We start from the raw sequence: 217,746 nt of genomic DNA on the forward strand, positions 1-217,746 counted from the left end.
GTCAGGAAGATTCCCTGGAGGAGGGCATAGCAACCCACTCCAGTGTTCTTGCCTGGAAAATCCCATGGACAGAGGAGCTTGGCGGGCTACAGTTCACAGTGTCTCAAAGAGTCAGACACAACTGAAGCAACTTAGTATACACACACCATATAAATGAATTAGAGGGGGGAAGGCATAAGATCATTTCCATGGATGCAACAAAAGGAGAGACTTGATAAAATTCAATATCCATTGATGATTTTTAAATAATAATAATAAGGGATGCTTTAAAATAGGAATAGAAGAAATCTTCCTTATTCAGATAAAAGGTATTGGGGGGAAGAAGGCAAATAATTAACTGAGTGAATCAGTTAAATCTTTCCTCTGGAGGTTGCAAAGACAAAGACATTTCCAATCATAGCCTTTGCTTAACTTTGTTGGGTATGCTGGAGGCCCTAGATTGTGCAATAAAGGAAGAAAGGAAATACAAGATATAGCAATTGAAAAAAGAAGGGAAAACATGTCATTTTCAGATTACACAATAATGGAAAAAATCCAAAAGAATCTATTCATACATTATTAGGGCAGTAGGAGATCTTAGCAAAGTTCCTAGGATACAAAGTCCATACAGAAAAATCAATAGCATTTTCATACTCCCCCAAAAATTAGAAAATGAAATTTGAAAAGTGATACTACAGACAACAGCATTAATAATATTGAGTACCTAGAAACAAATTGTTTTTAAAAGGCATAAGAGACTTCTATCAGATCAGATCAGTCGCTCCGTCATGTCCGACTCTTTGCGACCCCATGAATCGCAGCATGCCAGGCCTCCCTGTCCATCACCAACTCCCGGAGTTCACCCAGACTCACGTCCATCAAGTCAGTGATGCCATCCAGCCATCTCATCCTCTGGTGTCCCCTTCTCCTCCTGCCCCCAATCCCTCCCAGCATCAGAGTCTTTTCCAATGAGTCAACTCTTCGCATGCGGTGGCCAAAGTACTGGAGTTTCAGCTTTAGCATCATTCCTTCCAAAGAAATCCCAGGACTGATCTCCTTCAGAATGGACTGGTTGGATCTCCTTGCAGTCCAAGGGACTCTCAAGGGTCTTCAACACCACAGTTCAAAAGCATCAATTCTTTGGCGCTCAGCCTTCTTCACAGTCCAACTCTCACATCCATACATGACCACAGGAAAAACAGACTTCTATAGGCAAAATGATAAAATAATATTGAGATACATTGAAGAAAGTCTGATTAAATGAGGAGTTATACCATATTCATTAACCAAAACTTTCAATGGAATTTGGGCAGTTTCTTTTGTGTTGTTTTATTTTTAGAACTTGACAAGCTAATTTTAAAACATATATGATGAAGCAAAGGGCCAAAAATCCCTAAGACATTCTTAAATAAGAAAAATGACCAAGGATTTATTTCAACAGATATCAAGATATCAAAGCTATGATAATTAAAACTGTGGAATTGATACAGTCATAGACAAAGAAACCAATAGATAAGAAAAGGATATCCTAAAAAAAAATAGCACCCACATATATGTGGAACTTGATTGGACAGAAATGGCAATACAGGGCATGGAAAAAGGACTGTATTTTTTAATAATGATGCTGAGACACTTAACTATATATGGGGGAAAAAATGAAATTGAAAAATACTGACTTCATTGGTTAACAGGAAAATGCAGTTTAAAAATCACAAGGAGATACTACTCCATACTCATCAGGATGGCTGAAATGCAAACATCCGAAGTACCAAGTGCTGGAGGGGAGTGAAGTAACAGATGTTTTCCTACACTGTTTGTGGGAGCATGAATTGGTTCAATTACCTTGGAAAACAGGTTGGAATGATCCATTAAAGGCAAACAAATGCACACCCTATGACCCAAACATTCAATTCCACTCCAGGAATGTGTCCATATTCTTAAGCATCCAGCAACAGTAGAAGAGATGGGGTTTTTTGCAAGTGTGATGTATTTTTACAATGGAAAGTTGTCATTGTTCAGTCACTCAGTTGTGTCCGAGTCACTCAGTTGTGTCCGACTCTTTGCAACCCCATGGACTGCAGCATGCCATCCTTCACTATCTCCCTATATAGCAATGAGAATGAACAAGCATTAGCTATCTACCACACAAGCGGGTGTTCAAAATAGTCAAGAAGCCAGACAACAAAAATACATGCTGTAAAATTACATTTTAAAGTTGAAACTAGGCAAAACCCAAAATGTATTGTTTAGAAAGTTTACAAAGGTTGTAAAATTATAAGGAAAAGCAAGGGTGGAATAAAAGAAGTATGATGGAGAAAGAGCCTCTGGGGACTCTGGGGACTGTCAATATTCTGTTGGTGCCATTCAGCAGGACTTTCTGGGATGACAGAAATTCTCTACATCTGAGCTGGCCAATACCATAGCCTTTAGTCATGTGTTGCTATCCAGCACTTGAAATGTGGCTAGTGTAACCGAAGAGCTGAATTTTAATTTTATTTCATTTTAGAATCTAAAACTATTTCATTTAAAATTTAAATAGCTACTTGGGGGAGAATGGGTACATGTATATGTATGGCTGAAACTACCACAACATTGTTAAAATTGGCTTTGTGTGTATGTTTGTGTGTGTTAGTTGCTCAGTCATGTCTGGCTCTGCAACCCCATGGACTGTAGCCCACCAGGCTCCTCTGTACATGGGATTCTCCAGGCAAGAATACTGGAGTGGGTTGCTATTTCCTTCTACAGTTGAAGTGGATAGCCATTCCCTTCTCCAAGGGATCTTTCCTACCCAGGGATTAAACCCAGGTCTTCTGCATTCCAGGCAGATTCTTTACCATCTGAGTCAACAGGGAAGCCCTGATTGGCTATACCCCAATACAAAATAAAAAGTTTAAAAATGGCAAGCCCCTAAAAATAAAATAAACTTTAAATAGTTACAAGCTGTCAGTAGTCACTGTATTGGATCAAGTTTTCGTTGGAAAACAGAGGGTTTACTCAAAACAGCATAATTTGAAGAGGGCTCATTTAAAAGACGATAATTACAAAGGGGCAGGTATAAGGAAGCACAGGAGATGCTTTCGCAACTGGAGTTAGTGGCAGCTACGCTGTTAGCACCCTGGGCTGAAGGGACAGAAAATTAAGTAGAGTCTACCAATTTAAAAGGAGTGGAAAGACACAGCCAGCCTGAGATGATCTCCTATTAAGAGCCAAAGGAATAGAGGCCCAACTCCCAGTGTCTCTCCAAAAGGTTTCCTGCCGTGGCTTCCCCTCGGGCAGACCCAAGAGACAGCCAAGAAGGCCAAATTGCTCACTGGTAACACAGGTCAGCCTCCAGGCAAACAGCAGATAGAAAGTGGATCTGTGGGGATAAACAGAAGATCTCCACCAGGTGGCTCTTTTAAAAAAACAAACAAACAAACAAACAACTTTTTATTTTATACTGGAGTATAGCTGATTAACAATGTTGTGATAGTTTCAGGTGGACAGAAAAGGGACTCACCATCCATATACATCATCCATTCTCCCCCAAACTCCCCTCCCATCCAAGCTGCCAGATACCACTGAGCAGAGTTCTATGTGCTATACAATAGGTCTTGTAGGTTGGTTGGTTATCCATTTTAAATATAGCAGTGAGCACCTATCCAATCCCAAACTATCTCGTCCTCCCATCCTTCCCCCTCAGCAACCATAAGTTCATTCTCTAAGTCTGTTCAGCACCTCAATCTTGACCTGTTTGCTTCATTATTATTTATTACACTGTACCTTTATTTTATTTATTTATTTAGGCTACGCTTGTGGGATCTTTGCTCCTCGACCAGAGGTTGAACCCAGCCCTCGGCAGTGAAAGTTCAGAGTTCTAACCACTGAATTGACAGGGAATTTCCTGTATTTTTATATGCTATATTTTTTTTTCTGGTATGGGACTACAGTTTACCAAAAAAATAAAAAGAGGAAGAGAAGGAGGTGGGGAGGGGAAGAAATGAGGAAAGATAAAAGAAAGATGAGTAAGAAAGAAAAGAACCAGGCCTGACCAGCTAGCACCTGTTATGCACTGGATTTAACTAAACTGAAAAATAGTAATCAAATATCTGAGTAAATTCACTTTATCAAATATTTTTATCAAATCAGTAAAACAGCAGAATTTTTAAAGCTGTGTATAGTATTTCTGAACCCATGATGAGCTTCAATCTTTAAACATTAATATCTTTCTGTTTAAAGTAACCGCAAATTAAATAGACATGTAACATGCCCAGAAATGTTGTGGACAAACCCCACAACTGTGTGGAATTTTTATTTTGTTTGTCTTCCTACAATAGTGGGACTGCTCTTCAAGGTTCTGGGTAAAACTAGAGCTGTGAAATGGAACTGCGGTTTGTTTTTAAAGATGTGTGGATCAGTTAGGAATGCTTTGGCTGACAGAGAAAGACAACTGGTTAACTGTGGTTTAACACATAGAGATTGTGTTTCACACATTTAGACAAAAGTCTGGACTTGAGCAGCTGCTGGTGACGGTTCAATGACTCAGTCATTTCTGGACTGGCATCTTCTGACCTTTTCCTTCCCATCACAAATGAGAAAAAAAAGCTCCAGGTATCAAGTTGAAGGTACTTGTTGAGGGGTGAGAGGAGGCTTTGGAGCACACAAACATTAACCTTTTGCTTTTATCATAAATGCAAAATCTGGGACTTCCCTGGTGGCCCAGTGGTTAAGAATCTGCCTTGCAATGCAGGGGACGTGGGTTCAATCCCTAGCTGGACAACCAAAGATCTCACAAGACCCAATAAAGATCTGCACTCAAAGAGAACTTGAAAGAAAGAAAAGAAAAATCTTTCCAAACCCCCAACAGACTACCACCTACAACTTACTGGCTAGCACTGTGCTGCCTGGCCACCCCTGGATGGAAAGAGGTTGGGAACAGGAGTTTTTCGCTTTTGCAAACTTTATAGGGAAGCTGACGGGGATGAGGGAACCGGAAACAGCTGTTAGCTCAGCCTGCTGAACTCTTAACGCCTGAATTATGTCTCCTGCAATGTCCAAAATACCTACCATGAAAATGAGAAGTGTTTGGTTGCAGGAATAATTTCTAGAAGGCCTGTGTATGTACATGTTGCCTGGAAGGGTGACATATCATCAACACATTATGTCCCTTATCCTATTAGCAATAATTTGTTTCTGAAGATTTGCTAGGAGTTGCTGAGTATGCCACCAAGTGCTAAAAGACTAGGGAAAGTAGGCTTTATCATAGGAGAAATCTATCAGGAAAACTCTCGACACTGAGAGTGAATCTTTTGTATCAATAAACAGGAGTAGGCACTACACCTAACCAGTGTGGCAAATACGGCAAGAGGCAGTGAGAGAGAAAGTTTACCCATTGTTCCTTGCCTAGAGTCATTCTCAAAGTCAATTCCTAAAAGCAAGGCAGATCCTCTCCAGTATGTGCTCCTTCCAAGCTGCCAAGAATCAATGAGACATGAAAAACAGACATCATTAAGGTATGTCAGAAGAGAGACAGACACAGACCGAGATGTGTTCCCTGGTGGTAGGGTGTTCATTAGGAGGACAGACTCCAGAGTTAGGCTCGCAGGGACCAGATCCTAGCTCTAGTAGCTCTGTGACTTAATCATAGGGTGTTCAGGAGGATTAAACAGGTAATACATGTAACTTTCTTGAAATCATGCATTGTGTATAGTAAGTGCTATATAAGAGCTGGCTTCAAAAAATAAAAATAAACCCTTTCTCCTTTGATCTTATTTGTATGATGCTTTAATATATGTATATTTTTTTCTAAAGTCTTTTCTTTTTTTCTTATAAGAGCAACAGAAGTTTACTCCAAAAAACTTAGAAAAGAGAAAAAAAAAAGAGAAAATTTTGAGTCAGTAATCTCCCTCCTTCAGAGAAAACCATTACCAATTATATTTGATCCACTTGTATATTTTCACTTATAAAAATTAGGTCTGCTTTGCATACTGCCTTGTAATATGACTTATTTTTAAAATGTAATAACATATTAGAAACATTTTTCCATACCTAGAAATACATTTGTACAGCATCTAGTATCTTTTTAGTTGTCACGAGTTATTCTTAACAGAATGTTAATGGGTGTTCCATGATTATCCTTACCAGTTCTCTGCTACTGGGCATTGATACAGTTTGCTTTGTTGATTTTCCCTGTTATAGATGACACTCTGTTGAACATCCTTACAGCTACTTTTTTTGTGCATATCCACGATAATTTCTGTAGGATAAATCCTCAGAAGTGAAATAGCCAGGTTAAAAGTTGTGCTTATTTGTAAGGCTTTTGATGGGTATGCTTTGGTTATCTCCAGAAAAAAATGCATCCAAGTATATTTTCATTTCCTTACCCTTTGGGGGAGGTGTCAGTGCATAGTGAAGCATGCGGGATCTTACTTCCCTAACCAGGGATGGAACCTGCACGCCCTGCAGAGGAAGCTCCGAGGCTTAACCACTAGACCACCAGGGAAGTCCCTCCTCTCCTTACCCTTGAAAGCACTGAGTATTATTATTGTTTGGTTTGCCATTTTCCAGGAATACTTTCTAAGATCCCCAAACCTGATATTCTTTGATGTAGTACCCACAACACATATGTGTGATTTCTATGAATTGTTTACCTTTAGCCCATGGCCCCTGACCCTTTCTGTTCACTTTGCCTTGAGGACTTCTGTGGTGGGCTAGATTTTTGCCTTGGTGATATTTACAGTTCTTTATGTCAAGCTCTGATTTGTTTGTTTGGGAATAGAGCTCCCACATATTTTTGATCATCATCTAAGTGTGAGAACCACTGCTTTTTTCAATGTTTTAATATAAATAAATACATTGACTACATTCCTAGGTTAAAGCAAGACAGATGGTGTGATCATCAACACTGTGTCTTGGAACTAAAACTGAAATCTTTCAACACTCTTCAGTGTGCTGTTTACTCAATTATTCAACATTTACTCATCACATAATAGACTCCTGACCTATGTGCTAGGCATACAGTGATAAATAATAATAATCCCAGCTCTCGAGAAGCTTGGGCTGAAGCAGAGGCAGATAGGCAAACAGACAATGGGATGTGAAATATGCTGTTGAAACATATTCATTACATCTCAGCAGGGCACAAATTGCCATGGGGAAAACTGAACATTCTATAACTTTTGGTTCATCTATTTACTTCCATAATACTTCCTAGAGTTTTGCCTTGCACTTTTTTAAAAAACATCTTTTGGCCACACTACAAGCATGTGGGATCTTAATAATAGCGCCCCATCCAGGGATCAAGTCTGTGCCTCTTGCACTGGCAGCTTGGAGTCTTAACTCCTGGACTGCCAGGGAAGTTCAGGCCCTGTACCTTCATTTTATGGCTAGATGGCATCACTGACTCAATGGACGTGAGCCTCAGTGAACTCCAGGAGTTGGTGATGGACAGGGAGGCCTGGCGTGCTGCGATTCATGGGGTCGAAAGAGTCGGACACGACTGAGCGACTGATCTGATCTGATCTGATTGCTTTCATTGTAACAAAGTAATACATACTGATTTTGGAAGGATCAAATAATATAGACAAGGCCCTAACCCAAAAAGATACTTTGAAACTGTAATTTCATCTACCTTTTTTTTTTTTTTTTTGCCACAAAGCTTGTGGAATCTTAGTTCCCTGACCAGGGTTAGAACCTAGGCCCTGGCAGTGAAAGCCCCAAGTCCTAACCACTGGGCTGCCAGGGAATTCCCAAACTTCAGTGTTCTAGGTTGCTTTCTGTTCTTTTTAAACAAAAGTAGGATCAAAACATTATAGTCTACCTTTTTCATTGAATGTATGGTAAACATATTTCAAGATAAAAGATATATTTCTACAGCACTATTTTAAATGGCTCCATATTCTGCTATATGGATAGTCTATTATTTTAGCAATCTGCTTCTGTTAGACATTTATAGTGTTTCTATCTTTTCACAATCACAACACACCTCATCCGTAAGATGGTTGGAGGGCATCACCAGCTCGATGGACATGAGTTTGAGTAAGCTCCAGGAGTTGGTGCTGGACAGGGAAGCCTGGTGTGCTGCAGTCCATGGGGTTGCAAAGAGTTAGACACGACTGAGTGACTGAACTGACTGAACAATACTATGATGAATTTTTTTGTTGCTAAGTATCTGTGCTCACTCCTATTTCCTCAGCACAAACTTAAGAAGTCAAGTCACGTAATATTTGAAATGCTTCACCTGTAGTCACATTTAGAGACAAACGGCCACATTAGATATCTCCCAGCTCAGTTGCTTTTTGCCCTCTTGGATTTTAGTCCTAGCTGCTGTAAATTAAACACGATCAAAGAGGCATGTACCATGGGTCAAAGTTCAGTGGCACTTACTGCTGCAGCAGGCTGGAGGGCATCATGTCGCTACAAAACATAGGAAGATGATTAGTTCTGAATGTAATGTTTTCCTGAAGCCTGATTGGCAAGTTGCCTAGGATAACTTGAAGGCTACCGCCCCATTTGTTTGGGTTTCTTTTTTCCCAAGATATCTTTTTTCTGATGTTAGTGTTTGTATCTCAAACTACCTAAGTGCACCCTAGGCAAGATTCTGCCTGGGCTACATTTAACTGTGGCTTGCCAAAACCATGGGTATATTTCCTGCTGTAAACTTGTACACAATCTTGGTCCACTCCAAGCTGACTGTCAACATGTTAACTTTGCTCAAATAAAGAGCAGCTTGCTCTCTGGGGCATCATCTTTTTACTAAAAGAAAATGAGAAGCAGAATAATGAGGTGGGAGATTCCTTCATTGAGAAGCATTGAGCCAGGAACTCTGTAGTGGGCACTATGTGGGCATGAGGGTGAAGTGAAGTGAAGGGAAGTGAGAGTAGCTCAGTCACGTCCAACTCTTTGTGACCCCATGGACTATACAGTCCACAGAATTCTCCAGGCCACAGTTCTGGAGAGGGTAGCCGTTCCCTTCTCCAGGGGATCTTCCCAACCCAGGAACTGAACCCAGGTCTCCCACATTGCAGGAAGATTCTTTACCAATTGAGCCCCCAGGGCATGAGGGTAGGATGATTCCAACACAGCTTATCTGGCTCTTCTAGTTTCCAGGGTATCTGAGGTATTACTAGATGTAACACAAGACCCCAGTTATAAACTGTGAGAAACAACCGAGGAGTCAGATTACAGAGAACTAAAAGACATGATCCCCAAGATTATACTCCAAGAGTTCCACTGGGTCCCCCTAAGCCACCAGTTTCCAGACTAAGTCTGAACAAGAGCAAATTGTATTCCCTCTCCAACACTCCAAAAAGGCAGATAAATTTCAACTGCACTGCATTCTGGAAAAGGCAAACCTGTGGAGATGATAAAAAAAAATTAGTGGCTGCTAGGGACTGGGGAAGGAGAATAAAGAATGAATAGGTGGAGAACAGAGAACTTTCAGGGCAGTGAAACTATTCTGTATAATACTAAAGTGGTGCATATATGTCATTATACATTTGTCCAAACCCACAGAATGTACACCACCAAGAGTGAACTTGGATGTAAACTATGAACTCTGGGGGATGATGCTGTGTCAGTGTTGTTGCTGTTCAGTCACTCAGTCATGTCCAACTCTTTGTGACTACAGCACGCCACGCTCCCCTGTCCTTCACCATCTCCCAGAGCTTGCTCAAACTCATGTCCATTGAGTTGGTGATGCCACCCAACCAACTCATTCTCTGTTGTCTCCTTCTCCTCCTGCCTTCAGTCTTTCCCAGCATCAGGGCCTTTTCGAATGAGTCGGCTCTTTGCATCAGGTGGCCAAAGTATTGAAGCTTCAGCATCAGTCCTTCCAAGGAGTATTCAGGGTTGATTTCCCTTAGGATTGACTGGTTGGATCTCCTTGCAGTCCGAGGGACTCTCAAGAGTCTTCTCCAACACCACAGTTCAAAAGCATCAATTCTTCAGCACTCAGCCTTCTTTCCAGTAGCTGTGTATGGATGTGAGAGTTGGACCATCAAGAAGGCTGAGCAAGGAAGAACTCATGTGTAAGTTCATTAATTGTAACATATATGCCTCTGGGGTGTGGGACATTGATAATGGGGAAGGAAGGCTGTGTATGCACAGGGGCAGGGAGTCTGCAGGAAACCTCTGTACCTTCCTGTCAGTTCTGCTGTGAACCTAAAACACCTCTTAAAAAAAAATTCTAAAAAGCAAAAGTGGATGATCGCAAAAACAGAGTCCCTAATCAAAATTATGAAATCAGTTGTGCCTACAGAAATTTGGAAAGGTTGTGACAGATTTTTGTATGAGTGGAAGAGTCGAATGATGTTGACTCTTGTTATTAAACTGCCAGAATGGGTGCTAAGACAGTCACAATCTGAGTCATCACTTTACAAATTGTCACTTCAACAATGAGGAAGAGTAAGGAATATTGATTCTATCTCATCTGCTCCCTGTAAGTGCAGATTTTGTGTGGGGTTGTAAGGTAATCGGAAAAGCTATTTCACTAAATTGTTTTTCAATTGTTGACTAAGAGTTTGTGGTAACTCATCCCAGTCACTGGCCTAAATGATGTTTCTTGTTACAATCCTGGTTTCTTTCTAGCTAATCCATCCTATCTTGAATCTTCTTTGCCTGAGAGAGAAAGAGTGTTTTAAATGTCCTACACTGTAGCCTTTTGTAACTATTTACAAATCCTTTGCCATACAGTCTTAACAAGCAAAATGTGTTACAAGGAGACAGAACTTTCTGGTTTTGAGCAATGTGTGTTACATAATTCAGTATAACTCAACTGAGTTTAATGCAACAAATATTTATTGAGTGCCTATTCTGGGTTTAAACTTTGCTCTTGGGTGGAAGGGAAAGGGTTTGGAGTGAGAGATATAAATCAGAGTTCTTTATTTCCAGAAATAGGCAATGTAGTTGGAAAGAAAAGACATACACCCATGAAACAATTCAATCACATTATTGGGCATACATGATAAGTGCCATTCATCAATCTGTTCCAAAAAAAATGTTGAATGTTTTCCATGTGACTAAGTAGTTACCCTGCTTATTTAACTTATATGCAGAGTACATCATGAGAAATGCTGGGCTGGAAGAAGCACAAGCTGGAATCAAGATTGCCGGGAGAAATATCAATAACCTCAGATATGCAGATGACACCACCCTTATGGCAGAAAGTGAAGAGGAACTAAAAGGCCTCTTGATGAAAGTGAAAGAGGAGAGTGAAAAAGTTGGCTTAAAGCTCAACATTCAGAAAACAAAGATCATGGCATCTGGTCCCATCACTTCATGGGAAATAGATGGGGAAACAGTGGAAACAGTGTCAGACTTTATTTTTTGGGGCTCCAAAATCACTGCAGATGGTGATTCCAGCCATGAAATTAAAAGACGCTTACTCCTTGGAAGATAAGTTATGACCAACCTAGATAGCATATTCAAAAGCAGAGACATTACTTTGCCAACAAAGGTCTGTCTAGTCAAGGCTATGGTTTTTCCAGTGGTCATGTATGGATGTGAGAGTTGGACTGTGAAGAAAGCTGAGCGCCAAAGAATTGATCCTTTTGAACTGTGGTGTTGGAGAAGACTCTTGAGAGTCCCTTGAACTGCAAGGAGATCCAACCAGTCCATTCTGAAGGAGACCAGCCCTGGGATTTCTTTGGAGGGAATGATGCTGAGGCTGAAACTCCAGTACTTTGGCCACCTCATGCGAAGAGTTGACTCATTGGAAAAGACTCTGATGCTGGGCGGGATTGGGGGCAGGAGGAGAAGGGGACGACAGAGGATGAGATGGCTGGATGGCATCACTGACTCAATGGACGTGAGTCTGAATGAACTCCGGGAGTTGGTGATGGACAGGGAGGCCTGGCGTGCTGTGATTCATGGGGTTGCAAAGAGTCGGACACGACTGAGTGACTGAACTGAATTGAAGTATTTACTGGGGATACACAGTTAAATGAAATAATCTCTGCCTTCAAGGTGCTGATAATAAAATGGGAAAACCGGACGAGTAAATAAGAGCTGTACTGCTTAGAGGAGAGATGGTTGCAGCAGAAATGGGATCAAAGAGTGTGTGGGGTCTGGAAAGTGATGGAAAGCTTCATGGAGGACATCTTCCTCAAGATGGAGGACATGGTTCCAGGAGACCCCACTAAAAGGCACTGGGGATCTGTGGAGAAATGGCTGAGCCAGGCCTGGAGCAGGGAAAGTATGAGGTGAGTCTGGGGGTGAGGGTATCAGGTCTGTTCATTAGCTACCTCCAACAAAGTATTGGGTTGGCCAAAAAGTTCATTCTGGTTTTTCTATAAGATGTAAAACCTGAATGGACTTTTTGGCCAACCCAATACACTGTTTTAAGAACAGTCACGTATGAGACAGGTAAGAGCACTACGTGGGAAATTAAAACAGGCTAGACTACCAGGGACAGTTTCATGGAGAAGCAGGGAGTAGGGACTCTGGTGAAAGATTTAGGTGGGAAAGTTCCTCGCAGTGTTGTCTGTACAGCAAACAGACAAGGAGAAACACAGAAAAGAAGAAAAGAAAGAAGGAAGGAAGGAAAAAGACAAGAGGGATGGAGGGAAGAAAGGGGAAAAGAAAGGAGAAAAAAAGAAAAAATGAGAAAGGAAAAAAGAAAGGAGGAAGGAATGAAGAAAGAAAGAACACAATAAAAAGCCTCAAAAAAGAAAAAACACAATAGAAAGCCTTAATAAAGGGCTAGCTGAAGAAAGTAAGGCACACCATGCAATGGATGTTATTCAGTCATTTTAAAAGACTGCAGTAAAATGCACGACTAAGTTGTAAAGATGACCATGATATTTTGTAGAACTTACTTATTACATAAGCCCCTTTCTGTGAAAAGAGAAAAAGTAGTGAGTGTGCGTAGAGAGGTGTGTGTGTTAAGCTTAAGGAAAAATTCTGAATGTCCAACAGTTAAGAGGCATGAGCTGGAAAGAATAAACAAAGGACTTCCACTTCCTACTTTGTAAACTTTACGTGATGGTTTTACAGTTGTTACTTTCATTTTATTTTTCTAAATACAAATTTTGCATATAGAAAAATATGTTAATATTTAAAAAGGCACTATCCTAAATTGCTAATATAAACTTTTAAGGCATCTTGCTTCTAGCTTTGCTTGGGGTGGTGATGACTTAAAAACCAAAACCCATGCACAGGAAAAATAATTACTAGAGAGTTGCTCCCTTCAATATCCTATTGATAAATGTTTGGGTGTATTGGCTTTATTTCAGAAATTAAGAAAACAGAGTAACAGTAATTGTTCATCCTGATACCATGGAGATTTTCACATCGGAGGGGAAGCTAGTACCTAGTCAAGTGTACTCTGAACCCCATAACCTAAGGAGAGCCCACATATGAAAGTGTCTTTTTGGCATCAGAGATGTATTTTGTGACCCCAGGGGATATTTCTCAATGTGAAACTAGCAAGACTCATAAGAATGGTCCCGTTAGCACAGGGGATAAGAATCTGCCTGCCAGGGCAGGGGATACGCACGTTCAGTCCCTAGTCCGGGAAGATTCCACATGCTGAGGAGCAGCTAAGCCCGTATGCCACAGCTGCAGAGCTCTGGAGCCTGTGCTGCCAACAAGAGAAGCCACGACCAGGAGAAGCCTGCCCATCACAACTAGGGAGCGGCCCCTGCTCTCCACAACTAGAGAAAGCCTTTGTGCAGCAGTGAAGACCCAGTGTAGCCAAAACTAAATAAAGAAATAAATGGAGCAGCGTGAACATGTGAAAAAAAAGAATGGTCCCTTTAGTGCTGTCCAAAACCACTGTGTCAGCCCAGCAAAGACTTAGATGAACATTACTCAGTGTCATGACACTTGAGATTTGCTTAAAAAATATTGGAGATGGGGAAGTAGGTGACAGTGTAAACAAGGCTGATCATAAATTGATAATTATTAAAGTTGGATAATGAGTACATGGGGGTTCATTATAAAATTGTATTTTTAGTATATTTGGGATTTTCAATAATGAAAAGGTTCTTTAAAGTGTTTAAAGAAGATCACTCAAGTAGAGGTCACAAATCTTGGTTATTAATCTTGGTTATTCATCAGGTTTTTGATCCTGATTTGTTGACCAAATTGAGGCAAGAAATTTTATGTGCTTCAGGGTTCATCTATAATACAGGGGTCATCCCTAAAATCCAATAACCTCTTCAATTCTACATTGGTTTCTTTCTTTGGTTCAGAGTGCTTTTAAAGAAGACTCAAAAAGGGGATTCCCTGGCTGTGATTAGGCAATTTCACTGTCAAGGCCTGGGTTCAATCTCTGGTTGGGGAACTAAGATCCTGCAAGTTGAGCAGTGAGGCCAAAAAATAAAAAAACAGACTAAAATAGAGGCTCAATTTTTAACCCTTTGGTGTTAAGATATATTCCCATAATATTTGTAGCCTTAATTGTCTTCAAATGAATTCAGCATTAAAAAGCCTAAGGAGACCACAGTCTGAACTCTGAAAATCATTTATTCCAGTCCCACTTACAAATCAGCTATCCCTGGGCTTGGAGTTGCCCTTTCTTAAGGGCAGACAGAGACATCTTCAAACTTTGGAAGAAATTCATCAGTAGGAATAGCTGTTTGGTCCCAGATCTACCCACTCAGGAGATTTTAAACTTAAAAAAATAAAATTAAGATCCAGTTCATGATTAAAGAACTAGACTTTTTAAGTGAAAGCTTTTACCAAAATGAACGAGAGTGCCACCTGCTGGGAACAGGAGAACTTCCTAAAATGTATTGAAGAGTGTTTCCTGGGCCCCACCCTGTTTGAATCACCTGAGAGCCACTGGTTAAAATGGAATGTTCCTAGGCTCTAGACCTGTTGTATCAGAGTCCCTGAAGGTGGGGCTCAAACTTTTATATTTTATACAAGAGACAAATGCCTTAGTTCCCAAACTTGCCTGATAAGAATCATCTGGGAATGCTTGTTTAAAATACTTTCACCTGAATCACACTCCAGGCTTATGGAATCAGGACACGCAAAACAGGCCCTGATAAGAATCATCTGGGGTGGGAGGGTGAGAGCAATAGGTGGGGGAGATTAGGCGGTACAAGCATCCAGTTACAAAATAAAGGAGTCAAGGGGGTGACATGCACAACATGGAGAATACAGTCGATAATATTGTAATAACTTTGTATGGTGACAGGTGGCAACTAGACTTATCGTGGTGATGGTTTGGTGATGTATAGAAATATTGAGTCACTAGATTGTGAACTCAGGACTAATAGAGTGTTGTGGCAGGTCAATATACTTCAATTCAAATACATACCTACATACACAGTATGGGGAATGGGAAATCACCTGAGAAAGCTCGTTTCAAATCACTCCAGGCTAACTGAATCAGGAACTCCGGGAAAGGCGACTGAGACTTTTAATGTGTAGTAAGAATGCCAGATGAATCTTAAGAGATGAATGTTTAGTAAATATCGCAAATTTAAGCATCATTTTCATACTGTTCATGGGGAAGAAAAGCTATGACCAACCTAGACAGCATATTAAGAAACAGAGACATTACTTCACCAATAAAGGTCCGTCTAGTCAGAACTATGGTTTTTCCAGTAGTCATGTATGGATGTGAGAGTTGGACTATAAAGAAAGCTGAGCGCCAAAGAGTTGATGCTTTTGAACTGTGGTGTTGGAGAAGACTCTTGAGAGTCCCTTGGACTGCAAGGAGATCCAACCAGTCCATCCTGAAGGAAATTAATCCTGAATATTCATTGGAAGGAATGATGTTGAAGCTGAAACTCCAGTACTTTGGCTGCCTGATGTGAAGAGCTGACTCATTAGAAAAGACCCTGATGCTGGGAAAGATTGAGGGCAGGAGGAGAAGGGGATGGCAGAGGATGAGATGGTTGGATGGCATCACCGACTCGATGGACATGAGTTTGAGTAAGCTCTGGGAGTTGGTGATGGACAGGGAGGTCTGGAATGCTTCAGTCCATGGGATCTCAAAGAGTTGGACACAACTGAGCGACTGAACTTACTGAAAAGTCCTACTTAACTGTAGATATTTTCCATGCCAAGACAGAAGAGCACGATTGCAGTTCATTGATAACTGGTGTATAGAACATCCAGATGGGGATTTGGCAACAGTTCCTGGGTTTTCTGTTCTGTAGCTATAATTCAGCCTTGTAGCTTTAAGTTTCAGCCCATCCCTTAAAATTCTTGCCTTTAACATCTTGATGGCTGCGTCTCTAATAACAGCTATCACATCTAAGACACCAGCTGCCTAACAGGCAGAACTCCCTCTTGGAGAGATACCTCCCCGCATCTTGTTTACTTTGTGCACTTCTTACTCGCGCCTGCACCCTCACGCACACCACCTCCTCTCCCCCCGTGGACCAGTGCCCTGGGTTTATATTTACCTTTGGAACAGTACTTGCGTTCAACAGAATCATCAAATTCCAGCTTTGTGCAGGGGTCAGATGAACATCAACCTGTTCTGGGATTTATCTGGATTCATTCCAAGGGCCTTGCCCTACCACCACTGCCTGAGCAGATACATAAACAATGGAGCTGTCTTTTCTGCTTCAAGTTAAATAAAAAAAGTCCCAGTCACTTTAGAGCAACTCTGTAGGCAGGCTGGAGGTCTCTGCCCAGTTAAGCCCGGGATATACTAGGTCAAAACCATATAAACAGAGTCTTAAACAAAATATTGCATCATGAATAAAGTAGAGGGAGAAACAGAGTGCAATATTTCCTGAACTTAACCACTGAATCCTTTTTCACAGACCATCTCATGAGGCTCTTCAGCAGAACATGTTTTGGAAAAGTGTATTATTTTCCCCTTCCTTAGTCAACTTGGGGTCCTTCATTTCAGATGATCTGTGTGTCTCTCTGTTTTTTGTCTATTTTATTTTTTACAAGTAGAACTTTTTATTTGGAAAGTTTGGGCACTATCATGTACAAAAACACACAAACTTTTTCTTAAATTGAAATACAGTTGATTTGTAAAGTTATGTTAGTTTCGGGTGTACAGCAAAGTGATTCATTTATATACACTTACCTATCTATTCTTTTTCAGATCCTTTTCCCTTATAGGTTATACAAAATATTGAATATCCTTCCCCATGATGTGCAGTAGGTCCTTGTTGGTTACCTGTTTTATATAGAGTAGTGTGTATGTGTTAATCCCAAACTCCTTATTTACACCTCCCTCACTTCTCCTTTGGTAACCATGTTAGTTTTCTATGTCTGTGGGTCTGTTTCTGTGTTGTCTGTCTGTCTCTTTAGTACTGAGGTCCAGAAAAATGATACCTGTGTCAGGAATGGGCTACCTTGGGTCACAAGAAATGGAAGGGTTACCTCACGGTTTCTACACCATCTGTGATTTTTGAGTAACTGAGTGCTCTGCTTGCAATCCAGCTACCACAAGCTGTTCTGCTAACCATGGCACACTCATCTGTCTACCAGCATCTTTTTCAGCTCTTCTGGCATTCCGTGAGGGTATTTCCTTCCTTGTGGTTGTCCCATTCCTCCTTTAGACGCATCAATCCATGTGGTGAGTCATGAACTGGTAATGGCCCTTGGTGGGTAGCTTTTGAGAAGCACCGCAAAGCTTGTTATGCAGGAGAGTTATTCTCATGCGCCCATTTCTACATGTTGGCCATGTATTTTTTTTAAATGGCAAGGACCTTGTCTAACGTTAACTTCATGGTTCTTAACACGTGTCCGACTCTTTTGTGACCCTATGGACTGTAGCCCGCCAGGCTCCTCTGTCCATGGGGTTTCCCAGGCAAGAACACTGGAGGAGGTTGCCACTTCCTTCTTCAGGGGATCTTCCAAACCCAGGGATTAAACCCAAATTTCCTGCATTGGCAGGCAGATTTTTTTTTTTTTATTTTTACCACTGAGCCACCAGGGAAGCCCAAGAGAGTTCTCTCTGTATTTAAATAATATTAACCTCTTCTCTTTCAAGATAAATTCTACCATATTTTGTTCGCTTCAGCAAACTCCTGAAGATAATGAAGGACAGGGAAGCCTGGTGTGCTGCAATCCATGGGGTCACAAAGAGCTGGACACAGTGTAGCTACTGAGCAACAACCTTCACATTGTTTTTTTATTTTGTAAGAAATTGTGTAACAAATATGAGAGATTGCCCAAGGTAAAGTTTGCACACTTTATTTCAAACTCTTGCCTTGTATAACTTTTGCACAGGTAATCCCAAATCTGTTTTCGAAGTGCTCACTCCACTGGAAATTCTCCCAATATTTGCTTTGGTTTCATCATGTTCTTTTTAACTTGTCCAGCCACATGACAGTTGTTTTTCTTCAAAGATTATGTTTAGGCCAGGCCTGAGTTAAGAACGTGGGTTTGCTTTCTCTTTTTCTGATATAATTTGCATTCCTAAGATTAAGCACATTACTACCAGATTGCCTTCATTAAACACACACGCATATATAAGAAGCCAAATCCATTCTTTCCTTAGTCTGAAGTTTTGTACTTTATGTGGCTTGCCAACTCCCCGAAAGATGAACTGCAGTCAGTTGGTTCGTTTTTCACAGGGTTCCGTGTACTTGTTCTCTATCAGTATCTTTCTTCCTCTTTTTCTTTCTCCTCCATCACATAGATCACAAACACAGACAGGGCTTAGTTTGTATCTCCAGTCCTCAAGAGGACTATAGAACTCCTTGGGGAATATATCAAAGACAAGAGATCTACGGTCTTAATCGTCTGTCCTGGCTTTCTAGCCCCTTTACCAGATGTTTCCAGAAAGATCTTTCTTTTTTGTCTGTGCTGGGTCTTTGCTGCCCTGTGCAGACTTCCTTGCCCCTCAGCATGTGGGATCTTACTTCCCCAACCAGGGATAGAACTCACATCCCCTACATGGGAAGGTAGATTCTTACTCACTGGACCACCAGGGAAGTCTCTCTTTTTTTTAAAGGTGAAAACTACAAAACACATTTCAGTGTGTGTCTCTAAAAGATAAAAACATTTAATAAATATAACCATGCTACCATTACCACATCAAAAAACTAACAATGATTTCATAATAGCAAATATCCAGACAGTGTTCCTGATTTCCAATTGTTTCATAAGGTCAAATGTTTACAAATAAATTCCACACATTGTGATTGGCTGATATGTCTTCTAAGTCTCTTTCAGTATACAGGTTTCCTCTCCATCTCTGTTCCTTTTAATTCACTAACGAAACTCAGCTGTTTGTCCAGTAGCATTTCCCACCACTGAATTTTGCTGAACACATCCTTGCAGTGCAATTTAACATCCACAGGATTCTGAAATTTACTGGTAGGCATGCAGTTTCCCTGGTGGCTCAGACTGTTAAGTATCTGCCTGCCATGTAAGAGACCTGGGTTCAATCCCTGGGACAGGAAAATCCCCTGGAGAAGGGTCTGGCTACCCACTCCAGTATTCTTGCCTGGAGAACCTCATAGACAGCCTGGCAGTTACAATCCGTAGGGTAGCAAAGAGTTAGACACGAATGAGCGGCTAACACTTTCACTTTCATGCAGAGTTCTAGAGAATAGCAAGGAGAGATAAGAAGGCCTTCCTAAATGAACAATGCAGAGAAATAGGGGAAAACAACAGAATGGGAAAGAGAGAGATCTCAAGAAAATTGGAGATATAAAGGGAATATTTCATGCAAGGATAGGCACGATAAAAGACAGAAATGGTAAGGACCTAACAGAAGCAGGAGAGATTAAAAAGAGGTGGCAAGAATACACAGGAAAATTATACAAAAAAGGTCTTAATGACCCAGATTACCATGATGGTGTGGTCACTCTCCTAGAGTGAGACATCCTGCGATATGAAATCAAGTGGGCCTTAGAAAGCATTATAACAAACAAAACTAGTGGAGGTGATTGAATTCCAGCTGAGCTATTTAAATCCTAAAAGATGATGCTAGTAAAGTGCTGCACTCAATATGCCAACAAATTTGGAAAATTCAGCAGTGGCCATAGGACTGGAAAAGGTCAGTTTTCATTCAAATTCCAAAGAAAGGCAATGCCAAAGAATGTTCAAACTACTGTACAATTGCACTCATTTCACATGCTAGCAAAGTAATGCTCAAAATCCCACAAGCTAGGCTTCAGCAGTAAATGAACCAAGAACTTTCAGATGTACAAGCTGGATTTAGAAAACAGAGAGGAACCAGAGATCAAATTGCCAGCATTCATTGGATCATAGAGAAAAGCAAGGATATCAAGAAAAATATCTATATGGTTCAACTCTCACATCCGTCCATGAATGCTGGAAAAACCATAGCTTTGGCTATATGGACCTTTGACTGCAAAGTAATGTCTCTGCTTTTTAATATGCTGTCTAGGTTGGCACCCCACTCCAGTACTCTTGCCTGGAAAATCCCATGGATGGAGGAGCCTGGTGGGCTGCAGTCCATGGGGTCACTAAGAGTCGGACACGACTGAGAGACTTCACTTTCACTTTTCACTTTCATGCATTGGAGAAGGAAATGGCAACCCACTCCAGTGTTCTTGCCTGGAGAATCCCAGGGACGGGGGAGCCTGGTGGGCTGCCGTCTATGGGGTCACACAGAGTCGGACACGACTGAAGCGACTTAGCAGCAGCAGCAGCAGGTTTGTCATAGCTTTGACATCTTTTGAACCACAAAGAAGGCTGAGCACCAAAGAAGTGATGTTTTTGAATCGTGGTGTTGGAGAAGACTCTTGAGAGACCCTTGGACAGCAAGGAGATCAAACCAGTCAATCCCAAAGGAAATCAACCCTGAATATTCACTGGAAGGACTGATGCTGAAGTTGAAGCACCAATACTTTGGCCACCTGTTGCAAAGAGCTGACTGATTGGAAAAGACCCTGATGCTGGGAAAGATTGAAGGCAGGAGGAGAGGGGCAGAGAGCATCAGAGGATGAGATGTTAGATGGTATCACTGACTCAATGGACATGAATCTGAACAAACTCTGGGAGACAGAGAAGTACAGGTGAGTCTGGCATGGCGTATTCCATGTGGTCGCAAACAGTCGGACACAACTTAGCGACTGAACAACAGCAACAAATGTTTTATTCTTTTTACACTTCAAGTCATCAAGTAACTTGAATATATTAAGATAAATCCCATTTGCTCTTTTCCTCCAAGATAGATTCCAGATAGTTTCCTAGATAACCTTTCCATTCAGTAAGTTCCTTGTGTCAAATTTCCAGTTAAGTCATATTTATTACTTTTTAAATTAAAAAAATTTTTTGTTTAATTTACAATGTTGTGCTGGTTTCTGTCATACAACAAGGAGAATCAGCGATAAATAGATATATACATATGTGTGTGTTTTCAGTCGTGACTGACTCTTTGCAATCCCATGGACTATATCCATGGAATTTTCCAGAAAAGAATACTAGAGTGGGTTGCCATTTCCTTCTCCAGGGGATCTTCTCTACCCAGGGATTGAACCCCTGTCTCCTGCATTGGCAGGCAGATACTTTACCACTGAGCCACCTAGGAAGCCCCTTAGCTTCATACAGGTAATGCATATTTGTTGAAAATCTTCTTCACCAACAATGGTGAAATCAAGACCCAAACTACAAAACATGATGGCAACTGATGCTTACAAAAAATAATGCGAACGGTTATGTTTCACAGATTTGTGCAAACGTCTTTCAAATCTCAGTCTGTCCTTTTATCAAAGAGGAGATCGAAGCATCTGTTATTCCTTGTGATTTAATAGTTAAAAAAACAAAACAAAACAAAACACCGCATTCCATTGACAAAAAAGAAAAAGCTTTGCTTCCAAACAGCACTAGTCTTTAAAGTGACTTTTCTCCAACGTAAATATAGAAAATAGCCTTTTTATGGAGCACATTCGGCTTGGTCAGAACCCCTTCCTCCCCAACAACATTTAGATGTCACCTGAGTCTTCGGTGCAAGCGCAGCCTGGGAGGTCTGAATATATACATATGCCCCCTCCCTCTTTATCCTCCCTCTCCCCCTCTCCATCCCACCCCTCTAGGTCCTCACAGAGTTCCAGGCTGGGCTCCTTGTGTTATATAGCCGCTTCCCAGTTGCTACCTATTTTAGGGTTAACTTTTTATGGAGGCACACAATAAAATGATTAAAAAGAAAAAAAGAAAACCCGATAAAAAAAAAAAAAAACTTGGCCGAATTTATTTCCTCTAAATGTCCATTAGAGGGCGACATTTGCTTTACTATTATATGACCTGCCTCTGGAGAAATTTGTATGCAGGTCAGGAAGCAACAGTTAGAACTGGACATGGAACAACAGACTGGTTCCAAATAGGAAAAGGAGTATGTCAAGGCTGTATATTGTCACCCTGCTTATTTAACTTCTATGCAGAATACATCATGAGAAATGCTGGGCTGGAAGAAGCACAAGCTGGAATCAAGATTGCCGGGAGAAATATCAATAACCTCAGATATGCAGATGACACCACCCTTATGGCAGAAAGTGAAGAGGAACTAAAAAGCCTCTTGATGAAGGTGAAAGTGGAGAGTGAAAAAGTTGGCTTAAAGCTCAACATTCAGAAAACGAAGATCATGGCATCCGGTCCCATCACTTCATGGCAAATAGATGGGGAAACAGTGGAAACAGTGTCAGACTTTATTTTTCTGGGCTCCAAAATCACTGCAGATGGTGACTGCAGCCATGAAATTCAAAGAAGCTTACTCCTTGGAAGGAAAGTTATGACCAACCTAGATAGCATATTCAAAAGCAGAGACATTACTTTGCCAACAAAGGTCCGTCTAGTCAAGGCTATGGTTTTTCCTGTGGTCATGTATGGATGTGAGAGTTGGACTGTGAAGAAAGTTGAGCACCGAAGAATTGATGCTTTTGAACTGTGGTGTTGGAGAAGACTCTTGAGAGTCCCTTGGACTGCAAGGAGATCCAACCAGTCCATTCTGAAGGAGATCAGGCCTAGGTGTTCTTTGGAAGGAATGATGCTAAAGCTGAAGCTCCAGTACTTTGGCCACCTCATGTGAAGTTGAATCATTGGAAAAGACTGATGCTGGGAGGGATTGGGGGCAGGAGGAGAAGGGGATGACAGAGGATGAGATGGCTGGATGGCATCACCGACTCGATGGACGTGAGTCTGAATGAACTCCAAGAGTTGGTGATGGACAGGGAGGCCTGGCGTGCTGTGATTCATGGGGTCGCAAAGAGTCGGACACGACTGAGCGACTGAACTGAACTGAATAAGATTTAAATCGTATCAAATTTCTTTTCACATTTTTAATCAAATTGAATATCCTTACCTACTTTGACTTCCTATCTCTGTTATAGAAGATGTAGTCACATCTTGTGTCCTCTTTTGATTTGGTCCCTGTGGACTTAACATCGTTCATTAGTATCAATACTTCCAGCCTTGACGCCATTCCCAGTTGTAACCACCAGGCGGCGGTATTGCATAAATAAAGATGCGCTGGAAGGCAAAATTAAGTTAAAACTGCCAAAGCAAAAGGAGTTTCACCAGTAAAGGGCAATTAATTTAAGAAGGAGAGAGAGAAACCAGACATTTCTAGTTCGTATGCAACTCACGGCCCAAGGTCAAAACCCTGTGAGATATAGTACAAAGCAGCTATTCAAGAGCGCAGGAGGAGGCTGACCTGGGGGAAATGCTTGCACAATCTCCTCCTTGCTTTTGTGGCTCCACAGGAGGAGGCGTGTCCACGTTCGTGCACGTGTCTGTGAATAGTTACTGGACAGCTGCCGGCCGGGGTGGGACCGGGCATGGATCTGCTGGATACCGCCTCTGGACAAGTGCATGAGACAGGTTTACAACGGTGCTGCTTGGAGGTCAGCTCTCATTTTACACTGGAAGGAAAGCGGGTCCTGAGCCGGGCAGAGAGCTCGCCTGAGGGCACACCGTTAGGAAGAGGAGCGTTCAGCCAGATGTTCCAGGCGCAGGCCACAACTAGGAACGTTTTTCATTTTCGCACACCCATTACGCACGTGTGTAATACCCGCCCCCCCCTCCCCCCGCCCCAGCACACACACTCGGACACTGAAGCACAAGAAGGATCCAACACAGCAAGCGGCGTTGTACAGTTTAACAGGAAAGTCACCGACTCTTGCAAATCTGATCAGTTACGGCCTTCTCCCTGGAGTAGTACTCAGACTACTGCGTGTGTAATATTTCAAGTGGCGGGGAGAGGTGAGGGAGGAATCGCAGCCCTCTGGAGGCTGTCCATTTATCAGATGCCACATTAAGAATTTCTATTCTGATTGGAGCCTAGAAAGCAACGTAAAGAAAACCAGACGAATTTGGGAAGAGAAGCAAACACGGGCAAACTCCTTCCTCCAAATACAACTGGAGTTTCGTCTCGGGAAAGCGGGAGGGGCTTGGCAGAAAGTCTTGAGAGAGAGGTGGGGCGTCTGACTTGGGTCCCCTCCCCCAGGCCTCGGTTCCCTCCTCTAGTCCCAACCCCTCCTGCTTCCCTACCCATACTCGACTCGCTGGCTTTGGTGTTTGGCACCAAAAGGGTTTGAAAAGGAGCTGCGGACGCCCAAAGCCTGGACGGCGGGAAGGTGGCAACGCACAGTGGCTTTTCCTTTACCTCTTTCTTTAATTCGTCAGCTCCTTAGCCTAACGTTTCGATCCCCCCTTTCCCACCCGCCCAGTCGCTCACTCGCCATCTCTTTCCCCCTCCTCCACCGCGCCCTCGGCGGCTCCTCCAGACCCTCCGCCTCCAGCCCCGCCTCTGCCCGCGCTGGGTTTCACCGGCGGCAGAGTGAAATCAGCAAAGTGACCGCCCCTCTGGGAGATCATTGGTGTAGCCCCTGCCCGTCGCGGCCGATGATTGGTGGGCCGCCCGGGTTATTTGCATGCCGGCAGCAGCCCAGTACCCAGCTGTGCAGGCGGCTGGCTCCGCGCAGAAGTTTGCAGAGAGCTTTCTCGCAGGTCGGTCCCGGACTCGCGCAACGCCGGGAGCCGCCTCCCTCGATCGCCGCCGCCCTGTTCTCTCGGGATCCCTTCTCTGCGGAGAATAGACGCTCTGCTTCAGGAAAGCTGAGGTGGACCAGGGGGGTTGCGGAGGAGGAGCAGCGGAGGATCGTTCCAGTGACAGCTCGGAGTCGGGACGCCGGGAGCGTGGGGCTCTGGCCGCCGCGAATCTCGCCCACCTTTCTGCGGCCGCCGGGTAGGCGGGCGGGCGATGCGGCCGCCGAGCCCCGCGGTGCCGAGAGAAAGGAGGGCGCCCCGGAGAGCCTAGAGCTTGTTTCTGCCCACTTGGGGAAGGGCGCATGGAGTTGTGAGCGCCCCTCGCTCGGCGAGGCCGCCCCGGGCAGGCTCCCCATGGCCGGGACGTACAGCTCGACTTTGAAGACGCTGGAGGACTTGACCTTGGACTCCGGGTATGGGGCCGGGGACTCGTGCCGCTCGCTCAGCCTCTCGTCCTCCAAGTCCAACTCGCAGGCGCTCAACTCTTCGGCGCAGCAACACCGCGGGGCGGCCTGGTGGTGCTACTCCGGCTCCATGAACAGCCGCCACAACAGCTGGGACACGGTGAACACGGTGCTCCCCGAGGACCCCGAAGTGGCCGACCTCTTCTCGCGCTGCCCGCGCCTGCCCGAACTGGAGGAGTTCCCCTGGACCGAGGGAGACGTGGCCCGGGTCCTTCGCAAAGGTGCCGGCGGCCGGCGGCAGCCCCTGTTCTCCGCCGAAGCGGTCAGGCGCCTGGCGGGGCTGCTCCGCCGGGCGCTCATCCGGGTGGCCCGCGAGGCGCAGCGCCTGAGCGTGCTGCACGCCAAGTGCACCCGCTTCGAGGTGCAAAGCGCCGTGCGCCTGGTGCACAGCTGGGCACTGGCCGAGAGCTGCGCGCTGGCCGCGGTCAAGGCCCTGTCCCTATACAGCATGAGCGCGGGCGACGGGCTGCGCCGGGGCAAGTCGGCGCGCTGCGGCCTCACCTTCTCAGTGGGCCGCTTCTTTCGCTGGATGGTGGACACCCGCATCTCCGTGCGAATCCACGAGTACGCGGCCATCTCGCTCACCGCCTGCATGGAGAATCTGGTGGAAGAGATCCGGGCCAGGGTGCTCGCCAGCCAGAGCCCCGACGGCGGAGGGGCCGGAGGCGGGGAGGTGTCCGCTGAGGCCCTGGAGATGGTCATCAACAATGACGCCGAGCTCTGGGGCGTCCTGCAGCCCTATGAGCATCTCATCTGTGGCAAGAACGCCAATGGTAAGCTCGCGGGCTCCGGGCCCGTGGACCGGGCTGGGGGGAAGTCCAACCTGGGCTACGCAGGGGGTGAATTTCCTAGGACCAAGGAGATTCAAGACCTGAGAGAAAGCGTTTGGTCTTTGGGTAGAGGAGTTCATTAAGGAGTCTTTCCCGAGGTTGTTCTTTCGGCGACTGACTTTCGGAGGGCAAAGTAGTGGTTGATCTTCTGCTTCCTGTTCTGCGTCGTGTTGTCGCTGTTGGGGGCCATCCCTGAACCTCTCTTGGCGTGAAGCGGACTGCCTTGTGGCCCTCTGCCTTGCTTGATGGGTCTGTAGTTGGCCTCTTTTCCGGACCACTGGGTAGATCAACTACGGTTCGGTCCTAGTTCTGTCGAATACAGTAGCAGCAGCCAGAGGGTCTGGGCTGCAAAGTCTTCGCTAAGTGGGATGGAAGGAGGGGAAGTGGATACCCTGGACCTGGCCCTGCCACCTTGAGCTTTGCTGGGTTGAAGGATGCCTTTCAGGGCCCTCTGGGGGAAGGTGGAGAGGTAGTGGTGGGTTCTTGACTCTGAGCCCAGGGTTATGGAACATGGTGACTTCTGAACCCCCTTCCCAGTAAAGGGAATCACATGCCAGTTCCCAGACCTGGTTTTCCAAGCTGTCACCAACCAAGTGAGCAATTAATTAAAACCCTATGTTGTATTAAGTGCATGACCTTCTAGACTTTGCTGAAAGGATGACCCCATAGTCATCAACCGAGCTAGGGGGAAGCGGGGTGGGGGATGGGCAGACAGCATGGTGTCAAGTGCCAGAAAGAAACCTTTGGGTAGTTGCCTTTCTCTGAAAGAGGACATAGCTTCAGTGCAAAGAGTGGTAGGGAAGCACTTGACCTTTTCACTGGAAAGGTTACGGTGTGACCTGGGTTCAACAGTAAACTGCCTACCAGACTCCAACTTCAGGAGTCAGCAAACCATCAGTTCTCTAGAATGATACTTTGGCTAAACATCCTTACAGTCTGATTGGAGGGCGATTTTAGGGGCTGCATTCAGTGGCAAGTAAGTGGTACAGAGGAAGAGGCCAGGTGGGTATGGAAAAGGCATAAAGGGAGTCATATTTAAGTGTGGTTTTACATAATTGTAATAGCGAAAATCTTAAATTAGCACTTAACAGTGTGTCAGTCTCTGTTTCTAGCACTTTAATATAAACTTAAGTTTAATATATAAACTTAAGTAATCCCAGCCACCCTATTAGGTAGGTACCTATAGTATTATCCCCATTAGATAGATGGGGAAACTGAGGTACCCAGCAGTCAAGTAATTAACCCAAGCTTACACGGATATTAAGTGACAAGAATTTGAACCCAGGCAGGCTCCAGAGTTCAAGCTTTTAGCCACCGGAGGAGAGGAAGCAGCTTTGTTTTCATTGATCCAATCTCCAAGGGGAGCAGTTGACAACTAAAGACTTCATTTTGAAGACAGTCTGTCGTTACCCACATGGCTGACTTTGACTTTCTTGGGTTTTATTTTCAATTCTGACACAACTGAAAGGAGATGCCAGGAAGGGCAAGAAGAGCACTTGCCTTTTCATTTTCCTCCTCTTAGGTCAGAGTTGAGGTCAGTCCAGAATCTCAGCTGATGATGTCACAGCTGATAATTGTGCTTTGCCCTGCAGGTTTGTGGCATCAGCACGGAGAACACAGGCTCCAGGAGAGGAAGTAGAGGGCAGGGGGATTTCCATACGGTTGTCAGAGCCCAGGGGAAGCAGCCTGAACTTTTGGCTGAGGGGAGGCCCAGTCTGAACTCAAAGAAGGAAGACTCCTAGAAGAAAAAAACAAGGCCTAAGGTGGATAATAGGTGAGAAACAAACAAAACATGCCCTTCACACAGAACTGGTGCCCCTCAGGTTGAGAGGCTTCTCGGTTGTTCTAACTGTGAATTGAAGTTGTTAAGAGCAGCTGCCTCCTCGGGGCCCTCTGAAAATTCAGAATGTGACAAGTGGCTAGAACACAGGTGTCTTCCGTGAACGGGCTTATTTCCTATCTAGGGTCATCACTCCTTGGGATTTTCTTTACAGGGTGGGGTTTTGACCCCGTGATTTGACCTCTTCCCCTCCATCCGACACCCCAAACAATCTTTCTTAAGCCATGGTAGTTGAGACAGCAGGGCTCTTGTGTGACAGACACACATCTCCAGGATGCCCAGAGCAAGTGTGTCCCTCTGCTCACTTCTCAGTCTCCAGGGAGCTCTCCAGTGAGACAGGTGACTATTTGCTTCCCCTGAGTAATATGGATGCTCATTTTTTATACATGAAAACCTGAGGGTGGCCCCAGGAAACAATAACCAGGCTCATTTATTAAGTCCCTTTAGACAAAGTGAAATGAATGTCTAGTAGAGAGGCAATGAATTACTTATGCCCAAGAGCTGACTTCAGAGGGAAGCACAAACTGCTTAGGAAGGAAGTGGAGAGAATCTAAACCTTTGTTGTACCGAAGTAAGCCAAGGCCAGCAAGGTTACCGTCTACAGCTGAAGTCTAACTGGCAGATGGCCACACATGGGAGAGTTGCTGGCTCACAGTCTTGTCCTGCTGGTCTTCCCTTCAAATTATATATTTATTGTTGTTATGCCTGCTAATTATACGGCAAGGGCACATGCATTTGAGTCAGCTATATAGGGCTCTTAAACTTTTAATGTCTTCCAGCCGGGAATTCAAGAACCCTAATCCATCTAGTCCAATCCATTACTCAGAGTACTGGGCAAATATGGTTTTGCTCAACCCAAGATGGATGATAAAAGTTCTATGGTGTTTATAAAACATGATCTCAGCTTCATAGTGCAGCAGGAGTTATATATCGCTTGCTCATTTGGTATCGATGTGCCTGTTCCCAGGGCAGTGTCATTAAGTGATGCTATCTTCGTGGCTTCCTTAAGAGAGGTAGAAAAACCACTTTAATAGAGTGGTATTTATAAACAGGGAGCTGGCAGAAAATAGAAGCTTCTCTCATCCACACCTCCCTTCTTCCCTCCCTCGCTCATTGTTGTATGTCAGTTTGATGCTGAGCATCGCTTGGGGTTTCTCCCTGGCCATTTTTCTTACTAAATGCTCACGAATGTCCATGGCCTTGGAGAGAATTTCCTTCCATTCAGAGATGCTAGGTTAAATGATAGGGTTTTGATGAGAATATTCCTACTCCAAAGCAGTAACCAGGATGTACATGAAAGGAGCTCCATCATAATGGTAAGGAGCAAAAACTTTGGAATCGCAGTAAGGATTTGAAGCTCACCTCTGCTATTTCTATGAGTGACCTGGGCCATATTTCTTAACCATTCTAAGCCTCAATTTTGTTATCTGTAAAATGGGGGATAATAACAGCACTTAACTCCTCAGGTTGGTGTGAGGACTGGATGATATCATAGATTTAAAGATTGAATCACATAGTAAATGCTTAATAAATAGTTGCGGTTCATTCAACAAATATTTATTGACCACGGACCCTGTCTGCACCACTATTAAAAGTACTGTGGATTAATTGGGGGAGGGGGAGGGTCCTCCTCTCATGAAGTGAACTAATGGAGGAGACAAGGAAAAAGTGAACAAATAGGGAGTTACTTTTAGCAGTAACTGTTATTAACAATCACCAAAAGCAAAGTAATGGGATGGTACGACTGGGACTAATTTAAATGATGGCCAAGGAAGGCCTTTCTGAAATTTCATTAGGAATAGATAATATATCAATACTGCTGCTGTCTAAGGATCTCAAAGGAAAAAAAAAAGTGAGGACCTTTCTGAATTATTTGCTTATTTATCAGCTGAGGCAAATCCCAACAATCTCATTTGCAGCGGAGAAATGAAAGGGCTGCGTCTAGAAAGCTCTTCTAGTTGTGGGACTCATATAACACCGAGCTTATAGGATGGGTTTCCGTCTTGATAATCAACTCCAGGAGCAAGGGTTAATTGAGCCGCTAGTTGCTGTTTAATCAGTTTCCACACCTGCGTGGTTTGGGGAGGGGGAGCAGCTACCCTCCTTTTTAACTGTTTTATTGAAGCCAAGAGAGCTAGTAAAACTGAAACAAAGCAAGCTTGTGGAAACGCAGACTTTTTTTTCCCTCCCTCTTGAATGCCTGAGAAATGCAGCCCAGCTTTAAGTTGTTAGAAGAACAAAGTGGGGTTGTTCGGCCTCCTCCAGGAGTTTTACCTGCCTCCACACCAGCGGAAGGGCCACCTTTCTGTGAATTTCCCCACACCCAGGGCAGGTTCCTGAGTCGTTTCCTGCGCGTGTCACCCCCATCACTCTGTGGGCTCATGGGCATCCGTGCCTCCCCTGTGCCTCCCACGGGGTCTGGCACAGAGCGACACTCCAGGAGTGGCAGTCGGACAAATGATTGATCCCACCATGCAAAATGTTTAATTCCAGAACTTCATTTGAAATCCTTTGACCCCCTCAGAAGACTCTTCCCCGCTTTCTACCATGGTTGAGAATTTCAAGTTCTCGGTGGAGAGAGGCAGCATTTTGGAGGGTACCCAAACCATGGGGACATCATTCAATCTTTTGATCCTCTAATCGTGAGCAGGGTTCCCTACACTATGATGAGTCAGTGTACATAAGGATTTCGGGTCACAGGAGCTTCCTTCAGTGTGCAGTACCCACAAGTGGGGGTTTCACAGCAGCCGTCTAACTGGCCACAGATAGATCCACAGGAAGACTGAGTTCAAAGAGGCACTCAGTTCCCCTAAGAATAGCAATACCAATCCCATCTTGCCTGCAGAGCTGCCCTAGAGGGCAGTCTGTGGATGACTGTTGCTCAAAGGGCTTCCTAGGTGGCTCAGTAGTAAAGCACCCACCTGCCAATGCAGGAGACCCAGGTTCGATCCCTGGGTCAGGAAGATCCCCTGGAGAAGGAAATGGCAACCCCATTCAGTATGCTTGCCTGGAGAATCCCATGGACAGAGGAGCCTGGTGGGCTATAGGCTATGGGGTCACAAAGAATCGGGCACGACTGAGTGAGCATAGTGCAGCACTGCTCAGAAGAGGTTGCATCTGTGTTGCATGTCATCTGCCTCCAGTCTGAGGATGGCACTAAGGCATTCAACTACCTTCTCATCCAGGGATGCATGGACAACATCTCAGGTCTGAAATAAGCCAGGGACACTGGGCTGCAAATCCTCAGGCTGGTCCTTATCCCATTTCCCCATCAGTACCTGTCCTTCCCCCAGCTGGGGCTGTGGGCGAGTGCTCTGTCTCTGTTGCCACACTCCTCCAGCTGTAATAACAGGCCTGACCTCTGCACAGCTCAGAAACCTTTTCATCTGGGATCTTGCCCACTGCCTATAAAAACCCATCGAGTGGGATGCTCTTTCACAGGAGGGTCTCTGGGAACACAGGATTCACAGCTTGGTGATGGCCGGGCCAGGGCCAAGCCCCATGTCACTCACGCCCTAGGCCTGTGAAGAGTCCTAGAAACAAAGGTAGAGAGGGACAGGGCAGTATTTGCCCCTCTGCCAGTGGAGGCGAGGGTCAGACTCACAGACTCAGTGGTCCCTATCGTAGATCTTGCTTGTTAATGGCCTGCTGTCTCCAGGCACTTTACATCCTTTAGGCCAGAGAATCTTCACAACCAAGGTGAAAACCAGGCATCAAGGCCCAAGAATGGATCTCCCTCCAGAGGATGTGTTATGCTGTTTAAACGCTGCTTGCTGGTGGGCCCAGAGTGTCCCTCAGGTGGCATCCATTTTCAGGCGCCTTTATTGCTACTCCTGAGGGGTGGGGAGCTCTGCCGCCCAGTGTCAGCTGCCAAGTGATCAACAAGCTTAGCCGAATGGAAAAGCTGCCGCCTCCATCTTCCAAGAACAGGGAGAGCCAGCTTGGAGGAGGACACCCAGTGGGAAAGAACCCAAAGGGAGCCCATGTTTAGGCCACTGGCCTCAGGACACTCAACTCATTTGCTCTGGAGCCGGCAGAAAGTCTTCTGAGAAGGGGCCTTTGATTTCCTCTGAGTCCCCTACCGTGTTGGGCCGTTGGTGAAACGTCAGAGCCAGGAGCACAGGGAGAGAAGGAATCGGCGTAGCAAGCGTGGAGATGCTCCGGCTTTGAAGTCTGAGCTGGGTCCCAAATTGCCTTGCCTCTTACCAGGGCCTGGAGCAAGTCACTTCAAGTCCGCGACTATAAAGCGAGGGCCGGCTCTCATCCACAGGCGGTTGTGCCCCGTGAATACTCACTGCTCCCAGGACGTCAGAGCTGACGCTGGGATGAGCGTTGAGAACTTGCCCAGGGTGGGGCGGCCTGGGTGTCATTCCTGGCTCCCTCCCTTGTGAGTTGCATGATCCCAGGCAGGGTCACTGCTATGCTTTGGTTTCTTCCTCCGTAACAGGATTTGGACTGCGTCGCTTTTTTTTTTTTTAATTTTGGCCTCACTGAATCTTGGTTGTGGTGCACGGGCTTTTCTCTAGTTGCCACACGTGGGGGTTTCTCTAGTTGTGACACAAGGGCTTTGTTACTGTGCAACATTTGGGATCTTTGTTCCCCAACCAGGGATCAAGCCTGCATACCCTGCCTTGGGAGGCGGATTCTTAACTGCTGGGCCACCAGGGAATCCCTGGACTGGGTACATTGTGTTGCAGGGCTGTCTTGTGCCCTGAAGTATACTTAGCAGCATCCCAGCCCCACCCGCTAGATGCCAGTAGCATCCTCCCTGCCCCACTCTCCCCACCCCAGCTGGCCAGTTGTGACAATCAAAAATATCTCTAGACACTGACAGATGTCTGTTAGGGGGTGCGGAATTGCCCCTGGTTGAGAAATACTGCTCTGTAGTAGAGCTGAAAAGAGTACACAACTCGTAGGATGTTTGGGAGGATTTACTAAAGGTCTCTGCAAGGGACTTTGCATTGGGCCTGCACATAAAACAATCATTCTAATCACTGTTACATTTTTTGCAAACTGTATTGCATGCACCCGTCGAGTTCACTTTTTGCAGGAGGGAGCTTTGGTAGTGCAGGGGAGGCCCGTGACCCAAATCCCAGGGTGACAAGGATGAGTCACACAGCTTTCCTGGGTGACTAATTGGGAGGAGGAAGTTACCGAATCTGGAAAAGGCACCTTTGCACCCTGCTCGGTTATGCCTCCTCTTGGCCTCAAGTTGAAGCGGGCTGGCAGTGAGAGCCGACCCTCCCTCTGAGCTCGAGGCTGACCCTGCTGGAGGACAGTGATGGCGCAGACTCAAAGCTGCGCTCATTCTGCTGGGGAGTCACTCTGCTGTGTGTCTGGGACCCCGCCTCGTGCAGCTGCCAAGCCCTGAGCCACAGGACAGCAGGTGTTTTGTGTTTGCCGGCCTGTCATGTAAACATACTTTGTGGTCTTCTTGCTTGTTTTAAAAAAGGCCTAAATGGTTTTGCAACTTTGGCGGTAGGCTTGGAGCAGCTTCCCGAATTGGGAGGAGAAGCTTCAGAAACACCACCCGAGTAAGCCTGAGGAATGCCACGCCGGCCTCGTTAATCAGCTGCTTGCCGAGCGCCAGCTACATCCAAGGCCACGGAGACAGATGGGAGGAGGACGGGAATGGATCTTGCCCATCAAGAAGTTTAGAATCTAGTAGAGACGGCAAGGGGCTTCCCTGGTGGTCCATATGGTAAAGAATCCTCCTGCAATGCAGGAGACCTGGGTTCGCCCCTTGGGTTGAGAAGATCCCCTGGAGAAGGGTATGTCTACCCACTCCAGTATCCCTGCCTGGGAAATCCCAGGGACAGAGGAGCCTAGCAGGTTACAGTCCATGGGGTCGCAAAGAGTCAGGCATGACGGAGTGACCATGCACACACGCCGGAAAAGCAAAGCATGTCCATGGATCCTTCCAAGGATGTTTAGGGTCCTTACATTCAAATGACAGGTGATGCTAAAGCCACATCTTCCCCGCTGCCCATTAGGGGTGTTTTTCATGAGCCATTTTACTTAATCCTCCCAAGCCACTCTGTAAGACAGATATACTGTCCACCCCATAGATGGGGACCTTGAAGCTTTGGGTGACTGCACAGCTCAAAGGGGAGAGGTGAGCCCTGGCTGGGTGGGAGGGAGGGAGTCGGGGATGCTTTGTGGAGGATGTGGCATGTGGTCAGGGGCACTTGGGCGGGCCGGGCTGTGATGGGGAAGGAGAAGTGGTGCTGAGAGCATGCAGGCTTCCAGGCAGAGGGAACAGTGTGAGCAAAGACCTGGAAGCCAGTGCGTATGTGTTGGAAAAGTGACCCTCTTTGGCTGGAAGGTTCAGACGCATGACGAGGAGGAGCAGGGCAGATAACACAGCAGAGAGGAAAACTTTCCCACATCTTTTATCCAGATGTTCAGGAGCCTGCCAGAGCTCAGGAAGAGAGTTTTCCAAAACTCATTTTTATAATTCAGAAATGGAGTGTGTCTGCTCCCCAGCGCATCGTAACCACAGCCTCAGACCTCCCATTACCCTTCTTGTTGATTGAAAGCTTGACCTCAGAAATGCCCCCCGGCCTCTGTCCTAAGACTACAAGTAAGGAAAGAAGACGTTTACCCTAGCAGACCTGGTTTGAGAGGGCCTGAAGAGCGAGGCTGCCATCAACTTTACTTCCCTCATGCAATTTGACTTCTGACCTGGCATTTCTTGCAAGGCCCTGAATGTAGCATTTCAAGCCAAAGCAGTCCCAACAGGGAATGAAGACTGGGGCTGGCATACCTGTTAAATGAGGCTGTTGGCCTGACTCTTGCCAAGGTAGGATTCTCAAACATAGAGGCAGAGAGGGACAGAAAACAGGATAAGAGGGTCCCAGAACTTTAGATTTGTGCTTGGTATGTTCAGCTTCCAGTTTGGAGCATATCATTTTGAAAACAACAGCTCAATTCTGAGAGATTTAGTCACCTTCTCAAGGTGCTGAAGGTGTTTCCAGAGCACTGATAATCAGATTTCAGTCCTGTTAACTGTTTGATATTGTGGAAACCACCTTCGAGCTCAGTGCCACCTGGACTGAACTCCCTAGAGTCCACCTGAATTCCGCTGACAGTAGTGAAATGAGATAGATCATCAATGGCTTAGCCCATAACTCGGGTGTTAGACCTTTTCCTGACCCCAGTGTTACAAAGGAATTTGTCACTTGAAAGAGAAATCTCTTGAATATTTTGCATGCTCTCTCTCTATATACACACACACAATATATATATATACACACATACAATCATTTATGGTTAATGGTTTTAGTCCATTGTTTTCTAAAATTGAGTTAGGCAAGAGGTTAGGGGTAGGGGGTGGTCAGGTTCATGATGAAAAAATTACATAGGAAAGCTGAATTTGGAAGTACCAGAGGTAGAAGGTTAGGGGTGGGGAGAGATTAAAGAGGACCACAAGGAGAGTGAAATAGGTCTTTTAGTGCGTGAAAATCGTCCCTAAAATTGAGGCAGCGAAGTTTTGTTGAAATTTTTACAACTTTTCTCCTGTATCTTTTAAGATAGTGAAAGCATTATTTGCAGTGAGAGCTGTTCATGAAGACACGTTTCACAGACCAAGCAAGTGTATATGCACAAGCATTGTGGACCCTCCGGTTCAGAGAGTGAAGGCTGTGGATCCAGAAAATTCTGGGTTGGAGCTTGGCCTCTCCATGACCTGGAGTGAATCACTCCATCTTCTTGGCTCTCTGTTACTTATCTGTGGCCTGAAGAGGTTGGACTAGATTCTCCAAGGGCCCCTCTGTCTCCGACAATGTTTCTAGACCCCACGTGGATATTGTGAAGTCACTTTCCTAAGGTCGAGCCCTGTAATTAGTATCCTTGGGAAAGAAATGGCCCGGGATGAGGCTGGCCAAGCTCTCGAAAAGATGGCCCGGGTAGTAGGACCAGACACCATCCTTTGTATATTAGGATTAACTGTGATTACTCTGCTTAGAGTTTTCTTCCCCCACTTTCCTCAGAAGGTGAGTTCTGTCTACTCTTGGCCAACCCACCCCTCCAGTGTTCAGCAGCTGCGTCCAGGTCCTGGCTGGCCTGCTGGGTGGTGGGATCAGCCCCGAGGTGACTTCATGCAGCCGGTGTCTGCAGCCTGCCTACCCGGCCTCAGATATTTATAGCAGGGAGCAGCTAGGGAAAAAAAATTAAATATGCTACACCCTTCTTTATACTGTGTGGGACAGAGACAGGCATTGTGAGGAATTTAGAAGGCAGGGCAGTATAATCCAGCAAGATATTTTTAAATGCTGTTTGTTGCAGTTGGCAGGGCCGGTTCTTCAAAGGCAGGGAAAGTGAGAGAAAGTGAGGATGACAGGCTGCCAGGAATTCTGAAATTGAGATGGGCAGCTCGGTAGCCCAAGGGGTACAGGTTCTGAACCCCGATTTCCTTCAGTCGCAGAGTTTGAGCAGGGCTTGGGGAGGTCCCCACCAGAGCCGGGTGAGCGGGGCGGCTTGTCCCTCTCCCCACCCCGGCCCGTCTAACTCTATGAATTCCCAAGTTCAAGGTGAATCAAATGTGCTGGAGAAGCAGAAGTCATGACTGAAAAAAAGTGGCTCCTGTGAAAAGAGAGACCCGGTGCTGCTGCTTTAACTCATTTCAGCAGCCAGGAAAACCACGTTGTACGTGGGGACACCATTTGGAAGCAAGTTGCTCGCAGCTGTTCTCCTGGATGTGCGATCTCTCCAGGACGAGCCAGGCAGGCCAGGGCTGTGTCGGGACCCAGTTCAGTAGCAGGTGAGAGGGCCTCCGGGGTAGAGCTCCCCCTGGAAAGATGACAGAGACGCCCCACCCCCCTGCCTCCACCACCTGTCCCACGGATGCTTGTAACTATCCTGGGAGAAGCTGCCGTGGTTTCTACCGTGTTGGTCTTGCAGGACACAGGGTGGTTATGGTGGGAGGGTCTGGGGATTGGGATCCAGGGAGACGCTAAGAGTTTGATTTCGAGTGCATCAACTTTTTTGTTCAGCATGTATGTATTGAGGATTTCCTGTGTGCAGTGTTAGAACAAATGAATATGAGAGACTCGAAGGAGGGGAGGGTGCAGGCCCAGAGGATCATGAGGAGGAGGAAAGCCTGCTGGAGGAGACCCGGTGAGGCCTGCCAGGCTGGTGAAGACAGCTCTGGGCAGAGGGAGCAGCAAGTGTGGGGTGAGGCCCTGGAGGCCGGCGGGACACGTGACAGGAGCCGGGTATATACGTATTAAGGAGATGTGATCAGAGACGGGAGGGAGGGAGTGGTCAGCCAGGTAGGGCCTTGGAGGCCACTGCGTGGCACCTTGGCTTCCAATTCTAAGTCTGCTGGGAGCCCCTGGAGGGGCCGAGGCCCAGGAATGACATGGTCTGATGTACATTTTAACAAGATCACGCTCTCTGCCATGTTGGAAATGAACTGGAGCATCAAGCAGGGGTGCAGCATGACTGCTCAGGACCCTTTGGTGGTGATCCAGGTAAGAGGATGGTGGCTTGGGTGTCAGTGGAGGAGGTTATTGATGTATGTTTTGTTTGTTTGTTTAAGATTTTTTTCATGTGGGCCATTTTCAAAGTCTGTATTGAATTTGTTTCGATACTGCTTCTGTTTTACGTTTTGGGTTTTTGGCTGCAAGGCAGGCGGGATCCTAGCTCCCTGACCAGGGACTGAACTCACACCGCCTGTACTGGAAGGCGAAGTCTTAACCCTCGGACCTCCAGGGAAGTCCCAGTGGTGCATTTTGAAGTCCGAGCCAGCGGGACTTGCCAATAGCTTGGATGTGAGGGATGAATGAGGAATCCGTGTGACCCCAAGGTGTATGGTCTGAGCAACTGAAAGAGAGAGTGGTCGTGGATTGAAAGGGGAGCAGCTCTGTACGGAAGAAGCAGGGCTGAGCCAGAGACCCAGGTGTGGTTTTGGTTGCTTGTCTCAAACTTGATACAGAGAGATCAAGCAGGAGGGTGGCCGCCTGTCCCCTTGACTGGGAGGAAAGGCCACGGCGAACACCTGTAGTCACTGTGGATTGACTCGCTGCCCTCCTTTGCCTTCCCGGAGGATAGGCACTGTGCAGCAGGGCCTGTTAGGACGTCAGGCAGTGCAGATTTAATTTTCAGTCTTATCATTCTTTGGTTGATGGCCTTAAGAGCCCCCCGAAATTTTGTCTTCTAGCGTCTTCACAGGCAGCCAGCAGCCTTTAATGAAGATCGTCAGATGCATTGTTTCCTGTCATTAGTGTGAGGTCTGTTTAATTAGGCCCGGTTGTTCTATGGATTGTTGTGACTTTGAACATGTGTCCTTCTGTTCTGGAAAAGCGAGTTTCCATTTCCAAGCAGCTTTGGATTCCTGGAGGTCAAGTCTGGGTCAGAAATTTAGCCGGAAAGAGAATCACTGGGGGTGATTTGAGAGGGCACAGGGGCCCGGAGGGGTCTCAGAAAGACCTTGGGAGTAACCAGGTGTCGGTGAGATGACTTGACCCCTGCTGCTCAGGTGACATCGGTGGCTAAGAGATGGAATCTGAGAGTCACCGTTGCCTCATAGCCAACTGGTTACTTCATCTCTGAACCTCAGTCTTCCTCTTCTGTTTAATGGTTATACCATGGTTCCTAACTTAGAGTTGTTTCAGGGACTCTTAACCCTGGATTCACACTAGAATCACCTGAAGAGCTTTTAAAAAGAAAAAGTGTGTGTGTGTGTGAAGGCCCCATCTCAGAAATTCTGATATAAATGGCCTGGAATAGGAACCAGACTGTGTGGGTGGTAGTTCTTGGGAGAGTCTGATGCTCTTTGAGCACTGAGACATTAGCTATTATTCGTGGTAAAACGAAATCATTGTTCTAGAGCATTCGAGTCTGCCCCACCCAGGATGGTGACTTCCCTTCACTTCCCAGCCATGCTGATTTGGCTTGCTCCTCTGGCGGGATCACCAAAACACACCCAAGAGCAGCTTGAGCTGTGAGGTTCGCATGAAAAGAGCATGGTTAGATCTAGAATGGCAGTGGCACCATGTAATGACATTACCCAGCCTGCTGCTGAAAGAGGGAGATTAATTCCATCTTTCAGAGGAGGAAACCAAGGCTCAGGGAATTTCAGTCTCTTGTTCAAAGTCATACAGCTAATGACAGGTAGGAACGATAATAAACGCCGGCAGCCTCACCCCTGATTCCCCACTCAGTCACACCCTGTTGCCTCCCAACCCAGAGAAGCTGAGAAACTCAATGCTCAGCTCCGATCTCCAGTGCATGCCTGCTACGTGTTGAGCCTTTACAAAGTCCCAGCCCTTGCCACATGCTTCACGTGTATGGTATTGAGTAGTCTATGATTGCCAGGTGAGGTTTGTAGTCTTCTTAATCTCATTTGGGGCTTCCCTGGTGGCTCAGACGATAAAGCATCTGCCTGCAATGCGGGAGACCTGGGTTCGATCCCTGGGTCGGAAAGATCCCCTGGAGAAGGAAATGGCAACCCACTCCAGTATTCTTGCCTGGAGAATCCCATGGACGGAGGAGCCTGGTGGGCTACAGTCCATGGGGTCGCAAAGAGTTGGACACTACTGAGCAACTTCACTTCACTTCACTAATCTCATTTGACAGCTGAAGAGACTGGGGCTCAGAGAGGTCAAGATAGCATAGCTGGCAGATCAGCTGGGCTCAGAGGTCTTCATTCACCAGGCTGCCTCTGTCCTCAGCGGCAGCCTGGGTGGGGGTGAAGCACATGCAGAGATTTCCTGAGCCAAGAAATGAATGGGTTAGTCCAAGAGGGTTAGAGGAAAAGCATCCCTCATGGCTTCCGAAGGACCGAGCCATTTAGGTACCTTAAAATAGCAACATCGCCCAGAGGGGTGACCAGCCTGACCCGCCTGAGGGCTGTGGTGTAGATACTTGTTTCTCTGGGAGTTTAAAGCCATATTCTGCGAGGCACGGTGCTTCTCTTCTGTTGCTGTGAATGAAATAACCTCTGAGAGATTGTGTGGGTTGCTTAAAATAGTTTCAGAGGAAGAGAGTTTGGAAGCGGTTAGCTTCTTGAGTCTATTTCCTCCTGATTTATGACACCTTAGAGAGTGCTGGGCCTCTTCTTGTTTACCCTCTGGTTTTTTCTTTCTACCATATTTTAGCTCTTGTGTCATCATAAGATGAAAGAATTTGTCACCCAAAAAAGTGACAACCTTTCCTAAGTAATTTAATTAGAGGCTCAATACAGTTTTTTTTTTTTTCTTTTAAAAGGAAAAAAAAAAAAATGAGACGAGGCCATTTGTTTTCCAATCCATCATTTCTCTCTTCCAGCTGCAGAGGTTCCAAAATCATAGCAATGATGTTTATTCTGGGGCAGGAAGAATTTGTTTTATTCCTTCACACTAAGGTCTGCCCTGGGAAGCGCATGTTTTCTTACAGTCTTCCCAGCATGGGGGCCAAGACACCTGACATACTGAGAGGGAGAGGAATTGCTCTACTCAACACAGCAGCCAGTAGACTTGTGAAGCTATTGAAATTTAATACAATTCAGCATGGTTAAAACATCGTGCACGTGACATTTCCAGTGATCACCGGTCATGGGAGGCAGGTGGCTATCAGATTGGACAAAGCAGGTATGAACCGTCTCCATCACCGCAGACGTTCCATGGGGCATGTGGCCACCAAGTGAGTCATTGGTTGGTCACTTGGGGCCAGCTGAGTTTTCACAGGTCTCAAAAGTTTTACCATTATCCAGCCTCTCTGAAGCCATCTGTGTGCAGAAACAAGATTCATAGATGTGGAGATTAAGGCCATGGAGTTGTGTGGCTCTAACCTCTAGACCCTTGACCACAGGGTCAGCTTTTATGATTTCCAAGCTGCCTGGCCTGGAGCAAGTTAGCTTCTGAAGTTATCACTGTCCCTTATCAGTGAACTGGTGATCTTAAAGTACCCTGTAGGGATTTTGTGAGGGTTAAACAAAATTAAAAAGTACACATACAACCCTTAGCAGAATGCTTGACACATGGTAACAACTTACATGTGTTACAAAGTTGTTCATAGGTTTTCTCATTTGAGTCCTTGTTGTCATTTTCAACGACTCAAATGAGTTGTTGACTTCCCTGGTGGCTCAGATGGTAAAGCGTCTGCCTACAGTGCCGGAGACCCGGGTTCAATCCCTGGGTCAGGAAGATCCCCTGGAGAAGGAAATGGCAACCCACTCCAGTATTCTTGCCTGAAAAATCCCATGGACGGAGGAGCCTGGTAGGCTACAGTCCATGGGGTCCCAAAGAGTCGGACAGGACTGAGCTACTTCACTGTTATTTTCAAGACAATGAAACAGGCTTGGGGGAACACTATTGCTACTGGCCCTGCTGGTGCTCCTAGTACCAAGCAGTGGGGCTTGAACTTGAGGTCTGCTTTTTCTCCTCCAAGTCTCTTCTTTCCTCCAGGGCTGGTTGGGTAACCCTTTGTCATCAGTCAGAAGAGGTCTCTCTGAACTAGAAGCTCTCATTCAGGAACTGCCTATTCCTTCTACCATTTGAGGTGAGCTCTCTTCAGAGGTGTTTTGCCTAAAGCCCACCCGTCGTGTCCACTCAGAGAACTGCCACCAGGTGAGCTCCTTCCAGAGTCTTTGGCTTCTTGGAGGTTGAAGTTTATCCAAGAGATTAAGGCTGTTAGTGCTCTACCTGCCCTGTGGTCCTTTTGTGCTCTTTGCTATATGAGGACTGGGCCTGAGAGAGCCCTCAGTGGAATTCTGGCAGAGGATGACTTTGAAAGGAACATCCCCTATCAAGAGTAGGACCAGGAGAGGCCTCTCTGATGTGAGGAATAGAACGGGTCTGAGAGGACGTTTGCTCACCTCTGAAGCCTGGGTTCAAGCCCTGACTCTACTACTCACTTGCCCAAATCATATAGTGTCGGGACCAGATGTCTTTCCATGACGTACTTTTTACTGCTCCCAGCCCTTTGCTTGGGGGTGATGAGAAAGTCATTCTTGTTTTTCACAGAAGCCCTGTTAATTATAGTACAGGCCTGTGCATAGCATATTCCCTACAATATAGCCAGTTAGTTAACCTTTCTGCACCTCAGTTTCCGCATCCTTAAAATGGGAACAGTGTAAGAGTTTACCTGGCATGGTGGTGGTGAGGATAAAGCACCTAGCCTGGTGCCTGACACTGTGCGACCTCCAGGTGCCACGGCCAATGCCGCCCATCGCCATCTCTGCCGTCCTCATCCTCGTTGCGTCCAGGCAGTGGCATTTGGTGTGCTTTCATTTTCAGGGGCTGTTTGCATTTTCTGCTTAAGGGCGTATTAGCTGTCTACTCATAAGTGGTCTTTAGGTGAATCTTAGCTCTTTGAGTGTCTTAAGTTAAATTTGCATACCATGGGTCTCTTTGTGGTCTTTTTCTTTGTATTTTTCTCGCTCCCTTCTTCCCTCCCTCCCTCCCTCCTTTCCTTGTCTGTCTGTCTGTCTTTCAGATGGTAGGGGTAAACAGCATGACTGTGCAATTGTCATTTCAGTACCTCACCTGCTACCCACCAGCCTGCTTCCTTACTGCTGGTGGTATGACCAGCACCACCAGTCAACCGGTATAATCTGAGAGAACTGGATTATTTCTATAGGATTAATTTGTGGTGTGAAATGCCCAGGGAGTTATGCAATTACCACTCATTTGTCCACATCCAGTATGTGCTAAATCTGCCTCTTGTAACAAAATCCAAATGGCTTGGAACCGTATGTGGGGAATCGAGTAATTTTCATCACAGTTGTTACAAGAGATGGGTTTAAAATCAGGGGGATCCAGATGCCACTAGCCATGGTGACATCCCTGCTTTCCTTCTGCTCATGGCTCTCCTGGGGGAGGCACCACTCTCAACCGGAAGCTTCTAAGGGAAGGAAGTTGGGGGCCAGGATATTACATCACTGTGTTGACATTTCTTTAACTTGGGCCCCATCGTGGGCCCTCCCAGGCTGACCAAACCCTTGTCCTTTGTGTGGCTTCCAGGCACTGATAGATCACCCCTGGTTAATGGATAACTCAGACTCTTCTTGGCAAATAGTGGCCTTGTTAGTTATCTGTACTGTGATGTCTTCCACTGTCCACTTAGTCACTCATTTGTGTCTGACTCTTTATGATCCCATGGCCTATGGCCATGGAATTCTCCAGGCAAGAATACTGGAGGGGGTTGCCATGCCTCCTCCAGGGGTTCTTCCTGGCTCAGGGACTGAACCTGTATCTCCTGCATTGCAGGCAGATTCTTTACTGCTGAGTCACCAAGAAAAGCCGGCCATTAGCGCTGGGGCCCCTCAAACCTCAAAAGAACCCAGTGGAGTGTGTGTGCATGTGTGTATGTATAGCACGAGTCCACACATGCTCCCCTCCTTCCTAAGATGCAGAAACCACGTAAATCAGTCATTTCCAGGCCTGGCTTATTGCTGAAATACTTTAACAATTCACCTGGAACCCACCTTGGATGTATTAAGTAAAAATCTCTAGAAGTGGGACCAGGATGTCTGTGTTTTTAAGATGCGCCTCAGGTGAATCCCGTCTTCTGTCACTTAGACTTGGGTTTTGCCTTCGAGGCTCCTTTAAGAACATGCACTGGGCAAATGGCAACCTGAGCAACAGACTGAGCAGCTAAACAGCAGCAGCAGCAACTGGGCAAAAGCTCCCTTAGAGCTGGCCTGTGAGGCTGGTCTGCGAGGGTCTCCTCTGGGAACAGTGGGATGGAGATGTAGGTCCCTGAGCAGGAGGAGGTGGGGAAGGGTGTTGTGTTGCCTTGGAAAAGAGAGCCAATGTTTGTGGGATACTCTCTTGTTTAATCATTATCAACTGAGCTGTGAGGTGATGGAGATAAGAACACAGGCTGATATTCATCTTAAACTGATATTTATTTATCTTTGGCTATGAGACAGGACAATTCTAAATGATTTGCATGGATTATCTCATGCAATCCCCACAATAGCCTAAAGGTGTAGGTTCTATTACTTATTTCCACTCTCCAGATAAGGAAAACTGAGGCCTGGAGACACTTTACACGACTTGGGCTTCCCTCTTTGGTAGCTCAGTTGGTAGACTCTGCTGCAGTGCAGGAGTCCACCTGCAATGCAGGAGACCCGAATTCGATTCCTGCGTCTGGAAGATCCCCTGGAGAAGGAAATGGCAACACACTCCAGTTTTCTTGCCTGGATGATTCCATGGACAGAGGAGCCTGGTAGGCTGCAGTCCATGGCTACAGTTGCAAAGAGTCGGACATGACTGAGAAACTTTCAATTCACTTCACTTGACTTCCAGGGTCACACACAGCATGTGACAGAACTGGAGGTTGAGGTTAGTGTGGCCAGACCTCAGAGCCTATAATTTCCATTTCTGAAAGCTGGCTAGAGTTTTAAACATTAATCCTTAGGTTATTGAGAGTATATTGAATAAGAATCTTATAAGTAGAATGTCAGGTTTTCCATAGGGATTCTCTGTGCCATCTCTTTAAGACCCTGTCCTTTGGCCCTGCTAGCCCTGGTTTTCAGAGGTTGGTCATCAGCCGCCGCCCCCTCCCTGCCCCCCTCCCCCTCCCCCAGCATTTCCTTCTTCCCTTCTTGGCCCCTGCATGCAGCTCTTTGGGGAAAGCGGCCTGGGGTCAGGGCCTGCCTCCATAGACAAGTCAGTCAGGTCTGGGTGTGCCATACTTACCACCCAGATGCAGACTCAGCACAGGCCCCTCTTTGCCAGCATCCTTCCTAGTCACTTGTACTCAGATGGCCATCCTCCTGTCTAGACTGAGAAGCATACAGCTTTGTGATTGAGGGCTTGGATGTACAGCTGGGCTTCGTGGATTCAAATCCTAGATCCACTGCTTCCTTGACAAATTGCTTCACATCTCCTTGCCTCAGTTTACTTGTCTGTAAAATGGAAATAATACTACCTACCCCATGTGATAGGTGCAGGAATTAAAGGAATTCTACCTTCTAAGATGCCTGAAATCAGTGCCTGGCATGGAAGTGCCCAGTGCAGTGGCCATTATAATGCTGATGGCAGTGACTGTTTGGGGTGAGACGTCTTTGGTGACCCTTTCTATACTGTTATGGGGAGCCCGCTCACCCATGAGCACATGCTGAGCATTATGGTGGAAAGATCAAGGGCTTGGGAGACAAATCTGGGTTTAATCCCAACTAAGCTGATTTTTTTAAAATGTGAAGCCCCTCTTCCTGTTTATTTTGCTTTTTAATCTATAAAGTAGAGACTACAGTAGTTGCCTTGTGCTGTTGTAAAGGTGAAATGCAAAAATGTAAGCAAAGCTTCTGACAAGGTGCATGGGCTTAGCTGGCAATGAATGAATAGGGGGAAACTAGGAGCTGAATGAACCGTAGAAATATAATAGGTGAAGATAAAAATTAGCCTCAAAAGATTACATACAGTCTGGTACAAGTTTTACAAAGTTAAATTTTTAAAATGTAGTGGAGAAGTTCATCACAGCTATAATAAATACTGCATAAAGCAGAGGTTGGTGCATGCATACTTAGTCACTTCTGTCATGCCAGACTCTTTGAGACGCTGTGGACTGTGGCCTGCTACATCCTCTGTCCATGGGATTCTCCAGGCAAGAATACTGGAGTGGGTTGCCATTCCCTCCTCCAAGGGATCTACGTGACCCAGAGTGCAAACCTGTGGCTCCTGTGAGCCACCGGGGAAGACCCAAAGGAGGAAGTGAGGAATGGAAAACACAGATGATAGAATGATGGTCACACTGGGTCTAGAGAAGGAAAGGGATGAACTGATGGTAAGGGGGAGGGAAGCAATTGTCAAGGCTGTAGCGTTTGTTTTAGAGGTGAATTCACATTATTGTACCTCACTAAAAATGGTCATGAACCAAGCATTAGGATACATTCAATTTGTGTAACTGAGGCTAAAATAATAGTGGGTTCTCAATAGGTGGTAACTATTGTCATGACCCTGTGAAGCACCTCCTGGCACAGACCACCATTAATACCGCCTGAGATTGCCTGTCATCTGTGCAAAATACCCCGAGAACCATGCTTTTCCGCCTCCAGCCAAGTGGCTTCCACATGGTGACACAGAACAGAGTGGGTATTTAAGCTGCCTTGCTTCTTAGGTTTTCTGGGCCGGTCTTGGACATGAGCTCCCATGTGTGTCTAAAGCAGCTGGACAAAGACAGGTTTGTTTCTGCCCATGCTATGCTAGATACAGAGGCTTTCACTGGAACCACTTGAACACTCATGCTAGCCAGGAGATTTTCTTTCCGAGGGAAGGAAATGTTTGGGTTGGACCTCATGGTATTTGCCTTGGTATGATCTGAGACCTCTCTGCTTCCATTGCCACCCCCGAGCATCATGACCTTTGCCTGTGGCTTTTCTTTGCCTGTGGCTCCCTCTCTTAAGGGAAAGGGGAAGCATTGTCGGGGGGGCTTGTGAGACACCCCAGTCATGTGCTTATAAGTCCCTGGCCTCTGGGCATTAAAGATCTTACGTCTCACCCCTCTCCTCTGAATCTGTGAAAGTGGAGGAGATGAGAGCGTAGGCTTTGGAGGTAAGGACACCTGGCTTCAATGTGGGGATCTTTACTGTGTGATTTGAGATTGAGGCATTCTGTTTTTCTCCCTAGTTTTAAATGGAGGTACATGAAAGGTAGAATCTTAGTGTACAATTTGATGAAATCGTTGCCAGGCACATACCTGTGTGGCCCATTCCAGGTCAAGATCAGGATTCAGAATGCTCCCACCCCAGGAGGTGCCTCTGGGACCCTTCCCTGTCAGTTTCCATTCCCTTCCCTGCAAGTATCTATTATTTGGACTTTTGTCACCATCCATGAGCCTGCCTGTTCTTGAACTTCTGGGGGGCTAAGTACGTTATGAAATCTTTCTGAGCCCCAGCTCAGTCTCTTCATTTTTAAAACTGAAATTGTAGAACTTGTGTTGTTGTTTTGAGTTGAGAGAATCAAATGAGGCAGCATGTGTAAAGCCATTAGTGAAACATTTGTAAAACAGTGGACAGTCAGGTAGAGCTGGTGATGGTGGACTATTGTGTGGCTGACTTAAGCCTTTGCCTATTCTTCACCCAGGGACATAGGCCCTGCCCTGGTCTCACTGCAATTCCTGTGCTCCCTCTGCCCTCTGACCCATCACACCCTGGGACCACCCCCCAACCCCCAACACACTTCTGAGATTGTGCCCTCTGCGGCTTTCAGCATTTCATAGTAAAACAAGTCCTTCTCGCTTAAGAAGCAGAGGAAATGGGCAAGAAAGGGGAGTTCTGCTGCTTCTGCCTCTTTTTAAAAGAGGGTCTGTTTGCTCTATTAGCAAAATCAACAGAGGTGTTACTGGCAAGGGCTGCACTGGACAGATGTCCTTGGGTCCCCGGACGCCAGGCTCGCCCAAGTGCCGGGAGTCAGGGGTCATTGGTGAGGTTTCAGAAGCAAGAGGAAGAGCCACCTCTTCCAGCTCAACCTTTAAAGAGCAAAGCACCCCAAACAATCTATGCTGTGACTACCTGAAATTTGACAATTATAATTTATTTCCTTAGGTCTAGGGTGGGGACATGGAGGGAAGCAGAGGTGTCAAGGTCTGGAGGTGGGGAGTTGCATGTTGTGGGGGTCATACTTTAATGACATATGATTCCATTTGATCTGAATGGTTTTTATTGTGTCATTTCCTCAGGAGAGGTCTTTATGAAGAAGGAGGTAGCACTGTGCAGTTGGTGGGTGCAGTGATGACACAGGAGGCAAAGAGAGCTTTGAGGGCAAATTCCTTGTACTTATGATGTGGTCTAGGGCTCGGTCTGGCCACAGGAACCTGTACACACATTTACAGGATACCTACCTCACATCAAGTGTTGTGTCAGAAGGCAGGTGAAAAGTTACAGTCCCTGCCCTTCAGGGAGAAGCTTTGAGTTGGGTAGAAAGAATTAAAGGGACATTTGTAACAGTTTGTCATGTGCTATACTTGGAAGACCCTGGCCCCTAATCCGGATGGGGGTGGGGGAGCCACAGGGTTATTGCAGTTCTGGAGGTGGTGTCATTTGCATTGAGATCTGAAAGATAAACAGAAGGTAGCCCTCAAAACGCTTGACTCACATCAGTGCATCCTTGGGACTCTCAGGAAATACATTTCTAAGGATAACTTCTGCCTACCCAATGAATGAGATTTTGTTTTTACTGAACTGTTTGACTCTTTTGCTGGTGGCCAGACCATTGATTTTCTTTTTCCTCTCAGCAATCTTATAGCCCCTCTCTCCTGTGCTATGGAATTTTGAATCCACAGGTATTCTGATTCTGCACAAGATTTTCATTTCCCTTCGAGGCAAGTGAGAAAGTCTGGGTGGGGAGATCCATCTGCAAACTGAAGACTTTATTAGTAAGGTTTTATGAGTAAGAGAGTAACCCTGCCACAGAACCAGATGAGAGATGTGTTTGTTATGGAAGAAGATACCCACTTGGCATCCCTCGAGGGGCCAGTCCTTGCGAACGGAGCCAACACGCCAAATTTCTCCAGTTACCATGGGATCCAGACTTAGACAGGAAATCATGGCAGGGTGGGAAAGAGTCCAAAATACACACGGCGGGTATACAGGCTGCAGTTAGAAAAGAGAGTCAGAGAACAATCTATCTATTTTCCTGAACGTGTACTGCAAAATCAAATGAGGTTGTTTTTCTAAGACTCCTTACATTTTATGGACCTGATTTTCAAGCTTTAATTTTTTCCACATTAAGCAATACTTAGGTTATTCGCAGTGACTCTTTTGTATGTTCCTAGTGAGCACTTCTTAGGCTTGTTTTGTGTGTGTGTGTGTGTGTTTGTTTTTTTGAAGCTCCCAAACTGCAAAATAACCAGCGTCCCTTTGGTCTCGGGGGGGACCTTGTTCCTCTAACACCTGAAAGGAATATCTTTCTGGTTTTACCAAGGCTGTCTCTTTTCTGTGAGCAGCCCTGGTAAACCCAGCCCTCACTTGCTTTGTGGGATGTGCCAGTGGAAAATGGGAGGGGTCCTCTGTAAGGAAGCCCTCCTCACGGTTGGGATTCTTGGAAATCAGTGCTGCCAAGACCAGCAACTGAAATTTCTCATTCATAAAGAAGCACATTTTCATCCCGCCCGTGAAGCTGTTAAATTGAAAAATCAGGAAGGGGATCTTGTTCTTTTTGCAGATGTAGTTCTGGAAAAGTTCAGCACAGGCCAGACTGTTTCTAGCCCGGGAACAGTTCCAGGCCTCCAGAGGAACGTTTAACAGGTCGCTATTGATCGCATTTTCCATGAACTGCCCCCACGTGTTTCTTGGGGAGTGTGCTACCCTGTTGACAAAATGACAGAGCATGCAGTTGGCACCCTCATGCCCCACTGACAGCACGCTCGCTCTCCCTCTCTTTCCTGGATCGGGTATAATTTATCAGTTGAATTCATTTTATTGACTTTATTGCTTTTATCCCACACTGTGACCTTATAACCCATGACTAGTTTAGGAGTGAGGGGACGTGATGATGATAATCCCTAACATGGGTATAGCGCTTAATGGTTTTACAAAGTACTTCGCAGTCTTTCTCATTTGGTCTTACAGCTATTATAGCTAACACTTATTGAGTCTTTATACCAGGCACATTGCTAAACATTTCACAAACTTTATCTTGTTGTTATTCAGTTGCTAAGTTGTGTCTGACTCTTTGCGACCCCATGGACTGCAGCACACCAGGCTTCCCTGTCCTCCGCTATCTCCCGGAGTTTGCTTAAGTTTGTGTCCACTGAGTCAGTGATGCTATCTAAGCATCACTTTTTGCCTTTGATAGTCTCCAGCATCAGGGTCTTTTCTAATGAATCGGCTCTTCATATCAGGTGGCCAAAGTATTAGAGCTTCAGCTTTAGCATCAGTCCTTCCAAAGAACATTCAGGGTTGATTTCCTTTAGGAGTGACTGGTTTGATCTCCTTGCAGTCCAAGGGACCCTCAAGAGTCTTCTCCACATCACAGTTCAAAAGCATTTTACCTTATTTAATCCTAAAATGACCCTGCATAATAATACTGATTGTTTCCCTTTCACAGATAAAGAAACATCTTACCTGAGATCACTTAGTTAGTTGAGAGTGGACTGGGGATTTGAACCTCAAGCTTCCTGACTTAAAGCCCATGTTGTTAAGTACCAGGTAGCACTGCCTCCCATTCTCCTGGTGTTAGAGGCAGATGGCTTCATTCTCCATAGAAAAGGCTTGTTTGAGATCCTAGAGCCAAAAGCAACCCAGTGGGGACCACAAGTCAGGTTTCCTGAGAGACCAGTGCTTTGTCATTACCCAAGACCTGTTAACCTGAAATATATTATCCAACTGAGACGATCCCATTTCCAAGTCAGCCACCACTTGGTCAGAAATGGCCAGTCCTATATTCATTCTTCAGGGCAGGCAGATGGGAAGGAATTCTGGGAATCCAGTGGATTATGCTTACATTCTAAGTAATTTCACTGATGCTAAGAAGTCATAACGCTGCTACTTATAAGTGCACTTCCATTTAAAATTTCTACATCGGGACTCTGCAGATTGCAGACACATTTCAAACCGATTAAAGCAAGAAAACATTTGCTGGCTTTTTTGAAAGTTCTGAAGGTAGCGTTGGCCACATGGTTGTGATTCAGGGCCTCAGTGGTGTCTTTGGGACCCTGTTTGCTCTTGCTGGCTGGCTCCTCTGGATTCTGCTCCTGGGTTGGCTCCATTATCCAGTCTCTTTTCTCTTGTGATTATAAACTGTCTGCAGCAGCTTAAGCTTCAAAGCCTAATAGCAAAGGGGACAGGGCAGCTTCCCCAACAGCTCAAACAAAACTGTATGAGCTTTGATTGGCCTGATTTAGGTCACATGCCCACCATTGAGCCAATCACTGTAGTCCTGCTCCATGCTGGGCGCCGCCCCCGCCTCCCCACCGCGGTCCAAGAACCATAAGTGGGCTCTAGAGGAGTGCAGTGGAGAAGGCAATGGCAACCCACTCCAGTACTCTTGCCTAGAAAATGGACGGAGGAAATGAAAATGCTTCTGCCATGGACGGAGGAGCCTGGTAGGCTGCAGTCCATGGGGTTGCTAAGAGTCAAACACGACTGAGCGACTTCACTTTCACGCATTGGAGGAGGAAATGGCAACCCACTCCAGCGTTCTTGCCTGGAGAATCCCAGGGACGGCGGGGCCTGGTGGGCTGCCATCTATGGGGTTGCACAGAGTTGGACAGGACTGAAGCGACTTAGCAGCAGCAGAGGAGTGAAGAGTGGATGTAGTGGAGATGAGACACTGGGAGACCTGGGGGTACTGCAGGAGGAAGATGAGCAGTGAGATCCGGAGGGAAAAGTATAATGGAAAAAACCAGTTTTAGAGAGAAAGACATCTGCCACTTAAGACTGGGAAGGGTAAATTTTTTATTTGGTGAGTTTCAACAGACCATTAATGAGAATGGGAAGCTTACAAGTAGCTTTTTGTTGCAGCTATTAGGGCAATTATTATTTATTATATCCACTGACTTCAGTATATATTTGTTCTAATGTAACCTTTCCTCTCTGGAAGAAAAGTGCTTCTTTGGAGTACCTCTTAAATATTCAGATTATAGGGTTGGGGGAGAGAGCCATTTAGGTCCTGAATAGCTGGTGACTAGGCTTGTTTCTGTCTTAATGGTATCTTCAAATCATGCCAAATGAGTTGAGTGCCACTTCTCTGCTTCAGTCTGTCTCCAACTTGATGCCACCTTGCTGTGCTTCAAGGTCTAGTGAGAATGTTTGATCTGAGTGGCTTGTTGTCAAGTGTTACAGATGGGTCCATCTCACAGATCCTTGTTTTTAATCAGCTGCAGATGCAAATGGAAGGTGTGATAATATGAGAGACCACATGCTTTCAGGATCCTAGATGGCTTGGTGGCTCACTTGCTTTTCATTTCAGAACTAAACCAGACAAGTAGTAAAGTTGCTCAGTCGTGTCTGACTCTTTGTGACCCCATGGACTGTAGCCTACAGTGCTCCTCCGTCCATGGGATTTTCCAGGAAAGAGTACCAGAGTGAGTTGCCATTTCCTTCTCCAGAGTATCTTCCCAACCCAGGGATTGAACCTGGGTCTCCCACATTGTAGGCAGATGCTTTACCATCTGAGCCACCAGGGAAGACCAGACAAGGAGAGGTGTTATCAAATGTTTCTTTGGAAGTACCTACAGCTAACTGGATCCAGATAGTGGGAATGTTTAGCTGATGAGGGTTCCCTGAGTGCCTGTCCCTTGGCAGGCATCCTGTAACCATCGTGGTGGACACAAAAGGAGTGGTCTCTGCCCTGGAGGATTGAATGAGCCTGCTGCAATTCTCTGGGTTATGGGCCCAGCACGCTTCCGCTGCGCAACTCTGCTCCCCCTGCTGCAATTCTAACAGGAACTGTTTATTCAACAGTTACTCTGAGAAGGCCCCATGCTAAGGATTTTGCATACATCATTTCTTTCAATCCTTATAACACCAATAGGAGAGCAGATGCTAAGTCCTTGGTTTGCAGAGGAAGCAACATAGGCTTGGAGAGGTTAAGCCACCAGCCCCAAGTCGCACAGCAAGCAAACTGCAAAGCCAGACTCACACTCCAGCTCTCTCCAGCTGCAAATCACACATCCCTCACCCAGTGCTGTGGACGGAGACTGTCATTGCAGGATTTCTCACAGTCAAAAAACTGAGTTCTCCCCCGATAGCAGATTTCATCACTCGTGAAACTGCAGGCCTGGAAAGACAGAAGATTGCCTCACGACTGAGACCAGTGCCTTTCCAGAAGGAAGATACTGGGTGGGCCTCCTGCCAGCCTGTCTGACTCACGTGACACTTCCATCTGTCTGACTTTTGACTCTGAGCTGCCAGTCCAGCCTTCCTGCAGCCAGGACAGCAAGACCAGTCTGAGTACGAACTAAATCTCTATTTCTGGAATCGGGCGGAATCAGAGTTGTCCAGAGTGGCAGAGGCCCCCGTGATCTTCGGATTTTCACACACGGGTGGATGACACATCTGAGGTCTCAAGCAGTCTGGGGATTGAAGGTGTTAAACAGACTGTGAGGGGTTGGGTCTGGAAGCCAGACGGCAGACAGAGCACACCCTGCCCGTGCAGCAGACTGCCGGGGGCTTGTTGAAACCAACCCTGCCAAGGTCTTGGAAGCAGAAAACATAATCCAGAACCCTTTCTCCTGGGCAGGATCAGTTGAGTTTTGAAGGTTTTTTTTTTTTCCTTTCTTTTTTTCCCCCTGTCTAGTTTCACTCGGGAGAAATATATTTGGGATGGGGGAAGAGTAGAAGTGAGGGAATTTTTTTGCCCCCCGTTGTTATCAATAGGGATGCAGAGCCCTGTGAATAGTATGATGCTATAGAGTTGAGAATTTACCGCTAGGAATGAGGGGATAGATAATTCTGGGAATGGGATGACTTTTTCAACAAAGCCACTGACTCCTATCCCTTTTGGCATTGCTTTCTCTCTAAAGGTGGGCTTCCTAGGTGGCTTAGTGGTAAAGAACCCATCTGCCAATGCAGGAGACAAAGAGATTCAATCCCTGGATCGGGAAAATCCCCTGGAGGAGGAAATGGCAACCCACTCCAGGATTCTTGCCTGGAAAATTTCATGGATAGGGGAGCCTGGCGGGCTATAGCCCATGGGGTTGCAAAGAGTCAGACATGACTGAGCACACATGCATGCATCCCTCTAAAGGTAATTGAGTTTGGAAAGGAATCTGGGGCAAGTGAAGATGAGTGAATGTGCCAGAGGCCTCAGAGGGAGAGCTGGCGTCTCTGCTCCTACACTCAGGGGGCTGGGAGTGTCCAGTGGGGAGAAGAGGACCTTTCTGCATGCCCCCACCCCATCCTGTAGAAACTTCATCTTCTCTGATGCTTTATATAAAAGCTAGAGCTGTAGTGTCCATCTCTGTCCCTAATAATTGTCTTTGCTCTGGTCTACTTTATCTGGTATTATAGCCACTCCCTTTTGCTCTTGGTACACGTTTGCCTATGTATTTTTCCATACATTTAATATTAATCATTTATATAGTTTACCAAGTGAGTTTCTGGTAAACAGCATAGAGTTGCATATTCTTTTTTTATCTACTCTTATAATCTCTTAATTGGTGCATTTAGGCTATTTAACATAACTTTTGATATATTTGGATCTAGCTTCTACCATTTTTTGTTCTATTTTTCCTCTTTGATTGTATTGTGTAGTTTTTTTTTTTTTCTTTTTAATTAGGTGCTCTAAGGTTTAAGAAGTATATTTTCACAATCAACTTGGAATTAATATTTTCCTACTTCAAGAGTGGTGTGGAATGCTTACCACCATGTAGGTTGCTCCATATAAAATCTGTTTTGGAGGAAACTGTCCTAACCCATCAGACGGTGTAGAGAGAGGAGGCAAACCTGGAAGGAATGAAGTTTGTTTTTATCTCATTCATTCATTCATTTATCCAGCAAGCAACAGAATCTTCTCCCTTCTGGGTTGGGTAGTCTAGTATGTAGTTGGACTAGTATTAACAGTGAGAGTATTAATAATGTTGAAGAAAAAACTAATCAGTCAATCTAAGAAGGAGATGGAAAATGTTACTCAAGCCAAACTGAGGATTAAAACCCTGGAACAGCCTTTCAGAAAGCTTTGAGAACTGTTCTGCCTATTAGAGGTCAAAGCAATTATATAAGTTTTTGAAAGAGGGGAAGGTACATTAAATGACATGTTATTGACAGATTACACAATCCAGATCTACACGTACAGAGTAGTGGGTCATGGCCCCTTACAAAATTAAGAAGGAAGGTTATCTCCTAAAGAGTGGTGACCCCGGATGGGATTAAGAGGCAAAGGTTATCTCCTAAGAAGGTCTGGTTAATACAGATGCACAATAAATGCTGAAGGGGAGGGAGGAGGCCCAAATAGGCAGTGAAAAATTTTTTCTTGTCTTGCCATAAAATATGAATTTTATTTCATCAGTAGTAATAGCTAGCTTTGAGCACTTACTGTGAGTCATCAGTTCAGTTCAGTTCAGTCGCTCAGTTGTGTCCGACCCCATGACTCGCAGCACGCCAGGCCTCCCTGTCCATTACCAACTCCCGGAGTTCACTCAGACTCACGTCCATCAATTCAGTGATCCCATCCAGCCATCTCATCCTCTGTCATCCCCTTCTCCTCCTGCGTCCAATCCCTCCCAGCATCAGAGTCTTTTCCAATGAGTCAACTCTTCGCATGAGGTGGCCAAAATACTGGAGTTTCAGCTTTAGCATCATTCCTTCCAAAGAAATCCCAGGGCTAATCTCCTTCAGAATGGACTGGTTGGATCTCCTTGCAGTCCAAGGGACTCTCAAGAGTCTTTTCCAATACCACAGTTCAAAAGCATCAATTCTTCGGCGCTCAGCTTTCTTCACAGTCCAACTCTCACATCCATACATGACCACAGGAAAAACCATAGCCTTGACTAGACAGACCTTTGTTGGCAAAGTAATGTCTCTGCTTTTGAATATGCTATCTAGGTTGGTCATAACTTTCCATCCAAGGAGTAAGCGTCTTTGAATTTCATGGCTGCAGTCACCATCTGCAGTGATTTTGGAGCCCAAAAAAATAAAGTCTGACTCTGTTTCCACTGTTTCCCCATCTATTTCCCATGAAGTGATGGGACTGGATGCCATGATCTTCGTTTTCTGAGTGTTACTGTTCTAAATAAGTTCTTTACAGGCATTATGTTATATTCCAACCACCATATACTGTTGGTACTATAATTATTTGCATCTTATAAATGAGGAAACTAGGGCATCAAGAGTTTAATTTGCCCAGGGTCACCTAGCCAGTAAATAGCAGATTTTGGACCCATTGGTTTTATCCCATTATCAGAAGGTCTCATGGGGGAAGAACATAGCAGAAGGTATAGGAGCTCCTAATCTGTCTTGAGGATACCATACTCTCCACCATCTTCAGTCCTTCTGCTGGAGCCCACTAATGGTCCACTTCAGAGCATCCTTTTTTTCCAGCCTGGTCCACTTCCCCATCCTCCTGTGAATGCTGAGAGGAGACCTTCTCTTTGCCAGGATGCATGCCCATAATACCAAAGCTCTGAAAATGGACCTTGAATCTGAGGTTAGAGCTATTAGGGTCTCCGACTGTGGCCTAAGCAGTGCACTTTTCAGACATGGAATCCGAGGTGGGAGGTGGTGAAGCGGGCTCCCTGCTGGCACGCCAGTAGAAGCAGAGCCTGGGCTGGACATAGGCCTCCTGACTCCAGCTTTTGGTCTTTGTGCCTCCGTGTGCTTTCTTGGCAGGAGGGTGTGGGAAGCCGAAGAGCAGCAGAGCTGGAAATTCTGATCTGTAACTGACAGGGACAGCCAGCGGTCCCCACGGGGAGCCCTTCCCTGCATGCCAAGCCTCAGAAGACTTTGGCAGCTGGGCTCTGCTATTTAATAACCTTCTGGAGGCTGATCCAGTGGTCTGGCAGTATTGCTTACCAAGACTGAGGTTTAATTGGAGGCTTAGGTTTTGCATTTCCTGAATAGGCAGGAATGGACCCCAGGAAGAACTATTGGAGGGGCAACTCTGTCACACTGGCACCTGCTTTTTAATAGCAAAACCTAGCATGAGAGTGACAAGTAGATACCACTTCATGGGCCACACCTAATCAAAAGATAACCACTTCCTGGAGCCCTTGATGAATCCAGGCTCAGTGGAAAGAAAGTTCAGTTTATTCTTATGAGTATTTGAGTACCTACTCTATGCCTGGTGCTGGTTTGGCACTGGGGAAAGATTATATAAGATATACAAGGTCACTCTTCTCATGGAGATTGTTCTATATGGAAGAAATAGACAATAACTAATAAATAGACAAGTGGGACGATTTCAAGTAGTGGTAAGAGTGTTGAAACACAGTGACTACAAAATCAGACTAAGATAGAGAAGGAATGCAGAGCTGGTAAAATCAGAAGATGGTAAGTGGACAAAGTCCTGAATCTGAGGAAGAACCAGTACAGTCATCCCTAGGTGTGTGCAGGGGACTGGTTCCAGGATCCCTATGGACACCAGAATCTGAGGATGCTCTGGATGACTGTAATGCCTAATACAATGTAAATTCTATGTAAATAGTTATCAATGTGGCAAATTCAAGTTTCGCTTTTTGGAACTTTCTGGAATTTTTCTTAATATTTTTGATCCATGGATACTGAGGGCTGACTAATGAAAAGATCTGGGCAAAAACATTCTAGGAAGATGGAAGAAAATGTGTAAAGGGTCTCAAGGACGAACAACTTAAAGGCTTGGTAAGCTTTCAGGAGGCAAGCTCAGAGATATCTTTCCTTACTTATGAAATACTTTAAAATTTTTTATTATGAAAAATTTTCAAACATTAAAAAGAGTAGAGGGATTTCCCTGGTGGCTCAGTGGTAAAGAATCTGGCTGCCAGTGCAGGAGACATGGGGTCCCTGATCTCGCATGCGTCAGAGCAACTGTGCCCTAGAGACCTTGCTCTGCAACAAGAGAAGCCACCACAGTGAGAAGCCCACTCACCACAACTAGAGAAAGCCCAAAGACCCAGCACAGCCAAAAATAAACAAATAAAAAAGAAGAGTAGAGATGTAAGTAATGAACAACTATATATCCATCACTCAGATGTAACAGTTACTACCATTTTGTTGCTTTCTTCATTGTTTCCTCTGTTTGTCTGAAATAGGTTAAAGCAAATCCTAGACGTCGTGGTATTTTTATCCCTAAATACGTCATTATGCATCCTTTTTTTTTTTTTTTTTTTTAACTAGGTAAAGAAATTTTATTCATTCACTCTAACAGAGTAGGAAATTTATTGGAATATAGATATATTACCTACATAGATATATGATATAAATATAATATGAAAGTGAAAGTGTTAGTCACTCAATCGTGTTTGACTCTCTGTGACCCCATAGAGTATAAGTCACCAGGCTCCTTTGTCCATGGAATTCTCCAGGCAAGAATTCTGGAGTGGGCAGCCATTCCCTTCTCCAGGGGACCTTGCCAACCCAGGGATCAAACCCGGGTCTCCTGCAGTATGCATCCTTTAAAACAAGATTTGTTTATGTGCTAATGTAATTTCTCATGTTTAATTGTCACAATGCCATTGTCATACTAGTAATAATTCCTTCATATAATCTATAGGACCTAGTCCATATTAACATTTACCTGCTTGCCTCGGAAATATCTTAGACGAGTTGATTAGTTTGAATCAGATTCCAAAAATGTTCTTCACATCGTAAATCGTTGTTTATTTAGATGTGTTTTCATGATGAGCACAAAGGGAAAGGTATTTGACATCAGACCTGCAGGAGTGGGATGGTTTTTGCATGTCTTACTGGCTCAATATGTACTTTAAATTGTGAGGAGCCCCAGAGGACCTTGAACTACTGTAGATATTGTTGGATTGTCTCCAAAACCGGCATCAGAAGCCCCTGCTCCATCCTTTGTTCTTGCTAATGGAGCCATGGCTCTGCTCAGGAATGAGAAGCCATGTGCCTTATGAGTCTGGGCCTTTCCTCCTGACCCAGACGTGAGACCTGACTATCTTGACAGCTGTGGCTCTTGTGTCCTTGATAGTGACTGACTGAAGGATGGACCTGTGACCCAGCTCAGGCCGTTGAGGGAAGTCTGCTAGGTGGGGCTTCTGGGGGGACTTTCCTCTGTGAAAGGGGTGACCCGAGTTTGAGGTCATCTTTTCAGACTTCTGGGTGTCATGTGGGGCTGTCTAGAGCGGTGGCAGCAGTCATCCGATGACTGTGCAGGGAAGTTGGAGAAGCCATCATCCTGGGGCCTCCCTGGGGGCTCAGATGGTGCAGGGGAAGTTGGGAGAAGCCATCATCCTGGGGCCTCCCTGGGGGCTCAGACGGTGCAGGGGAAGTTGGAGAAGCCATCATCCTGGGGCTTCCCTGGGGGCTCAGGCGGTAAAGAATCTTCCTGCGATGTGGGGGACCCAGGTTCAATCCTGGGGTCGGGAAGATCCCCTGGAGAAGGGATGGCTACCCTCTCCAATATTCTTGCCTGGAGAATTCATGGACAGAGGAGCCTGGCAGGCTAGTCCCTGGGGTCACAAAGAGACACACCTGAGTGACTAACAGTTTCTCTTTCACTGTCCTGATGCAAACTGAGGGGTCAAAGGGGGAATAACTTGAGTCCTTGATGACACAACTAACCATCTTGAAGCCACTCTTCCAGGGATGTCTTTTTATGAGACAGTAACACCATTTTTTTGTGCTCAGAAGCATCCTATTCACAGGCATCTTTCTAGAAAAAGAAATATGATCTCCAAAATGTTTGATTTTCTTTGGATCAGAAAAGGGGGATTGACCTTCACACTCTATCTGTACCCTCCTGCTTAAGCCTATTTATTTACTATTTATTTTCAAATTGGTTGATTAATGTTTCCCCCTTTTCTTTGAACTCCTGGCACATGGTGCTCTGTGATTTGTCCAGAAACATTTATGAAGCTTTGACTTATCTGGGAATGGGAAGTGTGTTCCTTCTCTCCTTGCAAAGACTTAACCCAAAGTGAAATATCTTTATATAGTGCAAAGTAAAACTTTATGGAAGATTTTAGCACAGATGGCTGCAAGAAAGATAAAAAAACCGTGTTGGAGATTGGTTAAACTTGCGTGTACCACTTGCTGATAGAGTGAGGTGTCCTCAGGAGATGGCAGGCAACAGTTAGGGCTTGTCCAGAGGAAATAAAGTTAGAATTTGGCAGCGCTCTAATGTGGACACATGGTGCTTGTGGAATAAGTACTTGGTGAAAGGAAGGTGAGTGAATGGGAAAGGCATTCAACTCAGTCTACCAAAAATGACCCCTTGGGTTTCTAGGTTGTACTCTGCTTTACAAAGAAAAGATTCTGCTGTAATGAGGCATGTCCATTCAAGTGACCTGTTGTCATAAATCTCTATATCTGTGCAGAGTTGCAACGGCCCATGGCCTTTCCAGTTGGGGAATCATCCAGGGAAAATTCGTTTCTCATCATCTGCTAGAGCTGCTTTAGTCACTGGGTACATTTCTATCTAAGACTCTGACTTCTGACATGGCTTGTCCAGGAAATGCAAAATATTTAAATGTTAGCTCAAGTCTAACATCCTTAAGAAAGAAAATCTGTTCCTTCATCCAATGAAAACACCAGCGCCTTCCAAAGCTAGAACTATTAATAATTCCTGTTTGGGTCACCTATGCACACACACAGGGAGGCTGAATCAGATCCAACTCTGTTGGTAGAGATCTCCAGGAAGAAGCTAGGTATTAAGGATAAAAATAAAATAAGTAATGTGTTAAAGGCTTTCTATGTTCCAGGTAATGGATTAAATGTTTTATGCCTATTAATTCATTGTAATGTACTTGCTCTGTAAGATCAAGTGTCTCATTTTCCAGATGACAAAACTGAGGCTTGGAGAAGTTAATTAACTTATCACAAGGTGATGAGTGATGGTGAGGGGATTCATGCCCAGGTCCAGCTAACTCCAGAACCCACCTTGTTAACCACTTCCCAAAGATGGCAGCATAGCAACTACTTGGTTTGTGTTGGCCATTCCCTTCTTGCCCAAAGCCCATCTTTGGCTTGGAGCTGTCTCAAATTTAGGTTTTCCCTGCCCTACCTCCTAGACACTGACCAGCCCAGGCATCACCTGGTCCTGATTGGACCTGCTCCTCTATGACAAGGTTGTAAGAAAGCTCAAATGAGCCTTGGCTGAGGACTCTGTGACTTTCTCCACTTGGCTGTGGAATGACCACCTGATGTCAGTGGGATGGTGAGAAAGACGGCTTGAATCAAGGCTTCCTATCTGCCGGGCCCAGGCAGTAGAGCTACACTGCACTGCCTTGCTCCCTGCTGTGTGCTCCTGGAGCTTGGGGTGATCTCTACTCCGGTGGTGATCTGCTCCTCTTCGAGGCTGACAAGATGTCCCCAGCTTCAGGAGCTTTTGCCGTGCAGTGCTGGTATCTGACTCTGGAATGAGAGCCTGGGAAGAGGTGCCTTTGGCAGCTGAGCTGACTCAAGACTAATAACTGGGGCGGTCCTTTGAAAGGCGTGCCAGCTTCTTTCCTTGGCCACAAGATACTTGGTATTCCTTCATCAAAGCATCTTGTTTCTCTAAACAGTGGGGTTTATGGATTTCTCGAGAAGACCTGAGAGCAGCTTGTTGGATCCTTATCACATTATGGGTCACCTCCCAACTCAGAACACTGAGTTCTGACTCCTCAGCTGGCACTGAATGCAAAATAGTCCCCTGGGCTCTTGGACTCTCTATTTACTTGGTGACTCACAATCCAGAAAAACCACCTTCTTTCAGACTGCCCAGAAATCTAAGTTGGATTTTGATGACTGCTCCGTCCTGTTGTTAGTGGCTGAGACTCAGAGTCATGTCCTGGCCCCACCACCAGCTGACTTGAGTTATCTCTACCAGTCCCTTGACCCCTCAGAGCCTGTGTTTCCTTCTTGGGGAAATGTTGGGGTGTGACTTGTCTAGGTGGTCTCTGGTTACCTTTAAAATCAGAAATTCTTTTTTTTTTTTTTTTTAATATTTATTTGACTGTGGTGGGTCTTACTTGTGGCTCTCAGGATCTTTGATCTTCCTTCTGGCATGCAAACTCTTGTGGCATGTGGGATCTAGTTCCTGACCAGGAATCAAACCTGGGCCTCCTGCATTGGGAGCACGGAATCTTAGCCACTGGACTATGAGGGAAGTCTCAGTGATTTTTAATTTTGTTGATGAGCTCTTCTTCTTACTAGTCAGGGCTGCGTGTGTCCACCCAGTCAACACCTCCCCATGGAGCCACCTGTGGCCAAGTGCTGTCCTGGGAAGGAAGAATACAATATAGGGGAGAGGCCACATGTCCCAGCCCCCTTTCCCACAGGAAGACTGTAGTCTCTGGGGTAGACAGGGCTGTGAGCAATGCGGTAATGACTCTGATGACCGTCTGAGCCGAGGGCAGCAGAATCAAAGGGTAAAGTTTCCCTGAGCTAGGCTGTGTCAAGCTGAGCTAGAATAGAAACCAGTCTCATGGGTGACACATTTAACCTGCCCAAGACGCATCATGTTTTATGAAACACCTGAAAATCCACTCTGCATAATCGAGGATTCTCCCCTACATTCCTCAGTGCAGTTGCTCCAGCTCTGTTGGTTCTGGAATTGGCTGCTAGTGGCAGAGAAGCAAACAGGCCTTTATGCCTCTCGTGCCCTAAGCACCTCCTGCATAAGAATTCTGGGATTAATGCTGATTGGGCCTGGGTGTTCTGCCCAGATCTTTCTATCCCTTGTGCCTTTCTGAGCTTCCCCCAAAGAGGTCATTAGTGTATCAAGAAACTGTGGAAACCATGTCATAAGCTGCTCACCTATCCTTGGGCCCTCTGCCCCATATCGGTCCTTGGTATACCCATCATAGGGGGTTCCCAGGTGGCTCAGTGGATAAAGAATCTGCCTGCAATGCAGGAGACACAGGAGACATGGGTTCAATCCCTGGGTTGGGAAGATCCCCTGGAGACGGGCATAGCAACCCACTCCAGTATTCTTGCCTGGAGAATCCTCATGGACAGAGAATCCTGGCGGGCTACAGTTCATAGGGTTGCAAAGAGTTGGATGTGATGGAGCATGCTGCACATATACCCATCATATGGTCAGATAGGAAAGGCCCAATCCAGCTTTACTTTTGGAAATGTTTTGTGTGTGGTTTTTATTGTTACAGTTTTGTCATATTTGAGCACACAGTGTGTTTGAAGAAACAAAACTACATCTGTGTCTATATATGTATATTCTGAAGCTCACAGATTATCTGTAAAATTGGGTTTTAGCAACCCAGTACCAGTGGAAATAGTAGCTTGGCCTTGCTATTTTCACCACTCTGGCCTAGTGTGTCTGTAGTTGATGAAATATTTGTGGCAAACACATGTTTGCCCTTGGTCACTGACTTAAGCCTGTGGGTTTTAGGGGAGCAAATGAGAAGACTGTAGGAGTTAATCCAAAGAGTATCTTTGCTTCCCAAAAAGGATAAAAGGGAGCAGTTTGCAGCTTTTTGAATACTCATGTGACAAGTGCTCCTGTGAGGGGCAGGGTCTGGGGCTGACCGCAGAACACAGCCTCAAGTTCAGTGCCCTGGGTTGGTTTCACACCCTGCCCCAGGGCTCACCCTTTGGAGGCTGGAAGTCATTTCCATCCTGCTGGGCAGGTAAAACAGAATGCTGGCGACATTTTTAGCCCTGTTCTAACAAGTCCGGCCACTTGGTCCCAGAGTTGGTTCTGATCACGTCAAATTGTAGGATGAAGGAAGATTTTTTTTTCCCCTTCCCTTTGAACTTGAATTGCACGTGTTTACTTAGCAGCTGGACATGGGTTGGTTAGAAATTGCTGTGTAAGCTGACCTGGGACAAATTATCCTACGCCACTGCGAGTCCCTTCTCTGTAAAGGGGCTGACCTACTTGGGGGTTTGAGGGTTCTGTCTGTGTGTCAGGAACACTGAGATTCTGCCACGAAAGATGGTCTAAACCATGCAGGGTAGCTGCTCCTACCTGGAAAAGAGAAATTGAATTTGAGGACATCTGTGCACTTAAGAACTGAACTCTTGGTGAAGAAAAGTCTCCGGGCCAAGGCCAGCCAGGGAGTCAGGCCCTCACTTGGCTGTGGGAGGGCTGTGATCTGGGGTTTAGGGGAGGAGGATGGAGCAGGAGGGAGCTGGGTGGTGGAAAAGGGGATGAACAGGAACCCAGAACTCAGCTCTGGAATCAGCCTAATTGTTTCCATTCCTCCTTCTGAATTTTGGAGCTGTGTTCCCCAGAGCTTTTTGGAGTTTATTTCAAAATTTCCCAGAGATGCATTTTTGAACCCCAGGGAGCCAAACCCCAGACCCCTCAGGGCCTGGGGTCAGGAAGGGCCCGGACACAGGTGATTTCCGATACTCATTTCTCTCCGTCAGCAGAAACCAGGCAACCCTGAACTGGGTGTGTTTACTCAGTGAAATCCAGCAACCTCAGGCCCCTGGTTTTAATCAGGACACCGCTCGCTTTGTGGTAACCAAGGCTCCTCAGGCCTTGAGGCTCTGGTCCCACTTAGGCTTCCAAATGCCAGGCAGGCTGGTTTTTACAGATAGAGTGTCTGCTGCTCACGTGGCCTCCTGCGAACGCAGACTCTCCAGAAGACAGACTCGCCCAAGTGCAAGCCTCTTCTTAATGTGGAATTTCCAAGTCTTCTGGCCGGGAATTTTCCAGTCTTCCCTTTTTCAAAGGAGGGTAAGATAATACGTGGCGGCCTTTCTGGAGAAGTCATTTGGAGAGATGGGCTGGAACTTGGCAAAATGAACGTTGGGACCATTAGGGGGTTCATTAGCCTTGTAAACTCCATGTCACCCTCAACTTCTCAGCACCAGCACCAAGAGGCAGGGCCGGCCTCATGGGTATACAGCCTGTGGGGTCTCAGAGGTCATGCACACTCAGCTCAGTGACCTGTCATTGCTGTCTGAATTCTTGTGAAATACTTAATTTTTGAATGAGGGGGATCCCCATTTTCATTTTGCCCTGGGCCCCACAGGCACGTAATCAGCCTTGTCAAGAGGGTTCAGGCTTCAGGGGTGGGTATCTGGGATGAAGGCTGGACTCTGCCATTCATCAGCCAGGTGTCTTGCGCTAAGGCAACCCTGATCTCTTTAGCCTCAATTCCCTCCTTTCAAATGAGAACCACGTGGCACCTCTGCCCTAGAGCTGCTGGGGAGAGAAGAGATTATACCCTGTAGCACTGAGCATGGTGTGTGGCATAGTAGGCCCTGGAAAGCACATATCTGGCCTGCCTTTCTAGTTATTCCTTTCTGCATGCAACAAGTACTATTGAATACATATGCTCTAGACTGAACTGCGAGTCCCTCCACTCCCAGTGCATGTGCTGAAGCCCTAACCCTTAAAATGACTCAATGTGGAGATATGGTCTTGAGAAGGTCATTAAGGTTAAATGAGGCCATGAAGGTGGGGCTCTCATCCAATAGGACTGGTGACCTTATAAGAGGAGGCGGGGGGTGGGGGGGTGAGAGAGCTGATGAGAGACAGATACAGAGAATGAATGAGATGGAGGATAAGCGAGACCTGCCACGTGAGGTCACAGCAAGAAGACAGTCATCTGCAAGGCAGGAAGAAAGCGCTCATCAGAAACCAAACCCTGCTGGACTTTGATCCTGGATTTGCCAGCCTGCAGAACTGAGAGGGACTGAATTCTGTTGTCCAAGCCGCCTGCTCTGTGGTGTTCTGTTAAAGCAGCCCTGGCTGACTAATACAGCACATGTATGCCAGGCACTGGGTCAGACTCATTAAAGAAAACATACATGGTCCTTGCCTTCATCAGGACTGAAGTATAAACTCAGACCCCACCTCCGTCTCTGAACAGATTGCAGAAGTCTCTGTTCTGTCTCAATATTTCCAAGAACAGCTTTGAAGTCTGATGGGACCAGCTGGTCCATGGGACCTCAGGGCATGCGGAACGGCTGTTCATCCAGCCTTCCCTAGCCCTCCAGGGTGCCCTTGCTGAGTTTAGGATGCTAGATATCCAAGAATTAAACAAAGCCATGTGCGTGGGACCATTCCAGGCAGTGTTTTCCACCGTCACTCTGTCGCTGGCGTCAGTCCCCTTTGCTATTGTAGATTCGGGGTCCGCTCTGTTTCTGAGCGTGTTGAGCCATTCATCCTTCCCCTTCTCCCCTTTACCCGCCCTCCCCTGCACTGTGTGGTAACCAGGTCGTGCCCTTGTGATCTGCCCGCAGCTTGGAGGAGAACTTCCTGAGATGGTGCTGGGGGAAGTCCCTCTCCAAGGGCAGCAGGGGTTGCAGTTTTTCCATAGTGAATCTATAAATTCTTGCTACCCATCCCAAGGGTAATAAGAGTAGTAACAATTGCTAGCAACACTTGATGAATGTTATAGTAAGCAGAGGCACTGTTCTGAGTGAGGGCTTAACACATTTTGCCACAGAGAGTGAAGCCTTACTCTTAAGCCTGTAAAGAGGAAGAAACAGGTAGATGAGTCCTCTCAGTGGCATTGCTCTCACTTACATGGGATGGCTGATATCATCCTGTGTGTGCGGTACCAGCTCCCCTGTCTCTTTGGGTGTTTGAGACAACTTCTCCAGACATGCACCTGTCAGATGCTGCTGGTCACAATGACGAGCTTGTTTATGAGGGAAAGGAAGGGCCTTGGCTTAACCAGGAAACACTGGCCCCACTGGGGCAAGAGGTGAGTGAGTCTCCCAGTGACCCAGGCTGCCGCTCAGGTGCTGGCTCGCCTTCTGAGCCAGGTGGCCTGCAAGGAGCTACCAGACACTTGAAAGAATGTGGTCAGACCACATCCTCCCCAGGACACAGCTGGTGTGCCCAGGAGCCGGCCAACAGGGCGGTCGTCTGGGAGCCGGCCCTCGGAGCAGCGCCTGTGATGAGCGTCTGGCCGTCCCCGCGCTCCTTTCTCTGCCAGCTGCTTGCTCTCCAGAAGCTGAGCTCACTCCACAGAAGGCTCCAGAACCTCTTGAGCAAGAAATGCACACGGGCTCCAATATACATTGCCCCGCTGACAATGACAAGCTGCTATTAACCCTTTTGGTTCCTGGCCCGTTTCCAAATCAAGGGTATAGATTTGACTTGATTGTGCATCTTTCACTAGGAGAGAGTTTTTCTTTTTTTTTTTTTTTAAGAACACGGATTTTATAATCACTTAAGCTTGTGTTTGTGGCCCCATTCTGCCACTTGCCTGCCCTGTAATCCAACGCAAGTTCCATACTCTCTCAGAGGCTGTTCCTCCCACAAAATGAAAATAATAAAAGCTATGAGACAGGACTGTCAAGGGGACTGAATGTTATAATGCACGGAACATATACAATAGCTCATGGCCATTGGTAAGTGCTCAGTGTACATGAGTTGCTGCTGCAGCAAAGCATAGTCTGAGATAAAGGACTATTCTTGGGGAGGCTTATTTTTCTTAAATCAGTTGAGAGAGGAAAGGACAACAATGAGAACTCTGAGGATTGCAAACCACTTGGGAGCAGGGAGCGTTTTCGAGTGGTCTTTTTGGTCTAAGGTACTGAACACTGTACTGGAAACAAAAGCTGGAGACTTGGTTCCAATGTAGCAGATATTTGCTCAACCCTGTGCAGGCTGGAGAATCCCATGGACAGAGGAGCCTGGTGGGCTACAGTCCGTGGGGTCGCAAAGAGTCGGACACGCCTGAGCAACTTAGCAAGCGTGCACGTGCAGTGTTTGTAGGTCACCACTGTCCCTCGCAGCAACCCCCTGAGGGCAGTCACCACCCCGTTAGAGCTCAGCACTCTTGCCCCATTTGCAGATTTGAACCAGAAGCTTCTGACCCTCAAGTCCGGTGTTTCTCGCTTCCGAGATCCTCTGAAAGTGAGTGGACAGTCCAGGTTCTCCTGGGATACTAGTGTTGAACCAAATAGGGGAGTGTTTACTGTCCGTCTGGATGTGTACCATCCATTTGAAGATGCCCTTCTGGGCAGACCTACCTTTTGAGTCACTTTCTCTGAATGAACTGACAGAAGTCCTGTCTCAGCACAAGGTAGGGGTTGATTGTCCTTCCTTTATGCTTCCTCTCAAATGAGAAATTACCCTGAGACAGAAAGCTAGTAACTAGGGCTGCACTTGCTGAAGTTAAAGCTCCAGTACTTTGACCACCTGATGCGAAGAACAACTGACTCATTGGAAAAGACTCTGATGCTGGGAAAGATTGAAGGCAAAAGGAGAAGGGGGTGGCAGAGGATGGATGGTTAGATAGCATCACTGACTCAATAGACATGAATTTGAGAAAACTCCAGGAAGTAGTGGAGGACAGGGAAGCCTGGAATGCTGCATTCCATGGGGTCACAAAGAGTCAGACACAACTTAGTGACTGAACAACAGTCACACCACACCTCTCAACACTCCCTAAGTCATGTGTTTAAATAATTGCATCCCATTGGGAAAAAAACTTAAAAAAAATACTCAGCCCTGGAGAAGGATGTCAGCTATTACCCTTAGAGAAACATTTTCTGTCCTCAGTTAAAATGTCAGTGGCAGCTCCAGAATTTCTACTTAGGTGAGGTCTCAGCCTTAACTTGGTTTTAGGGTGTGATTGAGGGATCGGTGTGAAGCTTGTGTGCATCGGGAGCCTATAGTTTTCTTTCTTGGTAAATCAATATGGGTTGGTTTGGAGCTAAGGAGAACCATGAGGACTGAGGCCTTGTCCAAGCCACTCTGAGACTCGCATGATTAAGCTTCGCCTTTGGTATTTTTAGACCTCTCGGCAGCAGATAAATTTGGAAGCACTTGCAGTATGCTTCTCTCTGGGTCTGTAGCCTGGAAATACTGTGCTGCTGTCCAGCCTCACTTCACAGGTCTCCACTCTCAGGCACAAGGCAGGCCTTCTGCGGCCTGACAAACCAGGGTGTGTGTGAGGCCTGGCTGGGTCCACTGGAATGAAGACCAGGGTCCTGGAGCAAGCTGACAGGCAGAGTTAGGAAGCAATTCTTCTCGCAAGACAGGGGTGTGAGATGGGGGTGGGAGCAGCAGCTAGGGAGAGGAGCAGGTTTGGGCCATGTCCAGAGTCGGGTGTCTGTGACATATTTAAGTCAAGCTGTAACTAACAAGTTGAATCTGCAGATCATGCCTGGAAAAGCGTCAGCATTTAGATGAGCCACATTTAAAGGTACTTCTGGAGTCCATCCTGGCCCTCAGCCCTTTCTGTGCTTTATCTCATTTCACTGACGAGCATCAGGCACTCATTGTGCTTATCCCCCTTTTAGTAAAGAGAGTGGAGGCACAGTTCCATGGAGGGAGGTACCTCTCACACCACATGGTTAGTCAGTCTCCGGGTCGGGCTCACGCTCTTTGACTGTCAGGGGCAATTCAGATTTTGTGAGATCTAAAGTTTATCCAGTTGAGAAAAAGAATCCAAAATTGCAATGCAAGGAGAGACATAAAAGTAAATATTTATTTAGAATGAGAAAAATATTGCAACACACTTTTGGTTTTTTTTTTTTTGGCCTGGCCACATGCAGCATGTGGAATCTTAAGTTCTCCAGTCAGGGATCAAACCTGTGCCCCCTGCAGTGGGAGGGTGGAGTCTCAATTACCGATCCACCAGAAAAGTCCCCCAACACATTTTCAAAAGCTGACATGTGTCACAAAATCAAGAAAAATCATTTTATTAAACTGCATGGCAATTTCAACAATATTTTCCCCCTCCTTTTGGGGAGTTTTGGTCATCTTTGTATATGACAATGAGTAGAATATACTATTGCCTAGACAATCAATAGAATTTACTGTTTTCCATGAGAATATATTAACTATACTTGGAAATGACTGCTTACCAACCACTAAAAACTCAACTGACTGTCTCCCCAGCTCAGCTTCCCTTCAAGCAGCTCCCAGAAATGCGTTCCTGATGTTCAGGGACGTGTAAAGGAGGGTCAGTTGGAGTGGGGAGACATGGCAGCCCTAACTGATGTAGCTAACCTTACGTTACCTAAGCCCTAATCTTACATTGGTCACAAGTTATGAAAGCACATGTTCACGTGAACACATTGCTAGACCCCCCTCAAGGTTTTGGAGGGGACTGCCACAAGGAGGTGCTGCCCGAAGTTGAAACTGCCTCAGCGTTGCAGTGAATCTTCCTCAGCTTGAAATGTCCACCCAGGAGAACATAAGCTAAGCTAAGCTGAGTCACTTCAGTCGTGTCCGACTCTGTGCGACCCCATAGACGGAAGCCCACCAGGCTCCCCTGTCCCTGGGATTCTCCAGGCAAAAACACTGGAATGGGTTGCCATTTCCTTCTCCAATGCATGAAAGTGAAAAGTGAAAGTGAAGTCGCTCAGTCGTGTCCGACCCTCAGCGACCCCATGGACTGCAGCCTTCCAGACTCCTCCATCCATGGGATTTTCCAGGCAAGAGTACTGGAATGGGGTGCCATTGCCTTCTCCGAGGAGACCATAGGGGTGCCCATTATCCAGGGCAACTGCACAGTCATGTCTTATAAGTGCCCGCACTTCATCGTTAATAGTAAAACTGCTTAACTCTTGAGGGCCAGGGGCTTTTTAAAGCATTTCACACAGTTTTGTTTTCTTGAACAGACCAAGCAGAGCAGATGTGAGTGTTCTTGATGACTCAAGGTTGTCGTATGAGTATTTTTACAGCCCTGTGCTTGCTGTAAGGGAGTGATTCACTCAGGCACCCCAAGATGTGACCTGGGGTTGACTCCAATACTAAACAGCCCCACGTTCAGTCTTGTTTTACATTTTTTACACTAGCTTTCTCATTTTTCAGCCTTTATAAAGCTGTTAGCTACCATTTCTGGCTGCTGTGAACAAGCTGCGGTCTGAGAAACAAAACCAGCCAGCTTCCTTTCAGTTAATAGACTCTTTTGAATATCTGCTTGTGTCGGGTGATAAGCGGCTGGGAAGTGTACATGTACTGTGTACTAATTGTTGTTGTTTAGTTGCTAAGTTGAGTCTGACTCTTTGCAACACCATGGACTGTAGCCCACCAGTCTCCTCTGTGCATGGGATTTCCCAGGCAAGAATACTAAAAAGAGTGGGTTGCCATCTCCTGTTCCTGGGGATCTTTGTGATCCAGGGGTTGAACCCGCACCTCCTGCATTGGCAGGCAGATTCTTTACTACTGAGCCTCCAGGGAAGGCCACAGGTACTCACAGTGGTTAGTAATAGCATTCATTGATTGCTTGCTCTACACTAGGGGATCTCATCTCATCACATGTGTCCACTCAGGTAATCCTCATAGTCATCTATGAGGTAGGTGCTGTTATTATCCCCATTCTGCCGGAGAGGACGCTGAGGCACAGAGAAGTAAAGCGACTTGTCCAGGGTCACAGAGCAAAAGGTGCTGGGCTGATATTCAGTCCCCGGCGGGTAGTCTGGCTCCAGAGCCAGTCTTAACCGCAGTGCCCTGTGGCTCAGTGTATAATCTCTTATCTCACAATACCCTTAGAGAAAAGTTTTAGACTGTATTTTAAGAATAAGGAAATGAAAACTCAGAGTAGTGAAGTAACTTTCCTGACAACATCAATTCCAAAAGACCCAGCTTTTTAATTTCACTGTGTTGTAACTCCTAGAGATTCGTCTACTGTGGAGCCAGACTTTAGACCCAGAGAGCATGATCTGTGTCCCCAAGGAAATCACACTCTTGAACATATGTGAAAGGAAAGAATTGTGGTGTGAGTCTGAAGAGCTTTCTCAGAGCCGTGAATGGGGGTCATGGATTTCTAGAGTGTAGGCTCAATAGTTATAGCACACAGGTTTAGTTGTCCCGTGGTATGTGGAATCTTCCCAGACCAGGGATCAAACCCATGTCTCCAGCATTGGCAGGCAGATTCTTAACCACTAGACCACCAGGGAAGTCTGGTTATGGCATTTCTGTTGATAGCTTAGACTCTTTTCCATCGTTTCCTGATCATGGCTGGGTGCTGGATGGTGAAGACTGCTGAAGAGCTGGGTTCTAGGTACGTGGGGTGTGGAGTTACGCAAGAGTTTTAGGGTGTACAGGTAATGTGGGTCATGCACATGAGGAGATTAGGGAAGACAGAGGGATAAACTGTGACCTGGGTGAGAGAACAGCATTAGTCATTTCTTGGTCCTGATCTTGTGGGTACTTTAGAGAAATGACCTAGTTGTTTTGAACTTCTGTTGGAGACCCTTTTGAAGCAGAGCGAGCATGGGATGCTGTCACACTGTTCTGGCAGCACCAGGAGGAAGTCTGGGGGATGATACCTGCTGACTCGGGATGTCATTGTAAGAGTTCTTAGGCTACCAAGCTCTGAATAAGTGGATCATTCAGGGCTGCCTATAGGAAAGTCAATCTCACTCTCAGTGGCCCCGTAGAGTCCTGATTAAAGCTTTGTTCTGCTTTTTTCTTTTTTTTAAGTCCTCTCTCATCTTCTCATGCTATTAACATGTTAGTTGTCATTTATTGCTGTGGCTGGAAAACTAAGCACGCAAGCTGTGAGTCAGTCATGAGGCCCTTCTGAGTGCTCCTATGTGTTGAGCTCATCCAAACTCTCATATAGCGAGATTTCCTAAATATTATAAAGTAGTATTTATTTATGAAAAGGAAAAAAAACAACAACTAAAGGAAACAGTTCACCTTCCAGTCTTGTTTTCCCTGAAGAAGTACTTTTGAACCACATGGCAAAAGGCAGGGACACAAGCAAATGATGGAATGCCTTTTAAAAACAGTCTCCCAGATGTGTGCTGGGGTCCAGGTGCGTTGAGCTTATCCCCGTGTGGGGTCTACAGTGTTGAATAATGAGAAAATTAGTTTAATATCATGCAAATATTTATCCATCGTATGAAAGTTATTTTACTCACAGCATTGTTATACTTAGTGCGCTCTGGTACATTATAGAATTATTTTTCCCTCTAATAGTGAATCCAAGTTGTTTTGTTTTATTTAAATGAGATTTTACTGACTCTGAGAAGTAAATATAATTATATTCCAAGTACATATATTTACCTTATAACATTAATATATCATTAATTATAATTGTATCACAAGTCAACATAATGTAAAAATAAACATTAGATAACATTACTGTGTCAATATGCACTTTCTTGAGAATGGCGGTCTATTTTTTCAGCTGCACTGTGCAGCATGCGGGGATCTTAGTTTCTCAGCCAGGGTTTGAACCCATGCTTCCTGCAGTGGACGTGCAGGTATTAACCACTGGGCCACCAGGGAAGTCCTGGCAGTCTTATATAGAAGAATGTCTCTCATGTTAGGTGATACATGCTAAATTATCAGTAGAGGAAGCCGAGTGTCTTCACCTTTCAAATGGTTCAGCAAAAAAGGAAAAATAAACATGGTAACCTATTAACAACTTGTGAATCTAGGTGAAGGGTATGTGGGTGAAGTAACATTCTAGTCCTTTTGCCCCGTCCTTTAACTGTCTCTGAAGGCAGAAATCATCATGAATGAAATATACTGAGATAGCAGGTCTTTATCATAAGCCTCCTCTTCTTTTACTTCATTCATTTCCGGTGAAGCCTCAAAGCCACCAGAAGAATATTCATTTATGTGACTTGCAAGATTATTTTCTGCCAGGAAGGCAAAAAAAAAAAAAACAACCAACTGCTCTGTTGACTCACCTTTTCAGTTTGCTGGAAAAGAGGTCCATGTGGTATTACTACTTCAGTGGTGATGCTTTTGTGAGTATCATGTCAAATGTTGCAGGGTGTTCTTTTTTGGAGAGAAGACAGCTAAGTGCGAGGCAGATCAGCTTGTCTGATAAAGGCTTCCCCTCTCACATGTTTCAGGAAAACACTGCCATTAACCAATGGCCCCAGAGGTCTCTTGGGTGTGTCGCTGAGTTTAGTGTGGAGACTTACACGTTTTGATTTTAACTTTCAGATGCAAGGAGCTCTTCCAAATCAAGTGCGCCAAAGTCCACGTTTTCTTGAGCCTGAGATGGGTGTTCCGATATGGGTGCTCTGCAGTTAGTCCTAACTCTGCGATGGCACCCCACTCCAGTACTCTTGCCTGGAAAATCCCATGGGCGGAGGAGCCTGGTAGGCTGCAGTCCATGGGGTCGCTAAGAGTCGGATATGACTGAGCAACTTCACTTTCACTTTTCATTTTCATGCATTGGAGAAGGCAATGGCAACCCACTCCAGTATCTTTGCCTGGAGAATCCTAGGGACAGGGCAGCCTGGTGGGCTGCCGTCTTTGGGGTCGCACAGAGTCGGACACGACTGAAGCAACTTAGCAGCAGCAGCAGCAGTAGATGTCTCAGATGCTCTCCCACGAGTCCTAACCTTATTCAGGGGTGAGGCTCTGATGTCAGTGGACACAGCAAAGTTCATTCGTGGCCAACATTTTTCTGCAGAAAATTTTTTCAGTGGCTTGGAATGTATACTACATGCTGCTGCTGTTGCTGCTGCTAAGTCGCTTCAGTTGTGTCCGACTCTGTGCAACCCCATAGACGGCAGCCCACCAGGCTCCCCCATCCATGGGATTTTCCAGGCAAGAGTACTGGAGTGGGGTGCCACTGCCTTCTATGGTATACTACATGAGGCACCTGGAAACTGGACCAACAGGGAGCACAGGTTCATGGTCCTGTCCATGTTCACCCTGGGGCCTACGCCCTTTGAAGGGGAGGGCAGTGCAAACACCCGTCCACAGAGCCTCTGTGGCCATGTGGTTGGTTAAGAACCCTCTGCAATTGCATTGCTGGGTTCAAATCCTGGCCCCGCCACCTCCGATCTACGTGTCCATGGACAGGTTACTTGACCTCTATGTTGTTTTTTCATTTGTGAAATGGGAGTCATGCCTACCTAATAAGTTATTAGGAAGATTAAATGAACTCACGTATGGGAAGTGCTTGGAGCAGTGCTGGCTCCCCGTTAGATTCACGTAAGTATTTACCACTAGTGTTGTTTCCTTCACGTGTTTATATTTGCATTCATGTATGTTAAATGCGTTTAAAGTGCAACTCCACTGAAAAGGATAGAGTGTGCACTGGCGCTAGCAATTGAAAATGAAAGCATTTGATCTCTTCCTCCTCTCGACAGGAAGCTTGCACACCATGCCACTCACATCTTCCTTGCAGTCGATTCCTGTCGCCTTGGATGTAGGGAGGCTGTTTCCAATCCTCTTATCATGGTGACAGTGCTTGACTGGTTGATAGAAAAGGAAGATGGAGTTAAAAAGGAAACGTTTGTAAGCAATCCTTGGTTGACGGTTGGCTGGCTGCGGTTGGGTGCCACTCCGAGGAAACACTCAGCACAGGAAGTGACCTTTGCACCCCTTCCTGTGGCTCTCCCTCTTGACCAATGAAGTGAGTTGACACTGTCATATTCATAAATACCACAGTCCAGTAAGATTGTGGGGAAGGCGAGATGCTAAGTGTGTGGTTTGTCTATTTGGGAAAGACCTGAGAAAGTGTCCTGGGGCCTCTGCCTGAAATCAGAGGACAAGAAAGTTGAGAATGAAACCCATCAGGAATATATCTGCCAGAGACAGGAAATTGAATTGGAGGTGCCTTATCAGATGCCCATCTTAACCCTCAAAGAGAAGCACCAACAACCCAAGATACAGATCCGCAGATAAGGTTCCATTTACAACTGGAGGCTTGATAGCTCCAGACCCCTGGGTAGCTTAGAACCCCCTGGTGAATCTGTAATGTGTCTGGGTAATAAACCAACTGCCAGAAATGTCCCAGCTGTCCTGATTGGGGCTCTGAGTACCAGGCTTCAGTAGGTCTGGTTTCTGAGGGCTGGAGGCTCCATAGCATTAGCTGGTCACAGGGAGCATCTTGCTTTGCTTGCTGCCCCCAGATTTTCACAAGCACTGGCACAAGTTGCTGACAGAAATAGCAGGCAGGCAAGTTGATTTCAGGCCTTGGTAATCTTTCCGGCTGTAATCAGCCCCTCTCTGGGGCGTGGAGAATCAGCAGGCCTTCTCACGCCAGAGATGTTTATGCAGGAATGCCTGTTGTCAAATTTCCCCGGTAGAATGTCCATTGACAGGTTTGAATTTATCTAGGTTTCCGATAGGAAGGTAAGAGTTTAATTTTAGTAAAGTCAGGGAGATATTTTGTATTTTTGTTATTGTAGTAAAATGTACATAACAAAATTTAGCATTTTAAACATAAACATTTTCAGGTGTACAATTTGGTAGCATTAGGCGCACTCAATGATGTACAGCTGTGACCACCATCCATTAAAAATTATATTTTTGATGGACGCCTTATGACATAGGAAAATGCTCCCCAAATGTCCATAGATGGGAGACAAGAGGGCAGAGACAGGACCCTGTATGCTGTGGTCCACTTCTAGGAAAATATACATGAATGTCTTATGTATGAAACTAGGCCAAAGTGTTATCAGTGATTATCTCAGGATGGTGGAAACACACGTAGTTTTTGTTTTCTTCCCTATACTTTCTGCGATTTGCCAAATTTTATGCCCTGAGCATACAAACATGTTGAAATGTTTTCTAATGTTAAGGGTTCTAGCTATACTTTCTGCGATTTGCCAAACTTTATGCTCTGAGCATACAAACATGTTGAAATGTTTTCTAATGTTAAGGGTTCCAGAGTGAGGAGAAACAGAAGACTTCTGAATCCTCAGAGGTGGATCCCTCTTTGGGTTGTAGACAGAGAGAATGGTGCTAAAACATACGTGTGCAACAAAGTTCACAGGCCTTTTCCCCCTTCTCTCCCTTTCAGCTTTGAGGCTAGGCCTTCATGCTCTGCTGGTTGATGTGATTATTCCAATTTAAGCTTGTTTATGCTAACTTTTTTTCCCCTTTAGATTTTTTAAACTTGAAGTACAGTTGATATACAGTGTTATATGTTACAGGTGTGCAACACGGTGATTTTCACAATTTTTAAAGTTATACTCCATTTATAGTTTTTGCAAAATACTGGCTGTACTTCCTACATGGTAAAGTATATCCTTGTAGCTTATTTTATTCTAGCTTTCTGATGGACAGGAAATGTACACAAACCAACTTGAAAAGTTTATGATTCACAGTCATTTCATGAGAACGGAACACACGAGAAAGGCAGAGCAAAGGAACGGAAACAGAAGGGTGGAAAGAAGCACTTAGTCCTCATGGGGCTGTGGCAACCTCTTCTCGTTGGTTACCTTTGTTGAACACCCAGAGTTTGAACTCATTCCCCACCCCCAATTTTCTTTTGAAAGAAAGGATGAAAAAGCTATGAGGCGATGTATGAGCTCTGATTATGCCCAATTACATTTGGCAAGCCCAAGACCAGAATTAATGGGACCGGATTACTCTTCAACGCGAGATGCCGTGTTGCCCAGCCTAACGATTTTAGCTCTGGCCATGCCGTAGATCGTCAAACAAATTAATAGCATGCTAATAGGTGCCTTTCAGGCTTCTCGTTTATATTAATGAGTTCCACTCCATCCAATAACCAGTGATTTATAGCTTTGGAACTTGGAGCCTGGCTATAAAGAGTGTCTTTTTGTCACTGTTTCTGGGGTGGGGCAGCCAGCCTAACAAGCTAAATGGTAGGGTTTTGTAATTGAATTCTAAAACGCGGAACGCCTGATGTGAGAACATTTCATTCTGATCATGGCTTGGGAAATTGAAAAGCCTTCAGTGTGTCTCCCACCACCCAAAGCTGAATGCAGTCTGATTCGGGTTTCCGTGACTTGTGAAACAAGAGTGTGACATGATTCTTAATGTAGGGGTATTCATGCTGAGCTAGCATGGCAGTTAGATTCAGTGCTCCTCTAAAGAAAACAATGTATTTTTAAGAGCCATACAGGAAACCCCTTCCTTACCTTGGAGGTGCAGGCATCCATCACCTTCAACCCCCATCCCTCCCTGCCCACCCCTCATGAATAAGAGGCAGGGAGCGCTAACTGGGTGCCAGGCACTGCGTGTGCTAAGTCACTTCAGTCGTGTCTGACTCTGTGCAACTCTATAGACTGTAGCCCACCAGGCTCCTCTGTCCATGGGATTCTCCAGGCAAGAATACTGGAGTGGATTGCAATTCCTTTCTCCAGGGGATCTCCCTGACCCAGGGATTGAACCCATGTCTCTTATGTCTCCTGCATTGGCAGCTGAGTTCTTTACTACTGATGCCACCCAGGAAGCCCGTTGGGCACTGTACCACCTACTTTATTCTTGTCTCATTTAACCTTTCCAATGACTCTATGAAGTAGGAAGTAATATTATTCCCATTTCACAGAGACAAAGCTGAAACACAGGGGTTAAGTAGCTGACCCCAGATCTTTGAGCTGGTGAGTGGTAGAGCCAGGATGCCAACCTTGGCCATACTCTGCCACCCTGCCCAGATTGCCCTGCTTCTATCTTCCTTCTGATAGAAGAGCCATGCAGAGTGGGAGCCCCAGATGAGCCCACTCTTGACAGGAGGACCTAAAGTAGCTGCTGTCAGTTTGAGCCTGGGAAAAATAATGCCAGTTTCAAATGGAAAGGCCCATCTCCTAGGCTCAGGCAGGGTTCATTTGCTGGCCAAAAACTCCCACCAGGAACAGTGGGCTGGCAGGTCCCTGGTGGACCTGGAGCCTCCCTGGGCTTTGCAGACTCGGCCTTCATTGTTTTCCATGAGGGTTACACGGTAACTTCCCAAACACATGGTCCTTCTAAACCAGGGAACCCAATAATACCCTCAGAGATCTTGGCTCAAACATCACAGGAATATCTTGCTTAAAAGATTTTTTTTGACATCAATTTAGGTTCACTTTCTCTTGTCCATGGCCACTGTCTATAGCCATGTCCTAGAAACAATCTGAAGACAGCTTCTTTTTTATAAGCAATCATCTGGAAATTTAATTGATGTGCCATTCCTGCCCCCTGGTCCAAACCCTTGCCCAATCCAGTCTCTTTACCTACTTTGATTCAAAGTCTTTTAGTTCTTCCTATTTTATAATCACCAGCCATTCCAGAAAAACATCTGCTAAAAAGATTCATCCACTGTAGTGGGAATTAAGTACATATTTTAACTTCAGACAATTTTACTTAATGTTTTCTACATTGCACAGAGCAGAGGATTAATGCAAACGTCCCTGAGAAGCTTCTATGAAACGTTAAGCTGCGTCTTCAATCACTCAAACCTTTCAAGGACCAGAATTTGAAAGAGAGTGAAGAAGCACCAAGAATAAAATTAGAACAAGGATCTTTATTAACTTAAACATTTATGCAGGTCCAGTTGTGTGTAGGAAACTCTATAAACTTTTTTGCTTTGGTGTACCCAAGCCGAATGCTGTGCTTTTTAATGGAAAGACCAGAAACTAAAATGGTTTTTTTAAAGTAATTGGTTTAAAAGAGAAAAGAAGTGAGATTCCACACCCCCCCAATTATTTTTCTGTAATCTTCTGTATTTTAAAGGTAGAAATTAAGACCTGAGTTTTATGCCAAATGTCCGCCATGAGTGATTGAGTCTGATCGGTAATGTGGTGGTGAAATGTGAGCATGTGTTTTATGATGTATGTTGGGGTGGTTGGTAGCCAGGAGTCCTGGGTTCTGGTTCTATTTCTTACACACCATGTGTGATCTTGGGTAAGTCACTTAGCCTCTCTGAGTCTGAGTGAGATGATAAAAATAGGACAAATTGTCTGTTTACACTCAGCTTGAAAATTCTCTAGCGTGGTTTTGTTTTCACACTAAGATATTCTTCTGCTCGACAGCACATGAGAACAAGTTACCAGAATTTGGCCGTCTTTCTTTAACTACTTAAAAGACTGGAGAGAATAAGCACAAGATACAAAAGCTTCAGAGGGGCGGACCTTTAAGGAAAAGCAAATATATTCCTAAATTCACAGAGCATTTGCTGTGTGCCAGATACAAGGGTAACAAGTTGAGATATAAAATGAATGTATACACAAGTGGCTAAAGCTAAATCTTATTTTCCTTAGCTAAATACTTTTACAAAGTGCATTTTTTGTTTGCTTTTTTCTTTTCCTTCCTTTGCCATATACACAAAGCTAAATAGTATATATGAATAATAGCCTAACTTACTAAAAGTCTTCTTCAAACTCATTATGAATGGTGGTAAATTTTTCAAGGTCTTTGAGAAAGTTATCCAGAAATCCAGGGCTTAAAAAAAAAAAGTTCTTTTCCATCTTGCTGTATGGAAATCTGCATGAATCTGGAGTGCATTACTGTCCCTACAGCCTTCTGAATTCATGGCTATTTCTTTCTTTCACAACCTGTATACACAGAGTTTGGATACAGGTCAGGACTCTCCTTTGTTCCTTATTGTCATTTCCAGACCATTTCTCCCTTATTTTCTCCTGAAAAAGAAAAGAACATCCAGTTTCTTTGAAGCATATAGCACTTCGGGTTATGTCACCTGCTTTCCCTCCTTCAATTCTGTTTATGTCTTCAGACCCCACCCCAGCCTCACTGCCTCTCTCTCGACAGTAACTCCGCCTCCTTGTGGGCAGCTTTAACACCCACAAAGGATGCTGGTTCCTTCACTCCCTCACTTCCAACGGTCTTGCCCTTTATCTGACTTCAGTCACCTACTCCCAGGGTCAGACTCAGGGCTTTTTAATGACCAAGAATACCTACAACATCTCTGAAATTATCTTTTCAAGCTTCCTTCCTCTGACCACCACGTCCTGTCTTTCTAGCCTCATTCTCTTGGTCCTAACACTCAAGTGATTCCTCCATCCCAGGAGGACCTCCAACCCATATTGACTGCACTATGAACAGCCTTCACCCTTTTTCTCTCCCTACTCACCTGAGATTTCATCATCATAATTACTGCCTTTCCTTTCACTCTATCTTACACTCTCTGGAAAATGCGAACCCTGGTTGAACCCAAATTTGCCTTCTCCATGCCATCACCCAAGCAGCTGAACGTGGCTCAGAAGAACATGTACACACCATGATGATTAGATTCACGTTAAATTTATGGCCACATACTTCAGCTGAGCCTTCTGCTTTGCTTGGCACACCTACTACATTCCATAGTCAGTTCACTCTTTTATTTTCCCACACCTCCTCTTCTCTCTGAAACTTTAAACACCTACTCTCTTTCATGTTCAACTGCTGACTTTGTTTTATACGTCACTGAGAAAATGGAAGTCATTAGGAGGAAATCTCCTTATTTTTCCTTTGCCAAATTGAAGATCCCCCTGTGTCGGAACCTCTGAACCCCCACACTCTGCCTCGCCTCTAATGGTTGACCTCTCTCTCCTCCTAACTAATGCCAACCCTCCACTTGTACATCAGCGCCCCACCCCCTGTAGCCTATGGAAGAGCTTTGCTTCTGTGGTTCTACCATCTCTGCTGGGTCATTCTCATCAGCAGACAAATACACCATCTTAGATAAGTACCACCTTTAATTTTTTTTCTCTGACCCCTTGCTCACTGTCCCCTTCCATTTCTGTTTTCCAGTGTATAAGGAAACCTCTAGGAAGTGCTGTCTGTACTTAGTCTTGTCAGTTTCTCAGTTCTCATTCTTTGTAGGACCCATAGCAAGCAAGATCAGAGAAGGCGATGGCACCCCACTCCAGTACTCTTGCCTGGAAAATCCCGTGGATGGGGGAGCCTGGTAGGCTGCAGTCCATGGGGTCTCGAAGAATCGGACATGACTGAGAGACTTCACTTTCACTTTTCACTTTCATGCATTGGAGAAGGAAATGGCAACCCACTCCAGTGTTCTTGCCTGGAGAATCCCAGGGACGGGGGAGGCTGGTGGGCTGCCGTCTCTGGTGTTGCACAGAGTCAGACACGACTGAAGTGACTTAGGAGGAGCAGCAGCAGCAGCAGCAAGCAAGATTCCGCAGCAGCACCCCATTGGAGTTGCCTTGTTAAGGTATCAGCAACTTCTGCCTTGTCAGACTCTGATCCCTTCTTAGTCCTCATCTTACTGTCTCTCTCAGAAGCATCATTTTTTTTTTCTTTTAACTTTTATTTTGACAAAATTTTACATGTAGAGAAAACGGCAAGAACAGAATAAAAAATCCCCATACATCCTTCATCCAGATCTCCGGCTGTTAATTAATGTTTTACCACGTTTCCTGTGTCCTTACCTCCATCCGTCTCACTGTGCATGTGTGTGCACGCACACATGGAGATTTCTTTCCCCACCTTTTGAGGGTGTCTCGGCAACATTTGATACAGCTGGTTACTCGTTCCTTCTTGAAACAGTTCCTTCCCATATGGCCTCTGGGGCCCCACACTCTTGCCTCACAGTCCCTTTCGTGAGTTCTTCCTCCTCCTCCTCCTGAGGGAGCTCTCTGGCAGTAAGCCCTGAGACCTGATCCCTGGCGTAATTTCATTTGGTTCTGAGATCTCATTTTATACCTGCAGCCTGGACTGCTTCCCTCACCCCGGACTCTCCTTCTTCCTCCATCAAATGTTCCACGCCCAAAACTGAGGTCCTGATTTCACCTTCCCAGACCCTGCTTCCAGCCCAGGGCCTCCCTGTATCAATGGCACATTCTGGTCTCACTGCCAAAACCCCAGCAGTGATGCCCCATTCTTCTTTCTCATCGCACAGCCAGCCCATCAGCCAGCCTCTTGGCTCTGCCTTCAAAGGATCGTCTGTCTCCTCTGGTCTCTCTCAGCTACACCATGTCTTCTTCCTCCTGACCTGTCTCCCTGCCCCCACTCTTGCTCCCTGGAAACCAGCTCAGACCATGGCCCTCCACTGGCCACAGGCTTCTCCTCACACTTTGAATAAAATCCAAAGTCCTTCGGTGACCTCTGCGCCCTTTGTGATCTGGCCCTTGCCTTCCTGGGTGACCCCTTTATTACCACCCCTCAGGGCTGTGTGTGTGCTGTTACCTTCACTCAAGAGGCCCCATGCCAGGCTCCCCTTCTTGGTGGCAGGTCTTGGCTTCACTGCCACCTGCTCCAGGAAGCCTTCCTTGACCTCCCCTTAAGAGAGCTCCATGCTCTCATCCCTTCCATTCTTTGTCCGCTTAATTTTTCTTCGTTTCAGCAGCTGCTAACTGCCATATGTATTTGCTTATTGTCTATCAGACCCTTGAGGTGAAATGTTGCTCTGTTTACTAGCAAATGCCCTGGCATGTAGAAATATTCTGTGTTCCAGAGGAGTGAAGGCAAATGACTGACTGGTCTCTGAGAAGAGTAACGACCAGCGACCCTGGCCTGGTTGCCATCTTCACAGACCATGACTAAAAATATCCTCAAGGAAACTGGCTGGTTTCAGTCGAGGCTAACGTTTTACCAATGCAGAGTCGGAAAGATCATCTTTGTGCCACAAGACATGTAGATTCTTGCAGCTGTTTTAAAAAGTTTCCAAGTAAGTCTTCATTAAATTGTTCCCAGTCCTCTCTCAGAACGCTGTGGCTTTCCCTGCCTTCATTACTGGGGAGGCAGTGGGGTTATTGGATGAATAGAAGGAATCCGGTGGACTTTAGATAAGGCTTCATGCAGATTGAAGTATCTATTTGCTTTAAGGCCTACTTAGATGTGCCTCCCACCTTCCCCAGTTCATTAGATCTAGAAAATATATGGACTGGGGTTGGGACTCAGCAAATTAGTATTTATGGCCTAAGTTTTAGATATATAAATCAGTCAAGCTCAGATTCCTACTGCATTCATTTCAATGTACCTTTTTGTTATTTGTGTAAGCCACTCTAAACCTTGGAAAAAACCCAACTCTAGTTACTAGTAGGGATGGTGCTGTGCGGACCATTTTGCCCAACTAAAAGCCCATTTGCATTAAATAATATTAAAAACAATTTTCGAAAGCAGATATAATCAAGATCAGCTAATGAAACAGTCTTCAGTCCCATGTCCCCCCACAGAGAGCATGGAGCCATCTCTGTCTCAGCCTGTGATCTGACCAAGCGGATCCACCAGTTCTGCAGCCTGTGTGTTCAGCCAACAAAGGAGTCTCCAGCTCTGGCTCCCTCCAGGCTGACAGTGTGCTTACAGACCCCTCACCCGCCAGCGAAAGGCTGGCTGGGAAGTAGAAACTGGTCCACTCGGGATGAAGACATCAAAGCAGATTCTGATCCAATTAGAAAAAGATACTATTGTCCTCTGAATTCCCAAAGTTAGCAGGCTGTTATGAACACTTAGCCCGTTTCCTTGGGGATTGCTGTGGCATTGACTTAGATCCGAAGCTCATTGATATGCACACATCTCAACAGACCCCAGTCTCTGCTGTGTGCAGGGAGCCTGGGAAGCCCGGCACCACAGCTTCCTTTCCACTCGCCAGATCAAGGTTTTCAGAGTTTGTATGGTGGCTGTAAAATGCTGTTTTTCCTCAGTTGGTCTTAGGTGAGTGTTAGTCTCTTGCGTCTTAGAAAGGAGAATATGAACACTTTATTAGAGAAAAAAATTTATAACTGTTTCCATTTATAGCACTTCAGAGAAGGAGCATGGGAAACAGTTTAAGCTGGTAATTTTAGCCATTAGTCCTGACTGTGGAATTCCCGGAGACACTTATCCATCTGTGTTCAAGTCGCAATTATTCTGCCCTCTCTGGCACACGCTTTTCTTTTGTTCTACTTTTATTTCCCCCTCTGAAGCTTTTCTGAAGGCCGCCTGTCCTTGATAATGTTTAGATGATGTTCATATCTGCCATGTGTGACTGATGAGCTGCTTAAAATATCTTTCTTTGTAATAAGTGGCCACCTATTATAGAGAACTACACTCATAAAGTTTAGAAAGTGTTTTCCTGGGGTAACTTGGGTTCGTATCAATTGCTGAGGTCAGGGAGGAATTGGATATATTCCTGACAAGAGAAAGTTGAGTCTTCTCTGCTCCCAGTCCACTGTGTAACCCCTAACTCCAGCTGCCATCTTGCAAATGCAGATTATGGACCTTAAATGGGACTGAGCAAGGAAGGGTAGCTATTATATTTCCACCCAAATTCAATCTCCCTCTGCAAAGACACATGCCTCGTCCAGTCGTTTCTATACTTTAATCCTCTAATGATTTCACAATCATTTTGTCTATATCTAAATACCACATAACTACATTCTTCTACTCAATATTTCTCTTGAAATCAATTTTTTAAAATCCAGCTTTGTTCTGAGTAATACTATCCATAACACCGAGTTTTTGATGGGCTTATTGTTTTTTCCTAACACATTAAAATTTTCTGTTTCATGTTAATCCAAGTACCACTAAATTTCTCAGCACTGCAATTGAAGAAGTATTTCTTTAGTATATGAGCTGTTTTTCTGAAATAATGATTTAGATGTTACTTGGGGGAAATCAGAAAGTCTATGTTTAGACTATACATAGATGATAATCTCCATTCTGATTTCAGAAATGCAGAAACTCAAAACAAGGAGTCATGTGCATAAACACAATATCACTTCAGTTTAGTTCAGTCACTCAGTCTGACTCTTTGCAACCCCATGAATTGCAGCACGCCAGGCCTCCCTGTCCATCACCAACTCCTGGAGTTGACTCAAACTCACGTCCATCGAGTCAGTGATCCCATCCAGCCATCTCATCCTCTGTCGTCCCCTTCTCCTCTTGCCCCCAATCCCTCCCAGCATCAGAGTCTTTTCCAATGAGTCAACTCTTCACATGAAGTGGCCAAAGTACTGGAGTTTCAGCCTTAGCGTCATTCCCTCCAAAGAAATCCCAGGGCTGATCTCCTTCAGAATGGACTGATGGATCTCCTTGCGGTCCAAGGGACTCTCAAGAGTCTTCTCCAACACCACAGTTCAAAAGCATCAGTTCTTCGGCGCTCAGCTTTCTTCACAGTCCAACTCTCACATCCATACATGACCACTGGAAAAACACAATATGGTTCTATACAAAAGTCAGGAATTTGCAGAGCCCTCTCTGAATATAAAAAACAGAGCTTTTAGAAGCATGGTTCAAGAGAGAAGCATTTATATGGGTGTTTTTGGATCTCTCTTGCTCACACTCTGTTTCAAATAAGCATAACTTCAATGGCCAGCACCCTGGCCCAGATATCTCAGATGGAGCCTATTTGCCAACTATTCTAGAGTAGTACATCACCCAGGTAATCCTTATTAATGAATAATCCCATATCCTATCCTTGTTGCTGCTAAGTCACTTCAGTCGTGTCCGACTCTGTGCGACCCCATAGACGGCAGCCCACCAGGCTCCGCTGTCCCTGGGATCCTCCAGGCAAGAACACTGGAGTGGGTTGCCATTTCCTTCTCCAATGCATGAAAATGAAAAGTGAAAGTGAAGTCGCTGAGTCGTGTCCGACTCTTAGCGACCCCATGGACTGCAGCCTACCAGCCTCCTCCGTCCATGGGATTTTCCAGGCAAGAGTACTGGAGTGGGTTGCCATTGCCTTCTGCGATCCTTAGAACCCTGTTAAACATGACATTCTTTTTTTTTTTTTTTTTTAAAGCCTTATCTCTACTTATTTTTGTCTGATAATATCCAATCATTGTTAAAAGGAAAGAAAAAAAAATTAAACCAACCCTGAGGGTACAAATTTGGCAATAAAATGCCAAATTTGTACCCTCAGGGTTGATTTGACTGTGTGGATCACAATAAACTGTGGAAAATTCTTCAAGAGATGGGAATACCAGACCACCTGACCTGCCTCTTGAGAAACCTATATGCAGGTCAGGAAGCTACAGTTAGAACTGGACATGGAACAATAGACTGGTTCCAAATAGGAAAAGGAGTATGTCAAGGCTGTATACTGTCATTCTGCTTATTTAACTTCTATGCAGAGTACATCATGAGAAACTCTGGGCTGGGAGAAGCACAAGCTGGAATCAAGATTGCCAGGAGAAATATCAATAACTTCAGATATGAAAGTGAAAGAGGAGAGTGAAAAAGTTGGCTTAAAGCTCAACATTTAGAAAACTAAGATCATGGCATCTGGTCCTATCACTTCATGGGAATTAGATGGGAAACAGTGTCAGACTTTATTTTTTTGGGCTCCAAAATCACTGCAGATGGTGACTGCAGCCATGAAATTAAAAGACGCTTACTCCTTGGAAGGAAAGTTATGACCAACCTAGATAGCATATTCAAAAGCAGAGACATTACTTTGCCAACAAAGGTCCGTCTAGTCAAGGCTATGGTTTTTCCAGCGGTATGTATGGATGTGAGAGTTGGACTGTGAAGAAAGCTGAGTGCCGAAGAATTGATGCTTTTGAACTGTGGTGTTGGAGAAGACTCTTGAGAGTCCCTTGGACTGCAAGGAGATCCAATCAGTCCATTCTAAAGGAGATCAGTCCTGGGTGTTCTTTGGAAGGAATGATGCTAAAGCTGAAACTCCAGTACTTTGGCCACCTCATGTGAAGAGTTGACTCATTGGAAAAGACTCTGATGCTGGGAGGGATTGGGGGCAGGAGGAGAAGGGGACGACAGAGGATGAGATGGCTGGATGGCATCACCGACTCAATGGACGTGAGTTTGAGTGAACTCCAGGAGTTGGTGATCGACAGGGAGGCCTGGCATGCTGCAATTCATGGGGTCACAAAGAGTCGGACATGACTGAGCAACTGAACTGAACTGAGGGTACAAATGGGTTCAATGATCCTACCTCCAGGGACTCCCAGACATGAGCAGTATTCATCCTTCTTATCGTCTGTAATTGCTTTTTTCATTTTTAATGTTTTTTAAACTGTGGTAAAAACCTAGTGGAGAAGGCAGTGGCACCCCACTCCAGTACTCTCGCCTGGAAAATCCCATGGATGGAGGAGCCTGGTGGGCTGCAGTCCATGGGGTCGCTAAGAGTCAGACACGACTGAGCGATTTCACTTTCTTGCCTGGAGAATCCCAGGGACGGGGGAGCCTGGTGGGCTGCAGTCTCTGGGGTCGCACAGAGTCGGACACAACTGAAGCGACTTAGCAGCAGCAGCAGCAGCAGCAGCAAAAACCTAGCATTTACCTTCCTAACCAGTTTTAAGTGTTTAATTCAGTAGTGTTAAATATATTCAAATTGTTGTAAAACATATCCCCCAAATTTTTCATCTTGCATATCTGAAACTCTTACGCATTAAACAAGTCCCCTTTGCCCTCCTACCTCCGGCCCTGATACTCTACTTTCTGCTTCTATGAATTTTACTGCTTTAGATACGTCATGTAAGTGGAATCACACAGTATTTGTCTTTCTGTAACTAGATCATGTCTCTCAGCACGATGTCCTCAAGGTTCGTCCATGCTGTAGCATGTGACAGAATCCTTCCTTTTTAAGGCTGAATAACATTCCATGGACATGAGTCTGAGTGAACTCCAGGAGTAGGTGATGGACAGGGAGGCCTGGCGTGCTGTGATTCATGGGGTGGCAAAGAGTTGGACACGACTGAGTAACTGAGCTGAACTGAACCTTCCATTGTATGTATGGACCATAGCTTGTTTATCCATTCATCCATCGATGCACACTGGGTTGCATCAGTCTCTTGGCTATTGAGAATAATGCTGCTGAGAACATGGAAATGCAAATAGTCTCTGCAGACACTGCTTTCAGTTCTTTTGGCTACATACTCAGAAGTAGGATCGCTGGGCCACATGGTTGTTCTGTTTTTAATATTTTGGGGCACCTCCATGCTGTTTTCCACAGTGCTTGTACCATTATACAGTCCCACCACAGTGTGCAAGGGTTGCAGTTTCCCCACATCCTCTCCAACACTTGCTCTTTTCTGATTTTTGCGTCATAGCCATTCTGATGAGTGTGAGGTGGTGGTGTGTACCCTTCCTGTCTTTATGTGTCTGTGTAGATGTGCCTTTGAAACATAAATGTGATCATAATTGTATGTGCTTTGTCTGTAGAAAATGGCCTCTCTCTCCTGCTATATTTTTGTAGAAACCTATTAACTTACGTAAATATTTTGCGTCAAAGGAATAAAAGAAGCTAAAGCAGAAGACTAGGTTGGATTTTGTTTTGGTTTGTGACCAGGTTTTTTTTTAACCACAGTTATAATGGATCCATTTGGAATCACCTTTTAATTCCATTATCATGTATGAAATTTTTTATAATAAAAAAATTTTAACACCCCAATGTTTTTATTAATTCACATTTTTTCTGACTTTAGGAGAACAAAAATTGGAGTGAGCTCGTATCTGCTTGTTTGAGGACTTTTGTTGGTTTACTTACTTGGGGCTTCAGTGGTAAAGAATCCACCTGCCAATGCAGGAGACACAAGAGACGTGGGTTTGATCCCTGGGTCAGGAAGATTGCCTGGAAGAGGAAATGGCAAACCGCTCCAGTATCCTTACCCAGACAATCCCATGGAGGGAAGAGACTGTAGGGCTGTAGTCCATGGCATCACACAGAGTTGGACACGACTGAAGCAGCTAAACAGCAACAACAATTGGTTTACTTAGAGAAGTGTTAGCTGGTGAGCTAACATAGAAATTGGTGTTCTGAGAAAGTCCAAGGTAGGAGCTTTGGGATATGTAGAATTCAAGACACTAAGAGGAGCATTTGGGGGCCTGTATCAGATTTCCATGGTAGGGTCAATACAGCTGATTTGCTGTGATTTAGCAGTTCCATTCAAATATCTTTTCAGGGCTAGGACATTCATCTCTGTCGATTTGTTTTAATAAAGATGTTGGAAGTGAGGCAGTTGGGAATAGTGGGGACTCCAGTCAGCTGCAGGTCCTGCCTGAAGACTGTTCAAACTTCAGGTTTAACGAAAGCAAAGCTGTGTGGGCCAAACAATACACATCTGGTTTAAATTGGGCTCGTGGGTGCAATTTGACATCTGCTGTGGATTGTGGTTCTTTATGGGATATAGTTTGCCTTGGGGGTTGGTTCACCATCTCTCAGGTCTTAGGTACCTGCCCCCAGGCCTCCCTTGTTTAGGCCCTAGGCTGCACTCCTGGCTCATGGCCCCGGGCCCCACACTGCCCGCTGCCAGAAGGACCATCTCATCAGTTGACTTTAGTAAACCATCTGGATGGGAAGGAAGAGTTGAGGCCAGGGGTAGCTGCAAGTTATGGCCTGAGCAGAGTTGGTTTATGGGAGTCTCCAGATGCCATGAGTGTTGTGGTGGTTCTAGAGTCAGGTTTGGGTAGGTTCCAACTCAGTCACTTACCAGTTTCTGGAGTTTGTGTACCAGTTCTACCAGTTCGTGTTTCTAGGAGGCTATTGCTTTGCCTATCTAAGCCTCATGTTCTACCTCTGAGAATGGTAGAATGATAAAAGGTGTTCGTGAGACTGAATAAGACAATATAGGAAAAGCACCCAGCACATGGTCATATCATGCTACATTAGCCTTAACCATGACTTTGGGGATATAGAGGCCTCAGGGATGTACCATGGTGAACCCTAAAATTAATTGCAAAATGTTGTGTTGTTGAACACTTTATTTCTCCTGGGGAGAAGATCCCTTACCTTCCATCAGATTCTAAACTTCAGCCGTGGTAGAATAGGGACCCCGATGCTCAGGGATGCTGAGGAAAAGTCACAGGACCTGGATGTTGGAGAACTGGCACACAGGTCCTCCTGGGCCTGGAAGCGCAAAGTCGAGTTTGATTCGCTCTTTCCATCGCTGTCAGGCAGGGCTTGACTGATTTATGCCACTGACCCACTTTCTCCAAGGGCAGAGCCAGTTTTCCAGGCAGTGCCGACGCCAAAACTGGAAAAGCAGATTCTCAGTCAGCCAACGTGACCTCGGTAAAAATGGCCGTGGGGCTGGGTTTCCATTTGAAGGCAGGGGTAGGGGTGAGGGAATGGGACGAATAACCCCAGAGGGACTGTGACAGTCACTGCTGATGTTGGGACCAGATGCAGGAGTGTCCAGCCGAGGAAGGCTGTGCTGCATGTCGGGCCAATAAGGTGGAACTTCTCGCAGTACACCCTTGCCTCGACACCTCTCTCCGCCTTCCTCGTGCAGCTGGGGACAAGTTTCTGCAGCAACACGGAAGCCTGGCTTTCTAGGGTAGGGTCTTGGCTATGTGGCTGGGGCCATCCTTCACTGGAACCCCTGGCGGACCTGTGAGTCCCTAACCACCCCATCCTGCACCCCCCTCACCCCCAGCTGGAAACACCACTTAAAAGACTCATGAGATAATGGGATAATGACACATCTAGTGCTCTGTCCTTCTGTCTTGTTCTTTCAGATCCAGTTCAGAGCACTCATGAAACTTGGGAGGGGTGCCCGGCTTCTAGGGGACCAGTTATTGGAAATCTTGGATGATTCTTAGGATTGCCTCCAAGAGTGTCCTCCTCTCTGGTTTGTTTGCTTTGATTATGCAATGGGCGTTTTTAGATGACTGAATAGAAATTGGTGGAGAAAGGATGGACAGTGAAACAGACAGATGTCTAGATAGGTGATAAATAAGAATAGCAAAATGTTAGTGATAGCTTCTAAATGGTGGCTATACAGGTGTTCACTATAAAACACTTTCAATGTTGCAGTCTGTTTGAAGATTTTAATAATTGTCATAGGAAATGAGATGAAATATCTGAGTGTAAAACCTTTGGAAAATGGCATAAGAGAATTCATGGATTTGGAATTCCACCTCTCCCTTTACTCCCCTGAAATGGTTTTCTAATTTTTTTCAAGCTCTTTCTTCATGGCCTATTCACTCCATTTGGGGCGTTCAGGGGCTTGTTCTTGGTGATGTGGATTCAACAGTGAGTAAGGTGTTCCTCTGACTGTGGAACACACACCCTTTCATTCTTTCACGGGGAGGTCAGACAAGCGAGAGTAAAAAGTTCTATAAAAAGGAAAAATGTTGAAAACAGCCGTGGAAACACAGAGTGAGGAGCGAGCAGAGCTGCTGTATACTGAGGGCTCAGGAAGGCCTCTCGCCTCTGAGGAGGCATCTGAGCTGAGACCCCAGTGAGCCGAAGGCCCTTGCTGTGCAAGGATGAAGGAAGCAGCAGTTCTGGTGGGGAGAAGCTGCCACAGGCATGGCAGTGCCAGGAGCCGGTGAGGCATTCCACTCGCAGTGGACAGACACTGGGTGGATGGGAGGAAAGGAAAGAAAGCCAGTGCATGAGATATGGAGTGGCTGAAAGGCAGGTGGGAGGGTGGGGAGTAGCCAAAGGCTTACAAGATAGGCCTAGAATGCTCCTCTGATTGTAAGAAGCAGTCAAGATGGGGGAGGCATCCTGTGGGAATGTCTACCTCCACATTACATATGATGAAAGGGGGTCCCCAAAAGTCAAGTCATGCATGCAGAGGCCCTGGCTTGGGCAGAGAGGCAGTGCGTGTTGTATACAAGCTGTCTTCAGAAACTGCTAGAGTTTTGAAGAAGTGGATCTATTTGGTGACTAGGATCAGTTGATCATTCATAATTGCAGAATGTTCCTACCCCCATCCCAGGAATTCAGTTCTGTTGGTGCATGTATATAATATATATCTGTAATTATAGTACAGTAAAATCAGCTTTGGGCTTCCTTGGTGGCTCAGTGGTAAACAATCTGCCTGCCGATGTAGGAGATGCAGGAGACACGGGTTCGGTCCTTGGGTCAGGAAGATCCCATGGAGAATGAAATGGCAACCTTCTCCAGTATTCTTGACTGGGAAAGCCCATGGACAGAGGAGCCTGGCAGGCTGCAGTCCACGGGTCAGCAAAAGAGTCGGATACGACTAAACGTCTGAGCAGGCAACATCAGCTCTGGGGAATGTTTATACAGTTCTGTTGTACACATTTGAGTAACCACTGTCACAGTCAAGATATAGAGCAGTTCCATCACCCCAAAAAGCTCCCCCTGTCTATACTTAATAGTCACATCATCCCCTCCCCCACCCCCTGACAACCACTGATCTGTTCTCCATCAGTATAGTTCTGTCTTTGAGAGGATCATACACACGGAATCTTGCAGTATATAACTTTTTGAGACTGGCTTCTTTCATGTAGCATAATGCCCATGAATATGTTTTTAAGCTTCCAAGAGGGCATGTTGAGAATAGCAATCAAATGGCTTTTGTTTTCCTGTGAGTGAGGGAAGGGGGAGGAAGCAGCATGAAAATGGCAATGGATGGAGAAAACCGAGGACAGAGTGGGGGACAGAGAGGCGGGCTCAGGGAAAGGATGGTTAAGGAATTAACCGGGTATGTAAAGGGAGATCGTATCGAGCTATCTTCTATAAACATGCAATGTAAATCTCCTTTGATTTTCCCCAAGAGACCTTCAGTACTGGGGGTTGGGCTATGGAGTTGAATTTATTTGGGGCTTTTTGGCTGACTCCTGCCAGGTACACATGGACAGACGCTGCCCACTGGGTTCCAAGCTGCAGGGGGGCAGCTTTTGGCTTAAACAGGAAACAGTGGAATAAAAGGATAGGGGAGAGGGTGTCTCACAGTGTCCTGGGTCCACGTTCCTGAAGGCAGTGAGAGGCTGGCTGGCCGGACGCTGCAGTCTCAGGCTGGGAGAGGGGCTGGTGCGCTCCGCCCAGTTCTTGACAAAGCCTGCATCCCCGAATAAATGGAGCAGTTTGTGCACACGTGTGATGGGGTGAATGTAACAGGACCCAAGGGCAGGGGCATGAGCCCCTGCCTTCTCAAGCATCAACCCTTCCCTGGCTTCTCTGAGAGCACCTGTGTAGAAAGACTTTGTAAACTACCAACCTCTTGTGGCCTTTTCATTGTTACCGTCCATTTCTGCACCTTCATGGATAAGAGACATGCCAGATAATTAAAGGGGGAGAAGTAGAAAAAAAGGCCAACCTGTTTTTCCATTAGCAAGGATGCATTGCCATGTTCCTCTGGTTACCGCCGGAGCAAAGCGCACACTGGGTCATGCTGCATAATGACGAGTCCCCAGAGACCCCCGATAGTGATCGATAGCGCCCGCCTAGCTCCAGGGCTCGCATAATGAGCTGTGCATCCCCACCAGAGTCACCGGCCAGCCTCAGGGAAACCTCCCCTCCCCCAGCGTCCACTTCTACAGCAAACGTCCCCTCCCCACCCGCCACCCCGGTCGCTGTTCCCTTTGATTGGCAGAGGCCCTGTTATTTCCGCCTGGGCTGCCTGACAGACTCTCCGCCTGGTCTAATTATGCTAGGCCTATTCTCGGGCCACGGCGACCCCAGGAAGGCTTTATCAGATTGTCCAACTGACCGTGACCAGATCTCCAGCACCTGCCTTCCTTGCTGATTGAGGATGGAAGGTGTTTATACACAGCCGAGCCCGGGGCTGATTGACTGGCCAGGGTCCTGGGCTGGGAACCGCCTGTCTGAGTGTCAGTGATGAAAAATGGAGTCAGCCACACCACCCAGCCTCATTAACGCCCCTTGGGGTCCAGACAGTACCAAGTGGGATGTGTGCAAGCTGAGTGCCTGCTGCCATTGTTCACGGCCCTTGGGGACAGGTGTCCAGCTGCAGCAGTGTTCCTCGGGTCCATCTCTTAACGTTTTCATTGTCCTCTGCTTTCTCCACATTTCCTGTTCCCATTACCCATTCTCCGCTTCCTGTTCATCCTTCTCTAATCCATCCTACCTGTGACCTTTCTCCTGCCACAGGAGGAGAAGTTGGTCTTCCACCCCCCTACCTTCCTTCCAGTGTCAGCTCTCAGAGCAGCCAGTCAGAATTCCTATTTGGGGTTGATTCACTGGGGTCATGAGCCTTCTGTTTCTGAAGGGAATCTTTGGGGTTGCCAATCTTTTTCAGGCACCCAAGCCTGTTCCTGGTTAATCACAGAGTTCCTGGAAGGCAGCCCAGACGCTGGGGCTGCTCTCTCTGGTAACTGTGGTAAATGACCCGTTTTGATAGGAACATTGAATCACCAAGGTCTTTTAGGGTTCCATTTGCTAATTGATTGCTAGTATCCTGAGAAGGTAAGAGTTTTCCAAAAGCCAGGCCATTTCTCCCCTCTTGAGTGATGGGGTTTGGCCCATTGTCGCTTAACCTCAGCTTCCCTGGGCTGAACCAAGTTCTCCTATGTGAGAGGCACGGCGAGGGTTTTACTGCTCCAAACGTGATCTCTGGACCAGTTGCAGCCTCACCTGGGAGCTTGTTAGAAATGCAGAATCTCAGGCACCACCCCAGACCTCCTGAGTCAGAGTCTGGGTTGTGACAAGACCCGTAGGATTGTGTACAGTGCAGTTTGAGAAACTCTGTACCAGGACATGAATCTGAGAGGGAAGCCCTCCTGTGGATTTGCCAAGAAGTAAGAGAACTCAGCAACATCCATCAAGCCAGCTGGTGAAACAGTCTCCCTTCCTTCTGGCCTGGTGAAGGACCTTGTCAGGAAACAAGAAAACCAGTTTAAAGCATGCTTGCCAAGACTAAGAAACTAAATGTGGGTCTTGGGCCCCTGGGACTAAGTTTCTTGGCAGCAGCCTCTCCTTATTCTCAAGGAAATATTTTGGTATTGAAAGACTGAAAAATAGTGTCCTCTCAAGCCACCTTGGATGGTACCCTCTAGGTTGGCTAGTGTTTAGTGACAGTTTTTCTGTCTTGATCTGTGCCCTAAATTAACTACGGCTTATCGTGGGTCCAATTTGAAACTTTGAAGTTTGGACTTAGGGGATTTTTTTTTTCCCTCAGTGTATATTTTTACATTTGCTAAGTGAACACATATTGCTCGCTTCTTGAATCAAGACAAAATTTTTTTATAATTTTATTGTACAGCCAATATGTTTAATGTAGACATAATTTTTAAATATGGGTCATCAAAAAAGAAGATAAAACTGTCTGTATTCTTATTGTTTGGAGATTATATCTTCAAGATGTTGATTCACGTATTGAGAGCTTTGTTTCACATATAGAGATTTCTTCTATTTTCCACACAATTGGGCTTCCCTGGTGGTTCAGACAGTAAAGAATCCACCTGCAATGCGGGAGACCCAGGTTCCATCCCTGGATTGAGAAGATCCCCTGGAGAAGGGAATGGCAACCCACTCCTGTATTCTTGCCTGGAGAATCCCATGGACGGAGGAGCCTGGTGGGATACAGTCTATGGGGTCACAAAGAGTTGGACATGACTGAGCAACTAACACTTTCACTTTTTCCCACAGTTTTATAACCTGCTTTCAATTCAATAGTTAGCGATATCTTTCCAAGTCAGTAAATAGAGCTTTTCTACATATTCATTTAAAATACCTTACAAATTATTTCTTATGGAATGTTCTGTATAATGAATTTATGTAATCCATCACCTATTTCTGGGCATTTTCATTTACAGTGTTTTCTGTTATATCAGCATTGCCATCTGCAGCTATTTATTTGCACATGGTGTTAATGACTTATATAGAATAACTTTTCAAATAAATATAAAAAGAAAGTCAGTGCTCCAAGAATGAGAGGGTGGACTGTGAGTCTTGACTCCATCCTGGGATGTAGCTTTGTGTCTTAATGGCAACGTCGGGTGATAAGCCATCAATATGCCAAAACAATGTGATGCAGCTTCACTGTGGAATCATCTAGCTTTTCTTTTTTTGTTTCTTGGGTATTTTGTGGTTTTTGGGGGTTTTTTTTTGGCCACGCACCTTGTAGCACGTGGGATCTTAGTTCCCCTAGCGGGGATCGAACCCGGGCCCTTGGCAGTAAGCACATGGAGTCCTAACTATTGGACCACAGGGGATTCTTTGGGTTTTCTGAAGAAAACAAATTATTTGGGCTCTGCAGTGCAGTGGGCCACCTACCAGGCAGCCACAGAAGGCTGTGCTAGAATTCCAAAGTCTGGTTGGCAAGGCATCGGTGATAGTCTCAACAGAAAGGCCCAAGGGAGGTGTGGAGGCTCCTTCGAGTGAGTGGGAAGCATGACGCTATATGTGTATATTGGGGCCACACCCTGGATTTTAGCAGGAGCCAGAAGAGCTTGAGGCTTGGGTGTGGGCAGCTGTGCTAAAAGGGGAACTAGAGGTAGTTTCTAGCCAGGATGGAGCTGGGAGCCAGCACTGGAGAGGGGAGTGGCCTCAACACCAAGGAGCAGATAAGGATTTGCCAGGCAGCCTGGGTAGAACCAGGATACGCTATCTGGGGAGCAGGTGTTGGAGATCTCCTGCCAGATGAATGCGCAAGGGACATCAGAACCTCGGTGCATACTTCTGGTGCGGGAGACAGTCTGCTGGGTGTCATGCCATAGCTGAGACTGTGGTTTGGGGTAGAGGTTCTTGTTCCTGGAGTGCCAAGAACTTAGCTGTTCAACCTAGCATGTACCCCTGTGAGAGGCAGCTGCAGCCACTTCAATGCCACCACCTCCTCCTGGCTGGAGGCAACCTCTCCAGTGTTGCTTTATCTGTGTCGCCACCAGGGCCTTTCCCATTTTCTCCTTTATGCTGTAGTTAGTTTCATGCATGTCTTGGGAAAAGCAGCACCGTGTGGTGGGATCTCCCAGGGATTACAAGTCCCCCAAGCTTTTTACTTAGCATTTTGCCTCCTGGGTCACCCTTGGGTGAGTTACTTCTTTGAGCTAAGGGTCCTATTTATAAAATAGGGTGATCGTAAGAGTTAGAAGTAATAACATAGAAAGTATCCCCTTAGTAGCTAGCTGGATAGTAAGTGCTTAAATTGCCCGTTTTTATTGAGGGCTTAACATAGTCTGTAAGGGTTGATGGATCACTGTCTGTGGGCAGATCGCACTAGACATGCCTGTTAGGTTAGTAATAGGGGCCTTGAGGTCAAAAGGCTTAGGACAGGGCTGAGGAAAAACAATCACTGCCAGCAGATGATTGAGCTGGGCCTTTCTGACAAGGCAGAGAGAGAGGATGAGGGGCCCTGGGCTGGGTGGTTGAAGCTTGAGAAGGGCATTCTGACCTGGCACAGGGTCTCCTCTCCGACCTGGACGACTGCAGCCAGAACAGCCTCGCAGGCAGGCTGCAGAGCCACTGTCCAGGAGCTTGGCCTAGTCTCATCAGCTCAGCTCCAGGCTTGCCCCTGGCCTGTCTTTGCTATGCCGAGTAGTGCAGTGGTCAAGCCCACACGCGCCAGTGTCCCATCCCAGCTCCATCCTTTCTGTTTGTGTGACCTTGGGCAGGTTCTTAACCATTTTGTGACTCGATGTTCTCATCTGTACAATGGGAATAATAGTACTCACCCCATAGGGTTTTCATGAGGGTCAAATGAGTTTATTTATACAAAAAGATTTAGAATAGTGACTGGATACAGAAGGCATTTTGTTTATCAGTGTTTGCCAGTGACTCTGTCGGCCTTGGGCCTTTCATCTTAACCTCTTCTTTCTTCCTGAGAGCAGAAGTCCTGTCTGATCCATTTAAACCCGTCTTAATAGGGATTCCTAAATATTCGTTGGATGGATGAAGGGGAGGCTCAAGCTATGATACCAGATCAACCCAGCTTCACATTCTGACTTTGCCCCATCTGTGGACCTCTGACTTTGCTGACCTCATTACTTCATTTGTAAAATGGGATAGAAGAGGCTCGTCCTAGGATTGTGTAAAGGATTAAAGAACACATGCAATGCCCATGACAGCAGTGAGCTTTCAGGAAACGGTGGCACCGATGCTGATGACTGAAATAGTGCCTCAGTAAGGCTCATTCTACCACACTGAGTAGGTGGTTCCTGCATATTTTCAGGTTTCATTTTGAAGTAGGAAAGTGATTTCTGGTTTCTGTATCGTTTTCCCCAGTGACTGTCAGACGCAGGAAGGAAAACAGGACGCCCGTGCATAGGCACCCTTTCCCACCTCCCACAGCTGTACCCTTTGCACCGCTTTTCTGGATGCTCTTTTCATACACAAGCCAGTATCAGACATTAGACCACCCTGGAGGTTCACTGTGGCCTTCGGAGTCCACTCTGTCCATAGTAGCCAAGATCACCGGGCATCTTCCCAACCTCTCTGTGGTGGTGGCCTGGCTTGGAGCATATCTCTGGTTTCCTAGCTGGTGCTTGGACATGCTAGCACACGGCTTTGTGTGTATAGTGATTTAGTTCTCATGAACTTGGCCATGTCCACTCCCAGAAGGATATTGGAAATTTGGGAGACTTAGCCGGCTTCCCCGGAGAAGGCAATGGCGACCCACTCCAGTACTCTTGCCTGGAAAATCCCATGGACGGAGGAGCCTGGTAGGCTGCAGTCCATGGGGTCTCAAAGAGTCGGACATGACTGAGCAACTTCAGTTGCACTTTTCACTTTCATGCATTGGAGAAGGAAATGGCAACCCACTCCAGTGTTCTTGCCTGGAGAATCCCAGGGACGGCGGAGCCTGGTGGGCTGCTATCTATGGGGTCGCACAGAGTCGGACACGACTGAAGCAACTTAGCAGCAGCAGCAGCAGCCGGTTTCCCTGGTGGCTCAGTGATAAAGAATCCGCCTGCCAATGCAGGAGGGGTGGGTTTGATCCTTGGGTCGGAAAGATCCCCAGGGTCAGGAAGAAGGGAAAGGACAGAGGTGCCTGGTGGGCCACAGTCCATGGGGTCGCAAACAAGTCAGACACGACTTAGCGACTAGACAACCACAAACGGCAAGTAGTAAGCTGTGTTACTGACAAGCTCAGACCCTACAGGGCTGCTATAGGGAGTCAGAGAGAAGACATAGTTCTGTCCTCCAGGGCCTGATGACACTCAGCCATTCCCTCAATGCATCAGAATGGAAGCCAGCACACTGGACAGCTTTAGTTTCCTTATCTGTGAGCTTAGGATGATGATTATTAAGTAGAGGACTTACTTCAGCCTCAACTGATCCCCAGAGTAATTCTCAGAATACTGGTCATGTGAAACAGACCACAGGAAAAGGTTCCACGGCCAAATATGTTTGGGAAATGAATTGCTTGGCCTTTCCTTCTTGGCATTTTATTAATGTTAGCATCCCTAGAGGCTAGGTAAAAACACTGAAGATATCTAATTATCCTACAAGAGTTTATAACAAGCGATTATATGAACATTAAGAAAGGAGAATCTGTTATTTTTTAAATAAGACATTTAGAAAGTGGTAGAATTAAAAGTACTTGGCAAAAGTATTTTGTTTTGGTAACCGGTCACACTTAGATTTGATCATAAAATACTCAGTATTTCACCGACCCACGGCCCTCTTGAAATAGCAGGATCATGACTTGCTAGGAGATGCCTCCAATGGGAGTAAGACTTTAACTTGAGTGATGGAGGTAAATTCTGACATTTCAAAGATGCTCTTTATGAGACACTGGATTAATTAGGGCTGTTCATTCGAGTAGCTTCTTTAACTTTAAACACATATTTTCAGACAACTGAGCATCTCCTGAGCCTGCCCTTGGTCTAACTGTTCCAGCTTGATCCAGAAGTATGAGACTGGAGCACTATGAAAGATCCGGAGCCATCAATTTATCCTGAAAAGTGTTTTTCATATACTTTGTGTCTTTGGGGAATAGCATTCATCCACAGAACTGCCTCACAATGGAACTGCTTTAACAAGAATCATTTGAAAATGTCAGTGTCCTCACAATGCTGGACCATGGAAATCAGGATGGATGATCAGAACCCCCCCTCCCCCGACCCCACCGTCAGGCCTCCCTGAGCCTCATTGCTTGCTTACTCTGATTGTTCTGGTAAGAAATGGAAGTGTGGGCCTGCACATCACCACGATCCTGGATCTGAAAGTTGAATAGGTCACCTCTGAAACCTCTGCCCCGGCCCAACAAGAAACAGTGAATCCACTGCAAGCTCTTGTTTGTTTTTACAGTTCTCCAATCGTCCATCCTTCTCACCCCCTCGCTCCTGTGGCTGGTCAAGCTAATTTGATTTGACGTCCTGGCATTCGAGATTTGTCAAGTATTGTAACCCTAAGCAGTACTAATATTGAAAACCGTACTTGAAATTTATATAATCCAGATGTGCATGCCAATAGAGCAGAGATGAGATGGCAGGCTTGGGTCGGGGAGGGGGTTGGGAGGTGGGGGAGCGTGTGTGTGCATGCGCGGAAGAATCTTGTTGCTCTATATTTTTTCCACATGGTATATAGCCAAGAAGGATTTTATGCATTAATATTTTCCCTTAAGAATAATAACTGGATTACGAAGTATAGCTTTAAGTAAGTCCCACCATCGGTTTTATTCACAGCCAAGAATAACTGATTAAGTTTGGGGGAGCAGGAAGGTGATCTATTTTAAGTGCTTTTTAAACACTCTTAAATTGGTCAGGACCCTTCAGCAGTGTGGTCTTGAGAATGGTTAGTCACGCCGAGTCAGGATTTTTGACGTGGCTCTCTTTAGCGTCGAATGTTTTCCATTTTAATGTACCGTTTTTCTCACTGGAGGGCCTTTGGCCATTTGGAGGGGTAATTCGGAGGCCCCCGCTTAGACACAAGGGCTTTGACCCCTGAGTTGTCAGTTCTGAGCCCCCAACATTGGTAAGGCCCAGTTGCCATTTCTGTTTTCCAAAATCTCATTGAGTAGCTGAACTAAATTGTAGAAAGATCTCTGTTCAGATGTTTGATGGTGGGCTTGCTTGAAGTGCTTGTCCAGCATCTCCCTTCTCCACCCCCCATCAGGGGCCCCTTGTACCGTCTCCAGCAGAACAGGCACCTTCCATAACCACAGCCTTGCCCACCTGTGCAGACCACCGTGGAGTTTTGTCCAGCTGATAGAACTACTTCACGTTGCTCGCCTGACACGGAGACCTGGGGCGTAAGCTTTAGTGTCCTAGACACGGAAGGAGAGCAGAACGTATTGTTAGTCCTATGCTCGTTGTGTGTAATTAACATCTGCCCTTAACCAGAAGCCCAGGGAGAACTGGTCATGCCAGCTAGTAGCAGATGACAATGATACAGAGAGGGAAACAGAGAGCTGGGATCCACATTAGTGGGGTGGCTTCCGGAGGACCTGGATGTTCATGGAAACCAAGGCTGCAGTTGGTACCCATGCCATCTGTGGTTATTTCTAGGCGAGAAATCTGAGGTCCAGTTGCTCTTTTAGCTCCCTTTGAAGGCAGAATAAAAGGAAAACGATGTCCAAGATTCAGGGGGAGCTTGTGGCCTGCTGCTGCTTCCCCCTCACTGAACGGCTCTGGAGAAAGGCTAGTGGGTACTGTCCCCGCGGCAGGAGTGGAACATTCTCCACTGGGCGCAGCAGCTTTTCTTTGGCCATAACTTAGAGCCCTGGTTCCAGGAGGGCTGGGAGGACGGTGCCTGCCTCTGGGGCTCTCCCGAGCTGAGCCTCGGTCTGTGGGCTACAGCCCTGTTCTGACTCAGGTCTTGGGTAAGGCATGCAGTCGTGGCTCCAAGCCAAACAGATTCCAAATGATGGAATCTGATTTTTCCCGTTGGGTTTTGAGGTAAAAGAGTCATGTGGGATGTGATCAGGCCTCCATGGTTTGTTTATCTGATGTTCAGGTACAGACTGGGGCTCCGGACAGAGTGGGGCAGAGCCGTGAGCGGGGCCGGCACGGAGCGCAGGTGAGTCATCACAGTTCACCCTGCGAGGCTCAGCAGCCTGGGAATGGGGCCCAGGCAGGAAGTAGAAGGTCAAAGCTGCTGGTTCAGTTCTCTCCACTGGCATCATCGCCTCATGTAGTTCTAGAAGGACGGAGGATGAGAGCAGGCTGGAAGTGGAGAAGCAGGAACTTCCGGGACAGGAACGTTTCAAGGCAGGTTTTAAGGCACGTTTGTACAGTACAGCTCCAGGCTCAGCCGATGTGAACTGACCCACGTATCTAATGGGATCCCAGGACAGAAATGGGGTTCTGCAAAGCCACTGGTCTGATTTTGTACCTCTCAGCTTGCAGACTGAGACCTGCTTGGCCAGAAAAGAAAATATTCTTCTTCCTTTTCTTAATGTTATCTGAGGTGTACATTGTTTTGTTGTTGTTTATTCATTTTAAAGATGTAGTATAACCATTTCAATTCACTAGTTAATGCAAGGATGGATGCATAAGGTCATTGTAGAAAGGGTATAACCAGAACAGAACCATAGCATTAATAAAGGACAAAATGAGAGCCCAGCCAGGAGGAGCTGTGGTCATGAAACAGGGAGTGCAGCCTGGTGGCTAAGAGCTCCAGTCTGGGAGTTTGTGATCCTGGGTTTGGATCCTGGCCCTGCGGCATATTTAGCTGTGACCTTAGCCTCTCCAGCCTCCTGTTCTCTTCCTATAAGATAGGAAGGTGGGGAGGGATAATATAGAGGTAAGGGTAAGAGGTACAAACTATTAGGTAGGAAAATAAGCTATGAGGATATATTGTACAGTGTGTGAAATATAGCCAATATTTTAAAATAACTATAAATGAAGTATAACCCTTAAAAACTGAATTCACTGTATTGTACACCTATAACTTCTGTAACATTGTACCACAACTATACTTCAATTGAAAAAGATTTTTAATACAGAAATTAAAAGATGGGAAGATGGTACTACACCAAAAATTGGCCTGAGAACTGAGTGCTTACTAAGTGGGAGGTGTTAGCATGATGGTTGTCATCCCTTCGCCCATAGCAACAGCCTGTTTTGGGGTGAAGCCCTCCATGCAGCTGGATGTGTGTGATTTCCTTCCTCTTTTCTACCTCGTTGCTCTAATACTAGTGCATAAGGGGATGTAAGTTCTTAGGGACTTTGACCTTGAAGCCAGACCTTGTGGCCAGGACCAGTTCTCCTCCCATGGGAGCTGTTGTCAGGATCAGGTCCTGGGTCCTCAGTCTCCTCTGAGGTGGGCTAGTGCTGCTCAGCTGTAAAGCCCATCTAGGGGACCACCATCCAGATGGATGAAGGAGTCTTTAAGAGGAAGCGAGAGCACTCTGCGTTGGTGTTAATCCAGGGTCAAGCGCTGGCCTTTGCTGGCTCTGCCCCTCCCACGTCCCTTGCTGGCTTACCCTCCAAAACAGTGAACCTGGAGTCAACCGAGGCTCCCCAAGAGAGACCCCGCCCTTCCAAAGGCAGGCTCCTCAGGCCCGAGTTTTCTATTCAAGTTACAACGTGGGTTTATTCCAAAATGACAAAAGCAGACCCCTGGTGTTTCCTTGGCTCACTTCTGTAAAGCATCGTGACCATTAAATAAAGGAAAAAAAGGTCTGAGCCTTGCAACAGACAGATGTTAGACCAAAATTATTCTTCCCACTCCCTTCCTGGCTCCGAGGAATGGTGAAACTAGTGAACATAATAGTAGCTTAAAGAATCGTGGAGTTTTAATTAAGTGCCTGCCTGCTACTGTTTAAGCATGTTACATATATCAGGTTGTTTAATCCTCCTAGTAACCCAGTCAGAGAAGTACTGTTATTGTTGTTTCCCTTTTACAGAGAAGGGGGCCCACGACACAAAGCAGTGAATTAACTTGCTGAAGGTCACACAGCTGGGAAAGGCCAGATCAGTCTGAGAATCCAGCCTGGTGTTAGATGCTCCACACTACCCACAGTCCTCTACTGCCTCTCATAATAGTTAAAAAAGAGTTATTATTATAAAAATAAACCACATACATGTGTGATAAAATGGCCTAAAACTGTGATACTTTTCCAGTGTTGGTTTCCTAGTTTTGCTGTTGCACTGTAAGACATAACCATCTAGGAGAATTGGGTGAAGGATACATAGGATCTTTCTGTATGATTTTTGCAGCTTCCCGTGAACCTATAGTTGTTTCAAAACAAGAGGTTCCAGCAACTAGACTATGGCCAACATTGTGTTGAACTAGGATTTTATGCCAAGCACCATGCTAATATGCACTTTACACTCATTGTTTAATCCTCCCAGCAGCCCAGTGAGGTACAGGTGCTTTTATTATCTTTAGGTACAGATGAGAAAATCAAAGGGTGACAAAGTTAAGTAAGTTGCATAAATTCAGGAGAAAGCGGCGAGGCCCCTGAGTCTTTCTGACTTCAGAGCATAAACTCATAATGCTTTTTTGGATGGAAGAATACTTAGAAGGCGTGTGATGTGGGGGCCTGGTTCTGTGTCGAGCTCCCCAGGTGACAGCAGCCTTGCAACCTTGTTTGGTCTGTGGCAGCCCTGTAAGGAATCACACCTGTCGGTTGCCATCATCTTTTCTCTTTCCCCAGCATCCCTTCCTTTCCATGAAGGAGCCATACGAGCTCAGCCACCCTAGATGTATGTTTTAGGATCTGAATTGCAAGTGCCCTTCACATCTCAGTGAGAGAGCAGGCTTTGGGTTCAGACCTGGATTCACTTTCTAGTTTGACTTCCCATTAGCTTTTTTTTTACCTTGAGAGAGTTAAACTCCTAGAATAAAACAGGAATAATAGCAGTCCCTTCCTCCTCGTTTTTTGTTTTACAGATATCAAATGAGATTAAGTACCCGGTGCATGGGTATTCCATATTGTTGATTTCCACATGCTTGCTCAGCAAACATGGAGCCCTGCCAGGTGCTACAGAGTGCTAACTGGGGAGAGGGTACCTATCCAGCCTAGAATGCCTTCCTCTGGATCCAGACAGAGTGTGGGTATTGGACCCAAGCCAGGCACCTTCCTGGGACTCAAGGACATTGCTGTGATTTGGAAGAGGGAACATTATCAATCACCATGTTGGAGGACATCTGTGATTATCATCTTCATTTCCATCAAAGGTGTCTTGTGACAGGGGATCGTCAAGTTCAATTTAGTCTGAATCAGGACCCAGCAAGGATATATTTTTTATTTCTGCCTTGGGCTGAACCTGTCTTGAATAATTCAGTCTCTATCTATTTCTAAAGACTAAGCTTCCACGCCTCCTAGCTTCCATCCTGCTTTATTCAGGGTCATGTGGTTGCTTGTTTCTCAAAAAAATGCATGCATCCTCCCCTCTCTGGCTGCCAGTAATGAGTGTTGTTAGGAAAAAGAATCATCTTCTTATATGTACTACAAAATTGCAACAGCTGCTCAAAGTCTAGAGACCAGCCTCAGGGCAAAGGCTGCACACGGTGGCCTATGGATATCTTTCGACCTGATACTCTTAAAAGAAAAATTCATATGCTATCATTAAAATATTAGATTTCCAGATCTGGCAACCGTTGGCTAAAGCTGAGTAGCATCTACCTCCTTTGGGTGGAGCAAGGAGCAAATGTTATCCAATTTGCTGTAAGCCTCCACCCCTCCCACCCACCTCCAACCAAGGTCACTCATTTACCTTACATTCTCAGTGTTCACAAGCATCTAGTTGTCAACTCTTGACGTAGATGAAGGAACTCTGTTTCCAAAGGTGCAGCCTATTGATGCTTTGGGAGTTAATTGGTCCACAGTTGATCCCGAGACTCTGCTTCTTACTGTATGTGGATACAGTAGAAGCAGTAGGCAGCTGCTCATTGTCCTCCCTTCTGTGAAGTCAGTGTCATGTCTGACCGTCTTAGGTAGGAAGCTGGAATTCTCAAGGAGAATTCTCAGCACTGTACCAACTCCCTAATTGTGGAAGGATTAGGAAAAGTGATCTGAAGGATGACACACACAGACTTGGGGAGTTGTGTGTGTGTACTTGTATCTGTGGGGAAGTAGCTGACTTGGAGTACAGTTCTATGATGTGAAATATTCATGGGGATACCAGACGAGGAGTTGGAAGACATAAGTTACAGTCTGGCTTTACCACTTGCTAACTGAGCACTTGACTTCTTGGAGTCTGTTTTCTCATTGGTGAAATGGGAATAATGTCAAGTGTGCCTCGCAACAGGGTAGATAAGAGGATCAGGTTACATGATCCTATGAAAATGTAAAGCTGTATTGAAAAGTCGGGTGATATGACAGAATGGTATGCTATGGATGAACACACAATACACAACCTCTATTTGTAGAGGATTGTGCTATTTGTAGATCAGGGATCAGCAAGCTGTGACCCACAGGACACATTCTGCCCTCTATATGGAAAGCTTGAAAAACAATCCAAAGACAAATAGCATTTCACGGTGGGCAGAATTTCTATGCAGTTCCAGTTTCTCTGTCCATATCAAGTTTCACTGGAACACAGCCACACCCATGGGTTTAGGTATTATCTGTGGCTGCTTTCTCCACGCATTGGCAGAGCTGGGTAGTTATGACAGTAACCAGAAGGCCCTCTGACTCTTTACAGAAAAAGTTGGCCAACCCCCTACTGTGGATGGTGGAGGGGCAGTGACTCAGACCCTCCTCCTCTTTCCCTCACTTCTTCTCCCACCCAGACGCAGGTGCTATTGCAAATGGGTGGCCCAAGGATATCTTCAGATGTAAAACCAAGAATTTCTCTCCATTTAACTGCCATAGAGGAACACTTCCATCTGGGCTCCAGCTAGGGGTACTTCCTGTGAAAACCACAGCATTTTTCTTAAACCAATCTCCATTTCAGCAATAACCGCAAAAAGAGAAGAGGCTGTTCCTGTCACAGTGGGCATTTCTCCAGCGTATGAACCATCCAGCAAGCCTGGTCAGCAGAGTTTCCCTCAGCCTGGGACTGACAGGACGCAAAGAGGGCAGCCACGGCTCTGATAGGCTCGTGAGGGTAGTTTTAGGGATGAATTACTCATATGCTCAGTCATGTCTGACTCTTTAAGGCGACCCCATGGACTATCCCACCAGGTTCCTCTGTCCGTGGAATTTTCCAGGCAAGAATACTGGAGTGGGTTGCCATTTCGTCCTCCAGAGGATCTTCCCAGCCCAGGGATAGAACCCAGGTCTCCTGTGTCTCCTGCATTGGAGGCAGAGTCTTTACTGTCGAACTTCTTGGGAAGCCCAGGGCTTAAGTCCCCCAAAAGATGGGTTTAAATCCTGACTCCTGTCGCTTCGGAATGTGACCTGATTTGGAAATAGGGTTGTTGCAGATATAGTTAAGTAAAACAAGGTCCTACTGAAGTGGGGCGGACTCTGGACCTAACACGACCAGCATCTTTATAGTAAGAGGGAGATTTGAACCTTTGAAAGTGGAGGCAGAAATTACAGTGGTACATCAGTACACCAAGGAAGGCCAAGGATTGGTGGCCACCAGCAGAAGCTAGGAATGAGCCAGAAAGACCTCTCCCCAGGGTCTCAGAGAAAGCATGGCCCAGCTAATACCTTAATCTCCAATTTCTAGTCTCCAGAAGTGTAAGAGAACACATTTCTGTTGTTTAAAGCCACCCCGTGTGTGGCATTTTGTTACAGCAGCCCTGGGAAACTCATGCAGGCAGCTCGCCCACCCTTGGTGCCACCTTCTAATGCCATTCAAAGCTCTTGGCACTATCCGCATTCTACAAACGGGGCTGTAGAGGCACTGCAGGTTTCAATGACCTGCCTGAGATTTTGCCTGGTGGCAGAGCAGGATACAAACCCAGGCCTTCTGATTCCAAGCTTCTGGGAATGGCCGTCCTCTGCCTGGTCCACAGCTTTCTAGTGGAGGGAAGGGCAGGTCCTCAGAATCATGGAGCCGCTTGCCTTGCGTTTCTCATTCCAGGAGCTCTGCAGAGAGTATTTCTTTACTGGGTTATCCGAGCTTGTTCACTTGGGCTCTCAAATGGGTAAGAGGAAAAATTAGTCACTAGCTTAAAAAAAAAAAAATGGAGACTTCCTTGGTAGTCCGGTGGTTAAGACTCCATGTTTCCAATGCAGGGGGTGCATGTTCAACCCCTGGTTGGGGAATTTAGATCCTGTCTGCCTCATAGCATGGCCAGTAAATAAAATGAAAGTGAAGATATGTTTTGCATACATCTGTGTGCTTTTTACAGTTGTAAAATTGGAAGAAGAGTGAATTATCATTTTCATAACCAACTTTCAGAGCATCTGAAGAATGTGCCTGAGAGATCCCTGGGGAGATAACCCACATAAAACACCAGCGAGGAAGGCGATTTAATAAGGGAAGTCTCCAGTGACCTCCTGGAAAGCATAAGAGCACTGATACTTCCTTCTTAGGTGGCGTCTAGTTGGCCAAGCTCGTTTGTATGGCAAACAAATGAAATCAGCACCCAAAGCTCCCGAGATGCTGGGCTTCTCTGTGCAAGGGTGATTGCTTGAAAACGTGCAGCTCACACACAAAGAAACTCAGGTTGAGAAGGAAATCTTACTGTTGAAAGTCTGGGATTTGTTTAAGATGGTCTTTGTCTCTATTGCGACTATTTTCAAATGTACAGAGAAGCATCAAGAGTTGTATGAAAAACTCCCCATGTTCCCACTGCCCAGGATCAAACTCCCACTTCTCCTATTTTTTACCCACTTCACCTATTGCTTTGTCCTTGTTGTTGCTTAAGTATTTTTGAAAGCATGTCCCATATCATGCCATCTTTCCCCCTCCTACTGGAGTGAGCGTCTCTTAAAAAAAAATCGCCATTTTTATAACTACAATTTCATCTTTGTGCCTAATCATATTAACAGGGATTCTCTGGAGCCAGTGCTACCCAGGTCATGTCCAGAGTTCAAGTCAGTAGTTTTTAAACTATGTGAATGGAAATGTGGGCTGAGGGGCAGGGAGTGATGCCCATGGGACAGGTAGAAGGCTGAGGTTCAGGAAAGAGAACTTGAGCAAGTCCTCTTGGACTGCAGGGGTTTTCAGAAAGTGTGCATGACTGAGGCCAGGCAGGGCATTCCTGGCCATTGGGTGTTTCCCCCTCGGCCGTGGTGACCCAGGTTTCTCCGTAGAGTTCTGCTAGCACTGGCTGGCTCTCGTGAGGGTCACTGCCTCTTGGACACTGGAGAGTTAGTTGCCCAACTTCAGCTTTGGAGGGCTTAGCATTCGTGACCTATGGCTGGTGGCAGTCCCTGTGCCTTCTGGTGGCTGCACTGAAAGAGAATTGTTTCTTTCTCTGAACGTGGTTTTTTAACATCAAGAGAACTTTTCTCTCTTACCTCTACCATCCCACCTACCCCCCGAAAAGGAGGAAAGAGCTTTTCTGGAATTTGTTTTTAGTGGACTCACTCAAAAGGAGCCTTCTGTTTATTTTTTGAGTGGCTCTCTGGACTGTTGTGTCCATTTATCATGCCTCCCTCCCAGCTCTCCCCCCGGTCTCTCCTTTACTCTGCGAATCTAAACTTCATCAAACTGTTCCTAACGACTACCACATGTCCGCAGAGGGCGCGGGGGGCAGGGAGAGGGGGAGCTGAAAACTGAAGGAATCCTCCAAGGAGCACAGTAGCATATTAAAATTCAATGGCTTAGTCATCAGAGTTTTCAGCCCCAGTACCGAAGAAAAATAAATGAATGTTCTGTAGCAGTCTTGTGGATCTCAGAGGAAGGGGGTGGCCGTGGGGAGGGAGGGAGGGGAGAGGTTGTGGTTTTGTGATAGAGGAGCTCATGCTGCAGAGAACAATTAAGGCCTTTGCTCAGAAACAACAAGACACGCTACTGTTTTCCTGCCCTGTAGAGGAGCGCTCAGTATCGGCAAGAAGGGACCATTCTGATCAAATAGCTCGGCTCTCAAATGGGGAAACTGAGGCTAGGTAGTGGATGTGACTTCTGCACAGTCCTAGAATGAATTAGTGGCAGAGGTAAGACCAGATCCCAGGCCTTGGCACCTTGTGGTCAGAGTATCCCCCCTGCCCGCTCCATTCAAAGAGTATTTTCCTAACGGTATAGAGAAAAGGGAACCTGCCTACACTGTTGACGGGAATGCAAATTGGTGCAGCCACTATGGAAAACAGTGTCGAGGTTCCTCAAGAAACTAAAAATAGAGTTGACATTTGATCCAGCAATCCCTGGTCTTCCCTTGTGGCTCAGATGTTAAAGAATCTGCCTGCAACGTGGAAAACCCGGGTATGATCCCTAACTCGGGAAGATCCCCTGGGGAAGGGAATAGATACCCACTCCAGTATTCTTGCCTGGAGAATTTCATGGACAGAGGAGCCTGGCAGGCTGCAGTCCATGGGGTTGCAAAGAATCAGACACAACTGAGCAACTAATACTGTTACTTTCCAGCAGTCCCACTCCTGGGCGTATATCTAGACAAAACCATAGTTCAGAAAGATGCGTTCACCTCAGTGTTCATAGCAGCACTCTGAATGATTACTGACAAGCCAAGACATGGAAGCAACCTAAATGTCCATTAACAGAGGGATGGATAAAGAAGATATGGTGACTCACTTTATTAAGATATTTAGTTTATTGCAATGACCTGGAACTGAACCTACAATATCCTCAAGGTATGCCTGGTGTTGTTTACTTGTTCATTCATATCTGACTCTTTGTGACCCCATGGACTGCAGCATGCCAGGCTTCCCTGTCTTTCACTATCTCCCAGAGCTTACTCAAACTCATGTCCATCGAGTCAGTGATGCCCTCCAACCATTTCATCCTCTGTCGTCCCCTTCTCCTCCTGCCTTCAATCTTTCCCAGCATCAGGGTCTTTTCCTATGAGTCAGATTTTTGCATTGGGTGGCCAAAGTGTTGGAGCTTCAGCTATAGCATCAGTCCTTCCAATGAATATTCAGGATTGATTTCCTTTAAGATTGACTGGTTGTATCTCCTTGCAGTCCAAGGACTCTCAAGAGTCTTCTCCAGCACCACAGTTAGAAAGCATTAATTCTTGGCACTCAGCTTTCTTTATGGTCTAACTCTCATATCCATACATGACTACTGGAAAAACCATAGCTTTGACTATACTCTTGATGTGGTTTCGATGTGCTGCCATTTAGTCATATGGGCAGCAGAAATCAAAGCACTCATTTCACAGAGGGAGAAATTAGGACAGAGAGCCAGAGAGGATGGTACCAAGGGAGAGTTGAGGTTAGAAACCCAGCCTTGGGCCTGCTCACTGGGCTCCCCATCCAGTGCTTCCCTCCAAGCTGTTCCTCAAAGATCAGGTGGGCTTGGGGACCCTCTTAATGGAGCTGGGACTCCCTCCCATTTTGTCCTGCTGGAGAAGCCAGGTAAGGCCTGCCTGGATCACTTCCCTCAGAGGAGATGCTGGAAGACTTTCTCTGACAGACTGTTGATCTTACAGAGCAAAACCAATCAACTGCCAGAATCTATAAAGTTGTCAGTGTGGAAAGGAGAGCTGCCTGGGCCTGCAGCAAGCCCCCAACCAGCCTGGCAGGCCGTTTCGAGACACACACACACACACACACACACACACGTCAGCAGGAGGGCTGGGGAGGAGCAGAGTGGTGGCTGTGTTGTGCATATTAGATGTGCCTCTAATTTCTGACTAAGATCTCGCCCTTTGGACTTGGAGGACTCCTGAGGTCCGATGTAGGCGCGTGTGTCTGTGTTTCCCCACTGAGCCTGGAGGGAGATGAGCTCTGTCCACGGAGGGTGCTCATTTATAGGGAACAAGGGGGAGTGTATTAGTCTTGGGCCGGTGTGTGCCCCACCTGCCTGCCTTCCAGCCTCCCCAAGAACATGCCAACTCACACCTAGGAGACCCTCAGGGAAGAGCAAAGCTCTTCTGACTCAGATAAACTTGGTTACCTGGGTCTCTCCCAGGTGACAGTAAAAGCAAAGCATGAGACCTTACATTTGTCAGCGCGGGAGTGGAGGTGAGTACTGTCTACAGTGCTCATACAGAGCTATGCTCATGAACAGTTGAGTACCTGTGAAAGAACTTTTGTTCAAACCCTCCCCACCCTTCACATTCACTCTGCCTCCTTCTGCTGGTGGCCTTCGTGGCTGTAAAAGCCTCTGGTTTCCCCCACTGAGCCTGTATTAATGAATTTCTAGTAGAACTCCAATGATTCTCCCTGAAATCTTGAGAACCCAGGCTCTTGTGCAAATGTGCACATGGGGACTCCCACACAGGATCCCCGATGCGCAGTGGTTCCCCTCTGTGTCCTCTCCATCAGCACAGGTTCTCCAGAGATGCACCCTTGTCACAGCTGCTGCTGGCCCAGGTGTCTAATGCAAACCAGAGTTCCCCCGGAGCGTTCCTGACGCTCAGCCATCCCAGAGCCGTTCAGCACTAGGCCCTGGGCTGCACGTGGGCTCAGTTCAAACAAACCTGGGTCGCATTATCTCCTTGGCCTGGTGCTGTCCCCGTGGCTGCCTCGTCCATTCCTCTGCCGGGCCTCTGGCGTGCTGTGCTGGGCCCTTCTCCCCTGTCAGGTTTTCAGAGCCCTGGAGAACCTGTAAAGGTGTAGTTCAGGCAATGCCACGTGGAGAGGGCCGCGCTGTGTAACAGGGCCCCAGGCAGCTGAGGGTTTGCAGATAAGAACCGCCAGCGAAAGGCAGTGGGGAGCAGCCTGGCGCTGGTTTGGCCAGCCCTCCCGGAGGCCCTTGAGAAAACAGTATTGCGTTATTGTCACTATTAATAATGGCCCTTTATTTGAGCCTTGCTAGGACAATGCTCCAAACAAAGCTGAGAGGAAGAAACAATCCCTGCTGTGGGGCCTTATAATTTGTCAAGGCTGGTGGAGAAAGACAGATCTGCTGGGGCAGCTTGTGGGGGTGGGGTGGGATAGATTCTCTAGTTGCTGGAGGTGTAATTAGACGATGCCCCTGGCCGTACTGTGTATCCCGGTCACTTTGTCACAGGAGTGTCTGCAGCCCCTCCTTTGTCTTTATTTCACTAGATCTGAGCCCCTCCAAGGCTTTGAGAAGAGAGAGGATAACACTGAGCCAACTCAGGTCTACATCTTGCCTCTGATACAGCAGGGTGACCTTGGGCAGGTTCCTTTATTTCTCAATCTGATTCCCACCTGCAGGGGGGCGCCCCGATTGAAGATCATGCCTCGCTCAGGGAATACTAGCTGCCCAGAGCCGGTGGCAAGAGTGGTACAAAAGAAGACTTGCTGGAAGTGCCTTTGCACCCCTAAAAGAGAGAATCCATTTGCAGTGCTGACAGCTAACTAACAGGACCGTTACTGAGAGCCATGTGCCAAGCGCCGAGCCTGCTGCACTGACCTCATTTGCTTCTCGGTGAGAGAACGGTCGTCACAGTGATGGCCTTCCCGCTGTTCAGACGGGGATGTGAGGCTGTGCTGTTTTCTTGTTGGGTGCTGTGCTCACCGTACCAGGGGGTGTGGTGGCATTTTGGGACTGGACGGGCTCTGTGAAAACCAGCAGACCACCCTGCCAAGTCGGAAGTCCCGCTGTCCCCCAGAGATGCTGGCAGCCGGTCGTTGCAGCTGTGTGGCAACAAGTCTGATTTAATTTGGGGGGTGGTACAGACAGCACTGTGCAGTGTTTGTTAAAAACCAGAAGAATGCAGCTTATTCACCAATCTGTGAAGATGGCTGTGCCTTGGGTGGGTGGGGAGCCAGAAGAGAATGGGTGAGAGCATTTTAAAAGAGTGAAAATGCTGATAATTATAAATGTATCATAATGCCCATTATGCATGAGGTCTGCATGGATTAACTGATTACAGCTAAGTAGGCTCCAGGTTTCCTTGAGACCTCTCTTCCGGGGTTTATAATTCTCTTCAGACTTCTCAATTAATCTAGAAGATGGGAATCTAATCATTGTTGTCAGTAATCATCACCTTCCTTCTAAGTCCTTTTATCACCACCTTGGTTTCTCAGAAATAAAAGCCAGGCAGGAGAAAAATGTACATTTTTCACATAATACACTTGGTATAAACCCAAAAATGTTGGAGGGAAGAGGGTTTTGTAGGTTAAATCCTCTTTCAAGTGCACGAGAAAAACAGGCCACTTATTAGAATCCTATGGTAAATAGTTTCATCAAGCAAAGAAGCAAATGCATATTTATCTTTTAGGTAAATCTGGATTTTTCACATCCACAGTTACTACAGTGTGTGCTCAAGTGGCTAGGTCATCCATTCCAGCAGCATTTCTCTTTTCCTATCAACTTGCATCTTTTCTGTGAAAAAATCTTTCAGGTTATTAAACCTGGGTGAGGGTAACTGAAACAGAAGGTATGAATGTGCCTTATGGAGTATCATTTAAATGTAAAGATGCTGTGAAGCCAGACAGGACAGGAAAAGGCATTTGGAGGACGTGTGGCTGTGAAGAGGGTGGTGGGAAGCTTGGAGAAGAAATTCTGAGCTTCGGTGTCCCCTCAGCTCTGCTGTCACCTTGGTTGGTCTTGGGCAGGATGCTTGGTCTCATTGGGCATCAGCTTTTATATATGTAATAAGGGGATTTGAATATTTAAGACAACCATGAGATAAACTATTGTGGAGTTCTTCCTATGAGGCAGTGCTGGGCCAAATGTCAGTTTAGAAAAAACTGTTACTCCCAGTTATCAGTACAGGTTTATCCCTGGAAGATACAGGCTTGTTTCTGGACAGAGGTCTGGGGAGAAACTTGATCTGGGAATTCTGCCTTCTCGAAGCCCCAGAACCTCAGCACTCAGTGGTGTGTCCTCTCTGGAGACCCCTCATTGAATTACACCATCATCAGCAGTGGGGACCTCGTGCATGGATTATTCAGGAGGCAGCACACCGTCCCATGAGGGCAGGTGCTTTATTGGCTGGGATCAGGTGGGTTATGGCGTTCAGAAAATTCTTGTTTTTTATTTGGCTTGTTTCTCCCTGTCCACTCAACCAGGTTCTCATCCTCGGCTCTTGGTGCCTCTGGGGAAGCCTCAGAGGCTTTCTACAACCAGGTGTATAAGCATACAGTTATGTTCCCCACGCATGTACACACACATAACAGCCTTCTCACCAAGAACAGACGCCTCGGTAGCACTTTCCCTGTGCTGGGCGCATGGCCGAGCAGCGTACATACTCTGACTCACAGCGATCTGAAGGGGCAGGCCCTGTGGTTCTTCCCCTTTTACAGATGACTCGGAAGCAAGAAAAGGTTCAGTGACTTGCCCAGAGCAACCCGAGACCATCCTCAGTGTTTCGCTTGGTCGTTAACTCCACCTCTGTGAACCCTTGACAGGTGTGCTTAAAACAGGTGTGATCTTACCTCCCTCTGCCTCTCTCATTGTGAGGATCAAATGGGGGAAGAAAATAAAGTGAGACAGAAATTGGTAAGTTTCCCTTTATTCAAATGAGCTGCAGGGAAAGCAGATGAGAGGTATATTATAATGATCAGTGACTTCTGAAATGAGTGGCGTAAAGCTTATAACATGACAATCCATAAACCCATATGCCATGGGACTTCATCTTGGGGGGTTTTGTGGGGCAAAACAGGTTGGGTTTCTGATGGACAGTGGAGTTTTGGGGGTCATTAGAGCACTCTGCCTGCAGGCCCCGAAAGGGAGCTGGGGTACTGCCTTTATTCCAGCCTTGTCTCCCAGGGACTCTAGGCTAAGGGGCGGAAGAGAGCCAGGCAGCGTGGTCCGTGGTTGGGATGTGCTTTGGAGAGATTTGGCGGTGTCAAGTGATTGATAACAATACTCAAGTGGAGAATGTCTCCTCCAAGGCATGCTTAGGTGTCCATTATGGCTGGAAGATGGTTTCTCCCCAGTCGGCCTCCTGGGTGTTGTTGCTCTGTGTCCTGGTGTGAGAAGATGTGACTTTGAGAGGCCCTGAAGGGCCAGGGGCTATAAAAAGGAAAGAAAAAGAATAAATGTCAGATAACTTTGCTGGAGACGGTTCTTGGACTTTTCCGTAAATAGTGCTTTGTGATTTGATCTTACTGTGCTGCTCAACTTGTGAGACTATTTAATTTTAATTAATTAGTCATTTTAGACATTTTAATTAATAGTAAATAAAATTAAAACTTTTCATTTTAATTAATTAGACATTTTAATTAATAGTAAATAAAATTAAAACTTCAGTTCTTCAGTCTATGAGTTGCATTTCGAGTGCCCAGAGTCAGATGTGACCACCGCGTAGGGCAGCACAGGGACAGAGCATTTTCATCGTTACGGAAAGTTCTAGCAGTTACCTGCTTCTTCTGGGTATATGTCAGCAAGTCTGCTCTTTCCCAGGCTGAATTCTGTGGCCCCTTTTAGTCTAAAAGTGAAGTCAAAGGCACTCAGTCGTGTCTGACTCTTTGTGACCTGATGAACTATATAGTCCATGGAATTCTCCAGGCCAGAATACTGGAGTGGATAGCTTTTCCCTTCTCCAGGGGGTCTTTTGAACCCAGGGATCGAACCCAGGTCTCTCACATTGCAAGTGGATTCTTTATCAGCTGAGCCACCAGGGAAGCCCTTAGACTAAAAACTCTTCTTTATGTCTTAGAGTCCAGAAGTCCCTTGAAGACTTGGTTGTTCTGAGTTGCTTTTGACCGGTTCTAAATGTTTCAGTCACGTGTTTTCTTCTCTGGTGCTGTAGAACCAGGTCTTCCTGAACCTCACATGACTCCCAGCTTCATTTTCTTTTCATTTCTTCATCCCATGTTGAGGGATCAAGGGATATTCATTCATTCTGGAGCAGTTGTCCTCTGCATGTGCTCAGAACAGACTATATTCAAGTCAGACGGACAGGTCAGAGGTCAATGTCAAGACCTATCTTCATGAGAAGTCAACTTACGGGACCAGGACTTGCTGCCCTTCATAATTTCATATGTGAGGAATAATGGGATTTTATTGCATGGTTAGAATTTTTAAATATGTTCTTGTTTAAGCAGCTAAACTCCTGAAAAGGCATTTGAGTCTAATGAGTGCCCTGTATCTGGGTGAACCGTGGTATGTTAGTAATTCAGAGCAAAAAGATATGTGGGGCTGCAGACAAGGCAAATTCTGTCTCACTCCTGCAACTGTGCAACTGGGACCGTCCACAGAAATGGAGAACTCCCCAGCTAGGTTCTGCAGGAGATAGTTTTCCTTTGGGGTAGCCCAGGGCTCTCCTGGACCATCCGCTCTCAAGTGACTGAGTGTGTATGTGTGTGTTGTGGCCTGACACTGAGAAAAGAGACTTCTTGAAACCTTTTTTACTTGGGAAAGAAAAAACAGGAAAAGAATCGTTGGCGATTTTGCCTTGAGTGTCTGGAAGCTGACACCAGCCTCGTTTTCCTCCACTGAGCCTCCACATGTCACACCGTGCAGGTTGCCGACACCGTGTCTCATTACTGACTTGGTCCTCCCCACACTCGGCCTCCTTTCCCCAAACAAACCCCTTACATCGTGAAGGTCAGAACCCCGGACAGATTTTTATGCAGCCACCAGATGGTGTTTGCTTTAGCATAGATCCACAAACGATGTGTTATTATAGTAGAGGTGCCGAAAATTGTATGACAAGACTGGGTCTGTTCCTCTGCTAGAAACCCAAGGCTGAAATACTGCAGTATGCCTTCAAGCCTGACTCAGAAAACGAAAAGGAGCCTTTCCCAGAATTAGGGGGCATTCACCAGGGACCAGAGGGAAAAAAAAATAACATTGCACTGGTCACCAGTGGCTGGGCTGATGGTTTATTTTCTGTCTGTGTTTTATTAAATTTGTGTTTTCCATTTGACTTTTCCTTGTGTGATTTATTTCTGCTTCTAGATGTTCTCCAGCCCTACCCCCACCAAGAGATTATAAGTTGATGATAATGTAGGTGTCACAGTTAGCTAAGACTCATCAGTTGGATTTCACGAAGGAACAGGAATGGGAATGAATATTAGTTTAGTGCTGGGGTGTTTGGTAAGGACCGAATGCCCACCCAGTGCATTATACCATTTTTGATGAAATGGCCATATCCTAAGGATTGGATTGATCTAAAGGAAATGATCAGGAATTTAATTTCATTTAAGGGGGCTTTGGAGGCCAGCACAGGGTCATACTATTGGGACAAGACTATTGGAAGAGGGAAAAGAATTAATCTAATTTCTCCCTCCCTCTCCTCATTTTTAGAAAAGTCACTTGGAACCACACAGCAACTTTAGAAGGATCTTGAATCTTGACCACCTAGTGGTCCCTCTGGTCTGAGGAGACCGTGCCCTAGGCTCTCTGAAACCCTCCATCCTGTGCCTCTCAGTACAGAGAATGGTGCAGAAGTGACTTCTCAGTTTAATGATGGAGCCAGACTAGGCCTCCATCAGGACCATCCCACTGGCCCTCAGGTCAGAGGTCAAGTTTGGGTATAAAGGTCATGTAATGGAAATAGTTTGGGAACTTAGAGAGTGAAGGATTCAGCTTCACTTGAGCAAATCTCAGTTTCAGTTTTCTCATCTGTAAGTGGGGTGCATAGTACTTACCCTGCTCACCTGAAAATTGAATGTTATGGTATGGATGGAAGTACTTTATACAAAACACAATTCTATACCTGTGTTCTCCAGTGTGGTAGCCACTAGCCACATGTGGCTATTAAAATTAAATAAAAATAAATACGTGGTTCCTGATACTCACTGGCCTTATTTTAAGTGGTGAGTGACTACCACATTCACTAGTGCATCGTAGAGGAATGTAAGGAAGGGGTGGAAATAGAAGCTTTCCTTCATTCTGGGGTCAGAAGAAATAGGGGATTGGGAGCTTGCAGTCATGAGGAAAGTTCAGCAAAGGAGGAAGGGGTTTGATTCCAGTCTCTGCCAGGCACCAACCATAAGCCACGAGAATCTGAGCCTCCACTTCCTCATTGTAACACAGAAAACATAACAGTCCCTTCCTCCCAAGGTGCTTGTGGGAGTTTCATGAAACCGTGTCTGCCTAGCAGTCAGCTCAGTACCTGGCATGTCCTAAGTGCTCGGATAATTTCTTGAATCATTGACATCATGACTTGTTGAACTGTGGGTGCTACTATCCCTCTAATGCTGTAGCATACGGGAAAATACAGGTCAGCGCATTCACTGCCCTTACACCTTCCCCAGGGGAGAACGGCACACTTCACTGTGGGAGATTGAAAGAGGGGAGTGGTAGTTTTAAGCCCAAGGGGGTGACAGCCAGACAAGGTGGTTTTGTCTCAAGTGCCCTGAAGCAGAGAAGGAGCCCATCCTTCGGGCACAGAAGGCAGCACAGAGTTCCCTTCCAGGTGGGTCTGGGAGGAGGGCCCTGATCCCAGGTAGGAAGAGGCTGAGATAACCGGGCCTTTCACCGGAGCTCCTGTGGAGTGGTGGCTGCAGAGGGTGGCGGTTAGGTGGAGGGGCTGGGCAAGGGGAGGGCTGTATCATGAGTGGTACCCCCGGTCTTTCTGAAGGAATGAAGCGAAAAATCCCAGTTACCTGGGTCTCCTGGCCCAGGTGAGGCCTCTAGGCATGCAAGTGACCCAGATGCAGGTACTGAGATGAGAGATTGTGGAGGTGATGCTCCCAGCCTGGAAGGGACCGGGGTGTTTGACTTAGAGTGAGCAAGTCCTGATGTCATCAGGGAAGAATGCTGAGGAGATAAGAGAGCTGGGTCTTCCCCAGGGTGGACCTGGGGACTAGCGGGGGTGGGCAGGGAGCACAGGGCGGCACTAACAGGTGGTGGTTTTTCTACTCAAGGCAGCTTGTGGAAGCGGCTCTTCTCCTGTGGATGGAGGGATGGAGTCAGGCCCTGAGCTGGGCCCAGGCCAGGAGAAGGCCAGATGTCCAGTCGCCTTATGGCTCCTGGAGACCACCCCGCCTCCTCGGGCCCAGTTGGTAGTTTCATTGGCCCTGGCACTAGGTTAGGAAGGACTCTTGTGGTTGCAAGTTATAAGAAACATACTGGAGTATAAGGTGGAAATTTAAAAGGAGGTTTATTGGAAGCAGGTGGAGCCCTAGGGCAGGATAGCTGAGCCTCAGGACAGCCTCAGGACCCAGGATTGGGAGGATAACGCCCCCTTTCTCCTCCTGCCTCCTCTTCTCCTTTCTGCTTTCCTGTCTTCCAGAGCTTCTTCAATAACAAAGGGATCGACTGCAGGGTGGGGTCAGGGAGTGCTCTAAACACACTCTCAGGAACCCAGTCACTCTCCCTCCAGCCCTGTTCTGCGTTCCCTGGGAAGGAGTCAGCAGCCCTCCCGTGGTCCAGTGGGGCTGGGGTCCCGCTCCCCATACTCCATCTTCCCACTGTGACAAGGAGGACTAGTTAAGCAGTGGTCAGTACAAGCTGCCCGCACACCCCAAAAGGTGCTACTCCTGAGGGGGGTCTGCCTAGCAGGGGCCCAGATGTGGACGCTTCAAGGAATAGACCAAAAACACGTGGGGAAACGTGAAGATTCAGGAAGGGGCCTGTGCACCTGGCCCCTCGCTGTGGCCCCAGTTGTCACCTTCCCAGGTGTGGCATCATGGGGCTCCAGCGTGGGGACCAAGCCATGTCAGGTGGCTCATTCATCTCTTCTGAGCCCCAGAACTTGAACTCAGGCTTTCCTTCTCTCAGGAAAGTCTCCTCCTCCCCAGCTGAGCTGGGAGCTCCTTGTGGGAAGAGGCTGGGGCAGGAGCAAGGGATGACCCGGGACTCTTAGCTCTGCAAGCGCCCTGCACACCACACTCCCGGAGCACTCCGGGTGGGATGGGTGAGGAGAGTCCTCCGTCAGCTCCCAAGTTCCCTGAACGCAAGCAGAGCGATGGTAACCAGGAGCCTGCACAGTCTTCTTCCATCTTCCCAACTACAGTTCACTCTGCTGTGGGTCACTTCTCATTTTCCTGTCAATACCCTTGTATTGTCCTTTAGTTACTTCACGAGGGACAGTTGTGACGACTCCATTATAGTTCCTTTGGCGTGTACCTTGTGTCTGTCTGGGCAGTGGTCTGACTGGAAGAACATTTTAACCTGTTAACATTGCACTTGGTCCCAGGGGCGGCTGGGGATGGTGGTGGAATGCTAAGGATTCTTACAGAGATGTGTGTAACATGAGATAAAAGTAAGTAAAGAATTCTCCTTTTATCCCTCCAGTACTACCGTATCTCTTGCAACACATGGACAGTATGTGGCTCACCCAGCCCCAGCACCTAACGCCCTGCTGGGCATGGCCGTGGGCACCTGGTCAGCAGTGACGGAGGGGAGAGAGGCGGACAGGGTCTTCCACAAAGCCAGTCACCCCAACATCCCTTTGGTGCTTGGGGGAGGGGACGCCGTATTTCTCCATTTAACAAAGCGCCTGCTTCTCACCCTCCAGCCCTCAGGCTGGCAGAGTAGAAATAGTGTCTACTGTCTGAGCAGCACCTCGCCCTTCACAGGCATGATTCACTTGGGAGCGATGCGGTCCCACGCCCCCGGCAGCCTCTCCCTGTCTATTCTGGTGTGGTTGTCATAGGAGAAGGGAGGAGCCACCCTCCTTGCCTCTGAGAGGCCTCTCCTACCTTCTCTGTCTCACAACCAGGCTGAGCCCTGCTCCTAAGCCAGGGGGAATGTCCACCTCTTTGCTGCCAGCTTCTCCTTGCCAGTGCTCAGGCATCTGCTCTCCTTCCTTTCCTCTTTGGTGTAATGTCAGAGATTCGGGAGGGATAAGTATAGAGAGCCAGGACATGTACTTTGATGTTAGACCAGTATTAGTCCTGCTCTGCCCCTAACCAGCTGTGTGACCTCCAGAGTTACTTTAATCTCTCTGAACCTCAGTTTTCTCATCTGTAAAATGGGGATGTGGTGCTTACCTCTCTGCATCATCCTGAGGGTTAAATGAGTGAAACTTATTTGCACAGTGCCCAACATATGGTATGGGACTTCCCTGTAGCTCAGACGGTCAAGAATCTGCCTGCAATGCAGGAAATGTGGATTTGATCCCTGGAGGGACGATCCCCTGGAGGGAGGGCATGGCATCCCACTCAAGTATTCTTGCCTGGAGAACCCCATGGACAGAGGAGCCTGGCAGGATAGAGTCCGTGGGGTCTCAAAGAGTCAGACGCGATGGAGCAGCTAACACACACTACTGCCATGTGGTAAGGTTGCAGTGACGGCAGCTGCAGTTTCATTAAAGGAGATACCTGATCCACGTGCTGCAGAAACAAGTTTGGAGTTGATGCCGTCCCTCTTGAGAGGGAATTTCAGTCAAGGCTGCTGAGGGTGTGGAAGGAGCTGGTGTGGAGACTGAAAGAGCGTAGTTTCTTTGTGCCGTGACTGTTCACTTTCCACATCCATCTGTCCTCTCCCTGCACGGAGTTTCGTCTCACATAAGCAGAGGGCCGACCCTCCAGGTCATTTGAGGAGGTGTCTCAGTTGGCCAAAACTTTGACATGTCTCTTCTGCTCTGCTGATGGTGTGTAGAGACGGTGCTGAAGAAGTATTTTCCTGACCAAGACAAAGCTCTGAGCTAGGTTTCAGGTGGGGTCAGATTCAGATGGCCTTGCCTTTCTCAGAAGGTCATGGAGTGACCTAGCAGGTGGCCTGCCCTCTAGCCAGTGTTCTGGGCCTCAGCGGTTAAGGCCTTGTGCTATTAGGGGATGATGCCAAAGTGCTTCTGACTCTCTGAGAAGCCTCAGGGATTTTTCTGGTCAAAGATGGTTTAAGCTGTTTGCTTTTGTAGAATCTGATTTAAATTTCCATACAATTATGGTTAGTTTGGGCTTCTCTGGTGGCTCAGTGGTAAAGAATCTGCCTGCCAATGCCGGACATGCAAGAGACATGGGTTCAATCCCTGAGTTGGGAAGATCCCCTGGAGGAGGAAATGGCAACTCACTCCAGTATTCCTGCCTGGGAAAGCCCATGGACGAAGAACCCGGTGAACTACAGTCCATGGGGTCTTAAAGAGGCAGGCATGACTTAGTGACTGAGCATGCCTAGTGTTTCACCACTTCTTTGCAATGTTTTCAGTTGCTCTCTGATACCTATGTGATAATATCAGCACATCCACTGTAGCTCAGGGGCCAGACTCAGACTTGTCACTAAGGGCACAGTCCACACACATGCGGGGCGCTGCTGAGCTCCCATCGCTGAGTCAGCGCTGGTCCTTGGGTCCCACCTCTGGTCAGCGTCCACAGAAATGCAGGTCATGGTCACCTTTGCAGTGGGTTTGTGTTGCAAGCGTCATTTCTATAATATATACTAAGTTTTAGGCTCTTAAATAAACGTCGTATCATGACTTAAGTAAACATGATATGGGTGGATTTTGCAGTTGAAATACTGCCCCCAAACTCAACATATCCTTCTTTTTAAAAGTTGTACGTTTGGATTCATTTATGAAAACCACACTCGTGAACTAATTCACTCTTTTTACACACACTTAAGTGAACTGAGGAGAGGGTGTGGTGATCACGTCAGGAGCCTGAACTATCCTTCAGGTCCTTCTCCAAAGGCGGAGCCGCCTCTGAAGCAAACTGGGTGGAAATCCTGCTTCACAAATCCTTCCCGCTTTGGGTGACAGCTGCCCTGGAGTCTAGGAAAGCAGAATGAGAATGGAGTGGTAATTAAAGATTGTGAAGAAGTCTCTTTCTTAAATAGGAGACTTGCAGTTAACCATTTGAAAGAGTGAACCATTACTCCGTGGCATTCCTCTGTGTAAATGTGGGTTTTTCCATGGTGGGTTCCTACCTGAGCGGGACCCCAGCCCCGGTGCGGCTCTTTCTCCCATGGCCATGTATACACTAAACACACACATGCCTTTCACCCAACATAAAACCCTGAGATACTCCAGTTTAAGTTTCTTTCTCCCCTACACCTCTGGACCTACTTCTTCCTGTACAAAATAGTGCCAATAATAGCTTATCTCACAGAGCTGTTGGGAGGTTAAATGATAGGATGCTTGTGAAGTTTTTAGCAGGGCGTCTGGTTTGCAGTAAATGTCCAACCGCCACCAGCCTTTGCTGACACAAGTGGTGAGAGTTGCTGGTTTGCTGAGACTTCCGGGCCTGCTCTGTGGCCCTGGCGGTCCTTGGTTCCTCAGCGGATGCATCTATAGCACTTCTTTCAGAGCTCCTGAGGCAGAGGCGGTGGTGGGGGCGAAGCCCACTTGGCAGCCTGTTGGTGCCCACAGCACCAATTGGTCAACAGGCCAAGGCAGATTCATACAGGAGACACTGGCCCGACGTTTTAAGAAACAACTTCTGGCAAAAAGTGATCTGTTGAGCCTTTCTAGCCCGAATATAAAGAAATTCATTTGTGTAAAATCAATATGAACTTTATTTTTTAAAAAAGCATGAACCTACAGAAATAAGTAGGGTTTTCTGTTGTAAGAGAGTACAGAGCAAGTTGGGATGCTGGGTGTGTAGATATTGAGAAGAAGGTTTAGGGAGGCCAGATTCATCTTCTAAAAAACCAACAGAAAGCTCTTTTGTCACAGATTGGACAAGAGGCTGCCTAACCTTGACCACTCTTGCTGAACTTGTTTAAGAAACCCACTTGATGGCCTGACTGGTTTCTTGTTTGGCTGAAGAGCCTTCATTTGAACAGAATTCTCTCCATTTAGGAGGGGAGGTAGGGATTGAGAACCAGATGGTGGCTCCTGCGGCTTGGGCTGTCAGTCCTGACTGGTCCTGTGCACCCTGCCCATAGCCCTCAAGTCCTCCTTGGGGCTTGTGCCAGTTCTGCTGGGGGCATTGGGCCAAGGGGAAGGCTCACTCACACCTGGTTGCCAGTGTGTCCGGTGGGGAATCGTCCACACCAGAGCTGACCCCCAGGGTGTGGATATGACCAAGGCAGCCTTAGGAAGGAGGTGCTCTGGGAGTCGCAGGGACAACTGACTCAAGTTCCTGGGGATAGGGGAGCAAGAAACCCAGGCTCCCAGCCAACCCCACAGCCCCTCCACTGGCATTTGTATGGGGGCATTGCTGGTGGACACATATTGCCAGGAACTGACAGCAATGACCAATCCATAAACAACAGACATCTGCCAGGAACTGACAGCAATGACCAATCCATAAATGACAGATAGGGGAGCAAGAAACCCAGGCTCCCAGCCAACCCCACAGCCCCTCCACTGGCATTTCTATGGGGGCGTTGCTGGTGGACACATATTGCCAGGAACTGACAGCGATGACCAATCCATAAATGACAGACATCTGTGGCCCCAGGATGAGGAAGACCTCTCTCCTCTGCTGGGGTTTGTGTGTTTCTGTGTCTGCAGCATTGAGGGCTAGGATCCATCCTCGGTGTACAATATTGTCCAGAACAGCACTCTGGCTCTAGACACTAGGAGAGGACAGCCTTGGAAGCAGCTGGTGGGTCCTGGGCATTTCAGCCATACTAGCTGCTGGATCTTTTAGCCAACTTCCTACAAGTAAGGGCAAGCACAATTTAATTTTCAGAAAAAAAAAAAAACTCTGCTTGGAGGATCCTCTCTTAGGAAGAAGCATTCTGTGAGGAGCCTGTGATACAGGCAAAGAGTATCAGCTTTGAACACAGACGGCTAGTGTTTGGATCTGGCTTGGCCTCTGGGTAGCTGGCGAGATTGGTCCAGGTTATGTCATCTGTCTGTGCCTCAGTTTCTCACCTGTAAGCTGAGGATAGTGATGGAGAGTGTGTGTGTGCTCAGTCATGTCTGACTCTTTGCAACCCCATGGACCATAGCCTGCCAGGCTCCTCGGTCCATAGGATTCTCCAGGCAGGAATACTGGAGTGAGGTAGCCATTCCCTTCTCCAAGGGATCTTCCTGACACAGGGATCCAACTGTCTCTTGCATTAGCAGGCAGATTCTTTACCAACAGTGCCACCTGGGATGGAGTAGCAAATAGTTGAAGAGCACTTTCTATACGTTCTAAGTATTATACTTTATACTCTAATTCCTGCATTGCTCACAATCTCCTTGTGAGGTGGGTCTACCTATCACCATATTGAAGGTACACAATTTATCAGTAATTAAGCAGGTAAACAATTTATAATAGTGCCTGGGTCAAAATGTGCTTTCAATAAATATCATTTACTTTTAATTTTCTATTGAGTGCTTCTGTTCTGCCCTTCAGCCTCATAGCTAGGGTTAGACTATTTCTTAAGAAACCTCAGCAAGGATTTGACTGATAAGAACTTTTAGAGATCCAGGCTTCAGAGAGCAGCTGTCTCCGATGGAATCTTCAGACTGAAGTGGAGATGCTCAAGGCAACCAGGAGTACCTGGGATGGCCGTTGTCAGGCCTAGTGTCTCCCGCCCACGGGTGGGATTGTCTCTCGGGGGAGGGGCTGGCAGCGTTGCATTCACCCTCCCTCAGGCAGGACTGGTAGGAAGCCATTCCCTCCCCTCTTGTCCCCTTCGCCTGTGCCCCTCACCATCTGGGGTGTGGGGAGAGAGGCTTTCCCTGACCCCCCAGACGGAATTAGCTCTTCTTCTGAGTGCTCGCAGCACCTCTGCCTCCCGTCTCATGTGTTCATTCATTCTTTCACCCATTCAGTAAATATTTACCAAGTGCCTGTGAGGTGCCAGACACTTTTGGGTGCTCAGGACATGTTAGGAAATAAAACACATACATCCTAGTGGGGCTGGGGGGAGATGGGAAGATGGTACACGGTGACACAGGAAGTATACACCGGAAGGCGGAAAGAGGGAATGAGCAAGCTGAGGTGGACGGGGAACGGGGGCGGTCACAGGGGTTCACGGAGTGAAGTTGGAGTTTGAGATAGGTTGCTCAAAGTGGTCTTATGACTGTTAAAATGCAGGCTGGAGGGAGAAGAGAGATTTTTGCCATGTGGAAAAATGGAGGAGGAATATTCTAGGCATAGAGGACAGCCTGTCTGACAGCCCACAGGCCTGATGAGTTCCAGTGGGAACACGGGCAGTAAGATCTGGGGAGTTCCAGGGCAGCCCTGTAGGGCCTGAGAGGACATCTTCAGACCTCACCTTTGACTCAGAGAGATGGGGGACTCTCTGAGGGCTTTGAGCAGAAGAGTGACATCATCTGAGGTGTTTAATGAAAGATTATCTAGATAGGAAGTGACTTCATTGGCATTTCTTTTTTAAAATATTTGGCTACACTGGGTCTTAGTTGAAGCATGCAGGATCTTTAGTTGCAGTATGGGGGATCTAGTTCCCTGACCAGGGATCAAGCCCAGATCCCCTGCATTGGAAGTGTGAGGTCTAGTCACGCGACCACCCGGGAAGTCCCTCACCGGCATTTCTTGATCCAAATCTCTTTCCACTTGGATCGTACACCCTCTGTGGGCACAGGCTGTGGTCTTGTTCTCCTGCTCTAAGACCAGCAGACCATCATCTGTTCTCAATGAATGAATCGAGGAAGGCTGTACTGAGGCCTTTGGTCCCAGGTGTGATAGCATCTGAGGGAGGCGTGGGCTTTCACGCTTAAGATCAAGGCTCCGGCTGGGTTCTGCCGGTGGCAGCCAAGCTATGGCCTCCAGCTCAGGGTAGAGGAAGCAGTCCACCAAAAAGCATCTGTTTGTCTTCATTATGAGACTCGGCGTGTTGGAAAGGAGCCCAGGATGTGCAGACGTGTGTGAGGAGCCACAGGAGGAGGTGGGCTGTGGCCAGAAGACAGCCTCCCTGTGAGTAACCCCGATGTCAGCTCCTGTTCACCCTGCCCTCTCCCAGCCCCCTTTGGATCAGAGGAGGAAACAAACAGAAACCAATACAGCCGGAGACAAATTGCTCTCAGACACCACTGGCTCCTCAGGTGTCTCGGTACCTCGGGTCTGCCCAGCACACATTTCCAGTGATTGGTTTGCAGTCTGTTTCCACAGACCCCAAAATGCATTCCTATTCAGGAGGTGATTTCCTAATGGGAAAACCCAAAGAATCTACAGGCTTCTGGCCTTTAAGCAGGTTTTGGGGGAGGTGGCCTCAGTGGTCTCGCCCACTGTCCCCAGGGAGGCCATGTCGTGAGCGGGGTGCGAGCGTCAGGAAACTACACAAATGTGAGTTGGTTCTGACCTTGGGAAGTTTCAGTTGTATCACATGTAAAATACAGAGATGACACATAGCCTGTCATCAGGCTGTTTGCAGTCATCAGAATAATAGCAAAAGCTAATATTTTTGGAGGACTGTGTCCCAGATCCTAAGTTGAGTTCTTTATTTTATAATGGATTTATTTATTTAATGTTTAGAACAATCTTATAAGTTCTAGTATCCCAGTTTTACAGACAAAGAAACTGAGGCCTAAAGAAGTTATTAAACAAGGTGCCCAACATCACCCCTGGTGGCTCAACGGTAAAGAATCTGCCTACAACGCAGGAGTTGTCGTTAATTCTCTCGGTTGTGGCCGACTCTTTGTGACCCCGTGGACAGCAGCCCACCAGGCTTCCCTGTGAGGTTCAGTCCCTGGGTCAGGAAGATCCCCTGGAGAAGGAAATGGCAACCCACTTCAGTATTCTTGCCTGGGAAAGCCCATAGACAGAGAAGCCTGGCAGGCTGCAGTCCATGGGGTTGCAAGAGTCAGACACGACTTAGCGACTAAACGACCACCACCAAGGTCGTGAGGGTGGGGATGGGGAGGGTGAATGGGGGTGAATATTGAGAGTAACACAGCTAGACTAGCTCTAAACCCAACTCGGTTTGCAGTGAAGACTTGATAAGTTTAAATGAGATGATCTGCTTGAAAGGCTTAATACAGCCAGCCTCACTTAGTCCTAAGGAAGGCTGTTCCTGATTTCTGCAAGCTTTATTATCCTGCATATTGTGCTAGGGGCCCAGCTGTGGATTATTCTAGTCACATGCTAAAAATGTGCAGGATTTTCAGTCTCTTTGTTGCTGGTGAAACTGCTGGTTATCTGCTTTTCCCTCAGCCAGCCAGCTGAGGCCTCCTGGCATTTTCACTTTGAGCTGTCAAAGGTCAGGCAAGTCCTGATAGAGTGTCGTTTTATCTCCTAAGTGTTTTAGAGCTGTTTATTCGTTTAACGACTAGAAGTGATTTTTAAAAAGAAAGAAAGCACCTCTTTTAGCCAACAGTGACATCTCCAGAGGTGAGCATCTAGGTCCCCAGGACAGGCCTGCTATGGCCTGCCAGTACTCAGGATGGCTGCTCAGAGAGTAGCCACTCTGATTTCTCTTTGTATCTCCAGGGCTAGTGCAGGGCCTGGCATGGCGTTGGCAAGAAGGAAAGAGGTGATTTGCAAATTATGACCCCAAATAGCAGCATTAGACTCAGGACCCAAAGCTTCAAATTCCATCCATTCTCCAGACACGTCCACTCGTCTCCTCCAGTAATAAAGGGTCTTGGTCGCAGGCAGGTGGGGTTTTCCAGTTTCCTATCAGTCAGTAGAATGCCCTCCTCTGAGTCACTGCACTTGGGGCATGGGGGGCTCTTGAAGAAAGAGCCCCTTGGGGCTGTAACCTGAGGGGCTCAGTCTGTACCCCCTGAGGGCTCCATTCTTGTCCAGCCTGACGCTTGACCTCAGGGCTATCCCTGGACTTCCAGTTTTCACCTTTCAAACACTGAATTATGTGCTAAGTGCATTCCATGCAAGATTTTATCAGGTCTTCATGGTAGCCATCTAAGAGGATCAATATTGGGGCTCTCATTCTTATAAAGAGTAACAATCTGTAATATAGGAGCTTCCCTCATAGCTCAGTAGGTAAAGAATCTACCTGCAATGCAGGAGACCTGGGTTCAATCCCTGGGTCGGGAAGATCCCCCGAGAAGGAAATAGCAACCCACTCCAGTATTCTTGCCTGAAGAATCCCATGGACAGAGGAGCCAGGCAGGCTACAGTCCCTGGAGTTGCAAGAGTTGGACACGACTTAGCGACTAAACCACCACAATATACGATTAAGGCTAGGATTATTTTTAAGGATTAAATGAGATACTTAACAGGGCATATTGAGCAAGAGTTCTAGAATGGACTCATCCAGAGTTGGTGATTTCTGTGGTTGGAGGCGGAGGGAGAGAGTGGTGGTTATGGATGAGGTTATGAAAGTGGGATCTAGAAGGGTTAAGTGACTTGTCCTCAGCAGAAGCAGGATTTGACAGGGGCTATGTCTCACACGTCTCCTTTCTTTCAATGGGCAGTAACAGCCTCCCCTCCTGCAGCTGCAGGGTGTTCTTGAGAAGCTGAGGTTATCTTGGGTGTGATAGGAAAGCTGGAAACTTCCACCAACAGCCATTTCCCCTCCTCAGTCCTCTGCTTCTTCTCAGCAGGCTGCCTGTGAGCCGGGTAGAGGGAGAGAGATGATAAGGGAAAGAGGAGGGCTAAGGGGTACTTTGGCCACCTCACGCGAAGAGTTGACTCATTGGAAAAGACTCTGATGCTGGGAGGGATTGGGGGAAGGAGGAGAAGGGGACAACAGAGGATGAGATGGCTGGATGCCATCACTGACTCGATGGACATGAGTCTGAGTGAACTCCGGGAGTTGGTGATGGACAGGGAGGCCTGGCGTGCTGCGATTCAAGGGGTCGCAAAGAGTCGGACACGACTGAGCGAGTGAACTGAACTGACTGAAGAGGGGTAGGACAGTCTTGTTTGAAGATCAGCTTTGATGATCTTGTTTGAATATCAATTTGCAAACTGCATAATTCTTAAGAATTCTTAAGAGTCATAAGCCTGGGAGTTCCTACTAGTAGGAAATAGTGTACTCTTGGCCCCCTTGGTTCAGTCATAATTCTTGGTTCACCTGGGGCCAAGCCTGGGGTAAACCCTCAGTAAGCACTTGGAGTTCTCCACTCAGGGGCCAGGAAGTGGGAGGGTTGTTTGACCTCCAGGCTCCAGTTCGCTCTTCCGGAAAATGAAGACACTGTGGTGCCTGTCCTGTGGAGACTTTGGTGAGGAGTCACTGAGGGGATGAACCCAAGAATGGCTCAGCTCAATGCAGAGGTGTTCAGAAGCCTGCGGGGACTAACTAGCTCCACCTAGCTCCACCACACCACATGCGTTAGGACAGAAGACCCCACCTGGCCTTTTTTTCCCACAAGTCCACACTCCCCCAGGACACCAATGCCTCTCTTTCCTCAGAGTTAAGACAGGAACACCTGGGGAATTCTTTGGAAGTTCAGTGGTTAGGACCTCATGTTCTCATGCTGAGGACCTAGGTTCAATCCCTGGTCGGGGAAATAAAATCTGGTGAAAGTGAAGTTAGTTGCTCAGTCCTGTCCGACTCTTTGTGGCCCTGTAGACTGTAGCCTGCCAGGCTTCTCTGTCCATGGGATTCTCCAGGCAAGAAGACTGGAGGGGGTTGCCATTTCCTTCTCCAGGGGATCTTCCTGACCCAGGGATCGAACCCAGGTCTCCTTCATTACAGGCAGATTCTTTATCATCTGAGCCACCAGGGAAGCCCATATTTTATTAAAAATAAAAAAAAAAAAGTACAAGTACACCTGCTACAGAGTCCTCTTACTGTCCCTACCCCTCCTGCCACCCCGTCCCCCAGAAAGAAAAGCCACAGTCCAGCAAGAGCTTCCACTCACTGAGGGCTGTGTGCAGAGGTGTTTGCAATGGGCAGGTGTCTGCCTCACCACCATCGCCTTAGGGACAGTGTGTCAGATTCTGTGTATCGGGAACCTGACAGTCATCGTCTTTTTTGAAGATCAGACCACATAATTCTTTGAGTCATAAGCCTGGGAGTTCCTGCCATTGGGAAAGCGTAAGCCTGAGAGTTCCTACCAATGGGAAGCAGTGTCCTCTTGGCCCCGTTGGTTCAGTAATAAAGCCTTAGTTCGGGAGGGCATGGCAAGGTCTGACTCATGGGTGACACCGAGGCACGTCACCGCCCTGCAGTCCTAACCAGGAGGCAGTAGCACAAGCCCCTGTGGATTCCCGTTTCACGTACAAAAGCCAAGACGCACTCTTTCTGCACAAAGTCGTCGTGCAGTCTTGGCAGTTGAGTAGGGAGGAGGGTGGCAGGCGGCCCCAAGAGGACAGTTAAGGTGAATAGTGACTCTGCAGAGAGATTCAGATGCCAGCGTGGGTAAGTTCACTCTGCTTTGTGATTCTCTGGTTCGTTAAAGCAAACGAGGGCCTGGGAGGTAGATCAAGGTAGGACTTTCATCAGATACCGCAGATGAGTTTAACTCCCACAGCAGCCTTGGATCCTAAAAGTTTGCCATCAGTCAGTGGTTCTTTTCGCCTCTCAGTCCTAGACTCCCAGAGACAGCTGTGTGGTTCATGGTGTCCTTCCAGTACCTTCCCATTTGTTCACCCCTTTCGTGGTTCTTGGGGAGCACCGATGTCAGCTGGCTGGAAATCCAGAGGATGAGGTGGGCAGCCTTGGACTGCCCTGGGCGAATGCTGCCTCCTGTCTCCACCTTCCTGCCTCATCCCAGAAATGCCTAGTTAGATTCTCTGTCCCCCACCCCTGTTATGCTTTAGAAGCAGAAGTGTTAATCCTCATAACACTCCATGAAAGAGTGTTACTCACTGCTTGTACAGATGAGGAAACTGAGGCATAGAAGGATTAAGTAATTTGCCCAAAGTCAGATAGTAACTGGTAGAGCTGAGACTGAAACTCAGCTGGCTGTCAAATCCTTTTAACCACCATGCCATAATGCACCGCTTCTAGAAAAAGGGCAACTCTGACCTGAAAAGTCTCCAACTCCCTCCCCCTCCCATCCCCCAAACCTTGAGAACTTGGCCTCTCTGAAGATTTCAGCCCAAGCAGTCACGGGCAGGCTCCTCTGATGGGATGGGGCAGGGGAGAGCCGGGACTTGAACATCAGTGGTTGTGTTATTCGTTTATTATGAGAAAATCTCTCCTATCTCTGATTACCTAGTGCTGATCCGGGGGGACCCTCTTTGGGGGCTGGTTGGCAATGAAGAAAGTGAAACCCTTTCTTGGGACCCCCTCAGTGATGAAGTCATCCCTTATGCCTTGGCTAGGTTGGATCATCAGAAAGTCCCTAGAATTGTGGTTTCCAGCCTTTGAGCTGTTCCTGTCAGCAGCTTGGCTTCCCTGCCGGCTAATGGAGTCAGTTCATCAGATGGAGACGTTTTGGAAACTGTGAAAAGGCAGATGGTCTTTAAGAGTTCACTTGGCCTTAGGATGGGGGTAGGGGGGAGTCACACACACACAACCGGAAAGGTCTGTAATGAGTAGCAATTGAGGTTATGATGATTTTCATATGAATTGTCAGATCTTCTGTGTCCATTAACTATCTTTTGTGGTGAGGAAGTTGATTGTGTAACTGGAAGAAGAAACTCCAGAGGACTGTTAAATGATAGCTCAGTCCCCCAGGCTCTTGGCTCTTTATGCCGTGGAGGGTGGGAGTGGGAGTGGGCAGTGTTCATGACAGTAGACAACTTGCTTCTCTGGGAAAATGGTCAACTCAAATTAGAATGCCGTCCTGCTCCTCGGATGGCGGTGGGTCTCTGGTGGATCCTTGCCAAGTGGTTGGGAGGTGATGGGGGAGGGGGACAGGGCCAGAGGAGAGTAGCAACTGCAGTCAGCCGCCCAAAGGTCAGTTCTTCCCATAGACTTGTCAAAGGGACTTACCTTGTACTACTGCAAAGTCAGAGTTACAGCCTGTCTTACAGTCTGTTTGGGTAGTTGTTCTTTGCTGGCAGAGAGCCCAGGGTGGGGGTGGGCAGGATAGGAAAGAGGTAGAGGCCTGAGAGTGAATTCTTGGCTTGGCTCAGCCTCAGGGTAAACTGCTTTACATGCTGCTGAAAAACTGTAGATAGGAAAGGAAACCCAAGGAGCTGGCAGTGAATCCCCTCCACTCCTTATCAAAGGGATTCATTCAGATACTTCCTGAGTGCCAGAGATGGAGGGCTGAACAGGCCAGACACAGCCCTGGCCTTCACGGAGCTTCAAATCCAGCAGGGAAAATAGATGCCAGTGATCACAAGGGAACATAATGAGTAATGAGATCAGATGCAATGGAAGAGAGCAGCCCAGCTCAGGCAAGTCACTTAGCTTCCACTTGTCAGTCTCATCATTTATAAAGTGGGGGCCGGATCTCCCCTCACAGGCTGTTGCAAGGCTAACTGGGATTGTAGATGTTAAGTAATGGCTGTATGGTAGGTACTGGATTAATATTTATACAAACCCACGGATGAATATCCAGGCTTTCCTGGTGTCTCGTTGGTAAAGAATCCGACTGCCAGCCAGGAGACGCAGGTTCCATCCCTGGTCCGGGAAGATCCCCTGGAAAAGGAAATGGCAACCCACTCCAGTATTCTTGCCTAGGAAGTTGGACAGAGGAGCCTGGTGGGCTGCAATCCATGGGATCACAAAAGAGTCAGCTACAATTTAGCAACTAAACGGCAACAACAATGGATGAATATGAATATGGACATAGCAAATCTCCATTCAACAGCTTCATTCAAGCACCTCCTATATTCCAGGCATTGTTCTGGACGTTTAAAATATGAATTAAATAGATAAAAGCCCTGCCTCTTGGAGTTTATGCTGTATTCGGAAAAGACAGATAATACAATACAATAATTAAGTAGAAAGCATAGTATACTTGGTGTTATGGCGACAAGATGTGAAGAACTGACTCATTAGAAAAGGCCCTGATGCTGGGAAAGATTGAAGGCAAGAGGAGAAGGGGATGACAGAGGATGAGATGGTTGGATGGCATCACCGACTCAATGGACATGAGTTTGAGTAAGCTCCAGGAGTTGGTGATGGACAGGGAGGCCTGGCGTGCTGCAGTCCATGGGGTCGCAAAGAGTTGGACCTGACTGAGTGACTGAACTGATGGCAACAAGTACTACCAGGAATGTGAACAGGGAGAGATGGAAGCGAGCAGATAAAGGGCAGGGAAAACCTCACCAAAAGGCAGCATTTTTGAAAAGTCCTGAAAGGGGTGAGGGAGCTAGCCAGTGCAGATCCCTGGGAAGCATTTCAAGAAAAGGAGCAGCAAGTTCAGCTGCCCGGTGACTACAGCATGCCTGGTGTGTTTGAATACAGCAAAGAAGCCAATGTGATGTGGCCAGAGAGGTGTGGGTATGGAAGGTGACAAAGAGTTTTGAGGTCAATTTAGAGACTCATTGAGAGAGCTGTGCTGGGTGAAGGGTGGACATGCAGAGGGTGGGGCCCCGGAGGGCTTTGAATAGAAGGGTGCCGTAATCAGACTTGGCTTCTTGGGTCTGAGCAGGATCCCTCTCTTGGGAGTGGAGCACGAAGAGTGAAGCAGGGAGATCAGCTAGGCTATTACAGAAAGCCAGGTGAGCAAGAATGGTCTCCTGGACCACGTGGGATCAGGGAAGGCTGGAAGAGGGAGATGGGCCTCATAGGGGAGGAGAGTACATTTCTGGTTAGAAGTGTCTGCCCCATCCCGTCCCGACCTTCCTTCTTAGATGCCAGAGGAAGTTGATGATAACCACAGTGCCCTGACCCTAGGGTGCCCTGGCTCCCTGCCAGTTTGCCTTGAGGAAACCAGAGGAGCTCAGAAAGTCAAGACCAGACTTTTTCTCCCCAAAAAAGAAAAGAGCTACAGAAATACAGGCGGGCTGGACCTGATCTGGCCTCGGAAAGTCGGTGTTTCCAGGACCTCGTTCCTTTGGCTGGGGCTTTGCTTTCACTGAGGTGTCTTTGAGCCTTCACAGTTGTTTATGCCTGTGGTCCTGTCCTTTCCCCACCAGTAGCTGTCCTCTCTAGAAGGAGATGCAGATCCTGAATTATCCACGCTTCAGAGGACCGCTGGCTTCTTTACTATGTGGCCTCAGGCCCTTCTTGAGTTGGGGCCCCCTTTCACAGCGTTAAGTGGGCAAGTTCACATTTACACAAATGATAATTCAAAGAGTACGAATATTCCTCACAAAGAGCATCTTGTAATCACAATAGCAGTTATAAATAATCTGGCAGAGGGGTTTTAGAGATAACAGGAAATCAATTTGAAATCAGAACATGCAGAAATAGGGCCTTTCCTGGTGGTTCAGTGGTTAAGACTCCACACTTCCACGGCAGGGGGCGTGGGTCCAATCCCTGGTTGGGGGACTATTAATAAGATCCCACATGCTTCTAGGTGCTGCAAAAAAAAGGGAAGGAAAAAAAAAAGAACCTGAGGGTATAGCCAGGGTAATGGTTATAAAAACGGCTAATACTGAGTGTTTACTTTATCCATTAGCCCATTTACTCTTCATAGCAACCCTATAGAGGTGGTGTTGTGGACTCTGTTTTACAGATGGGGAAAACCACACACACAAATGGACACACACAGGGACACACACAAGGGGACACACACACACACACACGAGAATTCAGTAACTTGCCCCGAATAATTCAGAGGTAGATGATCTATCCCCAGAGCCTGTGCTCTTGGCCGCAACTGCTTAAGATACCTCTAAACAGCTTGCTTCCTTCTTACAATTTAAATGATGAATTTTGTCTTTGTGTTTACATTCAACTTTATCATAAACTTGAGGATCACAGATCATAACTGCCAAAACATTCCCAGGGAACCGAGAGTCCGGATCCCTGAGGGTTCCCAGATGGCTCTGGCGGGTCCAAGATGCCGAGGCCATCCAGAGTGATTAGGGCAGAGTAAGGGGCTCATCCATCAAGGAGAGGCACTTTGCTGCTGATGTGGATTCGTTTATCCCCCTTCCTCCTCTTTGTCTCTTTATCCTGCCTCCCGCTCCCAGCCCTGCACACAGGCCTGATGTATCGGCATCTCAATCACTTCTGCTTCCCCTAGAGATCAAGGCCCGGCCTTGGGCCCTGAGGCCTCCCAGAGTAAATCAGTAAATTGGGAGGAGGGGGGCAGAGAAGGGATCAAAAGAAAGTGGGGTCCTCTCTGCTGCCAGCTACCTGTCATGTGCCGCTTCTCCCGGGCGCGGGGGAGGAAGAGAAGGAGCTGGCCTGAGGGAAATCTGGAGGGGAAAGGTCCTTCTCCAGCCCTAGAAATTAGGTCTCTGAAACCCATCAGACGAAGAAACCCAAGTCAGGGAGAATTCTGTTCTTAAAAAGCATATTAAACTGAATCCTGTGTTTTCCACCCTTTACACGAGGCCAAGGTGGAAGGCAAGCGTGAATTTTCTAAACTTCAACTGTCAGAGCTAAGGAAGGAGAAAATTTCCACATTTTCTCAGCTGTTTCAAAAATGTATTTTTAAGCATTCAGATGAAGTGATTGTTCCAAAGGACCTCTTCTTTCAAGGGATATACCTTGCTCTATTTTGATTATTTTTCCTCCCCCTTTTTCTCCAGCCTCTGTCTTTTTCCACTTTCCCCTCTCCCAACAAGAGTCTCCAGGGATTTCCCAACTGGAAGCTCTCCTCTCCATGGCAGAGCAGTCTCCTAGCCCTCATCTCTCCCTGCAGCTCCTCTTTCCCCTCCTGGAGATGGACCTGCCCTGGGTCTGGGCAGCTGAGAAGACAGGTGCTGCGTTTGCCTCGACCAAACCGCTCTCTCTTGGTTTAGGGCTTTGCTACCTGGAAAGTTCATGTCAAGGGGAGACGAGTTGCACTCTGCCTTCCTGTCTTTGTTATCTGGGGCACAAAGACTGTTAAGTTAGCTAATGGCTGGCCTTTTGCGGCTGATTAGTGCTGTTAACCAGCCTGAGCAGCCTGAATCAGGACAAGCTTTGTGGCAATTAGTGATGGATGGCCTGTTGCTGCTTCCTAGGGGTCGTGTCAGCAGGACCCATGACTTGTGGCTCACCAGCTTTGGGGCCTCCAAACTTTGGGGTCGGCCCTCAACAGGGTCCTGGATGACTCTGATGGGCAAACCCATTTAGGAAGATGGGATCCCAGGGACCAGGTCCTCTTGATCTTTCGCTTCCTGTGTGGCTGGTTGAACAAAGACTAGCTCATTAAATATTGGAAACGTGGCATATATTGAAGGGGCCCAGATCTGTTCCTTACTTCTGATGATAACAGAGCAGAGCCCACTTATTGGCTCATTGGCAAACTCTTGCCACGTGTCAGGCATTAGGGCTTTGTGTGCATTTGCCCTTTTTAGTATTCACCCTAACCACTAGAGAAGAAACCACCTTCATTTTACAGAGGAAGAAACTGAGGTCCTAGAGGTCAAGTAACTAATGCAGAGTCATGGTCAAACAGCAGGTTGATGGCAATCATTTCCCGCCCCCTGCCCAGAAAGTGTTTATTGAACATCTACTATGTACTTGACATTGTTCAGGTAACCCCTGCCGGAAGGAGTTTACATTTTGGAGAGGAGCACCAGACATTGAACAGCTGAGCAAATACTTAGACACAAGAAGCTCTGTGTAAATGCTTCCGGGGAACTAAAAGGACGGCAGAGTCAGTATCCCCAGAGCTCTGAGGCCGAGAAGAGCAGGCAGCATCACCTAGTAATCTCAAGGCAGATTTAATTCACAAGGCAGACTTAACTCACCTGCATGTCCACAGTGCCTTGCCCTCCCTGGTAGCTGTGTGTTTGCATTAGGAAACGATTGTGTGCCTTGTTTTGTGAGAGGCAGAGCCAGAACTGGCATGAAAAGTGAAGTTCTCATGATGCTGGCACTCTGAATTGCATCTCTCCTCTGTGAGCCTGGAGTCACACTTACCAGCCTCAGCCTGGACATAGATGGCCTTGTTCTCAGTGAAAGTAACCCAGGAATCCCCCTGATGGGAAAGCCTGGGGAATTTACTGTGGTTCTGAAGTTCTGGTTACAGCCTCTGCTCTAGGAAGGGCCGGGAGGGGTGAGCCCAACAGCTCTCATTCTCAGCTGATACCTGTTCCCGCCTGACACGGAACCTGCTCCATTCACTCCTGCCTCTCTGAGTCACACTCAGCTGGCCCTGCTGGGTGTCCACAAATAGCGCCTCAGTGTGACTTCACACCGGAAGCTCATCTGCCTGACTCATGGCCTGCTATAGGCATCTCCCTGGGGAGAGGCTCCTGGCTCTGCCCCACCCCCGCAGGGGAAGAGCCAGGGAAAGGGGAAAATCCCTCACTAGGGCACCTGTTGTGGAAAATACCTGCAGCCCCAGCTTGGCTCTGCTTCAGGTGCCCTGGAGCTGGCAGCTTCACTAGATGCCTGTGAGATTGGGGGCAGGGGGTGGTGGGCACAGTTCAAATTTGGGGAGGCATTTACAGCAGAAAACTGCAGATCTTAAAGTACATTGATCTGAAAAAATTGTCCACAATGTATAGGATTCAGTGTTAGGTGAAAAGTAATGTCATTAGAATCCTATCTGTGAGAGTCCTCCCTGGCAGTCCAGTAGTTTAGACTCTGAGCTCCCAATGCAGGGGGCACAGGTTCGATCCTTGTTCTGGGAACTAAGATCTTATATACCGAGGGGCATGGCCTTAAAAAAATCCCATTTGTGGTGAGAGGAGGGAATATTGATATGGTTAATTTATGCACCAAAAGAAATGCTATTTGAAGAAAAAATATACAACGATTATCTTTGGAGGTAAGAGTACAGAAAACTTTCTTTTTCTATATTCATTTGCCTTTCTGGTTTTTAAATAATAATCATATTTATCATTATAATCAGAAAAAAAGATCTGGAGGAAAAAAATCCAAATAAACCAAACCCAAGTATCCTAAAACATAACAGCCTTGTTAAATGCCTAACAGTGACCCAAGGGTGACCATTATATGCAAGTGACTGGGGTGAACTTAACATTCACCCAGCAAGCTTCAGCTGCTTCCCTAGCTACAGAAGGACCAAGTCAATTCCCCAGGGCATCTCCCTTCATGGTCCCAGCAGAGCAGAGAGAAAAAAACACCTGTTCTCTGGACCAGTACATCCTCGAGGCCCAGCACGGTGCCTGGCCTCCAGTAAGGGCTCAGTAGAAATGTTTTCTTTGGAATGGACATATGAATAAATAGTGTTTAAAAAAGGATTGAAGAAGACGATTTAGCTAATACAAACTTTAACACTTGATGAAGTGGACAGTCTCCTTTTGGAGAACTGCAAAATAGGGTGGAAGGCAGGAAGCTTTTATGGAATAAAGAACAAGGAGGAGGGGAAGAAAAAATAGCTGATTGGCCAGAGCCACATGGTCAGCCTTGTTTGGGTGGAAAAGCCCAGAGTTGGCTTGGCACTTGGGGATCAAATGACTGGATCCATATTGCATTTCTGATCAAGTGGAGCGTTGACAGGGATGTAAAAGTTATCAAAGTGTCAGTGTGCTGATGTGGTACTTCGGGCTGGAGTGGCCCCATCTGGAGCCCAGAAAGTTATGTCAACAATAGATATACTGTGCTAATTCCCTGTCAGTCCCGTAGTTAAGACTCTGAGCTTTCACTGCCAAGGGCCTAGGTTCAATCCGTGGTCGGGTAACTAAGATCCCACAAGTCTCATGTTGCAGCCAAAAAAATTAAAAAACCCCAGCAGATTCAGTGCTCCTCCCCTCACTAGGAATTAGGGAAGTCCACATGATGCCATTTCTGGGACATTCCTTTTGTTGTTTGTTTGTTTGTAGGATTTACTTATTTATTAACATTTACGGTGTTCATTGGAAGGACTGATGCTGAAGCTGAAACTCCAATACTTTGGCCACCTCATGTGAAGAGTTGACTCATTGGAAAAAACTCTGATGCTGGGAGGGACTGGGAGCAGGAGGAGAAGGGGACGACAGAGGATGAGATGGCTGAATGGCATCACCGACTCGATGGACATGAGTTTGGGTGAACTCCGGGAGTTGGTGATGGACAGGGAGGCCTGGGGTGCTGCGATTCATGGGGTCACAAGAGTCGGACACGACTGAGTGATTGAACTGAACTGAACTGAATAAATTTTAAAGAATAGTTTTAGATTTAGAGAAAAGTTGCAGGAATATTGCAGTAAGTCCCCAGTGCCTCAAACCCAGTTTTCCCTCTTATCATCTTATGTTTGTCACATGTACATTTGTCGCAACAAATAGCTCAGTTTGATACAGTGTTATTAACTGAAGGCCATACTTCGTTAGGATTTCCTGGGTTTTCACCTGTTGTCCTTTGTCTGTCCCAGGACCCTGTTACTACATTTAGTCACCCTATCATCTTAGAGTCCTCTCTGCTGCGATAGTTTGGCATCTAAGCCTTTCCTTGCTGCTGCTGTTAGGTGTTTTTTAGAAGGTCCCTCAGTTTGGGTTTGACTGAGGTTTTTCTCATAATTAGGTTGGGATTGTGGGTTCTTGCGGGGGAAGACCACAGAAGTAAAGTGCCCTTCTCATCACACCGTGCCCAGGGTACGTGCTGTCAACATGACTTACCACTGATGAGACTCACCTTGCCCCCTGGGACGTTTGTCAGGTTTTCTGCTGTGATGTAGTGGAAGGTTTGTCTGTTTTCCCCTCAATTATCCATTCAATCATTTGTTCAATTATTGTTAATCATATGATACATGGATATTTAGTTTACACTTTGAATTGTAATCCTCGATTGCTGAAATTGTTCCATCCCGGGTCATTGAGAGCTCTTTTCTTTGGCCCCTGCATCCCTTTGACATGCCCCATCATTCTGGCTTTTGTTTTTTTTTTTTTAGCACTGTCTTACTTTCTGGCATTACAAGATGCTTCAATTTCATCTTGTGTATTTCCTGCCCCATTCCTAGAATCTGCCATTTCTCCAGGGAGCTCTGGGTCCTTTCGGTGGTATTGGCAACCAGAATCTGGGTATGGGATGTACTGGTTGCTACTGGGGAAATAACAGCCAAATTTGTACAATAGTTTTGTGATGAGAATAACAGGGAAGAGGTGGTCACTAACTAGCCTTCTGCCAAATCAGCAGCTTGAGGTAGACACTGCTGCTGCTGCTGCTGCTACTAAGTCACTTCAGTCGTGTCCAACTCTGTGTGATCCCAGAGATGGCAGCCCACCAGTCTCCCCCGTCTCTGGGATTCTCCAGCAAGAACACTGGAGTGGGTTGCCATTTCCTTCTCCAATGCATGAAAGTGAAGTCGCTAGCCAGTCCCATTTTACTGATGAAAGACTAAAGACTTGCCCAGCATCCCAGGGAAATGGGAAGGCTGTGTGTGTGTGTGTACTCTCGGGCATGCATGTGCACTCTCACACAGGTATGTAGCTGTCCATCCCATGAACTCTCCAGGGGCAACCAGAGGCTCTGCTTTGTGAACTGAATATTGGGAAGTTTTACAAGAAAGTGGACACAGGTAGAAGAGCAAATGTCAGGCAAAGTAGTAGAACCTGAAGCAGGTGGCAATTACTGCATAGACACTTAAAGACTTTTTCAAAGACATTTAATGTCAAGAAAATAGTGTGTAGTAAGTAAAATGAAGCAACATTGTATGTTTAAAAAATATATCAGTACCTCTAAGTGATGGGATTATGGGTGATTTTTATTTTCTACGTTAGGCCTGACTGTATTTTCTATATTTTTCTGCAGTCAACATGCATTGATTAAATTACTCTTATCATTATAATGTGAATCCAGTGAGTGAGTTTCATTCTTAGGGTCATCTAATCTCCCGTGACTGATTTTTTGTTGGCTATGTTTTGTCTTATTTTTTAGGTGTTTCTTTCATGTCTTTTGTAATGGCTCTCAAGGAATTCCATTCTGGCATGGAGTCACTGTCAAAGAATAAATAATTTTTCAAAAGATTATCACATAATGAGATGCTGCTTCATGCACCCTAGTAACCAAACAGACAGTAACGAGTACTGGCCAGGACGTATGGAAATCGAAACCCTCATGTACTGTTTGTTGGCAGAAATGTAGTGATGCAGGCAGTGTGATAAAATATTCTGGTAGTTCCTCAAAAAGTCAAACGTAAAATTACCATATGACTCAGCAATTCCACTCCTAGGTGTAGACGTACGAGAAATGAAAATACGTGTGCTCACAAAACTAGTAAGTACATGCTCACAATAGCATTATCTGTAATAGCTGAACAGTGGAAAGAATCCAAATGTCCATCAACTGTTGCAAAGGTAAAGTGTGGTCTAGCCATATACTGCAAGATCATTGAGCCACAAAAGGAAGTAAAGCACTGATACAGCACCACGTGGATGACCCTTGAAAATACTGTGCCACCTATGTAAAAGAAGCCAGGCACAAAAGGCTACATGTTGTATGATACCATTAACATAACCTGCCTAGGGTAGGCAAATTTCTAGAGACAAAGTAGATTACTAGTTGCCAGGGCTGGGCAGGGGTGGGGAAGACAGGGAATGGGGGCGTCTTTGGGAGGCTATTAAAAATGTTCTGGAATTAAATAGTCGTTACGGTTTTACAATTCTGTGAATATACTAAAAGCCACTGAGTTGTACATATTCAAAGGGTAGATTTAATGATATGTGACGTCTTCAGTTTTGATTTATCAGTGCTGGGCCCAGACTCCCTACAGTGGAGCAGTGTAGAGCGTGGATCCTGTTGCTTCCTGGCTTGGAAGTGGGATCCTGGGCGAGTTGCTTAACCTCCTGCAGTGTCGGTTTTCTTTTTTTTATTTATTTGTGGTTGTGGTGGATCTTCGTTGCTGTGCAGCCTTTCTCGTAAAGGCTGCGAGCTGGGGCACTTTTCATTGTGGTGCACAAGCTCCTCACCGCGGTGGCTTCTCTTGTTGCAGAGCACAGGTTCTAGGTGCCTGGGCTTCAGTGGTTGCAGCATGTGGGCTTAGCTGCCCCACAGCCTGTGTAATCTTCCTAGACCAGAAAGTGTGACCCCCGCCTCGGCAGGCAGATTCTCAACCACTGGATCACCAGGGAAGTCCCAGTGTCAGTTTTCTTAGAGTAAATGGGGCCCGTTCCATTACCAAGGGGCCTTGGGCATTTTGTGTGGACCCCATACTCCCCTTCCATATCCTCTTCTAGTCTGCCACTGTTAATGACTCCCTAAGGAGATGGGGTCGTCATTCATGTAAGGGGACCTTGGGTTTTGCTTCCCATTTCCCCAGGAAAGCCCCTGCATTAAAACTACCTCTTTCAAGAGACAGGGCTTCTAGGTAGGGGCCAGAGGGATGGCTTATCCTACCAAGCCGTTTCCGGTGTGTGTTTGAAGAAATAAAAGTCATCTACGCGTAGGTGACTTCTTCTGAAACGTCACAGGGCTTCTGAGCTCAAGGCACTCATATAGCTCATGTTTATTTTTCAGTCACACTTTCTTCCCTCCCTTTCTCCCTCTTCCCTCCTTTTCTCTCTCTTTCTAAGGGAAGGGAGTAGGAGAACCAGGAGCTGAGGGTGGGCTCTGTAGTCTGCACACACAGCGTGGAGTCAGAGTGCTGTTAGCGCTGTGATGTCACTATGACCACTCAGAGCCTCCGAACTCGCACCTCCGTGCTCCCCTCCAGCTTGTCTGTGGACCAGGACCAGGACCGGGAGTGGGAAGGTGGAGGGCAGATTGACTTGCCCTCTCTCTTTCCATCCTGCTTGAGTGCCTGGGCCTGCAGTCAGCGCCCGACCCTCTGACATCTGTCCCCAAGACAGCCATCTCCTAACAGACCAGGCAAAGGGAGGAGGCGCAGTCAAGAGAAAGCTATTCTGAAGCCAAAGCTATTCTGTGGTTTGCTTTACTAGTGAGAGGGTCCAATGTTTTCACTAAGGCTTAAAGTTAAAATAAATTCGTATTCTCTGAACATGGGTTTTTCCTACTTATGAAGCATCGATCATGTTCTTGGAACTGCAGAGATGACAGAGGGAGGGAAGTAGTAAGGCGAAAAGCATAGCCTCTGCCCTTCATAAGCTTCTGGTAAAAGGGTTGTCGATATCACAGTAGCTCCTGTGGGAGCCTGAGAACCCTGGGAGAGGGCCAAGGGCAATGGTGGTAAAAGACCACATCCTCACATGATGGGGACGATGGCACAGACAAGGACACTGTCCTTGTATCATGTGCCCAGCACTGTGCGTTCCTGGGGTCTCAACTGACTGTCACGGGTGCTCTCTGAGAGCAGGTGTTATCCCCATTCTACAGATGGGGAAACTGAGGCTCTGACAAAGTGTCACATGTCCAAGGCCACAGGGTGAGTAAGTGATAGAGCCAGATTTGAGGCTGGGTCTGCCCAACCCATAAGCTTGTACTCGTGACCACTGTGCCATGGTCTGCAACAGCTCTGGGAAGAAGGTGTTGAGCAGTCACTGGGTAGAAAGAGGAAGGACAGGAACGGGGGTTGCCGCCAGTGCAGAGACTGCAATCATGAGTATTTCAGAATCTGGAAAGAGGGGAGTGGACCATCCTCTGCTCTTCTGAACCAGTTGGGATAGACGCATATAACCTATTCCAGGGGTGTGCTTGAGTCCTGGGCTCCCAGATCTCAGTGGGCTAGAATCACACCAGGTGAGGACCTGTGGTGGAGGGAGGGGCCCCAGCATGGAAAGGGGAGTCAGTTTACTGGTGTGGACACAAGACAAGGGGCAGAAGCTGCAACAAGACAGGTGGGATTAAATGAGAACTTTCTAGCAGCTGGGGCTGCACACGAGCTCCTGATCACCAGAACTGAGTCCTCAGGCAGCTACTCAGGGTGTCGTGTGGGAATGTCAAACATCAGGGACTGATGAGACAGTGCCATCTGTCTGGGGTGTGGTGAATATTGATACCATAGTGGCAGCGTATTAAATAAAGACGAGTCACGGGGATGTGAAAATGAGAGGCTGGATGGTTTCTGTAGTCCTTTGCAGCCTTGGCTGTTAATAAATACATGTCAGGCTCTTCTGAGTTTGGAAGGAAGAGATGCCATGTGTGTTATAGTAAAGCCCAGGGACAGAAAAGTGATCTCTTGAAATTTTAGTCTAGGCAGTTAAGATTTTGATGCTTTCTCACCTTGACCATCTGGCACGGAGCCTGGGGGTGGACAGTAAGGTCTCTAAGGTGACATTGCTTTCACCTCAGAGTCATCTGCGGCATGCTGACTGGTCAGTGACTCGAATAATGAGGTTGATGCTGGGAAGCAGGAGTCCACTTTTCTCTGCCCTCCATTCACTGCAGCCTTCCGCCTGCAGGGCACAACCCCTCACAGGGGCATGAGCTGCAAAGCAGAGCTGCCGGAGCTAGAACAGGAGCCCACTGGAGCCACCCAGGCAGGAGAAACACCCCCACAGAAAGACAAGGTTAATCTGCGTAAGGTGTGAGTGGGAATGTGGGGAGCTATGTTGTTGGCAACCGCCTCTGCCTGTAAGAATGGTTATAGGGGTTTGGACGCAGACTTGGGGTGCTGCAAAGAAAGCGAGAAAAAGCTGAGAGCTGCAGAGGGTGTCAGAGAGGCAGTTCTTTCCCTGCTGTTAGTTATGTTGCTCAAATCCAAGTGCGATCCAGCCCAGCTGGCCGGGAAGGCCGTGCTTGGCCTGCCTCTTCTCTGGCCGGTGGCTGACACAGCCTTAGTGGAGGAGGGGGTACTGCCCGATCAGGCTGATTCACTGTATCCACCAGGTCCAGGCCATCATGGTGGGCGGATCACTCGCCAGCCTTGTAAACTAACGCTCTGCTTGTCTATGTGACGTTTATAGCCCCGTGGGGAGCTGGCTTTTTAATGAGCCTAATTTGAGACTCTAAGTAGGAGTTTGTAAAACAAACAGGGAGGGACTCCGGCCAAAGCCTGAAGAAGTACACAGGGTCACGTCCAGCTCTGCAGACGGGCCACGGCTCTAGGCACCCAGGGCCGCGGACAAACGCACTCCCCAAGGACAGGCCTCTCTTCCCAGGCAGCATGCCGCAGAAACCCCTGGGGGCTTAGCAAGACCTTCCCATTTGGCTTCTGCGTGGAAGGCACAGGGGGTTCCAGCTTTCCTGGCGGGAGGAAAGGAGCGGGCCTGTGGTGCACATCCAGAGCTGGATGTCAGTAGACCAGATGGCCTGGTTGCTCCCTGACTGAATGATAGACCCATAGTTAGCCCTCCAAGGCCTCTGGGAGCCAGAGTCTGCAACCCACAGACACCTGTGAGGAAATGCCACCTCTTCCTGCTGCTTTAGTTCAGTTTTTGTGAACACCCGGTCCTCAAATTCAGAATGAGATGATGCCAACGTCTATCATGAGGCCGTTAGAGTCACCTCTCTCTGGCAGGTTCCACGTGGATATTCGAGGCTCAGTTCTAGGGCTGGGACCACAAGCAGGGGTCCTGTCAGTGCTCAAGCGCTGGGGTTTGATGTGACCAGGAGGCCACTGCCCACGGTGAAGTCATATCGTGGGACTCTCCTGACTTACCTAAAATAACAGCACTTGGTACTGTGAGCCTTTAGAATGGAGTGTGCTGTAGCCATTGAGAGGGATAACGTGAAATCATATTTGGGGCCTTGGAAAGATGTCTGTGAAATATTAAGTGGAAAAGGGTGATTAAAGTATTAATTTCTTAAAAGTATGCAAGCATGCAGAAAAATATGCACGCACACTCCAAAGCAAAGTGCAAAAAGATATTAAACTATAATGTCAATGGTGATTATTTCAGGGTGGTAAAATTACTATTTTTATTCTCTTCTTTTTGCCTTTCAGCATTTTTTTAAATGGAAATAAGCTGTGGGGATTCTGCCGTGGTAGGACTCCATGCTCTCATGCCCGAGGGCACGGGTTCAATCCCTGGTTGGGAAACTAAGATCCCACAAGCCATGTAGCATGGCCAAAAGAAAAGAAAAAAGTCTGTGAGTGGCGTTCTGCTGATAGATGGTCTGCCAGGAAGATTCCCCGGTGAAGGGAGATTCCAGCCCTTATGCTGAACAAAATGAGAGCTGGAGTTGCTGCAGTCATGTCAGGCTCATGGGGAACTAGACCACATGGGCCAGAATACTCTGTTCTTAGCAGAGTTCCTGTCTGGCATGTGCACGGTCAGTGCCACAGAGAGGAGGCGGTGAGCTCACATTTTCAATCTCTATAGAGATGCAGGGGCCCTGCATCAGACTCATGATATGATTTCATTTGAACAAACGGTTCCATGGTTTAAAAAAATTTTTTTTGCAAACTAATGATTTGCAGAAACCATCTGTACTAGAAAAGTTACTTCATCTGCAAGTCAGAGAAAACTACTATGGTGATCTGAATTGTGACCCTCCAAAATTCACTGGAGCTTCCCAGGTGCTAGTGGTAAAGAAGTGGTAAAGAAGCCGCCTGCCAGGGCAAGAGACGTAAGAGACACAGGTTCAATCCCTGGGGCGGGAAGATCCCCTAGAGGAGGGCTTGGCAACCCACTCCAGTGTTCTTGCCTGCAGAATCCCATGGACAGAGGAGGCCTGGTGGGCTACAGTCCATGGGGTCGCAAAGAGCTGGACATGACAGTAGCGACTTAGCACACACTCATGCACACAAAATTCATAGGTTGAAGTTCTACCCCCCAGCACATCAGAATGTGACTCTGTTTAAGGTAATTAAGGTAAAAATGAAGTCCTGTGAGTGGGCCCGAATCCAGTCCGACTGGTGTTCTTATAAAGGGTGATCAGGGCACAGACACGCAGGGAAGACCACATGAAGACCCAGGGTGAAGACAGCCCAGGAGAGAGGCATCAGAGGAAGAAAGCAGCCCTCCCCACACCTCGATCTCAGACGTCTACCCTCCAGAACTGTGAGAAAACAAGCTTCTGTTGTTCACGCCACCTGCTCTGTGGTATTTTTCTCCTGTAACAAGTTCAGAGATTGGCAGTTGCTGGTGGTAGCTAGCTTGCTCAGCGAGATGGTCAGAGACCCAGGCTCTTTCTACTTTCTGCTCTGCCATCCTCAGCACGTAGGCTCTGGTCTTGTCCCTTCCTGTAGCTCCACGCCCTGCATGGTGGCCTGCCTCCCGGAGGCATAACGGCTGCTGCTGTCCTTCAGACAGCGTGTCACATTTAAGACCAGGAAAAACACGAAGGTCCTGCAAGCTGGACAGCCTTTTAGATAGGGAAAAGCAGCACTCTCCAGAACCCCCGATGTCCTGAGTTTGTGTCTCATTGTCCAAAATCATGTTGCACAGCTGTAAAGGAGTCTGGGAAGGGGGCCCCCCAGGCTTGTACTGCAAGTCATCCTGGGTAGTATCAGGGTTCTCTTAGCCAGGGAGAAGGACAACATTGGATAGGTCACTGAGAACATCAGGCAATTTCAAATATCCGGATAATAAGCTGAAAGTTTTCATGCATCTTGAAGATGGGAAGATCATGGGCTCCTGGGAGAGAGCCAGTGAGGTTTGGGTGTCCCTGTCCTGAGAATGAGCTTTCTGTGGGGACATCCATCCCTGCACCTCCTCCCCACCTTCAGCCCACCCCGTGTTGTGTGATGTTGCCCAGCCACGAGATGACCAGGGACTGTTTGCAACTCATAAAGTCTGTTCAGTGCCTTTAGTGTTCTTGGAGTAAGCAGGGGCTTTGTGAAGCATCCTGTTATTTTTCTTCCCTTGCTGATGATGACGGCACGTAGCAAAAGCCCTCTCTTCAAATTCCTTATAAGCTTCTAGTACCTACTGCAGAGCCCTCTCCTCTACCATTTCTTACGGTGCCTTTTGCTATCTGTCTACATGTTTTTCCTCTCCTCTAGTGTCAGGGACCTGGGTCTTACCTCTGTATTTCTAGCACTAAGCTCAGTGTAATTAATAGACATGTGATGAAGGTTTGAGTGGGTGAATGAGTGATGGGAAAAGCACAGTGCTAACATTCCCTGAGCCTACTTAGATACTTGTTCCTTATTTGAAGTCATCAGTCCACCTTGGGACAGAAGGTCCCATGGCCTTAGAGTATGTGTTCTCAGTCTGTGGGTTTTAGCTACCTGCAAGCTGCCCTTCCTGGGGCGGGAGGGCAGGGTGGTTCATGGGCATGCCCATTTGTGCCATATATGAGCTGATGAGGGAGTGACTTCCACTCTGGGCTCTGGTGTCCCCAACCCACTTGGCATGGGGATGTCTTTTGTTGGCCCAGATTTTAAAGCATGTGTTGAATTCTCTCATTCTTTGTGAATTACCTTTTGGAGCCATAACAACTGAGACTGAAATTTGCCAACTGGTTTAATTTCATCCGGAAACATCACCAATTTTAAAAGTAGTCCAACATGTTTTTCACTTCTCTGGTCTTAAAAATGATTCCTTAATGAATTTTAGTTCCAAAATTTTATCTCCATCTTTGATGTTTAAGTGCTTAGTGCAAAAGCTTAAAAGGAATGAGCAGCTTTGTTGAAATAAGAGTCAAAGCAGTAGCCCAGGTGGATTTTTATACTGTGAATTCCCTGACAAAGAAGATGTCTTCAGCCTTCAGTGGGGTTCTCTAATCTAACTCCTTCCCACCCCTTTCCACACTGCTGCCCGATTTATCTGTCTCAGTGTGTGTATGACCCTATCATTCACTTGGTGAAACCCCTTCAATGAGTCCTCCTTGCTCTCAGGACAGAGTCCCAGCCCCTTAGATTCCTGGTCACTGGAGGTGACCAGTGTCCACCTCCCTGGTTCCTCCCCAGGAGGCCTGTTACACACGCCCATCCCTTCGAGTTACCCTCTGCATCCCTCTGAGGGGCTCTGGATTAGTAGTGAGGTGGACAAGCGCAGACCTGGGGCCTGATCCCACCTGACACCTGTTTTTTTGTATAGCCTGCAAGCCAGTAATTAGTTTTATATTTTTAAATGTTTGAAAAAGTATTAAAAGACTAGTTTGTGACACATGAAGGTGATATAAAATTCCACATCTGTGCCCATGTGGAGACTTCCCTGGTGTCCAGTGGCTAAGACTCCACACTCCCAAATGCAGGGAGCCCAGGTTGATCCTTGATGAGGAAAGTAGACCCCACATGCCACAACTAAGAGTTTGAATGCTGCAACTAAGACCTAGAGCAGCCAAGTAGTGTTTTTTTTAATTACTTTAAAAATAGGGAAGATTATCTTTTAAAAATCTGTGCCCATGTGTTTATGTGTATGCGCATTACACTGGCAGAGTTGAGCAGTTGTAGCCAAGACCCGCACAGCCAAAAGTATTTACTCTCTGACCCTTTGCAGGAAAAGTTCACTGATCCCAGCTTCATATTGGCTCCAAGGGTGGGTGGAGGGAGGACAGTGATCTCCCTTAGCCACCTCCCAGGCTGCCCCAAATAAACACATAGTCTAAGTATGAATAACGTGCTGACTCTACAAATACAGCTTCATGGCAAGTCCCAGGGGACCCCTCCCCAGCCTATCACTGCCCCAGATCCTCCCTATACAGGCCCTTCGCCTGCTTGAAAGCCCCATCCAACTGACGTCCACTCACCAGCTATGTCTCTTCCTTCAGGAAGCCTTCCTTGACTACTCGGCCTACATAGTCCACTTAGATTCCCTCCTCTGGCTCTTTGGTCCAACTCCATGTAGCCCTTTTCCCATATTATTGACTTGGCTGGTTTACTGTCTGCCCTTCTTCACTAGACTGCAAACATCAAGAGGTCGAGACAATGTCCTGTTTACTTTTCAATCCCCAGAACTTAGCCTCTTCTGGCAGATTATTAGGTCATCAGTAAACAGAAGAAGGGAGTGAATGAATGCAGAGTAAATGATCCATCTGTGGTGAGTAAAGCATAACTCTCTATCAGCACAGGCCTTTAGGTAAATAATGGGATAGGTTGGCCTTGGGTCCCTTACTTCCTGCAAATAGTGATATTACTTTTATATGGAATCTGATGACTTTATCCCAAAGCCATTGGCCCTGGAAATCAGTGAAGTCTTTTATAAGAATATCCCATTTATTACATGTTTGCTATGTTTCAGGCATTTTGCTAAATTCTTACATAACTTCTAATTCTCAAATAATCCTGTGAACTAGGAGCTATTATTAGGCCTATATCAGTTCAGTTCAGTCGCTCAGTCGTGTCCGATTCTTTGCAACCCCATGGACTACAGCACATGAGGCTTCCCTGTCCATCACTAACTCCCAGAGCTTGCTCAAGTTCATGTCCATCAAGTTGGTGATGCCATCCAGCCATCTCATCCTCTGTTGTCCCCTTCTCCTGTCTTCAATCTGTCTCCACATCAGGGTCTTTTTCAATGAGTCAGTTCTTCACATCAGGTGGCCAAAGTATTGGAGTTTCAGCTTCAGCATCAGCCCTCCCAATGAATATTCAGGTTTGATTTCCTTTAAGATTGACTGGTTGGATCTCCTTGCAATCTAAAGGGACTTTCAAGAGTCTTCTCCAGCACCACAGTTCAAAAGCATCAATTCTTCAGTGCTCAGCTTTCTTTATGGTCCAACTCTCACATCTATACATGACTACTGGGAAAACCATAGCTTTGACTAGATGGACCTATATACAGATGAACAAATTGAGGCTCAGAGAAGTTAAGTAACTAGTCCAAAGTTACACAGTTAATAAGATTCATAGCTGAGTTTTAAACCTTCTTCCCTCTGATTCATGTTCGTAAATCACCTGAAAGATCTAAACCAAAGCAGGTTATATTTTTAGAGGGGCTCTAGCACAGTACATTTCTGACTAATGTGCTCATATTCTATTAATAAATATCTTGGCCATCTGCCCTGGACTTTATGATGCTTGCCTCTTTTTTCTTAATCCCCAAGGAATGACTTGTGCTCAGGCTGATTTATCCCTCTCCTTCCTTTGGGCTGACACGTGGAGACGTCTTCCACCCGCCTCTTTTACCTGCTGGCAGCACTGCTCTCGCTGGGATGTAGCTCAGGGATCACTCCCAGGAGGAGCTTTGCCTTCCCTCCCATCCGTGCGCCCACCTTTGCCCCCACCCCAGCAATGGCAGTGGCAAGCCCCCCTTTTCACGCTTGGTGATTCCTGTGACATTAAGATTTCCCCCAGCTCTCCCCCCAGCTCTGGGACCTCTCAGTCCTGGCACTTTGCAGCTTCTACTGGCGGCTGAGGCCACTGTGTGGGTAGGTGCGTCATGATCACACAGGTTCAGTGTGTACACGGCTGGGCCGAGTGTTAGCAGGATGCCACAGGAGATGGCTCCTCCGTCACCACCATCTGGCCAGGTAAAGGAGCTGGCCTTTAGCGAGGCTGATTCTTGGAATGAAACTTGCAGCAACTTCTGAGTTTCTTTTCCTTATTTTTTTTATTAACATTTATGTAAAACAATTAGGTTTTTTTCTATTTGCTTTTTGTGCCTCCATGAGCTCACAACAGTTGTAATAATGGTTTTATGTTTATTAAAATACGTATGTTCATTTTTTAATCAGTAGAAAAAAAAGTATGATGACTAATGGAGGGAAAAAAACCACCTCAAATTCTCCCGTGCAGGAATAACTTTTACATTAAATGACCTTTGTTCTGGGCTCTTTATAAGTAATTAGATCATAGTTTTGTTTTTTTCCAAAACATTCATTTGTTTTCTTATATGAAAACTTAATTTCCGTTAACTTTCTGCCATATTTGAAATTATAGATATTCCTGTACTCAGAAGAAATGATCTGTCATTCTCTTCTCCTTCTAAGTATATCTCCCCCGTCTCGTCCCCTATTTCTCTTATAACAGTCACTTTTTACAACACCAATAAATCAAATTTGTATAAAGTTTAGAAAGTGTAGTAGTTCAAAACCTTCTTATACCCCTAGCATAGAGAGAACCGCTCTCGCCGTGGTGATGTGTGCATGAGCTGGGGGAAGGGTTGATATTTCAGGGTGATGACTGTGTGTGTTTGCATGTTAAATGTGCTGTTGCCTTTATACAAATGTGGATGGATGTTGTCCTTGGCTCACAGGAACTGGCGTGCTCAGTCACCATGGGTCAAGGACGGCATTTGACAAAGGACCATGGTCACGTGGTGGGTTTTCCTTTTTTTTAAGAGGTGGCAGTTGCAAGATTCAGGCTTCCTGGGTCACTCAAGTTCTTGATGCTTTACATCAATACTTTGGAGATAGGCCACCCAGAATCTCTTAAAAAGTACTCTAAACACCGCAGGGATCTTATTCCACAGGAAAAAGCTCAGTGGTCCACGTGTGAGTTCTGCACTCCATACTGCCCCATGTTGTGACTGGTGCTGAGTTTTCCAGAGTTCACCTTTAGGTTTAATTTCCTGAAATTGATCTGCTTGGTTACTCTGGCTTTACTCTCTTGCAAAGGAGGGAAATGGCAATGAACAGGCTGCATTTTGTTACATCTTTACTTCAAAACAATTAAGCAGCCAGTCATGATCTTAACTCCTTCTTTTAGGGGTGTATTCATACTCTGGGTCTGGGATGGAACTGATATGAACTTTAATTAAACAAATCACCAAAATGCCTGTGAGGTGGCATTCCTAGTGGAGATTTCATGTTCACCCCCCACTGCTTTGTTGGTCTGTTTTTTTTTTTTTCCTCTGGGGGCCCCTCTCTCCATCTAAATCTTCACCCTGCTTGGAGCCGCCTGGGAATTGGGTGAGCCAGTCCTGAGTTCAGAGGTGCTGCTGCCAACTGGAGGGAAGAGAGGCAGCCCAGGGCCAGCTCCCCAAGCTGGAGCCCCACCAGCAGGCCCAAGACTGTCAAGGATTCCAAAGAGAGATGAATTCCAGCCCAGTATTCACTGTGAGGTTTGCTTTTTTTACCATTTCTTTTTTTTAACCATCTTTTTAAAGAGAATTTGGTTCTGGCAACAAGCATGTTGCACTTCATCAGCCTTTGATCTTGCCCTGGGTCCTCTGGCCCCTGGCTCCCTGGGCAGTCATAAACCGTTATTATTTTCACGGTTTAATGGCAAGCTCCCAGCCCTCTGGGCCTCTCTTAACCAGAAGACCACCTTCAGCCCTGGTGGCGTTCTGATAACTTAGAGTGGAGTGTTAACCAGAGCATGGCTATGTTTGCTTTTAATTTCCTGACCTTGAGGAAGAAGGGGAAAGGGCAGTCCTAATGGGACTGGTAAGCAGTGAAGAAATCTCCTATCCCTGAGCTTGTGGACAGAGCCCCATGGGAGAGGCAGTGTGGACTCGAAGGATGGGCAGGCTGAGTCTGAATCCCACTTCCGCCACTAACTTGGTGACCTTCGCCAAGTGACCAGTGCCATCCAAACCACAGTGTCCCTCACTGGTAAAAAGGGGCGAGTAACAGTACTGGCCGACAGTGATGAGACCACTCCCAGGGTCTTCACAGGGGCTCAAATGCTGCTTCATCTGACTGGTAGTGCTGCCCGTGTGGGGTCAGCCATCTCCATTACTAACTCGTGGGTCAAACCTGCTTCCCAAACTCAACGGGGACCCCACTCTTCTCTCTTCCCGTCTCCCCACCTTTGCTCCTCTCTTGAACTCTTGGGCCTCACAGGATGGTGCTCTCATCTTTAGGTGGGTGCTGGCTGAGAATGACACGAGAATTTGATTTCTCTTGAGGAACCATTTTTACAGGGAAGACTGATAGTTCATCAAGTCAGCAGATTTCATTCCAGTTCTAGGTTTTCCTCCTTATTTCCTTCATCTTTCCCCTGTTTCAATACTCCTCCCCCAATCTCTTTGAACTTGGACTATCAGGAGAGACACCATTCAGTGAAGTGGGTTTTTTTTTTTTAATCAACTGTCCTTATATTCCATTTGGGTCTCTCTGGAAAATATTCCGGCTTTAACTCTTCAGCACTTTGTTCAGTGTGACTAATATACAAAAACTGGGCATTAAATGTACTATATATAAAACTCCAGATCGGAGAATGGAAACACTTTTTTAAAAAAATTAAAATGGCTGGATTATGTGAGCTATTTGGAAACTGTTCAGTGGGGCAATATAATTTTTATTTTCAGAAGCTTATGGATTGAACCCCACCCAAGCTTCCAGCTCCTAAGAAAACTGGCAAAAAGATGCCCTGCCAAGTTTCCTCTCAAGGGCAGTAAAAGAGCAATCCTCTGCATCCTGGGTTTCATTTTAAAGAAGCAGGAGACAGACAGTGGCCTTTGCTGTCTTCACAAATGAGCTTCCCTGAGGCGGCTAGCGAGTCAGGGGAAAGTGTGTAGGAGCCGGGGACAGGAGAGGGTGCTAGGCACACGGGCTTGCACAGGTCTCTGGCTCCACCACAGTCACAGCTCCCTGGAAACAACATTTGCAAGTCTGCACAGAGCTCTGGGAATGGAATGTCAAGTTGAGGGGACAGTTAAGTTACAGTCTTGATGACCTTTTTAAAATTTTCCCACTTTTAATTTTATTATTTATTTTTAATTGATTGCATTACAATATTGGTTTGATATCTGTCATACATCAACATGGATTAGCCATTGGTGTCCCTCCTGAACCCACCTCCCACCCTTTCCCACCCCTCTAGGTTGTTACAGAGCCAATTTCTATTGGCTATTTATTGTATATGTGTTAGTATATACTTCCGTGCTACTGTCTCCATTCGTCTCACCCTCTCCTTCCTCCCACCCACCCTTGTCCAGAAGTCGGTTCCTCTATGTGTGCGTCTCCATTGCTGCCCTGCGAATAGGTTCACCTTGATGGCCTGTTGATGACTGGTCGTAAAAACTGAACTGTAAATCTATCTAGTTTTCACAAAAGAAGCTTATCTTTACATTACAATTTTGTGTGTATATGTATGTATGGGGAGAGAGTGTTGTTATAACTGGGGGAGAATGAAATCATAGGAAATAATACTATCAGGGCCTATTTGTTGCCACTGTTGACAATTCAGAAGTTAAATAGTGAAATGAAAGTAGGGGAAAAGGTTTTGAAGTGTATACTTTAGTGCTGCATCAGACTTAAGAGGCCATCCAACTGACCACCTTATCTTACAGAGAAGAGAATGAAATCCCCATTGATTTGGTGTTTGGGCTGAGTCCTGCTTCTGAAAATCCTTAGCACTGAAGGTCTGGTCTGTCAACCCAGTGTGCAGTCCACTGGCTTCTGCCTTGTTGCTTCCTTGCTTGGAGGAACCAGCACCTCTGCAATCTGAAACCCAGCTTGAATTCCTGGTTGACTACCAGAAAGAAGGCAGGACTCGTCTTCTAGGTCCTGAATTTCCCATCTGACTCTATGGCGCCCTCTCTGGGGACTGGTGGAGAATCACCTGGGAAGGAACCTGAGACTGAAGCAGAGCCAAGTGACCAAACCCAGAAAACAGCTTGAGAAACCAGGATCAGGTGTGCGTAGGCTTCTTAACTCTGCTGATTTCTTGAGAATGCTGGGAATTTCCCCCTTTACTGGCAGAATTATTTTCATGCCTAAGTATCACAGAGAGAAGAATATTATCTATTCTTATCTGTGGAAAGGTCTTTGAACCTATTCAGGAGCTGGGGAGTCATTGAAGAGTTTAAAGCCAGAGAAAAGAAGAGTGTGTATCCAGAGTAACGCTAGTTACTTGGGCTTTCCAGGTGGCGCTAGTGGTAAAGACCCCACCTGCCAGTGCAGGAGATGTAGGAGACGCAGGGGGTTCTATCCCTGGGTCGGGAAGATCCCCTGGAGTGGATATGGCCATCCACTCCAGTATTCTTGCCTGGAGAATCCCATGGACAAGGCAGCCTGGGGGGCTACAGTCCGTGGGGACATGACCGAAGCGACTTAGCACCCACGGCCAGAGTAAGGGATGTCAGGGTGAGATGGAGGTGGGAGACAGGAGGGGCCGCTTGCAGGATCCAGAGGGAAGCCCGAACCAGCAGTGACAGAGTTTTGAGATAGGAAGGTGTGAGAGCAGCAGGACTTGGCGGTTGGTTGGATGTGTGGGGGAGGAGGGAGAGAGTTGATAAGAATGACTCATAGGTCTGTCCTTGGGCAACTGGGTGGATGCGGTGCTGTGCTCAGAGAAGGGACTGGCGGCTTTGGGGAATGAGATAATGAGTTCTGAGATTCAAGGGTTGGGCAACCTGCTTGAGAAAAATGGAGTGACGGAAGATTGTGATTGTGTGTGTAGATTGAGAAACCTAGAGGCTTCGCATAGAGCCAAAGCAGATGGGGTGGAACCTTGTTTCAACAGAAATGCTGATTTTGGAGATGAGAGAGGCAGCGGATGCTTGGATCTTGTCTACTTCTTCCCTGCTTCTCACGAAGTAGTTCATTTCACGGCAATGATCTGAGCCATGCATGTGGGTTTTCTCTGTAACTTTTACAGTGTTCAATAGGGATTGATTTGGGTGTCCTTATTAACTAGTAAAGGAATAAAGGTTTCACTCGGACTTGCTTTCTTTTCCATCATGACTGAAATAAACAGTTTTTTCTAAGGATTTTAGTAAAGGGAAGGGGGATGCTTTGCCTTTCTTTTGTTTTTTGTTTTTGTTTTTTTGGAAAGCCCTTTTTCCAAAATAACCTTGCCCCAGGCCCATGTCATAAAGCTGGGAATTTCTGTGGGCAAAGAAGTCACAGTGTTGAGAGAACTTAAGGCAAACGTTTTCCATCTCCAGTGAGAACGGCTGAAGAACAGGCTTGTGTGGGAGAGAGAAGAATTTCACATTGACCAAAAAAAAACCTTTCTTAGGGGACAGACTCAGCAGATTCAGAAGGCAAGCTGTGGAACTGCGTTCTGGAAAAATCAAGGGGAATGAGAGATGGCCTTCTGTCTGTAGAGCTTCATGTGAGGCCTCCGGGGATCCTTGGCAGGTGGTGCCTGGAGACACATTAAAAAAAGAAAGTTGTATTTCTGGATCTTTATATTTCCTCCTCTCAGACTCCAGGCCCAAACAGAACAGAACCCCTTTTCTTGCACACATCCTCATTCTCTAACTAAAGGACAAGGTGGTCAAAGTTAGGACATCATTTTTATTTCAACATCTTGAGACTCAAGAGATTGACATCTAGCCCCAGTTCAGTTCCTGACCCTCAATAACCTTGGGAAGATCACTTAACTTTGGGGGCGGGGGCCTTGGTTTTCTCATCTATAAGATGGGTGCAAACATTACCTCATGAAGCCTTGGGAATTGAATGTGATCTTGCATACACAGTTACCACAATCCTGGCACATAGCGAGCCTGCTATAAAAGTCAGCAGTGGCTATTACTGATAATGACCGCCCTACCTCCCTTGAAAGGAGAATAAATTACGTACTCGGTGTTAGAAGTCTCTTAAAAGCAAAAGGTACTATGCAAAAGCTGTGATGCCATCAGTTACTATTATTAATAAGAGGCTCGTAATTACCTTTGCCACAGTATTAAGTGAAAGCCCCTTTGGGTGGGTGATGACTGGGAAAGTGGGAACAATTATTAATGGAGTTGTCAGCTCTTGTTACTAGATCCACTGACATAATATTTCTCTCTGGGAATCCTTTCACAAATCAGCTGACCTTCCTATTCCCTTGCCCTAAGCACTGTAAATTTGATCCACATGTCCCCGGCATTGTTTCTGTGGATTAATAATGAAGAGAAGGGGGAGAGTGAGGCCTGCATTAGGACCTCTCGTTGCATAGAGACTCTCCCAAATGTTTGGGCTGTCCGTGGGGTTGAGCTTTTTTAGTTGAGGGGGTGGGTGGGTGGGGGTTGTCTTTTGTTTTACTTGTTTTAATGCCCAGAGCCAGCCCTTCCTAATGTGTTTGGGTCCTCAGCTGTCAGGGAGAGGTTCCCCTTTGGGGACCCACTCATACCCTCGTCCTCCCACTGGAAACAGAGCTTTGATGCCCTGCTTTGCCAGGTCAGTCACCACTGCCATCCTGGAAGGGTCGAAGGGAGACTCAGGGCGCAGGTCTCAGGCACACAGCAGGGCAGAGAGGGAGCGCAGAGGAGGCCTGGAGGCGGGGTTGGGGGAAGAGCAGGCTAGTGGGGCAGGGCTGCACGGCAGCTGAACCTTGAGACTGGTCAAAGTCCGCTGCCAGGATCTGGCAGGAGGAAGACTTCCCTGTGTGTGAGGCCCAGCACAGGGACTTCTGGAGTGAACCGAGCAGGAAAACAGCCCTGAATCAGGACAGCCATAGGTGAGCTTGGTGGTGTGAATCTGGGCTCACAGAGGGGTGAAATGCATATATTCTAGGGCCAGTCAGACCTGGATTCAAATCCCAGCTCTGCCACTTAGTACAGCAAGTTATTAAAACTCTCTGCACAGTATCTAAAATGGAGACAGAGGTGCCTACCTTGTTGAAAGAATAATACATGAAGTCTGCGTTCCCAACACATAGGAAAAATACCTGTAATAGCAACTGAAGAGCCTTTAACTCTGAACCTCACAGCAGTCCAAGCGTTGACATTCACCAACTCAAGTCATTCTGCACTGCCACACTGTAAGCTCAGTAGCCTTTGTTATCTGTAGTTACGTGAGGAATCTGAGGCACAGAGAAGTGAAGTAACTTGCCCAAGATCACACAGCTGGTTCAGTGACAGAGCCAGAATCATGAACCCAAAGGCTCCAGCTCCAAGGCCCTGTCTTAAGCTCTTTGCTGCGGGACCCATGGCTGTTGTCATCCTTGTGACAATTTCTGTGGGCAGGATAGGGAATCCTAGCCCAGATTTGGCCACATCCCAGGGGCTCTCCCATTATCTCAAGGAATTTTAAGAGATTTTTCCCAAAGTGACTGATTAAATTCCTGTGGGTATTTTGCTTTTTCAAAAAAAAAAAAGTTCAAGGGGGTTGGACAAAGATGCCTTGATCAAAGAAATAGTGGTTATCAAAAACTGGGAATCTCTGTGGCTACATGCCTCAACAACCAACACCTCAGTTTTAAGCCAGTCTGATTTTGCTTCTCTGGTGTTTTCAAAGAAGCCACACAGTGAGTTGAAGAAATTTACACGCTGTCACCCTCTGGGATTGATTCTGACAGCTCGGCTCCTCTGTTGTTGAAGTGCTAATGAAAAACACTAATTGGCCTTGGCCAGTGGCTGGAGTGGGGGAAGCCAGCATCCTTTTTTCTGGTTTCTCTTAGTCCTGTTCTTGGCTTGGAGAAGGAGAAGGGGGTGGTGTGTGGGCAGCATGAGGAAGTGAGAGGACTCCGGGGGTGATGCTGGCCTTTGGGTGGGCGGGGTGGACCTTTGTATCTGATTCCCCATTCCCTGAGCAATGTGAGGACAACGCCGGGTCTCTTTGTCACCCTGGAATCCTGAAGACCGCACAATGCCTGGGAAGCACTCTGAATATTCAGTGAGTGAAGAGGGGAAGGGATGAGTGAATGCTTGTGTGGCCCACGGGTGTCTGGAGGCCAGTTCCTTATGCAGCTTCAAGAAGGGGTGATCTCCACCGCTTTAAACCGCATGTGCAGGTGGACCACCCCGCCTTCTGGCTCCCGCAGCACCGGCCACAGTTAAACGTCAGCTGTCCTAAGTGGAACCTTGCAATTGGCCCACTCCACCAGATGGGAAACAGGGCTGTGGATTTCCAGCTTTGCTTCCTTCCTCAGGCGACTTGTTGATAAAAGACATTTTCACATACTGAGATATAAGGAAGTCATTCTGGCTTATACATGAGTTAATTTGATTTTTTTGTTGCTGTTTGTTTGTTTATTTGGCAGCTCTGGGTTTTCATTTTGGCATGTGGGATCTTTAGTTGTTGCAGCATGCAGGATCCAGTTTCCCGACCAGAGGTCGAACCTAGGCCTCCTGCATTGGAAGCTTGGTGTCTTAGCCACTGGGCCACCAGGAAAGTCCCTAACTTGAATTTTATGCTAACCAAAATAACCTGTGGCCTATCAAACATACACTGTACATCTGCTTTAATTGCTGAAGAAAAGGGCACATTGACCGGAAGCAAATAATGTCTACGTTAAAAATAAAGTTTAAGGACTTCCCTGGCAGTCCAGTGGTTCAGAGTTCACTTCCAGTGCGGGGGTGGGGGCTCGATCCCTGGTTGTGGAACTAAGATCCCACATGCTAAAACACTGAAACATAAAACGGAAGCAGTGTTGTAACAAATTCAATGAAGACTTTAAAACTGGTCCACAGCCAAAAAAATCTTTTTAAAAAAATGGAAAAATAAAGATGAAATGCCCCTCTTCCTGGGATGCTGCTACTGGCTCTCCCTGGATGATGAAGACTCCCTTCCCAGGTGCAAAGGCCTTAATGACTCTGTGTACATGCCGGTCTGTTCTTTTCTTTTTCTTTTCACACTTTGAAGAGATGTAACACTGACTTGTTTAATATTCTTTATTCTGACAAGGTACAAAACTGTGCTGAAGACTCTGCTTCTCTGAAGCAGTTTCTCAGAGTAATCTGGGCAGCACACTTCTAGGGTAGTCCTCCATTTGGCTCAAATAAAACTATTTTATTCTTATCATCGATTGTTTATTGATTATACTCACTGACATCCACCTTGTCTCCCCACAGGTGTCCTCTCCCTCCCCGCATACTTCAGCCCCTACAACGGGGGGTCCCTGGGCCACGACGAGAGAGCCGACGCCTACGCGCAGCTGGAGCTCCGGACCCTGGAGCAGTCCCTCCTGGCCACCTGTGTGGGGAGCATCTCTGAGCTGAGTGAGTGGAGCCCCCACAGCCCGCTGGCCCCGAGGGAGAGGTGGGGAAGAGCCCGCCTTCTGGGTCCTGGCTTCCTCCTCCTCTGCCCGTGTCCTGCCTTCTCCGAAAACTGTCCATCCTTTAAGGCCAGAGGTTGCAAACCAGTGGCCCACACTCATGCGTGGATTGACCAGGAGGTGCCTTTAATCACATCCAAACCCAGATCTCTGGTTTCTCTAGAGAAATCAGACCATCTGACACAACTGTGCCCCAGCCCTGAATGCTGGTGATCAGGGGAGCCGAGCGGTAGCTAAGGGGACAGCAGGCGTTCCCTTCATTGTCACATACCTCGGTATCTCATAGCTGACCTGTCTCACGCATTTATTTTACCTGCCTGGCCCCAAAGACTCTGAATTTATAGCCAGTGTTAGAAAGAACGCATGTCCTGAAGCCTCAACATAAAAAAAAGAAGAAAAAAGCAGAACTTCTCTGGCTGGCAGAAGGCGGGTGTGGTCTGCGGACTCAGCCCTGCTGCGCCCTGGGCATCCCCCAGGACCTCGGGGCTCTCTGAAACACACTGGGAAACCCATGGGTCTAGGTCATTACCGCTTGACAGCTGCTTCAAAAAAGTGTGTTAGGAGGCCAGAGATCCCCGTGCCCCCAGTCTCTCCCTCTCGTTATCCCGATTATTTGAGCAATCAAACTGCACTCTCAGCCTCCTCAGTTCTCCCTTCCTGTGTCATAAGCCCACCCAGCAGAGGGTGGGCACACCCTCCCGGGGTCGTAGCACACAGCGTGGAAACAGATGGAGTTTCACTCTGCTCCTGCCTTTTCCGCTTGTGATTTCTCTGAGGTTTCTGGCCCCTGAATAGTGAATGGCAAGCCTTTCTGCTTCTTTAGGACACAGCTTCCTCCTTCCTGCCCCCAGCCTTCCTTCCCTCCCAGGACAGGAAGTAAAGGTGCCTGGTTCAAGGTCACAGAGCAGATTGGTAAAAGGGCTGGTTCAGAAAGCGGGACTTCAGGCTCTTTGTCTCCTAGGGGCATTCCAGCATGGCCACCTGGGTCCCCTGCCCCTTGGGACCCCTGCAGGAAGTGGGCTTGGGTGTGTGGGCTGTCTTTGGAGCTACGCAGAGTCTGTGTGATGAACTCTCCTGGCCCGAGGACAATGGGGAACATATGTAGGCTTCAGTCCACTGGAGAGCACTTGGGTTTTGTTTCACATTCGGAACATTGTGAGCACTTAGTGTATGCAAGGCACTGTATAAAGCACCTTAGTCACGTGATCTCATTTCCTCTGCAGAACAGCTCAGCAGTCCTGGTGAGGGAACTGAGGCTTCAAGAGGAAAAGTCATTGCCCCCAAGTCAGACTGCTGATTGGAAGAATCCAAGTGAGGGCTTGACTCCTGCTGTGTCTAGCTTTAGCAAAGCTCTGAATTACTTAGGGCTATGGTTTGCTATAGCCCATAGGGTCGCAAAGAGTCGACTCAAGTGACTTAGCACACACTCACGCATGGGCTTCCTAGACGTGGCTAACGGCCCAGCCACCAGCATCTCAAGGCAGCTGAGGTCAAGATTGGAATCTGATCTTGACTTTTATCATAGAGCCCTTTGTTGTGGTAGTCTCCATGCCCGTTACAAACCACAGTCAGACACAAGGGGGGCATTCAGAAACTACTCTCAGGGGACAGGCTTGTCATCTTTCTGTCCTTGTCACTCAGCCCAGGGACCAAGTCCTGTTGTTTCTACCTTCTAAAACTATCCCGATTTTTGGTTTTCTCCTTTCAACACCTTCACTTCCAACAACTCAGCCCAAACCAGGGCTATTTAAAACCCAAATTGGATTATGTCACTCTGCTGCTCAGTATCCCCTCCATTCTCCCCATGGCTTTCCAACACACTCATGAAATCCGGGACTGGAGATGTCATCCATCTGGCTTCATCACCTACTATTCTTCTCTTGCTGACCGCCCTGCAAACCACCCTGGTCTCCTGGCCAAGATCCTCCCCCGCCAGGGCCTTTGCACTAGTCGTTCCTCTGCCCGTGACCGTTTCCCCCAGGTGCCCAATCATGGCACGTTCTCCAAATTTCTGCCAAATAACACTTACTAGACAGGCCTTGCCCACAAACCCTGCAGAGACTCCAGGTCCCACCCTCACTCCTCTGTGCCCCATCTTACGGCTTTGGTTTATTCCAAGCACTAATGGACACTTGGCAGGTGAGTAGTTGGTCATCTCGCCCATGTGATTAGAAAGTCACCATCACAAGAGTGCAGACCTTCTCTGTTGTACCCCTGGAGTACGTATCTCTAGTGTTGAGGACAGTATCTGAGCCATGTGTGTGTAGAAATGAATTCGCTGCGTGCTGAGTCACTCCAGTTGTGTCCAACTCTTGGTGACCCTATGAACTGTAAACCACCAGGCTTCTCTGTCCATGGGATTCTCCAGGCAAGAATACTGGAGTGGGTTACCATGCCCTCCTGCAGGGGATCTTCCCAACCCAGAGATCGAACCTGTCTGTCCTGCATTGGCAGGCAGCTTCTTTACCACTGGTGCCACCTGGGAAGCCCAATGAATCGTCTGTCACCCAGTTTTTGCCTCCTAAAGCCCACCTAGGATTGGTCCTTATCCTGGCTCAGCCATTCCTCAGGCCAAAGGTAAGAAGGATGCCCAGAGCATCTTTCACCAACGACCCAACTGGCTGTGTCATGTTGCACAACTCCCAAGCTCTCTCACTCTGAAACCAGTGTTTTTGCTAATCATCATGAAAGAGGAAGAAGCTGAAGGTGGAGGCAGATATTGCAGTTTTTCCCTCCGAGACTAAAGAACTTAATGAGGCTAGTGATACTTGGCACTGAGTACCTCGTCCCTGAGAGTTTAGCCCGGGTTTAACATGCATCCTCTCGCTGCACCTTGCCAGGACCAGCCTGCCAGGTAGGTCAGGAAGTCTCACTCTTGTATCTGCTGCACAGGGAGCTCCAGCCACTTGTCTTTTCCTCTGTCCCTCTCTACTTATGAGAATGTAAATGGGAGGGAATAAGAAAGAAATGAAACACTTTTTTAAAGGGAACCAGGTGGTGTGGGCCTCATTTTGGAGACAGTGTTAAATCCCAGGTTATCCCTGCTCTTTTTTTTTTTTTTTTTATTGCACCAGATCTTAGTTGCAGCATGTGGGATCTTTAGGTGCAGTTTGCAGACCCTTAATTGTGGTATGTGGGATCTAGTTCCTTGACCAGGGATTGAACCAGGCCCCCTGCATTGGGAGTGCAAAGTGTTAGGCACTGGGCCACCAGGGAAGTCTCTCCCCTGCTCTTTTTATCCAATGGCTCCAGATGGGCGTTAGACAGCCCAGAGGGAACCCATAGCACCTCTGATCAAGGCTCTCATGACTAGCAAGCAGAAAGGGTGTTTCTCCCTGCTCCTGGGTGTTCCTGGGCTTTAGACTGAAGTCTCATCAAGCTTAGGGTCAATTGATTCTCTAGTACAAAGACATGTCAGAAGCAGCTCTGAGAGCCCAGTTGTGCCAAACCAATAGCACAGCCCCGTTGGGCCACAGCTTCTCAAACTCACTGTGGTGATGGGCCAGGAGTGGTATATCCTCAGCTCTGTTGGGCTTCCCAAGTGGCGCTAGTGGTAAAGAACCTGCCTGCCAATGCAGGAGATGCAAGAGATGTGGGTTCGATCCCTGGGTTGGGAAGATCCCCTGGAGGAGGGTATGACATCCCACTCCAGTATTCTTCCTAGAGAATCCCATGGACAGAGGAGCCTGGCAGGCTACAGTCCATGGGGTCTCCAGAGTTGGAGATAACTAAAGCAACTTAGCATAGCTCTATTGCAAACTGAAACTTTTATAAAATAAAAAGGAATGTCTAGAAACACAAAATAAAGTGCAGGTCAGATGCAAGTCATCTTATTTTATTATTAGATTAAATAGGCATAAAAATCACTCTGTCAGGCTGCTCTGGAAATTTTTTCAAGCTCACTTTCAGTTTCTGAATTGAACTTCTGAACCAGTAACCACCAGTTTCACAGACCTGTTCCAGTCTGCAGACCGCCCTTCGAGTAAGCAGTGTTGCAATGCTCGAGAGCATGTGTTGGGTACACAGGGACCACAGTTCAAATCCTGACTGGTCCCCTCGCTGCTTGTGCCCCTGGACACATGTAACTTGTGTAAGCCTGTGTCCTCATCTATGAAATGGAAATGCCTCACTGATGGGGTGGTTGACTAGAGATTTTGTCGTATCTTTTCATGTCTGTCACGAAGCCTAGAAAATAGAAAGTGGCAGGGAGGACAGTCTCTCAGGGAGACCATCCAGAGCACGCGGCTGTCTTTGCCTGTTACACGGCGCTGCAGCGCAGCCTAAGTCTTTAGATGCCTGATCAGAGTTGTCTGCAGGCATCTGTTTTTTTGGTCTTTGAGAGAGACTGGCCACCTGCAGCTTGGCTTGGAGCGAAGTATCCAGGGTCTCCATCTCTAGTTCCCATGCCTTCATGGTTTTCTGAACTTTCAGGAAGCCTCTCTCTTCCTGGCTTCCCTTTTAGGGAATTCTTAGGAGACACCTCTGTCCCTTCCTTGACTTTCTTGCCTGCATTCTGGCTGGAAACGTGCTGCCACAGGGTCTACACCAGAAAGCGCAATAATCTTAAATGTAAAGAATGGTAACGACTTCTACCTTATCAAACTTTGAAATGATATTTCACCAAGGTTTCTTTGATGCTATCAGGGACTCTGAATTCTCCTCATGGTGCTGTGGTCGTGCCAACGGTTATGACATTCAGACCTGGAGATACGGGAGCCGGGTTTCAACTTATTGCAGCCAACGTAGCTCTGCAACTAGCTTCTGGGAGGCGGCTTGGCCTGGGGTTATTGGGACCAGTTTCTACCACCCAGGACCTGAGGGCAGAGCTGGGATTTGACATTGCAGGGCTGGACTCCTCCTGTCCTGGGAAAGGTGGAGAAGCACTTGACTGCAGGCAGAGGTCCTAGGAGAAAGAGCATGACAAGGTGGCCTGTAGTCTAGAAGGATAACAACAAAGGACAGGAATAATAATGGTGATGTATTTAACTTTACCAAGCCCTTTGTGCCAAGCATGATGTTAAGTCCTTCACGTTGGTTATTTATTTGAATTCTCAGAACTTGTGGTTAGAAGCAATTATTTTACAGATAAGGAAACTGAGGCTTTGATAAGTAACTTACAGAAGGCACACAGTTTGAAACCCAGGCAGGTCTGACTCTGGAATCTACGCTTTTAATCCACTTACCTGATGATTCTCAAATCTGACTGGACATTAGATTCAGCAAGGGAAGTTTTACAAACTATAGACACCTGGGTTCTGCCCCAGGCCAATTAAGTCAGTTTTGGGGATGGAACCAGGCAGGTATCAGGGACTCGGTGCTCTCAGCCCTCTTGGCCCTGGGATCTGGCAGGAGGCACCCAAGCTACAGCTGTGGGCTGAGCAGGGTCCGCTGTATATAGAGGAGTGAGGACCCAGGGGTGAGGGGACATGGAGGGCTCTTTCCCTGCGTGGAGGGCTCTAGTTCCAGGACTGTCACTGTCCCTGCTTGGAAACCAAATGTTGTCACTCTGGTGGCCATGGGAGGACTTGGCATCTGATGAGCTCAAGTCAAGTACCACCAGAAATGTTTCAGAATGAAGTGAATGTGTAAGGCTACGTTTTCATTCTTCAGATGTTTGCTGAGCACCTGTTGTGCAGTAGAACCTGTACAGGGCCCCAGGGATACGTGGAACAGGGTACTGGACCCAGATGCTCTGCAGGGAAGCTTAAGGGAATAAGTGAATGATTTATTTGGTCCTGCCAACATCAAATGACACTTCACCTGCCATAATAAAACCTGCTGGTTTCTCCCTCCATAGGTTCAGCTTTGCGCAGAGGCTTTCTATCCAGGGGGCTATCTGTGAGGAACTGCATGGGGGTGTAGGAAGCTGACCCGCAGGGGACGCTCCTCTGAGTTCTCAGGCCTGAGAAGAACGGAAGGCGCCACTTTTCCTAGAGCGAGGGGCCCGCGGGTGCCTGGGGTTGTTTCACCATCCTTTCTCAGCATTGTGGCCTCACACAATGATGGGATGTTTCCTGTCCTAAGCTGGTGGGGTGTTGAAAAGACTTGACTGGGGAAGAATCACAGCACAGGATATAGGAACCTGAGGACCCCACAACCTTCAGGAGGGCAGGCCGTGGCCTGGGCCTCCTCTCAGTTCATGGACTTTGGAGACACACAGATGTGGATTCAAATCTAGACTCCACCATTTACTTAACCTCTGGACACCGTGGTATCCCTGTGACCAGGGAAATGCATGAGGTCAGTAAATATTTACTTACTAGATGAACCTCAGTTTCTTCATCTGTAAAATGGGGATATACTTGGACCCCAGCAGTGTACAAATCAAATTAAATCCTTTTTCTAGAACAATGGAACACCCAGCACATAGTAAGCATAGTGGACAGTGGTGGTAAGAGTTTTCCTTGGGGCCATTAGAAAGGGAAGCCCTTTTCTGCAGAAGTACCTGCACTTCGGGGACTCCCCTGGTGGTCTAGTGGTTAAGAATCCGCCTTCCAATGCTGAGGATGTGTGTTCCAACTTTGGTCAGGAAACTAAGATCCTACATGCCACGGGGAAGCTAACCCCTCACTCCTCAACTACTGAGCCCGTATGCTGTAGAGCCCATGCTCTGCAACAAAAACCCGAGGGCCGCAACTGGAGAGAAGCCCCCCATTGCATCTAGAGAAAGCCCACACACCACAGCAAAGGGCCCACGCAGCCAAAAATTTTAAAAATAATTAACAAAAAAAGAAGTACTTGAACTGCCCCAGACAGCACGGGAAAGAACCACCACACAGCCTGGCACGGGAATTAGAGGCTGAGAGGAGAGGCCCAGAGAGATTCCCATGGTCGGAGCCGGGAGCAGGCCCGTGGGATGGTGGAGAGAGTGGGGATGTTGAAAAAGAAACTGTATTAGCATAAGGTCTGGTGGGGCCGGGCCCTGCCAAGTGTTTCATTGAACTGTTAGGGCAGGACTGGAAGTGAAAGGGAATCTAGATTGCTATTGTGCGTCTGGGTGACAGTTGCCACCTCCGCCTGCTGCCTCTGGGTAAACAGTAATTATGCATGCCGGCTTAGGCACTGTTCCTCTAGCCAGCAAGGATCCTTGGAAGAATGTGCACTGGCGACTCAAACGTTTTCTGTTTCTCCCGCTCTCTCCTGCCCGCCTCCCCGCCAGGTGACCTGGTCTCGCGCGCCATGCACCACATGCAGGGCCGCCACCCGCTGTGTCCAGGCTCCAGCCCCGCCCGCCAGGCCCGGCAGCCGCCCCAGCCCATCACCTGGTCCCCCGACGCCCTCCACACACTGTACTACTTTCCTGCGGTGTCCACAGATGGAGTCCATGGAGAACCCCAACCTGGACCCCCCGAGGATGGCGCTGAACAATGAACGGTAGGGCTCTGCCTTGGGCTGCGTACCTGGTGGGCCACGCGACCCCGTGTGCGTGTGGAGTGCCTGACAAGGTGGCCGAAGAGCCCTGACCCTGGCCTGTTTGCCTGTGGGGAGGTGGCCTGACACGGCGAGGACTGTGCATTCAGATGGAGGAAGGTCTGGCCCTGGAGTGCAGCGGGGCTTGTTGACCCTGGACTGATGTATTGTGGGTTGCTGAGGCTCCGAAGTTGGGCTTTGGCCCCTCTCAGCTCTAGCACTCATCACCTGGGCTCTCAGAAATTCATTTGCCTCTTTTATAAAATGAGGTATTCGCTCCTACCTAGAAAGGTGGGTGGTAAGACGCGCGTGAGCTCACGCTCTCAGAAAAAGCACTTAGGACAACGTCTGGGTGGTAACTGGCCCTCCATCAGTGGTAGCCGTCACCTCTGTTGATGACCGCGATGTCACTGTTACCATCATTCTTGTTAGAAATCTCAGGCATGTTTTGCCCCGTCCACTCATTTTACGGATGGGAACATCATGGCTCTGGACGATTATCTGATCCCCAGCAAGTTAGTGGATGAACAGCCCCAGGGCCCAGGCCTGCTGGCTTCAGTCTAGTGCTCTCCAGTAGGGGCCCAGCCCTTTCCCAACTGATGGAATTGGATCATCATCATCTTAATCCTCTGGGAGCTATCTAGCAAATGCAGGGCTGAGGCAGGCAGGGCCTGACACAGAGTGAGAAGGTGGCAAGTGGAGGCCCCTGCTTCCCTGAAGGAAGCACCAGCAGGGAGGTGGGGTCAGAGCACGGGCCCTCCGCCCCAGCTGTTTCTGCTTTGCGGAGAAATTGTTGTGGTTGTCAGAGCTTGGCTGGGAGGGCGAAAGGGCCAAGAAAACATCTGGAGAGGGTGGGGATGGGGAGAGAGGGGCCTTGCTTATTGGTCGGTGAGGTCCCCGAGGGTGCCTGAGGCTGGGTCACACAAGCAAAGGTGACTGGGAGAGGAGGCGGAAGTACCTCCCTGGGACCCGCTGCCCCAGGCTGGGCGGCTTGGCTCTTGGGCTGTGACCATGGCCATTGGCTGCGGCGATGGCCGGGGAGGTGCTCTTCTGCAGGCACTGTGCCCAGAATCCCTGGGATGTCTTTGTGGCCACCCTCTGGCTTTCCTCCCGGGAGGATTCCCAGGGCCTGATGTTCCGAAACATGGCATCGGGGTTCCTGTGTGACCCAGGCCGCTTGTCTGAGTGTGATTGTTGCAGCTGCGCTGGAATGGTAACATACACACCAGTGTGTGTTTAGATAGCCCGTTATTTACAAACCGCACTGTCTGTGGCACAAAGAAATTGGACGCAGAGGCATTTTTCCATGAATCATTTCAAATGAGTGTTAGACACATGGAAAATTGGAACCACCGTGAGGAAAAAAGAATCCCCAAATGTCAGATTTGGGCACGGTAAGGAGGACACCTTAAGAATACCCAGGCGGGTGGACGGCCCGACAGCTCTCTGATGGCCCACCTCCTGGCTGCTAAGCAGATCCTGCTGGACTTGGGCTCCCTCTGGGAGCCCTGCCACCCAAGGGAGGCCCTGCCGCCCTTGGAGAGCCAGGCTGGCCTTCCCGCCGCAGGCCAGGCCACATGTCCCTGTGAGGCACTGCCGCTCTGACACCCTCAGCAGAGCTCTGGGGACCCTCTTCACTCCTGTGCACAGAGGCTGGAGCTTGCTAGGGCTCCAGGGAGACACCCTTTGCTTCTGTGAGTCTGGCAGTGTCTCTGTCCTCTCCCGTCCCCCACTTCATTCCCTTGAGCTTCCTCCCTCTGTCCCGGGTCTGGAACATGGGGTCAGGTCTTGCAACCAGAATAGGGCAGAACCTCTGGGTCTGCTTGGGAATTCGATGGTTTGGGGATGTCTGGCTCTGTTGGGATTAAGGGACCTCTTCCATGACCTCGCACATGTGGGCTAAGGAGCTCAGTTCAGTAACTTGGGTTTGGCCCATAACACCATTGATGGTGCCACTCGAGTCTGTGCTCGTAGGTTTCCGCTTTGAAGAAACTGCCCTTCTCCCTTCCCGCTGGGTGCTGTGTGTGACCACGATAATGCTGACAAGGGCCGGGTGGGTCATGCATTCATCTGTCCACGAAGCTCATCCTGGGTCCTTGCTATGCCACAGGCCACCTCTACACTAGTCGATGGGGCTCCAGTATCTCTCCATGAGGACCATCCTCCCCATGGCCTCCTGCTCTGGGTTTGGAGGGAGGAGGGAAGTAGGGACTGCAAGGGGGCAGCTTTGCAGGGGCACAAGGAGGCGCTCTTACGTGCTTCCATCTGCCACCGCGGTGAGCCGGGAAGCAGTGGGGAAGGGAGCACAGGCTTCAGACAGAGCCTGAGCTCAGATCCAGCCTCCCACACAGGCCCCTCCATGCCTCAGGCTCCCTATCTGTAAAATGGGGCTGTGAGATAACACACGTGAAAGGAGCCACCTCTTCCCTTTAAAAGGGCAGCTCTACCTACTTCTGCTACTTCCGTGCCCCACAATGAATCAGCAAGGTGCGTGCTAACATCACAAATGGGGGCACAGGGCTGGGGAGCACCGAGCTGCTGAGTACCCGGGCAAGGATTCAAATCAGGTCTCTGACCTGAAGGCCCTCGCCCTCCACCAGCCAGGCTACAGCATTCCCAGCCCCAGCTGAAAGCCAATCCTAAAGCTCTAAGAAAATCTGGGTGGGTCCCAGCCCTGGGGACCCACCAGCCTCTCCTCTCCCAGGACACCTTCCTCGCCTCCTGGGGAGGGCCCCTGCAGCTGAAACCTCCCTGCACCCTCCCAGGATCCCTTTCTTGCTGGCAGCTTTGCATCACAGGCACCAGCGAGGCATACAGCAGGGTCTCAAACACAGGATTAGTCCCAGCTGCCACCCTGCAGGGCACATCATCACCCGTGACCAAGCTCAGAAAGTGAAAGCACTTGCTGTCAGAGATCCAGGGTTACCCAGGGAGATGGGGAGCCTCCTTCCCCCCACTCCGTGGTCTGGAGGAGAACGGACAGCCATCTGGCTCAGCATGGTCCTTGCTCACTGTGCCTGGAGGCAGAGGGACGGGGAGCCAGAACAGAGGGCATGGTCCTCCTGGGAATGAGGAGTTTGGGGATGTGGGGAGGGAGGTCGTGGAGACATGCAGGAGCGGAGGGAGGTCTGCTGTCTCGCCAGTGAGTTGCTGGACGAGAACATCATATAGCAGAGCACATGGAGGGAGACAGATACAGCTAGAGAGGCAGAGGGGGCAGAGGTGGAGGGGGGCAGAAATCTGGCTTTCTGCCTCAGAACCTTGGGCACTGGGGGTGCTCAGACTCCCCAAGAAGTGCTGCCAGCAGCCCGGAGAAGCCAGACACCTGCGGAATACTGGGAACGAAGGTGGGCCGCTTGTCTACACCCCAGTTCATTTGCTTGAGCTTCACATCCCTGGCCCCTGGCTCCCCTCTCCCCACCCCAGCCCTTCACAGTGCCCCTCTGTGGAGAGAAGCACGCTCCAAAGGCTCAGGCCCTGCTGGTGTTCAGGACACTGAGCCAGGAGGAGCGTCTGATTTGGGATGCAGCTTAGAAACATCTGGTGTCCTGTTTCTTAGCCAACGGAGTGCAATTGGAGGGGAAAACTGCAATTCAAAGAGATCTCACTTCTCACTGTCTGATTTTAGAACCTTCAACCTGTCCCTTAGTCTCTGCAAAGTGTGAGTTCTGTAAACAAGTAACATGTACGCCTCACAGCCACCCATAAGTTATGAGTGCTAGGGAGCTAATGCAGACAGGACTTTTTTAGAGCAGGACCTGGACACCGTGAATGCTCAGTATTAGCTACTATGATGATTAGTATCAGGCAGAAGGAACAAGTGAATGCCAAGACCATGTGGCAGGAGATAGAGGGGGGACCTGGGGGCGAGAGAGAGAAACTGTGTAAGAACAAAGAAATACAGTCCAGAATGATGCACGAGGGGGCTGGGACCTCAGGGGCCAAGGCAAGGGGAGGGCTGAGCCTGTGGCCTAGAAAGCCCTGCCCCGCTGTCTGGCTCCATGGTTTCGGGATCAACTGGTTTCCATTTGCCCTCTCCCCTGCATCCCCTTTCAGCACCTGTACTGCTCTGAGAATGCAGGTGCTAGGAAGCCCTTCCCATGCTGCTATGAGGAGAGGCCCTCCTACCAGGAGCCACCCCAGAGCTGTCTGGTACGTGGTCCTGCACCCCTGGCAGGGTCAGAAGTGACATGGGGCCCGGAATACTGGTTTGATACCAAACATAGTCCCCAGTTCCCATGGAACTAGTTTTGCTCAAAGTCTTTTTCCAGGTCGGATCCCAGAAGAAGGTACTCTTTGTCCAGCCCAGCCCTTGGGTGCCCTAATCCATGTCTTGCTGGCCAAGGGGTTCCTGAAAGTATGTGGACAGAACTCAGAAAAGCTGGAGTTAGCAAAGATGTGAGCCCACAGGGTTCTGGCCAACTCTACTTAAAGTCCATAATATGACCTCAGGTACTGCCCAAGGTTGGGGGCTCCACCAGCCTCTAGGGTCATCCTGGAGGTGTCATCTCTACCATCTTCTTGCAGCGTGACATGTCAGCCCATCTTTCTAGGCCTCCAAGTTTCCTTAATGGTAAAATGGTGAAGATAATAAGACGCTACTGGGATTAAATGAGTTGAGTACAGTAAAGCTGTACCTGGTCCATAAGAATAAACAGTGGCTGTCACCCTGCCCGCCCTCCCCCCGCCCCCATTATGGTCATCAGCATTCTTAGATGACATGGTTGACATTGAGAATAGTCTCTCTTCATTGATGATGAATGTTTCTTTAGGATGATGTTTCTTCAAAAGCGGTTCTCAAGCAGTATCTGGTTTAGTAATATGACTACAACTCATACAGTTAATACTACTACTAACTACTATTGATACTACTAAGATAACTACTGCCACTACCAATAATAATAATTAATATTGCAACTCCTAATATTACTCCTACTTACAAACACCCCTACTGATTATAGCTAGCATTATAGAGCACGTATTAAGTGACAGATACGATACCATCTTAAGCATTTCACTTATTAACACACGTTTCTCGCTATACTTCTGTTGATCAGCAGGGAAGGAATATAAGAGAATTACGAAGGACTGCCTCATGTGATTGAGTCTCTTGCCTAATAAGAGAGGCAAAAACAAGACAAGGGGGAAAAACTGAGCATGAGCCGGCAGATAGTGTTACAGGAAGCTTGATTGTCTGGTACTTCGTTAGGTCAGCTCTCAGGCCCTGCCACTGGTCTGGATTCAATCCCAGCTGTGTTACTTACGAGCTGGTGGCCTCGGTCACTTAGCCTCTATGCCTCAGTTTCTTCTCAGCACAGGACCAGGAGTGCAGACTGCATAGAAGTGTCGTGGGGATTGAGTTAGTATGTGCAAAGTATTCATGCTTGGCACACAGTATGTGTCGGTCATCATCATGTTCTTTTCCTTCTTCTTTTTCATCATACTCACCATCCTGTTCCAGAGGATCTTGGAGAAGGCTGGCATCCTTGGAGTGGGGTGAGCATGTTAGAACAGGCTGGGCTTCTAACTGGGCCTTAAAGACCAGCCCCAGGACACCGGGACAGATGGGGTGTGGGCAGCAGAAGTCACAGAGGGATTTTGTTGCTTCACAGTGTGTATTTTGTGACCGACATGGATCTCCTTTTTTTTTTTCCCCTACACTGGGCTTTCACTGCTGTATGCAGGCTTTCTCTAGTTGCAGCACATGGGGGCTACTCTTCGCTGCAGTGCGCAGGCTTCTCATTGCAGTGGCTTCTCTGGCTGCAGCCACAGGCAGTAGGCGGGCACACAGACTCAGTCATTGCAGCCCTCAGCTCTAGAGCATGCTAGCTTTGGTAGATTTTATGCACAGGCTTAGCTGCTCTGCGGCACATGGGATCTTTCCAGACCAGGGATCGAACCTGTGGCCCCTAGATTGGCAGGTGGATTCTTAACCACTAGGACCTGGACAACCAGGGAAGTCCAGATCTACATTTTTTTCAAACACAGAATAGGTGTATGTGTGTGTGTTTAAGTCATCACTGGTTGTTGTTTGTCTAGGTAGATGCTTCTAAGTGGGACTTGAGTGGTTTTCCCATGGAGACCTGCCTTCTCAAAGGTGTGTGAGGATCAAGCCAGCCCTTCCTCCTCCAGCCACGTGATCCGAACACATCTCCTTACCTTCTGAGCCCTGGTTTCCTCCTGTGTAGAGTGAAGATCCCAGCAGTACTTGCTTCCTGGGGGAGCCTCAAAATCCTGGGGCAGGGCTCCCAACACACATGAAACCCACAGTGAGGAGAGGCCCTTCTTTGTTCCAGTCCGGATGCAGGAGGGGGCTGTTTCCCCTCGGATGAGCACTTTACATAAATAGGAGGCACCCGCAGACAGGCTGAGTGTTCAGTCTGAAGAAATGGGCTCATTAATCTTTTGCTCAGCTTGCGAAAGTGTTTTCTTATCAAATAATAGAGATGATGGCGGTGATGGCTTTGTACTCCTGACTTGTGGTTCCCTTAAATACCATTTCAAGAAGATTTGCAATGTTAAGCTCTTTTCTTTCTACTCCCCCCTTTTGTGCATTAAATTTCCATCTGTTTACCCAGAATGGAAGTAAAAGAAATAAAAATAGCTATTGGATGGATTAAGTACTTTTTTCCACACACTCCTCAGGCTGGTGTGTCCAGGGACCTCTGAAGCCACTTGTCATGTGGTCTGCAGTGCACACAGGGAGCCATCCCTCCCACCCCTAGTCATTCCCCATCCTTCTGTCTCCTTTTTATTTTCCTCCAAGCACCCTCCTCTGTCTGAAGCTACCTTGTCTATGGATTTGCTTACTTCCTTTTCTGCCCTCTTCTCACCCCTCTAGAAGGTAAACGCCAAGGGTCAGTGTAACCACTGTGACTCCAGCACATAGAACATTCCCTGGCACAGAGTAAGCAGTTAAGTATTTTTTTCAGTGAGATAAGCTATAGAGCCTAAAGGTTGGACTTATGGAGTCAGAAAGACCATCCCTAGGATCTCTGCTCTGCCGTTGATGCACTGTGTGACTATGGGCACGTTAATTTATCAGGCCTCAGTTTCCCCAGATTTTCATGAAAAATGGCTTGATCTGCTTGCCAAGGTTTTTGTAGGGTTCAAATGAGGTAATCCATTGAAAGGACTTAGCACAGAGTAAGCTCTTCATACATGGTAGCTGCTATTAGCTGTGTAATTACTATTTTCATAAACCTGTGAAAGGACTCATAACTAAATCGTGTTTAATGCTTAAATAACCCAAAACAATGGTGATTTTAAAAATCACATCTACTCAAAATGCTTGTTTTCTTTTTCTCTCATATATACCTCCTTCAGTCTCTCCCTTTAATTCCATCTTATCTCACCCTGACAGTAGCCAGAGAACCAGGCAAGTGACAAAGATTGGTAGACCAGATGGACCAAAGGACTAGCTCAGTGAAGACTGTTTTGAACAGAAATATGTACAGACTTTGATTTATCACAACCCACCATCCAAGAATCTCAAAGAACTCTAAAAACTGGATTTCATCCACCCATTGGTTCACAAACCGAGCAGCAAGTCAAATGCTCCAAAGTCAGTGGTGTACTTGTGTCCCAGGCCCCTCGCTTGCTGGTTTGGTCCCAGTACCTACACAGGACAGGCTGCCACAGTCAAGTGTTAAGTGTGGGAGTGGTATGAACTGATACATATTTACATGGGCTATAAGCATCTGGGGGCTTCCCTGGTGGCTCAGCTGGTAAAGAATCTGCCTGCAATGCGGGAGACCTGGGTTCAATCCCTGGGTTGGGAAGACCCCTTGGAGAGGGGAAAGGCTACCCACTCCAGTATTCTGGCCTGGAGAATTCCATGGACTGTGTAGTCCATGGGGTCACAAAGAGTCGGACACAACTGAGTGACTTTCACATCACAAACATCTGGTTTGTGTTTGACAAAAGGTGTTTGTTTGTTTGTTTGTTTAATCTTTATTGTTATTTTTGGCTGCACTGGGTCTTTGTTGCTGTGTTCAAGCTCTCTCTAGTTGCGGCAAGCCGGGGCTGCTCTCTAGTTGCAGTGCATGGGCTGCTCCTTGTGGTGGGTTCTCTTGCTGCAGAGCACAGGCTCTAGGGTGTGATGGGCTTCAGTAGCTGCAGCTCACAGGCTTAGTTGCCCCATGGCATGTGGGATCTTCCAGGACCAGGGATCAAACCTGTGTCCCCTGCATTGGCAGGCAAATTCTTAACCACTGGACCGCCAAGGAAGTCCTGGACAGTTTTATGGCTTATAAAGCACTTTATAACCACAGCTGTCTAGCAGTTCCTCACAAGCTCTCGAGGGAAGCTCTCGAAGGAAGGCGCAGACTGAGGCCTTCTCCCACAGCAGAAGGCAAGACAAACACCCAAAGTCACCCAAAGTCACAGCTAGAAAGGGACAGCTCAGAGCTTAGACAGGGAAAGCCAATGATACGGCTACAGTGAATTCACGGTGTCACAGGCAATACCTCCCTCCCGCCTTCCAGGGGAGAAAGAACAAGACCCTGGAAGCTGGTCCCTCCATCAGCACCTCCTGTGACTTGAGCTGCTCGCTCTCAATTTCTTGGGGCCTCTTTCCCCACAGGCTTGAGTTTGCTGGCTCTGGGTAGCCAGCACAGGTGGGCATCCGTCCAGCTTTCGAGAAGGAGTGAGCCAGGGATAGGGGGCAAACAGAGGAAGTACCAGTGCCAGATAACAGAGGCTGGAGACAGGATCCCAGCCCAGCCGTTGACAAGCGCCCCGGGGGCTGCCTGTTGCGTGTGACTTCCTGTCCCATTGTTGCGCCCACCGGTCCCACCGGGAAGGAGAGGACCGGGAATTGCTGGGCCCGGGGATGTTTTTATAACACATCGCCACAAATCCCCTTTGTCTACAGCATCGCCAGGCTCCCAGAGAGAGCTTCGGTGCTGGGAAGTCCCAACTCCAGGGAATGGAGTTTGCTTTCTCAAAGTTGGACTTTCCAGACCCCTGGGGATGGGGCAGGATAGGAGCTCAGGCAATATCTACAGTCACATGGGCGGGCTCTGGCCTGCTCCTACTTGCCTGCCAGCCAGCTCCCAGACCTCCCTCCTCCCACAAGCCCAACGCCTCTGACTGCCACCTCTTTGGCTGTTTTCATATTTCCGATTTGGGGACAGAAGGCTCTTAAGGGGTCCAGAGTGTTCCCTTGGGGCTTTGAGCCCCAGCCCAGCACCCCAATCCCTCCTGCCTTCAGTGCTGATGAGGCGGTGGGCACAGCAGGCCTGCGGGTGCACTACAGTAACTCTTTTCTCCCTCATGCCTGCCTTCCAGTTCTCCACCGGCCAGGGACTCAGAGCGTTTAATGCATGACAGTTTGGTCTCTGGAAAGACCCTGGAGTCTTTCACTTTAGAGCCAGACAGCTCACCACTGGCTAGCTGTGTGACCTTGGACATGTGTCCAAACCTCTCAAAGCCTTGGTGTCCACATTTGTAAAACGCAGACCAATAGTTATACCTCCCTTACAGGGTGCTGTTAAAGGGTAAAGTTTGCTTACTTGGCACATAGTAGGCCCTCAGCAAATCTTAGCAATGTGGCTTTACTGCTTTACTAACCAGGCCAGCATCTTCCCTGAAGCTGCAGTTGGGCTAGGGGTACAGAAAGGATGATCAAGTGCTGGGAACCTTTTCCTCTGACTGAGTTGGAGTGCACTGCCTCTACAGTACAAGTCAAATTCACCGGTAACCCTAACCCTTACACATGTGCTTCTCTGCCAGGCCTCAAGAGACATGCCCCTACCTCCTCCTAGAAGTTTCTGGAAACTTTTTTTTTAATCCTTTCATCACGTGCTCAGTTACATTCAACTTTTTGTGACCCCATGGACTGTAGCCGACCAGGCTCCTCTGTCCATGGGATTTTCCAGACAAGAATACTGGAGTGGGTTGCTATTTCCTCCTCCAAGAGATCTTCCTGACCCAGGCATCAAACTCTTGTCTCTTGTGTCTCCTGCGTTGCAGGTGGACTCTTTACCACTTGAGCCATTGGATTGATTGATTGATTTGGGTGTGTTGGGTCTTAGTTTCAGCACTTGGGATCTTCATTGCTGTGTGTGAGATGTTTTAGCTGTGGCACGGGGGATCTTAGTTCCCTGACCAGGGACCCAACCCAGGCCCCTGTATTGGGAGCATGGAGTCTTAACTAACCACTGAGCCACCAGAAAAGTCCCTTCTGGAAACGCTTCACCCAGCTGTGTGAATGGGTCCCCTTTCTGCCTTAGACTCTGGGGTATGGGAGAAGGCAGATGCTGTGTGATGATACTCAGCTGAGTCCAGACAGGAATACCTATTCAGAGACTAAATAAAAGACCCAACCCCCACCCCACTGCCAGCAGTTATCCGCAGGATAAGTGGAGCAGGACAGCTAAGTCATAGGCTCCTCTCCAGCCTGACTTGTTGGCCGAGGTCCCTGAGTGGTGACAAGCACCCTCACCATGGTTTGAAAACATTGTGTTTGAAAGAAGGAGCTTGTGTTTGAGCAGGCTAGAGGCCCTTGCCGGCCTGACTTCTTTCACATGGTGAAAGAACTGTGGTCTCTTGTCAGCCATCACAGATGCTGAGCCTGGCTGATTCTGCATCTCTTACACCTTAATGCAGCAGCGAGCCCCATGGGTGAGGTGTGGCCGAGAGGCCAAGGGAGCCACACCTTAGCCAGGTGGAAAGAGGCCTGCTTTCAGCCCGCTGCATTCCAGGTGTGTGGGAAGCAGCGATACTCTGCTGGCTGGGCCAGTTGCCAACCAGCCAGGCCACCATGCGGGAGGGCCTTGGCCTGAGAGGCCAGATAGATGCCTTGAGGCTCGCGGCACTGGGAGCCCTCCCTGCTGGGTGGGAGAGGGTGGAGGGGTGCAGTCTCCACTGAAATCTGTAACATCCGCCCACATAAGAAGCCACCCTGGAGTCAGGCCCAGTTATCAAAGATAGATGGCTGTGTCCCCTGAATCGCGGCTCAAGGCCACATAGACATCTGCTGAACCGCACCTGCCATTGCCTCCACCCTCCCAGAAAAACCTCCTCAGCCCCAGTCAGCCGAGTTCCCCCAGGAAGCGGTTCCTGGGTAGAAAATTCTGTGAAATGGTTATCTTTTTATCAGAGCAATATTTTCTTTCTTTTCTGAAGAGAACCATTTGTTAATACCCAAGTCAGCTCAGGCCTCCAAGCGTGGAAGACGAAGTGCTTCCCCATTTCATGAGCTCATCTGGCTGACTTAGAGCTCAGGGACCCTGCAGAGAGCACTAGAGTAAGAGCAGACCCCTGAGAACATGTTCGCAGTTTGAGGGCTCTGCCTCCAGGAGTGAGAGGCGTGCTGTGCATTTCTAAATTCAAAAGTTGAGTCTCTTATGTGGGCTTCTGTCCTAAGGGATGGACAACAGCAGTCTCTGCCTTCAGAGAAATTATAGTCTGAGGAGAAAGCAGTCAATGCCAGCTAGCAAAATGATTACAGCTGGTGTATGTTTGGGGGCTTCCTCGGTGGTGCTAGTGGTAAAGAACCTGCCTGCCAATGCAGGAGACATAAGAGACGTGGGTTCGATCCCTAGGTCAGGAAGATGCCCTGGAAGAGAAAATAGCCACCCGCTCTAGTATTCTGGCCTGGAGAATCCCATGGATAGAGGAGCCTGGTGGGCTACAGTCCATGGGGTAGCAAAGAGTCGGACAAGAATGAAGCGAGTTAGCATGCATGTGCTGTGCAGGAGCAGAATGGAGACTAGGCTCGGGCGGGTGGGCAGAGAGGGCCTCCCACTGCTGCAGGGGACCCACGAGCCAGGCGAGGTGCTTTACCCAAGTGCTAAACGCTAGGGTGGCCGGGTGTTCGTGTTTGCCTGAGACACTTGTCTCTTATGCCTGCTGTCCCAGAGGTGTTGGCAGGAACACTCCTCTTCCTTCTCAAATGTGGTCCAGCTTGGTGACAGATTACACAGTTACTGTGCTTAATACTCATCGTTCCCAAGATGAAAACGGTGGCACAGGGTCCAGAAAATGGGAAGCCAGAGTCAACTTACTAAGCTAGGTGGCGGTGGAGTACACTATTTGGGAGCTTGGATCTTGGGGGTACCCTGCCTGGGACTACCTCCCCACTCTGCCACTTACTAGGTGTGTGACCTAGAGCAAGTTACTTGACCTCTACAGGCCTCAGTTTCCCCATGTATAAAGTGGGGACAATAATAATACCTGTTTCCTAAAGTAGCAATGAGGATGAGATGAGTCAATAGATGTAAAGGGCTTAAAACAGTGCCAGGTGCTTAGCAGATGCTCTGTACACACTAGCTGTTTGTGTTTCCCGAGTAATCCTGCCTGCCTGAGGAGCTGGGCCAGGATACCCCTATTGCTACACTATTGGCCTCCCATCCATAGCTCATGTTGGGGTTCCCTGATGGGCAACCAATAGGAAGAGGTAGGGAAGTCGTTCACAGCTAATCATGACTGGGTTGTAATCTAAATTTATATCCATATGCATATCTGAGCAAGTAGAGGTTTTTCTGGTGCCTCTAATCTGTACCAGATGGGTTTTAATAAGAAAAGCATATTTCCCCGAAGAAAGCCCTAAGCCCTGCCCCTCACAGAAGTCACCTGACCCCAGGTGGAGATTCTGTTAGGGGTCAGCTGCCAGGTCCGAGGCCAAGGGACTGTGGGGGGGAGATAGTCCTCAGAGTCAGAAGAGAGATGCCTGCTCAGCTCTGACTCCAAGCTGAGCCAAACCACTCTGGTTTACCAAGCCATTCTAGAAAAATAATTAGTCCAAGATGTGAGCCAGACTAGAATCGCATCCTTTGTGCTGGGAGTGGAATCTGACTTCATTTGGGACAATGTTGGTTTCATTCTCCATGGATGTTTTGGCTTGGTGTTAGGCCACCGCAGCCCTCCGGAAATCTTGGGGGATTTGGGGGTGAGGGCCTCAGAGTTGGCAAAGCAGAGCCAACCTTGACTTTCCCAGAGCAGTCTCTGCTTGAAGAGCTGGCACTTGATTGGGAAAAGGTTGGCATCTTTGCAGGTTCCTGACTGTGCCACTTGCCAGGCCCAACCCAGGCAGCATGGCAGGGTGGGGTGCGGAAGCAGTGTGCTTCCGAGCAACGTCCTGAAGAGAGAAGGATTGGAGGGAAGGTCACCCCATTCCACCCTAGGGCTCAGCAGTGACCCTCACTGAAGGCAGGGCAAAATCAGTGCAAGAATTTAGGGCTGAGGGTGGGAGATCTTCTGGCCAGCCCCTCCCTTGACCATCATCTGTGTAGCTGGTCCTTGTGAGATTCCTTTCCTAGACTAAGGATCCTTACCTCGGGGTGGGCTGAGCTTAGATGGTGATGAGGACATCTCCTTATGGAGCTAGCCTAAGGCATCGTGGGCCTCCCCAAACCCTCCCAGCTCCAGGAGCCAGGCCTGTGCCCCATGGCACCCTCTGCTCCCAGTCAACAGTGGAAGTTAAGAAACCATGGCCCAGGTTTCCCAGGGCAGAGCTCAGGCCAGGTGTCGAGGGCCTACCCAGCCAGTGGGCACCTCCCAGACCCACCTGCCTGAATACTTGCACCCAGTCCTCATGGGTGGGCACAGAAGGGACAGACCCAGACTTGGCCTGCCCGGTGGGGACAGAGGCACAAGGTCGTATCAAGCCTGGGCCTCCAGTTCCAGGCTTGTGCCCCATCTGCCAACCTGACTCTCTCCCCAAGGCCCCTGCCCACCTGAAGGAAGAACAGAGCCTGCTTTGAGCTGGAAATTGGAGGCGTTTCCTGTTTCATGTTGTTAAGACACCGCTTATGGGACTGTAATCCCAATAAATCATATGCTTGCTGAGTGGGGCAGGGTTTGTTTTTTGGTTTTTGGTTCTTTTTTTTTCCAGGCTGCAGGGACCTCTTAAAACCAAGGCCTTAAGAGGTTTATTCTCTTTCATTTCTTTTTTAATGGGAAAAAATGGCTTTTGCAGGCCTGGTCCTGGTGAGGGGCCTTGTGAGCCTGTTAGCTTGGTATACTCAGGCTCAATTGTTTGATTAAAGAGGGAAAAGAGAAACTGAGTCACGACGCTTGGAGCTGGTCTCCCTGTTGCTGCTGAAGGGCTCTCTGACCTTAGGCGAGACACTGGGCCTCCCGCGGCCTCTGTTTCCTCCTCCTCACCCCACTTCCTGTTACAGGCTCACTCTCTTTGCTATATTTTACGAGTTCTCCACATGACATGAATTGCTATTTTATGCACACAAAGACAAATGCTTGGATTTGGTGACCCTTTTAAGTGGCCTTGTTTGTCACAGTAGCAGCCCGACCGGATGTGTTTGCAAGTGTATGTGTGGTGTTTCCGAGGTTAAGCCGCCAGCAGTCCTCAAGGACTGCAGGTCCCTCACAGTATCCCATGCCCACTCCCTCACACCCTCGCTTGTTCATGACCCCAAAGCTCCTGGGTCTGTGTTGTCCTTGCCCCTTCCCCGGTCTAGGGTTCTTGACGGCCGAGGCCCTGCACCGCCAGAAACAGTCTCCAGATCACACTCGACATAGTGGTTGTGTTTGTTGCTCTGTTTTATGAGCTGGGGTGGAGTGGGTGGTGGGCAGCTCGCTGGCAGACTTTTGCAAGCTTTACATGTTTATACTTGCAGGAAGGTTGGGGGGTTTGGAGAGGGAATTGGCTGGGCTTGATGAAGGCTGGAGCTGAGGCATTTAATAGATTCTTGCAGCCTTTTCTGCTATTATGTATTTTCTCTATCAAAAGACACTAAAATGATAGTAACAGCTAACCTTTACCAAGAACTTACCATGTGCTAAGCACTTTATGTACATACTTCTGGCTGTCTTGTGAGGTGGCCCTATTATTGGTACCCATTTTGTTGATGGGACAGCTGAGTCTAGAGAGAGAAGATAACTTGCACAGGATTATAGTTTAATTCATCAAGAGTGCAATGGATTGCAACCTAGGGCAGTCTCCCTCAAGAGCCCGTGTACTTGACCTCTGTACAGAAGGTACAGCTTTCATCTTATGGAGGCTGTGAAATAACAGCAAAAGGGTTTCTCATGATGCTAAGTGTCTAGAAACCACCAACCTAACCCCATGTTTAAAAGAAAAACAGGCCCAAAGAAGGTAATGATATGCCCAAGGTTATAGACTCAGTTCAGTGGCTTCTAGAAACTAGGATTTTCTCCCAATGAAGATTCGGTGTGGAATCCTCAGATCCTTAAGCCAAGAGTGTGCATGTTCACCACACACCATTCTAGAATTGACTGGACTGGGGCGGGATGCCAGCCCCACGCCTGAGAGCAGCCTTGCCCCAGGGCAAGGCTGCATTTGTCTGAGGCAGCAGTTCTCAGTGTGGTCTGGGGACCCTCTGGGTCCCAGAGGCTTCTCAGGAGGCCCCAGGGTCAGCATTATTTCCATAACAATGAGATGTTATTTGCCTTTTCACTCATTTTCTCACAAGTTCCTGGGGAGTTTCTCAGAGACTGTGTGACAAACAAGCATAGTATCACTCTGATGGCTGACAGAATGTGAACCTATGTATTCAGAGGTTTGAAGTTCTCTGTTTTAATTTCGGATACAGTAATTAGCGATAGAACAACACACATAAACAAAAGCTCTTTGAGAGCATGAATAATCTGTAAGAGTACAAAGGGGATCCTGAGACCAAAGCACTCGAGAACCACTGGTCCAAGGTACCAGGCCCAGCACGGGACAGGCAGTGGCTTGCGGCCAACCACAGCCTGGCGAAAAGGCAAAAAGAGGGAAGCGGGCCTTTTCCTCTGGAACCGGAGAGACCCTGGGGATGGTGCATAGCCAATCATTCCCAGCCGTGCTCCTCTGGAGCACTTTCACCCCGTGTTAGAACACAGCCGTGGCCAGTACAGATGGGAGTTTTTATAGGGATTTTCCAGAATGTCCAGTAATGAAGGCCAGCTTCTCAGCATGCCCAATGGGCTAGATGAAATAACCTGAAAGGAAATAGTAGCCTGGAGCCCGCAGGCCAAGGGAAGGATGTTACTGAGAAAGTCCATGAATTGCACGTCATTTTACTTTCCTATGGGCCACAGGTCAGCCGGTGGGTGGGCCAAGGAGAAAGGCCCAAAAGGATTATTTGGGGGGCTGCAATGGCCTTGGATGTGGACAAGTGGGCACCAGTCAGAGGCATAGTGGTAGCCTTAACCCTGGAGTATTTTTGTATGTTGAGAATATTAATCAGTGTACAATTCAGGGAAGAGAAAACACCTAGGGTGTTTTCAACAGGAAGGGATTTAATGCAGGGAATTGTGTGCCAAAAGAATCATTGTGTGGGCTCAAGGAGCAGGTCTAAGACTGAACCTCCAGGAATGACTCCAACCAAGAACAATACAAAACTTGCTATTGGGGGGCTTCTCCCTCTGAGACAACCCCAGAAACTGTAATTCAGGATTAAAGCTGGAGTCGAGAGGTTTTGCTGTTGCCTTCAGTAGCAGTACTGCTGTCTCTGAAGCACTCAGGAAGTCGGGAAATGGACACGGGAATGCTCGACAGGGGGAAAGTAATACCTCATGTTTTATGACTTGGTCTGCTAGTAGAACCAAGCAAAGAAGACACAAAGGGGACCTCCGCCTCACATCCATTTATCAGATCTCATGCAGCTGTATCTTAATGGTGAAGTCTAATTACAAAGGAGTCTGGGAAATGTAGTTTTCAGTTTTCCACCTCTCCAGCTAAGTTGGTAAATTGGAGGCTTAATGAACCAGTCCCCAGTATCTGCCCACCAGTTACCAATATTCTATCTTTTCACATGCCGAGTTGTAAGAGGCACAAGCCTGGGGAATGAATCATGACACCATCTGATTAGACTTCATGGTTTCCTGAGTTCCCTCTCGGATTTCCCGTAGGGCAGCTGGGAGATGCTGCTGAGAGCGTTTGTGGCCACACTTGGCTCTTTGTTTTGGCTGTTGGCCACAATAGGGAAGAATGGCTGGCACATCCGTGAACTATCTTTTTGTTTACGCTTCAGTCTCCAGTGCTGGTGGATTAAATAAAGCCTTCCCCTTGAATCAGAAGGACTGATATGTAGACGTAGCTTCTCTAAGCTTACCTTGCAGCACTGTGGTATAAGAACTGTAAAATTCCAAAATATTTGGGGGGAATTCAAATGGGCATTCACAACCAAGGAAGATCTTATAAACAGGAGGGTAATTCAGAAATGAATTGCGGTTCCTTCCTGGATTCTACAAGCTCCCCATTAAGGGTCCTGGCTTCCCACTCTTAACTAGTCTACACTGTGCCCTTGAAAAGTATATGTCTTTTTTTTTTTTTCTGGGCAGAAAGAGGACTTGGTCCAGAACTGAAAACTCGGGTGTATTCTGCCACATTCCTGATGCTTAGCCATCCTTTCAGTATTCAACTTAACTGAGGATCTGCTGTGTCCAGGCCCTGTGCTGGGTATACTTTGGAGAACCAGGGATGGTGGAGGCATCATTCTTGTCTAAAGAGAAATAGTCTAGTCAGGAACATGAGACATATTTATTCTAGAGTAGAGTTCTAAGGGATCTTGGAGAAGGAGGAGTATTTTCATTGGAGAAGGGATGTGGGAAGGCTTCTAGAAAGAAGTGGCATTGGAACCAGTCCTTGAAGGATAAAGAGGATCTGGATGGGCAGAGGTGAGAGCTGGTTCATTCTTTCAAGGAGGTGGGGACAGCCAGGGTGGGCTTGAGAACCATGAATGTCTGGTGGTCTGATGTGTCCTGATGAAAGGTTTGAGTCAGGGCTGGAAAGTAAGTTGGGGTGATGATCTGAGCATCCCTGAAGTCCAGGGCTACAAGCCTTTCCCAACCTTTGGCCACCTTGTCATCGCAGCAGTTGGTACAGTTAGCACACTTTGGGCTTCCCTGGTGGCTCAGACGGAATCCGCCCAAAACGCGGAGACCTGGGTTCGATCACTGGGTTGGGAAGATTCCCTTTAGGAGGGCATGGCAATCCACTCCAGTATTCTTGCCTGGAGAATCCCCATGGACAGAGGAGCCTGCTTGGCTATAGTCCCTGGCGTCACAAAGAGCTGGACATGACTGAGTGACTAATCACACAGTGCACCAGTGAAATGATTCAAATCCAGGTGTATTTTCAGAATGCCAGAACCAGGACATCAAAATAACTTCCAAATGAGCCACTTTTACAAACCCCATCTTATTATCTTATTAAATAAATAAATAAAAGGCGTCCTTTGCCCTCAAGGAGAGAAGCTTTGAAAACTTTGAAGATGACCTAAACTTTTGGAAACCTTAGAGAAGTCTCGTGAGGACATTCCCTGCAGGTGGTTTACTCAGAAGCTGAGGAGAAAGGATGGAGGTCTTCCTCCTGGACAGAAAACCTCTCTGCCTGTCTGAGGGAAAGATGGTGACAGCAGGGACCTATCGCAGGAGGAGCCCAGGATATCAGAGGAAGTGGTGGGGGGTGGTGGGACGGGGGCGGCAGGCATGAAGCCAAGACCAGCTGTCAGGGCCCCTCTGCAGCGTGGGGTCTGCTGGGCTGTGGAGCATTCTGAGGTCTCACTGTTGGAGACCAGAACAAGCAGAGGACAGACAGACAGGAGTCGAGCTTGGTGGGAAGGGCAGGGACCGGCCCTGAGGGGCAGAGCCACCATATTGCTCAACCAGGGGGCCATAGTCACCTTCCTGTGAGTGGCGCCCCCTGGTGGCCCACAAAACACCCGTGGCAGGTGCCCCCTGAGTTTGTAGCTCCGAAGCCTTGCTGAGCTGCGTCTCCTGGCCTCCTAGCCGCCTCACACCATGGCCATGGGTTCTGGGTTTGACATAGGCCCCGGGACTCCCTCCCTGGAGGACCTGGAGCACCAGGCCGGGGCCGCCAGCCTGCCACAGGAAGGGACTAGATCCATCTCAGCCCAGGGGTCAGTTGAGGGAGCGGCTGTCAGCCGTGCATGTATAGTGTGATATGCGTCATCTCACTAGGCCTTCCAGTCGTCCTGAGAAGTGGGGATCACCTCGTCTCACAGGTAAAGAAGGAAACAGCCACGGGGTGTTGTCTGTGGTGATGAAGGGGCTCAGCAGCACACCAGGGTCTGTGGGACTCTTTCCTCTGCCCCGAGCACCCTGGAGAGCCCACCTGAATTCTGTGGAGGGGGCAAGAGTCTCCAGTTCCTCTTGGGCCACCTGAGGCCCTCAGGCTCTGCTCGTGGCCCATGACAGGAATTCCTTCCAAGCCCTGACAGAGCTCCTGTGGAAGGGGACAGATCAGGGTCTCCCTGAGGAGGAAGGTCAGGTCCCCTCCACACCTCATGACTCTATGGGGGGTGGGCCCAGCCTCCATGGCTGTCCTGAGAGGGGGTGCTCAAGGGGGTGCCTGACCCTCTCTCTCTCTCTCTGCCGGCCCCCAGGCCCTTCATGCTGCTGCCACCACTGATGGAGTGGATGCGTGTGGCCATCACGTACGCGGAGCACCGCCGCAGCCTCACCGTGGACAGTGGTGATATCCGGCAGGCGGCCCGGCTGCTGCTGCCCGGCCTGGACTGCGAGCCCCGGCAGCTCAAGTATGGAACCGGGGAGGAGTGAGGTGGGGAAGGCCTGGGTAAACCCGCTGCTCCCTCACTCTCCTGGATCAGGAGGGAGCCGAAAGCAGGGGCTGCAGCCGACTCGTTGGATCTGCTCTAAGGCGCTCTCTTCGTGAGCCCACCTGTTAGAACTGATCTGTTCTGGACCTGGGCTGCTCTCCAGTGTGTCCTCTGCAGCCATGGGTCTGGCACAGAGCAGACTCCCATTTGCATTTTGGGTGAGAGAGCGCTCACAGTGGGACTATTGGGCTACACAGCAGAGTAGGCCCTCCCTGCGGTTGCCACCACTTTCTGGAGCACTTCCTAGGTGCAGGCCAGTGCTGAGCTCTCCTATTTTATATGCTTTTTCTCCGTTCTTTGACAACCTCAGAGAAGAAGGGGCTTTAATGCCCATTTTACAGCTGGAGAAGCTGAGGATCAGGAGGAGCAGTAACTTGCCCACAGATTCTCAGCTAGCAAGCTGACCATGCCCGAATTTGAAGCCAGGCCCGTGTGGCCCCAAGCCTGGGTCCTTAGTTCCTTCTCAGTGTGCCTCTGTTGTGTTGGACTGGCCTCTTGAAGTTGTTCCAGAGGAACGGTCCCCTGGCCATCCTTGACCTGGGAGAGCCTCGCTTTGCCCTCCCCTTCTTCTGTCTCCATTGTAAATGCTACGACCTCATCCTGTGACACGTGTTTTCTACTCTGTGGCCCAATCAAGGCTCCAGGCAAAAGCCACCTATCGAAAGCCCGTGGCTCACCCTCTGCAGACCATGGCTGTCCTTGGTAGGATGGCTTGGCTGCACCTGGGAGTCTGGTCCACTCTCTGCCGTTTCTTTGGTGCTTCCGGGCCTCACCAGGAAGCACGGAGGGGAGAGGATGGAGCATCGAGGACTGGAACTTGGCCTCAATGACCATTCTTGAGAACAAATACAGCCTACTCCGTCCAAAAAAAATACACAGCCGAGTACTCTGTGTGGCCCAAACCCCAACCAGAGCTTCTTCCACCTCAGAAAGTCCCCTGAGAGATCATTTTGTGGGGGATTTCATTTCTGATCGTTGACAGCTCCCAAGAGCTCAGAGCACTTCTTTAGCATGTTTATAGAAAAGCCGAAGCGTGTGCTCTTCCTGTCACCCAGCATGACATGGCCAGTCACAGCCGATTAGATGGTAATTCCCTGTCCTCCCCGTCCACACCATGCTCACGCCTCACATCGGCCTAGCACAGCAGAGTCACCTCTTGTAGCGAGGCCATGTCCTAGCAGAAACAGCCAGACTTGAACACCTGGTCTCCTCTGTGCAGACCCGAATGCTGTTTCAGTTCCTTCCGGAGGCTGGATGCCCGAGCGGCTACTGAAAAATTCAACCAGGACCTGGGCTTCCGCATGCTCAACTGCGGAAGGACCGACCTCATCAGCCAGGCGATCGAAGCCCTGGGCCCCGACGGGGTGAACACCATGGATGACCAGGTGCGTTCCGAGTGCTCCGCCAGGCAGGCTCAGGACCAGAGTCCGCAGTGATGTGCGACTGCGGTAACCGGTGGTTCAGTCTGTTCTGTCCCAGGCCTGAGACCCGCCCACTCAGCTGTGTTTCTAAGAAGCGGGTTCCTCCCGAATCACACTCTGCCGTCTACGTAGATGGCCAACTCAGAGACTTCCCAGGCACCCCTTGTAAATCATTTGTAACGGGCATTCGGCTTCCCCTCACTGGAAAGCTGGAGGCTGTCCCAGATGGTGCAGGGCTGGGAGAACGTCCAGAGAAATCAGCTTGATAGAGAGCTAGGGATAATGATCACTGAGACTTGTATTAGGGCATCCTGTGTGCCACGCTCCAGTAGAAATCCTTGCCTTCATGAGTTAACATGCTAGAGGAGGAGACAGATGCTAAGAAACACAAAGTCATGAAATGCAGAGTATGTTAGTGAAAAGTGCTGATGCATTAAATGAAGCCAGAAAAGGGGACAGGAAGTGTTGGAGGCGATGGAGGAATTTTAGGCAGATTTTGACCGGAGTTTTTTGACCTGCTTTCGTTTTTGTTTTTGCTGTGAAGAGCTGGCATTTATACAGCACTTCCTGTGTTCCAGGCAGTGTTCTAAGCACTTTGCACAGATTAACTCATTTAATCTTAACCACAGCCCTGTAAAGTAGGATTCATCCCCATTTTATAGATAGGGAGCCTGGGGTACAGAGCTCACACAACTAATGAGGAGCAGAGCTGGGATTAGAAGAATCCAAGCAGGCCGACCCCAGGCCCTTCCCCACCTGTGGGAGATGCAATTTTTATCTGATGCAGTTGCGTGAGCTTCCCCAGGGTAATGGCACTGTAGTTTAGAAGTCCACAAGAAAGGTTGGGGGAAGTTAAACGGCAGCTGAGAGGTCAGGTAGAGGTCACGTGGCACCCTCGGATGAGATGCTGACACGGCAGAGGCTGTGATGAGGTGCCTGGGGAACCCAAGCCAGAGTGGACTTTGGCAAGTCAAGCAGGAGCAGTCAGGGAAGGATTCTTCCTGAGTCGTGCTGGAGGGAGGGAGTGGGAGGTGGATGCAGCAGAGAGGAGTGGGGGAAGGCATCCCAGGGAAGGGAGATGCTGGGAGCCAGAGCATCGGGGCGGGACAGTCAGGCATGTGCTGGGACAGGAAACCACGAGGCTGAGGGAGTTGCTGCAGGAGGGCTCCGGGAGGTGACAGGCTGGGCGTCATATCTCCCCAAGGTGCCTCTGTCGACGCGAGCTCCAGGGCTTTCATCCTGGGGGAGATGTCTTCCTCCTCCAGTGCAGGGTGGGGAAGCCCATGGACGCCAGCCTCACAGGGCTGGAGTTTAGTCCTCCCATCGTAGCTGTGGCAGCTCGGACAAGCTGCTTTACCCCTGAGCCTGTCTCCTCGCCTCCAACTTGTGGGATAACAAGTTGCCTGCCCCCTAGACTTCTGCATCACACCTAGTAGATGCTCCATAAAGGTGCCTCCATGTCTGTTGGTGTCGATAGGATGATTATCCCTGAAATCTGTTCATCAGTGTCTCTTGATTTAACCTCTTTAGGGGGAGGGACCAACATGCAAAAAAAAGTAGTTTCTCCTTACAGGACGTGTCGACGGCTTATAGTCTGAATCACATACAGACCTGTGGAGAAAAAAGAAGTCAAGCTTGTGCCGAGGGGAATAAAACAAAGTCAGGTTCTCACTCAGTGGCTTTTCTCTCAATGCCCCAGTCCTGTTTGTTCCCTCAGCCTCGGTGTTTATAGAATGATCTGTGGGGTAGATAGACCTCTCAGCCATGATTAATCTCGGGCCATTTCTTTATCTCTGGGCGCTAGGCAAGGATTTATGAGGTAAGGAGATCTTGTCTACACACAAATAACCTAATAAATAACATCGCGGGGCTCCAGACAAACGCTTGCCAGCATCCAGCTGTGGAATAGTGCTTTCCACTGCGGCCTTTGCTGTTACTGGCCACAGAGGAGATTCCCGGCCAGGGGGTGGCTCTGTTAACCACCCACCTAAATTCGGGTAGGGATTGGGCCTCAGCTTTCAGAAAAGCTCAGAACTGCTCACAGCAAGAGACGTTCACGTCAACCTCTCCACCCTGTGTGAGACGCCTCAGGGAGAAGAGCTTCTGGGCTCATGCAGGCCTGGGTTCCATCTGAGTCCATCCTCTTACAAATTGTGTGACTGTCGGGCAAGTCAGTCCCCGTCTCCGCTCCTCATCTGTGAAGCCGGGATAATAGCAGAACCTCCCCAATAGGGATGGTATGGTCACTAAGTGAGATGATGCATGTAAAGCAGTTCACACGGTGATTTACCAGCGCAGGGCCTGGGGTGGATGTGGATATGTCAGTGTAGCATGGCAGCCGTGATGGTGGTGGTGTGTTATTTTAATTAGCTAGCTCATCCTTACTTAGCTGGGCCAAGCACTTTATACATAGTAACTCATACTCTTTACAGCAACCCAGTGAGGTAGATACTGTTGTTATTCCCATTTTAAAGATAAAGTAACTGAGGCACAGAGGAGGACAAGTAACTTGTACAAAGTTTACAGCAGGGGTTGCCTTTGTACTGGAGTCTGGCTGTAGGGCCTGTGCCCTTTGCCCCTCTGGTGACCTGTAGTGCTCATGCAAATGTCCCCTACTCATCCTTCAGGTGTCATATGTCCCCTGAGCCTGAGAGGGGCAGGCCCAGCCCCTTCTGTCCAGCGCAAGGCCCAAGATTGTTCCAGATGAGCAGCTGGTCAAGCAGGAGACCTCTATCTGGTTTCCAGGGCAGACACCTATGGAACACGTGTCCTCACATGGTATTTCCAGACAGTTTAGCATCTGTGTTTGCTTCACATAGGGTATGACGCCACTGATGTATGCCTGTGCTGCTGGGGATGAAGCCATGGTCCAGATGTTGATTGATGCTGGAGCCAACTTGGACATCCAGGTGAGAAAGCCCCAAAGGGCTGCCCTGGGCCCCCAACCCAGTGAGAGAACACCCCAAGGTCGTCATCATCCATGCTGGCTGTGATGATTTGGACAACAGAGTAGATGTGTCTCAGAGAACTGGAAATATAAGATACACAGAGATCATAGTTAGCAAAGATGGTTTTTTCTCAAGATTCGGGCTTTCTGCCAGAGAAGTGAGCTCAGAGGGGAGTCCACTGGAGAGAATGGCCATGATTCTGTTACTGTAGCCCTTTTCCCCTTTTATCAAATTAGTCCCCAGCCATCCCTACCATCTCCAGACGCTTCTTGCTCTACCTCCTTCCAAGGCATAAAGTGTTCCCCTTCTGCCATCTCTTTGCCCAGGGCAGACATCACTAATTGAACATCCTTTTGAGCCTTGTCCACAAGGTACTCCAGGCAGACGTTGCCAATCGAATATAGAAAGCACTTGAGTTGACTCCTGGCCACCATCCCTGCAGGGCTCCCCCTTAGCTCAGGCCCCGTGTCACCCACCCAGGAATGTCACTCACCTTGGAAACACTGATCCCTTGTGGCATTTTCCCAGGTTCCAAGCAACTCTCCCAGGCACCCCTCCATCCACCCGGATAGCCGTCACTGGACCTCGCTGACGTTTGCTGTGCTGCATGGACATATCTCTGTGGTCCAGGTGAGCTCCTGCCAGGTGTGCCATGCGCCCCCAGCTTGCCAGATGGGCTGAACCCCAAGCGTAGCCCCAGCCTCACATGTCTTGAGTGGGATCAGAGACACCAGAGACACTGGTTAAGGCCAGCTCACTGGGTCAGCAGGACAGAGACTCAACTGGTTTGCCCCAAGGAGCAGGCTCTAGTGAGCAGGCTCTAACCTGAGATTTTAGGGAACAAGATGCAGGCCCAAATGATCCCAGGCCTGCCTGGCCTCTCTGCCTCTGTGGGTGAGTCTCGGGCTGTGCTGGAATCTGGAATCTGTGCAGATGTGCTCAGATCTGCACAGATGTGTTTCTTTCCTCCAACCATCCTTCCAGTCCTGAGCTGTTCTTACTCCCTCATGAATTCTATGGCTTATACCATGCGGTCCTTCTGGTTCTGCCCCTCCCCGTTAGCAGCCATAGTCTCTCAGCATCTCAGTTCCTGAGAGAAGACTCAGATTGACACTGCTCGCCTGTCACTTGACACCGCTCAGCCAAGTCACACTGTGCCCACCTTGGCCCCGGTAGCTGTGCTGGCTGAGGGTCAGGGCAGGCCTGGAAGTGGAAGCTATGGACGGGGCATGGCAACACTGCCACTCGGCTCCTAGACTCCTTCTCTCCTCAGGACTGCAGGGTTCCAGAAACTCCTTCCTGGGAGTTTGCATGACACCCTTGCCATCTGCTGGATTGCGGGTCCCTCAAGGGCAGGGGTCATGTTGACCTGTTTGCTGTCCACACAGTCCTGGCCTATACGAGAGATTCTGTAGCCAGTAGTCAGTAGGTTGGCTGCCATATCCTGCCCGCTTTTCGGTGGCTGTCCTCCTGAGCCCTTGAGCAGGGTTCCACCCTGACCCAGACCGACCTGCAGGGCCGTGCCCTGGGCTTGTCTGGACTGGTGCCCAGTTTCACCCTGTCGGGCAGGTCTCTGTCTTCCTCCGCTGCTTTGGTGCTCTGGCTCAGACAGCGCTGCCGCAGCTGCTGTCTGACTGATGAGAGCCTCCCGCCAACAGCCACCGCCACACCCACATTGTAGGGAGACTGAGAGGTCAGCCTGGACCCTTCACACCTGGTCCCAGGTGAGGGGTGGGTAGGATTGGCCTAATTGCTCAAGCGCGGTCTCTGAGGAGGCTCAGTCTCTGGAAACCTGGGAGGGTTGGAAAGGCGGCTCCCTCCAGAGCAGCCAGTCAGGAAGGGTGAGATGGACTGAAGTCACCTGGTGGTGTGCTGACACCACCCCCGCCCAAGGCAAAGCCAGCCAGCCCAGCGGGCACCGCTTGGTATCTGTCAGCCCTGCTCCGTCTGTCCCCTGCAAGGCCTGCCCTTGCCAGAACCAGGAGAGGCCACCTGGTGTCCCAGACAGCCAGGTTCTGTTCCAGCCCTGCACTGCCCAGCCTTGGGCAGCTCATGGAACCTCTTTGAAGGGAGCCCTAGAAGCCACTGGTTACTGAACCCCTATGGAGAATTGAGCACCTCTTCACTTAATCCCCAGCAATGTTGCAAGACAGGCCTCTCTCCCATTTTCTAGATGAGGAAGACGGAGGATTGGGGAGTTGAGATACCTGCCCCAGATCACCCACTCGCTGGTGGCCAGCACTGCCACTCAGCTCTGACCCTATTGGCTCTGTCTTTCCCACAACCTCTGCTGTGTCAAGAGCCTCAGATTCCCCTGGTTGATTGGACGGTGTTGCCTACTATTCTTGGGCTCCCCGGGTGGTGCTAGTGGTAAAGATCCTAGCTGCCAATGCAGAAGACATAAGAGATGCGGGTGCAGTCCTTGGGTCAGGAAGATCCCCTGGAGGAGGGCGTGGCAACCTACTCCAGTATTCTTGCCTGAAGAAGCCCATGGACAGAGGAGCCTGATAGGCTATGGTCCATAGGGTCGCAAAGGATCAGATATGACTGAAGCGAGTTAGCACACACCTACCTTCTATTCTTCACTGTGGCCAGTTTGTAGGAAACTGTTTGAAAGGGGGAGATAGCTCAGAGGTCCCTATAGCTCCGGGGCTTGGTCCAAGACCACAAAAAGCGGAGGGGAAGACTCTGAGCACTTAGAGCCGTGAAGGTAACCAGGAGTTCTACAATTCTGGATGCCTGAGGGAGCTGGCTCTTGGTCACATGCCAGGAGAAAACTAAAGGTCACTCCCCAAAGCCTCCCCTGCACCCGACCCAGGCGACACTCCCCTCCATGCTCAAGTGCCCTTCCTGTGCCTTGGCAGTTGCTCCTGGATGCTGGCGCCCACGTGGAGGGCTCTGCAGTGAACGGCGGCGAAGACAGCTATGCGGAGACGCCCCTGCAGCTGGCCTCTGCGGCCGGTAGGTGTACCGCTGCCCTGCCCAGCCAGGGTCCCTGACTGCCCTGCAGTTCCACCTGGCCCTCCTCACAGTGTCACCCTGCCTGGCTGAGCCGCACACAAAGACCCCCATGGCAAGCCTTGAAACCCCTGCTTCAGGTCACCAGGGGCTCCCCCTCACTCCATCATCAGTGTTTCTATGGTGCTCAGTGCTCAGACAGGCCCAGCAGAGGGGCAGCGACGTGGGTGCTGGAAGCATTCCTGGCCCGTCTCTTTCAGGGAACTACGAGCTGGTCAGCTTGCTGCTTAGCCGGGGCGCCGACCCCCTCCTCAGCATGCTCGAAGCCAACGGCATGGCCTCCTCCCTCCACGAGGATATGAACTGCTTCAGCCACTCGGCCGCCCATGGCCACAGGTACCCACCCGGGGCTTCCTGCCCCATGTTCTGTGGAGCATGAAGCAGGCTCTCAGGAGCAGAAGAGCTAGGCCTGGAGATCTTTCCAGAGATGGAGGGAGGGGTGGATAGAGTGTAGCTGCCTGCACACCAGCCAGAAAGAAGATACAGGTCTTCAGGCAGCATGTGGGCCCAGAAGGTGGAGGCCTGGAAACACGGGGTGGTGGGTGCCCAGGGAAGGCCCTCCCATTCCCCCATAAGACCCTCCACCTGCAGCCACCCAGGGCTGCCCCAGGACCCCATCCGTTCCTATGCCTGGGCTGCTTCTCCATTGCCTGCCACAGCCTGGAGCGCTAGGGGCTTCCACCCAGACTTCAACTCCACCATGAAGATGCTCCTGGCAGCTCTGCTAGAAATCACATCCTGCTCCAGGAGCGGATGGTGGACCCTGCTTTTTAGGGGCCAGGCCTGCCTGGGGGTGTGACAGGGCAGAAGTGAGACCAGAACAGCTGGTCTCACCTAACCAGAGTTAGGCTGCTCTGGGGTCAAAGGGCAACAGGGAAGAGGTGAGTAGAAGACAAAGAGGGACTCCCTTAAGGGACCTGGGTCATCCCACTGTTGCTCTGTCAACTCAGCGGGTTAACAGAGTACCCAGTGTTGCACAGCCCAGCCTCCATCACAAGGTGGGGAAGGGGTTGGGGAGGGGCAGGCAGGTCTGCAGGGAGACAGCTCTACCCCCAAGTGGCCTGGGGGCCTGCCCATGAGACACAGGATGCGACAGAAGAGCCTGGGGCTTGGAACCCCCTCTGAGTCTGCATCCCGCTCGGTGTGACATGAGCAAGATGTATTCATCACCCATGAATACTGAGGTTCCTCTCTCAGGGAGGGTTAAATGCACTGGTACATGGCAACATCAGGATTGCTGGGAGAAACATCAATAACCTCAGATATGCAGATGATACCACTTTCATGGCAGAAAGTGAAGAAGAACTAAAGAGCTTCTTGATGAAGGTGAAAGAGGAGAGTGAAAAAGCTGACTTGAAACTCAGCATTCAAAAAACTAAGATCATGGCATCCAGTCCCATCACTTTATGGCATGTAGATGGGGAAACAATGGAAACAGTGAAAGACTTTATTTTCTTGGGCTCCAAAGTCACTGTGGATGGTGACCGCAGCCATGAAATCAAAACATGCTCGCTCCATGGAAATTGTGAAAGTGCTGCACTCAATATGCCAGCAAATTTGGAAAACTCTGCAGTGGCCATAGGACTGGAAAAGGTCAGTTTTCATTCCAATGCCAAAGAATGTTCAAGCTACCACACAATGCATTCATCTCATGGCATCCCCAGAGAAGGCAATGGCACCCCACTCCAGTACTCTTGCCTGGAAAATCCCATGGATGGAGGAGCCTGGTAGGCTGCAGTCCATGGAGTTGCGAAGAGTCAGACATGACTGAGCTACTTCACTTTCCCTTTTCACTTTCATGCATTGGAGAAGGAAGTGGCAACCCACTTCAGTGTTCTTGCCTGGAGAATCCCAGGAATGGGGGAGCCTGGTGGGCTGCCGTCTATGGAGTCGCACAGAGTCGGACACAACTGAAGCAACTTAGCAGCAGCAGCACGCTAGTAAAGTAATGCTCAAAATTCTCCATGCCAGGCTTCAGCAATACGTGAACCATGAACCTCCAGATGTTCAAGGTGGATTTAGAAAAGGCAGAGGGACCATAGATCAAATTGCCAACATCCGCTGGATCATCAAAAAAAAAAGAGTTCCAGAAAAACATCTACTTCTGCTTTATTAACTATGCCAAAGCCTTTGACTGTGGATCACAACAAACTGTGGAAAATTCTGAAAGAGAGAGGAATATCAGACCACCTTACCTGCCTCCTGAGAAATCTGTATGCAGGTCAAGAAGCAATAGTTAGAACTGAACATTGGAAAAACAGACTGGTTCCAAAACTGGGAAAGGAGTATGTCAAGACTGTATATTATCACCCTGCTTATTTAACTTATATGAAGAGTACATCATGAGAAATGCTGGGCTGGAGGAAGCACAAGCTTCATCAAGATTGCCAGGAGAAATATCAATAACCTCAGATATGCAGATGACACTACCCTTACGGCAGAAAATGAAGAACTAAAGAGCCTCTTGATAAAAGTGAAAGAGGAGAGTGAAAAGTTGGCTTAAAGCTCAACATTGAGAAAACTAAGATCCTGGCATCCTGCCACTTCATGGCAAATAGATGGGGAAACAGTGGAAACAGTGGCTGACTTTATCTTTTTGGGCTCCAAAATCACTGCACATGGTGACTGCAGCCATGAAATTAAAAGACGCTTACTCCTTGGAAGGATAGTTATGACCAACCTAGACAGCATATTCAAAAGCAGAGGCATTACTTTGCCATCTGTCTAGCAAGGCTATGGTTTTTCCAGTAGTCATGTATGGATGTGAGAGTTGGACTATAAAGAAAGCTGAGTGCCAAAGAATTGATGCTTTTGAACTATGGTGTTGGAGAAGATTCTTTTTTTTTTGGGAGAAGATTTTGAGAGTCCCTTGGACTGCAAGGAGATCAAACCAGTCAATCCTAAAGGAAATCAATCCTGAATATTCATTGAAAGGACTGATGCCAAAACTGAAGTTCCCAATACTTTGGTCACCTGATGCAAAGAGCCGACTCATTGGAAAGATGCTGGGAAAGATAAAAGTCAGGAGGAGAAGGGGACAACAGAGGAAAAGATGGTTAGATGGCATCACCAACTCGATGGACATGAGTTTGAGCAAGCTCCTAGAGGTGATGAAGGAAGGACAGAGAAGCCTGGCGTGCTGCAGTCCATGGGGTCGCAAAGACTTGGACACAACTGAGCCACTGAACAACAGCGTGGGAATATGCAAGTCAGCTGCTATTAGGATGATTGTTGTGTATCAGGCTCTGCATGTGATGTCACTTGAGCCTCACATTAACTGGGAGAGGACGATACTGACTCCCCATGCTACACTGACAGACCCATCAGGGCTCAGAGAGGTAGAACAACCTGTCAGATCGCACAGGATGGCAGAGCCTGCTTGGCCCCAGAGCTCATGACTTCTCAGCAGTACCCGGATGGCAGAAGGGAGAGGTCTTCTGCACCTTTCCCTGACTCACCTGGGGGCCCAGCCTGCCTGGGAAGGGAAGACCATGAGCCCTTTTTGCCCGCAGACACCCCGTAGTTGGCCCGTCTGGGCCACAGGACGCTGAAAGGCAGCTCGGCAGGCACCATCCATGGCGGGAGCCTTGGACATCGCCCTTCTTTGTCCCTTTCCCTGCAGGAACGTCCTGAGGAAGCTCCTGACGCAGCCACAGCAGGCCAAAGCGGACGTGCTGTCCCTGGAGGAGATCCTGGCTGAGGGCGTGGAAGACAGTGATGCGTCCAGCCAGGGCAGCGGCAGCGAGGGGCCCATGCGACTGAGCCGGACACGCACCAAGGCCCTCCAGGAGGCCATGTACTACAGCGCAGAGCACGGCTACGTGGACATCACCATGGAGCTGAGGGCGCTGGGTGAGGCCACGTGGTGTGCATGTACAGACACAGGCACACACAGAGACACACACACACATGCTGTGCTGCTCCTCAGTGTGCATGCACGCACGCACACACACACACACACACACGAGAGGGCCAGGCCCACAGGCCAGACAGGCCAGGAGGCAGTGGAGTGCAGGGAGGGCCTCCGTCCTCTCAGACCAAGATAGGTGGTGCCCTGAGCCTCAGATAGTCCTCAGTGGGGACATATCAAAAGCCTCACCCAGCCTTGTGCCCTCAGGGCCCCCAGCTTCCCTGGTCGAGGCCTGGGCATGTGGGAGCGTCTAGAGCACCAGGAGTCCACATTTCTGGTCAGTGAGATGCTCTCCAGTCCATCAGCCCGCCTCCCCCCTTCCTTGGCCTGCAAGCTTGCAGACTTCTTTCCTCCCAGGCGGCTGGTCAGACAGACCTGGGGGAGATCCCAGCCCTGCCACGTTCCCTAGTGCTCCTCCCCTACGGATGTGAAGTCGTCACACACAGCACAGGGCCCGGCACCCACTAACCATGGGCGTTCAGTGCATGACGACAGCATCGCTCCTCTCCCTGGGGGCCATGACACATGAACACCCAGCGCTGGGCCAAGGAAGCGGGAGCCACATGGCCCTCTGGGGGCGGGCCAGCCTCAGTGCTCTTCCCTATGAAATGGGAATATCACTCCTGCACACAGTCAGTAAACCAGGGATGCTACCCTTGGCACCATGTCCCCAGGGAATGCCATCAGACCTTTTTAAATCCACAGTGAGGCTGGGGAGTAAGAAGCAATCTCTAATTACTGGAAACATCGCTAGTTTTTGTCATGACCTTTACAGAGCAGCTTTGGATTACTCTGCGGCCCCAGTGACACACTCCAGGGAGCTGGTAAACAGTAATTACATGGCACTGCATGTGAACAGACACACCAGGGAGCCAGGTGCTGGGAAAAGCCCTCAGTGACAGAACAGGGTTCATTTCAGGCTTCTAGACCGGCATGGGGTCCTCTTGTCCCCAAGCGCCCTGCATATCCTCCGGGTGTTCGAGTCTCTGGGGCCACCCCTCCTAATTATAATGGTTCCTCCCCAGTAGGTAATTCCGGGGCCTGACAAGCCAGTGGGGCCAGTGTGGGTGCTGGGCCTGCACTTGAAGGCTCCCAGGCTGAGCTGTGGATATTCAGAGCTCAGGCTCCCTGCACTTGGCCTGAAGCCATTCCTCCACCTCATCTGATGGGAACTTTGAGACCATTTTATGTCTCAGGGAGGCCTGTCAGGGTGAACGAATGCTTTCCTTACTGGCTGCGCTGAGCTGCAGAGAGGGAGTGCCCCCGGTTGGGCAGGCATCAGGTGCATTGGCCTGCCAGAAAGGGGGCTGTCATGAGGTGGGCTCAGTGGTCCCTTTGGGGAGCGCTCTGCCCGGGGGGTGACTGCCCTACCCCTTCCCGGCCCAGGCGTCCCCTGGAAGCTGCACGTCTGGATCGAGTCTCTGAGGACGTCCTTCTCCCAGTCTCGGTACTCGGTGGTGCAGAGCCTCCTGCGGGATTTCAGCTCCATCAAGGAGGAGGAGTACAACGAGGAGCTGGTGACCGAGGGCTTGCCACTCATGTTTGACATCCTCAAGACCAGCAAGGTGAGACAGCCCCGGAGGCCCCAACAGCCCCAGGACAGACCCGGAGACTGACACACAGGCAGACAGACCGCAGGATGCAGACAGACCACAGGACGGACCTGGAGACTGGCACACAGGCAGATAGACCGCAGGACGCAGACAGACCACAGGATAGACCTGGAGACTGACACACAGGCAGACAGACCACAGGACGCAGAGACCACAGGATGGACCCGGAGACTGACACCCAGGCAGACAGACTGCAGGATGCAGACAGACTATGGGACAGACCCGGAGACTGGCACACAGGCAGACAGACTGCAGGACGCAGACAGACCACAGGATAGACCTGGAGACTGGCACACAGGCAGACAGACCACAGGACGCAGACAGACCACAGGATAGACCTGGAGACTGACACACAGGCAGACAGACCACAGGACGCAGACAGACCACAGGATAGACCTGGAGACTGACACACAGGCAGACAGACCACAGGACGCAGACAGACCATGGGACAGACCCGGAGACTGGCACACAGGCAGACAGACCACAGGACAGACCACAGGAGACAGACACACAGGCAGACAGACCACAGGACGCAGACAGACCATGGGACAGACCCGGAGACTGGCACACAGACAGACAGACTGCAGGACGCAGACAGACCACAGGATGGACCTGGAGACTGACACACAGGCAGACAGACCACAGGACGCAGAGACCACAGGATGGACCCGGAGACTGACACACAGGCAGACAGACCGCAGGATGCAGACAGACCACAGGACGGACCACTGGCACACAGACAGACTGCAGGACAGGCAGACAGACCACAGGATGACACACAGGCAGACAGACCACAGGACGCAGAGACCACAGGATGGACCCGGAGACTGACACCCAGGCAGACAGACTGCAGGATGCAGACAGACTATGGGACAGACCCGGAGACTGGCACACAGGCAGACAGACTGCAGGACGCAGACAGACCACAGGATAGACCTGGAGACTGGCACACAGGCAGACAGACCACAGGACGCAGACAGACCACAGGATAGACCTGGAGACTGACACACAGGCAGACAGACCACAGGACGCAGACAGACCACAGGAGACCTGGAGACTGGCACACAGGCAGACAGACTGCAGGACGCAGACAGACCACAGGACCCGAGACTGGCAGACAGACAGACAGAAGCAGACAGGATGGACCCTGACACACAGGGGCGCAGACAGACCACAGGATAGACCTGGAGACAGACAGACCACAGGATAGACCTGGAGACTGACACACAGGCAGACAGACCGCAGGACGCAGACAGACCATGGGACAGACCCGGAGACTGGCACACAGGCAGACAGACTGCAGGACGCAGACAGACCACAGGATAGACGTGGAGACTGACACAAAGGCAGACAGACCGCAGGACGCAGACAGACCACAGGATAGACCTGGAGACTGACACACAGGCAGACAGACCGCAGGACGCAGACAGACCACAGGACGGACCCGGAAACTGACACACAGGCAGACAGACTGCAGGGCGGACAGACCACCCCACAAAGGCAGACAGACAGGGGGACAGACCACAGGGACCTGGGGACTGACACACACAGGCAGACACAGGGGCACCCTGACACACAGGCAGACAGACTTAGGGACAGCCCCCTCACAGGGACAGAAGGACACAGGCACCCTGCAGGTGGACGTCCAGCCCTCGCCCGGCCCCACGTTGCCTGACTGCAGAGGCTGGGGGTCTGTCTTGGCGGGAGCCTGGCCAAGAAAGCAATCAGGGGAGTCGGTGTGGAAGGACCGGGCCTGCCTCGCCAGACCAGATCCAGGTGGAATGAAGGGCAGTGCTGCGCTGATCCTGGCCTGGACTTTTGAAGCTGGCCTGGCATACCTGGAGCTGTAAACACACGGCCTCCAGATGGGGGTCCAGCTGACGGCCCTCCCTGCCTCTCCCCCCACAGAACGACTCGGTCACGCAGCAGCTAGCGGCCATCTTCATGCACTGCTATGGCAGCAGCCCCATCCCCCGCATCCCTGAGCTCCGCAAGACGCTGCCGGCCAGGCTCGGTGAGGCCTCCCCACCTCCTCTCCCCTCCCTCTCATCTCTGTCCTCCTTCCCCCTCCCAAGTGCCTGGGCGGCGGGCGCCTCCATCATCCCCTTCTCCTTCCCCCTGCGACAGATCCTCACTTTTTGAACAACAAGGAGATGTCAGATGTGACCTTCCTCGTGGAAGGAAAGCTGTTTTATGCACATAAAGTCCTGCTGGTGACGGCTTCTAACAGGTAGGCAGCCCAGATAACGAATTCTCTGCCCCCCTGGGAAGCGGGGTGGTGGGGGGGTGCAGCTTCATTTAGATATGAGGTGACGGGCAGGCTGGAGAAGAGCCTCTACCCTAGAGAGAGTGGTCACAGAGCAGGGGACCCCCCCCACACCCACAGGGGATAGAGGGACAGTCAAGAGGGGACCCAGAGTTCTCCAAGAGGAGCTGAGTCATTCTGGTCAAGCCATTGCTTTTGATGATTAGAAATCATGAGTGTTCTAACATGAAGGTTGGTTTTCCAGCCACAGGTGTTACAGTCACTAAGCTAGAGGGCAGCTGGGACAGGTCAGGGCTCAGCCCAGCCGTCTGTCAGCCTAGGACGATGTAAAACGTCACTTGCCCAGAATTCTTTTTCGAGCACAGCAGTGATTTTTAAAATGCTCCTGTCCCCTGGTGACCGGTCAGGCGATGGATGGGGCCTTTGCCACACGGTGATGGAATAAAAGTCACATTCAAGCCCTTCCTTGTCTCATCTCCTTGGCTCCAGGTTCAAGACGCTGATGACCAATAAATCAGAGCAAGATGGCGATGGCAGCAAAACCATCGAGATCGGCGACATGAAGTACCACATTTTCCAGGTGTGTGTACCTCAGCGCTGAGGGCTTTTCTAGGGGTGCCCCTCCCCCAGGACCCCGACCCTGGCTGGTCCATCTGGGTGGGGTCAGCTGTGAGTCAGTCAGAGTCTTCCCCTCCATCCCTAATGCCTTCTGTGTTTTGCTGACTCAGTGGTCAGGTTGGAGCATCTAGGCTTTTTCCAGCCAGGGTAGCCTTTCCCTTGTGAGTTTGCAGCTTCAGAGTCTGTTTCATGGGCCCTGAGCTCTAACCACTGGGTGAGGGGTCTGGGCAGCCTGACGGGCATGTAAGGACAGGTGCACACCACACATGCAACTTGTGAGCCCTTGTCCTAAGTGAGCTCCCAGTGCACAGACTTGCCTGAGCACTTGTTGGGAATGCAGAGCCTCAGGCCCCATGCCAGGACTCCCCACAGTTTAACAAAACCCCAGGTGGGTGGAGAGTGGCGTGCGTGCACCGGTGTGGGCCCATCACTCCTTCCCGGCATCAGACCCTAGCCGCGCCGGCTAAGCAGAAAGAGCCACGGGGAGCCCATCCTGGTCGTGAGAGATCATCGAGGTCAGGACTTGAACGTCAGAGGTTGCGTGATGGACGCTCCACAGGCTGGCTGCCAGGAGTGGCAGGCGAGGTCTGGAAGGGACTGGCTGGGGTCTAAGCTGATCCCCAGTGGGGAGCTCCTTTCTAGAAAGTGGTCTTCAGGCTGTAGGGGTGACCCTTAGGGGCTGAGACGAAGGCTAAGAGGCAGCTGGTATGTGAGCCCAGGACCTGGCCTTGCCCGGGACAGGCTTGTACCTAATGTGGAGATCACAGCCTCACAGAAGCATGAGGGCCACCATCTAAAAGGGTTTAGTCCCTCTCTCTTGTTCCCGGCAGTCATCTGTGTAGCATTTAGTCACTTATGGGTACCATGGAGGCAGTGGTAAACAGGACAGGGACCCTGGCCTCCAGGAGACAGGATTATGAACGAATGTGACTGGGAGTGGTGGGGGAGGCGCCAGCAGTGCAGGAAGGGGCGCTGAAGCTGCGGAGGAGGAAATTTCCTGGGGACCAGGGTAGTCAGCCAGGTATCGGGAACTCCAGGTAGACAGAGCAATGCATGCAGAGACCACGACCACCAGAGACCACACCCTGTTCAGGAAATGCTCTCTGGCCAAGTCGTGGCAGCCATTCAGAAGAACATCCAGAAATGAGGCTGAGGCTGCCCCCAAGGAGCCATCGCATGAAGGGCTTGCGCTTTAACCCAAGGATAGTTAGAAGCTGCTATGAGGTCACCACCATCGCTGACACTTAGCCAGGCATGGTTCTAAGTGCATTTATCAGTCACAGCACAGCCCAGGGAGGTGCACACATGTTGTTATCCGCCTTGGTCCATGAGGTGTTGCAGGCACAGAGAAGTTCAATAAGTTGTCCAAGGTCACGCAGCTGGGAGGTGATAGAGCCAGGGTTCAATCTTAGGACGTGTGGAATGGTCCAGTTTGTGTGACCTCGTGCACTCTGAAGGGTGAGGGGAGGATGGGCAGGACTGCAGCCAGGGGAGCAGGTGAGAAATCCAGCTGAGTGATGATGGTGACTGGTAGAGGCAGCAGGGTAGAGGGGTGTGGATGAGGGGAGAATGGGGACTTGGCGGCAACTGATGACAGGCCATGGAGGAGGCCCAGGGTCGGGCGTAGGGTGTCTCCCCTCCCCTCTTCCCATCCCTTGAGCCAAACTCCCTGGGGAGGGGAGCAGCTCTAGAAAGTTGCTTGGCTAAGAAGCCCAAAGTCCAGGTGAGTTGGAGCGTGAGGTGGGGTCACGACGCGACCCAGGAGGCGGATCTGAGAAGGGCAGAGGGGATTGGGCCGGAGGTGGGGTGAGGGTGCACGTGTGACAAGGGTGAGCCCCTGCCATCGAGGCTGCATGTGCTCAGCAGGGGCTGACGCCCGAGGCCGGAGAGGCTGGGCAGCCCTTGAGGACTTCTCAGGGTTGTCATGGGGTAAACAGAGACAACAGGTCTAACCTCAGGGCACACGTGGGCCTGGGGCATGTTAGCCACTGGCCTGGCCCTGTGGGTTCTCTGGGAACAAAGCTCTGCCATCCTGCAGGGTTCGGGGCAGGCTGTGGGGCGGGGGCAGGAGAGGGGGGCGGCGGCGTGCGGCTGAAGCCATCGATCCAGGTCCGAGGCCTCCTAAAAAAGCCTAAGTTTCAGAGCAGCCCCCAGACATCTCATTGGCTCTCACAACACAAAGAGAACTTGAGATCTTTGTTTTCTAAAACAGGAAACAGAGGCCCAAGGAGATCTAAGCAATACTATCTCTAATAGAAAGATAATACTGGGCACAGAGGTTATGTAAAATTGCTTAATAGATGAAGAAAAAAAACAGGTGAAATTAATTTTATTCTTATTTAACTTAATGTAGCCAAAATGTTTTATTCTTTTCACACTAAGTGTTTGCAATGCAGTTTTGACACAGCACGTATTAATTCAGAGCAGCCATGTTTCAAATTCTCAAAAGTCACAGGTAGCCAGTGGCTATGATTAGACATCACAGGTGTAGACTCTTGCCAGGGTCACTGCCGACTAAACCTAGGCCTTTGGGGGATAGCCCTGCCGTTCTGATGTGGCTCTTGGCCCCAGTCCTGGCCCTGCAGTATTGGGGGCCTTCCTGTGGTCATGCTCCTGGTGGCCCACTCTGGGCAGAAGGAAGCGAGGCCATCCCTGCAGCTGGTCCTGCCTGGGGCCCCTCTGGGAGCAGCCCTTTGCCCGCTCCAGCCCTGTAGGCTGCCTGCTTTGAATGACCCACATCCTGCCTGGGAGCTGCCGGGCTGTGGGAAATTAATGTCCGCAGCTGCCTGCTAGCAGCCCGGTTCCCCCAGCGAGGCTCCAAGAGGGCGATTCTGGTCCCACTTCTGTGGGCTCATCTGCCTTCAGGTGCCTCAGGGAGATCCACGGGCCACGAGAGCTGGGCCTGGCCCAGACCAGCTCCAAAAGCAGCAGGAAGCCTCTTCTAGGCCAGGAAGAGAAGCCACAGGCTGGGCCCCTTCTCACCTCGGGGCTGCCCTGAGGCTAACACCTAGGAAAGAATCCCTGGAGATGGGAGCCGCCCCCCTCCCAGTCCTGGGCACTCAACTCCCAGGGTGGGGGATGGCGGAGGAAGCCAGACGTGGGCCCGCCCGAGGCACACACTGCCTGGAGTAGGGGGACACAGGTACATCCGTGTAACTGTAAGATCTCCACCTGAGCTCCAGCAGGGGCTGTGCAAGACCTCTGGGAGCCCGCGCTCCCCTGAGGGGAAGGGGCGGGCTGATGCCTCCTGGACAGGCCTCGGGCCTGGACGCGGCTGGCAGGCCTCTTCCCTCCCCCGCCCTGCCCCAGCGTGGGCTACTTTCCTCTAGACCCTCTGGTGCCCCTTCCAGCCTCAGGGCCAGTCCTAACAGAGCCCGACTGTGCCGGCTGGAGCTGTGTTTACTTATACCCTTGCCAGCTCCTTGCTGGGGCCGTTTCTTCAGCCAACCAGGGAGAATCATTTTTCTTTTTCCAGCTGGAAACTCCCCAGTCTCCAGCATGATGGCAGAGCTTGTAAGTCAGACCTCAGCAGAACTAAACATAGCCCCTTCCCCAGGCCACCTCATGTCGTGCCGCAGGGCCGCCGGGGTCGGCAGGGTGACCTCTGGGCCAGGTCCCGGGCCTCAGCGCTGCACTGGCTTCCAGGAGGAGGTCGGGATCTGGCTAGCACTGATGGGGAGGTCAGGACTCAGGATTCTGAGGGTGGACAGTCTCCCCCTCAGAGCCCCACGTTTAGAATTTCGGTAAGAATAGAAAATGAGTCATGAGGTGCCTGGTGTGCTGGAAGGGTTCTGAGGAGGCGGGTCCGCCTCATCAGCCTCCCTGCCTGGCCTCAGTTTCCCCAGCTGTGAAGAGTATCCGCCCTCCTGGGCTCACAGGGCTGTTGTGAGGATTGAAGCAAAGCCACTCTGTTGAAGGCAGCTTGCCATACGCATTCCAGGGGAAGCACAAAAATACCTGACGAGAGTCGGGCGGTGTGCAGACGCCGGCACAGAGAGGTCGTGGGGCACTGAGGGCCGGGCAGTGGCTGGAGCAGCGCTCAGCGTCAGGGGGCACTGAGGGGCCGGGAGCGGCACTCCAGGGGCGCTGGGTGGGGACGTTGGTGCTGTGGGTCCACCTGGCACTCACATGGGGCCTTTTTCCTGCAGATGATGATGCAGTATCTGTACTACGGGGGAACGGAATCCATGGACATCCCCACCAGTGACATCCTCGAGGTGAGGACCTGGCCTGTCAGGGAGAGGAGCGGGGAGCCCCTGAGCCCATCTACCATGCCTGTGCCCAGCAGAGACATCTTCCAGGTCTCACCCACCCTACTCTCAGAAACACAGCATTGGAGACATGAGGAGGGAAGGAAGGGGTCCTCTGCAAGGACCCCCTGCTTCCCTGCAGGTCCTCACTCTTCTGAGCGCGTGGGAAATGGTGCGCCTGTGGAACCCAACCTCCCAGGCGACACCTCAGGGTTAGAAGGGCCACCCCTGAGGATGGAAAGCCCGGGAGGATCAGAAGGCAGCAGGTATCCCCCTACCTTACCAGGTTACTGCTTAGAGAACGGACCCGCTGCTGGCCACGCGCCTGGCTAGAAGGTCGTGCAGATGAGCAGGCAGCTCGTAGTTGAAGGCCTCGCGACATGAGCAATTCCAACCAGTGTGTGTCACCTATCGGATACCTCCCAAGGTGTCCTAGCAAATACCTAGATGGCCTGGGGTAGAAATAAATCAAGGCCATCGGACTTAACTGGCAGGTGGGCAGGGAGGGTCCTGGGGGTCAGGGGCTCTCTGTTCCGTGATGCTGGGGCCACGGGCCTGGCCCCGCTCCCCTACAGCCTATCTTCCTCCCACCAGCTATTGTCAGCTGCCAGCCTGTTCCAGCTGGACGCCCTGCAGCGGCACTGTGAGATCCTGTGCTCCCAGACCCTGAGCGTGGACAGCGCGGTGAACACCTACAAGTATGCCAAGGTGAGGGCCGCCGCTGCCGCCCCCACCCCCCATCACTCACCCTGCTGTGCCCTGGAAGCTTTGAAGGACAGTGTCACCCTCTCTGTGGCCTGAGGTCATGGCCGCCCAGTAGGGCGGCCCCGCAGCTGGGGAGCTGAGCTCTGAGCCGGGTGGACCCCAGGTCCCGTGCCAGCTGTGCCACACTGGGCAGTGAGACCTAGGGCAGCAAAGAGCAGAGCCCCTCCAAGTCAGATCAGTTTTCAACACTACTCGAGTTTCTCCCCAGCTTGGTCCTCCTTAGTCTTCCTCCTTGCAGCAGATGCCACGGTCACCTCCCACACCTGCAATGCATCAGCCACCCCTCCCCGTCCCGCTACCTCCACTCTCCCTGCTCTTGGACGATCGCGTTGGCCTGGCCTCCAACACTTTCTGGCTTTCGCCCTGCAGTCCACAAGGCTCTTTGAAAAGTGTGAAGACCCCACCACTCCCCTACTGAAACTCTTCAAAGGTTTCCCACTGCAAAGTAAAGACCCAGCCCTTATCTGTCACCCCTTATGAGGCCCCCAGGACCCTCTCCCATCTCCCCTTCCGATGCTTCCCTCTCCCTTCACCTGGCCACATGGCCCCCATCTCTTTCTCGTTTCCACCCCAGGAATGCTGCAGTCCCCCAGCAAGTCTCCTCCCCCAGCTGCCCCCAAGTCACACACCTCTCTGCCCCTTTGCCCCTCACTGCCTCAGAGCACTGACTGCTGTCCATGGTCACCTGGCCTGGTTGGTTCCTTGGCTTCTCTTGTCCCCCTGATCTGGAACATCAGCTCCGAGAGAGCCTCACGGACCTGGGCCTCAGGGCCTGCACCCGGTGCCTGGCCCAGAGAGGGCACTCAGCGTTCAGTGAGCCTTTACCACATGAACACTCCTGTGCTGGGCCTTATGCTGTGCACATCCCACCGTGGACAGCCCCTGCCCTTAGGGAGGGAGCTTCCAATCCCATGGGGATGACGACCGCCCCTCAACAAGCCGTCACCAGCAGGACCCAGGCCAAGAACAAGATGCCAGGATGTTCCTGGTGGCACAGCTGGGATTTGAACCCAGATCAGTCTAACCTGTGGAGATGCAGAGATGGAGAAAGCAATGGCACCCCACTCCAGTACTCTTGCCTAGAAAATCCCATGGACGGAGGAGCCTGGTAGGCTGCAGTCCATGGGGTCGCTAAGAGTCAGACCTGATTGAGCGACTTAACTTTTCACTTTCATGCATTGGAGAAGGAAATGGCAACCCACTCCAGTGTTCTTGCCTGGAGAATCCCAGGGACGGGGGAGCCTGGTGGGCTGCCGTCTATGGGGTCACACAGAGTCGGACACGACTGAAGTGACTTAGCAGCAGCAGCAAGGTGCAGCGATAGGGCCTGCCTGCCTCCCTGGGTCTGGGGCTTGAAGGTGGACCTTTGCCCATGAGGACTGCTTGGGGGCAGTTTTGGGCAGGGCTGTGCTGAAGCTGTGGGTCTCACCCCTCTCCCTGCCCCCACAGATCCACAACGCCCCCGAACTGGCCCTGTTCTGCGAGGGCTTCTTCCTCAAGCACATGAAGGCCCTGCTGGAGCAGGACTCCTTCCGGCAGCTCATCTACGGCCGCAGCAGCAAAGTGCAGGGCCTGGACCCGCTGCAGGACCTGCAGAGCACCCTGGCCGAGCGCGTGCACTCGCTCTACGTCACCTCTCGGGTGTGACGTGTGGGGGCGGCTGGCTCTGTCACTAGGCCTCCCGGCGGGAAGAAAGGCTGGGAGCTTCCTGGGGGTGTCTGGGTCAGCACATAGCCAGCACCGGTGGACACACTGGGGCCCTGCTGGGCTGAGACTGGTTACCGGCACTCTTGGAGCCAGACTCGGGCAGGCCCAGAGCCTAACCATTTGCTCAACCAGGGATGAGCCAAGGGCAGGTGTGGCCACAAGTGGCCCTTCCCCACACCTGCCGCCTGCTTGCACCGGAGGGCTGCCGTGCACTCACCCTCGTGTGCCCCTCCCGGAGGCTCGAGCTGATCCCGCTCTGCTCTGCACAGCTTCTCGTCATGCCCTCCAGGCTCTAACCAGCCCACTCCCAGGGTGTTGGGCAGCTCAGACTGTCCTAAGTGGGGCTTCTGGGGGGTGTGGGCATTCTTAGGAATGTAGAGAGCGTATGTTCTATCTAGGCCCCAGGCCGTTTCAGTCAAAAGCTGGTGTTTGTTTTTCTCTCAGTGTCACGTCAGACACTGAACTTAAGGCTGTGCCTTTGAAAGACCTGATGTGGCCTCCAGGGGGCCTGGGGATCCTGCGAAGAGGGTCATTTTCAGTCTATCTCCTTGGTGTCCAGGCTCCTTTGGGCAGAGGGACCGCCGGCCTGCTCAGTGAGTAGTAGAGAAGGCGGTTAGCTCCCCCCGCCAGCGCCTTCAAAGCTTTTGGTCTGAGCCAAGGGTGGCATGGGCAGCGTGGAGGAGCCTGGTGGCCTCCGCTTATGTTGCTGCTGCTGTTTTCAGGGGCCAGTGTAAAGGGGATGATTCTGAAATCCCAAGCCTAGAATTAGGCAGAGCCCTAAACATCCCACCAGTCCAGTCTCTCCAGTGAAAGAGTCCTTTAACTTGGACTAGGGAGCAGGGCCCAGACTTCCCATTGGGAACTGCGGGTCTTGGGGAACTTAAAGGTCGGGGCTTTGGTAGACGGGAAGGACTGGGAGAAGAGGTCCTTCTTCCCTGCTACCTGCCCCTGCCATCCTGTGGGCTCCAGGCTCCCCGGGGTGGGGACGCATCGCTGGGCCGGGACCCTCATCGTATTTATGTACCGGACATCCGAGGCGTCTTCCGGAACAGCTTGTGCCGGATGTCCCCTTCGGCTGTCTGGCCGTACCTTAGAAACTATTTATTCACCAGAAGCCCCAGGCACTTTAGGAGGTGTCCTTTCAGTCACCTTGAAAAACCCTGGGGGTTTACAACCCTGGAAAATATTTTCAACTAGCTGCTTGAGCTGGATGTACAAAGGAATAGGTGTTATTTTATTGCTGTAATATTGTATGATACTGTAACTATACATTAATGTTGTCACTTATTGTAAATGTACTATGGTTTTATTAACAATAAACACTTGTTAACAATGACCTTGGCCTCATGGCTCCTTATAGAGGGTTACCCAAAGTTCAGAGCTAGGGAGGAGCCCTAAGGACCAGGAAGAGAACCCAGAGCTGATTCCCTGTTACTTGAGACATCTGTGTCTCAGAGGGAACAAAGCCTCTCCCGGAAGTTGTGCGTGGCCAGCCGCTAACCCCTGCCCTGCCCCTCCCAGGACCTGAGCCTGGATCCAACCCTCACTGGGCCCGAGTCTTCCTGTTCTGTCAAATGGGGTAGGTGTGTTCCCATTCGTTAAGTACTTACATGGTGCTGAGCTGGACTGGAAGGACGGGAGCCCAATGCCAGGAAAAAGCTGTCAGATTTTGGGGTCATCCGGACATCTAGTTCACAGAACTACAACAAATAATCCTAAAATTTATACTGGAACCACAAAAGACCCAGAATTGCCAAAGCAATCCTGCAAAAAAAGAAAGCAGGAGGCAAAACTTTCCCAGACTTCAGACAGTACTACAAAGCCACAGTAATCAAAACAGCACAGCACTGGCACTTATCATATAAACAGACATATTAATCAGTGGAACAGAAGAGAGAACGCAAACAAACCCACTTACCTATGGTCAATTAATTTTCGTCAAAGGAGGCAGGAATAATGGAAAAAAGAAAAGTGGAAAAATGACAGTCTCTTCAGCAAGTGGTGGTGGGAAAGCTGGACAACCACATGTAAATCAATAAAGTTAGATCACTCCCTTCCAACATACACAAAAAATCAAAGTGCCTTAAAGACTTAAATATAAGACATAACACCATAAAACTCCTAGACAAAAACATAAGCAAACTATTCTCTGACATAAATCATACCAATGTTTTCTTAGGTCAGTTTCCCAAGGCAATAGAAATAAAAGCAAAAACAAACAGGACCTAATCAAACTTATAGGCTTTTGTAAAGCAAAGGAAACCATTAACAAAAAGACAACCTACAGACTGGGAGAAAAATTATTTGCAAATGAAACTGACAAAGGCTTAATTTCCAAAATACAGAAAGAGCTGTCACAGCTCAACATCAAAACAAAAGCAAAAAAACCCACTTAAAAAATGAGTAAGACCTAAAGAGACATTTCTCTAAAGAAGACATAGGCACAAGAAAAGATGCTCATTATCACTAATTAGCAAAATGCAAATCAAAACTACAATGAGGTACCACCTTACCCCAGTTAGAATGACCATCAAAAAGTCTACAAATAAATGCTGGACAGGATGTGAAGAAAAGGGAACTCTCCTCTACTGTCGTAGCAATGTAAGTTGGTGCAATCACGATGGAAAACAGTATGGAGTTCCTCAAAAAATTAGAGAGAGTTGCCATATGATCCAGCAATCCCACTCCTGGGCATACATCCAGACAAAACTTTAATTTGAAAAGGTACTTTCAGCCCCACGTTCACAGCAGCACTGTTTACAACAGCCAAGACACGGAGACCCTACACGCCCATCAACAGAGGGACGGGTGGAGGAGATGCGGTGCACGTATGCAGTGAGACGCTACTTGGCCATGAAAAAGGATGAAATAAAGCCATTGCAGCAACGCAGATGGACCTAGAGATGATCATACTCAGTCAGTCAGAGAGACAAATCCCGTATGACATCACTTACACGTGCAATCGAAAATATGACACAAATGAACGTAGTTATGAAACAGAACTGAACTGTGGCTGCCAAGCGGTGCAGGCGGGCAATGGATTGGGAGTTTGGGATTCCCAGATGCGGACTATTATATATAGAATGGATAAAAAATTAGATCCTACCGTATACCACAGGGAACTATGTTCAGTATCCTATGATAGATCATAATGAAAAATATGAAAAATAATGTATTTAAAACTTAATCACTTTGCTGCATAGCAGAAATTAACATAACATTGTACATCAGCTACAAAAATTTTTTAAAAGACAGCCGTCAGGGACTTTCCTGCGATGCCCTGGGCCCCACCGCCCTGACGTGCAGAACTACTGCTAGGCTGTCAGAAGTTGTTTGCAGATCCTTCCACGATCCAATTCTGTGTGGCCCAGCACAGGGAGGAGGGGGCCTGATGAGGGCCCCTGCCCTCTGGTGGCTGCCACCTTCAGGCCCTGCTGAGCGCTTGCTGGCTGTGTCACCTGTTAATGGACAGAAGACCGGAAGCCAGTGACTCAGGCCCAAAGGCTTTCTGGAGTAGGTGGTAGTTTGTCTTAGGTGCAAAGTCCAGGTAGAAATAAAGGTTTTTAAAATGTTTCCCGTCTGAAGCAGGAGGAGAAATTCCTAAGGTCACTGGGAACACTGACGGGAGTGGCTGTGGTTCAGTGACCGACAGGCCAGGACTCTGGATTTGGGGGACAATGTGAAGACCCCACAGGGTCAGTCAGTCCTGGGAAAGACCCACTGTGGGCTTTGCTGGATGGGGGCCCAGGGGTGGCAGCTTGAGGCCCAGCCTGGGGCCCTGGCCTCAGTGGGAAGAGGGCTCGCCATGGACCCATGGCGCCCTCTGGTGGCCTGAGGTGGGAGGCACACCCCTTGGCACCATCCTCCTGGGCAGAGGCTGCTGCGAAGGTGGTTTGGGGGTGGGTTGTCCCTCCCAGCACTCACCATCTCCAGGGGCTCCCCTTAAAACGTCTGTGCCCACCCTCCCTACGAGTTCCCCCACCCCTGCAGGAGATGCCTCAGTCAAGTATTCAGCCTAAGAAGCAGCTGGTCTAGTCCATGAGCTCCATATAGGAGCACAGCTGTATTTCCTCTTTTTAGGGGGCAGAAGATTGAAGGCAAGGTAACATAAGAGGAGCAAGGCCTCTTCAAGCCTGCGTGTAGCAGAAACGTGTTCAAAGCAAGCACTTAAATGATAATTAGAAAAAAAATCAGACATTCTCCAAGGAGCCAGGAGAAACTAGCGTGGAAACGGGACTGTCTTGTCACCTTACCTTGCCCCAGTGACCAGGCTTCCTCCTCCAGCCACCGCTCAGGAGCGTGGGGGCTTCTCTCCTCTGCGGCCCACTTCAGGCTGTTAGCAACCAAAGGCAGGCTGGGGAGAGGACGGTGAACTTCTCCTTAGCAGGGGACCCTGCTAAGGGAAATGAAAGGGGTTTCCTTCCACTCCAGTTGCCCTGCAGGCAGTTGAGAAGCTGGGCTGATTCAGGAAACTCATCCCGACAGGCCACCAAGGCTAAAGCCGAGTCTGCCCCCAGCTCCTGATACTTTCCTTTCCCTTCTGGTCCTGTCGGTTGGCCCACAGCAGCCAGATGTCGGGATTACCACAGCTTTCTCCTCCGCTGAACCACTGAAAGCCCAAGAAAAACCTCAGCGTCTCCCTCTCCCGCCACCCCCTGCCTTCTGCAGAATCTACACCACCTTTCGGCTTTCACCAGTTGTTTAGAGAATGGAGGGCAGCGTCTGGAATCGCCTCTTCAGGCCCCGGGGACGCCAGTCCCACCCACTCCGGGCCAGGGGACTGGCGGCTTGTGATGGCCTCGGATAATGAGCCTACATTTATCCGAGGTGGCGGTCACCCCTCCCCTCCCCCAGCCCCCTTTGTGTCACTCCTGGTCACTCGAGGGTCCTCTGGGGCTGTGGGGGACAGACGAGCAGTGGAAGCGCTGAGGCGGCCAGCACGGCCCCTTGCGGCTCAGCGGAGTGGCGGGGGGATGAGACGGAAGTGCTGAAGCGGCCAGCACCGGCCCCTTGCGGCTCAGCGGAGTGGCGGGGGGATGAGACCATCGAGGAATCTTCTTTGTTCAGGCTTTTTCGGCCCCTTCCTCAGCCTGGTGACAGCATTCATCGGCGGCCTATCTGAATTCATTTTGCAAGTGAGATTTCCTGAGACAGCGAGCTTTACAGATGTCACTCTGTCTGGAGGCCAGATGGTGAGGTCTGGGGGAGGCGTGCTTTCTCATGTTTGGAGGAGAACCCAAGATCACAACCACCAGGGGCAGAGGCCTGTTCAGGAACACACACTTTGCACATAAGCACCAAGACTGTACACAGTAGGCGGAATGCTCACTTCCTTTTCATGCGCACAGAGAAAGGCCAGAGCACAGGCTGTGGTTTTAGAACAAAGCCCGGCGTCACTCAGTCCATCGTAGTGCTTGTGGGTAACAGAGCAGCTCCCCCGGGTTACACGTGCCACAGAACACAGAGCCTTGGTGAACGCCTGCTCCACACCAGTCACTGTCTGCTCCTCACAGCAGCCCTTCCAGGGAGATGCTGTCATTACCACCTGCAGTTCACACACACGTGGACCTGGGTGGAAGAAGTGTGCTCCAGGTCACAGCAAGGGCCAGGCAGAGCCAGCATTGAGTCCACGGAACAGAGCAGAGGACAGGCTTTGACGCTAGAGGTGCTGAGCAAGGACTAGGCCAACCTGGGTATGATGTGGCTGGAGAGGTTTTAACACACCAGCCAGCTCAGATCATTTGGGGCTGTGACTGCATTTTAGCCACTCTCTTTAAGAAAACCCTCTTTGATGGGCTTCCCTTGTGGCTCCGTGGTAAAGAACCTACCCACCAACACAGAAGACGAGGGTTCAATCTCTGATCCAGGAAGATCCCACATGCTGCGAAACAACTAAGCCCGTGCATCACAACTACTGAATCTGCTCTTCTAGAGCCCGGGAGACTAAAAGCTCACATGCCTAGAGCCTGAGCTCTGCCACAAGAGAAGCCACTGCAATGAGCAGCCCTTGTACCACAGCTAGAAGAAAGCTCTCACAGCAAGGACCCAGCACAGCCAAAGAAATTAAGTTTTTAAAAAATCCTCTCTAAAAGGCAGGCTCAGGCACTTACCTGAGAAAAATGGATCAAAAAACTTTTTTCATCTCATTGAACTTTCCTGTAGGGAGAGGGCATGGTGGTCCCAGGCACAGGTGGTCAGAATCTGCTCTCCTCCCTGTGGCCATCTGTCCTGGGAGCTGCACATTTAATCCTCCTTGCTCCAGAAGCTCCTCTTCCTTCCCTGTCCACAGGCTAGACTTCTAGGAACCAGATAACCTACCAGGGCTGAGGAAAGGATCTACTTGGATTCACAGAAGACAGTCCTTTTAAAGTCTATGAAAAACCAAGCAAGACTGCGGTAACCAAGGCCACCGCAGGAATTTTTTAGATAAAAATAAAAAATACAGAAGCTGAAATTTGACTCAGGGAGCTCGGAAAGATCACCAGCAACTCACACGCAGAGGCGAGGAGAAAGGTAGATCAGAACCAGAGCACGTCGGAGCCAACTTCCACTCTGAACTCTCCCTGCACTTGGTGACATGAATAGGGAACGATTGTACAGAATCAGCAGAGGGGGAGTTCCGTGGTGCTCCAGTGGTTAGGACTCCAAGCTTCCACTGCAGAGGGCCCGGGTTCGATCCCTGGTCAAGGATGGCAGGGTCCAGGTTTCAGTAACAATAGTATCGGATTTAGGACTGGAAAATAGATCCCAAACATTCCAAAGTACACATGAAGCCACCGCACTCCTGTCCATGAGAAACGAGGGAACCAAACGACGTGACAGGAGCTGGAGGTGGAGCGAGGCCCCTCTG

The 217,746-nt window shown here is 48.4% G+C and overlaps 1 protein-coding gene across 1 annotated transcript; it reads left to right on the top strand.

Annotated features, from left to right (window-relative positions):
• Positions 1-24,685: 24,685 nt before the first annotated feature.
• On the top strand, positions 24,686-211,940 carry ABTB2 (ankyrin repeat and BTB domain containing 2). Its single transcript, XM_070383573.1, is given in 18 exon segments — positions 24,686-26,080; positions 161,215-161,361; positions 168,577-168,713; positions 168,715-168,791; positions 188,147-188,299; positions 189,600-189,765; positions 192,621-192,710; positions 193,278-193,379; positions 195,614-195,710; positions 195,968-196,103; positions 199,390-199,619; positions 201,064-201,242; positions 203,199-203,304; positions 203,418-203,520; positions 204,046-204,136; positions 208,323-208,391; positions 209,019-209,132; positions 210,639-211,940. Coding segments are annotated over 18 exon segments (3,576 nt in total). The 5' UTR covers positions 24,686-24,699; the 3' UTR covers positions 210,837-211,940.
• The last annotated feature ends 5,806 nt before the right edge of the window (positions 211,941-217,746 follow it).

Source organism: Bos mutus, chromosome 15 (assembly GCF_027580195.1).
Source record: "Bos mutus isolate GX-2022 chromosome 15, NWIPB_WYAK_1.1, whole genome shotgun sequence".
NCBI lineage: Eukaryota > Metazoa > Chordata > Mammalia > Artiodactyla > Bovidae > Bos > Bos mutus.